This window comes from Mustelus asterias, chromosome 4, assembly GCF_964213995.1.
Source record: "Mustelus asterias chromosome 4, sMusAst1.hap1.1, whole genome shotgun sequence".
Lineage (NCBI taxonomy): Eukaryota > Metazoa > Chordata > Chondrichthyes > Carcharhiniformes > Triakidae > Mustelus > Mustelus asterias.
In genome coordinates this window covers 78,232,402-78,506,572 of record NC_135804.1, presented here as the reverse complement: position 1 = coordinate 78,506,572, position 274,171 = coordinate 78,232,402, and the positions used below count along the sequence as shown (strand labels likewise).

The 274,171-nt window shown below is 44.8% G+C and overlaps 1 protein-coding gene and 1 pseudogene across 5 annotated transcripts; one reads left to right on the top strand and one right to left on the bottom strand.

Moving 5' to 3' along the window:
* Window positions 1-39,875: 39,875 nt before the first annotated feature.
* LOC144493195 (5S ribosomal RNA) lies at window positions 39,876-39,994 on the bottom strand (annotated as a pseudogene).
* A 1,118-nt stretch (window positions 39,995-41,112) lies between these two features.
* LOC144492797 (diacylglycerol kinase eta-like) lies at window positions 41,113-246,418 on the top strand. Of its 5 annotated transcripts, none has more exons than XM_078211232.1 (28): window positions 41,113-41,466; window positions 173,651-173,761; window positions 176,008-176,088; window positions 179,169-179,273; window positions 179,794-179,926; window positions 181,219-181,325; window positions 182,029-182,154; window positions 188,561-188,663; window positions 191,534-191,696; window positions 192,868-192,976; window positions 194,370-194,509; window positions 196,607-196,688; window positions 200,980-201,071; window positions 206,484-206,583; window positions 207,328-207,589; window positions 208,434-208,556; window positions 210,671-210,773; window positions 212,887-212,994; window positions 213,256-213,352; window positions 214,940-215,047; window positions 215,721-215,834; window positions 217,576-217,710; window positions 221,696-221,862; window positions 224,167-224,278; window positions 228,422-228,511; window positions 231,222-231,341; window positions 233,198-233,300; window positions 242,850-246,418. In XM_078211232.1, exons 1-28 carry the CDS (start codon window positions 41,281-41,283, stop codon window positions 242,900-242,902), a joined length of 3,333 nt encoding a protein of 1,110 aa, XP_078067358.1. In that variant the 5' UTR covers window positions 41,113-41,280; the 3' UTR covers window positions 242,903-246,418. The 5 variants fall into 5 exon arrangements, with proteins under 5 accessions (XP_078067358.1, XP_078067355.1, XP_078067359.1 ...); XM_078211229.1 differs by lacking the exon at window positions 242,850-246,418 and adding an exon at window positions 236,775-236,911; XM_078211233.1 differs by having other exon boundaries at window positions 41,218-41,466; window positions 210,674-210,773.
* The last annotated feature ends 27,753 nt before the right edge of the window (window positions 246,419-274,171 follow it).

Here is a 274,171-nt window from a genome sequence, read left to right as displayed (position 1 = left end):
GCTCCCTCCACCCACAATTGTCCTGTACCTTTAAGACCTGGCTGGCTTTAGGGATTCGCATTCTAATCAGTATTCTGTAACTTGATGTTGTGTCTCTGTGCCCTGTTTGAGAGCACATTTCCACTCCATCTGACGAAGGAGCAGCGCTCCAAAAGCTTATGGTATTTGCTACCAAATAATCCTGTTGGACTTTAACCTGGTGTTGTGAGACTTCTTAGGATGTAAATGATAACATTGAAGGAGAGTTCTCCCATATACAACTTTGGACAGAGTGAGGAAATTTTAAATATCTTACAAAAACCTAATATTGTTTGTATTTATGTTCAGCATTTAACTGCAAGTGTTGTTTGACTCGTAAATCTCATCCAGGGGTCTAAGGGGTAGAGAATCTGAAAGAGTTAATTAATGAAGGAAACTGGTTTGAAATGACCTCTGCTGCACCTGGAATCAGCTAATCCCTTTGTTCAGGACATATCAATTCAAAAACTCTCTGAGCGATCAGCACTGAGTGCAGCTTTGGATAGGGTGTGGACGTTTGAGAGGAGAGAGTTTAGTGAGGAAGGGGAGGGAGTTTGCTTTTCCAACTTCTCCCTGAAGGAATTGGTTTCTGCTGTTCCACAGGGGAGGAGGTGAGCTGTAGTGAGTGTCTGGTGAATATCCAGTAAGTGGTCAAGGTCTATTTTACAAAAGTTTGTGGGAAGATTAATATCTCAAAGGAAATAATTAAATGAAATAACTAAGCAATTAGTTAGAAGTCATTTGGCAGGACAGGTTAGGTTATGTGTCAAGGCTGCAGTATGTGGGAGCTCCTGGATAAGATTATGATGCAGGGCAAGCACATTAAGGTAGACAAGTCCCCAGGGCCTGCTGGGATATACCCCAGAATACTGAGAGAGGCAAGGGAGGAAATTGCTGGGGCCTTGAGAGAAATCTTTGTATCCTCACTGGCTTCAAGGGAGGTCCCAGAGGATTGGAGAATAGCCAATGTTGTTCCTTTTGTTTAAGAAGGACAGCAAAAATAAACCAGGTAATTAAAGGCTGGTGAGCCTTACATCAATGGTAGGGAAATTATTAGAGAGGATTCTTCGAGACAGGATTTATTCCCACTTGGAACTAAGTGGATGTACTGGTGAGAGGCAACATAGTTTTGTAAGGGGAGGTCGTGTCTCACGAACTTGATCAAGTTTTTCGAGGAAGTGACGAAGATGATTGAGGGTAGGGCATTGGATGTTGTCCACATGGACTTCAGTAAGGCCTTTGACAAGGTCCCTCATGGCAGACTGGTGCAGCAGGCAAAGTCACATGGGATCAGAGGTGAGCTGGCAAGCTGGATACAAAACTGGCTCAAAGAAGACAGAGGGTAGCAGTGGAAGGGTGCATTTCTGAATGGAGGGCTGTGACAAGTGGTGTTCCTCAAGGATCAGTGCCGGAACCTTTGCTATTTGTAATATATATATAAATGATTTGGAGGAAAATGTAACTGGTTTGATTAGTAAGTTTGCGGACGACAAAGGTTGGTGGATTTGCGGATAGCGATGAGGACCATCAGAGGATACAACAGGATATAGATCGGTTGGAGACTTGAATGGAGAGATGGCAAATGGAGTTTAATCCGGACAAATGTGAGGTAATGCATTTTGGAAGGTCTAATACAGATAGGAAATATACAGTAAATGGCAGAATCCTTAAGAGTATTGATAAGCAAAGGGATCTGGGTGTACAGGTACACAGGTCACTGAAAGTGACAATGCAGGTGGAGAAGGTAGTCAAGAAGGCATACGGCATGCTTGCCTTCATCGGCCGGGCATTGAGTTTAAAAATTGGCATGTCATGTTGCAGCTTTATAGAACCTTCCTTCGGCCACACTGGGAATATAGTGTTCAATTCTGGTCGCCACACTACCAGAACGATGTGGAGGCTTTGGAGAGGGTACAGAAAAGATTTACCAGGATGTTGCCTGGTATGGAGGGCATTAGCTATGAGTAGAGATTGGAGAAACTTGTTTTGTTCTCACTGGAGCGACAGAGGTTGAGGGGAGGCCTGATAGAAGTATACAAGATTATGAGAGGCATGGACAGAGTGGATAGTCAGAAGCTTTTTCCCAGGGTGGAAGAGTCAATTACTAGGGGGCAAGGTTTAAAGGAGATGTACGAGGCAGATTTTTTAGACAGAGAGTAGTGGGCGCCTGGAACTCATTGCCAGGGGAGGTAGTGGAAGCGGGTACGGTAGTGACTTTTAAGGGGCGTCTTGACAAGTACATGAATAGGATGGAAATAGAGGAATATGGTCCCTGGAAAGGTAGGGGTTTTTAGTTAAGTTGGGTAGCATGGTCGGTGCAGGCTTGGAGGGCTGAAGGGCCTGTTCCTGTGCTGTAATTTTCTTTGTTCTTTGTTCTAAATGTGAGGTAATGCATTTTGGAAGATCTAATACAGATAGGAAATATACAGTCAATGGCAGAACCGTGAAGAGGTTCTGATTAGCAAAGGGATCTGGGTGTACAGGTACACAGGTCACTGAAAGTGGCAATGCAGGTGGAGAAGGTAGTCAAGAAGGCATACAGCATGCTTGCCTTCATCGGCCTGGGCATTGAGTTTAAAAATTGGCAAGTCATGTTGCAGCTTTATAGAACCTTAGTTAGGCCGCACTTGGAATATAGTGTTCAAGTCTGGTCGCCACACTACCAGAAAGATGTGGAGGCTTTGGATAGGTACTGAAAAGATTTACCAGGATGTTGCCTGGTATGGAGGGCATTAGCTATGAAGAGAGATTGGAGAAACTTGGTTTGTTCTCACTGGAACGACAGAAGTTGAGGGGCGACCTGATAGAAGTCTACAAGATTATGAGAGGCATGGACAGAGTGAATAGTCAGAAGCTTTTTCCCAGGGTGGAAGAGTCAATTATGAGGGAGCATAGGTTTAAGGTGCGAGAGGCAAGGTTTAAAGGAGCTGTCCGAGGCAAGTTTTTTTACACAGAGGGTGGTGGGTGCCTGGCACTCACTGCCGGGGGAGGTACTGGAAGCAAATACGGTAGTGGCTTTTAAGGGGCGTCTTGACCATACATGAATAGGATGGGAATAGAGAACAGTGACCACGGCACCACACAACCCTGCCACAGCAACCTCTGCAAGACGCGCTGGATCATCGACAGGGATGCCATCATCTCACGTGAGAACACCATCCACCAGGTACGTGGTACATACTCTTGCAACTCAGCCAACGTTGTCTACCTGATACGCTGCAGGAAAGGATGTCCTGAGGCATGGTACATTGGGGAGACCATGCAGATGCTATGACAACGGATGAATGAACACCGCTCGACAATCACCAGGCAAGAGTGTTCTCTTCTGTTGGGGAACACTTCAGCAGTCACGGGCATTTGGCCTCTGATCTTCGGGTAAGCGTTCTCCAAGGCGGGCGGCCTTCATGACACATGACAACGCAGAGTCGCTGAGCAGAGATTGATAGCCAAGTTCCGCACACATGAGGACGGCCTCAACCGAGATCTTGGGTTCATGTCACACTATCTGTAACCCCCACGACTTGCTGGGGCTTGCAAAATCTCACTAACTGTCCCGGCTGGAGACAATACACACCTCTTTAACCTGTGCTTAACTCTCTCTCCACTCACATTGTCTGTATCCTTAAGACTTGATTACCTGTAAAGACTCGCATTCCAACCTTTATTTTGTAAATTGAGTTTGAGTCTTTATATGCCCTGTTTGTGAACAGAACTCCCACTTACCTGACGAAGGGGCAGCGCTCCAAAAGCTAGTGGCTTTTGCTACCAAATAAACCTGTTGGTCTTTAACCTGGTGTTGTGAGACTTCTTACTGCATTCCACTAGTTACAGGTTACTATCCTGAAAATATACTGCACACCAACTCTGTCCTCTCTCAGTTAGCCAATCTTCTATCCATGCTAATATATTACCCCCAACATGATGGATATTTATTGTGTGGTATCAAATGCTTTTTGGAAATCCAAGTAAATTCATTCTACTGGTTCTCTTTTATATATTCTGCTTGTTACCACCTCAAAGAATTCTAATAAATTTGTCAGGTATGATTTGCCTTTTGTAAAGGAGCTGAATATTATTGAAATGTAGAAAAACTGCAGAAAGCTGCAGCTGAGAGGGATTTGGGGTCCTCGTGCATAAATCACAAAATGCTAGCACGGAAGTTCACCAGGTAATAGCGAAAGCAAATGGAATATTGGCCTTTATTTCAAAGGGAATGGAGTATAAAAGTAGACAAACCTTGCTAAACTATACATGGCACTGTGGGGAGGCACGGTGGCACAGTGGTTAGCACTGCTGCCTCACAGCGCCAGGGACCCGGCTTGGGTCACTGTCTGTGCGGAGACCGTACATTCTCCATGTGTCTGTGTGGGTTTCCTCTGGATACTCCAGTTTCCTCCCACAGTCTGAAAGACGTGCTGGTTAGGTGTATTGACACGAACAGGCGCCAGAGTGTGGCGACTAGGGGATTTTCACAGTAACATAATTGCAGTGTTAATGTAAGCCTACTTGTGACTAATAAATAAACTTTAACTTAGACTACATCTGGAATATGTTTTTTAAAGTTTATTTATTAGTGTCACAAATAGACTTACTTTAACACTGCAATGAAGTTACTGAAAAACCCCTAGTTGCCACACTCCGGCGCCTGTTCGGGTACACAGAGAGAATTTAAGATTTAGAATCAGTAAGGGAATCAAGGGTTCTGAGGGGAATGTTGAATTGGGGATTATCAGATCGCATCAGATCAGTCATGATCTCAAAGAACGGCAGAGGGTCTCAAATGACTAAATGGCCTTCTTCTTCCCCCAAGTCTTGTGGTGCCCTGAATAATATTTATCCCTCAACCAGCATCACTAAAACCGATTAAATGATCATTACCACTTAGCTATTTTAGAATTTAGCACAGCCAATGCCCCTCACCAGCACGTCTCTCAGGCTGTGGGAGGAAAGTGGAGCACCCAGAGGAAACCCACCCAGACACGGGGAGAACGTGCAGACTCCGTACAGGCAGTGACGCAAGCTGGGAATTGAACTCAGGTCCCTGATGCTGTGAGGCAGCAGTGCTAAACACTGTGCCGCCATGCCACTTTTGGTCCCCTTATCTAAGGAAAGATATAATGGCATTGGTGACAATCGAGAGAATGTTCACGATGTTTATCCTGGATATGGAGGGATTTTCTAATGAGGAGCAGTTGAGTAGGTTGGGCCTGTACTCACTGAAGTTTAGACCTTATTGAAACAAATAGGGCAAAATCCTAAAGCCGCTGTCGATGTCTGCGAGGTTGCCGGTGGGGGCTCAAGATCCGGAAGTCTCAGATCTTGCTGGCGAGAACACAACTCCTGATCTTCCTCTCCCCTCACGCCCATGAACCTGCTTTGGATGCATTTTAGTATCATAAAACACCTCCTGCCATATTTTGACCCTCTTGCCATATCTTGAAACCGCCCCACGTGACACCAAGTTGGCAAGGTTTACAATAGATTCACCTAGACGTGAACCTGTTGTGGGGTCTCCCGGGGGTGCAAAGGTAAGTATAGCCCTTGGGGGATGTAGAACATGACCAGGAAGTGCCCTACCAATGTGCCCTGCCACCCTGGCAGTGCCACTGAGTCTAAGGGCAGGCCCAAGTGGGAGCCTTATGGAGGTGGGGGGAGCGCTCCGATGAACAGGGGATGCTGGCGATGGTTGTTTGGGAGGGGGAGTGGAGAAAGGGCCAATGATTGCGAAGTGTGGTAGAATCTGGAGAGAAACCGGACAGTTTTCTTGTCAGAAACAACAGTCTACCATTTTTTGGTAAGATTCCTACCATAAGATTCTCAAGGGGCTTGACAAGGTAGATACTGAGAGGTTGCTTCCACTTGTCTAGGACCAGAGGGCATAATCTCAGAGTAAGTGGTTTCCCATTTAAGACAGAGATGAGGAGGAATTTCTTTACTCAGAGGGTGGTGAATCTGTGGAATTCTTTACTACAGAGGGCTTTAGAGGCTGGGTCATGAAGTATGTTCAAGGCTGAGGTGGACAGCCTCAGATTTAGAATCAGTAAAGGAATCAAGGGTTCTGGGGTTAAGATGGGAAAGTGGAGTTGAGGATTATCACATCACATCCGATCAGTCATGATCTCACTAAGCGCAGAGCAGAGTCTTCTGCTCCTATGTCTTAGAAATCATAGAATCATAGAAACCCTACAGTGCAGAAGGAGGCCATTCGGCCCATCGAGTCTGCACCGACCACAATCCCACCCAGGCCCTACCCCCGCATATTTACCCACTAATCCCTCTAACCTACGCATCTCAGGACTCTAAGGGGCAATTTTTAACCTGGCCAATCAACCTAACCCGCACATCTTTGGACTTATGGTCTTGTGGTGGCCTGGATAATATTTATCCCTCAAGCAGCATCACTAAAATCGATTAAACGATCATTAGCTATTTGTCGTTCCTGCTCTCCTGCGCGACTACAGTTCAGAACAGCTTTATTGGCTTCAGACAGTTTTGACACATCCTGGGGCGGGGCGGATGGTGGCATCGTGGCAAAACCTCAGGGCTTAATCCAGACACCTCTGCTAATACTCCAGGGGCAAGGGTTCAAATCCCACCACAGCAGCTGGTGGAATTTAAATTCAATTAAATAAAATTTGGAATTAAAAGCTTGTCTCAGTAATAGTGACCAGCAACTACTGTTGATTGTCATAAAAATCCATCTGCTTCACTAATGTCCTTTAGGGAAGGAAATCTGCATCTTACCCAATGTGGCCTATATGTGACTCCGGACCCACAACAATGTGATTGATTCTTAACTGCCCTCTGAAGTGGCCAAGCAAATCACTCAGTTCAAGGCAATTAGAGATGGCCTTATAAGGGCATCCACCTTCCATGTAAGTATAAAAAATGCAGGACTTTATGTTTCGCTCCTGGCTGTTGTGTTGGTGACCAATGGTGTGAGCACACTGCTCTCAACTCCAGGAGATATATCATTGATTAACCCGTAAGGTGTTTGCAACACTTGCCAAGTGCTTTATAATATATATCAAGGAGTGCTGTCAGACTAAAAATGGTATTTAACATGCTGCAAAATTTAGCAACTGGAGCATTGATTATGAGTGTGGCACGTAACAGGAACAGGTCAGGACACAGGAGGAGGAAGTGGTCACTGAGGGGCAGTGAATACAGGAAGCCAGACTGGTGTTGCCATATTGAGGTCTGATAAGAGCTGCACACATGACAGAACTGCAACCTATTTCCTTTTAGCTTGTTTTTTTTTGTTCCTTTTGGTTTGGGGTATTATTCGGTGGTGTTTTCTGCTTTGCACAAAGAGGTGGTGGTGTAGTGTTATTGCTGGAATAGTGATCAGAAACCCAGGGTAATGTTCTGGGCTAAAAGTACTAATAGAATTTTATTCATAGAATCCCTACAGTGCAAAAGGAAGCCATTCAGCCCATCGAGTCTGCACACACACTCCTATCCCACCAACCCCATATATTTACCCCGCTAATCCCCCTAACCTACAGATCTTAGGATACCAAGGCTCAATTTAGCATGGCCAATCCACCTAACCTTCACATCTTTGGACTGACAGAAGAAACCGGAGCATACGGAGGAAACATGCAGAGACAGGGGGAACATGCAGAGTCCACACATACAATCACCCAAGGCTGGAACTGAACTTGGGTCCCTGGCACTGTGAGGCAACAGTACTAACCACTATGCCATCATGCAGCCATGATTATGAACATAAAACCATTGTCGTAAAAACCCATCTGGTTCACTAATGTCCTTTAGAGAAGGAAACCTGCTGTCCTTACCTGGTCTGGCCTACATGTGATTTGAGATCCACAGTAATGTCCAATTGCTCTTGTGAATGACCTAGCAAACCACTCAGTTGTGACAAACTGCTATAATGTCTCAAAGGAATGAAACAAGATGGACCATCTGGCATTGACCTATGCACTGGAAATAGGTGAAGGCAAATTTAACCTTGTCGATATTGCAAAGTCCTCCTTAATATCTGGTGGCGTGTGCCAAAATTGGGAGTGCTGTCTCACAGAGTAGTCAAGCAACAGACTGATGTAGTCACACTCACAGAATCATACCTTACAGATAATGTCCCAAGCACCACCATCAACATTCCTGGATATGTCCTGTCTCACTGGCAGGACAGACCCAGCAGAGGTGGCGGCACAGTGGTACGCAGTCAGGAGGGAGTTTCCCTGGGAGTCCTGAACATTTACTCTGGACTCCATGAAGTCTCAGGTCAAACATGGGCAAGGAAACCTCCTGTTGATTACCATGTACCGTCCCTTTATGATGACGAATCTGTCTGCCTCCATGTTGAACATCTCTTGGAGGAAGCACTGAAGGTGGTAAGGATACAGAATGTACTGTGGGTCAGGGACTTCAGTGTGCATCACCAAGAGTGGATCAGTAACACCACCACAGACCAAGCTAGTCGGGTCCTAAAGGATGTGGCTGCTAGACTGGAACTGCAGCAGGTGGTGAGGGAACCAACAAGAGGGAAAAACATACTTGACCTCGTCCTAACCAACCTGCACCAGATGCATCTGCCCATGACAGTATTGGTAGGAGTGACCACCACACAGTCCTTGTGCAGACAAATTCCCATCTTCACATTGGTAACACAACACAATGGGAGGATATCATTGTGCTAAATGGGATAGACTTCAAACACACCTGGTAACTCAAGGTTGGGCATCCATGAGGCACTGTGGGCCATCAGCAGCAGAATTGTACTCAACTGCAATTTGCAACCTCCCGGTTCAGCATATCCCCCACTCTACCATTGCCACAAAGCCAGGGGAGTTCAGAATAGCATTCCAAGAGCAACACCAGACATACTTAAAAATGAGGTCTCAAGCAGGTGGAGCTGCAACACAGGAGTACTTGCATGCAAAACAGCATAAGCAGCAAGTGATAGACAGAGCTAAGTAATTCCACAACTAATGGATTAAGTCTAAACTCTGCAGTCCTGCCAAATCGAGCCATGAATGGTAGTGGAAAATTAAGCAAATCACTGGAGGAGGATACTCCACAAATATCCATCTCAATGATGGAGGAGCCCAACACATCAGTGCAAAAGATAAGGCTGAAGCATTTGCTACAGTCTTCAGCCAGAAGTGCCAAGTGGGTGGTCCATCTTGGTCTCCGCCGGTCCCCAGCATCACAGATGCCAGTTTTCAACCAATTTGATTCTCTCCATGTGATATCAAATAATGGCTGAAGGCACTGGATACCACACAGGAGATGAGCCCTGGTAATAGTACTGAAGACTCCCTGCATTCCAGAACTTGCCACACCCTTAGCCAAGCTGTTCCAGCTACCCCTCTGTGGAAAATTCTCAAGATATGTCCTAAATGCAGAAAGCAGGAAAAATCCAACCCAGCCAATTATCAGCCTACTCTCGATTATCAGGAAAGTGACCAAAGGGGTCATCAAAGGCACTGTCAAGCAGCACTCCCTCAGCAATACGTTGTTCACTGATGCTCAGTTTGAATTCTGCCAGGGTCACTCATCTCCTTACCTCATTACAACCTTGGTTCAAACATGGACGAAAGAGCTGAATGCCAGAGGTGAGGTGAGAGTGACAGCCCTTGACATCAAGGCAGAATTTGAATGGGACATCAAGGAGCCCAAACAAAACTAGGAATCAGATGGAGAACTCTCCACTGGTGCGTCATCCCCGGCACACAGGAAAGATGGTTGTGGTCGTTGGAGGCCAATCATCTCAGCTCCAGAGCATTACAGAAGAAGTTCCTCAGGGTAGTTAGTGTCCTAGGCACAACCATCTTCAACTGCTTCATTAATGACCTTCTTTCCATCATAAGGTCAGAAGTGGAGTTGTTCACTGATGATTGCATTATGTTCAGTACTATTTGCCACTCCTCGGACACTGAAGCAGTCCATGTCCAAATGCAGCAAGGCCTGGACAATATCCAGGCTCACACTGACAAGTGGCAAGTAACATTCGCGCCACACAAATGCCAGGCAATGACCATCTCCAACATGAGAGGATCTAACTATCGCCACTTGACTTTAAAGGCATAACCATCACTGAACTGCTCACGATCAACATCCAGAGGGTGACCATTGACTAGAAACTGAACTGGACTAGCCATATAAATACTGTGGCTACAAGAATAGGTCAAAGACTTGGAATCCTGTGGTAAGTAACTCGCCTCCTGACTCCCCAAAGCCTGCCCATCATCTACAAGGCACAAGTCGGGATTGTGATGGAATACTCTCCACTTCTCTGGATGAGTGCAGCTCCAACAATACTCGAACTTGAAAACATCCAGAACAAAGCAGCCCTGCTTGATTGCTATCCCTTCCACACTTTCTCTCTCTCTCCACCACTGGAGTGGCTGCCGTGTGTGCCATCTACGAGATGCACTGCAGCAACTTGCCAAGTTTCCTTAGGCAGCACCTTCCAAACCCATGACTATCTAGAAGGACCAGAGCAGCAGATACCTGGGAATACCACTTTCACTCCAAGACACTCATCATTCTGATTTGGAAAGATATTGCCGCTGTTTTTTCACTTGTTGGGTCAAATTCTTGACACTCCCTCCTCGACAGCGCCATGGATGTACCTACACTAGATGGACTGCGGCGGTTCAAGAAGACAGCTCACCACCACTTTCTCAAGGGCAGGTAAGGATGGGTATTAAATGCCGGCCTGGTCAATGAAGCCCATATCCCTTGGATGAATAATCAAGCAAGTACTCCTGAGCCTGGAACAGTGTGAAGTAGATCATGAGCAGTGTGGAGCAGAGGGGGGAACACAGTGAGGCAGGCGGATGGGGCGCAGCACTGGGTGAGTGGGGCAGTCTGGGATCAAGTCAAACTGTGATCCATAAGTCTGAATCAAACAGGAGGGGGGTAGGAAAGAAAATAATCACAATGTGATCTCACAGTACAAGGAGTCATTTGGAATTAGTATACTTGTAAGTTTTTTATTTAATTCGGTCACCCATAAAATAAGATTTGATCGATTAATCGATTAAACTAAAAGCTAAAACCAATTTGATTTATCATATAATTAACATTATTGCTCAATTAATCAATCAGATTGATGAAATAGAAGTAAAATTAAGTAATATTAAATCTGAAGAAGTCCAATTTTTCAATCAATTGGAATCTAAGATTTTTTAAATAATAGCTGAATAAAAGCATTTAACCACTGTTTGAAATAAAATAATGCCAACACTGCAGAAGCAGCAGGGGGCTGCTGGTGAGGGGGGTGAGGGGGCTGAAAGATCTATTTGGGTAGTAATTTTAAGAAGAAAGAGACATGGCAGGAGAGATCTTATTTGTGGAGTGCTCATCCTGTTCCATGTGGGAATTCCCAGATACTACTACTATCCAGGACAACCACATTGTGCAAGAAGTGTTGTCAGATGGAAGATCTCCAGTTCTGGATTGCAGAATTTGCACAGCAGCTGAATGTACATGCACAAAAATGAGAATGTTCTGTATGGTACATTTATAGCTGTGAAATGGTGGAGGAAAGGGTGGTGAGGAATGAACAGCCAGTGGTTGTGGTCCACATAGGTACCAATCAGTAAGGTAGAAAAAAGGATGAGTTACTGGAAGCAGAACTTTGGTAAGCTCGGGAATAACTAACAACGCAGGACCTCAAAGATGGTAATTTCCAAATGCTGGTGAGTGTAGAAGTAAGAGCTTGGAACAGATGAATGTGAGACTAGAGTGATGGTACAGGAAGAATGGCTTTAGATTCATAGGACATTGGGACAAATTCTGGGGGAATTGGGACGTGCACAGGATTGCAACTGAACAGTGAGAATAATGTCCATGTGAAGTGGTTTGCTAATATTATTGGGAAGGTCTGAACAAACTTGGAAAGTGTGTGAGAATCAGGTGTTGATTTTAGAGAGGAAAATCAAAATGGATAGAGAATTGGGAAAGACAGCTTGCACTACAGAAGCTATTAAGTGGGATGAGAGTGAAAGAGAATATAATAAGGTCTAAATTAGTTTTACTGTGTATATACATTAATGCGTAAATCAGGTTAGGGAGCTGATTGCAGTAATAACTACATGGAAATATAATGCTGTGGCAATAATGAAGACCTGACTCAAAGGAGGACGGGACTTGGATTTAAATATTCCTGGTTACAAGTGTTTAGAGAGGAAAAGAGAATAGAGGGGTGGTAGTATGAATTAAGGAGAGAATGGTGGTGATAGAGGATGTCTTAAAATAACTTAAGTGAGGTCAAGTACAAAATTTATTTAGTTAGAGCTAAGAAACAATGGATGTAACATTACATTACTGGGTGTGTTCTCCAGGATACGGACTAGTGGAAAAGTTGTAGAGGTTCAGATATGCAAAAAAATTCCACAGAAGAGCAAGAATCATAGAGAATTTTAAAGTTTATTTATTAGTGTCACAAGTAGGTTTACATTAACACTGCAATGAAATTACTGTGAAAATCTCCCAGTCACCACGCTCCAGCGCCTGTTTGGGTACACTTAGAGAGAATTTAGCATGGCCAATGCACCTAACCAGCACATCTTTTGGACTGTGGTAGGAAACTGGAATACCCAGAGGAAACCCACACAGACAGAAAAACACAGATGGACGTTTCACTTTTACTGATAGAGGTGATCTCAACTTGGGGGCAATTGTAAAATTTGCAGAGGACACGAAACTCAGAAAGATTGTGAACTGTGAGGAAGATAGAACCAAAGAACCATAGAAAATTACAGCTCAGAAACAGGCCTTTTGGCCCTTCTTGTCTGTGCCGAGCCATTTTTTGCCTAGTCCCACTGACCTGCACTTGGACCATATCCCTCCACACCCCTCTCATCCATGAACCTGTCCAAGTTTTTCTTAAATGTTAAAAGCATTGACAACTTTATCCGGCAGCTCATTCCACACTCCCACCACTCGCTACGTGAAGAAGCCCCCCCTAATATTCCCTTTAAACTTTTCTCTTTTCACCCTTAACCCATGCCCTCTGGTTCTTTTCTCCCCTAGCCTCAGCGGAAAAAGCCTGCTTGCATTCACTCTATCTATACCCATCAAAATCTTATACACCTCTATCAAATCTCCCCTGATGTTGGTAAACTTCAAAAGTAAGAAGTTTCACAACACCAGGTTAAAGTCCAACAGGTTTATTTGGTAGCAAAAGCCACTAGCTTTTGGAGCGCTGCCCCTTCGTCAGGTGAGTGGGAGTTCTGTTCACAAACAGGGCATATAAAGACACAAACTCAATTTACAAAATAATGATTGGAATGCGAGTCTTTACAGCAAATCAAGTCTTAAAGGTACAGACAATGTGAGTGGAGAGAGCGTTAAGCACAGGTTAAAGAGATGTGTATTGTCTCCAGACAGGACTGTTAGTGAGATTTTGCAAGTCCAGGCAAGTCGTGGAGGTTGCAGATAGTGTGACATGAACCCAAGATCTCGGTTGAGGCCGTCCTCATGTGTGCGGAACTTGGCTATCAGTCTCTGTTCAGCGACTCTGCGCTGTCGTGTGTCGTGAAGGCTGCCTTGGAGAACGCTTACCTGAAGATCAGAGGCCAAATGCCCGTGACCGCTGAAGTGTTCCCCAACAGGAAGAGAACACTCTTGCCTGGTGATTGTCGAGCGGTGTTCATTCATCTGTTGTCGTAGCATCTGCATGGTCTCCCCAATGTATCATGCCTCAGGACATCCTTTCCTGCAGCGTATCCGGTAGACAACGTTGGCCGAGTTGCAAGAGTATGTACCGTGTACCTGGTGGAAGGTGTTCTCACGTGAAATGATGGCATCCGTGTCGATGATCCGGCACGTCTTGCAGAGGTTGCTGTGGCAGGGTTGTGTGGTGTCGTGGTCACTGTTCTCCTGAAGGCTGGGTAGTTTGCTGTGGACAATGGTCTGTTTGAGGTTGTGCAGTTGTTTGAAGGCAAGAAGTGGGGTGTCGGGATGGCCTTGGCGAGATGTCCGTGTTCATCAATGACATGTTGAAGGCTCCGGAGAAGGTGTCGTAGCTTCTCCGCTCCGGGGAAGTACTGGATGATGAAGGGTACTCTATCCACCGTGTCCCGTGTTTGTCTTCTGAGGAGGTCGGTGCGGTTTTTCACTGTAGCACGTTGGAACTGTCGATCGATGAGTCGAGCGCCATATCCTGTTCTTATGAGGGCATCTTTCAGCATCTGGAGGTGTCTGTTGCGAACCTCCTCATCCGAGCAGATCCTGTGTATACTGAGGGCTTGTCCATAGGGGATGGTTTCTTTAACGTGTTTAACGTGGAAGCTGGAGAAATGGAGCATCGTGAGGTTATCCGTGGGCTTGCGGTTCAGTGAAGTGCTGAGGTGACCGTCCTTAATGGAGATGCGTATGTCCAAGAATGCAACCGATTCCGGAGAGTAGTCCATGGTGAGTCTGATGGTGGGATGGAACTTGTTGATGTCATCATATAGTTGTTTCAGTGATTGTTCACCATGAGTCCAAAGGAAGAAAATGTCCTTGATGTATCTAGTGTATAGCATCGGTTGAAGGTCCTGTGTGGTGAAAAGGTCTTGTTCCAACCTGTGCATGAAGATGTTGGCATATTGAGGTGCGAATTTGATCCCCATGGCTGTTCCGTGTGTCTGGATGAAGAACTGGTTGTTGAAGGTGAAGACATTGTGGTGCAGGATGAATCGGATGAGTTGTAAAATTACATCTGGAAACTGGCAGTTGTCGGCGTTGAGTACTGAGGCAGTTGCAGCAATGCCATCGTCGTGGGGGATGCTGGTGTAGAGTGCCGAGACATCCATTGTGATGAGGAGTGCTCCTGGTTCAACTGCTCCATGTGTGCTGAGTTTCTGTAGGAAGTCCGTAGTGTCGCGACAAAAGCTGGGGGTTCTTTGTACAATGGGTTTCAGGATGCCCTCGACATAGCCGGAGAGGTTCTCGCACAGGGTCCCATTGCCCAAAACGATGGGACGGCCGGGTGTGTTTGCCTTGTGTATCTTTGGGAGGCAGTAGAGATCTCCAACGCAGGGAGTACGTGGGATGAGAGCACGGAGGGTGCTCTGAAGATCCGGATCAAAAGTCTTGATCAGTCTGTTGAGTTGACGGGTGTGTTCTTTGGTCAGATCTGTGGGTAACTGTCTGTCGTGTTCCTCGTTGTTCAGTTGTCGGTACACTTCTTTGCAGTAATCCGTTCTGTTCAGTATAACAATGGCCCCTCCTTTGTCTGCTGGTTTGATGACAATGTTGCGGTTGGTCTTGAGAGCGCGGATGGCATTGCGTTGTGCTTGGGTAGGGGCAGCGCTCCAAAAGCTAGTGGCTTTTGCTACCAAATAAACCTGTTGGACTTTAACCTGGTGTTGTGAGACTTCTTACTGTGTTTACCCCAGTCCAATGCCGGCATCTCCACATCAAAACTTCAAAAGGACATAGATTGTTGGAATGGGTGGATAACTGGCAGATGAAATTCAATGCAGAGAAGTGTGAACAGAAACTTTCTGTTGGGAAGAATGAGGAGAGGCAATACAAAAGGAAAGGTATAATTCTAAATAAGATACAGAGGGATTGAATACTATCTCTGCACAACTGGTGTATTGTGATCAGTTCAGGGCACCACATTTAGTAAGGATGTAAAGGCTTTAGAGGGGTTGCAGAAATGGAGAATAGCTCCAGAACTTCAGTTACATGGAGAGATTGGAGAAACTAGGTCTTCTCCTTGGAGAAGAGAAGATTAAATGATTTGGTAGAGGTGTTCAGAATCATGGACAATCTGGACACAGTAGAAAAGAAACTGTTCCCACTGGTGAAAGACTTGAGAATAAGAGGGCACTGGTTTGAGGTTTTATTTGACAAAAGAATCTGTGGCAACATGAGGAAAACCTTTTCATGCAGCAAGTGGTTTAGGATCTGGAAAGCACTGACAGCATGTGAGGGAGAAAGATTCAATGATGACTTCCAAAAAAAGACTTGGATCATTAGCTGGAGAGACAATAAGTTGCAGTGTTACTGGGAAAAGATGGGAGAGTGGAAGAAGATGAGTTGCTTTTGCAAAGAATTGCGACGGACAAGATGTTCCAAATGGCCTCCTCTTGTGCTTGATTCATTCTATGAGTGGAATCTCAGAAATAAAGAGTTCTTGTTTGTAGTGCAACAGCAAATTGAATGTGGCTAAAATGTTTGGTGTTATGTATTGCACAGTGATTCCTTGAAAACAGTTTTGCACAAACTTGCCATTTATTCCCTTAAGTACAAAAGACCGGAGATGTGATGAGGTGATTGAAATGTTAGAAGAATTCACTTGAATAGATGCAGGAAAGATATGTCCTCTTGGAGTGAGTAAAGATCAAAAGCTAATTGTGAAGAGGATAAAAAGAGTCTACAAAAGTATTTAGAAAAGTTAACGTTTGACAGATGGAGCATAATGTGGAAAATTGTGCGGTTGTCCATTTCAGCAGGAAGAAAAGGAAAGCAAAATGTTATTTAAGTGGACAGTGATTGCAGAATGCTTTGATACAGAGGGATATGGCTGTCCTTGTATGAATCACAAAATGTCTCATGGGGAATCCTAGAAGTAGGGGACACAGGTTCAAAATAAGGGGTCTTCCACTTTGGATGTAGATGAAGAGGGGTTTCCCCTCTGATAGGGTTTGTAAGCCTTTGGAATTCTGTTCCAGAGAGCAGTGGAGGCTAAGTCATTGAATATATTCAGGATTGAGCTTGTTGTGGGAAAATTGCCACCGGAGTCAGACTGGAGGTTTAGCAATACAGTTTTATTTAATGAAGCTTTGTGGAGAAAAGGCACTGGCACTCCGCAGTACTTTAGGCAGCTACCTTCTCTCAATGATACAATAGGAGTGGTTCATTTTTATACTTTTCAGACAATGGATAGTCCGGACATTAGCCATTTAACACATCGTTACAGTTGAGTAGGATCGATAGTTAACACATCGTTACAGCCAGACAGATATAGACATTGGCTTTTAACATTGCATTGTTTCATAGAATGGATACATTTCCTCTTTCAGTGATTTATCAATGACTTTGTTTCGGTCTATACATACAGTAATTGGTTTTCCTGCATTTATGTATTCCCGTTCCCATTTGTGGCTAATCTCTTTATCAGACCCTATTGTCCCGGGTCTGTCCTTATCTTAAAAATGCCTCAAGCCCTGGCTGGCTTCCTGCAGTATCTGATTCCTGCATGTTTAACTTTAAATAACTGTCTGTCCTGCATGTTTTAATTTCAAATAGCTGTCTGCACTAAAAGTCAGTGCCTGTTTAATGTCTCTCTCCCAGGTAACTTTTTATGTGCCAGGCAGCCATTTTGTGTGTTATGTACCCATCTTTATGTTTTTCCCCACATCAAGCTCAACAGGTTTGTCAATCTACAAAGAATCCAAGGATTATGGGGACATGCAGGAAAATGGGGTTAAGGCCACAAAAAGAAAAGCCATGATGCTGAATGGCAGAGCAGGCAGATGGGCCGAATGGCCAATTCCTGCCCCTATTATTATCTTGTGAAGGGGGCACATTCTAAAAATTTCATCCAGGCCATTCAGCAATGAAATCAAGGGTCACAGTTTTTTTCTTTTGTCAATCTCCTTAAATTGATGTCCTCTGGTTCTTTCGTTGTACACCAATGAAGCAGTTCCTCTCTCTCTACTCTGTCAGCACTCAGGATGATTTTGGAAACTTCCCCTCAAACTTATTTTTTGAGGAGGACAGCTCCAGGTTCCCCAATCTATCCATGTGACTGAAATCCCTCATTCCTAAATCCATTCTCATAAATCATTTCTGCACTCTCTCTAAAACCTTCACATAATTCTATGATGATACTGTGCTATTTTGATATATTTTGTGTTTAAATGGGACTGCTTTAAAACGCAGTGTTTTGTTACAAGAGTCAATTCATCTGGAAAAACGTACAGTTCAAATGCTGAGAATGCAGGCTAATGACTGATTTTAGCTAAGGAATGTGTTACATTGTAGAGTTAGTGGACCTTTTGTTTGTTTATGTTCTCCTGGGACTTTTAGGTTAGGTATGCAGAGTCTTGTGTGTTTTGATTAAGTTGATTGACAGGGACAGAGTCATGTGGTTAATGGGAGGAGCTAAGCTTGCAGGAAAGAACAGTTTAATTTTCATTTTAAAGACCAAGAACAGTTGCTGCCTGGGCTGCCAGAAGAAAGAAGTGTCTCTCCATCTCTCTCCAGTGGTTTTCTTAAAGTTCCAAGCCTGGTAACCTAAGTCAAAACAAGTATGCCTGTGTTGTGCTAACTAATTAAAGAGAGCTTTAAGTCTACAAGAGAAATATTGCTTGATTGGAACACATACGGAAAGGTTAGTGGTTAATTGTATCTGGTCATGTTTAAATATTGTTCAATTGTTAAAAGTTAAAGCTAATTCATTTGTTATAGTTAAACTACATTGTTAAATTAAATTTGTTTTGATTAAAAAAGCTCCCTAGTTTGTCAGTTGAATTGCACCTTGAGTGAAACATCGTATCCTCACATTAATACCAAAATAGAAAATTGTTGGGGTCTAGTCTGGCTTCATAATATGCCTTCAGGTTTCTGATCCATACCCTCAATTTTTAATGTGTGATGCCCAGAACTGGAAACAAGAATTCAGTTGAGGCTTACCAACTTTATTTCTTCCATCCAAATAAAAACATTCCCTTATACAATGTTTCCTGTCATCCTATGCTCCCTTTTACTCCGTGAATCTCACCTTTGCGATTCACTTGCACTTTATCAAATTCCTTCACTTTTGCTGGGTCAAAATCCTGGCTTCCTCACAGCACTGTGGGCATATCTTCACCACATGGACTGCAGTAGTTCAAGAAGGTGGCTTGTCACCACCTTCTCAAGGGCAATTTAGATCTTGGCAATGAATACTGGCCATGCCCATGGCACCCACATCCTGTGAGAGAATAATGATTTTAAAAATTGCCTTCTTGAAATCCACATAGATCACATCAACCACATTACTCTCATCAACTCTCTGGATTCCTCTCCCTTCAAAATGGTGTTGATGCTGTGACATTCAAGACCGAGAGAGATGCATTTTTGATCGATGCTAGGAGTTAGAGATATGGAGCAGGAGAGAAATGGAGTTAAGATACAGATACACCATGATCTATTTGAAATGTCGAAGAGACCTGAACAGTTGAATGGTCTGTTCCTTTCTCCACTCCTGATTTCTGAGCTGACATTACAGACTCAATAATGAAATGAGCAAGTTTGCTGCAATATCTGCATAGACAAAGCTGATGGCTCATAACCTATGTGAATGTTCTCTCCATTTCTGGCTGTGCTGGGGAATGCAGGTTTTGTAAGCTTTTGGGAGCTTATGCCACTTGTCCAAAGCCTTGCATGGGCACGTGTCTGTAATTTGGAGATTGCCCAGTGCTCTGCAACAGGTCATACCTGGAAAACAAAGCCTCAGACTGACCTTGATTTGCACTGGCATTCTGAGAAGATTTCTGAAGCCTACTATCAGTGTGTCTCCAAGTGTACGAAACCTGGCTGTTCATGCGTTTAGATCTCTATGATTCCAAACATAAAGGTGAACATTCACAGGGGCTCCTACTGTGCATGGCATCTGTGTGCCCATGTTATACCCTGAAGAAGCATTTTGCTTCCTGTTCTAGATCCAACTCTGAAGCTGATGGCTGCTCCTCCATAGCTGTGCACTAAGTGGCAGTGGTCTCCCTAAGCTTCTTTGTGTGGTAGCATGGCCCTTTTAAGGGGGTGTTCCTCGAGTGCCATGTTGTCGGGCCGGAACCTATAGAGTGTCAAGGTGGGAAGCTAAACCAATTGGGTGCAAGGGCATCTATCCTGGTTGGGAAAATCGGCAGTTGGAGCCAGAGAGGAGTAATGTACGGTTGCATCGTTATTCTAGGAATCTATTTGTGCATATAGTTAATTGTTGCTTTGGCAATAAAGCCTTTTCATTCTGAAGCCTCATTGAGTTGCCCCCGATTTATTACACTCTTACTTTCCTCTGGTGCTCATTCATATGAGCTTGTCATGAATGTTGTTTATTTTGCAAACCTGTGTACCAGAAACCCCCAGTAGAACCTATCAGCAAGTTAACCCTCTCTCCAGAAAATGGTGATTTTTTTTTGAACATCCTTGGCCTCTCCCTCAACTGTGTTCTCAATGTTATCCTGACACCAACATGGAATGTAGTTCTCTGTTGGAAGTAATATGTGGGACAACACATATCCACGTATCTTCTTCATGGTTTGTGGCACTTCTATGAAAAGAGAGGAAGCTGCTGTATGAACACATGAATCAGGGCTGGATTACGACATGCTGAAGCCCTATGTCGAGCCTGAGAGGCCCCTTACAATAAAAATCATCCTTATTCTCTCAGAAAGGAGGCTTAAAACATAAATATGAAAGCTTTCCACTTGCATATATATAAAGACAAAGATACAATAAAAAATTGTAATTTAACTGAAACACCTGTCTTCCAAAATATCTGCATCATAAAATGTTGTCATATTAAAATATGTTCATGATTTCTTCCTCATTATTTAGGATCAACACCAACAAGAAGCTGTTACACAAATTAGCAGCTTACTAAATCAAAGCAGTTATACAACCTACCATCTGTTTGCAAATCACATGAAGTTAAAAATTTAAGGCATTTTCTTTCCTGATTTTGGGAGAGCAAAGTCATTGATGATGTCTTCAAATTATAAGCTATAATGTTTATCACTCAACTCACAATGCTTAGGGCAGATAGCTTTCCTTGCTGCACTGTTGTCCACAGTTCATTCTTGATGTTTTTCAGTTGTGAAAATGACCTTTCCCCTGAGCAGTTTGTTAACATTAGATTTTTTTAAAAATAGCTGCAATGTTGTTTCAACTTTAGAGAATGGCAACTGAATCTTAGCTTGGATCATGATTTAATTAGGCCCTGGAGGCTTAAATGTCCTTCATCTGCATAATTTTCCTTAATATAAATATGCTTTATTTCTCCTATGAGGTTAACATCAACATCTTCAGGGTAATCTTTCACATAGGTATTTTTCCAAGGCATTTCAATCAAACAAATTTGAAATTTGCACATTTTTGGAAATGATTGCTCTATTTTTCAATTGGTTTTAAGGGATAAGGGAATTCACCTGTTGTCATTTGGTGAAATCATTTAATCAGAATTAGGTGCATCACCATCAATGAATTGATTTCTTCTCATCCTTTTCCATTTATTTACACACTTGTAGTCTACATGAGGCAGGACTTCTTTTGTTTTGAGCTTTGTCAAAACTCTCGCATGTTTCTTTCAAGAAATGAGGCAGTGACGTGTAAAGTTTTGCATGTACAAAAGGCTATCTGTGCAGCCAGTCAGGTGGAGCTGATTCATACAATCGCTACAGTGCAGAAGAAGGCCATTCAGCCCATTGAGTCTGCACCGACCACAATCCCACCGAGGCCCTATTCCAGTCACCCCACATATTTAACACCCCCACTCGGATCAACTTAGCATGGCCTATCAACCTAACCCGCACATCTTTGGAGTGTGTGAGGAAACCGGAGCACCCGGAGGAAACCCATGCAGACACGGGGAGAAAATGCAAACTCCACACAGACAGTCACCCAAGTCGGAAATTGAACTCGGGTCCCTGGCGCTGTGAGGCAGCAGTGCTAACCACTGTGCCACCATGCCGCCCAAGAAAGTATGTTGTGAAGTAGACACAGGAGAGTTTTTTAAAAATTATTAGTGTCACAAGTAGGCTCACACTAATAGTGCAATGAAGTTACTGTGAAAAATCCTCTTGTTGCCACACTCGGGCCGGCACCTGTTCAGGTACATTGAGAGAATTTAGAATGGCCAATGCACCTAACCAGCACATCTTTCAGACTGTGGGAGGAAACCGGAGCACCCGAAGGAAACCCACATAGACACAGGGAGAACGTGCAGACTCTGCACAGACAGTGACCCAAGCTGGAATCGAACTCAGGCCCCTGGCACTGTGAGGTAGCAGTGCTAACCACTGTGCTACTGTGCCTTTTACAACACGTTTCAACACATGTTTCCAAAGTTCTAACATGGATGCAAACTTTTCCTCTACTTTCTCCTATAGAATGCCAGCTTTTCTCCTTATATCACTTTTTCACTATCACCAATATGAAGATGATTAAGAGCATCAATAATTGACTCATAACTATCAGCCACAGCCTTTGCTTCAGAGCCAAACACATTGAATTGCTGAATTTACATAAGCAAATATTCAATAACATAGATACATTTTGAAAAAGGCAGAAGGAATGTTTGTAACACTCAGACAGAGGCACAATGGGCTGCCATACAACTGGAGCCATTGGGTAATAAATGTAGTGTACAAGTTAAAATGTCAATGTGGAGCATACTTAAGATGGAGATAATCATTCCATGGATAGCAACAGGGGAGTCTTCATTTTATTTGGCTCTGATATTTTTCAATGATTTTCACAAAATTTTGAGATGAACTCCTGCACAAATATCCTTTATCTATAAATTCAAACAATCCAAAAATCACATTGTTTTTGAACCTCATTCTCCTTTACCACGGAAAGTGTATTTGTTGGTCTGCATTGTTTTGTTGGTGAACATGCGGATATCCTGTATTTATTACTCAGTGAGACATCTTAATTTTCCTGCCATTTTATTTACTTTAGACGATACAATAGTCTAAGCCAAAGCTAGTTAATGTAAGTTTATTTGCAGTATTTGTAAACCAACATTGTCTGAAATGTAATTGGCCCCGAGGATTTTGGATAAAGGATACTCCTCCACCTGTTTTGTTGTATCTGCACAAGTTTATAAACTCAATATGACTAGTAACTGGTGGCTATATATTTTTGTCATATTAAATCAAAAGTTACATATTTTGAGAATTGTTTTCCCATATTATCTTCATTTAATAATCAATTATGTTAACTTGATCTTGAGTCTATTTGTTTTCTTATTTAGAGGCTCTTTGTTTTGTGAAACCCTCAGCTGTGGTTTAATTAGCTCAAGCCTAAATCCAGCACTGACATGAACTGTGACAATATCATGAAACATTATATTCAGCAATGCTGCTGAAATACCTTCATAACTCACTAACATATCCCCACTCACAATTGCACTCGACAGCTACTTTCATCGAGTGCTTAGCACTGAATCCGACAACTGGCTGCATTTGTATTACTCAGTAGATCTCTGTGATCTAAATGGCAGAGCCTCCGACCCAATTTTCTGTGGGTTTGTGAGTCTGCTGACAGTACAAGGAAGCAACATTTACCAACAAAATCCAAACTGAAACAACTCCAACTTGAGAGCAGTTTCTGACAGTTACGTGTCAAACTAAAATAATTGTCCAATAGTCTGAAAGTATGCCTTTGTTTAGCTTACTTTTGTAGAAGGATCATTTAGATCTGAAATATTAACTCTTTTTCTCTCCACGGATGCTGCCAGATCTGTTGAGTTTATCCGGCATTTTGGGATTATTTTTCAGACTCCAGCATCAGCAATATTTTAGCTTGCTTTGTTTTCTTGGTTGCAACCATTGTGATGAACTCTTTAAGGCAAGTTCTGCTTTTGGCCTTGCCTTGACTGAACTGAACTTTCTTCATATATTTTTGTAATCCCAAAATTCCATATTTTGCCTAAAATAGCCAGCACCTGGAATCCAGACTGCCTATCTTGGTGGTTTTGGGGAGTTAAATCGTGATCAGGTGGATATTGTTATGTACTTTATTGAGCGTTTCATATCATCATGATGGATTGGTTCCAGAGCATCAACGACCTTGTTGACATAGAAATGACTTGCTTATGCCATTTTGTCTTGCTTGGAAACAGAGACAATTATTTGAATTGACCAATCATAAATACTGGGCAGAATTTTACACCTCCTGGAAGCAGGCTGGCAGCTAGGTGGGATGTAGAATTAGGTACCATGGTGATGTGCCATGCCTGTCCCCGACTCACCACCACAATTAGCAGTGGGTCTCTGGGCCATGCTTTAATCTAAATAATCAGTAATTATAAAGAATATACAGCACAGAAACAGGTCCCAATTAGTCACAGGATGACAATTATTCTGGTGCAGGAGGAAGCCATTTGGCCCATTGTGTCTGCACTGACTCTCCAAACGAGCATCATGACTTAGTGCCATTCTCTGCCTTTTCCCCATCTTACTGCACATTGATCCCATTCAAATAATCATCTAATGCCTTCTTGAATATCTTGATTGAATCTGCCTAAACTGCACTTCCAGACAGTGCATTGCAGATCTGAACCACTTGAAAAGTTTTTTCTCACATATTTGCTTCTTTTGAAAATCACTTTGTATCTGTGCCATCTCATTCTTGATCCTTTTATGAACAGTGATGCACCATCAATCAAGCAAAGACTAGTTTGTATGCAAGAACAAATAGGCTTTTATTAGCAAAAGACTTGGAGCACACCCATGCTGATGAACTGGTCCAGACTGAGGCAGGGGGTGGGGAGCAGTCGCCTTTATACCTGGACCAGGGGGGGGGAGGAGTCCCGGGCAGGGCCGGCAGGGACATGTCCAGGCATGTCACACACACAGGCAATAAGCTAACAGTGGTTTACCCATTCACCCCCTGTTTTAAAAAAGAGTCCGGCGGGGGTGAGGTGGGTGGAACGATATTTACAGAATTACAAATTTAATCTCTCTGGGGGCTTGATCTGCCACTGCGACCGCCGTAGTGCCGGTTGTGGTGTCGGTTCAGGTGGCCGCGGTGTTGAATCAGGCGCCAGGTCGTAGTTGCTCGAGTCGTCTGTAGTCCCTTCAGATTGTCGGGTGTGTGGTGGCGGCTCCTGGGGCTCAGGCGTGCTGTATACGGGGGCTAGGGATTCTGTGGCCCTGGTGCTGTATGGACAATGTTGGGGGTTGGGGGTGTGGGGTTGTGGGTCATAGTGGTCCCTGGGGCACCTGCAGGTGCCAGGTCTCGAATAGAGGCCGTGTCCTCCCGCTCGTCGAGGTACGCCACATAGGCGTATTGGGGGTTGGCGTGGAGGAGTTGGACCCTTTCGACCAGGGGGTTCGACTTATGGGTCCTCACGTGCTTCCGGAGCAGGACAGGGCCTGGGGACGTCAGCCATGACGGTAATGAGGTCCCCAAGGTGGACTTCCTGGGGAAAACAAACGTTCTTTCATGAGGGGTAGCATTGGTAGCTGTGCAAAGGAGTGATCTAATCGAGTGTAGTGCATCAGGGAGGACCTCTTGCCAGCGGGTGACTGGAAGACCTTTAGATCTCAGAGCAAGTAAAATGGCCTTCCAGACTGTTGTGTTCTCCCTCTCTACCTGTCCGTTCCCCCTGGGGTTGTAGCTGGTGGTCCTACTCAAGGCTATGCCTTTGGAGAGCAGGTACTGTCGCAGCTCATCACTCATAAAGGAGGATTCCCGGTCGCTATGGACATAGCTAGGGAAACCGAACAGGGTGAAGAGGCTGTGCAGGGCCCTGACGACCGTGGCCGAGGTCATATCCGGGCAGGGAATAGTGAAGGAGAAACGTGAATGTTCGTCAATGACGTTGAGGAAGGATATGTTGCGGTCAGAAGAAGGGAGGGGGCCTTTGAAGTCAACGCTTAGGCATTCGAAAGGGCAGGTGGCTTTTATGAGTGTGCTCTGTCTGGCCGATAGAAGTGCAGCTTGCACTCTGCGCAGACCTGGCAGTGTCTGGTTATAGACCTGACTTCCTCATTGGAGTAGGGCAGGTTGCGGGCTTTAATGAAGTGAAAAAACCTGGTGACCCCTGGATGGCAGAGGTCGTTGTGGAGAGTCTGCAATTGGTCTATTTGTGCGCTGGCACATATTCCCCGGGACAGGGAGTCTGGGGGCTCATTGAGCTTCCCGGGCCGGTATAAGATGTCGTAATTGTAGGTGGAGAGCTCGATTCTCCACCTCAATATTTTATCGTTTTTGATCTTGCCCTGCTGCGTGTTATTAAACATGAATGCAACTGACCGTTGGTCCGTGAGTAGGGTGAATCGTTTACCAGCTAAGTAGTGGCGCCAATGCCGTACAGCTTCCACTATGGCTTGGGCCTCCTTTTCGACAGAGGAGTGTCGAATTTCAGGGCCTTGGAGGGTTCGTGAGAAGAAGGCCACGGGTCTGCCCACCTGGTTAAGGGTGGTGGCTAGGGCGAAGTCAGACGCATCGCTCTCCACCTGGAACAGGATGGATTCGTCTACAGCGTGCATCGTGGCCTTTGCGATGTCTGCTTTGATGCGGTCGAAGGCCAGGTGGGCCTCTGCCGTCAGGGGAAAAAAGGTGGATTTGATGAGCGGACAGGCTTTATCCGCATAACTGGGGACCTACTGGGCGTAATATGAGAAGAAGCCCAGGCATTTCCTCAGTGCCTTGAGGCTGGTGGGGAGGGGGAGTTCCAGGAGGGGGCACATGTGGTCGGGATCGGGACCGATGACCCTTTTTTCCACAACACAACCAAGGATGGCGAGGCAGTGTGTGCGGAATACGCACTTCTTATGATAGGTCAGATTTAGGAGTGTGGCGGTGTGGAGGAATTTGTGGAGGTTGGCGTCATGGTCCTGCTGATCATGGCCGCAGATGGTGACGTTATCCAGGTACGGGAAGGTGGCCCGCAGCCCGTTCTGGTCTACCATTCGGTCCATCTCACGCTGGAAAACCGAGACCCCGTTGGTGACGCTGAAGGGGACCCTAAGGAAGTGATAGAGGCGGCCATCCGCCTCGAAGGCAGTATATTGGCGGTCCTCCGGGCGGATAGGGAGCTGGTCGTATGCAGATTTTAAGTCGATGGTGGAGAACACCCGATATTGCGCAATCTGATTGACCATGTCAGATCTGCTGGGAAGGGGGTACGCGTCCAGCTGCGTGTATCGGTTAATGGTCTGACTGTAGTCAATGACCATGCGATGTTTCTCCCCAGTTTTAACAACTACTACTTGGGCTCTCCAGGGGCTGGTACTGGCCTCAATAACCCCCTCCCCTAGGAGCCGTTGCACTTCGGACCTGATAAAAGCTCTGTCTCCAGCACTGTGCCGTCTGCTCTTGGTGGCGATGGGCTTGCAGTCGGGGGTGAGATTTTCAAACGGTGAGGGGGGGGGGGCGACTTTAAGGGTTGAGAGACTGCAGGTGGTGTGCAGTGGGCGATCTAAGAACTGCTGATTGCAAATGGAGAACGGGGGAAAAGGCCCATTATACTCCATGGTGACGCTCTTAAGGTGACTCAGGAAATCTAGCCCCAGGAGTACGGCAGCGCAGAGTTGTGGCAGCATGAGGAGCCTGAAATTTTTGTACACTGTGCCCCATACAGTCAGGGTCGCCACGCAGTACCCAAGGACATCCACCGAGTGGGACTTTGAAGCCATGGAGATCGTTTGCTTCACTGGCAGTACTGAAAGGGTGTAGCGACTCTCTGTGTTAGGGTGAATAAAGCTCTCCGTACTCCCACAGTCAAATAAATGGTTTGTAAGGCGACCGTTTACCTCGATGTCCATCATGGACCTGGCGAGTTGGTGAGGCCTGAATTGGTCCAGCGTAATCGAAACCACCGTTGGATTTTGCGAGTAGTCGCATGTGGCTGATGGCGTCCAAGATGGCGGCCCGCATGGCTCACACGTGGCTACCGGCGCCCAAGATGGCGGCCCCCGTGGGTCGCACAAGGCGCTACTGGGCTTGGAGGTCGATTTTGCTCTGCATTACTCTTCACGTAATGGCCCTTCTTTCCACACCCGGAGCAGATCGCATCCTTCGCCGGGCAGCGTTGTCGGGGGTGCTTCCCCAGGCCGCAGAAGTCGCACTTTGGGCCTCCGGAGACTGCTGCAGCGGTCGGGTCATTGGTGGGATGTGGCGTGGCGTAGGCCTGCGCCCCTCCCGAGTACAGAGGTGGCAGCGGCCGCGGTGTCCACGATGCGCCCCCGTGGTCGGGGGTGCAGGCCTCGAGATTACGGAAGGCCACCTCTAATGAGTCGGCAAGCGCCACAGTCTTTTGTAGGTCCAGCCCACCCTGTTCCAGCAGTCGTTGTTGGATATAGTTTGACCTGATACCCGTGACACAGGCATCTCTGATTAAGTCCTCAGTGTTTTGGGCGGCTGTTACGGTCTTGCAGTTGCAGGCCCTGCCAAGTGCTCGCAATGCACGCAGGAACCGATCACCCGATTCTCCAGGCTGTTATCGGCGAGTAGCCAGAAGATGTCTGGCGTAGATTTCATTAGACTGTTTGTTGTACTGGCCTTTTAAAAGTTCGACCACATCCTTGTAAGTTTCAGCATCTCTAATCATCGAGAATACTTGATCGCTTACCCGGGTATGGAGCACGTGTAGCTTGTCGGTTTCGGTCCAGACGACGGACGAGGAGGTGAAGAAAGTTTCGAAACATCGCAGCCAGTGATCGAAGCTGTTCGAGGCTCCTACAGCTTGAGGGTCCAATTCGAATTTGTCAGGTTTCAGTATCTGCTCCATCCCAAAACTTTTGCTAATAAAATTGATGCACCATCAATCAAGCAAAGACTAGTTTGTATGCAAGAACAAATAGGCTTTTATTAGCAAAAGACTTGGAGCACACCCATGCCAATGAACTGGTCCAGACTGAGGCAGAGGGGTGGGGAGCAGTCGCCTTTAATCCTGGACCGGGGGGGGGGAGGAGTCCCGGGCAGGGCCGGCAGGGACGTGTCCAGGCATGTCACACACACACAGGCAATAAGCTAACAGTGGTTTACCACCAACAGGAACGGTTTCTCCCTTTCTACTCTGTCCAGCTGCCTATCAAATCTCCTCTCAGCCTTCTTCTCTCCAAGGAGAACAGTCCCAACCTCTCCAAACTATCCTCATAACTGAAGTTTCTCATCCCTGGAACCATTCTTATAAACCTCTCCTGCACTCTCTCCAATGTGTTCACATCCTTCCTATAGTATAATGTCCAAACCGTTCACAATATTTCAGCTGAGATCCAAATAGGACCTTCTATAAGTTCAATATAACCTCCTTGCTCTTGTACTCTATGCCCTTGTTAATAAAGCCCAGAATATTATATGCTTTATTAACTGATCTTTCCACCTGCCCTACCACCTTCAATGATCTAAGCACATATACACCCAGGTCCCTCGGCTCCAGCATCCCCTTAAGAATTGTACCCCTTATTTTATATTGTCCCTCCATGTTCTTCCCACCAAAATCCATCACCTCACATTTCTCCATATTGAATTCATCTGCCCGCTATTTTTCCACTCCACCAACTTGTCTATGTCCTTCTGAAATTCTACACTGTCCTCTTCATAGTTTACAATATTTGCAAGTCTGTGCTGCTTACATCTTTTGTGTTTTCCATGGAATTTGGAGCAAAGAAGGCAGATGGCTCACACAGCTCTCTTCACTTACATATGTAAAATAAACCAGTTTGATTTACAGTTTTACCTCATTTCAAAAAAGTACTTTTGATCTACCTCCTGTAAAGATGGAAGTGTGATACTACAACAGCTGATATATATAGAAAGGGCTTTATGTTAGCTTCTCCTGGTCATTCCATATCAGGAAGATTATTTAGAAATAAACATTAACTCTGTTTCTCTCCACGGATGCTGCCAGACTCGCCGAGTTTATCCAGCATTTTCTGTTTGATATACTTATACTGTAACTATGTATAGGGCAATAGATGGCACACTCATGAGGATGTGAGGTCCACTTATTGGAGTGACCAGTGATGCTCGATCCAAGTAAAGGTCTAATGCAAAGCCTGTGGTATTTATTTGGTAATAACTTTTCTTCCATAACAGTTTTCTGTATATTGAATACCAATTGCTCGTGAAAAGAACAAAGTGTGTAGGATTAATGGGCATCCGACAGTGAAAAGGTAATGCAAGGTATTGTGTGTGTGACTCCAAGCATTGCACGATGCACTTCCTATTTACCTTGCTAGATTATAGGGTCTGAACAAGGACATTGTTGCAGTTAGTGCCTACTGTGAATTAAGCCACCATGTTTCCCAGCTGCATTTCAGTATCTGCCCCATGGCTAGGCCTCCTTGTGAAATCAACAATTTATTTTCCTTTGTTCTCTGTTTCCCACACATGACTTCACCAACATGGATGAAATATTAGAAACAAGCCTGTTTGATACCTGAGCAAGAAATTTTCTTGTCTGACAGGTTCAGATGCCAAGCTAATCTTTTCAGTTGTAGAAGTCTCCTACATCAGCTGAGGATTTGGGTACTGTGATTGCTCTTCTGAATATTCGGGACATCTTGCAACTCCAAGGGTATCATCACAAAAACCTGACTTCTACCAACAAATGTTGATTAAGTCACAAATCTGCACACTCCCCAGCCCACGTGCTGATTTTCTGTTAAGTGCTTCAGTAGATGCTAAAGAAATGATTCACAATGATTAATGAGTCTTGCTGCTGATTAGCTCCTCAGTTGTATATTAGCTACAATCTCGAAATCCCCCTACAACACAACAAGCTAACAGGTTTTTGTAATACAGGGAAACAGAGGCTAAAGTCAAGCTCCCCACCCTCACCCAAGTAATGATCTTAAAAGCAATCTTTCTCCCACAGTGAAATTTAGAAGCTTGATGCATATTGGGCCATAGATTCCAACAACTCATGTTTTTAATTGGCTTTACCACTTTTTCTAGACGTTAAAAGTGGAATCCCCGAGCTCGCTTTTAGTTTTCTCTCAACGTCTTCTTGTAGTTTTTGGAGGATGAAATAACTTTCAAGGAGATTTGGAGAGTCTAAGTGGGTGGGCAGAAATTTGACAGATGGAACACAATGTGGGGAAGTGTGAGATTATCCACTTTTGCAGGAAAAACAGAAATACGAGTATTCCTTAAATTGTGAAAGGCTGGGAATTGTTGAATTTCAAAAGGATTTGGCCAAGCTTGTTCATGAGTCACTGGGAGTGAACATGCAGACAGGCACAGCAAGCAATAAGAAGGCAAGTAGCCTCTATAATGGAAGGCTTTGAATATAAGAGTAAAGATGCCTTGCTGTTATTATAGAGAGCCTTAATGAGACCATATCTGGAGTATAGTGTGCATTTTTACCTCAAGAAATATATACCTGCCATAGAGGGTGTGCAATGAAAGTTCACCAAACTAATTCCTGGAATGGAAGGATTGTCCTTTGAAGATAGATTATATGTCTGAGCTTTTATTATATATGAGCAAGGACTTGAACTTTAAATTTTAAAAACTTTATTTTATTGAGTTTAGAAGAATGAAAGGTGATCTAATTCAAGTGTACAAAATTTTTACAGAGCTGGATAAGGCTGGATGCAGAAGGATGTTCCCCCTGGCTGGGGTGTCGAGAACACAGTCTCGGAATGGAGCAGGCCATTTAGGACTGTGATGAAGGGGAATTTCTTCACTCAGAAGGTGGTGAATCTTTGGAATTCTTTGCCCCAGAGTGCTGAGGAGGCTCAATCATTGAATATGTTCAACACTGAGATCGATGGGTCTCTGCATATTCAAAACATCAAGGGAAAATGTTATGAAGTAGAAAGTCAGCTACTATCTAAATGAATGATGGAGCGGGCTCGAAGGGCTCAATGGGCTATTCCTGCTCCTATTTTTTATGTTCTTACCCTGATCAGTTCCAAAATATAATTACTACAGGTATTGAATTTCATCAGATTTTTGTTGCTGCATCTCTATAACTTTGGTGGAATTGTGGGGGAAATGGGAATTTTGACGATGCAACAGCAGGCATACAGGCCAGCGATGCCATCTATTCATTGGTAGGATGCGTAGTAATCTTCCCACAGTGTCGCCGATGATTTGCTGTCTGTTTGTTTTTTGTGAGCATTGTGTTCTGGCTCTCTGATATGCACAGTCGCCAGGTGGGGCTCCCAATACATTCTCATCAGCCCTTTGATCTTTCTCTGCATCCTCTGAATTGTCTACTCTAGTATCATCAGTGTGGACAAGTGTCAGCATCAATCTCAATTAATAAAATTAAAAGCAACAGAATCCAAAAACTGTCTGCTGAGGAATCCTTGCACAAGAATAAACTCCACCACCTCCCACTCCCTCCCTCAATCACTATCCAGTTTCAACCCTGATAAGCTGGTGTTTCACTTTTGGGTCAGAAAGTTATGGGTTCAAGCCCCACCCCAGGAGGCTAAGCACAAAATCCAAGCTGACCCTCCAGTGAAACGTCACCACAGTCCCAGATGACCATAGGCTGCTTTTCTCTTTGAGAGAGAGCTGACTGTTGGTGATTTAACCTAAGGATCTCCACACCTCAAGCAAGGGGCAAGGGTGAGAAGGCAGAAAAGTTCATGAATAACCTCAGTTGGTACAGGAATTGAACCTACGCTGTTGGCGCTAAACCGCATCACAAATCAGCCGTCCAGTCAACTGAGCTAACCGACTCCATTCTCTAGTAGAATACTCTGGAAGTGCTAGCTCGTGGATGAGCCATTAAAGTAAGGTCCCATCTGTCTTCTCAGATGCAGTTTAAAGATCCCTAGATACCCTATCAAAGAAGCGTGAAATTCTCTCGGCTGTCTTGGTCAATGTTTATCCCTCAACCAACATCACTAAAACAGATGATCTGGTCGTCTAATTCATTATGCTTTTTTGAGAGCTTGCCTTATGCATCCTGGCTGCCGTATTTCTTGCATTACAGAATTGACTACAATTCAAAAGTACTTCATTGTCTATAAGGCACTTTGGGACAAACTGAGGAAATCCCCAAATAGATGCAAATTCTTTCATTTTCACACATGGTTGTCCAGAATTTCAGCCTTCACTGCCCAGCAAAGGCAATTTAGGATTGATGTACCTCTGGAATCTGCATGATCTGTAATGCCTGAAGTTGCTGGCACTGATCAGTGTTCTGTTATGGGAGGGTGGACAGATCTTCCAGGGAGTTACAGACCAATTTGCTTAACATTTGTTATCCGGAAATTACTGGAGTCTATAATTAAGGACAGAATATCTGAACACCTTGAAAGTTTTCAGCTGATCAGAGAGAAATAGCATGAATTTGCGAAGGGTAGGTGATGCCTGGTAAACTTGATTGAATTTTCTGAAGAGGTGACCGATGCCATGGACAGGGGAATGTCTATTGAAGTTGTTTAGATGAATTTCTAGAAAGCATTTAATAAAGTCTCTCAAAAAAACATGGCAGCTAAAGATGATTCTCATGGAGTCAAAGACTAATTATTGGTCTGGTTAGGAACTGCTCGAGTGAGAGAGGGAGCAAGAGAGAAGGGATAATGTGCACATACTCTAATTGGTAGGTGTGACTGATCTTCACTAAGATTCTGTGTTGGGTCTTCAATTATGAACCATATTTTTTTAAATGATTAGATAAAAAGCTACATATCCAAGTTTGCTGATGACACAAACATAGGTGACATTGCAGTAAGGATGATCACATAACATTTACAGAAAGATAATAGTACATTAAGTAAATGGGTAAAACTGTGGAAAATGTATTTTAGTATCAGCAAATGTAGGTCACTTGCTTTGAAGCTAAAGGGACAAAACAGAAGATTTTTTGAATGGTGAGTAGCTAGAAACAGTGAAGTTCTACAGAGACTGAAGGGTTGATGTACCTAGCTGATTAAATAGTTATGGACGTGCACAGAGCCAGAATCCAAGGGGCAGAATCTAACCTTGGTCAGACCACATCTGAAGCATTATAAGCAGTTCTGGGCAGCACACTTCCAGAAGGACATACTGACCTTGGGGGAATACATTATAGATTTATTGAAATGATACCTGGACTCCAAGCATTAAAATACAAGACACAAACTAGGGGTATGCTTCCTGGAATTTAGAAGGTGAAGGGGTGATTTAATCAAAGATTTTGAGTTATGAAGGGGAACAGACAGGGTGGATTGAGATAAATTATTTCAGCTTGTGGAGGTGTTTAAGACTTGGGGGCATCATTTAAATGTTGGAGTTAGACCTTTCAGGAGTCATGTTAGGAAAGACTTTCACAGGCATAGGATAGTAGAAGTTGGGAACTCTTTTCTACAAACAGCAGTTACTGTAGACAAGTGTTAATTTTGTTAACCAAAAGTATGAAGGGAAATGGGGCAAATATGACATAGAATTAAGTCATAGATCAGCCATGGTCTCATTTTATTCTGAAAAGGGCTAAATAGGACCCCCCAATTCCAATCTCCTTGCCCCATCTGGTGTTCTTCATTATGTTCACAACCTCTCACTAAGGATCGTTACTACACATGTGGCCCCTTTGCTACAATCAATGATGTATTAGCCATTCCTGGTGCTTTCTGTGGATTGTTCATTGCATTTGATAACAATTTGACTTTATATAGCATCTTTGATGTTGTTAAACATCCTGGTGTACAACTTATGAGCATTATAAACAGACTTTGGCACTGACATAAGACAATATAAGAGCAGCTGAACAAATGACTTGAGAACAAATATGTTAGGATCTTCACATCTTAAAGGAAGGAAGAGAGACATAGTGGATATAGTGCCAGAGTGGGAAGGAATTTCCGAGCTTAGGGCCTTGACAGCTGAAGGTACATAAGAACAAGGAGCAGGAGTAGGCAAATCAGCCCCTCGAGCCTGCTCCGCCATTTAATATGATCATGGCTGATCTCATCATGGCCTCAACTCCATTTTTCTGCCTATTCACTATAGCCCAATTTGCTAATTAAAAATCTGTCCACTACTTCCTTAAATTTACCTGAAATCCTATGATCCACCGCACTCTGGGGCAGTGAATTCCACAAGCTCATGACCCTTTGAGAGAAGTAATTTTTCCTCATCTGTCTTTTAAATCTGTCACCCCTTATCCTAAAACTATGACCTCTTGTTCTAGATTGCCCTACAAGAGGGAACATCCTCTTTACGTCTACTTTGTCAATCCCCCTTATCATCTTCACACCTCAAATAGATCTCCATCATCAACCCTTTGAGTTGGAGCGAATAAAACCATAGATGTTCAAGGGGCCAGAATTTGCAGACTGCAGATATCTCAGAGTGTTGTGAGGAGACAGTGAATTACTGAGATAGGGAGGGGTAAGGTCATGGAGGGCTTTGATAAAGAGAATGAGAATTTGGAAAGTGAGGTATTGCTTATAGGAGCCAATGTATCAGCGAGCACAGGGGTGATGGGTGATTTGTAACTTGTTCTGAGTTAGGACATGGCCAGCAGAGTTTTGGGCGAACTCAGGAGGATATTATGTGGAGATGCTGGCATTGGACTGGAGTGGGAACAATAAGAAGTGTCACAGCACCAGTTTAAAGTCCAACAGGTTTATTTCGAATCACAAACATTCCACTCACCTGAGGAAGGAGCAGCACTCCAAAAGCTCGTAATTCCAAATAAACCTGTTGGACTTTAACCTGGTGTTATGAGAATTCTTGCTCAGGAGGATAGAATGTGGGAGACAGGAGCTGAATAAAGTTAAAATAAACCGAAGCTTCTCTGATCCGTAACTAACTGTGTGAGGGAGGATAGGTGAACAAAGCTAATCCTGTAACTAACCATGTGTGAGATGCTAGGATGTAACCAGTGATAACATTGGGTCCATTGTAATGTGACCAATGGTAACAAGCTAAGGATCAACTGACCCAGTAAACCATGTAACCAATGACAGGATGATGTGATGATCAGCTGACTCAGTATAAATAAGAACCTTTTGGGAATTGAGAGTTTACTTGGAATGGCCCAGGGTCAGGCCTCAAGTTTGGAGTAATGAAGTTTCTTTATTAAACCTTTTTTTTGATTTATAAGTTGGAGTAAGTTTTGTTATATTTTTATTGTCTACACTGGAAAAGTTCCTTTGGATCAACATGAGAGAGGATTTTATTTTTGCAAAAATATATTTTATTCTTAAAATATCTGATGGAAACCTTACTAAAATATTTCAAATTGTCATAACAAGAAAATGCAATGATATTCACATTTTCTCCAGAGATCAAGATACACTCTGAGATATTTCAATTCAGTAAGGAGAATATTACAAACATTTCAATATTTTTAGAGTGTACAGTTCTTTTCAAATGATACACATTGGTTATGTTGCACTCTGCAATGCTTCAACAGTTATATACAATTGGATTAAGTACATGGTCTGAGGGGTTTTACCCAGTTACCATCCCTTGGTGTACATTGCTCCTTGGTGGCAGCTGTCCCAAGCTTGTGTGTGTCCCTCAGCACATAGTCCTGGAATTTGGGGAATATGCCAGTCGTGCAACACTAAAACCAGCTAATTTCGGGAAGGCCAAAGAGCATCTTTCACTGAGTTGATGATTCCCTCGCAACATCTGATGTTTGTCTCGGTGAGCAAACCTGGGAACAGCTCATAGAGCAGAGTCCTACTTCATAGAGCTGCTCAGGATGAACTTCATCATCTCCCTCCAGACCTTCTTTGCAAAAACACATACCACAAGGAGGTGTCCGATTGCCCCCCTCTCCCCCTCCTACACTCCCCATAGCCACTTTGAGGGCAGCGTGCAGTGGTGCAGAGACTCAGGACATGCATGAAGGATCTGACAGGAAGGGCCTTTCTCACCACCAGCTAAGCTTGGGCTTGGTGCTTGTTTGAAAATTCTGGCAATGAGGCATTTTGCCAAATGACTCTGACAGTCTGCTCAGGGAATCATCTGACAGGATCCACCATCTCCTTTTCCCTCAGGGCTTTGAGGACGTTACATGCAGAACACTTTAGATGAGTCGGTTTTTGGGTCGAGTACTTTAGATGGGTCGGTTTTTGTCCAATGTGTGCAGGAAGGCTTCCTGATGCAGTATGTAGATAGACCAACAAGAGGCGAGGCCACATTGGATTTGGTACTGGGTAATGAACCAGCCAGGTGTTAGATTTGGAGGTAGGTGAGCACTTTGGTGACAGTGACCACAATTCGATTACGTTTACCTTAGCAATGGAAAAGGATAGGTATATACCAAAGGGCAAGAGTTATAGCTGGGGGAAAGGAAATTATGATGCGATTAGACGAGATTTAGCTGGCATAGGTTGGGGAAGGAAACTGCAGGGGATGGGCACAATTGTAATGTGGAACTTGTTCAAGGAACAGCTACTACGCGTCCTTGATAAATATGTACCTGTCAGGCAGGGAGGAAGCAGACGTGTGAGGGAACCGTGGTTTACTAAGGAGGCTGAATGTCTTGTGAAGAGGAAGAAGGAGACTTATGTTAAGATGAGACGTGAAGGCTCAGTTAGGGCACTTGAGAGTTACAAATTAGCCAGGAAGGACCTAAAGAAAGAGTTAAGAAGAGCCAGGAGGGGACATGAGAAGTCTTTGGCAGGTAGGATCAAGGAAAACCCTAAAGCTTTCTATAGGTATGTCAGGAGTAAAAGAATGACTAGGGTAAGATTAGGGCCAGTCAAGGACAGTAGTGGGAAGTTGTGCGTGGAGTCTGGAGAGATAGGAGAGGCACTAAATGAATATTTTTCATTGGTATTCACACTGGAGAGGGACAGTGTTATCGAGGAGAGTACCAAGATGCAGGCTGTTGGACTGGATGGGATTGATGTTCATAAGGAGGAGGTGTTAGCAATTCCGGAAAGGGTAAAAATAGATAAGTCCCCTGGGCCGGATGGGATTTATCCTAGGATTCTCTGGGAGGCTAGAGAGGAAATTGCAGAGCCTTTGGCTTTGATCTTTGTGTCGTCATTGTCTACAGGAACAGTGCCAGAAGACTGGAGGATAGCAAATGTTGTCCCCTTGTTCAAGAAGGGGAGTAGGGACAACCCTGGTAATTATAGACCGGTGAGCCTTACGTCTGTTGTGGGCAAAGTATTGGAAAGGATTAAAAGTGATAGGATTTATAATCACCTTGAGAGGAATAATTTGATTAGGGATCGTCAGCACGGTTTTGTGAAGGGTAGGTCATGCCTCACAAACCTTATTGAGTTCTTTAAGAAGGTGACCAAAGAGGTGGATGAGGGTAAAGCGGTTGATGTGGTGTATATGGATTTCAGCAAAGCGTTTGATAAGGTTCCCCATGGTAAGCTTTTGCAGAAAATACAGACACATGGGATTGAGGGTGATTTAGTGATTTAGTGGTTTGGATCAGGAATTGGCTAGTGGCCACTGCTGTTTGTCATTTTTATTAATGACCTGGATGAGGGCGTGGAAGGATGGATTCGTAAATTTGCGGATGACACTAAAGTCGGTGGAGTTGTAGACAGTGCGGAGGGAAGTGGCAGGTTACAGAGGGACATAGATAAGCTGCAGAGCTGGGCTGAGAGGTGGCAAATGGAGTTTAATGCGGAAAAGTGTGAGGTGATTCACTTTGGAAGGAGTAACAGGAATACAAAGTACTGGGCTAATGGTAAGATACTTGGTAGTGTGGATGAACAGAGGGATCTGGGTGTCCATGTGCATAGATCCCTGAAAGTTGGCACCCAGGTTGATAGGGTTGTTAAGAAGGCGTACGGTGTGTTAGCTTTTATTGGGAGAGGGATTGAGTTTCGGAGCCAGGAGGTCATGCTGCAACTGTACAAAACTCTGGTGCGGCAGCATTTGGAGTATTGCGTACAGTTCTGGTCGCCGCATTATAGGAAAGATGTGGAAGTGTTGGAAAGGGTGCAGAGGAGATTTACCAGGATGTTGCCTGGTATGGTGGGAAAATCATATGAGGAAAGGCTGAGGGGCATGAGATTGTTTTCGTTAGAGAGAAGAAGGTTAAGAGGTGACTTAATAGAGGCATACAAGATGATCAGAGGATTAGATAGGGTGGATAGTGAGAGCCTTTTTCCTCGGATGGTGATGGCTAGCACGAGGGGACATAGCTTTAAATTGAGGGGTGAGAGATATAGGACAGATGTTAGAGGTAGGTTCTTTACTCAGAGTAGTAAGGGCGTGGAATGCCCTGCCTGCAGCAGTAGTGGACTCGTCAACATTAAGAGCATTCAAATGGTTATTGGATAAACATATGGATGATATTGGAATAGTGTAGATTAGAGGGGCTTTAGATTGGTTCCACTGGTCGGCGCAACATCGAGGGCCGAAGGGCCTGTACTGCGCTGTAATGTTCTATGTTCTAACACTGTTTGATTGCCTTGTAGTCAAAGGTGTTTTTCTGATCACGTTTTTCCATGATGGATAGGTGGTGTGGCACAGTCCAACTACTTGGAGCGTTCCGTGGCAACATGGCTAAACCCATCCCTCACAGCATTGGGGACAGGGAGAACCTCAGTACATAATAACACTTGGTGTTTGCATACCAAGGATCTACGCACAGCTTGGTGCAGCCACACATAAAGGTGGCCATCAGGATGAGGGCGACATTGGATATGTTTCTCCCCCCCCTTATCTAGAAATTTGTACATGATGTCCCTTCGGACATGGTCCAACTTTGATCTCCAGATGAAGCGAAGATGCTGGGTGAGTGCTGAAGTGCAGGATCGGGAATGGGCCAGACCTGCACCATGTACAACAACACCAAGAGCACCTCACACCTGAGATTTGTGTTTGGCTCTGTGGGATGGGATTGGCCCAGATCTACTGGAAGTGTACAAGAGTCAGAATCCATGAGGAAAGGCATCATGACCTTTATCTAAAAGTGGAAGGCGGAAAAGGAAGAAATGGCAAGCCATTTGATGATTGAACATGGATTACAAAATTCTAGCTAAGGTCATTGTCAAGTTTAAAACGTTTATTTATTAGTGTCACAAGTAGGCTTACATTAACACTGCAATGCAGTTACTGTGAAAATCCCCTAATCGCCACACTCTGGCGCCTGTTCAGGTAAACTGAGGGAGAATTTAGCATGGCCAGCATGTCTTTCGGACTGTGGGAGGAAACGGAGCACCTGGAGGAAACCCACGCAGACATGGGAGAACATGCAGACTCCACACAGACGGTGACCCAAGCCGGTAATCGAACCCGGGTCCCTGGCACTGAGACAGCAGTGCGAACCACTGTGCTGTCCACAAAGCCTACTGCACCTGGTATTCCCAGGCAGTCTCCCATCCAAGTACTAACCAGGCCTGAGTCTGCGTAGCTTCCGAGATCAGACGAGATCGGGCATTTTCAGACTAATATGGCTGTCAGCTGCATCTAGTCTGCTTGGCGATCCACCCTGAACTGTACTGTACCCGGCAGGGAGATCTCTGATAGTTTTGTTCAATCAGGGATACAATCATCTCTGTGCAGGACAGGAGGGTGGATACCTGCCTCATCAGCCTGGGCCAGAAGAAGACATTTAACAGAATATTGCACAGCTACATGATGGGTATGCCCTCCAAAATGGGGTTTGGGGAAGGAATCCACAGTTGGAACCAACTGCTCTACACAAACATCAATAGCGCAGATCCAATCAATGGGTGGGAATTGGAAAGCTTTCCAATTAAATCTGGAGTCCAGCAGAGCTGCCCTCTTCTCCTCTTCTGTTTGTGTGTTGTATAGAATCCTTTGCCAAGTCCATCAGGAAGGATCCGGGCATAAGAGGAGTGGTGATCCCAGGCAGTGGAGGAACGCAGATCAAGACCTTCCTGCACATGGATGATGTCACCATCTTCTGCTTGGATCCGATGTCAGGATCCTGAACGTCTGTGATCAGTTCGAACTGCCCTCAGGAACCAAAGTAAATCATGGCAAGAGTGACGCCATGTTCTTTGTGAACTGGGCTGACCGATCCTTTGCCCCCTTCACCGTCAGGTCAACTTACCTGAATGTTCTGGGGATATGGTTAGGAGTGACTGTAGTGTGTCAAAAACTGAGAGGAGTATATTGCCAAGGTTAAGCAGAAACTGTGTGTGTATCTGTGTGTGTGTGTGAGGATAGGTGATCAGAACTAACCCTGTGAGAGTGGTCAGAACTAACCAGTAACTAACCCTGTGTGTGAGGATAGATGATCAGAACTAACCCTGTGAGAGTGGTCAGAACTAAACCAGTGACAACCCTGTGTGTGAGGATAGGTGATCAGAACTAACCCTGTGAGAGTGACCAGAACTAACCCAGTAACTAACCCTGTGAGAGAGAGAGGACAGGTGATCAGACTTAACATCTTGTGTCAGATCAATCTGATAAAAGTCTGTTATTCCCACTGTCAATGGGCTCCCTTTCCTATCTCTCCAATGTTTTATTGATCGGATCCGCTTTTGGTTACATCTCTCTGACGGCTAGGACATGCAAATGATTGCTTGGTCCCCATCACATCCGCATTTGAGTGATGCAGAGAGAGAGGGAGCCTGCAGTCAACGTGAGACTCGGAGCTGTTCCTGAGCCAAAACAAACTGCAACGCGTGTGCCTCTCCCTCTGCAGTGTCCGCTCTCAGCTCGCCTTCCTCTTCATGCTGCTCTCGGAGCGGCTGGAGGGCAGCCCCGGATCCCTGCACCATGGCTGGGAAACTGCACCCAGACATGTGCATTTCCCGGGATAACCGCGAGTCCGTTTCCTCGCTGGACTCGGACAAGTCGCTTCACCCCGAGGTGGGAGAGGAGTCCTCGGACAGCGATGGAGAGCAGGAGGGTCCCCAAAAACTGATCCGGAAAGTGTCCACCTCCGGCCAGATCCGCAGCAAGGTAGGTGATCCTGAGTATGTGAATGTGATCCTGAGGGGGTGAATGTGATCCTGAGGGGGCGAAGAGGTGAATGTGACCCTGGGGGGTGGGGTGGGGGTTTGTGATGGGGTGAATGTCCCCTGGGGACTGAAGGCGACCCTGGGGGCTGAAGGCGACCCTGAGTCTAAGGCAACCTTGGGGGTGAAGGTAATTTGCATTCCCGCTGCTCTCGCTCTGAGGTTGGATGTTCAGGTGTAAATTGTAAACGGGAAGCTTATCCCATGTGGAATCTTTCCCCAGTGTCCAGCATTCCAGAATTGCAGCCCCTACCTCAGATTCTGACATGCAGCCCAGGCATTGGTGAATCATTTTAGTCATTTGGAGCAAATGGTTTTTGAAAATGAGAAAGAGAGAAAGGAATGAATTGATATAAGATATATGGATGTGAGCGTAAAGAAAAATATAAATTGTGAGGAAAGAAAGAGGAAGCAATAGATAGGGGTTAGAGAGAGAGAAATAGAGAGATATGGCATGAAGACAGACGGGGGAGTGGATGAGTGACAGAGAGAGAGAGAGAGATACAGGGAGAGTAGATAGAGCAGGCTCAGAAAATTATAGAGATTGGACAGGGAATAGAGAGGGAGAAATGCAAAGGAAAGAGAGAGTAAAGAGCGATGAGAGAGCAGAGAGAAATGCAGAGATAGACAGGTGGCAGATAGGTTGGGTTAAGAGAGAAGACAATAGGGAGAGAGAGGGTAGCCTGCGAGTGAGCAAACAGAATAAAGAGGGGGCGAAAGAAATACAAGGGGGGTCTAGAGAGGCAGGAAACAGGGAGAGAGAAACTGTCAGAGAGAGAGAGAGAGTGAGAAAATGGAAAGGATGGAGGGAGGTAAGCGAAGGTTTTACCTGGCCGGTATCCAGAAATGATTTGGTAGCAATTGGGCCTGTGACCTAGAGTCAAGGACTAACTGGCAAAAGGATGTTTGCATGATCTGTATGTTATGGGGGAAGGGGTGGGGAGAATGGGTGATGGGGTGTGTACGTGTGTGGAGGTACGTGTGCATGCGGCTGCGTCTGAGCGTGAGTCAGTTTAAATTGGAAAAATGTCAGTGGGGCAAAGATCTCACAATACAATAAGCAATAGCATTGACCTAATAAACCACTCACATTAATAATGACCCTGACAACCCACTCACACTGACCCTAACAACCCACTCACACTGACCCAAACAACCCACTCACACTGACCCAAACAACCCACTCACACTGACCCAAACAACCCACTCACACTGACCCAAACAACCCACTCACACTGACACTAACAACCCACTCACACTGACACTAACAACCCACTCACAGTGACACTAACAACCCACTCACACTGACACTAACAACCCACTCACACTGACCCAAACAACCCACTCACACTGACCCTAACAACCCACTCACACTGACCCTAACAACACACTCACACTGACCCAAACAACCCACTCACACTGACCCAAACAACCCACTCACACTGACACTAACAACCCACTCACACTGACACTAACAACCCACTCACACTGACACTAACAACCCACTCACACTGACACTAACAACCCACTCACACTGACCCAAACAACCCACTCACACTGACCCTAACAACCCACTCACACTGACCCTAACAACACACTCACACTGACCCGAACAACCCACTCACACGGACCCTAACAACACACTCACACTGACCCGAACAACCCACTCACACTGACCCAAACAACCCACTCACACTGACCCAAACAACCCACTCACACTGACCCAAACAACCCACTCACACTGACCCAAACAACCCACTCACACTGACACTAACAACCCACTCACACTGACACTAACAACCCACTCACAGTGACACTAACAACCCACTCACACTGACACTAACAACCCACTCACACTGACACTAACAACCCACTCACACTGACCCAAACAACCCACTCACACTGACCCTAACAACCCACTCACACTGACCCTAACAACACACTCACACTGACCCGAACAACCCACTCACACTGACCCTAACAACACACTCACACTGACCCGAACAACCCACTCGGCACGGTAGCACAGTGGTTAGTACTGCTGCTTCACAGCTCCAGGGTCCCGGGTTCGATTCCTGGCTTGAGTCACTGTCTGTGTGGAGTTTGCACATTCTCCTCGTGTCTGCGTGGGTTTCCTCCGGGTGCTCCGGTTTCCTCCCACAGTCCAAAGATGTGCGGGTTAGGTTGATTGGCCAGGTTAAAAAAATTGCCCCTTAGAGTCCTGAGGTGCGTAGGTTAGAGGGATTAGCGGATAAATATGTGGGGGTAGGGCCTGGGTGGGATTGTGGTCGGTGTAGACTCAATGGGCCGAATGGCCTCCTTCTGCACTGTAGGGTTTCTATGATTTCTATGATTTCTATAACCCACTCACACTGACCCTAACAACCCACTCACACTGACCCTAACAACCCACTCACACTGACACTAACAACCCACTCACACTGACCCTAACAACCCACTCACACTGACAGTAACAACCCACTCACACTGACCCTAACAACCCACTCACACTGACCCTAACAACCCACTCACACTGACACTAACAACCCACTCACACTGTCACTAACAACCCACTCACACTGACACTAACAACCCACTCACACTGACCCTAACAACCCACTCGCACTGACCCTAACAACCCACTCACACTGACACTAACAACCCACTCACACTGACACTAACAACCCACTCACACTGACCCTAACAACCCACTCACACTGACCCTAACAACCCACTCACAATGACCCTAATAACAGACTCGCACTGACTCAGACACTGATAACCCACTCACACTGACCTAACAAGCCACTCACACTGACCCATCAAGCCACTCACACTGACCCTAGTAACCCACTCACACTGAACCTAACAACCCACTCACACTGACGCTAACAACCCACTCACACTGACCCTAACAACCCACTCACACTGAACCTAACAACCCACTCACACTGACGCTAACAACCCACTCACACTGAACCTAACAACCCACTCACACGGACCCTAACAACCCACTCACACTGACCCTAACAAGCCACTCACACTGACCCTAACAACCCACTCACACTGACAGTAACAACCCACTCACACTGACCCTAACAACCCACTCACACTGACCCTAACAACCCACTCACACTGACACTAACAACCCACTCACACTGACACTAACAACCCACTCACACTGACGCTAACAACCCACTCACACTGACCCTAACAACCCACTCACACTGATCCTAACAACCCACTCACACTGACCCTAACAACCCACTCACACTGAACCTAACAACCCACTCACACGGACCCTAACAACCCACTCACACTGACCCTAACAAGCCACTCACACTGACCCTAACAACCCACTCACACAGACACTAACAACTCACTCTTACTGACCCTAACAACCCACTCACACGGACCCTAACAACCCACTCACACTGATCCTAACAAGCCACTCACACTGAACCTAACAACCCACTCACACTGACCCTAACAACCCACTCACACTGACCCTTACAACCCACTCACACTGATCCTAACAACCCACTCACACTGAACCTAACAACCCTCTCACACTGACCCTAACAACCCACTCACACTGACCCTAACAACCACTCATACTGATCCTAACAACCCACTCACACTGACCCTAACAACCCACTCACACTGATCCTAACAACCCACTCACACTGATCCTAACAACCCACTCACACTGACACTAACAACCCTCTCACACTGACCCTAACAACCCACTCACACTGACCCTAACAACCCACTCACACTGATCCTAACAACCCACTCGCACTGACCCTAACAACACACTCACACTGACCCTAACAACCCACTCACACTGACACTAACAACTCACTCACACTGACCCTAACAACCCACTCACACTGACCCTAACAACCCACTCACACTGACCCTAACAACCCACTCACTCTGATCCTAACAAGCCACTCACACTGACCCTAACAACACACTCACACTGACCCTAACAACCCACTCACACTGACACTAACAACTCACTCACACTGACCCTAACAACACACTCACACTGACCCTAACAACACACTCACACTGACCCGAACAACCCACTCACACTGACCCTAACAAGCCACTCACACTGGCCCTAGTAACCCACTCACACTGACCCTAATAACACACTCGCACTGACTCAGACACTGATAACCCACTCACACTAAACCTCACAACCCACTCACACTGACACTGACCCTAGTAGCCCACTCACATTGACCCTAACGACCCACTCACATTGACCCTAATGACCCGCTGTCAATGACCTTAATAACCCACATAGACTCACCCTAATAACCCACTCACACTGACCCTGGCCCTAATAACCCGCACACACTGATCCGAATAACCCACTCATACTGACCCTAAAGACCCACATACATAGTGACTCTGGCATTAATAACCCACACACACTGACCCTAATATCCCACTCACACTGACCCTAATAACCCACTCATACTGACTCTAAAGACGCACACACATAGTGACCCTGGCATTAACAAGCCACTCACACTGACCCTAATATCCCACTCACACTGACCCTAATAACGCACTCACATTGACGCTGACCCCAATAACCCACTCACAGTGACCCTGACCCCAATAATCCACTCTACTGACATGGACACTAATAACCCATTCACACTGATTCAGACCCTAATGACCTACTCACACTGACCCTGAGCCTAAAAATCCACTCACATTGACCCTAAAAACCTTCTCACACTGATCCGAATGACCCAATCAGACTCACCCTAATAATACACTCACACTGACCCTGGCCCTAATAACCCACACACAGTGACCCTAACAAGCCACTCACACTGACCCTGACCCTAGTAACCCACACACACTGACCCGAGTAACCCACTCACGTTGACCCTAGTAACCCACTCACAGTGACCCTAGTAACCCACTCACAGTGACCCTAGTAACCCACTCACGTTGACCCTAGTAACCCACTCACGTTGACCCTAGTAACCCACTCACGTTGACCCTAGTAACCCACTCACATTGACCTAATAACACACTCGCACTGACTCAGACCCTGATAACCCACTCACACTGACACTGACCCTAGTAGCCCACTCACATTGACCCTAACGACTCACTCACATTGACCCTAATGACCCGCTGTCAATGACCTTAATAACCCACACAGACTCATCCTAATAACCCACTCACACTGACCCTGGCCCTAATAACCCGCACACACTGACCCTAATAACCCACTCATACTGACCCTAAAGACCCACATACATAGTGACCCTGGCATTAATAACCCACACACACTGACCCTAATATCCCACTCACACTGACCCCAATAACCCACTCACAGTGACCCTGACCCCAATAATCCACTCTACTGACACGGATACTAATAACCCATTCACACTGATTCAGACCCTAATGACCTACTCACACTGACCCTGAGCCTAAAAATCCACTCACATTGACCCTAAAAACCTTCTCACACTGATCCGAATGACCCAATCAGACTCACCCTAATAATACACTCACACTGACCCTGGCCCTAATAACCCACACACAGTGACCCTAACAAGCCACTCACACTGACCCTGACCCTAGTAACCCACACACACTGACCCGAGTAACCCACTCACGTTGACCCTAGTAACCCACTCACAGTGACCCTAGTAACCCACTCACAGTGACCCTAGTAACCCACTCACGTTGACCCTAGTAACCCACTCACGTTGACCCTAGTAACCCACTCACGTTGACCCTAGTAACCCACTCACGTTGACCCTAGTAACCCACTCACATTGACCTAATAACACACTCGCACTGACTCAGACCCTGATAACCCACTCACACTGACACTGACCCTAGTAGCCCACTCACATTGACCCTAACGACTCACTCACATTGACCCTAATGACCCGCTGTCAATGACCTTAATAACCCACACAGACTCATCCTAATAACCCACTCACACTGACCCTGGCCCTAATAACCCGCACACACTGACCCTAATAACCCACTCATACTGACCCTAAAGACCCACATACATAGTGACCCTGGCATTAATAACCCACACACACTGACCCTAATATCCCACTCACACTGACCCCAATAACCCACTCACAGTGACCCTGACCCCAATAACCCACTCGACTGACATGGACACTAATAACCCATTCACACTGATTCAGACCCTAATGACCTACTCACACTGACCCTGAGCCTAAAAACCCACTCATATTGACTCTAAAAACCTTCTCACACTGATCCTAATAACCCAATCAGACTCATCCTAAAAACCCAATCAGACTCATCCTAATAACCCAGTCAGACTCACCCTAACAAGCCACTCACACTGACCCAAGTAACCCACTCACACTGACCCGAGTAACCCCACTCACGTTGACCTTAGAAACCCACTCACATTGACCCTAGTAACCCACTGACCCTGACCCTAGTAACCCACTCACATTGACCCGAGTAACCCACTCACGTTGACCCTAGTAACCCACTCACGTTGACCCTAGTAACCCACTCACGTTGACCCTAGTAACCCACTCACGTTGACCCTAGTAACCCACTCACGTTGACCCTGATAACCCACTCGCGTTGACCCTGATAACCCACTCGCGTTGATTCCGACCCTGATAACCCACTCGCGTTGATTCCGACCCTGATAACCCACTCACGTTGACTCCGACCCTGATAACCCACTCGCGTTGATTCCGACCCTGATAACCCACTCGCGTTGATTCCCACCCTGATAACCCACTCACGTTGATTCCGACCCTGATAACCCACTCACGTTGACTCCGACCCTGATAACCCACTCGCGTTGACTCCGACCCTGATAACCCACTCGCGTTGACTCCGACCCTGATAACCCACTCGCGTTGACTCCGACCCTGATAACCCACTCGCGTTGATTCCGACCCTGATAACCCACTCACGTTGACTCCGACCCTGATAACCCACTCGCGTTGACTCCGACCCTGATAACCCACTCGCGTTGACTCCGACCCTGATAACCCACTCACTTTGACTCCGACCCTGATAACCCACTCATACTCACATGGACCCTAACAAGCCACTCACAGAGATGCTAATAACCCACTTAAACTGACCCGAATGACCTACTCACACTGATCCTAAAATCCCACTCACACTGACACTGACCCAAATACCCCACTCAGTCTGACCCGAAGAACCCACTCACTCTGACCCGAAGAACCTACTCACTCTGACCCAACCCTAATAACCTACTCACACTGACCCTGACCCTAATAACCCACTCACACTGACCCTGACCCTAATAACCCACACGCACTGACCCTAATAAATCACACACACTGACCCTAATAAATCACACACACTGACCCTGGCCTTGACAACCCACTCAGACTGACGTTGACCCTAATAACCCACTCATACCTGAATAATCTACTCACACTGACCCTGACCCTAGAGACCCACTCACGTTGACCCTAGAGACCCAATTAAACCACTCATACTGACTCTGACCCTGATACCCCACTCATACTGACTCTGACCCTGATACCCCACTCATACTGACTCTGACCCTGATACCCACTCATACTGACTCTGACCCTGATAACCCACTCATACTGACTCTGACCCTGATACCCCACTCATACTGACTCTGACCCTGATAACCCACTCATACTGACTCTGACCCTGATAACCCACTCATACTGACTCTGACCCTGATAACCCACTCATACTGACTCTGACCCTGATAGCCCACTCATACTGACTCTGACCCTGATAACCCACTCATACTGACTCTGACCCTGATAACCCACTCATACTGACTCTGATGCAAATAGCCCACTCATACTGACTTTGACACAAATAGCCCACACACACTGACCCTAGTAACCCACTCACACTGAACCTAATAACCACTCATACTGACATTGACCCTAATAATCCACATGTGCTGCCCTAAAGATGACCCACTCGCGCTGCCCCAAAGATGACTCACTCGCGCTGCCCCAAAGATGACCCGAATAACCACTCATATTGACATTGATCCTAATAATCGACTCGAACCCACTCGCACTGACCCCAAGAACCCACTCGCACTGACCCCAAGAACCCACTCGCACTGACCCCAAGAACCCACTCGCACTGACCCCAAGAACCCACTCGCACTGACCCCAAGAACCCACTCGCACTGACCCCAAGAACCCACTCGCACTGACCCCAAGAACCCACTCGCACTGACCCCAAGAACCCACTCGCACTGACACTGACCCTGGTAACCCCCTCGCGCTGATCCTGGTAACCCCCTCGCGCTGACCCTGGTAACCCCCTCGCGCTGACCCTGGTAACCCCCCTCGCGCTGACCCTGGTAACCCCCTCGCGCTGACCCTGGTAACCCCCTCGCGCTGGCCCTGGTAACCCCCTCGCGCTGACCCTGGTAACCCCCTCGCGCTGATCCTGGTAACCCCCTCGCGCTGACCCTGGTAACCCCCTCACGCTGACCCTGGTAACCCCCTCGCGCTGACCCTGGTACCCCCCTCGTGCTGTCCCTGGTAACCCCCTCACACTGACCCTGGTAACACGTTTACTGTGACCCTAATAATCCACTCACACTGACCCTGTTGATGTAATTTTGAATGAATACTGACCCAGATACAGTCTTGATTGTTTCGGTAACAAATTCCTTTTCACCTAGTTTGGTCATCCGTCTTGACCAGGTTGCCATCTCGAATCAAAAAGCGATGGGGTGTGGAGCCATCCCTCTAGTCCCACCAAATTTGTATAACCCACTGGATCTCAACCCAATATTCAGTTTCTGTAAATCCTCATCTCTGCTCACCAGGGAATCTTTGGCGTGGGGATCAAACCTTGCAATGTCTGACTCATTGAGATGGCAAGGCTACTACTGAGCCAAATCTCACTCCGATACTGATTATTACTCACTCGTAATTATAAGCTGCAGATATACTGCATTTAGCAACTGCATTCAATAGAAAGCACTTGCGTTGAGAGGTGAATCACTTCAATGCTGACAGCAGCATGTGACCATGTGAGCCCTACACTTTCCATCAGTGTGGCAGAGGAATGTGCTGACATTAAACAGCCTATCAGGGACTTATTTATTTCATTGCTCCTACAGCTAAGTATCAATTTTAAACACAAGTTCCACTTAAGAAATAATGAATGTAATTATTAACTGTAAGTATTGACACTTGCAGGGGTGTTCGGTTCTGGTCATAGACAATAACAACTTTGGGAAAGACAATTATGGAACATGGCTGGGATAGTGACCTATCCTTTGCCAGAGCTGTAGCCCTACCTGGATTCAGTGTACAGAAGTAGCAAGGACCCCTCCCAGTGTAGGAGCCAGCACCCTGTGTGATGCTGTGAATCATCGTCTATAATGAGAATGGATTGGATAGGGTTGGAGCTAGGGCCTTTGAGCTTTCAGGTTAATACCTGTGAACCTGCAGTGTTCAATTTGAAGCAAAGCCTACTTGTTGGCAACATATAGTTTAGCCACTGCAGCAAAAGCAGCCACAGGTTCTGATATTGAGTGAACAAGCAACAGATTCTGGGATTGTCGCATACCCACTGTTTGAAAAAGCACCCAATTACAGGGTTTCAGGGTGGCAGTTATCATCTTACTAAATAATCAACTTGCCATAGAATATAGACTGTGATTGGGCTGTTCCTAAGAGTGTAAAGTGGAGAGGGAGCTTTACTCGGTATCGAACCCCATGCTGTGCCTGCCCCTGGGAGTGTTTGATGGTGACAGTGGAAAAGGAGCATTCCTTGTATCAAACTCCGTGTTGTACCTGTCCTAGGAGTGTTTGATAGGGACAGTGTGGTGGGAGTTTTACTCTGTGCTTTATCTGCCTTGGGAGTATTTGATATGACAGTGTAGAGGGAGATTTATTTTGTATCTCAATCATACTGTAGTTACTCTTGGAATGTTTGATGAGACAATGTAGAACATTGTAAACTGAGCTCTATTTTGTATCTAACCTGTGCCTTAACTATCCCTTATATCTTTATCCTTGTATACACAAGGAGCATGTGCATGCCTTCACCAATTTGACATGGGGCTTTTTGTAGAACCTGGAGCCCACCATTTTCTGTTTAAGCATGGCTGACCCAGAGCAATTGTGGACCCAACTGCAGCATCTGACAGCCAATTTTCTAGCTTCCATTGGAGCAAAACAAAAGCCACTCAATGTTTGTTGCAGCAGGGAAGCTCAGGCTGAAGCTCAGCTTATTGCTATGGAAGATCGGATTGCTCTCATGCAAGCAGCGCTTGTTGCTATGGAAGCTGAGAACATTACCATTTTGACCATGGATACCAGGTTCAAAGGGGCTTGAAGGTTGTCACAGCAGTCCAAATGATTATTGATTCCAAATTTCAAAGAATTGCTGAGGAGCTGCCTTGGGAGTGTGGCAGGGGCCCCATGAAGCAAGAATCTGTTGTCCTCTGATAGGATAGTAAGAAGTCTCACAACACCAGGTTAAAGTCCAACAGGTTTATTTGGCACTAGTTTTCGGAGTCTCAGGTGAGTGAGAACTTGTGTTCACAAACAGGGCATATGCAGACACAAACTCAATTTACAAGATAATGGTTGGAATGTGAGTCTTTACAAGTAATCAAGTCTTAAAGGCACAGACAATGTGAGTGGAGAGAGGGGCAAGCACAGGTTAAAGAGGTGTGTATTGTCTCCAGCCAGGACAGTTAGTGAGATTTTGCAAGCCCAGGCAAGTCGTGGGGGTTACAGATAGTGTGACATGAACACCCAGCTTCTGTCGTGACACTATGGACTTCCTACAGAAACTCAGCGCACATGGAGCAGTTGAACCAGGAGCACTCCTCGTCACAATGGATGTCTCGGCACTCTACACCAGCATTCCCCACGACTACGGCATTGTTGCAACTGCCTCAGTGCTCATCGCCGACAACTGCCAATCTCCAGATGCAATTCTACAACTCATCCGCTTCATCTTGGACCATAACGTCTTCACCTCCAACAACCAGTTCTTCATCCAGACACACGGAACTGCCATGGGGACCAAATTCGCACCTCAATATGCCAACATCTTTATGTACAGGTTTGAACAAGACCTCTTCACCACACAGGACCTTCAACCGATGCTATACACTAGATACATCAATGACATTTTCTTCCTTTGGAATCATGGCGAACAATTATTGAAACAACTATATGATGACATCAACAAGTTCCATCCCACCATCAGACTCACCATGGACTTCTCTCCGGAATCAGTTGTATTCTTGGACACACGCATCTCCACCAAGGACGGGCACCTCAGCACTTCACTGTACCGCAAGCCCACGGATAACCTCACGATGCTCCACTTCTCCAGCTTCCACCTAAACACATTAAAGAAGCCATCCCCTACAGACAAGCCCTCCATATATACAGGATCTGCTTAGATGAGGAGGATCGCAACAGACACCTTCAGACGCTGAAAGATGCCCTCATAAGAACAGGATATGGCACTCGTCTCATCGATCAAGAGTTCCAACGTGCCACATTGAAAAACCGCATCGACCTCCTCAGAAGACAAACACGGGACATGGCGGACAGAGTATCCTTCGTCGTCCAGTACTTCCCCGGAGCGGAGAAGCTACGACATCTTCTTTGGAGCCTTCAACATGTCTTCGATGAAGACGAACATCTCGCCAAGGCCATCTCCACACCCCCACTTCTTGCCTTCAAACAACCGCACAACCTCAAACAGACCATTGTCCACAGCAAATTACCCAGCCTTCAGGAGAACAGTGACCACGACACCACACAACCCTGCCACAGCACCCTCTGCAAGACGTGCTGGATCATCGACACAGACGCCATCATCTCACATGAGAACACCATCTACCAGGTACACGGTACATACTCTTGTGACTCGGCCAACGTTGTCTACCTGATACGACGCAGGAAAGGATGTGCCGAGGCATGGTACATTGGCGAGGTGATGCAGACGCTACGACAACGGATGAATGAACACCGCTCGACAATCACCAGGCAGGAGTGTTCCCTTCCAATCGGGGAACACTTCAGCAGTCACGGGCATTCAGTCTCTGATCTTCGGGTAAGCGTTCTCCAAGGCAGCCTTCACGACACACGACAATGCAGAATCACTGAGCAGAAACTGATAGCCAAGTTCTGCACACATGAGGACAGCCTCAACCAGGATCTTGGGTTCATGTCACACTATCTGTAACCCCCACGACTTGCCTGGGCTTGCAAAATCTCACTAACTGTCCTGGCTGGAGACAATACACACCCCTTTAACCTGTGCTTGGCCCTCTCTCCACTCACATTGTCTGTACCTTTGAGACTTGATTACCTGTAAAGACTCGCATTCCAACCATTATCTTGTAAATTGAGTTTGTGTCTGTATATGGCCTGCCTATGAACACAAGTCCTCACTTCACTGATGAAGAAGCCTGAGACTCCGAAAGCTAGTGCCAAATAAACCTGTTGGACTTTAACCTGGTGTTGTGAGACTTCTTGCTGTGATTACCCCAGTCCAATGCCGGCATCTCCACATCTCTGATAGAATGATAGCAGTCATTATGTCAGCAATGCCACTGGCTTGTGGTTGCATCTGAGCCAGCCTGCTGGTGTCCATGCTGAGATGGTGCCACAAGATGCCGAGCCTCATAGGCCAATGATGTCTTAGGGTCCTGTACAGCCTTCCTCCACTGAAAACCTTTCACACACCATCCTGCAGCCACAGGAACAGGCAAAGGCACATGGAAGACAAGCACTGAAGGCTGTTGTATGCAATATGGCGTGTTTCGATTTATACATTTAGTTTGGAATGTTTATTTTGTGGTGACCTTTAGCTTTGCATTGTGGCCAAGCAGAATCTGCAATGGTACACCCAGATATAAGGTGCACTGTCTGCAGCCTAATCTACTAACTCCTTATCCATCTCAAATAAATCCAATAAATTGGTCAGACCTGACTGATCACTCATAAACCCAGGGTTGTCTGTTACTAATTATCTCAATCCTGCAAGGAGATTTATCATCATTGGTCAAAGGTTTCTCCAGAATTGAGGCCTGGAGTTGAGCAAATTAACAGTTGGTCCTTGGTCCCATTTTAAAAAGGAATCATACTTTTGAATCCTCTGGGATGTAATCTGCATTCACAAAAATACATGGAAAGGCAAGTTGCGAGAGCCATACAAACAGTTTACCAAGAGATATTGATAAGTAAGAAGTAGCTGGGCAAAAAGTTGGCATGTGGAGTATAATGTGGGAAAATGTGAAGTTGTTCATTTTCAAATGGAGAGCAAAAGAACAGAGTATTATTTAAATGGAGAAAAACTGCCGAAAGCTGCAACACAAGGTGACTTGGAGGTACTTGTGCAGAATAGTTTTCGATCAGTAGGGGAATCAAGAGTTATAGGGAAAGGGCAGGAAAGTGGATGTAAGGAATGTTGTTGGATCAGCCGTGATCTTATTGAATGGCGGAGCAGACTCGAGGGGCTGAATGGCCTCCTCCTGTTCCTATTTTTTTATGGTCTTATTTTGTTGAGGGAACTTGCAATCCACTTAGCCAACTGCTTTACTGGTGTGTAGCTGTATCCACCTTTGACCTCGGCAAATCTGCTTGCCATATTTCTTTAGATTCACCAGGGATGAGAGACTAGGCCTCAGTTTAACATCTCCTCTGTTAAATGTGTAGTTCTAGGGTATCAGGCTAGTGTCAAGAGTGGGACTTAATCCAAACCATTCTGATTGAAAGGCAGGAGTGCAGCAAATGAAATCAGTGACACCTATCAGTGGATCTCTATGTAGAATTCTACTCCACTTGAAGGGACTCACTGCCAGCAGTCAGGTAAAGTAGAGTTATCTTCAAGAATATTTCCTGTCGTTCTGAGTCTCAGGTTCTGTTTGAGTTGTGTATATTTCTTGTGTTTGTTATCTTTGTTGGGTAGCTAATTTTTTGACCGGCGCAAACATGATGGACCAAGTGGCCTCTTTCTGTAGGATGTATCTCCAGCGGTGGGGGTCTCACTATCAAAATCCCAACCATAGAAAGGAAAATTAGAAATCATTTACTCTATATCTACCCTATTTAAACCGCTTCATCAGGTGACCTCTTAGTCTTTTCCAGAGAAAGGAGCGACCAGATCTTCCACTCTGCCCTATTCCTGTAACCATGAGCAGTTGTGGCTAATATTGTGGCTAATAGTGTGGCTAATCCACCTAACCGGCACATCTTTGGAAGGGAACTGGAGCACCCGGAGGAAACACAAGCAGACACGGCGAGAACATGCAGACTCATCGGTGCTGATGGCAAAGCTCTTGCTTTGCACACGTCAGAGCAGGAGAGCCAGAAGCAATAGTTGTTCACCAAAGCACGTGATAACGTCAGCATTTGCTGCAGACCACTAACTGAAAAACAAGTTCCTTTCGAGGAGATAAGAGACAGTTCAGAAGCTTGGCTGATGGGTTTTAATAACCACCAGCTCCCCCCCCCCTCCCCCCACCCCCCAAATAAGTGGTTTGTAACAGTTCAGTTACTGCTTACATTTTACATTCTCTCATTCGTTAAATTTTTATAAAATGCTATTTTGGGAACATCTACTAATTTCTCTCAGAAGTTGGTGAAAGAACTGCAGTAAAAAGAAGCACTGCTTAAGTCAGAAAAAGGACACCTCACCAATGCCACCACCAAGTTACATATTCACCCCACTGCTCCTCACCTTCTGCTCCAGTGTTCTTTGCCTTTAGCTCCACAATTTTTGTCTTTCTGTTCTCCTGCCCTTGGGTGCAGAATTGTAGTGGGGTACAGCTTTTATATTGAATTATATTGCATTGTACAGCACAGAAATAGGACATTATTCCATTGTTTACACTCTATTAGAGACGCCACCCAATCTATTTACTTAATCCATTCAGCCATTCCTTTAAGGGCAGCACAGTCGTTAACACTGCTGCCTCACAGTGCCAGGGACACAGGTTTGATTCCCAGCTTGGGTCACTGTCTGTGTGGAGTCTACACGTTCTCCCCGTGTCAGAGTGGGTTTCCCCTGGGTGCTCCGGTTTCCTCCCACAGTCCAAAAGACATGCTGGTTAGGTGAATTGGCCATGCTAAATTCTCCCACTGTATACCTGAACAGGTGCCGGAGTGTGGCGACTACGGGATTTTCACAGTAACTTCATTGCAGTGTAAGCATACTTGTGACATCAATAAATAAACTTAAACTTAGGATAGCGAATTCCACATTTAAACCTTTTCTGGATAAAGACGTTTCTCCTGAATTCTCTCATGGATTATTCATGCTTATCTTATATTTATATCCTAGCTTTGGTCTCCCCACAAATGGAAACATCTTGCAGAAAGAAACTTAACGGCACATAAAGAGGCGCTTGGTCCATTGTGTCTATGCTGGCCAAAAAAAAAGCCACCCAGCCTAATCCCACTTTCCAGCAATTATGGAATCCTCGGCTGGGACTTTCTGGCCCGCCCACCACCAGTATCTTCTGGTCCTGCCAAAATTCAGTGGACTTTTGCCTGGCCAGCTGCATCTTAACGGTGGGGTCCCACCATGAAAATCCCGACCATAGAAAGGAAAATTAGAAATCATTTTCTCTATGTCAACTCCATTAAACCCCTTCATCAGGCAACCTTTGTCTTTTCCAGAGAAAGGGGCCTTGCCTGTTCAGTCTTCCCTCACCTTGAACCTTTTGATACCTTGAACCTGAATAGTCAATGTTAGCAAGCTCTTCGACCATTATGTTTCACAGCCAAGGTCCATCCTATCTGTCCACATGTGCCCTTCCAACAGAAAGTAAATGTATCTTTCTGATGTGTGTTCAAATTCAGGACTAGTGGATTGTGTCTAACCCAGTGAACTAGTTATTGTCTCACAGATGAAACAAAGATTCATTGACCTACCAAGTGGTCAATAGTGCTGCTGGCAAAACCCCTGGATTCAGTGGCTGTGTCCCTTCTGCAGGACCTATGTTCAATTCCAGTGCAGATTAAAGGGATGATGGTGAGATAGTACTCGCTCCGTTCTCGTTGAATCATCCTCAACCTTCTTCATTGGGCAAGGAATTTGTGTTGCATGGCATCCTCCCTTGCCTACTCAGAAGCAGCTGGTGTGAGGGGGGATTGGCCTGGCAGTGCCATGGTCAGCTGATGTTAAATAGGCACAACAACCTTAAGATGGAATCAAGGCTCACCTTGAGGATATCCACTGAGATCAACATCTTCAGCAGATAAGACCTGGCCCTAAATTGGTAGCAGAGGATGTTGACACCATGGTCTTTTCCTCTGCTAGGGATTCCCTTCTACATGGCAACCCTAGAAGTCATGGTGAGTGGGTGGGTGAGGGAGAATGAGAGAATTCCTGCCGATTGGAGGTTCCACCCCCACTGCGATCTGCATGTAGCTGGAGGGGAATTTGTTTTTTATTCTTTCATGGGATGTGGGCGTTGCTGGCAAGGCCAACATTTGCTGCCCATTCCTAATTGCCCTTGAACTGAGTGGCTTGCTAGGCCGTTGCAGAGGTCACTTAAGAGTCAACCACCGAATGGTGTATGGTGGGGTACACAGAAGAGTGGAAAGGAAATCCCAGAAGGGGAGGTGAAGCAAGTACTGTGCCTCACCTTCTGAATGTTTCCTCACTTTCCACTGCGATCTCAACCCATTTTGGGAGCGGTTGTAGAGGTGAATCTCAGATCCTTTGTCTAATATTCCCTACCTGCGAGTACATGATGCTTGAAATAGAAAAAGATTAAAAACTCCAAGTAGTAGGCAACTAAAAAAGGGAGAAAAAAAATCGCCATTTTAAAAATAATGGTGATTCTGATTCTGGGTTAAATCAAGTTACAGATCCTCTGATAGTATTCTCCCTATTATCCAATGTATCTTCAGTGAAATAGCTGCTGAAATCCTGGAAAAGAGGCAAGGAAACCCTTCAGATATTCAATCTCCCTCCCAAGTTATTTATCTTACTTTGTTAGGCAGTTTTTCCCCCTCCGCATTTGCAAAGCAAGCCTTCAGATTGCTTTGGTACAAGGTAATTTAAGCAATCATCTCCTTTATATGTGCACATGTATCACATAATAGGCCACAATTCCCTGCCTTCTAGTGGTAATTAAGCATAGTGTTTTAAGGTCAGTTCCTCCATGTACCACATATAAGACACAAAGGTGGATTTGCTATGTTTCACTCTAGTTCTATGTGATTCCTATTAGACTCTTCATGTGAAGAGGTGAGCCGTACACAGTGATGACTTCATGGGAATGACATTTGAGAGCAGGCATTTGTTTAACTAGTATTGTGGGTGTATAAAACTCATCTATAGCTCAGATAAGTATAGCTGTGAGGGAGCGAGGTGCCCAGCTATGGCTATCATGTCAACTTGTTCCATTGGATCAATTCTTGGCCAATTTTCCTCCCCAGCATATACATCAACAGGATTATCTATTGTAGAATGTTTGCTGTGATTGTCTATGTAGCTACTTTCAATCCATCTATGAATTACTTCAAGATATTTAGATATAACAAGGTGCAATATAAATCCCAGTATTGTAGGGTGTATACATGCTGCACATACAAGGCTGTTTTGTTTGTCTGTTCTGGGATTCGAGCTTCACTTGGTATGGAAGGCTAATCTAATTGAGGTTAGAGATACAACCGAGAAGGATTTCTTCTGGTTGGGGAAATTGAAAAATAAGTGGACCTAATCTTAAAACTAGTGCCAGGCTGTTCAGGGTTAAAACTGGAAAGCATAGTTTCACACAACTGGTAATAGAAATCTGAAAATGTCTCCTATAAAATGGTGGAACTTTTAAGGTCATGATAATTTATAGGGTAAGATGATCAAGGGCTATAGAAGTAAGGCAGGAAAATGGAGTTGAGGTGAAGATCAGCATGATCTAATTGAATAGCTCTAATTGAATGACGTACTCCTGTTCCTATTTAATCATGAGTGGCTGAAAGTGACATCCAGACTCTCACTTTACATTGAAGCTAATCAGTTGTGCTTGTGACTGAGATTGTTGGGATTTAATACCCATCTTAAAATAAATTTCTCTTGTACCTTTTATAGGGGCATTTTACTCTCAGCTTCAGGTTTTGCAGCCGTATAACCAGTCATATAATGGGGAGGTGGGGGTAGGTCTCAGGAAAAGGGATAATAGATTAAGAGAAATGCCTTCGCTCAAAGACTTGTGAATTTTTGGAATTCTCTATTCCATAATGTTGTGCATGCTATATTGATGAATATATTTAAAGCTGAGAAAAGTCGATTTTTGATCACTTCGGGAATCAAGGGATATGGTGACTAGACAGGCAAATAAAGTTTAGACAGAATATCAGCCATGATCCTGTTGAATGGCAGAGAAGGATCAAGTGGTTGTATGGTATGTCCCTAATGGAGGGACCTGGGAGGTGAGGTGGGACAGTCTGGTTAACCTCTCCCATTGAAAGTTTCCTTTCAAAACACACTTCCTTCACTTCATTCCCACAAATCCACATTGTACCATCCCACAACAACACTCATCGGGCATCCATCGCACTGTCGGTTTTCAAAGTTCAGCTTTGTCTGCCCAAGCCCTTTTCTTCCTGCTCACTGCAGTTACAATCTTGGTCAACATTTTTGATCTGTGCAATACAGGTTTTGTTTTGTGAAAAGACACGCTGATTTAACAGTGGATCTTAGCAACCATGTGGGTGGATGTCATTTGTCAAGCAATTGGTCACTGGATTCCAGTAGTGCATTGTTCAGGAGGTGGCAACACATTGCCTGGACTCAGTAACAGTTTATGCCAGCTCTTGCTCAACTGGAACTATGTTAAAGAGCTCATCAACTGTTTAGTTGACTCACGTCAGCTACTAATAATATTTACTATCTCTGGACTGGTTGTCAGGCAGGTAACAAGACATAATGTTCATTTTATTTTCTCTCTCAGATCTTGGCTTTAAATATGTTCAACGATGTAGCATCCATAACATTCTGGAATAGAAAATTCCAAAAATGGCCAAACAGCAAAGAAATCAGATATAGCTGGTGAAGCATTTTGATATTTTTTCAGAAAAAAAATTGGAAAATATTGTATATATTTTCTGTATAAAACAGAGAGTACTTTAAAGATACAGGATCAACCTCCCAATATCATACCCTTTATAACAAAATCAGCAAAATAGTGTGGATGTTGGAATCTAAAACAAGAACAGACGATGCTGGAAAAACTCAGCAGGTCTGGTCATGTCTGTCAGGAGAGAAACAGGGGCTGGAATTTTCCGGCCGTCCACACTGGTGGGATTCTCCAGTCCCACTGCAGTCAATGGAGATTTGACTGAGTGCCAAATTCTCCAACCTTGCTTGCAGCGACGGCGGGGCGTGAGAATTATAGATATGGGCAATTTTACAGCCCTGGCACCCGTGCGCAGATCATGCTGGGGCCGGAGAGGGGTCTAGAGCATTTAACACCAGCAAGAAGCCCCTTTGGGATTCACCCAGCACCCCCCGCCCCTCCCGCACTGCCGCCCCTACCTAATCTCATTCCGGCCCAGCTAGGGTATGAACCAGATTAGCATATTTAAAAATGCTTTGTCTGTGTCAAGTTGGATTCTTCCTGCTCGGGAGCAGAGGTAATTATGCCAATGGGTGGGGGGGGGGCATTCCAATGTCCATGGGGGAAGGCAGGGGATCTTCATTTTCACGTTGAGATTGGAGCACCCTTTGAAAATGGCACCCTGATCGCTATGTGAAACTGGGTTTTCTGGCGTGTTTGTGCTCCGCCCCTCTCTGAACCGGTGCAAAACTCACCCCCTCCCAAGAAATGACTAAGTGTGGGGAGAGATCGCACTGGTTTTCTTGCCTAAAACAACACTTAGTCATTTTTTGGGAAAAATCCACCCAAAGATAAGTTCGACAAAGGGTCCATGACTCAAAACATTAACTCTGGCTGGAATTTAAATATGCTATCTAGTTCATGCCCTCCAGGAATAAGATTGGTGGTGGGGGGGGGGGGGGGGGGGGGGCTGCTGGGAGAATCCCAAAAGGGCTTCTTGCTGGTGTTAAATGCACTAGGCCCCTCCCCTATAATTCCCTGGCCTCAGCACGATCTGCGCATGAATGCCAGGGCTGTAAAATTGCCCACATCTATAATTGTCAGCGTTATAGTTGGGCTACTCTGTTACGTAAACTTTTAGTTAAATTGTCTTTTGCTTTTAAAGCAGGACTGAAGAATGTCAAGTTGATATCAGAGAGCATGCCCACCTTTTGTTAAATGTGTCAGAAATTCCCACAGCATTACTGGTAAATGCTTTCCTCAATGTGAGACAGAGCCTTACATATGAGGAGAGCCTCAAGCTCTGCTATTGGTCTGTGCTGAGTCAGCTGGGACATCAATGGTGGAGTACTGTGATTAAGCTCTATTCCTTACAGTTGGCAAAGTTTATTTAGTCAGTTGAGTCTATTGTGAATGCTTTACTGACTTTCAAAATCTGTAGAATCGCTTATTTCAGCAGGAGGTTGTGTATGCAGTTTGCTTGGCATGTTTGAGATTATTGAAGGGTTATCTCTCTTCGATGTGGTTTCTAAATAGATGTTTGCTTTTAACAACTGAATGACCACTTGAGGGAACTTAACTCCAAATCCAGTGAAAAATGTTTTTTGGTTGAATGTTTGTGATTTTGAGTGACAATCCTATTGTATTATTGGAGGTCTACCTTCAACTAAGGGGAACAGCTGCTTCCTATCCATCCTTTTCATGCCACTCATAATCTTGTACACCACAATCAGGTTGTCCCTCAGTCTTCTTTGCTCCAATGGAAACAACCCAAGTCTACACAACCTCTCTTCATAATTTAAATGTTCCATCCCAGGCAACATTCTGACACACCTCTCCTGGCATATCCCCTCCAGTGCAATCACATCATTCCCATAGTGTGATGACCAGAACTGCACATAGCACTCCCATCTGTGGCCTCACCAAAGTTCTATACAACTCCATGACCTCCCTGTGTTGCAGGCTTTGGTGTCAGCCTTCTAATTGATCACAACTTTACCCTTCGAGTAACCAGACAAGTAACAAAGTTCTCTTAAACAGCTGTTTTAATACAAGCTATAGCAATGATGCTGGGAAGCTATAGTTCACATCCCTGTAGCTAGCCAGAGTGGCATATTCCAAGGTACAAAGTTTTCAAAATCGATTACAAGTGAAAGTTTAAAGTTTATTTATTAGTGTCACAAGTAGGCTTACATTAACACTGTAATGATGTTTCTGTGAAAATCCCCTAGCCGCCACTCTCAGGCACCTGTACAGGCACACTGAGGGAGAATTTAGCATGGCCAATGCACCTAACCAGCACGTCTTTCGGACTGTGGGAGGAAACCGGAGCACCCGGAGGGAACCCATGCAGACATGGGGAGAATGTGCAGACTCCGCACGAACAGTGACCCAAGCCCAGAATTGAACCTGGGACCCTGGCGCTATGAGGCAGCAGTGCTAACCACTGTGCCACCGTACCATCATGATTAGCATAAACCAAGCATAATCACTTTACGCTTGCTTCATTATAATATCCAATCAGTGTGAAAATTTCATAGTATAGCTCTTTCTGTATCTGTGGATCACTCCCATTTTTCAGTTACAGATGTCTGATTTGTGCTTTGCCAGGCTAATGGCCTTGGTGTCTGTCTGTGAAAGCTCTTAGAAAAAGACCTTTGTTTTCAGCCTGTGTGATTTCTAAACTTGTGTGACTATTAGCCCTTTCACCTTGCTTTTATAATCTATGCCTCGATTGATCAAGGCAAATGCCCCAGAACATGCCGTTCTGCCTTCAGAGATTTATGGACGAACATGCCAAGTTCCCTTTGTTCCTCAGAACATCCTAGTGTCATGCCATTCACTGAATACTTCCTTGTCAAATTACTTCCTCCAAAGTGTATCACCTCACACTTTTCAGGGTAAAATGCGATCTGTCACTTATCTCCCCATTTGACTATCCCTTCCATATCTTTCTGCAGCCCAAGGCACTCAGCCTCACTGTTAACCACCTGGCCAATCTTTGTGTCCTCCACAAACTTACTAATCCTATCCCCCACATAGTCATCTATGTCGTTTATATAAATGACAGATAATAGTGGAACTAGCACAGACCCTTGTGGTATGCCACTGGACACGGGCTTCCTGTCACTCAAGCAGCCTCCTGTCATCACCCTCTGACTCCTACAACTGAGCCAATTTTGAATGCACTTCATCAAATTACCCAGTATTCCATGTGCATCACCTTCTTTATAAGCCATGTATATTTATTAGTGTCACAAATAGGCAATAAGGTTACTGTGAAGATTCCCTATTCTCCACACTGTGGAGCCTGTTTGGATACACTGAAGGGGAATTTAGCATGGCCAATGCACCTAACCAGCACGTCTTTCAGATTGTGGGAGGAAACCGGAGCACCCGGAGGAAAGCTACGCAGACACAGGGAGAAGGTGCAGACTCCACACCAACAGTGTCCCAAGCCGGAAATCATTACGGCTTTGTTCAAATCCATATAAACTACATCAACTGCATTACCCTCATCTACACACCTGGTCACCTCCTCAAAACATTTAACCAAATTTGTTAGGCATGACCTCCATGTTGACTATCCCTGATCAAACCTTGCCTCTCCAAGTGGAGATAGATTCTCTCCTCCAGAATGTTTTCCAAGAGTTTCCCTACCACTGACATGAGTTTCCTGGCTTACCTTTACAACCTTTCTTAAATAGCTGAACCACATTAGCTGTTCTTCAGTCCTCTGGCACCTCTCCTGTAAGAAGTCTCACAACACCAGGTTAAAGTCCAACAGGTTTATTTGGTAGCAAATACCATAAGCTTTCGGAGCGTTGCTCCTTCGTCAAATGGAGTGGAAATGTGCTCTCAAACAGGGCACAGAGACACAAAATCAAGTTACAGAATACTGATTAGAATGCGAATCTCTACAGCCAGCCAGATCTTAAAGGTACAGACAATGTGGGTGGAGGGAGCATTAAACACAGGTTAAAGAGATGTGTATTGTCTCCAGACAGAACAGCTAGTGAGATTCTGCAAGCCCAGGAGGCAAGCTGTGGGGGTTACTGATAATGTGACATAAATCCAACATCCCGGTTTAGGCCGTCCTCATGTGTGCGGAACTTGGCTATCAGTTTCTGCTCAGCGACTCTGCGCTGTCGTGTGTCATGAAGACCGCCTTGGAGAACGCTTACCTGAAGATCCAAGGCTTAATGCCCGTGACTGCTGAAGTGCTCCCCCACAGGAAGAGAACAGTCTTGCCTGGTGATTGTTGAGCAGTGTTCATGCAGAGTCGCTGAGCAGAAACTGATAACCAAGTTCCGCACACATGAGGACGGCCTAAACCGGGATGTTGGATTTATGTCACATTATCTGTAACCCCCACAGCTTGCCCCCTGGGCTTGCAGAATCTCACTAGCTGTTCTGTCTGGAGACAATACACATCTCTTTAACCTGTGTTTAATGCTCCCTCCACCCACATTGTCTGTACCTTTACGACTTGGCTGGCTTTAGGGATTCGCATTCTAACCAGTATTCTGTAACTTGATTTTGTGTCTCTGTGCCCTGTTTGAGAGCACATTTCCACTCCATCTGACAAAGGAGCAGCGCTCCGAAAGCTTATGGTGTTGTGCTACCAAATAAACCTGGTGTTGTGAGACTTCTTACTATGTTCACCCCAGTCCAACGCCAGCATCTCCACATCATGACCTCCCCTGTGGCCAGAGAGGAATTAAAAATTTGGGTCAGAGCCCTTGCAATCTCCCCCTTGCCTCCCACAGCAGCCTGGAATACAATTCATCTGGACCTGGAGATTTGTTCACTTTTAAGTTTGTCAACACCTCCAATACTTTGTCATTCCCTGTGTCAATTTACTCAAAGTCTCTCTCCCCGAATCCCATAGCTTCTTTTTTGGTGAAGACAGATGTGAAGTATTTGTTCAACATGATGTTGGCTCAATGATGTGGAGAGCGAGGGCCGATGTCCCAGTCAACTGAGACAGGTCTTCTAACAAGCGTGCCTCAGCCCCCACTCACCTTTGGCATTGTCCCAGGAGCTGAGAAACCTGAATCGTGCTGCCATATTCCAGGAGACAAAAATATGTCAGGAATGGATAGAGGTGACAGGCTGGAGTTCCTGAAGTTGCAAAATGGCCTGGCTCTCACTTCCTAGCCCAACATGAAAATCCAGCCGTTAGAACATCAGATGGGAAATATTGCCTGGGAAGAGTAAGTGGGCTGAAGTAAGAGAAAACCAGCATTCAGTTGGCAGCCAGAGGAAATAAATAATCTGCATTTCAGGTGAGGTAATATCAGGCTGCAATGGTCAGGAATAACATTTAAAAGAAAATAAGGAAACAACATGAAAAATTAATGTTGAGAGAACAATAGAAATGAAACAGAAAGGATTAGAATATTGGAAAAAGTTGGGGGGTTGGGTGAAGGATGTTGTGGTGGGGGGGGGGAGGGGGGGGGGGGTGCAGTGGTGTAGATTTGACGGGTGGTGATAACCGAAATAACTAACACTCTCTGTAGACAGTAACCTCAGAAAAGTTTGTACTCTCACAGGTGGGAAGGAAATGGATTGCATATGTGTGAAATGGCAGAGCACACAGGCTTTAGGTTTGAATATACTCCTTCCACTTCTCATGACCCAGTTTAAGGTCTATTCCCCCACTTTCCATTACTAACAGCTTCCATCTAACATGATGCACACCATTTTTCAGAAAGAAAATATTTGCACCGATATAGTTTCTGTCTCACCTCAAGACTTCCCAAATCTGTTTACAGGCAAAAAAAATGGACTCACTGCTAACAATGTAGCTGACACAGCAATCGGTGCACAGAAAAATCCCGCAAACAATGATGAGATGACGGGAAGGCTAACCTGATTTTGTGATATCGATTGAGGGACAAATATTGGCCAGGACACTGGGGGAGCTCGAGATTGATTCCTAGAATGAGAGGATTATCATATGGCTGGTTGAGTTAGAGTGAAGCTAGAGTTTAGAATTGGAGGTATTCTTATTGAAATGCGTGAGATTCTGAGGTGTTTAGACATGGTAGATGCTAAGAGGATGCTTTTCCCTGGTATGGGGTGGGAGTGGTGGGGAGGACGGGGGGGGGGGGGGGGGGGGATGGGGGGGGGATGGTGGGGGAGGGAGAGAGAGTGGGGGGGTAAGGGGTCAATCATTTAACATTGAACAGCGAAAGAAATTTCTTCACGCAGAGGGTTGTGAATCTTTGGGGTTTCTCTTTTCCAATGGACTGTGGAGGTTCAGTTGTGTATGTCAAAGGCTAAAATAAATAGATTTCTGCATTCCAGGGAATGAAGAGATTACAGAGATTTGGCAGGAAGGTGAAATTGAGATCTGACATCGGTTATGATCTTACCATTATACACACTGGGGGTGGGTGGCAGACAAGACCTTAGTTTAACATCCCATCTGATCTGCAAGTCAGCAACTTTCAGAGTGTAGCATTCTCTCACTACTACATTGGGTATATCAGCCTGGGTTCGGTGATTTGAGCCTGGATTAGATGATTTGACTGATAGCCAAGTTCCGCACACACGAGGACGGCCTCAACCAGGATATTGGGTTCATGGCACACTATTTGTAACCCCCACAGAGTTTCACTGGCTGTCTTGTCTGGAGACAATACACATCTTTTTAGCCTGTCTTGATGCTCTCTCCACTCACATTGTTTTGTTTCTTAAAGACTTGATTAGTTGTAAGTATTCGCATTCCAACCATTATTCATGTAAATTGAGTTTGTGTCTTTATATGCTCTGTTTGTGAACAGAATTCCCACTCACCTGAAGAAGGGGCTTGCAGCTCCGAAAGCTTGTGTGGCTTTTGCTACCAAATAAACCTGTTGGACTTTAACCTGGTGTTGTTAAACTTCTTATTTAGATAATTTGAGCATGAATCCACAACCTTCTGACTCGCAGACAAATGGGAGGTTACCAGCGAGTCAAAGCTAACGTGATTTATGGTTCCCTTTATTAACTTACTGCAAGATGTAAGAAAATTCAACTGAAACTGAAATGGAAAATAATACAAACTGAATATAGGAAACATAACAAGGAACTGGAAAGGCAGATTAGGAAGACTAAAATAGTAGATAGTATGCAAGGAAATGATATGCACTTTTACAAATATTTAGAGGGCAGAGTTAAAGTATGGATATAACTCCTCAATGATAAAGCAGATAAGCTGGTGAGGAATGAAGGCACTGTGAATATTTTAAATATTTTACATCAGTTTTTGCGAATGATTGTGAATGGGAATGTAGATGTACTAGAGGGTGTAGAGTACGCTTTGGACATAGCTGCAGCAAAGGAATTGGTTCTGAAAATGTTAGTAGAATGAGTTATGGGGATGCATCTTAGCCTTTGAAAGCAAGTCCAGTAAAATGATCACTGCACTTGCACAACTCATTCTTTGTAACCAACAAACAGTATTGTCACAAAAACAGAAAATGCTGGAAAATCTCAGCAAGTCTGACAGCATCTGTGGAGAGAGAACAGAGCTAATGTTTCGATAGTGTTGCGAGTTCCTGCTCGTGTTGACATTATTTGGGACAACAGTGTTCTGCCCAACAGATACTCTCTGATCATTAAAGTGGTCCGTGGGAGCTTGCTGTGCACAGATTGATTTTGGTATTTCTTCTGTTACAGCGGTGACTATGCTTCAAAAGTACTTAGTTATTCCTACAGCACTTTGGGATGCTGTGGGTTATGAAAGGCACTCTAGGAATGCAAGTCTCTCTTTCTCTGTAACTTACCTAATAATCATCTTCAACCCCCTTCTCCTCTCTAAGGCCCTTGAGCACACTGTCGTCTCTGTTGTCTGCACTGTTGTGCAGATTGGCTGCTGTGTTTCCTCACTGTTGTGTTTACTTCTCATCCTCTGTTTTCTGCCTCTCCCACAGCATGAATACAGCCCCAACCAAAGTCCCAAAAGGCTGGGCTTGTAACTGCAGTGAATTACTCCGCTTTGTCCTCTTCAGTCTCTCTGTAACCTTCAAGTATTTTACCACAAAACCAAACTCAGTATCTCCCACTCATTGTTCAGCACAATGGGACTGCTCTTGTTTAAGGTATAAAGGTGAAATAGGAGCAAGAATAAACTATTCCACCCATCGAGCTCACTCCACCTGCTCCACTCTTACCTGTTTGATTTTAATCAGAGCATTGCTAACAGTGGTTTCTCTCTGGAAAGTTACTTTGAGAGTTGTCCAATGTTTTACTCTTCCCACCCTCTTCCTTGCCTCTTAGAAACACCATCCATGCATATACACATATATACACACACACACACACACACACACACACACACACACACACACACACACACACACACACACGTCACTCAGCTCCTAACCCCATTACAGCCTTGGTTCAAACATGGACAAAAGAACTGAACATCAGAGGTAATGTGAAAGTGACTGCGCCTGACATAAGACAGTATTGGCATGAGTGTGGCATCAAGGAGCACGAGCAAAACTGGAGTAATGGGATTCGGGGGAAAACCCTCCGCTTGTTGGAGTCATACCTGACACAAAGGAAGGTGATATTGGTGGCAGCAGGTCACTCATCTAATCTCCAGGACATCACTGCAGGAGTTCCTCAGGGTGATGTCCAAGGCCCAATCATCTTCAACGTTCACATGTATGCCACATAGACCACAATAACTTGGATGTTGCAGTTAATTAAGTTAACAGAAGACGTGGAATTGAATAGCATTTTGAATTCAAAAGATGGAACTCTGGAATGAGATGAGGCAGGTCAGAGAAAAATGAAGTTCAATATGAACAAACACAAGGTAAAGAATACTACCTATTATATATAAATATGGAAGATTCACCAAGGTGGGAGAGAAGGTGACAGGGTGTTATTGAAACAAATTTAGCTTTGGTTCAGTGATGGTACTCTCATCTCTGAATTACAAGATGATGGGTTTAAACCCTACTCAACAGTCTTGATCACAATCTAGACTAATGTTCTGGTGCAGCACTAAATGTCCTGCACTATCACATGGCAGTGTAAAACAATGTTCTACTATGTTCGAGGCGCTATATAAATGCAATTTGTTATTACTGTGGATGTAATGTTAAACCAAGACACTGTCTTCATGGATCAATAATAGCAGAAATAATCAGCAAGCCAGGCAATATCTATGAAGAGAGAAGCTTGTTGCCAATGAACACTTTCAGTTTGTATTTCAGATTTCAGTGTCTGCATTATTTTACTTTTGCACTAAAACAGCCAATCTGATCATTACCACATTGCTGTGGTTTGATCTTGCTGTGCGCAGATTGGCTGCTGTGTTTCCTACATCACATCAATGACTGAAATTTTAATTTATTCATTGGCTACAAATCACTTAAGGTATGTTTAGAGATCATGAAATATGACCTTTCAACAGTGTGAGCCACTAATAAGGAAGTGAATAGGATGTCAGAATAGAATAGAATAGAATCCCTACAGTGCAGAAGGAGGCCATTTGACCCATTGACTCTGCACTAACTCTACAAAAAAGCATCTTATCCAGCCCCCCCCCCCCCCCCCTCCCCCCCCCCATTCTATCCCTGTAACCCTGCACATTTACCATGGCTAATCCACCTAACCTACACATTTTGGGACACTAAGGGACAATTTAGCATGGTTAATCCACCCAAACTGCACATATTTGGACTGAGAGGAAACCAGAGCACCCAGAGGAAACTCACACAGACACAGGGAGAATGCACAAACTCTACACAGTCACTCAAGGCTGGAATCGAACCCAGGTCCCTGGCAATGTGAGGTAGCAGTGCTAATCAAGTTTGCAGTTCAAATCCTCAGAATCCCGGCCATCTTGTATCTACAGCTTTGCCCAGATTTGTGGTTGTCAGAGCTTAAAGCACCACATAGGCCAAGAGTACAAGGTGGCTGTTCCATAGCTTTTAGATGATCAGCGAGGAAAATGATCGGCTACAATTTGTATTCATATAGTGCCATCAATATACAAATCAGGAGTGAATATTCTAAGGCTCTACATCCTTAAAGCAACATCTCCAAAGGGATACAGAGATTTCTAAAATACTTAATTGGATAAAGAAAGTAGAGCCAGAATATTTTCATAAGGCATGGAAGCACAGGATCAGGGTTGTAAAGGCTATATTGCGAACAGTTTGTAGAAAATATTTCATTATACAAAGTGTCATCAACAGTTTTCAAGAAGAGCGATTGAGCACAAGGCACTGAGCAAACAGCTGGATGCTGTCAGGGGGAAATGATGGGGTTGGTATTGCTGAAGGACAAAGTCAATTGGGCTGAAGAACCTTCGTTATCTGAACCAATCTTGTGAGCTTGTTGAGATGTTGAATGTTACATACAAAGCATTGTGATTGCAAAGCTGCAATTACTGTCCTTATCGTCTGTAATTTATCTCAAACTTAACATGAGAGATGTTCAGGAATGAAAGTGCATTATTTTTGGCTTGGATTTCCATCCTTATTTTATCCCAGTCTGTCTTCCTGTAAAATTGGCTGAATTGTCCTCATATAAATGCATCCATCAAGCATGCGATTGCCAACTTTGCTATACCTACCAGATAGATCATTGGCTCACTGTGTGAGGTGGTTGGTGCTATCTGCAGGAAGGTTCTGGAAATGGAAAGCCCGTGTTATTTTTGGTGATTCTTTGTCAGATTTGCTTGGGGCAGAATTCTGCGGCCCCTTCCCCCGATATGATCTTCTGGTCCCGTCAGAGTCAATGGACTTTTGAATGGCTTGCTGTGCTTTATGGCCCCATCTCCGTCACGATAGGGCTATAGAATTCTGCATTTGGTTATGCTGTGTGTTTAGGAGCTTTGATTTGTGGATTGCTGCAGAAGAATTATTCTTACTATTATTGGCTGTGCCTCATGAGTGAAATGAATTGACTTTCATCAGTCAGAAGATGGCTGATGAATCTGAAACAGAATCTGCAGACCTTATGGTATGTAAGATATTTGTTATTGTGTGGGATGCTCTGCTCCATTTAGCTCATGGTGTGTTTTTTCCAGCTGTCGCTTCTTCATTTTGTCATCACTGGGTCTGAAAATGTTGGGATCCTTCCCACAGGCTCTGCTGCCATCTGGTTCAATCCAAAGTCTCCCAGGAGTTAAAGTCAATGTTGCATTTCTTCATGATGGCTTTTAGCATTTTCTTGAAGAGCTTCTTCTCTCCTCCTGTGGTTCATGTGTCCGGAGTCCGCTTGGAGAAGACTTGCTTTGATAGCCTGTTATCTGATAATCAAAATTTATGACCAACCCAATGAAGTTGATAGCGGATGAGCATAGCCTTGATGCTTGTGAGACAATGCTGATGTTGGTGTGTCTGTCCTTACACCTAATATGTAAAGTCTTCCACAGGAAATGTTGATGGTACGACACCAGAGCTTTGAATTGCCTCTACTGTACAATGTCCGCGTTTCAGTCCTGTGTAGAAAGGAAGGGTAGACCATGAGGTTGGTTTCAGTTTTGATGTCACGATCTTCAAATACTCATTTTCTCAGGTGGCCAAAGGCTGCACTAGCAAATTTCAGGTGATGATGGATTTCTTCAGTAAAATCAGCCTTCTGTGAAAGCTAATATCCAAGGTACTGGAAGTGATCTACATTTTCTAGGCACATGTCATGAAGACTAATCAATAGGACTGGGTCTGTGCTGTGTACATTTGGAGCTTGCTGATGGAGGGCTGTGGTCTTCAAAATGTTGAGTGCAAGTCCCATCTTCTTGTACACCTCTGTAAACAGGTTAATGATTTTCTGGAGGTCCCTTTTCAACACAACACTTACTGCAGTATCATCAGTGTACTGAAACTCAGTAACTGAGGCCGAGGTGGCCTTAGTGTTTCATCGGAGATGAAATAGTTCACCGTCCATTTGATAAATGAGCTGCACTCCAGCTGGAAGCTGGTCAGATGGAGCATGGCTACAAGGGAGATAGATAAAAAGGAGTTCAAATGATGATGTAACCTTGTTTTACTCCTGTCTTAACCTCAGAAGGGTCGAGAATGGATCTATTGTTGCGGATCATGCTCGCATATTGTCATGAAGCTGGCAAAAGATGTTAATGAATTTTGGAGGACATCTACACTTCAGCAGAGTGCTTCACCATTTATTGAGTCAAAGATCTTTGACAAGTCAAAGAACGCTGGGAGGTTGATGCTGTTTGTAGCATTTTCTTGTAGTTGACGAGCTGTAAAAATTCATGTTGGCCTTGGTTCTTGATGATCCAAACACACTGTGATTCAGGGAGTAGCTCTTTGACAAGTCGAATAATTGATTCAGAAGGAGTCCTATAATATTTCCCGCAATGGAAAGCAGGGAGATATATTGCAGGACAGGAATATTCTTGAATTAATCCCCTAAATCAGACACACGGAATGAACCTGCCTGTGAGGCTTGCTGCTGCACTATTAGATTCTAGGGAAGGAGGAGTTGGGAGGAGGGGGTCAGAGCGCAGAAGACAGGGACTTTGTCCTATCGTTCTCCAACCCATTAGCATTCATGGTCGAGCAGCAAAGTTCATAATTTGCAATTACTTAAAGGTTTGATTTTGAAATGTTGCTTTTTAAAGAAATGTCTTTGGTCAAAGTAGAATAGATCACCGATAATGGCAGGTGACGGTTCAGAATGCCTTACATTCTCTTATTTGATAGTCATATCGATTAACAGGCTCAAGTTCAAGCTCACCTCCAGAGACTTTGAACACACAATTCAGGGTGAGGGGGTGCTGCACTGTAGTGGTGCTGTCCTTCAGATGTGGCATTAACCAAGACCTTTGGAAAAATCCCATGACACTATTCAAAGACGAGCAGGGCAATTCCTCCTAGTGTCTTGGTCAATAATTATCTCTCAACCAACATCAATAACGGAAAAACACATTACCTGCTCATTATCACATTGCTGTTTTGAGATTTTACACCACAATTTGGCTGCTACGCTTCCTGTAGTACAATAGCGACTATACTTAAAAAATACTTTTTTTTGCTGCGGGAGCTTTGCAGCGTCCCAAGGCTTTGAAACGGATGACAGAAATGTCAATCTTTCTTTGCCGCCTTTCTAGATTAATCCCTACAGATGCTCAAAGGAAAGTGAGGAGTGAGAATAGATTGTGATTGAATACATGGTGCCATACTGCCACAGACTGAATGTTCAAATAAATCAGTGTCTAATTCAGAAGCAGGAAACAATTTAGGAACTTAATGGAATTTTAAAAAGGTGATGGCTAAGACAAGTCTTCACTGTTTCACTCCAGCTGTTTCACAGTTAGGACTGTAACTTGACAGCTCAATAAGGAACTGGGTATGTTTGTCTGGTTCAGCCGAAACAGAGACATCAAAACCGGTACTAAAGTTGAAACAGTGTTATCTCCACAGACACGTCTCTAAGAAATGGAAGATGTGCATTTATATGGCATTTTTTATGATGACTGGACATCTCACAGCACTTTACAAACAATGAAGTACTTTTGAAGTGTAGTCATTGAAGGTAGCACTGGAAGTTACACCTGTGGACAGTTTCTGCTCTGCCTTAGTCCATCTGCTGCGAAAACCCTTGTCCATGTTTTTAATAATTCCACACTTGACTATTCTAATACTTTCAGGCCACTCTCCCATTTTACGTCCTACTCAAATCTAGCTCATCCCAAACTCTTGCTGCTTGTTTACATCAAATCCCATTTACACATCACCCTTGCGCTTGCTGACCTGCATTGGCTCCTGGTTTGACCGCTCCACAAATATAAAATTCTGACCCTTGATTTCAAACTACTTCATGGCCTTGCCTCCTCCAGCCCTACAACCTTCCATGAAATCTGTGCTGCTACCTTCTTTGCATATCCCTTCCTATGTCATTCCTCCCACCATTTGGAACATTGGATGCAGCCATCTGGACCCTTAACTCTGGAACTGGGTGCACAAATCACATTGCTTCTCAACTTCTCCTCCTTAAAGTCCTGCCATGAAATCTTCGATCATGTAATTGATCACCTGTCCAAATATCTCCCATCTATAGTTCATTGTTAATATCAGTCTGAATACATTTCTGTGAAATGCCATGGGATGGTAAAGGATGCCATCAAAATCTGCTGGAGATACTTTCTGCTTAAAGAGGGCTCCAGTTGATGAGGTTAACATTTGGAGGCCTTTGTGGCTGAAGATTGTCCTCTAAAAGGGTGACTCACACTTTAAAAGTGGTTTTGATGGTCAGACCCAGTGCTCGGGGTCAGACCCACTGCCCGGGGTCAGACCCACTGCCCGGGGTCAGACCCACTGCCCGGGGTCAGAATTATTGCTCGGGGTCAGAATTATGGTCAAATACTTTTGTTAAGGATCAGATCAGAAATCCCAAGGTATATTAGCAAGTTAGTCGAGACCCCAACTATTTTTTTTCATTTTGCCATTAATCTGAGGATACAGTGTTTCATTCCACGTGTGATTCCACTGACCCACGAGGAAGCTTTAGTTAAAACAAAGTTAACAAATCAATTTCTTAAACTTTTACCACTTGAAATACTTAAACATGGTGAGATTCTTAATTGCTAAACTATCTCTGCGTTCCAATTGAAGCATTATTCCTCATGAACTGAAATTCCTCTTGAAACCCAGTTAGCAAACAACACAGGCTTTTGTGTTTTTACTTGTGAGGAATCCTAAAACCTTTGAAAAGTTCTGGAGAGAGAGAAACTGAGAGACATCTCTCTTCTGACAGTCAAACAGAAGCCTCCAGAGAGAGAGACCTCTGGCTTCTTTCAGGATCAAGCAGAAACTCTGCCTGTAAGTTTAGCCCTTCCATTCACATGACTCTGTCTCCTGTCAATCAACCTAATCAATCCTACTCTGAAAATCCAGGGGGTGGGGGCAAACCAAAAATAAACAAAAGTGCATTAGCTCAGATTAAAACAAGTACCCCATTATCTTGGATCAATTATCCTCCTACATTCTCAGCATGGAGCTGCTGGCTTGTAGACAGATTGGCACCAGGTAAACAAAGCTGAATTATAAACATGCCCCTCAAAAGAAACATGATATAAATACATTTCTTAAAGGCACAGTATTGCCACACTTTGCTTAGAAATGGTCCTGTTTGTACTCTTTAAAATGAATTGTTATTGCTGAGGTTCTATATACAAAATTCCTGTCATATGATTTGTGTTTTAGATAGTTCAGATTTTGCAATCAGCAAATCTGCCCTATCAGATTTTGTTGTGATTCATTCAAATGCACCAAATTTACAGAATGTTGCGTTTCGCTTCGTGGAATCAGAGAGCCATGGGATGGTTATTTTGTTTCACCCTTTTTGCCTGTGCAAAAAGCAAATCAGCTAGTCTCACTGCCTCATTTGTTCCCTGTAGCCATGCAAAGTTTTTATCTTCAGATAATGATAATGAAAGCCCCAATTGAACTTGCCTCCATGACACTCTCAGGCAATGCATTCCAGTTCCCAATTATTGAATGTGTAAAAAAAAATCTTACTCCTCAATCATCTAAAATCAGTGCCATCCACTTCTTGATCCTTCCACCATTTGGAACAGTTTCTCTCTATCTACTCTGTTCAAACTCATTTTGCATTTAAATACATAAATCAAATCTCCTCTTAATCTTTTTGTAATCATTTTTGTTCACCAGTTTAGGGAAAAACAACAACACATTTATTAAAAGGCTATACAGAGGCTTGCAGCTTCCAAGAACATTCTGAAACAGAAACCTGAGCTCATTAGGATGATTCCCCATCTTGATTCCCTGGGTCATGTGACCCTTACTCTGCAAATTGATCCTTAAAAGGGCAATCACGGCACTTCTTCTCTGAAGTGAAAAGCACCAGCTTCTCCAATCTATTCATGTAGCTGAAGTCCCTGATCTCTGGAATCATTCTCGTAAATCTTTTCTACACCCACTCCAATGCCTCCACATTTTGCCTAAATTGTGGTTCTAGTTGGGGCTGAACCAGTGTTTTAAAGAGGATCACTCTAACTTTCTTGCTATTGTCTTCTATGCCTCTATTTTAAATACCAAGGATCTGGTCCATCTTATTAACTAATTACTCAACCTGTTCTGTTAACTTCATTGATTTGTGTACATATACTCCTGGGTTGCTTTCCTGCTGTACCACCTATAGAATTGTATGCTTGGTTTATATTGCTTCAATGTATTCTTCTGAACAAATTGTGTCACTTCTCTGCTAAATGTCATCTTTCATGTGTTCACCCAATCCACCAGCCTGTTTATATCCTCTATCACAATCCTCATCGCTGTTCACAATACTTCTTAGTTTGTGTCACCTGCAAAATTTGAAACTGTGCCCTGCACAGCTAAATCTTGGTCATTAATATGGATCATGAAAAGGAGTGTTCCTGCTATCAGCCTCTGGGGAAGTCCACTTATATACCTTATTCCAGTTCAAAAAACAACCATTTATCATTACTCTCTGTTTCCTGTCACTCAGCCAACTTCATTTCCATGTTGCAACTGTTCCTTTTATTCCATGAGCTTTGAATTTACTGACACACCTGTTAGATGGCACCTTACCAAATGCCTTTTGAAAGTCCACGTACCTCTCATATCAATCTTATTTGCCTCATTACCTTATCAATAAACTCAGTCATATTAGTTTAATAATTATATTAGTGAATTAACCGTAACAAATTCATGCTGGCTTTCATGAATTAATCCACATTTATCCAAGTGCCTGTTCATTTTGTTCCAGATTGTCATTCATAGAATCATAAAATACCTACAGTGCAGAAGGAGGCTATCTGGCTCATCGAGTCTGCACCGACTCAGCACCTTACCCAGGACCATACCTCCCACCTGTCCTATCCTCATGACCCTGCACATTTATCCCGCTCATCCATCTAACCTACACATCTTGGGACACTAAAGGGCAATTTAATCCACCTAACCTGCTCACCTTTGGACTGTGGAGGAAACTGGAGCACCCAGAGGAAACTCACAGACACAGGGAGAATGTGCAAACTCCATTTGACTTGATTTGTTATTGTCACATGTATTAGTATACAGTGAATGGTATTTTGTTCTTACGCACTACAGACAAAGCACACTGTGCATAAGGAAGGAGAGAGTGCAGATTGTAGAGTTACAGTGATAGCTAGGGTGTAGAGAAAGATCAACATAATGCGAGGTAGGTCTATTCAAAAGTCTGATGGCAGCAGGGAAGAAGCTGTTTTTGAGTCAGTTAGTACGTGATCTCAGAGTTTTCTATCTTTTTCCTGATGGAAGAAGGTAGAAGAGAGTATGTTTGGGGTGCGTGGGGTCCTTGATTATGTTGGTTGCTTTTCCTCGGCAGCGGGAAGTGTAGACAGTGTCAATGGATGGAAGGCTGGTTTGAAAGCTGGACTGGGCTTCATTCACGATCCTTTGTAGTTTTGTGCTGTCTTGGGCAGAGCAGGAGCCATACCAAGTTGTTATACGACCGGAAAGAATGCTTTATATGGTGCATCTGTAGAAGTTTGTGGGAGTTGTAGCAGACATGCCAGATTTCCTTAGTCTCCTGAGAAAGTAGAGGCGTTAGTGGGCTGTCTTAACTATAGCGTCTGCATGGAGGGACCAGGACAGGTTGTTGGTGACCTGGACTCCTAAAACTTAAAGCTCTCGACCATTTCTATTTCATCCCCATTGATGTAGACAAGGACATGCCCTCCACTATGCTTCCTGAAGTTGATGACTATCTCTTTTGTTTTGTTGACATTGAGGGAGAGATTATTGTCTGGCACCAGTTCACCAGATTCTCTATCTTGTTCCTGTACCGTCTCTCATCATTGTTTGAGATCCAACCCACAACAATGGTGTCATCAGCAAACTTAAAAACCGAGTTGGAAGGGAATTTGACCATACAGTCAAAGGTGTATAACGAGTATAGTCGGGGGCTGAGGACAAGGCCTTGTGGAGCACCGGTGTTGAGGATGATCGAGGAGAAGGTGTTGTCGTCTGTCCTTACTGACTGCGATCTGTGGGTGAGGAAGTCTAGGATCCAGTTGCTGAGGGAGGAGCCAAGCCCCAGGGCATGAAGTTTGGAGATGAGTCTCATAGAAATAATGGTGTTAAAGGCTGAGCTGTATCCATGAATAGGAGTCTGACATAGGTCAGTCACCCGAGGCTGGAATTAAACCCAGGTCCCTGGTGCTGTGAGCAGTGCTAACCATTGTGCCACCGATTGTTCAAAGCTTTCCCACCATCGAAGTTAAAAAGACTGGCCTGGAGCTGTGGGATTTATCTTTACACCTTTTTGTAAATAGGGGTCCTCTGGCACACATGCACACACACACACATTCTTGAACGAATGATGATGCTGCACGGTGGGCATTCTGTGCTTTTAGATTGAGCATCGCCTGTGAAACAAGACGTTTAAAATCAAACAGGCTTTCTCATCAGTTGAGACCTTGTGGCCAGCTGCTTGTTCAGTCTTGCTGAATGTCTTTTCAGTTGGTGCTAATTCAACAGACTGTTTGCTTCTCAGTTCTCAGATGAATATTGAGATTTTAGAATGGTCACTCGAGTCACGTGAACTTTTTCAATGATTTCAAAGGGATGTTTATCTGAGTCTGGTCTTCATCTTATGGCTGATAATGTCCCTCAGTTTTTAGCCTCTGAAAGTGTCATCTTGCATGAGGATCTTGCTTCAGGGAGTCATTGTCTGGGCTCTCTAATAGAGAGGTAAACTGATCAAAATGCAAATGATGTTCATTGCCCTCTCAATGGTTCCTTTTTGAAGTGGATTTGGATAGATCCAGGATGGGTTATTAACAACTCTGCAGGAATAACAGGTCTAAATCTGAGAGCCTCCTGGTTTCATGATTATAATGTCCTTACAATGGGGTGTGAGATTCTATAAGATGAGAGGCAAACTCTTTTATTTGTGTAATCTTTTGAAACCTGGTGACCAGATTGGCCAGATGACCAATCCTGTGAGTCATGTAACTCAGTAAGAAGTCTCACAACACCAGGTTAAAGTCCAACAGGTTTATTTAGTAGCAAATACCATAAGCTTTCGGAGCGCTGCTCCTTCGGCAGATGGGGTGGAAATGTGCTCTCAAACAGTGCACAGAGACACAAAAAAAATCAAGTTAGAGAATACTGATTATATCATAGAAATCATAGAAACCCTACAGTGCAGAAGGAGGCCATTCGGCCCATCGAGTCTGCACCGACCACAATCCCACCCAGCCCTACCCCCACATATTTACCCGCTAATCCCTCTAACCTACGCATTTTAGGATTCTAAGGGGCAATTTTTAACCTGGCCAATCAACCTAACCCACACAGCTTTGGACTGTGGGTGGAAACCGGAGCACCCGGAGGAAACCCACGCAGACACGAGGAGAATGTGCAAACTCCACACAGACAGTGACCCGAGCCGGGAATCGAACCCGGGACCCTGGAGCTGTGAAGCAGCAGTGCTAACCACTGTGCTACCGTGCCACCCCAAATTAGAATGCGAATCCCTACAGCCAGCCAGGTCTTAAAGGTACAGACAATGTGGGTGGAGGGAGCATTAAACACAGGTTAAAGAGATGTGTATTGTCTCATGTGTATGTGTATGTGTACACATGTGTACACATGTGTACAGATGTGTATGTGTACAGTCATGTGACTGGCAGCAGTCATCTTTTGGTGCATCCTTGAGTGCATATCATCTGGTCCTTGTGGTTTATTAGCTTTAAGTTCAACCAGCCTTTCAGATACCTCACCTTTATCATTTTTAACACATCCAGTGCCTCAACTGCTTCACTTTCATCATGAGTTTACAAGAATCTTCTTCCTTGGTAGAGACAGATGCAAAGTATTAATTTAGTACCCCAGCCATTGTCTGGGTAGACTTTGTCGAGTGAATTTTCCAGTTGCACCTGCCACAGGAATCGTAGCAGGTGAACGGGGGGAATTTTCCGGTTTCGGGGTGCCTGCAGCCGGAAAATCCTGCCTGTGACTCCACTAGAGGAATAAGCTGGTTCCCAGTGTAAATACTCCTGTAAGTTGCTCCTTTTTAGCAACTTTTGGCACACTCATTTTACTTTTCTATGCCTATATATAACCCTTGGATTTTCTTTCTTAGCTACAAATCTCTTCTCAGACTTTCTCTTCACTTCTCTTGTTAGTATTTTACTTTTTAGTATTTTACGAATGTTCTTATTCAGCATGGTTCTCATCTGTGTTAGAAACCTGACATTTGTTATCTACACCCTATTTTCTGCTTTGTTTTATTCTCTATCTTTTTCATCATCCAGGGAACTCTGGCTTTATTTGTCCTGCCTTTCCCATTTGTAGAATATATCCTGGCTGTACCTGAGCCATCCTCTTTTTAAAGGTAGTCCATTATTCTGTAAGTATCTGTGATTTCAATTTACCTGGATGAATTGGGTAATTTACCCGAGTCAGATAATTTCTCGTCTCGCTGAAATTGACCTTCCCCCTAATTAATTACCTTAATCCTGGATTGGGTTTTGTTCTTCTCCCCAGCTAACTAAAAATGTCCGATGCTACAATCAATCTTTCCCCTACAACCGCTTGATCCACTTGGCCCACCTCATTCCTCAGAATCTGATCCAGCAATGGCTCCTTTCTCATTGGACTGGAAACATACTGATCTAGAAAATCCTCCTGAACTGCCACCCTCATTGGCAACATTTACAACATTGCTAACTCAGTCTATTTTAGGATAAATACCCATTATAACGATAGTTTCTGCACCTCTCCATAATTTCTTTGCAAATCTACTTCTCTATATCTTTTCCAATGGTTGCTAGCCTTCCGAATACACCCATAGTATAATGTTACTGCTGTTGTTTCTTCGCTTGACACGTCTTGGACATCATTCCGATCCAACATTGTAATGTTCTCCTTAATCAATATAGCCAAGCATCTAAGATCACAACTAGTGATAAGGTAATATTGATTGAGTCCTGGATTTATCAACGCTAGCAGCAGTGGTTAGCACTGCTGCCTCACAGCTCCAGAATCCAGGTTTTTCCACTGTGTGCTCCGGTTCCTTCCCACAGTCCAAAAGACGTGCTGGTTAGATGGGTTGGCTATGCTAAATTGTCCCTTCCTGTCCAAAGTTGTGTAAATTAGGGAGATTAGCCGTGATAAATGTGTGGGGTTACGGGGATAGGACAGAGAGGGTGGGCTTGGGTAAGATGCTCTTTCAGAGAGTCGGTGCAGATGGGCCAAATGGCCTTCTGCTCTGTAAGGATTTAATGGATCTATACCTTCTCTACTCTGGCAGCATTGCCTAGTAGTGACTTGTCTCCCTGCAGATATATAGTCAGATTTATGTAATTCAAAGGGAACATCATAACTACATAAATTCTGTTGCTGCTTTGCATTGTGCCTCAGTGGTTTCTACCCGGCTATGCCACATACTCTTTGTGTCAGTCACAGCTGCTGATGCTGGTCTGAGGTTTACATATTCTTTGAAGTTCCTGAAAAGAATGTGCGCTGACAAAAAGAACTGCGACTTCCCAAAAATGTGACAAATCGCACACAAAACCATCTGTGTGTGTCACGTCCCAGCAATGGTTGAATAGCAACTGACATTGTGGCCCAATGGTTTCGACGTAAGTACTTTCTTACAGGGTGGATTGTAACAGCTGCAGGAGAAAAGGGTTCATTCAGGGCCATCGACTGGAAGGTTGTAGGACTTGTAGAAATAGATGTTAGATTTTATTCTTGATAATTAAAAGCACTGTGATCGTGTAACAGGTAATGGTGTCTATTGCTGCCATTTTCGTTCACTGTCCAGCTCTAGTCTGACCAGAATTTAAAGAATTTTAACAGGATTTTGTCTTCAGTCGTTCTTATTGATTTTCTTAGTTTTTTTATGGAGCTGAGAAAATGGAATGTCCGTAATGGGGCTATTCATTTTAGTATAGTTTACAGGGAGATTGATGAGCTGGAGATCTCCAGATATTAAACGAGCAGTGAGGTATCACTTTGCCTCTGACTTACGACTTGCTCATGAATAGTTACTGTGTTGTAAAGATTAGAGAATAAGTTGGGATCAGTATATCAGTATATCAATAGCTGGATCAGTTGCTCAGTACACTTTAGACATTGCCTCCATAGATTCTTTACAGGTCAGAAGGAGACTTTCTGGCCCATTGAGTCTTCACAGACTCTCTGAAAGAGCCTCCCACCCAGGCCCTCCCCTCTGCCCTATCCACTTACCATGACTAATCTACCTAATCTACACATCTTTGGACACTAAGAGGCAATTTTAGTATGGCCAATCCACCGAACCTGCACATCATCTTTGGATTGTAGCAGGAAACTGGAACACCCGGAGGAAACCCATGCAGACACAGGGAAAACATACAAACTCCACACGGCCACCCAAGGCTGGAATCGAACCTGGTTCCCTGGCTCTGTGAGGCAGCAGTGCTAACCACTGTGCATCCATAATGCTGCCGCTCAACAATTCTGAATTGTGGAAAGCTTAATTGATGTGAAGCAGGAGATTCAATGCTGATGTATCCCAACTTCTCCATTGCTAGGATACAACCCTTCCTCATTTATTCCTTGGCTGGACATGGGAACGGGATAATTTTAAAGATGGTTTAAACAGAAGAAATTGGATTGATCACCTGCTTTCTCTCTCAATGAAAAAGTGCCAAAGTTAATATTAGCACTGGGAGAGAGAGAGAAAAGGCATTTACTAAAGCAGAGAAACAGGGACCATGACATATTACTCCATATCACTGCAGCTTTTCTTTCAAATCTACCTGTGATGGAGCTGAGGGAGAGTAATGGTCCATTCTTCTTACCATATGTGAAATAAAATCTTTGATTTTCAAAAGGCTTTTGGATTTCAGGTCAGAAATAAACTGTGGGTTGGTCCAGTGTATCATTGTAGCCACACCTAACCCAAATTGTTCCAAGTTAACATATTGAACTGGCTTAGTGTATCCAAAAGACCTGTAAGGGCTGAGGGCTTTGCACATCAACTGGATCCAGTACCACCAATAGAAAGTCAGAAATTGTATTTACGCAGCACTTGTTAAAAATGTTCCAAAGTGTTTCACAGCCAATTACATACTTTTCGAAATGTGGTCACTATTCTAATGTAGGGAAATGAAACATTCAATTACAAATTGTAAGCTCCTACAAACAGCAGTGAGTTAACAGATATTGTGCCAGTTTGGGGATAGATTTGAGTTAGGATACGAGGAAAACTCAACTCCCCTGTTCTTCTGGTGGCACGGTAGCACAGTGGTTAGCACTGCTGCTTCACAGCTCCAGGGTCCTGGGTTTGATTCCCGGCTCGGGTCACTGTCTGTGTGGAGTTTGCACATTCTCCTTGTGTCTGCATGGGTTTCCTCCGGGTGCTCCGGTTTCCTCCCACAGCCCAAAGATGTGCGGGTTAGGTTGATTGGCCAGGTTTAAAAAAATTGCCCCTTAGAGTCCTGGGATGTGTAGGTTAGAGGGATTAGCGGGTAAATATGTGAGGGTAGGGCCTGGGTGGGATTGTGGTCGGTGCAGACTCGATGGGCTGAATGGCCTCCTTCTGCACTGTAGGGTCTCTATGATTTCTTCAAATAATGCAATAGGTATCTTAATATCTTAATTTTAATATCTCCTTGAAAGAACAGGTAGACTTTTAATCTGAAAGAAGGCACCTCCAACTCTGCAGCACTCCTTCAGCACTGACCCTCTACAGTGCAGCACTCCCTCAGTACTGATTCTCTGCAGTGCAGCACTTCATCAGTACTGACCCTCTACAGTGCAGCACTCCTTCAGTATTGACCCTCTGCAGTGCAGCGCTCCCTCCGCACTGACCCTCTGCAGTACTGCACTTCCTCTGTACTGACCCTCTGATAGTGCAGCACATCCCTCAGTACTGACTCTCTGCAGTGCAGCACATCCCTCAGTACTGACTCTCTGCAGTGCAGCACTCCCTCAGTACTGACTCTCTGCAGTGCAGCACTCCCTCAGTACTGACCTTCTGATGGTGTAGCTGGCCTGATGTCTGAAGTGTATTTAATTGTACCAACTTGCAGCTCAGAGGTGAGAGTACTACCCCTTGACCCTGTGATACCTAACGAGTGTGATTCCACTCCCATCGATAGGTGTATGCATTCTTCTACTATCAAATATATAAGCTTAGCACCTTGGAGTTGACTACTATTATTCAGACTGGTAAATGATTCAATCTGATATAATCACTTGATAGCTCTGTTATAGTCAGTTGGATAAAACCAAAAGCAGGAAAACAAAAGCTGAAGATTCATTGTTAAATTCAATTTAATGTTCTTCAAAGAAACAGTAACCTTGGCCCGTGCAATCAAAAATCTAATTTTGCAAGACGGTGATGGGGGTGGTCGGGGACGAGGTGGAATGTGAATTTGCTGAAGTATAATCATCTGCTGATTAAAGTGTAAATCTGTACAGTTCCACAGTGTGTATCTCTTATCCTACTGAATAAATAATAACTGTATACCTGCATGGTGAGTAAACATTAGTCTGAATAATCCAACTAGTTATATAGTGAGTAAATCACTGGTTAGCAAACTCTCTGAATTGAGAGTCCAACATTCTACTGTTAATTATCCAACCCTCTGGAGTTCAGTACTCAGCTGTTCTGAATAATGGATTGCTCTGAATGGGCGTCCATTTTGTGCAGAGCAGGAACTGGTTTAAGGCTTGAAGTATGAGTTCTCTGTTTAGTGAGGGATGGATCATTTAAAAAGTGGTGATCCCTTTGCTCTGCCCTGCAAGAATGTCAGGGTATTTACCTCTTGGTATTCCAAAAGTAAATGGTAACAGAGCGAAGAGAGTCTTTGTCTGGTATGAAAAGTTCTGCACAAACAAAGATAAAATAAACTAGAATAGGAAGTTATTTGATAACAGGAGGGGAGTGAGTAACAAATGAAACCACAGAAGGTATTATTGAAATGCAGGCGGTGTTTCAGACGCAGTCTCTTGTTTTAGCCAGGATTAAAGGCATTTGCAGAGGAGGATGCTCAGGAAAGTTCTTCCAGAGAGGTTACTTCAGGAGAATGCTCCTCCCACCAATGCTTGAACTTGCTTCTAATTATTACTTTCCTTTACTGGTAGAAACCAGACTAAAGCATTCACTTGGTGTCCAGTACATAGGGGTACATTTTGTGTTTTCACTGCTTGGACAGCAATCTGGTAAAATCAGTTACCTGTCGTAATGGAACCCACGCAATCTTTCATCTGATTGGATTATCAGACAGAATATGTGAAGACTAAAATCTACCACAAAACTCTTGAGCTCAAACAACAGTATTTTTTCCCCCAGATGCCAAAATTGGGGAAGAGAATGATGGAGTCATGGGAAGAAGCAGATCAGGATGACATACGAACTCCCAGGAGCAATAGGGACTCTATCTCATTTTGTGCTGGAGAATAAATAAATATAAAAAACTGAGTGAAATCAGTCTTTAATTTCCATGAAAACAAGCTGCTGCACAGCCTTCCAATTTTCCTCATTTGGCACCTTCTCTCTGACTTTGTCAGGGTGCTGCTAGCTATCTCAATGGTCCATCTGAACCAACAGCCTATTGACCATGGAAGATACCACATTGCCTAACTCGCACAAATGTTGAGACAAAACAGTCCTAAATGGACAGCTTATCTGATTTCTTTTCCTAAATGGTGATGTCCCTATTGGTGTCCTAGTTGACATCAACTCACTCATAGATCAAAGTTGTAACCTGGAGCCTTTTCTGAAATGAATAACTCAAAATCAGACCACCTTTGCATTGAACCATTCAATAAGCCTGGCCTTTGACCTCAAAACAAAATCTTGAAAGAGGAACCAAAGGTTAAGAACCCAGAATGCAGATTCTAAAGCTTGCCTGCACTCTGACACTATACACAATGTAAGGCAAAGGCCTATCCAAAGTTCACAAAAATCTTTCTCTATGGTTAAACTGAAATAGTATATTATTTATTTTGTAACATGATGGTATAATTGACCATTTTTGTACTGTATGATGGGCATTTTGTAAAAACCAAATGAGTTTATCTTTGGATATCCTCTGTTGAGAGTTAGCAGTAAGCTAGGAAAGTTTATTCTTTGCAAAATGTCACAACAAAGATGCTTGCTCCAAAGTTACCTGCCCCTTGCCCTACTATGTATTACTAGAAACCCACTGATTGTAATTGAATGTCTACTTAAAGGACTATGTAAAGCAGTAGTGGGCAACCTGTGCCTGGGGGCCACACATGGCCCATCAGAGTTCTCAGTGCAGTCCAGAAGACATTGTGTTGATCGTTGTCCATGCATAGGTTTGTCACATTCCGCTGACTTCCGTCCACATAGTTTTTTTCTTACCAGTATGACTGAAGTGATATGCACATAAAGCAAGGGCAAGTGAAGTGAGGTGTGTGCTGATTGCACATAAGATTGACTGTGAGAGCTGTGCACTCCCTCTGCATCTATAGTGTAAATAGTTATTTTGTTTTTGCCTTTTGAAGTTGATAGTCTATTAATATATAAATGATTAAACACTTCCTATAACTTATGAAATATTTGGCATGCATTAAATATATTTACTCTTATTTGTGGGGTCATGGTTAGTGAACTAGGCCGACTTCAATCTTGTGGCTCATTGAGATGATGGCGGTCTACTCATGCAGCCTAGTTTGCTCATCACTGGTGCAAAGTAAACCTGTGAAGTGTATTTTCAATTGTGCTAAAATAAAAAAAAGGGTCCGCTCTATTTTCTGGTTTAGAGTATAAATTGCCTCCAAAAATAGTGGCCAGAATTTTCTGAACTTGCCTGCAGCTGAGATTCTCTTGTCTTGCTGTAGTGGATGGAGTTTTGACTGAGCACCAAATTCTCCATTCTCGCTGGCGGTGCGAATGAAATCGGAGAATATTGGCCTGTGTTTAGTCAGTGTTGCTTTTAGTTTTTGTTGCAGTAAAGGTCTTGAAATGTGAAATTGTTGTAGCATCCTTTCAGTTATTAACTGAAAGTTTAAATTTCTTTTTAAAAGTTATCCATTTCTATGGCGATCATAACAATAGTGAATCAATAAAATCATCGAGACCAAGGTCTTCCTGAATTATACATGTCTAGAAGTATGAATGTTATCTATACAAAATAATTTTCCATGTAATTAAATGAAATGACATTTAATCGCTGACTTTAATCAGACATCTGTCGAATTCTTATTCCTCAAGAAAACGTCCAATAAATAATCTAATACAGACAAAAATATGTCATTTTTGCGATAGATAAGTCAGTGGAATTTTTATTTAAACGTTAGGTTATGTTATGTTGGTATATTTTGCAGTGCTTAATAGTGTTTCTTGATAGATTGTATCTATTTTGACCAGGCTTATTTGTGTAATCTTAATATTGGTAATATATTGTATTATTGGGATTTTCAGCTGTATTTATAGATTCTATTTTTGGTGCATTTGATTGTGATATTTGTTTGTGACTTTGTCAGATTTGGCTGGTTTACAATGATGGTTTTACAAGTGTATTTTGAAAGTTTTGCTGGCTAGCCTTGGTTGGGATTGTTGGCATATTTTGATCAGATTAGTTAGTGAATTTGGGCAATTATTTTAGTGCGTCTTTCTGCAGCTTTGTTAATTTTTGTAGGTATGATTTGCGTAGGTATATTAGCTAAAGAAAAAATGAATTTGCCCATCCATTTTCATTTAAAAAATAAATTTTCGGAATGTGGCATCCCAAGCAAGGCCAAGATTAGTATCCTTACAACCACCCACCCCCACCCCAATGACCCTTGTGATGTTGGGGAATGGGCCTTTTTCTTGGGGTTCTGCAGTCTGTGTGGTGTAGATTCCCCAAAAGTGCTGGGACATTCCCAAATTTGGCCGGGGCGATGAAGAAATGGTGATATATCTCCATGTCGGAATGGTGTGTGACTTGGAGCAGAATTTATAAGTGACGGTGTTTTGATGTGCTAGCTGTCCTCGGCTTTCTAAGTGGTAAAGGGTCAAGGTTTGGGATATGCTGGTGGATGTTAATGCAGGTTTGTTGTTCAGGGAGTGGAGGTTCTGAGATGAGTCGTTCATCTCGAGAACCCTCTATGCTACTTCACCATCTTTAGGGTTCAAGTCAGGAGTGTGATGGAATACTCACCAATTACTTGGCCAGACCAATTCTCAAAAGCTCAAAAGCTCAATAAGATGAGAATTTTAAAATCAAGCCATTGCTGGACTGGGAGCTAGACCAGCTCAGCAAGAACTGGGTGATAGTGAACATGAATTAGTGGAAGTTAGGATATGGGCAGCAGAATTTTGGATGCTCTCAAGTTTATGAAGGGTGGAAGAAAAGAAGCTGGTCAAGACAGCATGGGATAAGTCAATCTACAGATAAAAACAGGCATAGGTAAGGGTCCCAGTTGTATGGTCAAAGATGGACAATATTAAAGAGATGGAAGTCAATAGTTTTGATGATGGAGCAGAGATGGGATTGAAAGCTCATCTCAGGTTCGAACTGTATGCCAAGGTTGTGTATAGTCAGCATCGTAGAGTGACCATGGCAGATTCAGGGATTGGTCGCTGGGAAAATAGTCTGTGGTGAAGTCCAAAGACACTAACTTTTGAAAATTTAGTTGGAAAAAACATCTGCTCATTTAGTACTGGCAGGCAACTATCAAGGCACATGTCAAGAGTGTGATTGACTTGCCTTGATGTGTGCAGAGCTGCACTCTAGAGGTTCGACACCACCCAGGACCATACAGCTCATTTGATCAGCATCCCATCTGCAGTCTTAAACATTCACTCCCTCCACCACCTTCACTCTGTTGATGCAGTGTGGACTATCTATAAGATGCACTGCAACAATCGGCCAAGTATCCTTCAACAGCACCTCCCAACTCCATGACCTGTGTTATGATTCAGGTCAGAAACTCCACAGGTTTTATGAAGCCCATCTGGGTTATAAGTTTTGCACTTTAAATTTGGCTAGGTTAAGCATGAGATGGTTCACCTCAGGAATGATTCAAATGACTCACTAGGGAGCTTTTATCAAACAAAGTTTATTTAAGGATATAGTTAACATACAAGGTAAGAAAATTAGCAATAACTTTTATCAATTACAAACAAAAACAAAACAACCACGATAATGTATAACCCTTAACAAATATAACTAAGATGTTCCAATCAAACAAAACTTCCTTTGGACATAAAATAACCTTTTCACAGGTTTAACATAGCAAAGACTAATGCTCACATGATACTGGAACTGAGTCCTTTGGTTAGAGAATTGAAACCCTGATTTCTCAGCCTTGTAACTGCCCTCTGGATTCACTCAGATCAGTTTGAAGTCAGAACACTAGGCAGAGACTCTGGTTAAGCCACCAAGAGAAGATTCTCTACTCCAGGAAGGCAAGAAGCCTTGCTTTCAGCTAACCAGCAGAACTTCCAAAACAAGGGAGAGAGAGAGAGACACTCCTTTTCAGCTTGATGTCCCTTCTAAACTAAACTGCTGCTAGCCAAAACAGAAAATGAAACCATAAATTCACGAGGAAAACATTGTCCAAAACACATGACCTGCCACCAGTCTTCCTCCTAATAATGCAGGGGGGTCATAAAAGATCCCAAAGCAAAAATAAACAAACTCCATTTAAGTAGCAATAAAAGGACATCTACAGAAAACTCGGCAACACTGAGAGCTGCAGAGAACATGATTTTTTAAAAAACTCTTAAAGGTACACTAACGTCACACCTGCACCAACTAAAATGATAAGGTGGTGCATTGCAACACTACCTCCAGATTCCCCCCCCAAGTCAGATATACCATCCCAACTTGGAAATACATCACCGTTCTTTCATCGTAGCTGGGTTAATCACCTGAGACTCCCTCCCTAATAGCACATCGGAAGTACCTGTACCACATAGACATGAAGCAGTTCAAATGGAAGGCTCACCATGACCTTCTGAAAGACACATAAGGTTGAACAGCAAATGCTGACCCTTGCCAGTGATGCTCATAATCTGAGAATGGATTTTTAAAAATTCTGCTAGCTACACTCCCCAGTCAGTAAAATTTAAGAATGCATACTCAGCATACTATAGTTTACAAGCTGCAGTCACTGCTCATTCCATTTCTGTAACTGTCACTCCCAGTTTTGTCTGCAATTGAGATATTTATCCAGCTTGTTCCGAACGATTCAATAAAAGAACTTTGAGCTCCATGCATCCAGAGCTCCTTCTGGCTGTGTTTGATCCGTATTTCCTTCCAGTTCAAAGCAACTCAAGTGTTTTCAATCCACTGCAATCCTTTGTGTAGACACAACAAAGTCCTTGAAGGTTGAGCAAGAAGGGTTGATCTAACAATAGAAACAATACTTCTTGGTTACATCACTTGTTTGAAACGGTCTACTCTTGATTTCAGAACATTGCTGTCACAAACTAATTTATCAATATTAAAGGGGATTTTGATTGATGAATCCATACAATATGCTGAGTGATAATGTTATAAATTAATGTGTCCTGGGTTCACATTTATGAGGCTTGATGTAAGATACATCAGAGTGCAGTTTTATTTGACATGCTATTATTGAGATTAAGATAAATGCTCCCTCAGAAATGTGCATTTTATGGAGCTCACAAAAACGCCGGACCTAACTCTGGATGCACTTAGTATCAGAGATGCTCAATGTTTCTTCATTTGTTAATATCTTTTGCATTCAGTTCTCTTGGAACTTAAAATATATGAATGCTGAACTAATTTGTAAAATAATTGCTGGAAAGCATATCAAATAGCGTTTTACTGGGAAATTTAGATTCATATTTCTGGAGCTGGTGACAATAGAAAATTAATCAGAATTCCAGTGTGTTTCTACATTGGCGTATAAATATATCAGTGCTGATAGCCAGCAGAGCAGAACCATGTTCGTAAATGGTCTCATCAGAGCATAGTACAGGAGGAGGATATTGTCCATCATATAGGAACATAGAATCCCTGCAATACAGAAGGAATCCACTTGGCCCATTGAGTCTGCACCAACTTTCCAAAAGAGCACTCAAACGAAACCCCTTCAAAATTGAAAATACCCTGTTTAGTCTTCCCTTAGCCTTCTCAGTGCTAGTGAATTTGTTCAAACATCTCATGTCTCAACAAATTGAAAACATATCGACATTAGAATACAAATGAGTAGCAAAACCAACATTTTTCCAGCATTTTGTTTTTGTCTTACAAATCCAAAATATTAGGGATGTACAAGACATCTTTTAGTATTGAGGAGAGCTGCATGCTAGTTACTGGATCACAGCTGAATAGACTCAGTATCTTTGTGACTCAGGCTGAAATGATTGTGTAGACATAAAGATCCAAAATTACACTGTGTTATGAACGCGTGAATGGTTCTGACATTTACCTCATTCTTCTCTTCACTGGTTTGATCAGAATTACCGCCCTATGTTTCTAAGTATAACTGGCTTCAGAAATTCACTAAATGGTGAATTGCTGCATTGTCTATTTGAGGTCCACCTGGAAACATGCCAGTCCTTTGCTAGTCCTGGTCTTACAATAACCTTCCCTCTTCTCTATTCAAAGCTTGTACATCCTGCACATCGTTCAAGATTACAAATAAGGTTAATTGGAGAACAATCTCGTCATGCTCAGCTTTACAACTGCAATATTTAAAAACAACTTATTACTTTAGAAATGAGATCCCACAAAAGACCATTTGCTGATGAAAACTTGACATTAGTGCAATGCTAAGGGTAAGGCATTTAGTATTCCGTGTATCAGAATCAAGAATAACTATGAGGAAAGACTGAGCAGACGGCGTTTTTATCTCTAAAAAGAAAACACTTGGAGGAGACTCGAAAAAGGTCTTTAGAATTATGAAGATTTCAATAGAGTGAACATGGCATTTTGACTTGTAGGTGATTTCAGAACAGGGGGCATAAGAAAAAGATAGTGCCCGACATTTTCTGCATCATTATGTCAAAGTCCTTAGCAATGGCCCTCTGTGTCTGGACCCAGCTCTGGAGCCTCTCAGCAATGGCCCTCTGCATCTGGACCATGCTCTCAAAGTCCTCAGCAATGGCCCTCTGTGTGTGGACCATGCTCTCGAAGTCCTCAGCAATGGAGCTCTGTGTCTGGATCCAGCTCTGGAACCCCTCAGCAATGGACCTCTGTGTCTGGACCATGCTGTCGATGTCCTCAGCAATGGCCCTCTGTGTCTGGACCATGCTCTAACAGCCCTCACAATGGACCTCAGAGACTGATCCATTCCTTGAACTCCACCACTCATGGCTCTGACGTCCTGCCTCAGGCTTTGTAGCCGTCACCTTTGCAGTATTGGTCTGGTTGCCATGCAACGCCAGCAGCAACTGCTGCGACAGAAGGCTTTGGGACTCCTCCATTCAGCCTTGCAGTCACAGGAATGTTGCTGACAACTCATCCTGATACTCCTGGCTCTGCCTTTGCATTTCCTGCAGCTGAGGGACAAACGTGTCCTGAGGTATGGCACCTGCCTGGGGCACAGCTGTGTCCTGGGATCCAGCAGAGCACTGATTGTCTGATCCCTGGGATATTCCTGCCTCCACCTGATATGAGACAGAAGCTGTGTGGTGCTCACATGCCTGCCCACCAAAGTGATTGGCTTTGCAATGGTGGATAATGCGGGTGATTGATGTGATGCCTCTTTGGTGTCTTCCTCAGTGCTGTCGAGGGTTGCGGGAGGCGGGGGGGGGGGGGGGGGGGGAGGTGTGCTCTGATCATTGATGGATCACATTTATTGGATGGTCTTCCTACTTGGGACCTGGTTTCAGTAAATGGCATGGACAAGGGTCTGGGCACATAACAATTCACTTGAGATAGGTTATCTGGATGAAGGTACTGTGGATCCTCACTTCTCTGCTGTAGGCAAACTTGGCTCTTAGTCACAATTCACTCCTAGCCCTTCCCTGAGAGCTCCGTTGCCCTTTCCTCTAAGGGAGTGAGAATTTTGAACTTGGGCATCCCCGTGCCCATCTTCTCCCTTTCCCTTCTTTTGTGGGATACCTTCTCGTGCGGGAACACAAAGAGAGCATTGGGAGCCGGATGCCTGGTGGGTCGAGGTTTGAGAACAACTGGCATGTATGGGCACTGTGCCGAAGCAGGTAGGGGTTGTGATGAGGAGTGCCAGGGTGTTTTGCAGAAGATGCTGTAAAGTTGGGTGTTGGGAGGCTGTGAATTGTCAGTAAGTGGATTAAGGGTGACACCGTGGGAGTGACAGTTGGGAATAATGCCAGGGGGAGGCAGGTGGGAACTTACCCTCGCAGCGTATAGGAGGTCACTAGTCTTCTTTCGGCATTAAACCCCCGTCCTCCTTGTCTTGCTGCTTGCACTTACTGTTGCTGCAACCACCTCCTCGACGGGATTGGTGACATTGCTTGGGGGTCTCCTGCTAACACTTGGGTGTAATGTGGCCCACCTCTCCTCCACGGCATTGAGAATCTGGTGAGGGCTCCTTCCAAAAATCTCGGCGCAGATCTTCTTGCTTCCATCCTCCTGGCTTTAAGAGAGTGTGTGCTGAGGAACCACTGCGGCCGCACCCCTCCCCCTTCCCTGGCAGGCGAATCAGATGCCTGGCAATTCGGGTATGGGATGTTTCACGTTGTGGAAAAAAAGTGACCAAGTGGCTGAAGATCATGATGCAGATTGCGCCGCCAATGAAGGTGCGAATAACATCAATTTTTCTGCCCACTATGTTTTGAGTTTTGCATACACAGGCAGGTTGGACACGGTCAGTACTTTGCCTGTTGCACGGTTGTGAAGGGTTGTGCTGCTTGACACAATGCACCAGTTGATGGGATGTACAGTCCGTATTTGAACAGAAATTTCTTTACACAAAGTGTGGTGAGAATGTGGAACTCTGCCACATGGAGTGGTTGAAGTAGATAGCATTGATACATTTACAACAAAGACTTAAGATCATAAGACCATGATTGAGAAGGAAATGAAGGGACATAGGAGGAGGATCATCTGGGGGATGAATGCCAGCATGGACCAAATGGGCTGAATGGCCTGTTTCTGTGCTTCAATTTATATATAATAGAATTAGTACTCAGGAACTGAGAAGCTTGCGGAGAAGTGTTGGACTTGACTTCTTATCTTGATCGTCCAGTTTGCCATTAGATGGACAAGTTAGGAAACACCAAGCCCTTTTGCCCTTAAATAGATAGCTCTGCTGTGATCTTTCTATATCACCTCCTGTAAGCATAGATATCACAGAAAGTAGCACAAGCGAGGCACTGCACAGATGACCTGCATCAAGGCGCCTAGCGAAATGGATGTTGACGCAACTTTTAACACTACAGTTTGCCAGAGAGGGTGGTTTGACAAATGATTGAGAACATTTATTGTAAACATCCTCACAGAATGAGTCAAAATATCTTATCAGATTAACAATGAACCTTAGTTCTGGTCAGGTTTAGCTAAACTGCTAAAGCCCTGGTTAAGCTATTTTCTATATTTAACCTCATGTCAAAACCACATTTTTATTGTTTAATGTTTGTTTCTTTTTGTGGAATGAGTGGCTTTTGCACACAGTACATATTTTATAAATTCATGGTGAATAACAAGGCTCTTTGCTTTTATCTATTCGCAGAACCAAACTATATTGCAGCATTAAACTGCTGAATCCATTTTACTGACCCCATTTCAGACCTGGCCTCATAAATGACAATCTAATAACTCAACATTTTGCCTTTAATCCGTTGGTATTCACAGGTCTCAAATAAGAGGACATTTTCACTCAAGATAAAGAATCATAGAATTGTTACAGTATAGAACGAGGCCATTTGGCCCATCCTGTCTGCACTGTATTTCCGAATGAGCAATTTTCTTAGTGCCAATTCCCCAACTTTTCCCCATAATCCTGCACCTGCTTCCTTTTCAGGTAACTGTCTAATTCCCTATTGAAAGCCTCAATTGAACCAGCCTTCACCACACCCTCAGGCAGCACATTCCAGACCCTAATCAGTCGCTGTGTGAAATCATTTTTCCTCATCTCGTTTTTGCCAGTTACTTTAAATCTGTGTCTTCATTCTCAATCTTTTCAGTCGAGGGAACGGTTTCTCCCTATCTACTCTCTCCATACCCCTCATGATTTTGAACACCTCCATCAAATTTCCTCTCAGCCTTCTCTTCTCCAAGGCAAACTGTCCCAGCTTCTCCACTCTTCATCACTGAAGTTCTGCAGTTAAGCATAGCATTTATGTTGATCTCCCTTTGCCCTGAAGAGTTGGTGGTTGACTTCCCCTGAAACTGCTGTAGCTTCTGAGGTGATGGCATTCCCTGACACCATGCTTTTTGTTAGGGGTTCCTATAATGAACATTGAAGCATCTACATTGAAGGAACAGCAATTTATCTCCAATTCAGAAAACTGTGTGGCTCAGAGGGAAATCTCCAGATAATGGTGCTCCCACAATTTCATTACTTATACTTCCCTGCTCTGTATATCACAACCCCACACCGGACTATTTTTCTGCTCTGTATATCCCAATCTTGTACCGGACTGTATTCTCCTGCTCTGTATATCCCGGTCCCACACTGGACAGTGTTCTGCTCTGTGCCTCACTCAGCAATATTCTCACTGAGAGTAAAGTGGTGTTGTGGAATGGTTAAATCACAACAATGCCACTTGGTAAAAACTCAAGAAATCTGAAACACCAGATAAACTATTTGGGTGGATAAACACTGTCACCAGGGTCACCTATCACTTGGCTCCGAGTCTCTGTGTCAGCCTCCTCCGATAACGATTATGGATGAAAATTCCTTCTGTGTATTGAAAGATCTAATTAACAATGAGTCATTATCACAGGAGGGCTTTTTCCATCTGTGATGACTGGGTTAACTGGCTTATACTCCACATTGTGTCACTCGCATGAACCAGCATATGGAGATGAATCTTGATGGAGTGTGATCCACACAAGCTCTCCTCTGTCTGCTTCTTTGTGTCAGCGTATTTTTTGCTCTGTATATTTGGCCTCCATTTCTAACCTCCTCTGCTAAATGTCTCACCCAACCCCTGCCATCACTGTCTTTTTATTCATTTGAAGGGTGTGGATGCCATTGTCAAGGCCAGCTATTTTTGCCCATCTCTAATTGCCTTTGGGATGATACTGGTGGGCTGTCTTCATGGCTTGTATATTTGGGGGCAACCATGTTCCTTTAGGTTGGAAGTCACATGTTTGCCAGATCCTTCCCTTAAGGACATTAGTGAACCTGTTGGGTTTCTAGGAAACACAGATTTATGTTCAGTATTAATGTTGCTAGCTTTTTATTCCTTATTTATTGAACTGAATTTAAATTTCCAGAGTTCCAAAGTGGGATTTGAATTCATGTCTCTGATTACCTTAGTTTAGGAGCATAACCACTGTGCCCCATACTACATACGCCTATCAGTACAGTGTCAGGAGAAGAGTACCTTTCTCTGATTACTCTATGGGTGACTCTGTCAATTTGTTGCCCTCCCTTTCATTCTGTTACGCTCATCTGGGTGTCTCTCACTTAGCTTCCTTGGGAATCTTGTCCCTTCCTAGTGAAAGGAATCTCGGAAGTCCAGTACTAGTGAGTGAAATCTCAGGAATCCAATCTCAGTGAGTGCAATCTCAGAGCTTGAAATCTAGAAAAATGTTATTCTGTGGAATGCATTTTCTGAGAATGCATTCCCGTTGTGTGAAATAGCAGAGAGATGTGCGAATGTGGTGACTGTAGCTGCAGGGAATCCAACCTAGTTAGAATATCAGAACTACATTTTAGAAACATTGGAGCAACTTTGAAATATCAAGGGCCAATTCTGCATGCTTGTCACGAAGCCTTGAGCGCCAGGAGTGAACAAAGCTCAATTAGGCAGAAGACCAAAGCTTCAATTGCAGGGCTGCCCTGAGTGTGTGTCCTCAGGTAAGGCCCAGCTCTGGGAGTACAAAGTCGAACACACCTCCCCCAAGACACCTCAACTTGGTGCACTCCACCTGTCTGATAGCTTGCACGTAGTCACAGCCATTAGAGAAAATGCAGGGATCCATGGCAACCATAGGCCACTTGTTGCTATGGCGAATGCAGTACGAGTGGTGTTGCTCTGCAGTGTTAATCCCAAAGCTTGGCAAGTTAACAGCTATAAAATAAAATGATCAATATCGTACCCAAAAACATTCGTGAGAAGACTGCAGTAAAGATTTGGCACAGTAATGAAATGCAGCAATTATACATTTTATTGTAATGATATTAGCAGAAATACAAAAAAAAACTTTTCCTGGAGCAATTGCCAACTGGGTCAGGTTTCCCTTTAGTCCTTTAAAGCTGATCTACTGTTTAACAAACTGAGAAATGCCATTCCTCCAGTCGATATAATACGTATCAATTGAATTAGTCCAGGCCCAGCATTTAAATGATCGACTGTAAGCCTAACAGGTATTGAATTCCATAGTTTTCAAATCTAATTCAATATTGAAAGGCTTTATAAAGTATTAGAAAATTTAAAAATATTAAAGCAAATCTTATTCTTGCAGTTTTCTCTAAATCCTCATCCAGGTCTTTGTTACCTCCAGACTATGTTATTTCCATGCACTCCCATCCAGCCATCCATCTTTCTATCATTCACAAAATTTAGATGATTTAAAACTCTGCTGTCCATGTCCTCACCCTTATGCTGACTTATGCTCACAGGTAAGCAATGCCTCACTGTTAAAATTCTCATCCCAAATTTCCCAGAGCCTCACCCCACCCTATCTCCGTAATCTCCTTTGGCCGTACATACCCCTTGATACCTGTGCTTTGTCAAGTCAGGTTTCTTGACCATCCCTGATTTGAGTTGCTTCACTATCAGCAAGCTGCCAACAGTGACCGAGGTCCTGGACTTTTTTCCCTCTAACACTCTGCCCCTTTACGTTTCTTTTGACCTTTCGAACATTGCTTAAAAGCCACCTCTTTCATCAAGTCTTTGGTCAGCTGGCCTAATGTTTCCTTATGTGATTTTGTGTCAAATTTCATTCCGTGAAACACCTTGTGGCATTTTATTATGCTAAATGCACAATATCACTCCAAGTTTTGGTTTTTCTGAGTGTGATATATTCACTGGTACGACGCTCTGTATCAGTAATACACATGATGTGGAAATGCCGGCGTTGGACTGGGGTAAACACAGTAAGAAGTTTAACAACACCAGGTTAAAGTCCAACAGGTTTATTTGGTAGCAAAAGCCACACAGTCTTTCGGAGCCTTAAGCCCCTTCTTCAGGTGAGTGTGAATTCTGTTCACAAACAGGGGATATAAAGACACAAACTCAATTTACAGAATAATGGTTGGAATGAGAATACTTACAGCTAATCAAGCCTTTAAGATACAAACAATGTGAGTGGAGAGAGCATCAAGACAGGCTAAAGAGATGTGTATTGTCAATACACATCTCTTTAGCCTGTCTTGATGCTCTCTCCACTCACATTATTTGTATCTTAAAGGCTTGATTAGTTGTAAGTATTCGCATTCCAACCATCATTCTGTAAATTGAGTTTGTGTCTTTATATGCCCTGTTTGTGAACAGAATTCACACTCACCTGAAGAAGGGGCTTAAGGCTCCGAAAGCTTGTGTGGTTTTTGCTACCAAATAAACCTGTTGGACTTTAACCTGGTGTTGTTAAACTTCTTACTCAGTAATACACATACAGGACTGTCTCACTGTCAGTGGGGTGAAAGAGATCAAGGGATATGGGGGGAAGGCAAGATCAGGATATTGATTTTGGTGATCAAAATGAATGGTGGAGTCAGTAATATACACACACAGGACTGTCACAGTGCCTGTGATATATTCACCGCTACAATCACTGTGTCAGTAATACATACACAGGACTGTCTCACCGTCAGTGTGATATATTCACCAGTACAACTCACTGGCTGACATAAAATTCTACCCATATTGTGGTTTGCCATGTGTGTGATAAATGGATGATGTAAACGACTGTAAATACAATAAGCACATCTGTACGTATATCACACTGAGTGAGTCATTGTGTGATTGTAATGTGCACACAAATATGGATAGATATTCTTCACCCACCACCAACAGCACCTTCCCATGCAATGATAGAAGGTGCAAAATCTGCCCCTTTATCGCCTCCCTGCTCACCATCCCAGGGCCCAAACACTTTTTTCAGGTGAAGCAGCACTTCATGTGCACTTCCTTTAATCTGGTCTATTGCATTTGCTACTCACAATGCAGTCTGCTCTAAATTGGGGAGACCAAACGCAGACTGGATGATCGCTTTGTAGAACACCTTCACACAGAACCCAGACCTTGCTGTCACCTGCCATTTCAACACACACACTACCATGCTCTCCTATCCACATGCCCATCCTTGGCCTGTTGCAAGGTTCCAGTGAACCCCAACATAAACAGGGGGAACAGCACCTCATCTTCCGATTAGGCACTTTATAGCCTTCTGGACTGAACATTGAGTTTAACAACTTCAGAGTATGACCTCCCCTCCATTTCCATTTATTTTATTTCTTATTTTCATCCTATAACTCTATTTTGCTACTTTATGTTCTTACTTTTATTTTTTCACTTCTAAAATCTTGCTTTCCATCTTGTTTCACCACCCCACTAGGGCCAACTGCCACATTTCAACACTCCGTGCCTTTGTTCTGCTATTTACACATTCCGATTTCCTAATAGATGCTCTTGGCACCATTCTCAGCTTTATCATCACTATTTACATTCCTTTTGTTTATGCTATCCCTATCAATTACAGCCCCCTCCCCCCCCACTCCACTCCGCTCACCCTACAGAATAAATCTTGCCCTATTTTTCTTGTCTTCAGCTCTGACGAAGGGTCAGCCTTACTCAAAATGTTAGCTTTATTCTCTCTTCACGGATGCTATCAAACCTGCTGAGATTTTCCAGCATTTTCGAACAATTGTCAAATTTTCAGATTCCAGCATCCACAGTAATTTTCCTTTATGGATAGATGTGAGTATTTTCCACTGTATGAAAATAATAATTTTATGGGTAGGATTATGATTGTGTAATCAGAGTTCTGGTTCAATAAATATGCAGGTGTGGTTTGCTCTGTGAATGTGGCATTCAGGAGGTGATATATACACAGGTGTGATTCACTGCCTGACTGTGAGACATTGGGCTTTATGTGTGTACTGATGCGATTCTACGAGGGTGATATATGATGTGATACACATACAGGATGATTTGCTTTGAGTGAGAAACATGCACAGATGTGATACACTCTCTGAGAGTAATACATCCATTGACATAACTTATTGTGAAATGTAAAGATTAATAAATACAGATGTGATCTATGTATGTGATTTATAATGTGCGTGTGGGATGCACAGGTGTGATTTACTGTCTGTGTTTCAGTTCCAAGTGTGTGATTTCTGACATGTGTTCTAGTCTTGGGTCTGGATCTCTAATTGTCCTGTGTATTACCCACCAATATTTTCCCTTGTTGATGAAAGTCAGCGTTTCACATTCTCTCTGTGAACGTGGTCTCAGCATGCATGCTTATTGTCTGTGTGATATCTGGGGTGTGTGGAGATGTGGAGTGCTGCAGTGGCATTTGTTGGCATTGGGTGACAGGCAGATTTTGTCGTCAATTTGCGAGCTTGTCCAGATAGTGTGTGACTGGAGCAGTACATAGTGTGATATGAAAGAAAAGTCTGCATTCTTGTAGTGCTGTTAGAACCTTTGCATGTCTCAAAGCACTTTACAGCTAATGAAATGTTTTTGAAGTCATGTCACGTTTGTCATGTCGGAAACTTGCATTAAGCTGCAGTCATTGTTGGACCAAGCGCTGCTAAACAGAACTTATTTAAAACGATGGAAATCGCACCAAAAGAATTGGTGAAACTCTGAATGACCTAGCTGGCTTGGGGCTGTACACTGCTTGGAATTAAGTGTGTCTTAATCTTATAATCTATATTATCTATATTATTATCTTCGCATTTTTGAATCTGTCACAGTGAGCAATGTATCATTGTGCACTTCAGTTGTTTCCTATAAGTGTTGGATGTGTTCAGAGTACCGAACGTTTCAGGTATTGTCTCTGAATACACTTCTGGAAGGATCTTGGGATGTTTTTCAGTATTAAAGATGGTATATAAATGTAAATTGTTGTTCTTGTCTCTCTTGTGAGAAGATTTCTATGTTTAGTTGACTCAAGAAAAAAATGGTGTAAGTGATGAAATATGATCCTGAGAAACGTAGAAATGCTGAAGTTTCCTTGTGACAAAGCATAATTTCACTTGCCCTGAAGATGCCAATAGCTAAAGGACTACATTTAGTTGTGGGGTTGAATTGATTATTATTGGAATTACCAATTTGTTTTGTTTTTTGGGGGGAGGGGGGAATAGATCAAGATTTTAGGAAATTTATTGTGGAGTTTGTAGACACAGAGAGATAGACTGGAGGAGAGAGGCTACCAGAAGCTGCTGGAAAGCTTAACCTAAGTGTAACTTTTGAAATAAAAGCCATAAGAAAGGGGATTGTCTAAATAATTGTAATAAATGTCAAAGGATTTTTGGGTGGAAGCCAAGGAATAGAGTCAGAGTAAACATCTTCAGTTATAGGGCTGGCACCAGTTTGATAACTTGCCCAATGGCATTTTTCACATGTCACCATGCTGTTCTGCTGTGTGTGGCATCACAGCTCAGCCCAATCTTACTCTTGTTCAATCCTGCCCTTATCCAACAGCCATGAGAGAGCGCATTCCAGCAGGAGTCCTGAGACAGTGATCAGGAGCAAGGACATTGCGAATGTTATCACCCTAAGCCTAGCCGCGTTCCAGCTCCTTCACTTTATCTGACTCGGATCAACCAACTCAGCACAACCTGCAAATCAAAGTCGAACCTCCTTCCCCCACACAAGCATATTCCTGCTGAGTCCTGAGGGGAGCCCCATGAGGTTTAATTTCTTCGCTGTGAGATTTTTAATTAAACTCATCCGGGGTGTGATCTTCCACACCTGCTGCAGCACGATTCACAGTGGTGGCGATGGCCTGCCATTGGTTAGAAGTGGCCCGTTTTGATCCTGCTGTTGTGAATGGGGTTTCCTGTTGTATGCACCCCCACTGGGAAACCTGCGGCAGGGGTTTGCTGTCAACAAGGACTGGAAGATTCTGCTTGGCAGTAACAGTCGGAAAATTCCCGCCTAGTATTTGAGGTCGATGGTCACAGTTCAGGGGTTCAAGCCCCACTCCATGGACATGAATGTGTATTACATGCTGCCATGTTGGTGCAGTATTGAGGGAGTGCTGCACTGTTGGAGGTATGGACTTTTGGCTGAGACTTCAAACTACTGCATCCTCCTGCTCTCTCAGATAGATGAAAAAGATTCTATAGGACTATTCACAGTGGAATTCTCCCCAGTCTCCTGGACAATATTTATCCTTCAATCAACATCATTACAATCAGATGGGCTGGCATTGATCACATTGCTGTCTGTGGGACCAATTGACTGCTTTGTTTCCTGCATTACAACAGTAACTCTATTCAGAAGTGTTTAATGAGCTGTAAAAATTATGGGGGGAGGGAGCGGGGAGTGAGTCGGAGGGTGGTTGTCACAGTTATAGAAATACAAGTATTTCTTTCTCCTGAAGGTACCTCAATGTAGCAAACCCAGGTTAGTGAGAGAGTTGCACATTTGCACTGGCAGGGACTATCCTGAGCTAACTACGTATGCTCTTCACTTGGTTAAAATTTTAAAAATGCATTTTTGAATTGATACCTTGGTATTAGAAATTTGACAGAAGACTTGCCCAATCCTTGAGGGGATTATGTGTGGCTGGCTCTCAGTTCCTTCCCTGTTTTATATGTTGTGTTTGACATGTCATTCCTCTTCCACTTCACTCTAATTCTGTTTGAATACAACACAGCATTTCCTCAATGATATTTCTGTTTGCTCAGATATCCCCAGATAGGCCAGGGTCAGTCCTGCAGCTCCAGTCCTGAACCACAAAACCCGTTGTTGAGATGATTTATCAGATCTAGCATCTGTTGTCGTGTTCTTCAGTGGTTGCCCTGCCTGTGCCTTCACTGTTCTTTTTGCAGTTTAGTCAAATGCACTTCTGTGTTCGGATTCAGGAGGTGATGAGCAGCAAGCAGTAACTGCAGGGAGAATCATAGAATCCCTACGGTGCAGAAGAAGCCAATTAGGCCGATCGAGTCTGCACCGACAACATAAGAACATAAGAACTAGGAGCAGGAGTAGGCCATCTGGCCCCTCGAGCCTGCTCCGCCATTCAATAAGATCATGGCTGATCTTTTTGTGGCCTCAGCTCCACTTACCCGCCTGCTCACCATAACCCTTAATTCTTTTACTGTTCAAAAATGTATCTATCCTTGCCTTAAAAACATTTAATGAGGTAGCCTCAACTGCTTCACTGGGCAGGGAATTCCACAGATTCACAATCCTTTGTGTGAAGAAGTTCCTCCTCAACTCAGTCCGAAATCTACTTCCCCTTATTTTGAGGCTATGCCCCCTAGTTCTAGTTTCACCCACCAGTGGAAACAACTTCCCTGCTTCTATCTTATCTATTCCCTTCATAATCTTATATGTTTCTGTAAGATCTCTCCTCATTCTTCTGAATTCCAATGAGTATAGCCCCAGTCTACTCAGTCTCTCCTCATAAACCAACCCTGTCAACTCTGGAATCCCACCCTGGCCCTATCCCAATCATAGAATCCCTACAGTGTAGAAGGAGACCATTTGGCCCATTGAGTCTATACCGGCCACAATCCCACCCAGACCCTATTCCTGTAACCCCATGTACTTACCCTGCTAATCCTCCTGACACTAAGGGGCAATTTAGCATGGAAAATCAAACCTAACCTGCACATCTTTGGAGTGTGGGAAAAAACTGGAGCTCCCGGAGGAAACCCATGCAGACACGGGGAGAATGTGCAAACTCCACACTGACAGGCACCCAAAGCCAGGAAATGAACCCAGATTCCTGGAGCTGTAAGGCAGCAGTGCTAACCACTGTGCCACCCCACTCACATTACCTTGTGACCTTCCAACATGTCCAATAGCTACATAGATCAACACTCTGCTTGCTTGCTCGACAATGGGTAAGTTGCATCTTTCAAGGGGAAGTCCTGCTATGCCTGCATCTTCCGAAGACTTTACCCATCCAGCCATTGACACAAATGTTCACTGATATTCAAGATTTGAAAGAAAGAATGTGAGTATCTATAGCGCCTCTCACATTCTCACATCAAGTGTTTTCTAGTCAATGAATGTACTCATTCTTGTGATGTAGGAAACACTGCAGCTGATTTTCACAGAACCAAGTCTCCAAACTATCATGGTATAATGAGCAGATCATCTGTTTCTTGTTTTGTGGATTAAGGAATAAGTAGAGGCTGGGGAGAAACCAATTGCTCTTTTTTAAAAATTCATTTACAGGATGTGGGCATTGCAGGGAAGGCTGGCATTTATTCCCCATCCCTAATTTCCCTTGGGTAGGTGGTGAGCTGCCTTCTTGAACCACTGCAGTTGTTGTGGTGTAGGTATACCCACAGTGCTGTTAGGGAGGGAGTTCCAGGATTTTAACCCAGTGACAGTGAAGGAATGGTGATGTATTTCCAAGTCAGGATGGTGAGTGGCTTGCTGGGGAATGTCCAGGTGGTGGTGTTCCCATGTGTCTTTTTTTTCAAAATATTGCCATGGGATCTTTCATACCGACCTGGTCTGAAAGATGGCACCTCCAACAGTGCAGCAGTCCCACAACACCACACTGGAGTGTCAGTCTGGATTACATACTCCAGTCTTTAAAGTGCCGCTTGAACACATGAACTTCTGATTCTGAGTGTTACCCAGTGACTCACATCTAGTTTGTTAGTGTATGGCAGTCATCAACACCAGTGTAGTTGGGAAATGCAGCTATGTAGGGTCTTTGGAGACCTGACCGATGGTGCTCAGTCACAAAGGTGTTAACAGTGCAGGTTATGCCAACCAATTCATAAGGCCACCATTTGATCTGTTAGAAGCACACCGGCTGATGTCACCTTGTTTCCCAGCTGTACAGTGCAAGCCAAGCCAATGCGCAAAGTCCCTGTCCCTATGTTACTTCCGGTGGAGGTCCATCACTCTCATTCAAAGGCATTTGTTGTTGGTTACTGATGGGCAGTTGTACAGGTGTTGCAAGCAAGGGACAGGATTACCCACCTCTTGTTAATGGCACTCAGTCAGAAGAGACATTAAGTATTGCTGATGAAAGCAGGATGTTTCAAAGGAGCATCAAAAGATTAAAAGAATGAGGAGAAAAAAATGTCAGATGGAGTCCAATGTGGAAAAGTGTGAGTCATATAGTGAAGCTGGATAGATTGGAGTATTTGCTAAATGGTGAGAAACTAGGAACCATAGAGGAGCAAATAAATTTAGGTACACAAATCATTAAATAGTAGATAGGTACAAGAAGTGATCGAAAAGACTAATGGAATGTTAGCCTTTGTTACAAGAATACAAAAGTCTGGAAGTTCTGCGACAGTTCATAGAATCACTGTATGGTTCTCGGACAGAAGGAGACCATTCAGCCAGTTATCTCTGCAAGATTGGCTCTATTATTTCCATTCCCCTCAGCCCCTTTCCCCATAGCCCTGCATTTATTTCTCTTCAGATCCTTATCCAATTCCCTTTTGAAAGCCACAATTGAATCTGCCTCCATTACACTCTCAGGCAGTGCACTCCAGATCTGAAAAACTTGCTAGGTTAAAAAAAAGTTTTTATTCCTTATGTTCCTTATGGTTCTTTTGCCAATCGCCCTAAATCAGGGTCCTCTGATCTTCAATACTTCTGCCAATTGAAACACTTCCTCTTTCTTCACTATTGTCCAGATCTCTCAAGAATTTGACAACCTCTATTAGACTTCCACTCAATCTTCTTTTCTCTAAGCAGAATAACTCCAGCTTCTCCAATATATCAAAGTCACTCTCTATGTTCAGCCTGCTTCTCGTGTGCATTCATCAAGCTGACATCTGTCATAAGCACGTCTTTTCTGCATCACCTTACTCTTCATCTCTTTCATCATCCAAGGAGCCCTGATGTTGTTGTCCTACATTTTTCCTTGAGGCAATGTACCTTAACTTGACCTGAACCATTTCATTTTTAAAGGCAGCCCATTGTTCCTTTACAGTTTTCCATATGAATCTTAAACTCCAGTTTACTTGGACGAGGTTTGTTCTCATCCCAGTTAATTTGACTCTACTCCAAGTAACTATTTTTTACTCGAGATTGTTCCATGTCAGAGCCAAAGAGGTATACAGCACAGAAAAATACCCTTTAGCCCATTATGTCTGCCCAGGTCAAAGATAAAAAACTTAAATATTCTAATTCCATTTCCCAGCACTTGGGCCCATAGCCTTGGCATCACAAGTACACATCTTTTGTGTCCATTTTTATAGCGACTCTAAAACTTTTTAATATTATGATCATTATTTCCTAAATGTTCCCCAATTGACACCAGACCCACTTGATCTACTCCATCAGTTCTGATGAAAGATCATGATCTGAAACAGATGCTGCCAAACCAGCATTTTCTGTTTTTATCTCAGATTTCCAACATTGGCAGTACTTTACTTTTGAAAGTTGTTGTAAAAAGAGAAACAAGTTGCTGAAGGTTTTTTCCTTGCATTCATCAGGACGAATGCAAGAATGGCAAATCTCGAGCAATTACAACAATTTATATCAAGGGAAAAAAGGATGCTGATTCGTTGGCATTGAAATAGCAAAGGGGATCGTAGGTTCCTATACTTGAAGAATGTATAGTTCCCCTTTGCTTTCTCCATGGCAATATCTCAGCCAATCAAAATTGAGTTGGCAACCATTCAATACCCCTTCCTCCTGTAGTATGAATTATGATTGTTTGAAACTTGGCATTCTTGCAATTGTTCTGATGAATGGAAGATGAAAAGCTTCAGCAACCTATTTCTCTTTTCAGTAATATTTGAGTGTTTTGTTTTTGTGTCATTATCTCCTTGACTCACCTCAATGCCCAAAACCAGATCCTGCAATGCCTCCTTCCTCATTAAGGTGAAAACATATTGAACAAGAGATTTCAACACTTCAGAAACTCTTACCGCTGTCTGCCCTTTACACCAATATGTTCCCTTTATATATCAGGATAACGAAAGCCCCCTGTTATCATAGCTTCATAGGTCTTGCATCACTCTGAAATTTCCCTGCAAATACACTTTCCTACATATTTCCCATTAGTTTGTGAACAATTGATTACAGCCAGTAGTGTAATAATACATTATTGTTCCTCAACTCTAACCAAATAGATACTGTCCTTGATCCCCTAAAACATCCTCCCTCTCTAACATTATCCTCAATCAATGCTGCCACCCCTCCTCCTTTCTTTCCTTGCCTATTTTTCCTGAACACTTTGGGTGAGATTTTATGGTCTGACTGAAGTCGATGGAGCTTTGAACAGTTTGCTGCATTTTATGGCCACGCCTCCATCATGATCATGCTGCAAAATACTGTGTCTTATATCCAAGAATATTTAATACTCAATCCTTCCCCTTTTTGAGCCGTCACTGTTATCACCAAAACATCATGTTCCCATGAAACATTTTAAGTTCAAAGTTTATTTATTAGTGTCACAAGTAGGCTTACATTGACACTGCAATTAAGTTACTATGAAAATCCCTTAGTCGCCATACTCCAGGAGGAAACTGGAGCACCCGGAGGAAACCTACGTAGACACGGGGAGGACGTGCAGACTCTGCACAGACAGTGACTCAAGCTGGGAATCGAACCCGGGTCCCTGGTGCTGTGAGGCAGCAGTGCTAACCACTGTGCCACCATGAAAATAGAAGCAAGAGTAGGCCATTCAGCCCTTCATTATACTCCGCCATTCATTGTAATCATAGCAGTCCATGCAACTCAATAGCCTGATCGCACCTACCCTCCCATATCCTTTGAACCCGTTTGCATCAGGAAAATCCTTCCTGAGTATACCTGGTCTAGTCCTGTTTGAATTTTATAGGTTTCTATGAGATTCCCGATCATTCTTCTGAATTCCAGCGAATACAATCCTAACTGGGGCGGCACGGTAGCACAGTGGTTAGCATTGCTGCTTCACAGCTCCAGGGACCTGGGTTAGATTCCCGGGTCACTGTCTGTGTGGAGTTTGCACATTCTCCTCGTGTCGGCGTGGGTTTCCTCTGGGTGCTCCGGTTTCCTCCCACATTCCAAAGATGTGCGGGTTAGGTTGATTGGCCATGCTTAAACTGCCCCTTAGCGTCCTGAGATGTGTAGGTTAGAGGGATTAGTGGGTAAAATATGTAGGGATATGGGGGGTAGGGCCTGGGTGGGATTGTGGTCGGTGCAGACTTGATGGGCCGAATGGCCTCTTTCTGTACTGTAGGGTTTCTATGATTTCTATAACTGATTCAATCTCTCCTCATACATCAGTCCCACCATCCCTGGAATCAATCTGATAAACCTTCTCTGCACTCACTCTAGAGAAAGAACATCCTTCCTCAGATAAGAAACCCAAATGCACACAATATTCCAGGTGTGGCCTCACCAAGGCCCTGTACAATTGTGGTAAGACATCCCTGCTTTTGCACTCGAATCCTCTTGCTATGAAGGCCAACACACCACGAGCCTTTATTAACTGCCTTCTGCACCTCAGTGACTGGTGGTACGAGGATACCCAGGTCTTGTTGCACATTCCCCTTTCTCAATCTATAGTAATGTGGCTATTTGCACCTGCAACTCACCAGCTGTATTTACCACACACTGTGCTTTTACAACACAGGCTTTGTAAACTAATTTAGAATTTATTGCATTCCTTCCTACTCGAATCCTACCAAATACCTTACAATTCCTTTCAGTTGTGCTGATTGGAGTTGTTGTGCCGTTGTATGGAGCCTTGATCAGAGCCCAGCTGGAGCACTGCATTCAGATTACAAAACCTCATGAAGGAGCTATTGACCTTTGAGTTGATGCAAACTCAAATCCACCAGAACAATATCAAGCCTGAGTGAGGACAGGCTCCATCAGTTGTATAGGAATTGAGGTGTGAGGAGTGATCTAATTGAAGTGTTCAGGATGTTAAGAGGGTTTATTAGGGCAGATGCAGAATCACCGTTTCCTTTGGCATGGAAGGTCGGGGAATGGGCAGGGTGGGGTTTATAGGTCGTGTTCTTAAAATGAAGGTGAGGACTGATGTGATTGTCCATCTCAACATTTTTCCCTTATTAATAAATTCCCTTTGTGATTCTGACACAGGGTATTAAATGGGGCACAGGGGCCTTAATGGGGCACAGGGGCCATAATGGGGCACAGGGGCCTTAATGGGCCACAGGGGCCATAATGGGGCACAGGGGCCATAATGGGGCACAGGGGCGTTAATTTGACCAAACCTATTTTACTTTCTGTGAAAACCTATCAGTTATTTAATGAATTTGTTTCAGAAGAGCCCCACTAGTGGTGGTTATTAATAGTTACTGTCTGAATAAATGACCTAAATGGAGGTGTTGAGAAGCACGATACAGATGAGAATTTGTTCAAGTTTTTGGACTGAGGAGAACAAATCCCTTAAATGACATTGAACTGCACTGTCAGAATTGGCTCAACACTGGTAAATGGCAATTAACCCAGATAAATGTAGTCTTAGAATACTTACCCTTCAGTGTAGCAGTGCTGAAATGGGTTGAGAGAGAACAAAGGATCTTGCTGTGATGTTCATGTTGCTCCAACGCTGAATGTACCTGGTCACGTTAAAAGGAATATTCAATATAAAGCAAAGTAACCTTGTTGTTCATAGACTCCCTACATAGAATCCTTACAGTGCAGAAGGAGGCCATTTGGTCCATCGAGTCTGCACCGAGTCTGACAGAGCATCTTTGATTTGATTTAGTCACTGCTAAAGATGAATAAATTTCAAATAGAAATGAGTTCCGCATGAAACTCACTTGAGCTCGGGTTTCTGTGATTTTAACTCTGGTTTAAAACTCAGTGAACCCAAAGCTAAACCATCTCACAAACTGGCCACGTGTATTTTCATTGAGCCAGGTAATCTGAGCATGGTCCAGTGCTATCTCCAAACTGTTTCCAATTGCCCAAGAGATTTAAAGATGAACCTTTGAGATTTCCCTCCCAATTGAACTTGGGCTTTCTTCGAGGAGATCCCGTGGCTGCCGTTCTCCGAATGTTTCTGGTATTAAAACCGTATGAAGCAAGCCCCATGAAGCAGATAGTTGTTTCCGGACCGTCATTTTCATATTGTCATATGTTTACCAACCACTCACTTTATGTAAAACAGTTTGATTTTCTCCCAAATTTACAATCATGCATTCTGAACACTCCCCATCCAACTTTTAACACTCTGATGTACTTCAGCGTTTCCTTAACTGTGTCAGTATTTGCAGTGGGTGTCTGTACAGGAATATGTCATTATGCCACAACAACTGACATTTATGTAGTACCTTTTAATGCAGCAAAGCATCTCAAACAAAATTTGGCTTAGTGCCACACAAAGGGATCTTAAGACAAATGATTAAATATGTGTTCCAAAGCTAGGGTTTGAATGAGCATGATAAAGGAGAAGAGAGAGGTAGAATGAACAGGCGTTTATGAAGAGTGAGTGTGCAAGGCTGAGAGTGAGGGCATTGGAATATCCAGTTTGAACTCGGCAGCAAATAAGCTGAGGCTGGTTACAAGACCATAAATCCATAAGAAATAGAAACAGGAGTAAGCAGTTCGAGCCTGCTCCGCCATTCAATAGTACCATGGCTGATCTGACGACATGTCTCACGTCCATCTTCCTGCCCTTTCCCCGTAACCCTTGATTGCCTTACTGATCAGAAATCTACCTATCTTCGCCTTAAATATATACAAGGACTCTGCGCCCACAGTTCTGAAGTAAGAAGTTCCAAAGATTCACAGCCCTCTGAAAGAAGGAATTCCCCCTCCCCTCAGTTTTAAATTGGTGCCCTTTTATTCTGAGACTCTGCTCTCTGATCCTAGACTCTCCCTTGAGGGGAAAAATCCTCTCAGCATTAACCTTGTCAAGCCCCTTAAGAATCCTATGTGTTTCAATGAGATCACCTCTCATTCTCCTAAATTCCAATGAGTAGAGTCCTAACTTTCCTCATAAGACAATCCCTTCATACCAGGGATTATCTGAGTGAACCTTAGCTGAACTGTCTCCAATGAATTCTTAAGGGGCTTGACAGGGTAAATGCTGAGAGGACTTTTTCCCTCAAAGGAAAGTCGAGGGTCAGAGAGCAGAGTCTCAGAATAAAAGGGTGCCAATTTAAGACTGAGGGGAGAAGGAATTTCTCCTTTCAGAGGGCTGTGAATCTTTGGAACTTTTTACCTCAGGGACCTGTGGGCGCAGGTATATTTAAGGCTGAGATAGATAGATTTTTGATCGGTTAGGGAATCGAGGATCACGGTGAAAGGGCAGGAAAGTGGATGTGAGACATTGAATGGCGGAGCAGGCTCAAATTGCTCACTGCTGTTTCTATTTCTTATGGATTTATGGTCTTGTAACCACTGTGCTACCGTGCTGCCCCATCCTTAAATAGAGGGACAAAAACTGCTCACAGTACTCTAGTTGTGGTCTCACCAGTTCCTTGTACAGGGATAGGGTGAGGAGAGCGGGGTTGGTGAACCTGGGTAAGATGCTCTTTCAGAGAGTTGGTGCAGACTTGATGGACCAAATGGCCTCCTTCTGCACTGTAGGGATCCTATATGCTCTATGTAAGGGGTGAATTCAAGTGACATTACCAAAGTGGAAGTGAAATGTGGCATGAAACGTGGCTGAGAGTTCTTCAGAGGGTCAAATCAAAACCAAGCTTGTGAACAATCTAGTTTCATTTCCGGGAGTTGCGAGGAAGAGGGATGGGGCTGCTAGTTAAAGAACAAATTTTAGAATGGGGTCAAAAAACACTGACTTCAGTCTTCTCAATATTTTATTAATTCTTTCATGGGATGTGGGCATTGCTGGCAAAGGGGCTGGCATTTGCCCAACCCTAATTGCCCTTGTGCTGATTTAACTTGCCACACTATTTCACAAGGCAGTTAAGAGTTGAACACATTGCTGTGGGCCTGGAGTTGCATGTAGGCCAGACTAAGTAAGGACAGCAGATTTCCTTCCCTTCCTAAAGGGCATTATTGGATCAGATGCATTATGATCCCTGAGGCTAGCTTTTCAATTCCAGATTATTAATTTAATTTAAATTCCACCAGCTGCCATGGTGGAATTTGAACCCATGTCCCCACATATCATTAAGCTGGGCCCTCTGGGTTTCCAGCTGGTGACATTACTACGACACCACTGTCTTCACAGGAAGAGGGAGTTGGATAGTCAGTAGCTCAGTGGGAATAGGATTGATGGAGCAGGCAGTGATTGCTATGGACAAAATGAGTTCAGAGAGGACATTGGAGGAGGGAGAAAGGAAAGAAAGATGCAATTCAAGGCTAGGGCAGTGACATACGAGGATGTGGTTAAATTAGAAACAAATTTAAGCAAATCGTGTGAAACTGAAAACTTGTATGAGCGCATGTAAACAAGTTGCTGAGTTCAGTAAAAGAGTGATCCAACTTGCACATATATATATAATATATATAGAGAGGGAGTAATTGTTAACCAAGGATAGTTTAACGGCTGCAGAAAGGCAGTTCAAGGGAGATCTGCCTACTGAGGTAATATGGGCTGAAGTTAGAAATAGGAAAGGAGCAGTCACGTTGTTAGCAGTTTTCTATAGGCCCCCAAATAGTAATAGAGATGTGGAGGAAGAACTTGCAAAGCAGATGATGGATAGGTGTGGAGGTCACAGGGTAGTTGTCATGGATGACTTTAACTTTCCAAATATTGATTGGAACCTTTATAGGTCGAATAGTTCGGGTGGGGCAGCTTTTGTACAGTGTGTGCAGAAGGGTTTCCTGACACAATATGTGGATAGGCTGACAAGAGGTGGGGCCACATTGGATTTGGTACTGGGTAATGAACCGGGCCAAGTGTTAGATTTGGTTGTGGGAGAGCACTTTGGAGATAGTGACCACAATTCGGTGTCTTTCATTATTGCAATGGAGAGGGATATGGCCATACGGCAGGGCAAGGTTTATAATTGGGGGAGGGGTAATTATGATGCGTTTAGGCAAGAAATAGGGAGCATAGGAAGGCAACAGAAACTGTCAGGGAAAGGCACAAATGAAAAGTGGAGCTTGTTCAAGGAACAAATACTGTGTGTCCTTGATAGGTATGTCCCTGTCAGGCAGGGAAGAAATGGCCGAGTGAGGGAACCATGGTTTATAAAAGAGGTTGAATGTCTTGTCAAGAGGAAAAAGGAAGCGTATGTAAGGATGAGAAAACAAGATTCAGTTGGGTCGATTGAGGGTTACAAGTTAGCAAGGAATGAGCTAAAAAAAAGGGCTTAGGAGAGCTAGGAGGGGGCATGAGAAGTCCTTAGCGGGCTGGATCAAGGAAAACCCCAAGGCTTTTTACTCTTATGTGAGAAATAAAAGAATGACCAGGGTGAGGTTAGGGCCGGTCAAGGACAGTAGTGTCCTTGGAGAGGGATAGGGCCATACGGCAGGGCAAGGTTTATAATTGGGGGAGGGGTAATTATGATGCGTTTAGGCAAGAATTGGGGAGCATAAGAAGGCAACAGAAACTGTTAGGGAAAGGCACAAATGAAAAGTGGAGCTTGTTCAAGGTACAAATACTGCGTGTCCTTGATAGGTATGTCCCTGTCAGGCAGGGAAGAAATGGCCGAGTGAGGGAACAATGGTTTACAAAAGAGGTTGAATGTCTTGTGAAGAGGAAAAAGGAAGCGTATGTAAGGATGAGAAAACAAGGTTCAGTTGGGTCGATTGAGGGTTACAAGTTAGCAAGGAATGAGCTAAAAAAAAGGGCTTAGGAGAGCTAGGAGGGGGCATGAGAAGTCCTTGGCGGGTTGGATCAAGGACCTCTATAAGGTCATCCCTCAGCCTCCTACGCTCCAGAGAAAAATGTGCATGGAGTCAGAAGAGATAGGAGAGGCGATGAATGAATACTTTTCTTCAGTGTTCACCAAGGAGGGGGGCCATGTTTTTGAGGATGAGAGTGTGATACAGGCTGATAGGCTGGAGGAGGTAGATGTTCTAAGCGAGGATGTATTAGCAATTTTGAAAAACCTGAGGGTCGATAAGTCCCCTGGGCCAGATGAGATATATCCTAAGATTGTTTGGGAGGCAAGGGAGGAGATTGCAACGCCTTTGGCTTTGATCTTTGGGTCCTCACTGTCCACGGGGATAGTGCCAGAGAACTGGAGAGTGGCGAATGTTGTTCCTCTGTTCGAGAAAGGAAATAGGATTGACCCTGGTAATTATAGGCCGGTTAGTCTTACTTCGGTGGTCGGTAAGTTAATGGAAAAGGTCCTGAGGGATAGGATTTATGACCATTTAGAAAGATGCAGCTTAATCCGGGATAGTCAACACGGATTCGTGAAGGGTAAGTCTTGCCTCACAAATTTGATTGAATTCTTTGAGGAGGTAACTAAGTGTGTTGATGAAGGTAGAGCAGTTGATGTCATATACATGGATTTTAGTAAGGCATTTGATAAGGTCCCCCATGGTCGGTTCATGAAGAAAGTAAGGAGGTGTGGGATAGAGGGGAATTTGGCCAATTGGATAAGTAACTGGCTATCTCATAGAACACAGTAAGAAGTTTAACAACAGCAGGTTAAAGTCCAACAGGTTTATTTGGTCTTTATGTTGGACTTTAACCTCGTGTTGTTAAACTTCTTACTGTGTTTACCCCAGTCCAACGCCGGCATCTCCACATCATATTTGGGGTGGCATGGTAGCACAGTGGTTTGCACTGCTGCTTCACAGCTCCAGGGACTTGGGTTCGATTCCCGGCTTGGGTCACTGTCTGTGTGGAGTTTGCACATTCTCCTCGTGTTTGCGTGGGTTTCCTCAGGGTGCTCCGGTTTCCTCCCACAGTCCAAAGATGTGCGGGTTAGGTTGATTGGCCATGCTAAAATTGCCCCTTCGTGTCCTGGGATGCGTAGATTAGATGGATTAGCGGGTAAAATATGTAGGGATATGGGGGTAGGGCCTGGGTGGGATTGGTGGGACAGTGTATGAGATGGAGGGCTGTTGTAGGCTGCAAAGGGACATTGATAGGATGCAGAGCTGGGCTGAAAAATGGCAAATGGAGTTTAACCCCGATAAGTGCGAGGTGATTCATTTTGGTAGGACAAATTTGAATGCGGATTACAGGGTCAACGGTAGTTTTCTGAGGAATGTGGAGGAACAGAGAGATCTTGGGGTTCATATCCACAGATCTCTGAAGGTTGCCACTCAAGTGGATAGAGCCGTGAAGAAGGCCTATAGTGTGTTAATGTTTATTAACAGGGGGTTTGAGTTTAAGAGCTGTGGGGTTATGCTGCAACTGTACAGGACCTTGGTGAGACCACATTTGGAATATTGTGTGCAGTTATGGTCACCTCACTATAAGAAGGACGTGGAAGCATTGGAGAGAGTGCAAAGGAGATTTACCAGGATGCTGCCTGGTTTGGAGGGTAGGTCTTATGAGGAAAGGTCTAATGGGATAGCTTGATCTTGGTTTCGGTCAAAGCTCGGCACAACATCGAGGGCCGAAGGGCCTGTACTGTGCTGTACTGTTCTATGTTCTATGTAGAGTAAGAACCTTTCACAACTTCAGGACATCTCAAAGAAGTTTACAGCCAATTAAGTAATTCTGAAGTGAACCTTTTATATGGGAAATGCTAATGTACACACCAAACTCGCACACCATCAAGGAGTCACAGGTGGACAGAGTGGTGAAGAAGGCATTCGGCATGCTTGGTTTCATCGGTCAGAACATTGAATACAGGAGTTGGGATGTCTTGTTGAAGTTGTACAAGGCATTGGTAAGGCCACATTTGGAATATTATTTGCAGTTCTGGTCACCCTATTATAGAAAGGATATTATTAAACTAGAAAGAGTGCAGAAAAGATTTACTAGGATGCTACCGGGACTTGATGGTTTGAGTTATAAGGAGAGGCTGGATAGACTGGGACTTTTTTCTCTGGAGCGTAGGAGGCTGAGGGATGACCTTATAGAGGTCCATAAAATAATGAGGGGCACAGATCAGCTAGATAGTCAATATCTTTTCCCAAAGGTAGGGGAGTCTAAAACTAGAGGGCATAGGTTTAAGGTGAGAGGGGAGAGATACGAAAGTGTCCAGAGGGGCAATTCTTTCACACAGAGGGTGGTGAGTGTCTGGAACAAGCTGCCAGAGGTAGTAGTAGAGGCGGGTACAATTTTGTCTTTTAAAAAGCATTTAGATAGTTACATGGATAAGATGGGTATAGAGGGATATGGTCCAAATGCAGGCAATTGGGATTAGCTTAGGGGTTTAAAAAAAAGGGTGGCATGGACAAGTTGGGCCGAAGGTCCTGTTTCCGTGCTGTAAACCTCTATGACTCTATGACTATGATCATGGAGTCAGCTAGCTCAATTGGCTGGACAGCTGTTTTGTGATGCACAATGACACCAACGTCATGGGTTCAATTCCCAGACTGGCTGAGATTATCCATGAAACCTTCTCGCCCTTTCCCCTCGCATGAGGTGTGGTGATCCTCAGGTTAAAATCACCACCAGCCTATGGTCATCTGGGACTATGGCACCTTTACCTATGACTAGACAATCTCTTCAGTGATATTGTTTTAGGTATAAATCATTGGATCCCTACAGTGCAGAAGGAAACAATTTGGCCCATCAAGTCTGCACCAATCACAGTCCCACCCAGCCCCATTCCCGTAACCCCTCACATTTACCCTGTTAATCCCCTGACACTAGGGTTAATTTAGCACGGCCAATCAACCTAACCTGCACATCTTTGGACTGTGGGAGGAAACTGGAGCACCCAGAGGAAACATAGACATGGGGAGAATGTGCAAACTCCACATAGACAATGACCCAAGGCTGGAATTGAAGCCAGGTCCTTGGTGCTGTGAGGTAGCAATGCTAACCGCTGTGCCACCGTGCCCACCCCAAACTTGGGCACTGGGAAGAACTACCCTGCTCTTCTTTGAATAGTACCATGGAATGTTTTACTTCTACCTCAGAGGGCAGATGGAATCTCAGTTTAACATCCCATCTGACAGTCAGCACCACCAACACTACTGCACTCCCTCAGTACTGCAGTTTATGCATAAATCAACCCACAATTTAGGGGCAGGAGAGCTCCCACTAAACCAAGGCTGACACCTTCGGATGACCTTAGTCCAACCCAACGTGTCTGTGGAAGAAAAAGGTTGGGAAATATTATTGCAGCAGCTTCACAGTTATGTAAGAAGCAGAATGAGTCAGATTTGCTATTATCAATCTAAAAGTTTAGAAGGTTACAATCACAGCTCAGAAATCATGTTGAAATTGCATATATAAAGAGAAAAAGCCAGTTGTTTTGTTTTATTTTTTACTGGCACCTGCAGCCAGATATCTATAAGTACCTTGCAATCTTCAAATATGTCAACATACAACAATTAAATTCTAAGTGACTTCAGGTAGTGTTTATTTAACAACCATTAGACTTTGTGGTTTGAAAATGATAGGACAAATAAAAATAGAGCTCCACCCGAGTTCTTTTTTCATTCTTTCATAGGCTGTGAGCAAGGCCAGCTTTTGTTTCCCATCCCTAATTGCCCTCAAGAAGGAGATGGTAAACTGTCAGCGAGAATTGCTGCAGTCCTTGTGGTGAGGGTGCATACACTGTGCTGTTTGTGACAGAATAATAGATTCCTCTGTTGGTGCTTCAGCCTGCGGGGTGATGTGTGGGAAATTGGGCAGGGAATTGTTCTGATGGCTCTTTGCTGATCACAGCCATTCCTCTAGAAATGGTAACAGCCTTCCTGAGTGGACAGCACCATTTAAAGTAAGCATGTGATGTCTTCATGTTCTCCAACATGATCACATTGCTGGCTGCTGGTAATGCCAGTAGGTTACAAAGCTATTGAGCAAAACCCTCACCTGGCAATCCCCTCCCTGTCCATGCCCACCTCAGACCACAGGCAATTGCTTTGCTTGTTTAGTTTGACTGCAACTTTAACAGTGCCTTATCCTTACAGTACCCTGCAACCAGCTGGCCCCACCCACTGCTGGATGTGCCCGGTGGTGGATTTCCTAGGAGCCCAGAGTGAAGTAAGGTTGAAGTATTGTGTGTGGTTGAATCTGTCTGAGGTCGCTCAGTTTGATGGAATGTCAGTTTCAGTGGCAAAGTCACAGCTAATAAAATTCTGGGCCATAGTATCTAACAGCCCGACTTAGGGACATTTGATTCGGCGAGCCTGGGCTATTCAGTTAGTGCATTACCCTGATCCCTGATCTATCCTTATAGTCCTCTCCTTCAAACCTATTCCTTTTTGAACATCCATGATATGGAGATGCTGGTGTTGGACTGGGATGGGCACAGCAAGAAGTCTCACAACACTGGCTAGGCCTCAGCTGGACTTTAACCAGCTGGCCCCACCCACTGCTGGATGTGTCCGGTGGTGGATTTCCTGGGAGCCCAGAGTGAAGTAAGGTTGAAGTGTTGTGTGTGGTTGAATCTGTCTGAGGTCGCTCAGTTTGATGGAATGTCCAACAGGTTTATTTGGAATCATGAGCTTTTGGATTGCTGCTCCTTCATCAGGTGAACGTCACTATTTATCTGCTCGCACCAGTTTTCCAGGCAGTGCATTCCCGATCATGGCAACTTGCTGTATAAAAATGATTCTCCTCCTCTCATCACTAGTTGTTTTGAAAATTATGTCTGTACCTTCTGATTGCCAACCCTGCTGCTCGTAGAAACAGTTTCTCCTTATTTACTCGGTTAAAACCCTCTGTGAATTTGTAAACGTCTGTTAAAATTCCCCTTCATTTTTTTTGTATTAAGGAGAAAAATCTCAGACTTTCAGACTTGTCTAAAGTCCTGTACCCCTGGCATTATTCCAATAATAAATCTCCACTCTAGCCTTCCCTGGACACATGTTTGAACACAGTACTCCAGCTGAGGCCTAGCCAGTGATTTGTGAAGATTTATCCTAACTTCCTTGCTTTTGTATTTTATACCATAATTAATAAATCCCAGGATCCTGTCTAATTTAACAGTCTTCTCAACTTCTCTCGTCCTGTCTGCTTCAAAGATTTCCAAATGTAAACCTGCACTCTTTCTGTACCCGAATCCCTTTTAAAATTATACCAAACAGTCCTGTGGATTCCTCTTCTTCTGAAATGTCTCAGTTCCTTGCCTGAAATTTAATCTGCCATGTCTTTGCCCATTTCACTAATCTGTCTATGTCCTAAAAGTATATAAGGCACTAGTTAGATCACTAAGATAAAAGCAAATTACCACGGATGCTGGAATCTGAAACAAAAACAGAAAATGCTAGAAAATCTCAGCAGGTCTGACAGCATCTGATGAGAGAACAGATGAGAGAACAGTTTCAAATCTAGATGACTCTTCGGCAGAGCACACCTACAATGCGTGAATCATTTTGGTCCCCTTATCTAAGGAAAGATATGGATTTTCTTACGAGGAGAGGTTGAGTAGGCTGGCCTGTACTCATTGGAGTTTAGAAGAATGAGAGGTAACTTTATTGAGACATGTAAGATTCTCAGTGGTCTTGACAGGGTAGATGCTGAGAGGTTGTTCCTCCATGGAGGAAAGTTAAGATCCGAGGGCATAATCTCAGAGTAAGGGGTCGCCCATTTAAGATGGATATCAGGAAGAATTCTCTGAGGGTGTGAATCTGTGGAATTCTTTACTGCAGAGAGCTGTAGAGGCTGGGTCATTAAGTATGTTCAAGGCTGAGATAGACAGATTTTTAATCAGTAAGGGAATCAAGGGTTATGGGGAGAAGGCAGGAAAGTGAAGTTGAGGATTATCAGATTGAAGCAGTCATGATCTCATTTAATGGTGGAGAAGACTTGATGGGTCAAATGGCCACTTTCTGCTCCTACATCTAATGGTCTTATGGCCCTCTTGAAGAATGAGATTGTTTCGTTCAGTGATTTATTGGGAGATACATGAGCATAAATAGTGTACAAGATTATATAATAGTAGGATGTAATCGAGACAAAAGAGCAATTGAGTTTGCTTCAGTACTTAGCAAATATATCAAAATGTAGGTCAGTCATACATAAATGGAATATAGTAAAGACATGGACACACTACAATGCATATGGAACACAAGTGTATATAAGTAAATATAAGTGGCCAGCATGATGGCACAGTGGTTAGCACTGTGCCAGGTGACCCAGGTTCAATTCTGGCCTTGGGTCACTGTGTGGAGTTTGCACGTTCTCCCCGTGTCTGTGTGGGTTTCCTCCCAGTGCCCTGGTTTCCTCCCACAGTCCAAAGATGTGCAGGCTAGGTGGATTAGCCACGCTAAACTGACCCTTAGAGTGCAAAGGTGTGTGAATGATGCGGATTGGCTATGGTAACTGTGTGGGGTTACGGGGATAGGAAGGGCAGTGGTCCTGGCTAAGATGCTTTTTTTGAGAGGTGGTGCAGACTTGATGGGCTGAATAGCCTCCTGCTGCACTGTAGGGATTTTATCCATCGCAGTTCATTTGGAAGAGTAAATATATGTAAGGATATATATTAAAACTTGTGTTGGCTGAATATTGCATTTAAAACTGTTTCATAGATATTTCCTATGGAAATTCCGATATTAAAATGTGCTTACGGTCATGTTACATTGTCACTTGTTATTTTTCCTAGTAACACCAGTAGGTGGCACTCTAATAGAGATTTGAATTGTAACCTGATCCCTGTAACACCACCAGGTGGCGCTGGATTGCCTTTTCCCACCTTTCTCAGGAACTGACATTTTCTGCTTTCCAAAACTGCATTGCAAATATAATAAATTGTTACATATTTTTGTGGTAACATGATTGAATTGTCTTTTGTTTCTTTTGCTGCCTTATTTTGGAAACAGCAGCGCTTGTATGAGTCTCAGTCTTGGAATTGGCATTTTTGACCAGTAGCTATGATTTCAATCGTTATGTTCAGTTTGTGAACTCTTCCCCCTGTGAAGGCAGTGCCCCTAATTTCACAAGATGCTTCCACGCTTTTCAATCTGCTCTAATCCTACCCCTTTGCTTTAAGCACTTTCTTCTTATTTTTCAACACTATTATTCCCACGAAACTCATCTCCAAACTCCATGGCCTGGGCCTCGGCACCTCCCTCTGCAACTGGATCCTGAACTTCCTAACTCACAGGCCACAATCAGTAAGGATAGGCAACAACACCTCCTCCACGATTATCCTCAACACCGGTGCCCCACAAGGCTGTGTTCTCAACCCTCTGCTATACTCCTAATACACCTATGACTGTGTGGCCAAATTCCCCTCCAACTCAATTTTCAGGTTTGCTGACGACACCACCGTAACGGGTCGGATCTCAAACAATGACAAGACAGAGTACAGGAATAAGATAGAGAATCTGGTGAACTGGTGCGGCAATAATAATATCTCCCCCAATGGCAACAAAACAAAGCAGATTGTCATCAGCTTCAGGAAGCGTAAAGGAGAACATGCCCCTGTCTACATCAATGGGGATGAAGTAGAAAGGGTCGAGAGCTTCAAGTTTTTAGGTGTCCAGATCACCAACAACCTTCCTGGTTCCCCCATGCCGACACTATAGTTAAGAAAGCCCACCAACGCCTCTAATTTCTCAGAAGACTAAGGAAATTTGGCATGTCAGCTCCGACTCTCACCAACCTTTACAGATGCACCATAAAAAGCATTCTTTCTGGTTGTATCACAGCTTGGTATGGCTCCTGCTCTGCCCAAGACCGCAAGGAACCACAAAAGGTCGTGAATGTAGCCCAATCCATCACGCAAACCAGCCTCCCATCCATTGACTCTGTCTACACTTCCCGCTGCTTTGGCAAAGCAGCCAGCATAATTAAGGATCCCACGCACCCTGGACATTCTCTCTTCCACCTTCTTCCTTCGGGAAAAAGATACAAAAGTCTGAGGTCACGTACCAACCAACTCAAGAACAGCTTCTTCCCTGCTGCTGTCAGACTTTTGAATGGACTTACCTTTCATTAAGTTGATCTTTCTCTACACCCTAGCTATGACTGTAACACTACATTCTGCACTCTCTCGTTTCCTTCTCTATGAACAGTATGTTTTGTCTGTGTAGCACGCAAGAAACAATACTTGTCACTGTATGTTACAATAATAAATCAAATCAAAATCAAAAAATAAAGAAAAGTTAGTTTTCAAAAGCTTTACTCGGGTCGAGGTTGAATCCAAGAATTTTCTCCGGACTGTCTCCAATTTGTTGCTAGAGCTCTGCCGGGCTCAGTCAGAAATTTTGTTCACCTGAGAACCATACGGGAGGAAATTCCAGGCTCGTGTGGATGCATTACATTGAGTGAGTGTGTGAGGGAGATAATAAAAGAGAGAGTACTGATGAGACAACCATTGTGCTTTGGTTTTGTGTTGCATAAACTTCAGAAATAACATCACAGCAAGTGTGTTACTCATTATCATTACCTTGGTTTGAAACTTTGAAGCAAAAAATCACCATTTTCTTCCCCCATGTTTTGTTGAAAGTTAAAAGATGTAAACATTTTAATTATCCACATGTATAAGAAAAAGAAAGACTGAAGGGATGCAAAGGTGGAGGAAGACACATGGGTGGGATTTTGAGATCAACAACACTCTGTATTTCTGTATTGGCCTTGAACTTGACAAAACTGCACTGCCTTTACAGTACTTCACAGGAGCATTATCGAACAAAACCTACACAAAACCACATGACAGGATGCGAGGTCAGATGACCGAATGTTGTGTCAAAAAGGTAGGTTTTAAGAAGCGTCTTAAAGGATGAAAAGTAGGTCAAGAAGAGGAGAGATTTAACTAGGGAATTCTAGAATGTGGACCTAGGCAACTGAAAGCTGGCTATCTATGGTGGAATGGTTATAATCGGGGATGCTCAAGAGGCCAGATTGGAGGGGGAGGAGATATCGTGGAGGGTTATTGGACTGGAGAAGATTACAGAGATAGAGAGGATATAGCCGGATTAGGCAGGAATTGGTGGATGTTGATTGGGAGAGGATGTTCGAGGGTAAGTCCGCATCTAGCATGTGGGAGTCTTTGAAAGAACAATTGATAAGGCTGCAGGATAGGCATGTGCCTGTAAAAAGGAAAGATAGGAAAGGTAGGATTCGAGAGCCGTGGATAACCAGGGAAATTGAGGATCTGATTAAAATGAAAAGGGAGGCGTACGTTAAGTCCAGGCAACTGAAAACAGATGGAGCTCTGGAGGAATACAGAGAGAGTAGGAAAGAACTCAAACGGGGAGTTAGAAGGGCAAAAAGAGGTCACAAGATGTTCTTGGCAGGCAGGATTAAGGAGAATCCTAAGGCATTCTATTCATACGTTAGGAACAAAAGAGTTGTCAGGGAGAAAATCGGACCTCTCGGGGACAAAGGAAGGGAATTATGCTTAGAACCCAAGGGAATAGGGGAGATCCTAAATGAATACTTTGCATCGGTATTCACGAAGGAGAGGGACGTGTTAACCGGGAGTGTCTCGGAGGGAGGTGTTGACCTGTTAGAGAGAATCTCCATTACAAGGGAGGAAGTGTTAGGTTTTTTTGGGAACATTAAAACTGACAAAGCCCCAGGGCCTGATGGCATCTATCCTAGACTGCTCAGGGAGACGAGAGATGAAATTGCTGGGCCTCTGACGGAAATCTCTATCGCTTCTTTGGACACAGGTGAGGTCCCTGAGGATTGGAGGATAGCAAATGGGGTCCGGTTGTTTAAGAAGGGTAGCAGGGATAACCCAGGTAATTATAGGCCAGTGAGCTTGACGTCCGTGGTAGGGAAGTTGTTGGAGAGGATTCTTAGAGACAGGATGTATGTGCATTTAGAACGGAACAATCTCATTAGTGACAGACAGTTTTGTAAGAGGGAGGTCGTGCCTTACAAATTTGGTGGAGTCTTTTGAGGAAGTGACCAAAACGGTTGACGAAGGAAGGGCCGTGGATGTCGTCTATATGGATTTCAGTAAGGCATTTGACAAAGTTCCACATGGCAGGTTGGTTAAAAAGGTTAAGGCTCATGGGATACAAGGAGAAGTGGCTAGATGGGTGGAGAACTGGCTTGGCCATAGGAGACAGAGGGTAGCGGTCGAAGGGTCTTTTTCTGGCTGGAGGTTTGTGACCAGTGGTGTTCCGCAGGGCTCTGTACTGGGACCTCTGCTATTTGTGATATATATAAATGATTTGGAAGAAGGTGTAACTGGTGTTATCAGCAAGTTTGCGGATGACACGAAGATGGCTGGACTTGCGGATAGCGATGAGCATTGTCGGGCAATACAGCAGGATATAGATAGGCTGGAAAATTGGGCGGAGAGGTGGCAGATGGAATTAAATCTGTATAAATGCGAAGTGATGCATTTTGGAAGAAATAATGTAGGGAGGAGTTATACAATAAATGGCAGAGTCATCAGGAGTATAGAAACACAGAGGGACCTAGGTGTGCAAGTCCACAAATCCTTGAAGGTGGCAACACAGGTGGAGAAGGTGGTGAAGAAGGCATATGGTATGCTTGCTTTTATAGGATGGGGTATCGAGTATAAAAGCTGGAGTCTGATGATGTAGCTGTATAGAACGCTGGTTCGGCCACATTTGGAGTACTGTGTCCAGTTCTGGTCGCCGCACTACCAGAAGGATGTGGAGGTGTTAGAGAGAGTGCAGAGAAGGTTTACCAGGATGTTGCCTGGTATGGAGGGTCTTAGCTATGAGGAGAGATTGGGTAAACTGGGGTTGTTCTCCCTGGAAAGACGGAGAATGAGGGGAGATCTAATAGAGGTGTACAAGATTATGAAGGGGATAGATAGGGTGAACGGTGGGGAGCTTTTTCCCAGATCAGAAGTGACGATCACGAGGGGTCACGGGCTGAAGGTGAGAGGGGCGAAGTATAACTCAGATATTAGAGGGATGTTTTTTACACAGAGGGTGGTGGGGGCCTGGAATGCGTTGCCAAGTAGGGTGGTGGAGGCAGACACGCTGACATCGTTTAAGACTTATCTGGATAGTCACATGAGCAGCCTGGGAATGGAGGGATACAAACGATTGGTCTAGTTGGACCAAGGAGCGGCACAGGCTTGGAGGGCCGAAGGGCCTGTTTCCTGTGCTGTACTGTTCTTTGTTCTTTGAGAGGGGATTTGCAAGCAAAGATGAGAATTTTAAAATCGGTGTTTCTTAATCATGAACCAGTGAACACAGGGATGATGTGCGAACAGGACTTGGCATGAGTGAGGATGTGGGTGGCAGGGTTTAGGATGACCGTAAGGTTATAGAGTACAGAAGCCAGTCAGAAGTGCGTTTAAGTCGTCAAGTCTAGAGGTAGAAAATGCTTGTGTTTTAGCAGCAGATGAGTTAAGACAAAGTCAGATTCAAGCAATGTTGCAGTATTAAGAAGAGAGTTCCCATGATGTTGACCCAGGGTCGGTGAAGGGATGGTGATAGAGTTCCAAGTCAGGGTGGCTTGGAGGGGAACTTTCAGGTTGCGGTGTTCCCACATGTCTGCTACTCCTGTCCTTCTAGTTGGGGAAGGTTACAGGTTTGGAAGGTGCTGCTGTAAGAGCTTCTTCATGGCCCAATCTTATTAAATTCAAGATGGCGCTGGACCGTGGTGACTTATTGCGAGTTGTGCTCTGCATACCCTTTAATTCTATCTTTTGCTCTCATTCTATGCTTCTAAAACGCTATTCTAACTCTTTTAAAATCTATAACAATGCACTATTACAATCTCTTACACTCTAGCAATGACTGCACCACTACATTCTGCTCGGTTTCTCTCCTGATAGATGCTGGCAGACCTGCTGAGTTTTTCCAGCATCCTCTGTTCTAGTTTCAGTTTCCAGCATCTGCAGTATTTTGCTTATTTCTGAAGTATCCTACCTGAGTCAGAGTTAGATCACTCATGAGTAGAGAGAAACCTTTCCTCTAGATTAGGCCAGGAGATAAGCTACGAAACATGGTGGCAGTGATGGTGACATCAATTTAACAATGATTTGGTGCCACCAACAGACACCCATGGAGAGAAATTGGATGGAGAATTTTTCAAAGGAATAATCATCTTGGTGAGAAGCACACTGAGAATTGGTAGCGATGTTCGTGCCAGTTCAGCAGTCACTGTTCCTTACGCAGTTGTTCAAAAACCTCAAAGGCCCACAGAGAGGCCAGTGTTGGGGTTTTTGGAAAAACACTTCCTAAGGTATCAAGCAGCGTTTACATGCCAAGCAGCAGAAGCAAAAGGTTATTTCATCCCTCTCTGCTGTACAGCCTATCGCCACTGATGATGTCCTCCTCAGGGGTAGAAGAGACATCTGCAGACCTTAACTGTTCTAAAAACATTCAATGCAGACTTCAGCCAAAAACTGAACCTTGTAATCAAGCAAGACGTATTCAATCAGGGATCCCAAAGCCCAGGGGCAACTGTTGAATTCTTTCCTGCAGACCTGTATAAGCTAGCCATTCATTGTTTGGTATGGTTCATTGAAAGATGAACTTACTCACACCCACATTTTTTGCTATATAGATAAAAGATGACCTGACAGTTGATCAAGCAATTTAACAGATTAGGCAGGCCTAAGTGCGTTGTGTTTACATGTGAGGGCTTGTCTTCCCTCTGGATGACAACAGCACTTACATGTAAGCACAATGTTCTCCATGAGAGCTGAGAACACTGTGAAAGATTGAATCCTTTAGAACAGTAACTTGAAGGGGAAGTGTGGGAGTAGGAGTTGGACAGAACTTGCAACGGCAAAGAAGGTACAGAAGTTCATAAAGAGTTGTAAATAGTCTAGGATATAGTATAACATTGTTATTAATAAAGTTGACATTATACTTGGGGGGGAGGGGATCTCGCATGAGTGAATAATTGTGATAATGAGAGTGTGATGTATATTATGATGTAACAATGACAGTCATGCTAGAGATTGTACAGAAGATGTACTTTCTAAGTATATGATATGTATGGTGTAAATAAAGTAGTTTAGAAGTCAGACCTAAGTCACTCATGAGTAGAGGGAAACCTCCCCAGCATAGATTAAGATATGAGATAATCCACAAAAAAATAGAGCTGTCAAGTCCAGAATTGCTGGCAAAGCAATATTGGTGAAGTGTATGCTGTAGTTGGTACATACTACCATCAATGTGCTGGTGATGTAGAAATGGTTAATGAGTTTGGTAGCAATGTTAAGCTTTTGAGTATTGGTTTGGTTTCACTGATTGAGTGACGATTGATGAGTGTTCCTTCACGCCTCTGAACTGAATTTTGTCGGTGGTGAAGTGGCATGGTGAATCACTCACCACAGCATACAAACCTTTACCCTGCTCAACTGGCCAGGTCAAGCTTCTTGTGGGAAATAAAAGCAGAAATGGCTGGATAAACTCAACAGCTCGAGCAGCATCTGTGGAGAGAAACAAAAGTTAATGGGTGGGATTTTTTGGCCTCCCTGCAGCGTCTTACTCGTGACGGGAGGCGGCGTACCATTGGCTGCTGATGGGGTCTTCTGGTCCTTCCACTGTCAATGGGATTTTCCATTGGAAGGTGCTGCTGTAAGAGCTTCTTCATGGCCCAATCTAAATTAAATTCAAATTCAATGGCATTTCCCATTGACTCCACCCTATTCCGTCGGGAATCCCGCGGCAGGGTGTGCCATCAGCGGAACCAAAAGGTTCCACCAGCAAGAACAGTTGGAAAATTCTGGCCAATGTTTCGGGTCTTAATGATCCTTCTACAGTGTCAGAGTTAATCCCCAAGAATTCCTCCAATTCTGGCCCCGTTGTGTACCCCTCACATTCTTCACCCCAACAGGTGAGCTTAAACCATCTAGATCATCCAAAAATCATCCAGAACCCATGCCCAGATTCTCCAGTGTACACAAGGTGTAGAATAAGTGTGGGGTAAATTTTCAAAACTTAATGTATTTGATGTAATGTACACACGCTGATCCTTGTATTCACATTTTGAAGTTCAGTACTTAAAGTTTCATTTTTATACTTAAGAATACTGCATCATAGAATTGGTAGGGGGTAGAAGGAGGCTACTTGGCCCATCGTGTCTGACTGGCTTTCCTAATGAGTCATTCGTGCCATTCCCCTCCCCCTCCCCCTCCCTCTCCCTCTCCCCCCTCTCCCCCTCCCTACTCCCCTGCCTCTGCACATTCTTCCTTTTCAACTAACTTTTCAATGTCCTTTTGAATGTCTCAGTTGAACATGCTTCCACCAGACACTCAGGCATAGAATCATAGAATCCCTACAGTGCAGAAGGAGGCCATTCGGCCCATCGAGTCTGCACCGACCACAATCCCACCCAGGCCCTACCCCCACAGTTTATTCACCCCCGCAGTTTATTCACTCACCATTCATGGCGTAAAATGTTTTCTTCTGCTATCTCTTTTGCTTAATTTACTAATTACTTTAAATCCCTGTCCTCTCGTTCGTGATCCTTTCACCAGTGGGAACACTTTCTTCCTATTTATTCTCTCCAGACTTCTCAGGATGCTGGATAACTCTGTCCATTGCTGTTCTTCTCACCACATTACACAAAGGGTAGTGAAAGACTAGCACGAACTGACTGTATCTCCTACCTTGAAAAAAGAAGCCTGACCTAATAGAGATAATCAAAACTTTGAAAGTTTTTGATTGAGTGGATACAGAGAGAATGTTTCCTCTTATGGGGAAGAGCAAAACCCGAGGCCATCAAAATAAAATGGTCCCCAATCAATCCAATTGGGAATTCAGCAGGAACTGTCTTCACCCAGAGAGTGGTGCAAATCTGGAGCTGAACACTCCAGTGAGTGGTTCAAGAGAGTAGTATAGTTACATTTAAGGAAAAACTAGACAAATATATGAGAAAGAAGGGAATAGAAGGAGACAGTGACAGATTTATGTGAGAAAAGAAGGGAGAAACCTGGAACATAAACACCAGCACTGACGAATGGGGCCAAATTACCTGTTTCTGTGCTGTATATAGAGTCATAGAGGTTTACAACATGGAAACAGGCCCTTCGACCCAACTTGTCCATGCCGCCCTTATTTTTTTTTTAAAACCCCGAAGCTAATCCCAATTGCCCGCATTTGGCCCATATCCCTCTATACCCATCGTACCCATGTAACTATCTAAATGCTTTTTAAAAGATAAAATTGTACCCGCCTCTACTACTACCTCTGGCAGCTTGTTCCAGACACTCACCACCCTCTGTGTGAAAAAATTGCCCCTTTGCACACTTCTGTATCTCTCCCCTCTCACCTTAAACCTATGCCCTCTAGTTTTAGACTCCCCTACCTTTGGGAAAAGATATTGACTCTCTACCTTGTCTATGCCCCTCATTATTTTATAGACCTCTATAAGGTCACCCCTCAGCCTCCTACGCTCCAGAGAAAAAAGTCCCAGTCTATTCAGCCTCTCCTTAGAACTCAATCCATCAAGTCCCGGTAGCATCCTAGTAAATCTTTTCTGCACTCTTTCTAGTTTAATAATATCCTTTCTATAATGGGGTGACCAGAATTGCACAGAGTATTCCAAGTGTGGCCTTACCAATGTCTTGTACAACTTCAACAAGATGTCCCAGCTCCTGTATTCAATGTTCTGACCGATGAAACCAAGCATGCCGAATGCCTTCTTCACCACTCTGTCCACCTGTGACTCCACTTTCAAGGGGCTATGAACATGTACCCCGAGATCTCTTTATTCTGTAACTCTCAAAGAAAGGCAGTTCGGGGGGGATCTGTCTACTGGGGTAATATGGGCTGAAGTTTGAAATAGGAAAGGAGCGGTCACATTGATAGGAGTTTTCTATAGGCCCCCAATAGTAATAGAGATGTGGAGGAAGAAATTGCTAAGCAGATTATGGATATGTGTGGGGGTCACAGGGTAGTTCTCATGGGTGACGTTAACTTTCCAAACATTGATTGGAAACTTTACAGGTCGAATAGTTCGGATGGGGCAGTTTTTGTACAGTGTGTGCAGGAGGGTTTCCTGACACAATATGTGGATAGGCCGACAAGAGGTGGGGCCACATTGGATTTGGTACTGGGAAATGAACCGGGCCAAGTGTTAGATTTGGTTGTGGGAGAACACTTTGGAGATAGTGACCACAATTCGGTGTCTTTCAATATTGCAATGGAGAGGGATAGGGCCATATGGCAGGGCAAGGTTTATAATTGGGGGAGGGGTAATTATAATGCGATTAGGCAAGAATTAGGGAGCATAAGATGGGAACAGAAACTGTCAGGGAAAGGCACAAATGAAAAGTGGAACTTGTTCAAGGGACAAATACTGCGTGTCCTTGATAAGTATGTCCCTGTCAGGCAGGGATGAAATGGCCGAGTGAGGGAACCATGGCTTACAAAAGTGGTTGAATGTCTTGTCAAGAGGAAAAAGGAAGCGTATGTAAGGGTGAGAAAACAAGGTTCAGTTGGGTTGCTTGAGGGTTACAAGGTAGCAAGGAATGAGCTAAAAAAAGGGCTTAGGAGAGCTAGGAGGGGGCATGAGAGGTCCTTGGTGGGTCGGATCAAGGAAAACCCCAAGGCTTTTTACTCTTATGTGAGAAATAAAAGAAGGACCAGGCTGAGGTTAGGGCCGGTCAAGGATAGTAGTGGGAACTTGTGCATGGGGTGGCACGGTAGCACAGTGGTTAGCACTGCTGCTTCACAGCTCCAGGGACCTGGGTTCGATTCCCGGCTTGGGTCACTGTCTGTGTGAAGTTTGCACATTCTCCTCGTGTCTGCGTGGGTTTCCTCCGGGTGCTCCGGTTTCCTCCCACAGTCCAAAGATGTGCGGTTAGGTTGATTGGCCATGCTAAAAAAAATTGCCCTTAGTGTTCTGAGATGCATAGGTTAGAGGGATTAGTGGGTAAATATGTAAGGATATGGGGGTAGAGCCTGGGTGGGTTTGTGGTCGGTGCAGACTCGATGGGCCAAATGGCTTCTTTCTGTACTGTAGGGTTTCTATGATTTCTATGGAGTCAGAAGAGATAGGAGAGGCGATGAATGAATACTTTTCTTCAGTGTTCACCAAGGAGAGGGGCCATGTTTTTGAGGAAGAGAGTGTGATACAGACTGATAGGCTGGAGGAGGTAGATGTTCTGAGGGAAGATGTATTAGCAATTTTGAAAAACCTGAGGGTCGATAAGTCCCCTGGGCCAGATGGGATATACCCTAGGGTTCTTTGGGAGGCAAGGGATGAGATTGCAGAGCCTTTGGCTTTGATCTTTGGGTCCTCACTGTCCACGGGGATAGTGCCAGAGGACTGGAGAGTGGCGAATGTTGTTCCTCTGTTCAAGAAAGGAAATAGGAATGACCCTGGTAATTATAGGCCGGTTAGTCTTACTTTGGTGGTTGGTAAGTAAATGGAAAAGTTCCCGAGGGATAGGATTTATGACCATTTGGAAAGATGCAACTTAATCCGGGATAGTCAACACGGATTTGTGAAGGGGAAGTCTTGCCTCACAAATTTGATTGGATTCTTTGAGGAGGTAACATAAGTGTGTAGATGAAGGTAGAGCAGTTGATGTCGTATACATGGATTTTAGTAAGGCATTTGATAAGGTTCCCCATGTTCGGCTCATGAAGAAAGTAAGGAGGTGTGAGATAGAGGGAAATTTGGCCAATTGGATAAGTAACTGGCTATCTCATAGAAAGAAGTTTAACAACACCAGGTTAAAGTCCAACAGGTTTATTTGGTAGCAAAAGCCACACAAGCTTTCGGAGCTCCAAGCCCCTTCTTCAGGTGAGTGGGAATTCTGTTCACAAACAGGACATATAAAGGCACTGACTTAATTTACATGAATAATGATTGGAATGCGAATACTTACAGCTATTCAAGTCTTTAAGAAACAAAACAACGTGAGTGGAGATAGCGTCAAGACAGGCTAAAAACATGTGTATTGTCTCCAGACAAGACAGCCAGTGAAACTCTGCAGGTCCAGGCAACTGTGGGGGTTACAAATAGTGTGACATGAACCCAATATCCCGGTTGAGGCCGTCCTCGTGTGTGCGGAACTTGGCTATCAGTTTCTGCTCAGCGACATTTGTACAATATTGTACACATTACTCCATCTGCCATTCGACAACCCACTGGCCCAATTGGTCAAGATCCCGCTGCAATTGGAGATAACCTTCCTCACTGTCCACTATGCCACCAATCTTGGTGTCATCTGCAATCTTACTAACCATGCCCCCTATATTCTCATCCAAATCATTAATATAAATGACAAATAACAGTGGGCCCAGCACTGATCCCTGAGGCACACTGCTGTGTAATTCTATATAGTCCTAACCTTGCTGCCTCTTTCTTTTCCTTTAAGACCCAGACCATCCTTAAAATGCACCCTTTGACCCACTTTTTGACTACCTGTCCCAAACACTCCTTCATTTTCTCAACAGTTGTGTGATTACATAAGAACATAAGAACATTACATTCCTGTCATCATTTTTCTGCGTTAAAGGTGCTATATAAATGCAAGTTGTTGTTAATGGTGGTGTGAGTGAAGTTCATGGAGGGATGGCTGGGCTTTGTCTTTAACGGCAATAGTTATTACCTCGCACTAATGTGGCATGATGATTCCCTGATACCGGAATATTGACCCTGGTTTAGGCTACACCATTATCAGAAGAATTGTTGAAGAAGTTGAAAAGACAAAACCCTTACCGAGCCTCCTCATTAATTAAAGTAAAGTACAGAGGAGTGATGTGGGCCTCACAGCTCTCTGTGACTGACTATTTTTAACTCCATTTGACAGAGATCACTGATTGCTGCTGCTTTCTGCTCACGAGTTGTAACCACAGCACGTTTTATTTGTGAATGATTACAAGCCACTTAATGAAATTGGAAGCTAAGCAGTTTGATGTTCTGGGCAAAGGATGTGGTTTTATTTAATCATCTCCACCCAGTGTTCTGAGAGCTCGCTCCCCACTATAACACAGAACAGGTTTGTGAACTATTTTTCATTTAGCAGTGATGCAAGCACTGTGGGAGATCGCCTTTCAAATCAGCTACCTCACACAGGAGCTGCATGAAACAGTGCTTTGACATCAACTGGCTCATGCATATCAGCACAAAGCAATACAAATTCAGGTTAAGTGATGCAAACTCACTTGTTCAGTATTGTTCAGTGACAAACAGATTAGCTTAACCACACCTTCATTTTCATCTCTGAAACTCTTATCCTTAAAGAATTCTGGTCCTGGTCATTCCCACTGGTGCAACCCTTATCTCAGCTTCTCTAAGCCCAACGGACACAGACTCGAATGTGGGATCAGAGAATCGGGAGCTGAAAGGGTCAGGAGGAGTCTGAGGGTTGATCCGGCGGGGTGTATAGGTTGGGGTCGGAGGGTCATATGAACATATGAATTAGGAGCAGGATAGGCCACTCGGTCCCTCGAGCCTGCTCTGTGATTCAATAAGATCATGGCTGATATGATTGTAACCACAATCCCACATTCCTGATGACTGCCAATAACCTTTCACCCCCTTGTTAATCAAGAATCTATCTCGCTCTGCCTTAAAATATTCAAAGATTTTGCTTTCACTGCCTTTTCAGGAAGACTCATGTCCCTTTGAGAGAAAAATATTTCTCCTTATCTCTGTCTTAAATGACTGACTCCTTATTTTTAAACAGTGACCCCTAGTTCTAGATTCTCCAGAAAGAAGAAACGTCCTCTCCACATCCACCCAGTCAATACCCCTCAGGATCTTAAAGGTTTTTGATCACATCGCCTCTTACTCTTCTAAACTCTAGTGGATGCAGACTTAATCCCTCCAATCTTTCTTCATAGGGCAACCCATCCATTCCTGGTATTAGTCTAATGAACCTTCTCTGAACTGCTTCTGATGTATTTACATCTTTTCTTAAACAAAGAGACCAATATTGTACACATTACTCCAGATGTGGTCTCGTCAATACACTGTACAATGAAGCATAACCTCCCCACTTTTGTGATCAATTCCCCTCACAATAAATAATAATATTCTATTAGTTTTCCTAATTACTGGCTGCACCTGTATACTAGCCTTTTATGATTCATGCACGAGGACACCCAGATCCTTCTGCATCCCAGAGCTCTGCAATCTCTCACCATTTAGATAATAAGCTTCTTTATTATTCTTCCTGCCAAAATAGACAATTTCACACTTTCCCACATTATACTCCATTTGCCAGATTTTTGTTCCCTCACTGAACTCTTCTATGTCCCTCTGCAGCCTCCTTACTTCCACTTCACAACTTACTTTCCTGTCTTTGTCTTGTCAGCAAATTTAGCAACCATACCTTCAGTCATTTATACAAGTTGTATATTGGGTCAAGTGGGAAGTCTGTCTAAATTTTCCTGCGTAACTATCCATCTACATGTGTCAGAATTTCTCAATGTCTCCAACTCTAATGCACTACTGGAGATGTTTTCAAAGTGTTCTGGATACAGGGGAATTTCATCAATGGAAGTTGAAATTTCCCAGCCAATTTCCACAGAGACCTTGCACTGGGACTTCTGAGGGATCCTGTAACATATTTCCCATGGTACCTCTGGGATACGACCACCCAGAGACTGGAAGATGAGGGCCTGTGGGTGGGATTTTTGGCTCTTCTTGCCAGCAGGATCTTCCGGTCCTTCCAAAGGCAACTAATAGCAGACACATTCACACACACACACACACTAATAGCGGGTTCCCCAGCAGCGCGATGGGCGAGACATGCAAAATGGCGTAGACATTGGTAGGACCATAAAATCTCACCGGCCAATGGCTATCACTGGAAAGCATGGCTCGGAAAGGGGTCAGAAAATTCCACCCACTATCTTTACCTCCTCTCAAACTTTGCAACTGATATCATTGATTAGCATTACAGAGCTCTTCCTGCCCCCTTGTCTACTGATTTCATTCCAACTAACAACTGCAAGAACTCTTCATCTGATTTTACACATATACAAGCTGAAGCTTGTTGGACAACCTTGCCTCTGCATGCATAAAAGACAGGCTGGAACTAGACATTTACTTTCAAATTTGGGACTCCAACTTTTATTTCTTATGATCTCTCTTTCTCTTGCTCTGCCTTCACCATACATCGTACAGATCTTGTGGGACATGAAAGAACATGTTCACACTGTAACTACATGGTCACTACCTGCCCTGCTAAGATTGCCATGCTCTCACTGCACTCCCCTTAGAAGTTATCTCACCCAGCAAGTCTCTGCATTCTTTCCGATCAGAGTCTGTGCACTTCCTGAAAGCCTATCCCTGATGTTTCATTCACTTCCTCGTTACCCAAGACTTAGGTGCATAGACCCAGCCTACTTTGCTTCATGTTGAAGCCAATTGGTTCAGACATCCAGGGCTGGGAATTTTGTAAAGTATTCTTTTCAATTCTTTGCACAGCACCCTGCTGACAGAGTCACAGTCAGAAGCTTACACACCCTCTCTCTCTCGGTCCCACACACAAAGCTTACACTCTTATACACACTCTGCCAACAGATAAGAGTCACTTACACACTTCCCTCACATTTACACAACAACCTTACAAGTCTCAGGCACGCACCCACTCTCTCTCTCTCCTACACATTCACACGCTCTTAAACAAGAGAGACAGTCTGGATTTAACCCAATCACTGCTGACTGAAGGATTATGAAAGGAAGGCACATTTCTCACTGATGTCGGAGAACTGCTGTCAGCCCCAGAAAAGACAACGTATTATCTCTGATTTACAGGTTTGAGCATTTAATTTTCTCTGGGAAGGAATATTTAAATGAAGGAAAGGAATTGAGCCATTTCCGAAAATGATTGTAGTTGCGACAGGTGCCCGTGGTTGATAGATTGAGAAAGAGATATGGGGGAGTATAAGAGGCTAACTTTTCATTTTTACTGTTTTATAACAGCGCTCAGGTAGGTTTTCAAATATTCCAAGATAAAGGAAGTAGAGAAATATATGAAAGGTAGTATATTTTGCTGGATTAAGAGTGATCTTTAAATCATGAATTTCAAGTTTGCTGGAGGAGAGTAGATGAGATTATATCAATGTAGGAATGTGTCTGAATGGATTGTTTATTGATGGGCACCCTCTTCATCTTTCTCGGAGAACATTGGAATTTGTGTTTGTCATTGACCTGTAATGTCAAAGGTTTTAGTGACAGAGACTCCACATTTAACAATTGAGTAGATCTTTCAAATGTGGAAGGTATTTTTGTCTCAGTGACTGACCTGTTTTTTTTTGAAGTGTCATTGAGGAATTTGAAGCAGTCAATTAGCAAGAGCATATTTGAAGGCTGTAGTGCAGACACAATTCCTGACTACCTGACTGAACTGGAGCTTGAGCATTTTCAGTCACAGAACAGCGATCCTTGCCTAATCCAAATCCCTGTGACGACCTTTAATTTTATGATTAACATAGCATTATCACCAGATTCAAAACAAGCCCTGGATAAATTTGACCATATTGCTTTTTTGCCATGTACTGTGTGTATGGAACACAGGGAGATTTCTCCCAGTCCAGGTTGGAGTTATACTGCAGTGGCTGTGAGTGACATAGAACTATAGAATCCCTACAGAGGCCATCCAGTCCATCCAGTCTGCATTGACTCATCCCACTCAGGCCCTCCCCTCTGCCCTATCCTTGTAACCCTGTGCTTTACCATGGTTAATCCATCTAACCTACACATACATCTTTGGTAATTAAGGGGCAATTTAGCATGGCTAATCCACCTAATTTGCACATCGTTGGACTGTGGGAGGAAGCTGGAGCTCCCGGAGGAAATCTGCGCAGACACGGGAAAATATGCATACTCCACACAGACAGTCACCCAAGGCCAGATCCCTGGTGCTCTGAGGCAGTAGTTCTAACCACTGTGCCACCCTTGCTGGTTGTTGAGATAGGGCAGACACTGTCATTAGAGTGATGTTCCACCTCCCCTGTTTGCTCACTGGCTCGGGCTGCACCTTGACGGTCTATTTGACCCTGAGGTGAGGCCGACCACGTCACCTGGACCACCTGCTCTAACATGTGGAAGGGTCGAGAAACAGTGTTTGCCAATTTAAAGTGAATGGCAATAGAACCAATGGTGACATGAAGAACTTGTTAATGCAGCAAGTGGTTTGGATCTGGAATATACTATGTGGTAGAGCCAGGTTCAATTGTGATTTTCTAAAGGCAATTGGTAAGTATCTGCCGAGAAAACAATTGTAGGGCTATAGGTGAGGAGTGGCACTAGCTGAGTTGCTCTCGCAGAGAGCTGACATGCACATATTGGGCTGAATGGCCTCCTGTGCTGTAACCATTCCATAAATCTGTACTTGTGTAACTTTGGCCTCAGCTTGCCTGCTGCTGAAACCTTCATCAATGTTTCTGTACCCTCCAGTCTGGCTATTCTGATGCTCTCATAGTAAGTTGTTCATCGTCCACTCACCATTAACTTGAGGTCATCCTAAACGCTTGCTGCCCCCATCCTAACTGTAAGAAGTCTAAAAACACCAGGTTAAAGTCCAACAGGTTTATTTGGTAGCAAAAGCTTTCGGAATGAGCTTTCGGAACAGGCTGTCCCTTCGTCAGGTGGGTGGGAGTTCTGATTACAAACAAGGCACAAAGACACAAACTCAATTTACATGAATAATGATTGGAATGTGAGCCTTTACATTCTTAAAGGTACAGACAATGTGAGTGGAGTGGAGGGAGCATTAAGCCCAGGTTAAAGAGATGGTGTTTTTGCGTGAGATGATGACATCCATGTCGATGATCCGGCACGTCTTGCAGAGGTTGCTGTGGCAGGGTTGTGTGGTGTCGTGGTCACTGTTCTCCTGAAGGCTGGGTAGTTTGCTGCGGACAATGGTCTGTTTGAGGTTGTGCGGTTGTTTGAAAGCAAGAAGTGGGGGTGTGGAGATGGCCTTGGCGAGATGTTTGATATCATCAATAACATGTTGAAGGCTCCAGAGGAGTTGTCGTAGCTTCTCCACTCCGGGGAAGTACTGGACGACGAAGGGCACTCTGTCCACCGTGTCCCGTGTTTGTCTTCTGAGGAGGTCGGTGCGGTTTTTTGCTGTGGCGCGTCAGAACTGTCGATCGATGAGTCGAGCGCCATATCCTGTTCTTATGAGGGCATCTTTCAGCATCTGGAGGTGTCTGTTGCGATCCTCCTCATCCGAGCAGATCCTGTGTATACGGAGGGCTTGTCCGTAGGGGATGGTTTCTTTAACGTGTTTAGGGTGGAAGCTGGAGAAGTGGAGCATCGTGAGGTTATCCGTGGGCTTGCAGTACAGTGAGGTGCTGAGGTTACCGTCCTTAATGGAGATGCGTGTGTCCAAGAATGCAACTGATTCCGGAGAGTCGTCCATGGTGAGTCTGATGGTGGGATGGAACTTGTTGATGTCATCATATAGTTGTTTCAGTGATTGTTCACCATGAGTCCAAAGGAAGGAAATGTCATCGATGTATCTAGTGTAGAGCATCGGTTGAAGGTCCTGTGCGGTGAAGAAGTCTTGTTCAAACCTGTGCATGAAGATGTTGGCATATTGAGGTGCGAATTTGGTCCCCATGGCTGTTCCATGTGTCTGGATGAAGAACTGGTCGTTGAAGGTGAAGACATTGTGGTCCAGGATGAAGTGGATGAGTTGTAAAATTGCATCTGGAAACTGGCAGTTGTCGGCGTTGAGTACTGAGGCAGTTGCAGCAATGCCATCATCGTGGGGGATGCTGGTGTAGAGTGCTGAGACATCCATTGTGATGAGGAGTGCTCCTGGTTCAACTGCTCCATGTGTGCTGAGTTTCTGTAGGATGTCCGTAGTGTAGCGACAGAAGCTGGGGGTTCTTTGTACAATGGGTTTCAGGATGCCCTCGACATAGCCAGAGAGGTTCTCGCACAGGGTCCCATTGCCCGATACGATGGGACGGCCGGGTATGTTTGCCTTGTGTATCTTCGGGAGGCAGTAGAGATCTCCAACGCGGGGAGTACGTGGGATGAGAGCACGGAGGGTGTTCTGAGGGCCCGGATCAAAAGTCTTGATCAGAGTGCTGAGCTGACGGGTGTGTTCTTTGGTTAGATCTGCGGGTAACTGTCTGTATTGTTCCTCATTGTTCAGTTGTCGGTACACTTCTTTGCAGTAATCCGTTCTGTTCAGTATGACGATGGCCGCTCCTTTGTCTGCTGGTTTGATGACAATGTTGCGGTTGGTCTTGAGCGCATGGATGGCATTGCGTTGTGCTTGGGTGATGTTTGGGGCTGTCTTGTGAGTGCGGCTGATGAATTTGGTGTTGACACACCTCCTGATGGCTTGGGCATACACATGTCAAGTTGAGGGCAGCGGCCTTCCGGAGGAGTCCAATTCGACTCTTTCCTCTTCCGACACACTGCGGATCTCTGTCGGCTGTTCCGGTTCATTGGCTGTCTCATTGTGTTCGCTGTTGGCCTCTTGGGGTTTGTGGAAGAACTCCCGCAGTCTCATTCGCCTGATGAATTCCTCTGTGTCTGCTGCGTGACTGATGGGGTCCATTTTGGTGGTGGGGCAAAAATTGAGCCATCGACTGAGAACTTCGATTTCATCTGGTTGAAGTGTGTAGTCCGACAAGTTGACAATGGACTTCCCTGTAGTGGTACTGTTTCCTACATCCTAACTCACAGGATTCCCATTCCTCTATCTGACCATGCTCTCTGACCTCCAACAGCTCCTCAAATTAAGCATTTAATTCTGCTCCCATGAAATGCCTTCGGACATTTTACAATGTTAAATGTGCTGGTTATTTTAAATTTCTCCAATTTACACATCGTAACAGGTTATGGATTCAAGATCAAATACAGCTTTTGAGCACATAAACCAGTGCTTCAGTTACATACTGAAGGAATGCTGCGCTGTTGGAGGTGTCAGCTTTTGGATGAAATGCTGAGGCCACATCTGCCCTCTCAGGTGGATGTAGAAGATCACATAGCATTTTTCTGAAGCAGAGAATGGGAGTTATCTCTGGTGTCCTGGTCAATATTTATCCCTCAATCAACTTCACGAAAACAGATTATCTGGTTAATGTCACATTGCTGTTCGGTGGGGGGGGTCCGTTAACATGTTGCTATTTTTCCCCATTGTAACAGTGACTCATTGGCTCTGAGCATAGCACTGCAAAGACTGGTATTGTGAAGTGTGCTTTAGTGGACATGGTGTATAGTGTGATACAGTATGTTATAGTTATTGTATGGTGTGGTAGAATGTGATATAGTGTAGGGTACAGTGTGTGATGCTATGGTATTGTTGATATGATGTTGTATGATATCATAGAATCATAGAAACCCTACAGTGCAGAAGGAGGCCATTCGGCCCATCGAGTCTGCACCGACCACAATCCCACCCAGGCCCTGCCCCCATATATTTACCCACTAATCCCTCTAACCTACGCATCTTAGGATTCTAAGGGGCAATTTTTAACCTGGCCAATCAACCTAACCCGCACATCTTTGGACTGTGGGAGGAAACCGGAGCACCTGGAGGAAACCCACGCAGACACGAGGAGAATGTGCAAACTCCACACAGACAGTGACCCGAGCCGGGAATCGAACCCGGGACCCTGGAGCTGTGAAGCAGCAGTGCTAACCACTGCGCTACCGTGCCGCCCATAAATTTCTCCATGTTTCCATAAATATATGGAAACATAGTGTGGTATTGAGCTATGATGTGAAATAGAGGGGTATGGCATGGTTTGCTGTGCAGGGGTATAATGTGCTATAGTTTTGCACAGGAGTATGGTGTAGGTTAGTGTGATATTTACAGGTGGAATAGTTTTGTACGCTCTGGATTGGGTATGTACAGTGCAATATACAAGGTATAGTGTACATTGTGAGGTACAAGGATATGGTGTGATATAATGTTGTATCATGTGTTATTTTGTGAAATTAATTTTAGCAATGTGGGCTTTGCTGGCAGGTCAGCATTCATTGCCCATTCCTTATTTCCCTTCAGAAGGTAGTGGTGAGCTGCCTTCTTGAACCACTGCAGTCAACAGTGCTGTTAGGGAGGGAGTTCCAGGATTTTGACCCGGCGACAGTGAAGGAATGGCATAGTTCCAAGTCAAGTGGCTTTTGGGGTGTTCCCATGTATAAACTGGCCTTCGAGAGGGTAGTGGTCATGGGTTTGGAATGCACTATCTGAGGAGCTTTGGTGACATTCTGCAGTGCATTTTGCTACTGTCTGTCAGTGGTAGAGGGAGTGATCGTTTGTGGAAGGGGTGTGAATTGGGCGGGCTGCTTTGCTCTGGATGTTGTCGAGCTTCTTGAGTGTTGTTGGAGCTGCACTTACCCAGGCAAGGAAAGAGTATTCCATCATATGCCTTACTCTGCCTTGTAGATTGTGGACAGGCTTTAGCTGTCAGGAGGTGTGTTCGCCACCACAGAATTCCTAGCCTTTGTCCTGCCGTTGTGCCTATTATTTATATGGCTAGTCCAGTTCATTTTCTGATCAATGGTAACCCACAGGATGTTGATAGTCGGGGAGTCAGCAATGATAATGTCATTGAATGTCAAGAGGGCGATTGTTAGATTCTTTCATTGGAGATGGTCATTGGCTGGCACTGTCCCCAGAGTATTACCCTGGGTCTCTGGATTACTAATCCAGTGACAATACCATACACCACTGCCTACCTCATATATAGTGGTATGATGTGATACAGTGTGATATACAGTGGAATGATGTGATAAAGTGTGATATACAGGAATATGGGGTGATATAATGTGATATGCAGGGGTGTGGTGTGATGTAGTGTGATATGCAGGGGTGTGGTATGATGTAGTGTGATTTACAGGGATATGGTGTGATATAGTGTAATATAGGGATATGGTGTGGTATAGTGTGATATACAGGGATATGGTGTGGTATAGTGTGAAATACATGGGTATGGTGTGATATAGTTTGATGCATGGATATGGTGTGGTATAGTGTGATATACAGGGGTATGGTGTGATATTGTGTGATATACAGGTTATGGTGCGATATAGTGTGGTGTATAAGGATGTGGTGTGTCATCTTGTTGGCCTCCCTGGCTCGAGAGGCAGTGTGTGCGCGCCAAAGGGTCACTCATTGATTTGTCGGTGTCTGGCTCACTCTTTGCGGTGCCGCCTCTTGTCTCCCCTCTTTTCACTCCTACCTTCATTGTTGTCCACCAGCTCCACCATTCACTGGCAGCTTGCTCCCAATGCTTGTGGTCCATGTCGCACAACTTCATGTCATATTTGCAGATGTTTTTGAAACAAAGAGATGGGTAGTGAGTAGGTCTGATATCGGTGGCGAGCTGGCTGTATAATATGCCCTTGGGGATTGTGCCATGTGACTCACATGTCCAAGCCATCTCAAGCACTGCTGGCTCAGTATGGCATACTGCCCGGGACATTAGCTACCTCGTGGACTTGGAAATGCAGTTCTGCCACCTGATGCCGAGGGTTCGTCAGAGGCAGCAAAGATGGAATACATTGAGGCGTCATTCTTGGTTGACATCCATTGACCAGGCCTCACTGCCATAGAGCAGAATACTGAAGATGCAGGCTTGAAGTACTCGAACTTTTGTGTTTCATGTGAGTATGCCATTTCCCACACCCTCTTAGTCAGTCTGCACCGAGCAGCAGACTCCTTTCCAATGCGCCTGTTGATTTCTGTGTCAAGAGATAGGTTGCTGGTAATGGTTGAGCCCGAGCAGCTGAACTCTTGGACCACTTTCAGAGTATGGCCACTAATGTTAATAGATGAAGTATTTCTGATGTCCCATAATTTTCATTTTCTTGAGGCTGATGGTTAGGCTGAATTCATTACAAGCAGCCACAAACCTGTCAATGAGCCTCTGCAGACACACTTCTGTGTGGGAAATTAATGCAGCGTTGTCAGCATAGAGGAGGTTCCTGACGAGGACTTTCCATACTTTTGTCTTCACTCTGAGACGGACAAGATTGAGCAGATTGCTATCTGATCATGTATGGAGGACAACAATGAAGGTGGGAATGAAACGAGAAGAGACAAGAGGCGGCACCGCAAAGAATGAGCCAGACCCCGCCAAACCAATCAGTGACCCTTTGGCGTGTGCACACCGTCTTTCAAGACTGGGAGTCCAAGAAGATGACGCATCATGCCCTTGTATATCAGCGCACTGAGCGGGGCACTGCGTGTACGCTGATCCCCTTGTTGACAGATTGGTGCATGCTCAGTGCGCTGATGCTGGCCTCTCGGGTGGGATTAGGCCCCCCCACCGCCGGGCCGCCTTACCAGCATGAAGCTCCTGGCAGACTCGGTGATGCAGAGTGCCAGAAATTCACATAAGTGCGCCCAAACAACGGGTGGGAAAATCTCCCGTTTTCCTGCCCGTTAGGCACTTAGTTTCTTTTTGGGAAAATCGCCCTGATCTTTGGTAATAGACTGAAGAGACCACATCTGCTGACGAGGTTAAAGGTTTTGATGAGATTGATGAAGATGATGTAGAGGGGCATTCATTATTCAAGGCATTTTCCTGTAGCTGACAAAGGGAGAATAACACGTCAATAGCGAATCACTCTCCAGGAAAGCCGTACTGTGCCTCAGGGTAGACATGATCAGCCAGCATCTGAAGTCTGTAATGATTTGGGCAAAGGCTTTCCCTACTGTGCTGAGCTGTTGCAGTCACTGCGGTCACCCTTGTTCTTATGGAGGATGATGATGTTGGCATAGTGCAGATCCTGTGGTACTGCACTGGCAAAGCAGTTCATGGAGTTTTGAGAGTATAGCTGGCTTGGTGTACGTGATTATTTCAGGAGGAATGCCGTTCTTTCCAGGCGCCTTTCTGCTGGATAGAGAATGAATGACATTACTGAGCTCCGGTTCTATTGGCTGACTCGTCCATGCATGGCAGAAGCTGAACGGCATTGAGAGTGGCATCAGTGACAATGTTTTCCCTGGAGCATTGCTCGTAGTGCTCCACCCAGCAGTTCATTTGTTTGCTTTGGTCGGTGATTATTTCCCTGATTTAGACCTGAGGGGGGGGGGGGGGCGGTCATCTTGATGATTGGCCCAAAAGCTTTCCCTATGCTGTCGTAGATTTCTCTGATGTTTCCGGCATCAGGGGCTGGTTGGATACAACCGCATTGGTGTTGCCAGTAGTCATTTGCACAGTGCTTGGCTGTTCTTTGCCCAGTGCTTCTGGTGGCTTGAAATGGTGAGGATGTTTTCTCACTGGGGTCTTGCTTGTAGTTCAACAGTGCAGTACCCTTGGCAACTATAACTTGTTCCATCTCTTCAAAGTGAGCTTGAAACCAGTCTGTATTCTGCTTCTCACATTTGTCAAAGGTGGTCATTGCTGAGTTATAGATGAAGTCTCTAACATGGGCCCACTTGGTCTCTGAATCCCCTACAGGGGTGCTTTGAAGGGCATGTTCAAGAGAATGGAGATGCTCCTGTACTTGTGGTAGCGTTGATGCACAGATGACAATTTTGCTTGGAATCATATATGTTCTGTGGTTGAAATCTAACTTCGCTGCATGCCATGGAGTGGTTGTTGTCGCAGTCTGCACTGTGAAATTAGAACACTGTTTATCGAGGCTCGCCTGGTGATGATGAGGTCCAGCTGGTGCCATCTCTGTTATCTTGAAATCTTGAAATCTAGCAACAGAGCATTGGTTTGAAAGGACAAGTTGGTGATGCAGAGGTTGTGGTAGAAACACAACAACCCCAGTCTTTGTCCATTCCAATTCATTCTTCCTATGCCATGTCTACCAAGACAGGAAGGCCATGAGTCATGGTCAGTCCCAACACTGGCATTAATGTCCCTTAATGTTTGTACATTAATGTTTGTACCTTTAAGACTTGATTACCTGTAAAGACTCGCATTCCAACCATTATTCTGTAAATTGAGTTTGTGTCTTTCTATGCCCTGTTTGTGAACAGAATTCCCACTCACCTGAAGAAGGAGCTTAAGGCTCCGAAAGCTTGTGGCTTTTGCTACCAAATAAACCTGTTGGACTTTAACCTGGTGTTGTTAAACTTCTTACTATTAATGTCCCTCAGCAGGAATGGATGTTCGGTGTTAGGGATGCTGCTGACGATGTCTTGGTGTTTCTTGTAGAACTACTCTTTAACTTCAGGTGAGGAACAGAGTGTTGGGGTATAGATACTGAGCAGGTATACTGGTCCAGGAACACAGTGTTGGGGTATAGATACTGAGCAGGTATACTGGTCCAGGAACACAGTGTTGGGATTATAGATACTGAGCAGATATACTGGTCCAGGAACACAGTGTTGGAGTATAGATGCTGAGCTTTATAATGGTTTAGGAACACAATGTTGGGGTTTGGATGCTGAGCAGGTATACTGATCCAGGAGCACAGTGTTGGGTATAGATACTGAGCAGGTATATTGGCCTAGCAACACTGTGTTGGGGTATAAATGCTGAGTAGGTATACTGGTCTAGAAACACAATTTAAGTTTATTTATTCGTGTCATGAGTAGGCTTACATTAACACTGCACTGAAGTTACTGTGAAAATCCCCTAATCGCCACATTCTGGCACCTGTTCGGGTACACTGAGGGAGAATTTAGCATGGCCAATGCACCTAACCAGTATGTCTTTTGGACCTGGAGGAAATGCATGCAGACATGGGGAGAACGTGCAGAGTCCACACAGACCCAAGCTGAGAATCGAACCTGAGTCCCTGGTGCTGTGAGGCAGCAGTGCTAACCACTGGGCCACAGTGTCGCCACGCAGTGTTGGGACATAGATTCTCAGCAGATATTCTAGTGTAAGAGCGGCTGACAATCTGATGGACAGTATGTGTTCTGAGCTATTTGTGGGCAGCTCTATCATACTGAGCAAGGAGTTTTTGATGGTGAAGCCAACTCCATGCTGTCTTGGCTCTTTTGGGTTTCTAGCCTGCAAGTAAAAAGTATAATCTTGCTTCCTTAGTGATCTGCTTGCAGGGGGGCATGTCTGTACTGCAATGTCCACATTAAATCGTTGTCGACAAGCATCAATCTGTGCAAGATATTCTGGCAGGCCCAGATACAAGGTTCTGATGTTCTAAGTTGCAAAGCAAAAGGCTGGTATCCATTTTTCTAAGCTCTAAGTATCCAATGGAGCAGGTGGTACATTACTGACCAGGGATTGCCCGGCTTGAGGCGGGTGGTAGTTGTCCGATGAGTTGTGCAATGATCTCTCCCACCGTCGAAGGCAGCCTGTGGCACATGACTGCCTTATGGAGCTCTGGACTTTCTGTTAGGTTTACTCCCTTACCCTTAGTCCTTCCCAAGATGTCTGCAAGATAGTGGAGTTTGTATCACTGAGCAGTGCCCCTGACTGGGCTGTAGAGATTCGCATTCTAATTAGTATTCTGTAACTTGATTTCTGTCTCTGTGCACTGTTTGAGAGCACATTTCCACTCCATCTGACGAAGGAGCAGTGCTCCGAAAGCTTATGGTATTTGCTACCAAATAAACCTGTTGGACTTTAACCTGGTGTTGTGAAACTTCTTACTGTGGGTACTGTAAGCCAGAGCCAGCCGAGCCCGGGTCTCGTGAAGGCAGGGTCGACACTCATGAAGTAGCTCACTTCATAAGGGCTACCCACAACTATGTGGTGTGAAATATTGTACTATTTAGGGTATGATGCGGTGTAGTGTGATATACAGGGGTATGGTGTGGTACAATGTGATATACAGGGATATGGTGTGACATAGTGTGAAAAACAGGGGTATTCGTGGTCTGATATAGTGTGGCATATGGGGATATCATGTGATATAGCGTGATATAAAGCTTATTTATTCATTAGTCACAAGTAAGGCTTGCATTAACACCAATGAAGTTGCTGTGAAATTCCCCTAGTTGCCACACTCCAGCGCCTGTTCGGGTCAATGCACCTAACCAGCACGTCTTTTAGACTAGGGAAGGAAACCGGAGCACCCGGAGGAAACCCACGCAGACACAGGGAGAACGTGCAAACTCCACACAGACCGTGACCCAAGCCAGGAATCGAACCCCGGTCATTGGCGCTGTGAAGCAGCAGTGCTAAGCACTGTGCCACCCATAAATAGGGGATAGTGTGATATGCAGGGATATGGTGTGACATGCAGGGGTATGGTGTGACATGCAGGGATATGGTGTGACATGCAGGGATATGGTGTGACATGCAGGGTATGGTGTGACATGCAGGGGTATGGTGTGACATGCAGGGGTATGGTGTGACAAGCAGGGTATGGTGTGACATGCAGGGGTATGGTGTGACATGCAGGGATATGGTATGGTATTGTGATTACAGGGTTATGGTGTGATATACTGGGTATGGTGTCATATAGTATGATATAAATGGATACTTGTGTGATGTGGTGTTATAACATGAAATTTGTGGTGTGATGTCATGTGACATATGGGGGTATGGTGTGATGTACAGGATTATGGTGTGATATAGTGCGATACACAGTGATGTGGTGTTGTTCTATGATATACAAGCATATGGTGTGATATAGTGTGATATAGAGGAATATAGTGTGATATTTATGATATACAGGAGTATAGTGTGATAGAATGTGAAATGCAGGGATATGTTGTGGTATATTGTGATATACAAAGGTATAGTATAGTGTAATATACAAGGGTATGGTGTGATTAGTGTGAACACGGATAAGTTGTGATATAGTGTGATAAACAGGAACATGGTGTTATAGTGTGATAATGTGGAGATGCCGGCGTTGGACTGGGGTAAACACAGTAAGAGTTTTAACAACACCAGGTTAAAGTCCAACAGGTTTATTTGGTAGCAAATATAGTGTGATATACAGGGATATGGTATGACGTGGTGTGATTTAGTGTGATACACAGGATTATGGTGTGTAATAGTGCCATTTGCAGGGGTATAGTGCGGTATACTATGATTTACAGGGTTATTGTGTGGTACAGTGAGATATACAGGAGTATGGTGTAATGTAGTGTGATCTACAGAGATAATGGTGTGACATAGTGTGATATATAGGATTATGGTGTGACATAGTGTAAAATAAGGGATATTTGTGATGTGATAGCTCTCACACAATGGCAGATTTCCCTGTCGTATTTGCAAATAATTCTGGACCAGAATTGACAGTGGATGCTTGATGGAAGGGAATTGATCTGCAGCTGACCCCACAGGATCTGCTCCATTCTGTGAAAATGAGCAGAAGGAGCCTGAATTGGGAAAGAAGCCATTCGCTCCAGCTCGTCCATGATGGTATCTACTTCCCTCACGAGCCAATAATGTTGATTATTATTACCCACCCTGTTTTTATGTCCTGTCAAAGGCTTTTCCTTTCTCCAATTATTCACCCTGATCTTTAAGTGGATTTTAGGGACTATCACCAAAGAAGGGGGCCTTCAGTGTAATATGATCACTTCTAGCTGTCTATCTTCTGTGATCTGTGCTGTCTGGATTCTAGCCTTTGGAGTTTCTCTTGGTGTCTCTCTATCTCCTTCTTCGAGACCATCCTTACCCATCTTGATATGTTTGATCCTCTATTCTACCAGCCTTTATGGATTCCAGTGAAGCTGCTCAGGAAGGTTTGCTATAACAATGCAGGTTGTTGTCGTCACAGTGAGCACACAGGCATTCCTTGAATGTCCTCATTAGGAATGTGTTAACCCTCTCATTCACCCATTTAAACATCAACCTTCAGGGTGGCAGGAAATGGGAAATTAAAGGGGAGTGGATTTTTTCAAGGAATAATTTCTGACATCTATTTTGGGACAGGTGTCAGCCTGTGTGTACAGTGTTATTTGTGGTCAAGTTATTTTTGGACATTTCTGCCCAAGGATATCACATTTTTAGTCACTACAATTATATTTAAAAATACACAGCGTTAAAAGCTGGTCAGACTGCTTCACCCCACCCACCCTCATCCAGAGAATAAGCTTCACAGCCAGACGCATTGCTCTCCTGCTATGTTGGGAGGGTAAACACTTTCAGAGCCATCGCTTCACTCAGGAGCCTATTACAGGACGCTGCACTTAGACATCTCACCAGGGATTACAAGTCTGCCACAGCACTGGAACTTCCTTTTCTTTGCCCATGTTCTGAGCTGTCAAAGGGAAACAACAGCTCAGACTGTTGTCCAGGGCGGTCTTTTCCATCACCCGTGGCCTGGGCAATTTTGCTGTCAAATGAGGGAACAACAAATGATTTATTCTGACTTACAATCTCAGTGTGAAGGAAAGAAAGGATTTGCATTTCTGCAACACATTGACACCAACCTCAGCACCTTGCAAAGTGTTTTACAGTCCTGGAAGTATTGTTGAAGTGGATTCACTGTTGTAATGTAGGAAATGCATCAGCCAAGCACAAACTCCAAAAGCAAATCTTAGAATGATGAATCATATAATCCCCACAGTGCAGTAGGAGGCCACTCGGCCTACCGAGCCTGCACCGACAACGATCCCACCCAGGCCCCATCCCCGTAACCCCATGTGTTTACCCTGACACTATAGGGGACTTTAGCATGGCCAGTCAACCTAACCCGCACATTTTTGGAGTGTGAGAGGAAACCAGAGCACCCAGAGGAAACCCACACAGACACGGGGAGAATGTGCAAACTCCGCACAGACAGTCACCTGAGGCTGGAATTAAACCCAGGTCCCTGGTGCTGTGAGGCAGCAGTGCCTGTCACTGTGCCACCTTATGAATTAAACGATCAAAAGAATTGGTTTGTTTTAGCTGTTGATTAAAAGATAAATATTGGCCAGAACTCCACTGTTCCTCTTCGACTGCAAGATTTGCTGCATCTGCACTCTCAGCTAAAAGATGGCACCTCCAACAATGCAGCACTCCCTCCATACTATGCTGGAGTGTCAGCCGTACACAGGTTGAAGGAAGAATGGTGCTGAATAGATCATTTATGGTGTGGAAAGATGTGGATTTCCTGCCATCATCTACTAATTTTTTTTGTAAAAGCAGAGAAAGACTGGTTAAACCTGCCCTGTGCATTCACCTGTGAACATTGACTGAACTCTGACGTCAGGACTGAAATATGCAGCTGCCTGTGAAATGCTGAATGAGGCATCTGGAACTTTCAATCTCTGAAGACTGAGTGGCCCATCCTTCTTTCCGTTGCTAAGAGCAGTGTTATGAGTGATTATATTTGAGTAAAATGCTTCCTGTGAAGTGCCTGAAACTCATGGGGAGCTACTTTGTCTTTGGGGTTGAGGGTGCATGCACACTCAAACAGGAAGAAAGCTCTGTGTAGGAGGAACTGAATTGAAGGTTATGGTGTCATGACCCCGAATCCAACCAGTGATCTCAGTCAATGTGTCTTTCCTGTCTGGAGGTCTTCCATATCATATCAGATTGTTGGACAGAGCACCATTGACTACCTGCATTGAGTTGGTGACATTCTGTACCCTGTGGTAACAATGAAGTTGGTAAAACTTAAGTGTCGGCTTTGGCCTCACCATCGTCACTGTATGGGTTCAAACCCCACTCCAGAGTGGGAGGAAGCACATCATTTAGACTGACACTTCAGTGCAGTATTGAAGGAGAGCTGTCAGAGATATCCTTCAGAAGAGGTGCCCTCTCATGTTGAGAGAAAACATTGTAGAGTTAGGGTTTTCTCATCCCGCCTGCAGCAGGAATCGATGCAAGGATTGAAAACGTGCTGGACCAGCCAAAGGTCCAGGACCGGAAAATCCCAGCCTGTAGTGCTATTTTGAAGACAAGCAGTGGAGTTACTTCATATTTATCCTGCAACCCTTATTCTTTCATGGTGGGTGTCGCTGGCTGGGCTAGCATTTGTTGCCCAACCCGAATTTCCCTTGAACTGAATGGCTTGTGAGGCCATTTCAGAGGGCGGTTAAGAATCAACCACATGAATGTGGAGTCACATGTTGGCCAGATTGGGTGAGGACATTAGTGAACCAGATGGGTTTTTACAGCAATTGATAACAGTTATAATGGTCACCATTACTGAGACTAATGTTACCTTCCAGATTTCTGAATTGAATTTAAATTCCACCAGCTGCTCCGGTGGGATTTGAACCCATGGTGAGGATTTTATGGCTCCGCCGCAGCATGTCTCCCCTGGCGGATGTGGCAAGCCATTTATATCTCCATTCAGTTCAACAGGACTATAATATTCCACAGGGTGGTAGGGGTTGTAAAATCCTAGTCCATGTCCCCAGAGCATTAGCGTGGATCTCTGGATGACAGTAACATTACCACGACACCATCATTTTTAGTGTCACAAGTAGGCTTACATTAGCACTGCAATGAAGTTACTGTGAAAATCCTCATCTCTCCAACATTATTCAAACGGATAATCTACTCATTGCTCTGAGTGAGAGCTTTTTGACTGCAATGATTATAACTACGTTATAACTTAAAGTACCTTTCAAAGGGGCATCATTGGTTGTGATGTGCTTTGGAAAATCCTGAGATAGTGAAAGGCATTATAGCAATGTTCATTCTTCCACAAGTTGGTGTGAATTGCAGTGACTGGAAGTGGGAACCGTGGTGTGATTGGGTGACAATGTGCAGCACTCTTCATTGTATCAAATTAATGAAATGGTCAAGTATCCCCAATCGTTATCTGTTGTGTCTGGTTGGAGACTGTGCCTGAGTGGAGAATAAAATTAGTCAGAGGCACTGATTATCAGCACTTAAACAAAGTCTGAACTCAGCTGCACTTCTTCAGACAAGTGAATTGTACAAGTCATTAAAACTGTATGCTTTTTAACTTTTTTTACTTGTTCATTAGTTCAATCCAGTGCAAAGTTGTAGGGATAGACCTTGACTTTGTATGTTAGTGATGCTGCTGACTCACTATCAGTCAGTATACACTAACATACAGTCAAGCTGTATCTGTGTGAGTGAATCATTTGTTGATTACACCAGTGTCACTGTGAAGTCAGTCATTAACCCCAGTGATGGGAAACATAGCCCGAATGTTTTACTTTAACCCCGTCTGTCCCTCCAATCAGCACCTTTATTGTGCTCTGGCAAAGGGCCAAGGCCATGTTTTATTTCCCGTTGCCCTGCTGATGTCATCGCCTTTCTGTGCCTACTCCATTTCTCCGGAACAATCTGGTGGATTGGGACTCTCTTCCAAAAGGTGAATACGGCAGCGTGACAGAACCAGAAATTTATTTTGGGGTGAGACTGCTTAGCACTGTGGCAGAAGAACGTAGCCACTGAACAGCTCATAGCAGGTAAATGGGATAATTTTCCCTTGTCCAGCACTGTGGGTCCATGTCTCGGCGTGTGTTAGACTCTATGTAATGTGGGTGACTTATCTATGTACCAGTTGGGGTACAGCAAAGGTTAACTACTGAATGTAGAGTTATGATAAACTAGGTTGTATGAAAGTGACCAGTGGCTGAACAGTAAAATACAGCTAACCGATTTGATCAGTTTAATTATTTGTAGATCTGAGGCAGAATATACTCTGATAAATGTGGAACAGTACAGACTGTGAGACAAAATGGGCAGAATAGTTAGATATAGGAGAGCATAAACTTTAATAAATATGTGGTCTTGTCTCTGAATGGGGAGGTTGCAATTGCAGATTCCTCTCCAGAGAATTGAGCATATAATCCAGGTTAACACTCAAGTGCAGCACTGCTGGAGATATAGTCTTTTGTATAACATTTGAAACCATAAGACCATAACCATAAGATATAGAAGCAGAATTAGGCCATTTGGCCCATCGAGTCTGTTCCCCTTTCTGTCATGGCTGATAAGTTTCTCAACTCATTCTCCTGCCTTTTCCCTGTAACCTTTGATCCCCTTACCAATCAAGAACCTATCTATCTCTGTCTTAAATACACTCAATGACCCACCCTCCACAGCCTGCTGTGGCAATAAATTCCATAGATTCACCACCCTCTGGCAGAAGAAAGTCCTCCTCACCTCTGTTCTAAAGGTTCATTTCTTTACTTTGAGGCTCGGATCCCTGTCTCTCTCACTACTGAAAACATCTTCCCCACGTCCACTCTATCCAGGCCTTTTAGTGTTCTGTAAGATTCAATGAGATCGCCCCTCCAAGCTACTCTCTGCTCTTTTAGTTGGACTTCTACAATCCCATTGCATTATTTCCAGTGAAACAACAAAGGCATTCTCCCTTATCAAAATTTATCCTGCAAGCAACATCTCTGGACAAGTAAATAATCTGATCATTACTGTTTCAGGGATTTATTATGAGTAGTATAGATTGTGGTATTTTCTACATTAAACACTGCCTATGCTTTAAAAGTAATTCATTCACTGCAAAGCACACTGGGATCTCCTGAGACTGTGAAAGGTGTTACATAAATGAAATTTATTTTCTAAAGGTTTGAGGACAGAGTACAGAACAACAGCAAGATTAAAAAAAGGGGAATCAAGAAGCAACTGCTGTTAAGTTTGGACTTTAAGGGGAGCGAAGGCTGAGGGAGTTGAGTCGCACAGTTCTCAGGCCCTTGGAGTAAGAGTAGGAGATTGTGCAAGAGATTTAAACACAGTGGAGAGACAGAGCAATGCACAGGATGGACGATGCAACACTGAAGCAGAATAGGAGAGTAAGGTTCAGACTAGCCCTGATCACAGTAACTCAATAAATCTTAACGTGCAGAGTTGGAGGAGTGCTGAATTCTCAGAGGGTTGTAGTGCAGGAAGAGATTACAGAGATAGGGAAGGGCAAGACACTTGAGGGATTTGAAAACTTGGATGAGAATTTTAAAATTGCAGTGTTGTCGCACCAGGAGTTTTTATAGGTCAGTGGGCAAGAGGTGAATGGGACTTGGTGTTAGTTAGGATAAAGGCAGCAGAGATTCAGATGACCTGAAGTTTACGTAAGGCCATGCTGGAAGAATATTAGAATACATATATGGCAGCATGTGAATTAGAACCGGAGCTATTCAGTCTCTCGATCCTGCTCTGCCTTTTGATAAGATCATGGCTGATGTGATTGTGGTCCTTCTGGCTTGAACTTAATTTTCCTGCCTATGCCCAGATACTCTTTGATGCCCTTGTTAGTCAAAAATCTATCTACCAGGCTTTAAGAGATATTCAGTGACCCTGTCTCCACGACTCGCTGGGGAAGAGACTTGTGACCCTCTGAGAGAAGAAAATTCTCTTCATCTCCACCTTAAATGGGAACTAAATGGAAATTTCAAAATAAGAACAAAGAAAGGTACTGCACAGGAACAGGCCCTTCGGCCTTCTAAGCCCGTGCCGATCATGATACCCTAACTAAACATACTCGGACCGTATCTCTCTATTCCTTCCCTATTCATATACCCATCCAGATGCCTCTTACATTTTATTAATGTGCCTGCTTTCACCACCTCCTCTGGCAGCGCATTCCAGGCACCCACCACTCTGTGTGAAAAAGTTCCCCCACACATCTCCCTTAAACTTTCTCCCTCTTACCTTGAACTTATGCCCCCTTGTAATTGACACTTCCACCCTGGGATAAAGCCTGTGACTATCCACCCTGTCTACGCCTCTCGTAATTTTGTAGATTTCTATCAGGTCTCCCCTCAGCCTCCATCTTTCCAGTGAAAACAATCCTCATTTATTTAATCTCTCCTCATTGTCAACACCCTTGAGACCAGGCAACATCCTGGTGAACCTTCTTTGCACTCTGTCCAAAGCTTCCACGTCCTTCTGGTAGTGTGGTGACCAGAACTGCACACACTACTCCAAATGTGGCTGAACCAATGTGTCCCCTGGTTCTAGTCTCTCCCACAAGACAAAACACCCTTCTAGCATCCACACTGTCAAGTCACCTCAAGATCCCATATGTATCAATAAGATCACTGCTCATTCTTCTAAACTTCAGTCTAGGGTTCAGGACCAGCCTGTCCAACCTTACCTCGTAAGACAAGACCCCACTCCCCCCACCCCCCAGTTCTAGGAATCAGTTGAGAGAACCTTCTCTGAACTGTTTTTCCTTTCTTAAATAAGTAGACCAGAACTGTATACAGTACTCGAGCTGTGGGTCCCAACAATTCCTGTACAACTAAAGCAAACATCCCCACTTTTATATTCCATTCCACTTTCAATAAACAACAACAACAACATAAACAACAAGAACAACATAAACAAGACAAACCATGTTGTCATCTCTGGTTTGTTGCCGGTGCCACATGCTAGCGAGTTGAGGGACAGGGAGAGAGTGCAGATAAACACGTGGCTGCAGGGATGGTGTAGGAGGGAGGGTTTCAGTTACGTGGATAATTGGAGCACATTCTGGGGAAGGTGGGACCTGGACAAACAGGACGGGTTGCACCTGAACCAGAGGGGCACCAACATCCTAGGAGGGAAATTTGTTACGACTGTTCGGGGGGGTTTAAACTAATTTGTCAGGGGGATGGGAAAACGGGCTGTAGTCCAGAAGCCAGTGTTGAGTGGAGTGAGGTACTGAGGAGGGTATCAAGGTCACAGGAGTGTACTGGCAGACAGGAAGGTGGGTGGAAGTGTGTCTACTTCAATGCAAGGAGCATCCGGAATAAGGTAGGTGAACTTGGAGCGTGGATTGGTACTTGGGACTACGATGTTGTGGCCATTACGGAGACATGGTTAGAAGAGGGACAGGAATGGTTGTTGGAAGTTCCGGCGTATAGATGTTTCAGTAAGAGTAGTCAAAGAGTAAGGTGGTCAAAGAGGTGGAGGAGTAGCATTGTTAATCAAGGATAGTTTAATGGCGGCAGAAAGGCAGTTCGAAGGGGATCTGCATACTGAGGTAATATGGGCTGAAGTTAGAAATAGGAAAGGTGCGGTCAGGTTGTTAGGAGTTTTCTATAGGCCCCCAAATAGTAATAGAGATATGGAGAAAGAAAATGCAAAGCAGATTATGGATAGGTGTGGAGGTCACAGGGTAGTTGTCATGGGTGACTTTAACTTTCCAAATATTGATTGGAACTTTTATAGGTCGAATAGTTCGGATGGGGCAGTTTTTGGACAGTGTGTGCAGGAGGGTTTCCTGACACAATATATGGATAGGCCGACAAGAGGTGAGGCTACATTGGATTTGGTACTGGGTAATGAGCCGGGCCAAGTGTTAGATTTGTTTGTGGGAGAGCACTTTGGAGATAGTGACCACAATTCGGTGTCTTTCACTATTGCAATGGAGAGGGATAGGGCCTTACGACAGGGCAACGTTTATAATTGGGGGAGGGGTAATTATGATGTGATTAGGCAAGAATTAAGGAGCATAAGATGGGAACAGAAACTGTCAGGGAAAGGGACAAATGAAAAGTGGAGCTTGTTCAAGGAACAAATACTGCGTGTCCTTGATAGGTATGTCCCTGTCAGGCAGAGAGGAAATGGCCGAGTGAGGGAACCATGGTTCACAAAAGAGGTGGAATATCTTGTCAAGAGGAAAAGAGAAGCGTACGTAAGGATGAGAAAACAAGGTTCAGTTGGGTCGATTGAGGGTTACAAGGTAGCAAGGAATGAGCTAAAAAAAGGGCTTAGGAGAGCTAGGAGGGGGCATGAGAAGTCCTTGGCGGGTCGGATCAAGCAAAACCCCAAGACTTTTTACTCTTATGTGAGAAATAAAAGAATGACCAGGGTGAGGTTAGGGCCGGTCAAGGACAGTAGTGGGAACTTGTGCATGGAGTCAGAAGAGATAGGAGAGGTGATGAATTAATACTTTTCTTCAGTGTTCACCAAGGAGAGGGGCCATGTTTTTGAGGATGAGAGTGTGATACAGGCTGATAGGCTGGAGGAGATAGATATTCTGAGGGAAGATGTATAAGCAATTTTGAAGAACCTAAGGGTCAATAAGTCCCCTGGGCCGGATGGGATATATCCTAGGATTCTTTGAGAGGCAAGGGATGAGATTGCAGAGCCTTTGGCTTTGATCTTTGGGTCCTCACTGTCCACGGGGATAGTGCCAGAGGACTGGAGAGTGGCGAATGTTGTTCCTCTGTTCAAGAAAGGAAATAGGAATGACCCTGGTAATTATAGGCCGGTTAGTCTTACTTTGGTGGTCGGTAAGCTAATGGAAAAGGTCCTGAGGGATAGAATTTATGACCATTTGGAAAGATGCAGCTTAATCCGGGATAGTCAACACGGATTTGTGAAGGGTAAATCTTGTCTCACAAATTTGATTGAATTCTTTGAGGAGGTAACTAAGTGTGTAGATGAACATAGAGCAGTTGATGTCGTATACATGGATTTTAGTAAGGCGTTTGATAAGGTTCCCCATGGTTGGCTCATGAAGAAAGTGAGGAGGTGTGGGATAGAGGGAAATTTGGCTGATTGGATAAGTAACTGGCTATCTCATAGAAGACAGAGGGTGGTGGTGGATGGAAAATTTTCGGACTGGAGACCAGTTACCAGCGGTGTGCCACAGGGATCAGTGCTGGGTCCTCTGCTATTTGTGATTTTTATCAATGACTTGGAGGAGGGGGCTGAAGGGTGGGTCAGTAAATTTGCTGATGACACCAAGATTTGTGGAATAGTGGATGAGGAAGAGGGCTGTTGTAGGCTGCAAAGAGACATTGATAGGATGCAGAGCTGGGCCGAAAAATGGCAGATGGAGTTTACCCCTGATAAGTGCGAGGTGATTCATTTTGGTAGGACAAGTTTGAATGCGGATTACAGGGTCAACGGCAGGGTTCTGAGGAATGTGGAGGAACAGAGAGATCTTGGGGTTCATATCCACAGATCTCTGAAGGTTGCCACTCAAGTGGATAGAGCCGTGAAGAAGGCCTATGGTGTGTTAGCGTTTATTAACAGGGGGTTTGAGTTTAAGGCTATGCTGCAACTGTACAGGACCTTGGTGAGACCACATTTGGAATATTGTGTGCAGTTCTGGTCACCTCACTATAAGAAGGATGTGGAAGCATTGGAAAGAGTGCAAAGGAGATTTATCAGGATGCTGCGTGGTTTGGAGGGTAGGCCTTATGAGGAAAGGTTGAGGGAGCTTGGGCTTTTCTCTTTCAAGCGGAAGAGGATGAGAGGAGACTTAATAGAGGTTTATAAGATGAAGAGGGGGATAAATAGAGTGGACGTTCAGAGACTATTTCCTCGGGTGGATGTCGCTATTACAAGGGGGCATAACTATAAGGTTCATGGTGGGAGATATAGGAAAGATGTCCGAGGTAGGTTCTTTACACAGAGAGTGGTTGGGGTGTGGATTGGACTGCCTGCTGTGATAGTGGAGTTGGACACTTTAGGAACTTTCAAGCGGTTATTGGATAGGCACATGGAGCACACCAGGATGATAGGGAGTGGGATAGCTTGATCTTGGTTTTGGACAATGCTCGGCACAACATCGAGGGCCGAAGGGCCTGTACTATGCTGTACTGTTGTTTGTTCTATGTTAACATTCCATTTGCCATCCAAACTATTTGCTGTACTGATGATTAACATACCTGATCACCCGTATCCCTCTGTACTTCTGAGGTCTGCAATAGTTTCACATTTTGATAATATACTGCTTTTCTATTTTCCCACATTATACTCCATTTGCCAAATGTTTGTCCACTCACTTAACCTACCCATATCCATTTACAGACTCTTTGGGCGGGATTTTCCCATCTCTCCCAGCCCAAGACCAGAAAATCCTACCCAAGGTTAATGGATCTGTAAATGGTCCGTCAAATTTTCCGTCTGGCTCGTCATGATTCCCATGGTGGACAGGACTGGAAAATGTACCTTATGACATCTTCATAAGTTACTTTGCTATCTATTTTTGTGCCACCAGCAAATTTAGCAACCTACTTTCAACTCCTTTATCCACATCATTGATAGAGTTTGGAAATAACTGAGGCCCCATCATTGATCCCCGTGGCATCCTACTTGTTACATCTTGCCCAATGTGAAAATGATCCACTTGTGCCTATTCTCTGCTTCCTGTTAGCAAACTAATCCTCTATGTTACCCAATACACCATGAGATGTTATTTTGAGTAGTAATTCTAGTTGAGTTTTGGAGCCAACAAAGATGGATCAGCAGATGAGCTGAGGTTCTCGAATTCCTACCACAATATTCAGCTGCAATAAGAGACCTGACATTGCAGTATTAAGAGTTACGGAACTGCATTCTTAAGAGTCATAGAGTTGCGATATTAGGAATCCCAGAGTTGCCGTATTAAGATTCCTGATTTGGAGTATTAAGGGGCTTGGAGTCGCAATATTAAGATTCCTGATTTGGAGTATTAAGGGACTCGGAGTTGCACTCGAATGGGACCCAGAGATGCAGTATTAAGTGACCGAATTTGTAGTACTAAGTGCCCCAGAATTGGCAATTGGGAAACTGCTGCAGTACTTTGCCAAGCCTTTTTTTAACCTAATGAAAGTCCAATGCACTCTGAGGGTACGGTACCTGAGGCGGGAGGAGTAATTTTTCTGATCGGTGAATCCAGGTTTGCAGATGTACAAATGGGCTTTGCTATGAAAACAGGGCAATGTCATTTCCGATTACCTATTTCCCACTGATTAGTTGCTCCTGAAAATCATCTTTCAGCACTTCCTTGTGACTGTGAAGCAGCGGGATTTTTAATTTATCTAACAACTCTCATCTGGTGTTGATTCAGCTTCAGTACTCCCTGGACAATTACATCAAATCTTCAGCCAATAGCAAAACCTAACTTCTGATCACCAGCAGGCACCTTATTACATTCAATCAATGTGTGTTTGATTTGATAGTGGAGAGGGAGCTTTACTCTGTATCTAACCCCGTGTTATACCTGGCCTGGGAGTGTTTGATGGGGACAGTGTATAGGGAGCTTTACTCTGTATCCAACTCTGTGATGCACCTGCCCTGGGAGTGTTTGATGGGGACAGTGTAGAGTGAGCTTTATTCTGTATCTAACCCCATGCTGTATCTGTCCTGGGAGTGTTTGATGGTAGTCATGATGTGGAAATGCCGGCGTTGGACTGGGGAAAACACAGTAAGGAGTCTAACAACACCAGGTTAAAGTCCAACAGATTTATTTGGTAGCAAACGCCACTGGCTTTCGGAGTGCTGCTCCTTCGTCAGATGGAGTGGAAATCTGCTCTCAAACAGGGCACAGAGACACAAAATCAAGTTACAGAATACTGATTAGAATGCGAATCTCTACAGCCAACCAGGTCTTAAAGATACAGACAATGTGAGTGGAGGGAGCATTAAGCACAGGCTAAAGAGATGTGTATTGTCTCCAGACAGGACAGCCAGTGAGATTCTGCAAGTCCAGCAGGCAAGCTGTGGGGGTTACTGATAGTGTGACATAAACCCAACATCCTGGTTTAGGCCGTCCTCATGTGTGTGGAACTTGGCGATCAGTTTCTGCTCAGCGACTCTGCGCTGTCGTGTGTCGTGAAGGCCGCCTTGGAGAACGCTTACCCGAAGATCAGAGGCTGAATGCCCGTGACCGCTGAAGTGCTCCCCCACAGGAAGAGAACAGTCTTGCCTGGTGATTGTCGAGCGGTGTTCATTCATCCGCTGTCGTAGCGTCTGCATGGTTTCTCCAATGTACCATGCCTCGGGACATCCTTTCCTGCAGCGTATCAGGTAGACAACGTTGGCCGAGTTGCAAGAGTAGGTACCGTGTACCTGGTAGATGGTGTTCTCATGTGAGATGATGGCATCCGTGTCGATGATCTGTTTGAGGTTGTGCGGTTGTTTGAAGGCAAGAAGTGGGGGTGTGGGAATGGCATGACATTTTCTTCTTTTGGACTCATGGTGAACAATCACTGAAACAACTACATGATGACATCAACAAGTTCCATCCCACCATCAGACTCACCATGGACGACGCTCCGGAATCGGTTGCATTCTTGGACACACACATCTCCATTAAGGACGGTCACCTCACTATACCACAAGCCCACGGATAACCTCACGATGCTCCACTTCTCCAGTTTCCACTCTAAACACGTTAAAGAAGCCATCCCCTACGGACAAGCCCTCCATATACACAGGATCTGCTCGGATGAGGAGGATCACAACAGACACCTCCAGACGCTGAAAGATGCCCTCAAAAGAACAGGATACGGCGCTCGACTCATCGATCGACAGTTCCGACGTGCCAGCGAAAAACCGCACCGACCTCCTCAGAAGACAAACACGGGACACGGTGGACAGAGTACCCTTCGTCGTCCAGTACTTCCCCGGAGCGGAGAAGCTATGGCATCTTCTCCGGAGCCTTCAACATGTCATTGATGAAGACGAACATCTCGCCAAGGTCATCCCCGCACCCCCACTTCCTGCCTTCAAACAACCGCACAACCTCAAACAGACCATTGTCCGCAGCAAACTACCCAGCCTTCAGGAGAACAGTGGCCACGACACCACACAATCCTGCCACAGCAACCTCTGCAAGACGTGCCGGATCATTGACATGGATGCCATCATCTCGCGTGAGAACACCATCCACCAGGTACACGGTACCTACTCTTGCAACTCGGCCAACGTTGTCTACCTGATATGCTGCAACAAAGGATGTCCCGAGGCATGGTACATTGGGGAAACCATGCACACGCTACGACAACGGATGAATGAACACCGCTCGACAATCACCAGGCAAGACTGTTCTCTTCCTGTGGGGGAGCACTTCAGCGGTCATGGGCATTCAGCCTCTGATCTTCGGGTATGCGTTCTCCAAGGCGGCCTTCACGACACACGACAGCGCAGAGTCGCTGAGCAGAAACTGATCGCCAAGTTCCGCACACATGAGGACGGCCTAAACCAGGGTGTTGGGTTTATGTCACACTATCAGTAACCCCCACAGCTTGCCTGCTGGACTTGCAGAATCTCACTGGCTGTCCTGTCTGGAGACAATACACATCTCCTTAACCTGTGCTTAATGCTCCCTCCACTCACGTAGTCTGTGTCTTTAAGACCTGGTTGGCTGTAGAGATTCGCATTCTAATCAGTATTCTGTAACTTGATTTTGTGTCTCTGTGCCCTGTTTGAGAGCAGATTTCCACTCCATCTGACGAAGGAGCAGCACTCCGAAAGCTAGTGGCGTTTGCTACCAAATAAACCTGTTGGATTTTAACCTGGTGTTGTTAGACTCCTTACAGTGTTTGATGGGACAGTATAGAGGGAGTTATACTCTGTGTCTAACCCTGTGCTGCACCTATCCTGGGAGTGTTTGATTGGGATAGTGTTGAGGGAGCTTTAGTCTGTATCTAACCCTGTGCTGTTTTTGTTCTGGGAGTGTTTGCTGGAGACAGTGTTGAGGTTGTTTTGCTTTATCTCAGGTTTCATGGAACTCAGCTGTGTGTCATTTTAACTGGGTCATATCTCTAAATATAGATTCTTTGTTTGAACTGAAGCCAGTAACCGGCAGGTGCTATAAATATCTCAGAATACAATTTTTCATTTCCTCTTTGATGCGCTAATCTCTGTTCTTATTGGATTCCATACACATTTATTTACTTTGTTCACTTTTATTTATAATGGAAACATTGTTGTTTCATAGCTTGCAGATTGTATCCCTCATTCATCTACACACTGCAGGTTTGGGATTGGCTGCTCTCTCACCTGCCAACATTGCTGGCCTTGGTTTGGCTGCTCTCTCAGCCGCCAACATTGCTGGTCCGGGATTTCTTGTTCCCTTCCCGCCAACATTGCTAGTCCGGGATTGGTTGTTCCCTTCCCGCCAACATTGCTGGTCCGGGATTGGTTGTTCCCTTCCCGCCAACATTGCTGGTCCGGGATTGGTTGTTCCCTTCCCGCCAACATTATAGGTCTGGGATAGGCTGCTCTCTATGTTTTTCTTTATTTGCACATGCTTTCCTTTATATTTCAAGAGTGAATGGATGAGAAATATTCCAGTTGTTTAGTCAGTGTTACTCTGAGCTTGACTTCTCAGTTTCACATCTTCCATGCTGTGCATTGTTCTGTGTCTCCAGCCTCATTGTGTTTGAATTGAGATTCCGCTCGCCATCTCCTAATCCTTGCACAAGGGCCTGAGAACTGTGTGACTCAACTCCCTCCATCTTTCTGTCCTTTAAACCAAAACTCAGTGTCAACTAAACCTTGCTCATTGATGTCCTTTGACTTCACTCTTTTTAATCGTGTTGATGTCCAGTACAAAATACCTCAAAAGTGTAAAGTAAGCATTTGTGTTTCACAACTAAGGAGAGTTTTTCACCCCATCAAGCACTTTTGCAGGCAATTTGTGCACACAAACAGCATTGACTCAATAATCTGCTTTACCTGAGGTTGGCTGAGTGCTGAATATTGGCCACAGGAGATCAGGGAGAGTAGCCCTGCCTTCCAATTGGTACCATGAAATATTTTCAGCTGACTGAGAGGGCTGATGGTGCCACGCTTTAATAACTCTCCTGAAAGAAAGTACCTCTGACCAGGCAGCACTCACTCAATACTGCACGGAGAATGTCAGCCTGGATTACATGTTAGTTACAACTCGGAGGATACAGTCCTGCTATCTATATCATGGCTGACTGATTTGGAAACTTTCATGAGCTACCTACTAATTTAAGCACTGGGTGTGGTGAGCATGATGTGGTTAGGGGTACTCGACACTCTGCTGTACAGTGAGAAGTGAATGAATAAACCACAAATATTTCCATTCCTTACTGATTCAACTCTGATAACATTTGAATGTAAATTTCTTGTGATAACTTGTTTACTGAGTTGATTACACTTGTCTCTGACTTCTCTGTTGCTGAGCATGAGTGTGGGGCTAGGGTCAGGGTGGGGTGGGTAGGTGGGGAGAGGAGGGAACGGAGGTGCAGTGTGGAGGTGGGAGCCTTAGGACGGAGACCGCACAAAGCCCCCTGAGTGTTGTCATCCTGCGTGGCTCACCCCTCCCCTGGCAGGAACACCACCACACCATCTGCTCTGTGAGACCAAAATCAGAAGATGTGTGCAGGGGGCTGGAAGCTAAACTTTCCCCACTCGGTGGCTCAGGGTGATTGTCTGCTGGCCCTCAATACTGTGAGTAGTTTTTAATTTCCAACACATTTCAGAAATGAGTTAAATAGCTGGTGCCCAGTGTCGAGAACAGTGTCGTGGTGGCGATAACTCTGAGGTTAAACAGCCACTCCTCTTCAATGTCTAAATATTGGCCGGGCGAACCTCTCCCAGCCCTGGACATGGACTGGGAAGTTGAAGAGGTCACAGTCTTTAATTAGAGCTTGACCCTGCTAGTATCTGCAATTATATCAAAGAGCAGCTCCACTAAACAGGGAATTACAATGCTTCCTCCTATTCCACTTACTCATTCTGTTGTTTAACTAGGTCCCGCGCTCCTTATTACCATCTGAGTGAGAGCTCCATCTTCCTCCGTGTCAGCTGCAGCTTGGCAGATAGTGCTCTCACTTCTGAGTCACAAAGTTGTGGGTTCAAGTCCTGCTCCAGAGCTAGGCTGACACTCCGAAACAGTACTGAGAGAGTGCTGCATTGTTGGACATGCCATTTTTCAGAGACCCTGGCTGGGATTTTCCACTCCTGTTTGTGAAAATATCGTGAGACGTGTGAAGTTGCGTTTCACGTTGATGTAAACACATGACATAATTGTCCCCTTCCCCCGTTAATGTCGGGGTGCATTTCCAGATATTCAACATTTAGTAAATCAACATTTCATTGTCAGGCGCCTCCGCCACAATCATCCGTCAAACAATGCATCCACGTCGGTGTGTGGGCAGCATCACCACTGGTCCCCAAGGCATGCATCTGGTGAGCAGATTTCCCAGGGGGCTCAGGGAAGAGGGGATCATTCCTAGGTGCTGCCCTGGCAGTGCCCAGAATGCACTGGGTAGTGCCCAGGCAATCTTAGGTAGCAATGCTGGATGATGCCAGGGGCTGGGGGGTTCCAGCATTATCTGTTTGGTTGCTGTGCGCTGGGGTGGTGATTAAAAATGATTCCCCATTCCTCACATTTCTAAGTTGTTGGCAGGGTGGGTAAAGGAGAAGCGGCCCTGCCAGCAAGATGTCGTGGGATCCGACTTTTGAAGTTTATTTTTCAAAGTGCTGCATTGTATGGCGGAGAAAGCCGCCATTGCTGTCGGCGGTTTCAATGCTGCTTTTCCTGTCTGCCTTTGTCAATTTCCAGGCAAATCTCACCCCCGTCTGCCCTCTGAAGTGGATGCATAACTGTTGAAAGAAGTGCAGCAATGTTTAACTCAGCATTGTGACCAATAGTTATCCTTCAATTGACATCACTAAAACAGCTGATCTGATCATGATTGCATTGCTGTTTGTGGGATCTTGCTGTGCACACATTGGCTGTTGCGTTTCCTTCATTACAAGGGTAACAAAACTTCCAAAGTCCTTTGACTACAAAGTGTTTTGAAGACATCCTGGGATTGTGAAAAATGTTAGTAAAATGCAGGTCTTTATTTCCATACCCACCCCCCCCCCACCTCCCCCAAATCCCCTCGCACACAGAAGTGAAGTGCTCTCTGTGTGTGTATGAAATGACTGTGTATCCCTGCTTGCTTTGACTTCCCTGGGTGAATGTAAAGTGTAAATGATGAGGCAGCTATATAATTGCAGGCTTTATAAATAGAACAAATGCAGGACATTACAAGGAGGGATGTGAGTTTGGGCTGCGTAGATCAAAGGGAGTGTGAGCAGGAGGACAGGCGATAGCTGGAGGCTGACATACATGTCGAGATTCTGGGAGTGTGTGTTGAGGGCTGGCTCTGAAGAAAGCATTCATCCGGGCTCTCTCATCTATTTTTGAACAGAGCTGCTATTTTTACTCCAGACGCTCTGCATCTGTGTTTATAGAGCAGTTTATTATGGTCAGGTAACCATTCAGTATGCTGTGTATTTATACCAAACCAATGTAAACACAACTCTGAAAATACCCTGACAGCTGAATCCTTGTGCTTAGCCTATCCTTAGCGGCCTCACAGAAAATGACATATAGAGCACCCATTAAAGGTCTCAGCGCCTTCTGCTTCCACTGACAATTGATTCACCCTGTGTACACATTCATTCTGTGTGCACAAAGGTAGGGGTCCTCATTGGAGGGAGAGATAGGGTGGGGAGGGCGTGGTTCTATGGGAACAATTCATGGGGTCTGCCAAAATAAGGTTCACGCAAAATAAAAGCTGCTGCTCGGTCTCAGTGATGGAACCCCAATTAGTACTGCCACCCCATGGCTCCCACAGTAACTGCAACTATAACAAAACCTGAACATTGAGCATAGCTTCACTCTCTGATCTATTCACTTTGACAGAGTCTACGAGTGTTATCGACGAGTACCCTATTCACAGGAAATTCCTCTTTAGTTTGCGACCTATATGAACATAAGAACATAAGAAATAGGAGCAGGAGTAGGCCATCTAGCCCCTCGAGCCTGCCCCGCCATTCAATAAGATCATGGCTGATCTGAAGTGGATCAGTTCCACTTACCCGCCTGATCCCTATAACCCCTAATTCCCTTACCGATCAGGAATCCATCTATCCGTGATTTAAATATATTTAACGAGGTAGCCTCCACCACTTCAGTAGGCAGAGAATTCCAGAGATTCACCACCCTCTGAGAGAAGAAGTTCCTCCTCGACTCTGTCCTAAACTGACTCCCCCTTATTTTGAGGCTGTGCCCTCTAGTTCTAGTTTCCTTTCTAAGTGGAAAGAATCTCTCCACCTCTACCCTATCCAGCCCCTTCATTATCTTATAGGTCTCTATAAGATCCCCCCTCAGCCTTCTAAATTCCAACGAGTACAAACCCAATCTGCTCAGTCTCTCCTCCTAATCAACACCCCTCATCTCCGGTATCAACCTGGTGCTTGGGTTTCTGCTTGGGTTCAGCAAACCCATATGATTGGGTTTACTGAACAAGCAGGAACAAGTTAGACTATGGCCCATTTATCATTCATTTATATAAAAGTAAATTACTGTGGATAGTGGAATCTGAAACCAAAAGAGAAAATGCTGGAAAATCTCAGCAGGTCTGACAGCATCTGTAAGGAGAGAAAAGAGCTGATGTTTCGAGTCCAGATGACCCTTTGTCAAAGCTCTATGTATTAATGTAAACTTCGTCCTGTGTCTGTGTGGGATTCCTCTGGGTGCTCCAGTTTCCTCCCACAGTCCGAAAGATGTACTGGTCAGGTGCATTGGCCATACTAAATTTTTCTTCTGTGTACCTGAGCAGGCGCCGGAGTGTGGTGACTGGGGGATTTTCACAGTAACTTCATTGCAGCATTAATGTAAGCCTACTTGTGACATTAATACATAAACTTAAAAGTTGAACAAAAGCCTCCAACCCCAATGGCCCCTTGGATTCCAAACTGTATCCCTCACAGACAAACTCTGTTAACCTGGCTGCAGAGGGTTGAGGTGCAAAGGTTACTAGTCCAAGTGTCCCAATGGAGATTACCCAGTGCACAGGGGTCACTTCCCAATATAGAACACTGGGAAGGTTCTCACTGGTTCAAATCTCCACATCTCGAATGAATAATAAATTTTGTGTTTAATTGGACAGTTACTTTTTGTCCAGATGGTTGTGTTACGGGGGGCGGGGGGGTGGCTGCGGTGCAGCAACCTCGGGAAGAAAGAATTTGAGAATCTGTGCATGGAGACACTCTGGGCCAAGGTTCGTGCCAGTTGCCTATCTTCTGAACTGCCAATTTGTACATTTCCTCCTGCACTCCGCCCTCCCATCCATTTCCTTTGGCCCACCATTGGCAGGCGTCTCCTCATCTTCTATATCCTAAGCTCTGGAAATCTCTTTCTTCTCTCGCTCTCTCTCCTCCTTTCAGACATTAATGAAAACCTGCCCGTTTGGGTCAAATTATCTAATATCTCCTCACATGGCCTGATGCCAATATTTACTGCATTAGGCTCCTGTGAATTACTAAGGGACTTCTCCAACATCATAGGTGCTATATAAATGCAAGGTGTTGTTGCTGACAGAGGTAGCAGTTGTTTTTAGTCTCATGTAGGTGTTACTTTGTTACAAGCGGGTTTTCTCTAAATTTGATTTTGCTGTATGTTGAAAGCTCTGTATTATACCTGTGGCTGAGAGTGCACCTTCAGGAAAGGGGTGAAGAAAATCTGTCTCATTGACCAATCTGTCTTGAGCATTACAGGGCAGCCATTTTAGTTCACTAAACGGTGAAGCTTTGTCCCATCATCCTTTTGGTGGAGCACCACTTTGGCCTATTTTTGGTTTTTTTAATTATAATTTAACTGCTGACAAAATAGATTCAGTTCTCAAGAAATAGGAATGGTTTAAATTCCAGCAGCTCTCTTTTGAAAGCCTTTGGCCAAAATTATAGCATGTAACTTCTTTAAATAGAGCCTACCTTTAATTCTGTTTAGATTCAAAGGAGAGGGGCATGAAAGGAGTTTGGTGATGAATTGGAGATCTTGGCTTCAATCCAACTGAGGCTATTGAAATGTCAACACACGGCTTACCCATTATCTCAACTCCACTAATCACTCCAGTCCGTGTATAGCTCTAGCATTAAGAACATTCAACACAACAAAGCTTCTCGCACACTCTCAACATTAAAGCAAGGAAGTATTGAGATATATCCAATCAAATGTGATGTTACACATCCAGCACCACACTCTCCCTGATATTGGAATGGTTTCAGGGGCTTAGAATAGCACTGAGTAGTGGAAGTGAAGAACAGCTGCAGATAATCCAGATGTTGGATAGACCGTGAAGTCTCCAGCTATGGTGACAACAGATTAAGAAACTGGGGGTGGAATAGGGGGCGTCTTTGAGTTACACATCTTTGAGTTAGCTGAAGCAATTCCAACTCAGTGACTGATGGAAGCAGGAGATTATCTAAAGCACCAGTCCAAATGTTATGCAAATGGTGATGCCACACAAAGCGTCTGGTGTGAGGAATTTGTGTACCCTGCAGTCTTGAAATGAAAACAAACGATGATATTTTGTCAAGCTCTTTCTGAAAGATGTGATTCAATTCTGTCTGGGATGTCTGTTCCACATAAGCATCAACTTAGGAGAGAAAAAAGCTTTCTCCAGTCTAAAACCATGTTTGACATCAGTTAATTTAGCATCCATCTCCATCAATCATTTCTGTATTCACAACATCTTAAGCATACCTCTCAGCACCTTGTCAACCAGAGACATTGCCTCTCTCTATCTTTTCTTTGATAAACCAAATCCTGTTCTATGGGAGATATGATCCAGGAGCTCAAATTCACCGTCTCATTACTTCTTAGATAGATACCCTACAGTGCAGAAAGAAGCCATTTGGCCCATCGAGTCTGCACCGACCACAATCCCACCCAGGCGCTATCCCCATATCCCTACATATTTACCCACTAATCCCTCTAACCTACACATCTCAGGACAGTAAGGGGCAATTTTAGCATGGCCAATCAACCTAACCTGCACATCTTTGGACTGTGGGAAGAAACCGGAGTACCCGGAGGAAACCCACGCAGACACGAGGAGAATGTGCAAACTCCACACAGACAGTGAACCAAGCCGGGAATTGAACCCAGGTCCCTGGAGCTGTGAAGCAGCAGTGCTAACCACTGTGCTACTGTGCCTCCTTGTTGTTTTATACTCACCAAGGTGCCATTTACCATCACCAAAGAATAGAATGCACACCCCAAGTGCCATCAAGCACTCCAGGGATACATACAGCACGATATAGAGTAAAGGTCCCGCTATTCTGAGCCATTAAACAGTCCCAGAGCAGTTTCAGCACAAATTAGATACAGATTAATCTCCTGCAATGTCCCAACAAACACTCCCAGGACAAGTACAGTACAGGTTAAATGCAGAGTAAAGCTTAAAGTTTCCTTTACAATGCACCATCAAACACTCTCAAGGGAGGCTCAGCATCAATTCAATGCAAAATAAAACTCCCTCGGCTTTGTTCCACCAAACTCTCTCAGAGCAAGAACACTATGGGGTAGGTACAGGGTAAAACACTGTCTGTACTGTCCTGACAAAGCCTCTTAAGACAGGTACAGCGCAAATTAGTTTCAGAATGAAGCCTCTGTCCCATGAAACATCTTTAGGGCACATATATTATGAAACTTAATTCCACAAGACAGAAGAATTGTCCTTACATGATGAATATGGAACTGGATTTGGCAAAGTACCTCTCACCCTTCAAACGTAAAATGAGACGTTTTGAATCCTGAAATATTTTATCCAGTCTGCATTGCACATCCAACAACACCAGTGAACGCCCCCATTCTACCCCCAGTTTCTTAATCTGTCGTCACAACAGCTCCAGATTTCATGGTCTATCCAACATCTGGATTATCTGCAGCTGTTCTTCACTTCCACAACTCAATGCTGTTCCAAGCCCCTGAAATCATCCCAATTTCAGGGAGAGTGTGGTGCTGGATGTGTAACATCACATTTGATTGAATGTATCTTGAAACTTCCTTGCTTTATGGTGAGAATGTGCGAGAAGCTTTGCTGTGTTGAATGTTCTCAACATTCTGGAGCTATACTCACACTGGAGTGATTAGTGGGATTGAGATAATGGGTAGGCCGTGTGTTGATAGATGCTGGTAAATGGCACCTTGGTAAGTATAAAGCCACACTAAGTGACAATCAGAGGGTGACTTCAGGATCTTGGGTCACAAGTCCCATGGAACAGGACTTGGTTTGTCAAAGGACCAGGAGATACGATGGTAGCGATCTTACTAAAACAAATTTGAAGTCCAGGATGGGCGGGAAAATGGGAGAGCTTCTCACATTTTTTTGGGCAAGTTCAAATCCAAACTTAGTGCATGAAAAAATTGGCTAAACTATTCCTCGCCTGTAGGGGAAGGGGCAGGGCTTAAATCGCCAGCCAGCCTGCTGTAGCAGCAGAGGGTGCCATTGCGCATGTGCAGACCTCCGTGGCTGTACATGTGCAATGGCAACCATCAGAGGCCTGACAGATCTGAGAGAGACCTGTCAGGCCTCTGCTTTTGCAGCCAGCCTCAAACCAGCACATCCCCCCCCCCATCCCTGTCCTGCACCGGCCAGAAATATTGCACCCCTCCCCATCAACTTGCTGCCTAGACCGACTGCTCCCCCACCTCCCCTTGCTCCCTCCCCGCTAATCTTGCCGGATATCCAGTGCTGGTGAGATTGCGAGAGGTGGGAAATCGGGCACAACCTGATTTCCCGGCTTTTGCGTGATCTTACCGGCTCGCCCCACCCATGGTAAGATCACCCCCGATATGTCTCTGGCTACCAACATACCAAGAGGATACGACAGAGAAAGTGAGACAAACATTACTGGTCAGACAACCTGCCAGAGGAAGATTTGTGCAGTTGAAATGTCAGAACCTGTCTTTTCCCTTTACTAATACTGACCAGCCTCGCTGTGCGTTTCCAGAATGTTCCATTGTTCTGTCACATTTAAAGCATTTGTTGACAGAAACATGGGGACATAGGAGAAGGAATAGGCCATTCAACCCTTCCAACCTGCTCCCCCATGATCAATAAGACCATGGGTGATCTGATTGTGTTCCAACTTTACTTTCCTGTCTTCCAACTATAACCTTTGACCACCTTGTCTATCAAAAGAAATGCCTAACTGTGCCTTGAATAAATGACCCAGCCTGTGTTGCTCTCTGGGGAAGAGAAATCCAATACCAACCACCCTTTGAGAGAAAAATAACTTCTTCTCATCTCAATCTTAAACAGTAGACTTCTTATTATTAAATTTTGTGCCCTGATTCCAGTCTCTCCCACAAGTGTAAACATCCTGTTGATATCCATCATATCAAATCCCTCTGGATCAGACTTGCTTCAATAAGAGCACCTCTCATTCTTCTAAACTCCAATGGGTATAGCTTGAGCCTGGCCAACCTTTCTTGAGACAAAGCCTTCATCCGTGGAATGAATCAAGCAAACCTTCTCTGAACTACTTCAAATGCAATTCTACCTTTTTTAAAGAAGGAGACCAAATCTTGTATTTGTTGAACCATCCCTGCATGGAACAGACTGTATCTGAAATATATATACTCGGCCTCACATAGCTATCACCTGTACTTAATTTTCTTCTTCAATCTTACAACAAACCTATTCCACAGAACTGGGCATGACTGTTCTACAGGATTGGGTATTGTTAAATTTGCATCATATGTATAGAGAAAAATCTGGGTGTGACCTTAGTCTGTTATTTTGCATGGTCTAACAAATGAAGAGAGCAGGCTGAAGAGCTCATATCTCTGCCAAACAAAGACAATTTGAATGGATTCTACTGCTGTTCCTTTATTACAATTACGCAGCTGTTCCTTGAGGCTTTTCCCTGTTCGTCTTTGTAGCCGCAAAGCTGTAAAACAAAATATTTTCATTAAAAGCTTCCAGCTCACTGAGGAGGCTTCAGCTCCATTAACATCCATCAACCTGCTTTGAAAACTCTGCTCACACTTTGACAGTTGTGACAAATTCCATCCCAGCAGCTGAGGCAATCCACACCATTCTAAAATGATCAACAACATTCTAAATAAAACAAACCCCCAACATTCTAAAAACAAAAATCAATTTGCTCTATTTCCCAATATTAATGGATCCTTCAAAAAAAATCCAAGATCCGGATTCAGATCTGCATCTTCTCCAAAAATGAATCAGTTTTTCCATGGGCCATTCCCTATCTGTGTACCATGTTTCATTGAAATCGGGTGGCACAGTGGTTAGCACTGCTGCCTCACAGCATCGGGGACCCAGGTTCGATTCCCGGGTTGGGTCATTGTCTATGTGGGGTTTGCACATTCTCCCCATGTCTTTGTGGGTTTCCTCTGGATGCTTCGGTTTCTTCCACAGCCCAAAGATGTGCGGGTTAGGTGGAATAGCCATGCTAAATTGCCCCTTAGTGTCAGGGGGAGTAGCTAGGGTAAATGCATGAGGTTAAGGGGATACGGCCAGGGTGGGATTGTGGTCAGTGCAGACGCGATGGACCAAATGATGTCCTTCTGCACTGTAGAATTCTATGATTCGATGAAATCTATCCACTGGTTTTTGAGATACATTGTCTGCAGACAAACAGGCTAACAAACAGGAATGAAACTTGCAGTGACAAAGGTCAACAAAGAGCAATAAAATTAACTGCCTCATAATCCATCGAATACAATCCATTGAACTTCCAGTAACTGCATTCTTTAATGAACAGTGTAAAAATCCACTGCATTCCACACTGTGCTACATCTTTCCTCAGATTTACTCAGGGTGTTTTTTTTAATATTCTTCTTTTACAGAAAAGCATAAATGAAGGATTGTTACTGAAGCAGACCAGCTCATTTCAAAGATGGAAGAAAAGATACTTTAAGCTCAGAGGGCGAAAGCTATACTGGGCCAAAGACTCAAAGGTAAAGCAAGCAGGACTGGCACTGGGCATATCTTTCAGCTATAGCAAGATGATGAGGCATTTTTGTTCAATACTTGCTCATGAACTGACAAGGAATCTCACTCATACTCAGAAAGTTCCTTCACTAACACTCTGAGCTGCACCAAATCAACCCTCAATAAAGCAATAATATTTCTGCATTTGGACCACCTTTTTGTCATACCAGAGTTATTGCAAACAATTTTCCAAATGGTTAATGACCTTGGATGCTGTGGTGAATGTTGTGATACGGAAAAAGCACAGGAACAGTAATGGGATGGAATGTTCCTGTGGCGATTGAGTGAGTAAAGTTGTTCAGGACATTAGGAAATCTCCCCTTTTTTTCCTCTAACAGTGACATAGGATCTTATTTTCCAGCAGAAGCAGCTGACCAGGCAGAATGTGCACCACCATAAAGTCTCTCCCACAGGATGATATCTCCGACAATGTTGCACTCTTCAACCCACCTAGCGCTGCACTCTTTCCCTATTCTTCAAAGTGATATCAAGCTTAAACCACATCTCTGGATCAGAGTAGTGACAACTTCAGGACAGCACCAAGGGAGTGTTGCACTGTCAAAAATACCATCTTTTAGATGGAACAATAAACCAAGACCCTATCTCCCCTCTCAAGTACATGTAAGAGATCTCACTGTGATTAGGAGAGCAGGGGAGTTCGCGATGCTTTACGCAATATTTAGCTCTCAACGAACATCACTAAACAGATCACCTTGTTGCTATTTGAACGATTGGATGCTGTGTTGTTGTGAATGGAATAACAGTCACACCTCGGGAAGTGGCCCTCCACTCTGACCTGCAGGGAACTGGAGAGAGGGCAGCACCAAGGAGGAATAAGATTACAAAGTGTGGGTGTGAAAGATGATGGACAGAGGGAGCTGCTCTGAATGTGCAACTTCTTGTTTTCTTAGAGGTGGCAAGGAGCAGGCAAAGAACAATTCCCCTGTCTGTGGTGCTGCCTTCAGCAACTGTCAGATGAGTGTGTGCTTTGTTCCTCATGTCTGCGTTCAAATAGCCTGCATCTCAAAACAGAGTTAGCACAGCACTGGCCAAAGTTCATGTGATGAAGTGTCAAAGTTAAAGTTTAAAGTTTATTTATTAGTCACAAGTAGATTTACATTTACTGTGAAAATCCCCTAGTCGCCACACTCTGGTGCCTGTTCGGATACACTGAGGGAGAATTTAGCATGGGCATTCCACCTAACCAGCACGTTTTTCGGACTATGGGAGGAAACCGGAGCACCCGGAGGAAACCCACGCAGACACGTGGAGAATGTGCAAACTCCACACAAACAGTGACCCAAGCCGGGAATCGAACCCGGGTCCCTGGCGCTGTGCGGCAGCAGTGCTAACCGCTGTGCCACCATACCGCCAAATTAGGAATGCCATTGGCTAACAAATACTGAAGCAACAGAACTAGGTTTATTCAAAGGGACAGGAATAAAGACCAATCTTGGCAATCCCATTGCTAATGATATCATTATTAATCTAGTATTATTCCCGACACTAGCATTGCTGACATTATTATTCATGACTATTAATCCTCATATTGTTATTGCTGATATGATTCCTGACGTTATCATTCCTGACGATTTTATTCCTGACAATATCCATAAAATAGAATCCCAACAGTACAGAAGGAGGCCATTTGACCCATCGAGTCTGTACCGACCACAATCCCAGCCAGGACCTTATTCCCATAACTCTACACCTTTACCCTAGCTAATCCCCCTGACACTAGGGTCAATTTAGCATGGCCAATCAACTTAACCTGCACATCTTTGGACTGTGGGAGGAAACCGGAGCACCCAGAGGAAACCCACGCAGACACGGGGAGAATGTGCAAACTCCACACAGACAGTGACCCGAGGCCGGAATTGAACCCGGGACCCTGGCGCTGTGAGGCAGCAGTGCTAACCACTGTGCCACCCTGATGTCATGCCTGATGTTTTTATTCCTGACATTATTCCTGATAATATCATTCCTAATAATATAATTTCCTGATATTATTATTCCTGAGAATATAATTTTTCACAGTTCTATGTTTTCAGATTCCTGGTTCAGCCTGTATTCCAACGTAGCCTGCATTCTGACAAAGCTTGTATTTTGATGTATCTGTATTTTGATTTAGCCTGTAGTCTGATTCATCTGTACCCTGAGTTCTGCGCTTGGTACACCCTGTACTCTGATCGTTCTTTTTCTTTCATTCCAGTCCTTAATATTCGATGAGGTGGACCTGTCTAATGCCAGTGTCGCTGAGACAAGCACAAAAAACATTAACAACAGTTTTACTGTAAGTTGCTGCTTATTCCTGGCTTGACCTCTCCCTTGAGTAGTGACTGCTGTACTGTCATATACTCATAACTTGAAAGGCATCTTCAGGCATGCACGTCAAAGCCCCTATCAATCTCTTTCTAAAAAAAGGTCCTGCATACAATAGTAAAGTTATTTCATGTCTGTTAGAATGATTCAGTTCTGTGAGTCACATCTGTGTAAACCTCTGGCACATTCTCTCTCAGTAAGAAGTTTAACAACAGCAGGTTAAAGTCCAAGAGGTTTATTTGGTAGCAAAAGCCACAAGCTTTCGGACCCTTAAGCTCCTTCTTCAGGTGAGTGGGAATTTTGTTCACAAACAGGGCATATAAAGACACAAACTCAATTTACAGAATAGTTGTTGGAATGCGAATACTTACAGCTAATCAAGTCTTAAAGGCACAAACAATGTGAGTGGAGAGAGCATTAAGACAGGTTAAAGAGATGTGTATTGTCTCCAGACAGGACAGCCAGTGAGACTCTGCAAGTCCAGGCAGACTGTGGGGATTACAGACTCAGCCAAGCTTGTCTAACCTTTACATGCGAGGGACCATGTTTCAATTTTCTTTTCACTCAAGGGTCTGATGGGCAAATTTTTTAAAAAATAGGGTTTAGTCCAACATTAAACACACATTTCAATAAAATGTTGAGATGTGAAGAAAAGAGACAATTTGTTGAGCAAAAATAAAGCAAGTCACAGCAATAAATCGATAATTTAAAATAAAGAGTAATTAATAAAAATGACCATTCGAGTGTGAGAGGGTCCAAATTGTGTTTTACCAGCTCCCCATCAGTCTCAGGATACTTATTTACTCACCATCACCCACTGTGTGCGTTGATTGGTGAGGGTGAGCGTGAGTGCAAACCCTGAGACTGGATGCACATGCACACGCACATGCATACACGTACACATACATGCATACATGTACACACACATGCATACATGTACACACACACTCACATGCACTCTCTTCTCCCTGTGATGCTGCCCCTATTCCCCCCACCCAGCAGCCAGACTCTTCCCCCTTCCCCCTGCCCAGTAATTGCTCCCATCCGACCTGTAAATAAATGCTCCGTCCCCCCGTTCAGCAGCCACTTTTCCCTCCTCCGCTCAGCAGGCAGTCCGGGGCAGACATTTTCCCCCTGCCTAGCAGCCACTTTGACTCTTCCTCCCTCCCCAGCAGACTTTCCATTGCCATCGTGCTATACTTTCAAACCTGATGCTGAAGAAAGCCGCTCATTCAATCAGAGACTGGTCATCACCTACGTTTGCTGCTGATTGGCTCACTAATGTTTGCAGCCACAGCAAACATGGGAGAGAGATGGCCCATGATTGGAGGAGCGGTGTTTTGAAGAATCGTTGATCTCATTATTTTAAACATGGAGTCCTGGGCTAGATAGAGAGGCTGGGTGGTGGCCTGCAGGCTGTGTTCGACAAGCCTGATCTCGTGAGAGTCAAACTGTTCAATAAGCACCAGGAAGATGACATCTCTAACGGTGAAACAACCCCTCAGTACTGCACTGGGAGTGTTAGTCTAGATTATATGCTTATGCCTCTGGAGTGGAACTTGAATCCATGACCTTCTGATTCAGAGATGAGAAGGGTACTAACTGAGTCATAACAGCCTGGTGTTCCAGCAACATGTGCTGGAACTAATGATCTTTTTGAATCAGTCATTCCAGCACTGGCTCTATTTAATAGATTTCCATTTGCTTTGCCTCCTGATAACATTCCCTTCTCTGCGAGTTAGTAATGGAGCAGTCATAATACAAACTTCCAACACTGGAAATCTGGATTCAAATGAAGGCCAGCCAATCAGATTTGCAGCAGCTGTCCATTGCTGGCCTTGGCAAGTTCAGACTCCCTTCACCTTTACCCAACTTCCGAGGCCTCTAACATAATTCACTTAGAACATAGAACATAGAAAAGCTACAGCACAAACAGGCCCTTCGGCCCACAAGTTGCGCCAAACAATTTCCTTACTTTCTAGGCTCATCTATAACCCTCTATCTTACTAACCTCCATGAACCTATCCAAAAGTCTCTTAAAAGACTCAATCGAATCCACTCCCACCACCACTACCAGCAGCCGATTCCACGCACCCACCACCCTCTGAGTGAAAAACTTACCCCTAACATCTCCTCTATATCTACTCCCCTGCACCCTAAACCTGTGGCTTCTCGTGACCATTTCAGCCCTGGGTAAAAGCCTCTGAGAATCCACTCTATCAATACCTCTCAACATCTTATACACCTCTATTTCATTTGTTTTCCTTTGTTTCTCAGTTTTCCAATCTAAACTCACTGACTGCTCTGTTCCAGTTGTGTTCCCAGTAGATTGTTTTACAATGTATGACGACTTTGAGTTTCCCCAATTCTCATTGAGCTTTACAGCACAGAAAGTGGCCCTCCGGCCCACCGTGTCGGCTCCGACCATCAAGCGCCTATCTATTTTAATCCCATTTTTCACACTTGGTCTGTAGCCTTTTATGCTATGGCATTTCAAGTGCTCATCTAAATGCTTCTTAAATGTTGTGAGGGTTCCCACCTCTACCACTCTTTCGGACAGTGAGTTTCAGATTCCCACCACTCTTTGGGTGAAAACCACCCTCTGGGCGAAAAAGCTTTTACTCAAATCCCCTCTAAATCTCCTTAAATTTTATGGCCCCTAGTTATTAACCCCTCTAATAGAGGAAAAGTTTCTTCCTATCTTCTCTCTCTAAGTCCCTCATGATCTTGTACACCTCAGTCAAGTCTCCCCTCGGCCTTCCCTGCTCTAAGGAAAATAACTTCAGCTCAACCAGCCTCCATCTCTGGGCCCTTGCTGTACATTGAAAACTCCATTGTTATGCAATGAGAATCTTTTGTTGTCATTAGACATTTGTTAGTTCCACATGGTGTCTATGGCGATGAAACTAACTATAGTGCCTGTTCCTGTATTCTGTGACATCCAGACTAACTGTTTCTAACTCCTGATGTAATAGGACAGAGATACCCAGGATTAATAGTAGACTGCTTCAGGAAAAGTATTCTTTATTCTAAATTGAAGATTCTTTTCAGGTCATAACACCTTTCAGAAAATTAATCCTGTGTGCGGAGAATAGAAAGGAGATGGAAGATTGGATCACGGCACTGAAATCTGTTCAGAAACTGGAGAATTATGAGGTAAAGAGTGTCAGTTCTCTTCACACGTGTGTGCGTGCACGTGCATGTGCTCACACATGCATTAATGTGTGTGTGTGTGTGCCCATGATAGGGTAGAATGTCCATGAGCTGTGGAAATGAGATGAAATATGTATGGGATAGAGTTGATGATAGACGGAATGCACACAGACCGTCAACGCTGATTAAATATGTAAGTTCACTTAAATATAGGAGAGAGTGTACATGAGCTGTGGAAGGAATTTAAATAGTTGGGAAGAGTCCATTTTCGGGGAAAGGCTGTGGAAGAAAAAGGATGGATGGATGAATGCTCATTTATGTTTCAAAACAGCCATGTAAAATGTTGAGTGTCTTTCACACACCAAGTGATGTTACTTAGTCACCAGCTCATTCACCTTGCGCAGGGCAGTGCCACGTGACCATGACTGGTTTTGCTTCACCTGATTGTGCATTTTTCATCTTTCCATTTGACAGCCGCCTTCTGACATTCAAACTTAACTCCTTTGCCCTTACACTTCCTTAGGCAAATCAGCTGAACATGGAACATTTCTCAGGGATGCACAACTGGTACGCTACGTCCCATGCCCGACCCACCTTCTGTAATGTGTGCCGGGAGGCCCTCTCGGGAATGACCTCTCACGGGCTCTCTTGTGAAGGTAAGTGGGATTCACTGGGACATTGCTGTAAGATTGAGTCAATTTGGAAAGAATGAGCAAGTCCAGCACGAGACTGGGGTTGTGATTAGGGCATAAATGTATTATCAGCATTAAGAATTAAATTGCCTTAATTACTGAAACATGAACATCATTAAACATTGCAGCAGCTGGGAAAGAATGGATCTATTTTAAAATTCCTGTAGCCTGAAGCTACTGATAGCGAAGGCTCCCATTTCTTTCCATCACATGGCTGAACAGTAATCTTCCCCACTCTGACTGCCTACCATATATTGGAAAGACATTTTGGATCCACCTTCGTCGACCATCAAGTCCTGGAATGGGATTGAATCTAGAGCTTTGGCTTCAGAAGCAGGGTCTCCACCCACTGCCCAATCTCCATACTGATAGGTGCAGTGTGCCAGAAGTGTCAAAACAATCCACTCAAACACCAGTGAGCACAATCCTCGACAGTGTAAATTGTAGGATGAATAGAACCATTCTCAGTACAGATCAGTGTGACTCGATTTGGAATGAATGAAATAATTTATATCCTGACATCAGATACCAGTGGTTAGCCCTGCTGCCTCACAGTGCCAGGGACCCTCGATCGGGCCTTGGATGATTGCCTGTGTAGAGTTTCTCCAGATGCTCCGGTTTCCTCCCGTAACTCAAAGATGTGCAAGTTAGATGGATTAACTATAGTAAAATGTGTGGGGTTATGGGTATGGGGGGGAGGAGGAATGCAGAGGATTGTGGGTGTTGCACTCACCATATTAATTCACCAGTCATTGAGGGATGGGGAGGGGTGGAGGAAGTGGGAGAGAGTAAGAGTTGGTTGGAGGCAGAAAATCCTTTAATGATGTCTCCCAGAGTATGGTTTCAATAGAGCTGATAACCTGAACCTATTTATGGTACTTGTGTTCATCAACCTTAACATTCCTTCATGTAACTTGATGTCAGATTTGGCATTATAAAGCTCATGTGAAGTGTCTTTGGGGCTTTTTATTATGTTAAAGGCACTGTATCAATATCAGCTGTTATTGCAGAGTCAGATTGACTGTTGAGGCTATGATGGTTGGTGGCCATGAGCATGTGCTGGTGACGCTGTGAATACTGTAAATATATCAGTTTAATACTGCCTCGGACCGTGTGCGGCCTCAGACCGCGTGTGACCTCAGTGTGTGTCAGATCTCTGGAGCATGGTTCTCAATATGAAACTGTAAGGCTGATTATTTGGTGAGTCCGGGCTTTAAGAGGGTTCTCACTAATGAGTGCCTCTTTTTAATTGACAGTGTGTAAGTTTAAAGCTCATAAGCGATGTGCTGTCAGAGCAATCAACAACTGCAAGTGGACCACACTGGCCTCCGTAGGAAATGACATCATTGAAGATGAAGAAGGGGTAAGTCGAATCGAGAGCTTATTATTGGAGAATTTAAAAATAGAATACATGAGAAGGAGGGGCTGCTTACTATAAATAGACTCTCAGTTTTTAAATGATGCATCAACAAAAATGACATGATAATATAAGATCTTGATTACCTCACCTCACCAACCATTTCTCCTTACATTCAAACCTCATCATTTTCATCTGACCTATTCTATGTAGCTATGAACAGCCAGTGTCCCCAGACATGACCATACAACCCAGAGTGGTATGGACGGAGAGATGGACCAGCGACACTTCCCAGCTAGAAATGAAACACTATGCAAGTTGAGCAGAAAAGGAGAGAAATGGGGGAAAATATCCAGGGGTTGAAACTCCTCCCAGATTGTAGAAACCTCCACATTGACTTTGAACTTTAAAACCTATAAACATAAAGATATTTAAGTACAGTATGCACACGGGGCTGATCTTCCACTAATAACTATATCAATAGATCAATTAACAATGAGGTGAGACATGAATACTGTGGAGGGGATTACTGGGCTGCATTAGAGCTGTAACAAATATCCTGTAATGTGTTGATTACAAGCCTGCTGATGTTTCTGTCACTTTTTACTCATAATTAATTAATCCAGGGATATATAGTGTGCACTGGTTTGATTGAGGTTTTCCCAGCTATGGTGTCCTTGAACTTACTGCAATCTCTCCTCTGTTGCAGGTTGCCATGCCTCACCAGTGGCTGGAGGGGAATCTGCCAGTCAGTGCCAGATGTGCCGTCTGCGACAAGGCTTGTGGGAGTGTGAGGAGGCTGCAGGACTGGAGGTGCCTGTGGTGCAAAGCAATTGTAAGAGTTCTGTATTGTTCTGATGCTTTACAGGGCAATGTGTGGGCATTTTTAATAATACAGACATTCACATTTGTGATTAACTCTGATTTTTAAAAATGGTAATTACAATGATTGACTTTGAGCTTTTAAAGTGACAATTTATCCAGGTGGCTCTGTGTGCATAGTAAACAGAAATATATTGGATAGATTTTCATCTCCCTGGGAATCAAGTTAGAACAAACTTTTGTGTGTGCGTGCGTGCGCGCATCAGTAGAGTGTAGACATGTGTTCCTATGTGATTGTCTGTGTGTGAGTGTGTGTATGAGACTGAGTCTGTGTTTGTATGAGTGTGTGTGTGCAGGTGCACATGCATGTGCACATGAGTGGGCTTGTGTGTGTGTGCGTGTGTATCTTCCTTCAGGACATCCTCGATACAGCCAACTTGTGCACAACAAATTCCCACAAACGGTAATAACAATCTGTTTGAAGTGATGTTGGTTGGAGGATCAATTGGCCAGGACACAAGGGAGAACTGCCTGCTCTTCTTCAAAATAGTGTAGCAGGAACTTTTCATGTCTCCGCTTAGCGTCGCCTCAGACAGTGCTGCACTCCCTCAGTATTGCACTTGGAGGGTCAGTATGGATTATGGGTTCCAGTTTCTGGAGTGGACCCATGAACTTTTGACTCAGAAATGTAAGTGTTCCCAAATCTTTGAACAGCCCACGGTCTGGCATGGATTTTTATTAACCTTCTATTAACATGAATAAAAGACTAATTGAGGAGGCTCTTCTATGGGCTTGTGATCCACCCCTCTTGATGTTTCTCTGTCTGCTCAATCCATAAGATTCACTATGCCCATGTGCTACAGGTTGAATTGCTTAGGCATCATTCAGTTGATGCACTTGCTTCTGAGAAAAGCAGGAGAAAGAGTCAGAGAATCATAAGGATTGAATTGAAATGGGACAGCTGGTCCCCGACTCAGAAATCGATTTAATTGTCACCCTAGCTGGGCTGCATACACAGCCTGTGCTCAGATGGAGGCTCTCAGTCTGTGTAGCAGCAGAAGCTATATAATTAGATGGATATGATAGCATAGTTGTTATGTTACTGAATCAATCATCCTCAGACCTGCTCTAATGATCCAGAAACATGGGTTCAAATCCCATCACTGCAGCTCAGTTAATTAAATACATTTGAAATAAAAAGCTAGTGTCAGTAATGGAGACCTCGAGCAAAATTTCATGCGCAATATGCAAACTCGATGGGTGGAATTGGAAGTGGCTGCGATTCCTGATCCTGCCTGAGATGATTCAGAATCACGATAATATGCTGATATTACTTAAATAGCTAGCCAGCATTGGGCCATCAGGGTCAGGGTGATGGGCACGTGGTGGGTGCCACATCCAGCGTTGCTCTGCTGCAAAGTTTAAAGGTGGCATGCAGAGGCTACAGACTGACCAGTGCTGGGAGACACTGCAGAATAGCCAGCGCTGGGAGACACTGCAGAATGGTCGGTGCTGGAAGACACTGCAGAATGACCAATGCTGGGAGACACTGCAGAATGGTCGGTGCTGGAAGACACTGCAGAATGACCAGTGCTGGGAGACACTGCAGAATGGTCAGTGCTGGAAGACACTGCAGAATGGTCAGTGCTGGAAGACACTGCAGAATGGTCAGTGCTGGAAGACACTGCAGAATGACCAGTGCTGGGAGACACTGCAGAATGACCAGTGCTGGAAGACACTGCAGAATGGTCAGTGCTGGAAGACACTGCAGAATGGTCAGTGCTGGAAGACACTGCAGAATGGTCAGTGCTGGAAGACACTGCAGAATGGTCAGTGCTGGAAGACACTGCAGAATGGTCAGTGCTGGGAGACACTGCAGAATGGTCAGTGCTGGGAGACACTGCAGAATGGTCAGTGCTGGAAGACACTGCAGAATGGTCAATGCTGGGAGACACTGCAGAATGACCAGTGCTGGGAGACACTGCAGAATGACCAGTGCTGGAAGACACTGCAGAATGGTCAATGCTGGAGATACCATGAGAGGAGTTCTAGTGTCCAACAAAAGGACAGCAATGTGCTGAGAGCTCCACACAGTGCTGAGCCCAACACAGGAAACACTCTCTCAAAATCCCAAAACACAAACTCAACTCACTCTCTGAAACTCCCAACACATTATCCAGCTCCATTCCCCTTTTATCCCCAGCTAGAATCCAAAAAATTTAAAAGTGGTTGATCCGCACTCCCGTGTTTCTTGTGCACTGAGCTTCAAGTCGCTCAGGGGCACGTCAAATCTTGGTGAACTGGGGATTTAATCCGCTCAACAAGCGGCAAAATTGTTGGTGGGTGTGCTACCAATCTGCATCTGCGTCTGAGATGTCAAGGATGAGAGTGCCCAATCCCCTGATCTCATTCTCCAATCTCCCCCTTCATCCCCAGTCTCCTTCTATTCCAGATTCCCTCATCCCGCATTCTCCAAACATTTCTCCCCCACACCTCAGTCTCTCTCTACCCCCCAACTCAAGCTCCAATCCTTTGATCCTGAAACCTCTGTCTCTCTATTGCTCTCTCATCTCTTCCTCTTTCAACCTCCAATCACTTGATTGCAATTCATAGAATGATGGAATCCCGACAGTGCAGAAGGGGGCCATTCAGCCCATCGAGCCAGAACCGACAACAATCCCACCCAGGTCCTATCCCCGTAACCCCATGTGTTAGCCCTGCTAAACCCTCCTGACACTAACAGGCAATTTAGCATGGCCAATCCACGTAACCTGCACATCTTTGGACTGTGGGAGGAAACCAGGGCACCCAGAGGAAACCCAGGCAGATGCGGGAAGAATGTGCAAACTCCACGCAGTCACCCGAGGCTGGAATTGAATGTGGGTTCCTCGTGCTGTGAGGCAGCAGAACAAACTAATGTGCTACCCTGCCACCTAAGTTTCCATGTTCTCTCTGTCCCTCCAGCACTAATTTCCCCATTCTGTCTCTCCCCATCCTTTAACCTCTAACCTTTCGAGCAATCTGTAAGGATCTGATGTGCTATCCTTGTGTAAAGTAGCCCATTCACTGCCACATGGAGAAAGACTTGCTGTATCTCATTACCAGTTCCCCACTCCTCTCCTGGAGAATGGATTAATGGACCTTCCTCCACCTCATGTGTGAGATTAGACAAAGAGGGAGGGAGGGCCAGGGTATCTGAGTGTGGGTGGTCAGGTGAATCACTGCTCAGTCAGTCTTGTCTGTCCTTTGATTATGTCCGTGTGCATTCAATCAGCAGGAGTCAGGGCAGAGTGGGTGCGGTGTTGATGTCAAGTTCCAATGTTAAAGCAGTGTAGCTTTCCAAATAAACTGTCTGCACAGGATTACCTCAACCACTCACCAAAAATCAGTCGACTTAGTCATTCAGTGAGATCATGGCTGATCTTTACCTCAACCTCATTTATCCAACTGTATTTCCTATCACTCGACACCATACACAACCAAACTCGTATCAATCTCAGAATACTGTCATTCTCACACCATCCACAGCCTTTTGGGGGTGAGTGTTTCAGATTCCCTCATCCATTATGTGAAAAAACACTTCTTCAATTCGCTCGTGAATAGTCCAGCTGTAAATTTAAGAATATGTCCCCTTGTTCTGGGCCCCTCCACCAGAAGAAATTATTTTACTGTATTAACTCCTTTTAGTACATTAAACACCTCGATCAGGGCACCTCTCAATCCTCTATACAAGCCAAGATAATACAATTTGTCCTTATAATTGAACGTCTTAAACCCTGAGAAAATGCTGGTGAATTTGTACAGTACACTTTCCGAGACTAGCATATCCTTCCTGATGTGTGGTACCCAAAACTTTGTGTCTGGCATTTGGGGATCACAGTAAGAAGTTTAACAACACCAGGTTAAAGTCCAACAGGTTTATTTGGTAGCAAAAGCCACACAAGCTTTCGAGGCTCTGAGCCCCTTCTTCAGGTGAGTGGGAATTCTGTTCACAAACAGAACTTATAAAGACACAGACTCAATTTATACACTCACCCCCAAAAGGCTGTGGATGGTGTGAGAATGACAGTATTCTGAGATTGATACGAGTTTGGTTGTGTATGGTGTCGAGTGATAGGAAATACAGTTGAATAAATGAGGTTGAGGTAAAGATCATCCAGGGTGACATTGCACTCTCAGGGTCTGGTAACCCAGATTGGAGATGGCATCAACTGCTGCTTCTCTGCTCCCCTGCATCTCGATCAGGCTGCGATTGGGGCAGAGACATCGATCACAATATATCCGACAGCAGTTGCCAAAACAATCATTTCCTTTGGGCCCTGCGTTCACTTAAGTGAACATTCAAGAAGCATTGTATAATACAAAGGCTGAGCCAATTCAATCAGTAGATTAAGACTGAAAACATGTGGCAGCGCTTTCTCCTGGAATCCTCACACTGATGTCACTGCTAGGGTGTAGAGCTCAGCACATACACTGCTGAGTAATCAAATAACAAGGAACCCGCAAAGCACAGCAGATTGGGTTACGATTCAACTCTTCATCCTAAAGCAGCTCCTTTCCAACTGAAGGATGGCCTGTTTTTTATAGTACAATCTGTCGAGTCCAATATACCAACATTGCGGTTAGATATAAAATGATGGTCCCTCTACACTGTCCCCATCAAACACTCCCAGGATAGGTATAGCACAATTCTTTTGATTTGATTTTTGATTTGATTTATTATTGTCACATGTATTGGTATACAGTGAAAAGTATTGTTTCTTGCACACTAAACAGACAAAGCATACCATTCATAGATAAGGAAAGGAGTGAGTGCAGAATGTAGTGTTACAGTCATAGCTAGGGTGTAGAGAAAGATCAACTTAATGTGAGGTAGGTCCATTCAAAAGTCTGATGGCAGCAGGGAAGAAGCAGTTCTTGAGTAGGTTGGTACATGTCCTCAGACTTTTGTATCTTTTTCCTGATGGAAGAAGGTGGAAGAGAATATGTCTGGGGTGCGTGGGGTCCTTAATTATGCTGGCTGCTTTACCGAGGCAGTGGGAAGTGTAGACAGTGTCAATGAGTGGAAGGCTGGTTTGAGTGATAGACTGGGCCTAATTCACGACCCTTTGTAGTTTCTTGCGATCTTGGGCAGAGCAGGAGTCATACCAAGCTGTGATACATCCTGAAAGAATGCTTTCTATGGTGCATCTGGAAAAGTTGATGAGAGTCGTACTGGGCAAACGAAATTTCCTTAGTCTTCTGGGAAAGTAGAGGCATTGGTGGGCTTTCTTAACTATAGTGTCGGCATAGCGGGGGACCAGGATAGGCTGTTGGTGATCTGGACACGTAAATACCTGAAGCTTTCGACCATTTCTATTTCGGCCCCATTGATGTAGATGGGCATGTTCTCCACTACACTTCCTGAAGTCAATGACTATCTCCTTCGTTTTGTTGATATTGAGGGAGGGATTATTGTTATCGCACCAGTTCACCAGATTCTATAAAGCTCCCTGAATAAGCATTGATTAAGCAGAAGAAAGGTAAAATCAGTTACAATAACAAAGAAAACATTGAAGAAATTGGGTTACTTTGAGTGGGTTAGTGTTATATCCAGTAAAGAATCCATCTCTGGTGTTTGAATGGATTTATCATCAATCATGGTGTACAAATCGATCGGGCACATAAGATGACCCCATGTTTACAGCTCCAAAAATCATGTCTTTGCAGATGCCCGGCATATAAGTTGTCCCCCTTATCCCCTTTCCAGCCACGACATTCTGCACTCACGTTAGATGTCAGCCTCATGATTTCACCCCACAAATGGGTGTTTAACTTAACAGTAGCTCATTACTAGATGCAAGGAGTCCAGTAGGCGATATGGGCTTTGTTTGCGAAGATGCATGGGCGTTTAAGACATGCCCAGTCTTTGCATCAGAAGCTGATGGCATTGCCAAATGTCGAGTACTCAAGCTGTATATGTTTTTGGAGGGATTTTTCGAGACTTCAGTGACTGATTTATACTCCACCGCTGTCATCTTATGTTTACATAGGCTATTCAGCCTGGTCTATACTGATTTCTCATGAGCCTCTCTCTATCTTACTTCATTTCATCTGTTAAACATATCCTGAACTAAATAGATGAATGTCACAGGCAGGAAGTACGTTTTTAAACATGGCACTCTGATGAGCAAGCTTTGAATCATTTCAATCTATCAATGAGTTCTCGCTGAATCGAGCACACTGGGAGAGGATTTCCTGACGTGCTGTTAATGGTGACATTGGACTCCCGTTCCTGGAAGGAATCCTGATTGCAGCACAATGGTGCAGAGTGGCAATCTGCTGGTGCCTCTTGAGTAACCCAGGCATTTTCCTGCTGGAAGCTATTGAATGTCAGCATGGGAAATCATTGGTTAAGAATGTGTACCCCTATTTTTCAGGTACACAATGTATGCAAGGAGCAATTGGACAGAAAGTGCCCACTGGGACCGTGCAAGTTGTCCGTCATTCCTCCAACTGCCCTGAACAGCATTGACTCAGATGGTGAGTAAGTGAGAGAGCAGCACTCCCGCGGTAACTCTACTCAACTCACCCTGTAGCAGAGCAAAACTTGGTTCAGAGCCAACAGAGGATCTTTGTGTAGAATACACTCAGATACAGACTCACACAAGCACAAAGTTACATACAGACATGTAGACATACAAACACAGACTGTTAAGGACCAAATCAGAAACTTTAAGGTATATAATGCAGTTAGCCTCGACTCTAACTTTTACATTTGATTTTGGCATGGATGAGCATAAGTTGTTTCACTTCAGGCATTATTCAAGTGACCCACTAGGAAGCTTTTATCAAAAACAAACTTTATTTAACAACACAGTTACAATGTAACAAAAAGAACTAGCATAAATTTTGCCAATTAAAAGACTTAAACATGACAAAGTATAATTCTTAACAGCTGGCTATCTCTATTGTTCCAATTTAGCAGTATCCCCCATAGGCATAAATCCCTTCTGTAGAACCAGTTAGCACAGAAACCAAAGATACTTATGTGATGCTAGATTTCCAGCTTTTTAACTCTTCTGGAGAGAGATCCAGACAGCAGTTTTCAGAGAAGGATATATCCTCAAAGCTGCAAAATTTCAGAAAGGTAAACCTAGTCTCTGGCAGCTCCCAGTCTTCAGACTTCTGAGAGGGAAAAGGAGAGGCACTCTTCTCTCTCAACTTGAAATCAGTATCTCAGCTTGAATATTCTGTGTAAGCCGAACTATACCCAGTCAATCATCCCAATCAAGCCCCAGTCTGCAAAATCATTGGGGAAAAAAGCATTAGTTCAGATCAAAACCAACTTCCTAGCAATTAGAAGCAATTATGCTGCTGCAGTAACAATACAAGATGCCAGTTGTAGACCGAATGGCACCAATAAAATGGAAGGGACTGCTAGAAACATCCTGCACAGAAACATGACTAAAATACATTTCTTAAAGGCAGAGTATCGTCTCACAGACACAAACATGCAGACATGCACACAAACAGACACATAAACACTTGTATACAGACATATATATTCACATGCAAGCATACACACAGACAGACAGAAACATACACACACACCGACTGATACACACAGTAGACACACACACACAGACACACATCCAGACACAAATAAATACACACAAACACAGGCATGAATCCAGACACACCCAGCCAGGAAGACATAGACAAATGCAGACACAATCTCCAAAACACATGCATTAATCCAGACATACACACAGACAGAAATCCAGACACAAACTGGGACAATTGGAAGGAGGGTGAAAAATGGATTTCGAGTTGCAGTGTTAACCCTTTCACTGGCGAAATTCTATCTTTGAAAGGAATTGTGATGCTGAGATTCCCTTTATAAACAAGGTCCTGGGTGGGATTCTCTTTTTGTAATGTCACACCTCCCTCGTTATTATCTATTCTTGTACAGAGTGAGCAAGTGTCATTTTACATCATTACACAATGACACCTCTGATTATAAATTGCTTTTCAAACTTCAATTTCTCATCCTGGATCACTGAGAGAAACTCCAGAACTGTACCATGAATGCTCACGAACTGGTTTTCAAAAATTCTTTCGCACTCTGTCATACAGCAGTGAACTATCGGCTCCAGTGGTTGCTATGGAAACAGAAAAAGGTGTAGTGAAGATATAAATGGTGCAATATATTGAGATAAATCCTGACTGGAACAAAGGAACATTATGATCAGGAGGAGGCCTTTCATTTCCTCCTCCACTATTCATGTCAAATTATGGTTGCTCAATACCTATCAGCTCAATTTAACCATCTTTCAGCAAATGCTTGTTATTTTACTCAACAATTTTCATTGGGAAAGCCCCAACTGTTACCCATTAGGTACAGTCATTTGAGGGGGGGGGGAATTCAAGGTATCAATGATCCTGCATTATGGAAGAGCCTTACCCTACACAGAATAGGGGATGGAGAAAGTTGAGGAGTCACCACCACCTTCTCCAGGACAATTAGGGATAGGCAATGATTGCTGGCCTAGTCAGCGATACCCAGAACCCGGAGTGAATTAAAAAAGTTGAGTTACTGCTGATTTCAAAAGATCATTGTTAAGGATCACTCGATGTTCAGCAATTAATTGACTCGCGAACTTCATCAGAAACTCTTCATAAAGGTGGAAATTCAATTAAAACATGAAGATTAGCAAACTGTTGTACACAGGGTGTGGGAGATAAACCAGGAAATCTCAGTGAGCTTCATTTCAACGGTAGAAACCTGTTGGAGATTAGAATTAGGGAGAAGATGAGTAAATGTGCAAATCTCAGGGTTACACTTGTATTGTTATTACCATTACTTCTGACAGGTGCAAAGTAAGACAAGGCTCCCAGAACTCAAACCCAAAGACTTTGAATCTGTACCAAATTGTGAGGAGGGGAGATTGGAATGATCATTGGTATGGGAAGGGCGGGCCTACCAATGGGCTTCTTTCAAAGGAAAAGCAGTCCAAACCAACACTGCTTAATGTGACTGACTTTCAGCTGGGTAAGCGTCGTCTCCTGAGATTGACGACTTTCCCCTTCCAAAGGCTTGGGGCCTGTTGCAAGGCCTCAGTAGAACAGCTCCAGGAGATGAGAGCTTTATTGATCTGGTACAAGGGAACTGTCATAGATCCAGCCCAGCCCTTAACATAATGGGTGGGGAAAATGATCTTTCCAAGAATTCCCACCAGAGAGTCAAATTTTGAACCTGCTTTGCTAATTTGACTGGAATTCTGACCCCTTGGTTTCTAGAAAATTCCCATCTATATCTATTCATTCGAGTGTTTGTCCTGTTGTTTTTGTTTAGTTTTCAGTCTAAGTAATGTTGCTGAGCCATGTGTTCTATCCTTGCCTTTGTCCAGGGTTCTGGAAGGCTACTTGTGCCTCATCCTGCACCAGTCCTCTCTTGGTCCTTGTGAACTCCAAGAGTGGTGATAACCAGGGAGTAAAGTTCCTCCGGAAATTTAAGCAGCTCCTGAATCCAGCGCAGGTCTTTGACCTGATGATCGGTGGGCCCCACCTCGGGTAAGTCCAGCTTCCATCTGTTCTTCAGCTGTCGACAAAAAATATATCATGGCTTATCATTGCAAAACAGTTCTCTCAAGCTTTGCAGAATAATTTACTTTGTGAAGTGCAGTTTTATATCAAAATGCATCAGCTATTTAAAACTAAGAACTAACTGTGATACAAATGAGAAGTTAGTCTGATTTTTTTGGTGCTGTTCGTTGAGGGAGGAATGTTGGGACATGAGGAGAACTCCCTAGCCTTTCTTCAATGATACCCTGGGATCAAATTCCTGTAACAATCACAGTTTAACAATTCAACAGAAAGACAACACCTCTGTCAGTGCAGCAGTCCCTCAGTACTCAACCTCCAACAGTGCAGCTCTCCCTCAGTACTGACCCTCTGTCAGTGCAGCACTCTCTCAGTACTGACCCTCTATCAGTGCAGCACTCCCTCAATACTGAACCTCCAACAGTGCAGCACTCTTCAGGACTTGACCCGCTGAGAGTGCAGCACTCCCTCAATACTGACCTTTTGACAGTGCAGCACTCCCTCAGTGCTGACCTTCTGGCAATAAAGCACTCCCTCAGTACTGACCCTCTGTCAGGGTGCACTTCCTTAGTACTCAACCTCCAACAGCACGGCGCTGCCTCAGTACTGCCCCTCAGGCAATGCAGCACTCCCTCAGTACTGACATTCTGACAGTGCAGTGCTCCCTCAGTACTGCCCCTTTGACAGTGCAGCATTCCCTCAGTACTGACACTGCCTTGGTTCTGCACAGGATATCTGCCTGGTTGTAGGCTAAAGTTCTTAACTTGGACCCAAGATTGAACTGACCTGTTGAGTCTGTCTCACTTGAAAGGGTGAGTTTGGCTCAGGTTTTAGAGTGAATTTTCTGACAGGATTACTGAACCTTGTTTACAGTTACACCAACACAATTGCACATCGTTACAAACAAATTTGCAAAATCATACAATTTATTTGGAACTGTTCCCACTCAATTCCATAACTTCAGCATAATCATCAATCCCCAGGTCATTCCAACAGGTAGAGATCCTGGAGGGAGCAGTTCAGAGGAGCTGTTGGATTGGGGAGGGTGTTCAAACATTTGGGTGATGTGACGTTTGCTGCTGCATTGCTATAATGTTGCTTCCTATTTGATTAAGGTTGATCTGTGTTTGTTTCGTGACAGCCTCCGTCTATTCCAGAAGTTTGCTACATTCCGGATCCTGGCTTGTGGAGGCGATGGGAGTGTGGGCTGGGTCTTATCAGAAATCGATAAACTAGGTTTACACAAACAGGTCAGTGGAAGATTACAATACCGGTTATTGTACTGGCTGTTTGCTCAGCATTGGGAGGTGTTTTTAAATTAATTCCTGGGATTTGGGTGTTGCTGGGATGATTCTGAGCACAGACTGGGAAGGGGGTGGGGTGGGTGGGCACTAAATCCAGACAAAGGAGGGGGAATGGGACTGAATCCAATCAGACAGGAGGGACTGGGACTGAGCCCAGACAGACAGGAGGGACTGGGACTGAGCCCAGGCAGACAGGAGGGTCTAGGACTGAGCCCAGACAGACAGGAGGGACTGGGAACTGAGCCCAGACAGACAGGAGGCACTGGGAACTGAGTCCAGACAGACAGGAGGGACTGGGACTGAGCCCAGACGGACAGGAGGGACTGGGACTGAGCCCAGACAGACAGGAGGGACTGGGACTGAGCCCAGACAGACAGGAGGGACTGGGACTGGGACTGAGCCCAGACAGACAGGAGGGACTGGGACTGAGCCCAGACAGACAGGATGGACTGGGAACTGAGCCCAGACAGACAGGAGGGACTGGACTGAGCCCAGACAGAGAGGAGGGATTGGGACTGAGCCCAGACAGACGGGAGGGACTGGGACTGAGCCCAGACAGACAGGAGGGACTTGGACTGAGCCCAGACAGACAGGAGTGACTGGGACTGAGCCCAGACGGACAGGAGGGACTGGGAACTGAGCTCAGACAGACAGGAGGGACTGGGACTGAGCCCAGACAGACAGGAGGGACTGGGAACTGAGCCCAGACAGACAGGAGGGACTGGGACTGAGCCCAGACAGACAGGATGGACTGGGAACTGAGCCCAGACAGACAGGAGGGACTGGGACTGAGCCCAGACAGAGAGGAGGGATTGGGACTGAGCCCAGACAGACGGGAGGGACTGGGACTGAGCCCAGACAGACAGGAGGGACTTGGACTGAGCCCAGACAGACAGGAGGGACTGGGACTGAGCCCAGACAGACACGAGGTACTGGGACTGAGCCCAGACAGACAGGAGGGACTGGGACTGAGCCCAGACGGACACGAGGGACTGGGACTGAGCCCAGACAGACAGGAGGGGCTGGGACTGAGCCCAGGCGGACAGGAGGGGCTGGGAACTGAGCCCAGACAGACAGGCGGGACTGGGGACTGAGCCCAGACAGACAGGAGGGTCTAGGACTGAGCCCAGACAGACAGGAGGGACTGGGAACTGAGCCCAGACAGACAGGCGGGACTGGGGACTGAGCCCAGACAGACAGGAGGGGCTAGGACTGAGCTCAATCCTCAGGGAAGAAATTACCTTGAGCAGAGAGAAAGCCCTGAGTAATGCTTTGACAGTCTGATGGTCTGACTGTGAGTTAGTTGAGATTGCTGAAGGTGTTTAACTCTCTTTTCCAGTGCAAGCTAGGCGTGCTGCCCCTGGGAACAGGCAATGACCTGGCGAGGGTTCTTGGCTGGGGCGGATTATGTGATGACGATGCACAGCTTCCTCAGGTTGTGGCTAAGCTGGAACGTGCTACAACCAAGATGCTGGACAGGTAAGGGGGTCACCATCACTGACACGATTCCATATAGCCCACCTTCCTGCCAGGCAGCCCCAATCCTTTATTGCTGGTATCGCTCGGCAATGAAGGAGGCCATTCAGCCCATCGTGCTTGTCCTTGCTCTGTAAAGGAGCTAGCCAATTTGTCTAATTTCCCTTGATTTGTCCCATTTCTGACACTGCAGATCACAGCAATTTGCTGCTTAAAAATATTCTCCCCATCACACCTCCAGTTCTTATGTAGATTATCTTAAATCCGCTTAGTGTTTTCTTTATTTAATCGATTAAACATTCTGACCTTTTAGACACATATTCCTATCTTCTGCTCCTCTGAATCTTTTATAGCCATTCCCCCTCCCCTCCTTTTATCCTCACTGCTGAATACAGGAGTGTCCGAACCAACTTTGTTTTCCTATCATCCTCCCCTTCCCTCAGACTGCTATTTCTCTGAAAATCTGCAAACTAAAGCGAACAATCTATGCTGAATAGATATTTGTGATGTGGAGATGTCGGCATTGGACTGGGGTAAACACAGTAAGGAGTCTCACAACACCAGGTTAAAGTCCAACAGGTTTATTTGGTAGCAAACGCCACTAGCTTTCGGAGCGCTGCTCCTTCGTCAGGTGAGTGGAAGATCTGCTCATAAACAGCAAACAGGGCATATAAAGACACAAACTCAATTTACAGAATAATGAATAATGATTGGAATGCGAGTCTTTACAGCTAATCAAGTCTTAAAGGTACAGACAATGTGAGTGGGGGAAGCATTAGCACAGGTTAAAGAGATGTGTATTGTCTCCAGACAGGACAGCCAGTGAGACTTTGCAAGTCCAGGCAAGTTGTGGGAGTTACAGATAGTGTGACATGAACCCAATATCCTGGTTGAGGCCGTCCTCATGTGTGCGGAACCTGGCTATCAGTCTCTGCTCAGCGACTCTGCGCTGTCGTGTGTTGTGAAGGGCCGCCTTGAAGAATGCTTACCCGAATATCAGAGGCCGAATGCCCGTGACCGCGGTCTTGGCCTGTGTTTTATTGAGGCATCCAGCCAAAGGGAATGGGCTTATAGTGCAGGGTATCACTCAGCGGTGACCAACCCTGGATGGATGGCTCGCTCTGCTGGCTCCAACACTCCAGTGACTCTTCGAGCTGCCCTGAATTCAGCAATTACAGTGATTGCTGCAGTTTCCCCCTAAAACCCAATATTGCAGACACGGGATAGAGAGAATCCCACCATCAGAGCCCCCCCCGTAACTGAGAGAATCCCACCGTCATAGCCTCCAATTAACTGAGAGAATCCCACAGTCAAAGCTCCCAATTACTGAGAGAATCTCACCATCAGAGCCCGCCCCCCCACCCCCCCGCCACCCAGCCACCCACCTTACAGGGCGGCAACAGTGGCACAGTGGTTAGCACTGCTGACACACAGCACCAGGGATGCGGGTTCAATTCCAGCCTCAGGTCACTGTCTGTGTGGAGTTTGCACATTCTTCCCATGTCTACATGGGTTTCCTCCAGGTACCCGGGTTTCCTCCCAAAGTCCAAAGATGTTCAGGTTAGGTGTATTGGTCATGGTAAATGTGCAGGGTTATGGAGATACGGTGGGAAGGTGCGGGGGGGAGGGGGGGGTGTGTTCGGAGAGTCATTGTAGGCTAGATAGGCTGAATGGCCTTCTTCTGCACAGTAAGGGTTCTAGGATTCTATAGCAAGAATCCCACCATCAGAGCCCCCATTTCTGGGAGTATCTTACCTTCAGTGCCCCCATTACAGAGAGAATCCCACTATCACAATCTCCATTTCTCGAGAGATTTCACCCTCCGAGCCCAATGTTTTGGGAGAGTTTCACCATCCGATCTCCATTTAATCGGCGGAGTCTGACTAGTTTAATAAGTTGGTCCCATTCTCTATGTTCTGTTGTGTGTCTGGGGGTGATTGGGCAATGGTGTGAGATGTTTTTCTTATTTGGGGAGTGAGTCTTCTCTCTTTGTGAGTAGTTTGGGGACATACAGCATCACCCTGACACCCTCGTCTAACAGAATCTGATCAGTGGAGTGTGTTGCTGTGATAACTGAGTAGGGTATTCTCAACCACACAGATGGAGCATCATGACGTACGAAGCAACAACAAAACCAATTGCCATTGTGACAGATGATGAGGTTTACAACTCCCAGGTGCAGGTACGAAAGCTCTGTGGGTTTAAAACTGAGTCCAAGACATTTCTGACAATCTAACTATTTAACAAACTTTGGTCCACCAAGAAAAGCTACAAATCCTACAGTTGAGTATTTTACAGTATTAATTGCACAAAATGAAACCGACACAAACAAAATTTCATTTGAGGAAATTTACAACATAAGTGACTGAAGTAGAAGTACATTAATCGCTGCATTGCCATCAAAGTGATTAATGAGGAGAGGGACAGAAATTCTGCTTATAGTCTTGTATATTCAGAGCCTGCAATCCCTCTTGTACAGTCAGTATCTCCCCCAGTACCTGCTGCACAGGCAGTGCCTCCTCCAGTGCCTGCTGTACAGGCAGTGCCTCCTCCAGTGCCTGCTGTACAGTCAGTGCCTCCTCCAGTGCCTGCTGTATAGTCAGTGCCTCCTCCAGTGCCTGCTGTACAGTCAGTGCCTCCTCCAGTGCCTGCTGCACAGTCAGTGCCTCCTCCAGTGCCTGCTGTACAGTCAGTGCCTCCTCCAGTGCCTGCTGCACAGTCAGTGCCTCCTCCAGTGCCTGCTGTACAGTCAGTGCCTCCTCCAGTGCCTGCTGCACAGTCAGTGCCTCCTCCAGTGCCTGCTGTACAGTCAGCGCCTCCTCCAGTGCCTGCTGCACAGTCAGTGCCTCCTCCAGTGCCTGCTGTACAGTCAGTGCCTCCTCCAGTGCCTGCTGCACAGTCAGCGCCTCCTCCAGTGCCTGCTGTATAGTCAGCGCCTCCTCCAGTGCCTGCTGCACAGTCAGCGCCTCCTCCAGTGCCTGCTGTACAGTCAGTGCCTCCTCCAGTGCCTGCTGTACAGTCAGCGCCTCCTCCAGTGCCTGCTGTACAGTCAGCGCCTCCTCCAGTGCCTGCTGTACAGTCAGTGCCTCCTCCAGTGCCTGCTGTACAGTCAGTGCCTCCTCCAGTGCCTGCTGTACAGTCAGTGCCTCCTCCAGTGCCTGCTGCATAGTCAGCGCCTCCTCCAGTGCCTGCTGTACAGTCAGCGCCTCCTCCAGTGCCTGCTGTACAGTGAGTGCCTCCTCCAGTGCCTGCTGTACAGTCAGTGCCTCCTCCAGTGCCCGCTGTACAGTGAGTGCCTCCTCCAGCGCCTGCTGTACAGTCAGTGCCTCCTCCAGCGTCTGCTGTAAAGTCAGCGCCTCCTCCAGTGCCTACTGTACAGTCAGTGCCTCCTCCAGTGCCTGCTGCATAGTCAGTGCCTCCTCCAGTGCCTGCTGTACAGTCAGTGCCTCCTCCAGTGCCTGCTGTACGGTCAGCAGCTCCTCCAGTGCCTGCTGTACAGTCAGTGCCTCCTCCAGCGTCTGCTGTAAAGTCAGCGCCTCCTCCAGTGCCTGCTGTACAGTGAGTGCCCCCTCCAGTGCCTGCTGTACAGTCAGTGCCCCCTCCAGTGCCTGCTGTACAGTCAGTGCCCCCTCCAGTGCCTGCTGTACAGTCAGTGCCTCCTCCAGTGCCTGCTGTACGGTCAGCAGCTCCTCCAGTGCCTGCTGTACAGTCAGCGCCTCCTCCAGTGCCTGCTGCATAGTCAGTGCCTCCTCCAGTGCCTGCTGTACAGTGAGTGCCCCCCCCAGTGCCTGCTGTACGGTCAGCACCTCCTCTCGTGCCTGCTGTACATGCAGCGCCTCCTCCAGTGTCTGCCTTACAGGCAGCACCTCCTCCAGTGCCCGCTGAGGAGCCAGCGCCTCCTTCAGTGCCCTCTGTGCAGCCAGCACCTCCTCCAATGCCCGCTGTGCAGCCAGTGCCTCCTCCAGTGCCCGCTGTGCAGCCAGTGCCTCCTCCAGTGCCCGCTGTACAGTCAGCACCTCCTCTAGTGCATGCTGTACAGGCAGCGCCTCCTCCAGTGCCCGCTGTGCAGCCAGCGCCTCCTCCAGTGCCCGCTGTGCAGCCAGCACCTCCTCCAGTGCTTGCTGTACAGTCAGCACCTCCTCTAGTGCATGCTGTACAGGCAGCGCCTCCTCCAGTGCCCGCTGTGCAGCCAGCGCCTCCTCCAGTGCCCGCTGTGCAGCCAGTGCCTCCTCCAGTGCCCGCTGTGCAGCCAGTGCCTCCTCCAGTGCCCGCTGTACAGTCAGCACCTCCTCTAGTGCATGCTGTACAGGCAGCGCCTCCTCCAGTGCCCGCTGTGCAGCCAGCGCCTCCTCCAGTGCCCGCTGTGCAGCCAGTGCCTCCTCCAGTGCCCGCTGTACAGTCAGCACCTCCTCTAGTGCATGCTGTACAGGCAGCGCCTCCTCCAGTGCCCGCTGTGCAGCCAGCGCCTCCTCCAGTGCCCGCTGTGCAGCCAGCGCCTCCTCCAGTGCCCGCTGTGCAACCAGCGCCTCCTCCAGTTCCTGCTGTACAGGCAGCACCTCTTCCAGTCCGTGTTGTACAGGCAGTGCCTCCTCCAGTACCTACTGTACAGGCAGTGCCACCACCAGTGCCTGCAGTACAGGCGGTGCCTCCTCCAGTGCCTGCTGTACAGGCAGTGCCACCTCCAGTGCCTGCCTTACAGGCAGTGCCTCCTCCAGTGCCTGCTGTACAGGCGGTGCCTCCTCCAGTGCCTGCTGTACAGGCAGTGCCACCTCCAGTGCCTGCCTTACAGGCAGTGCCTCCTCCAGTGCCCGCTGTGCAGCCAGCGCCTCCTCCAGTGCCCTCTGTGCAGCCAGCACCTCCTCCAGTGCCTGCTGTACAGTCAGCACCTCCTCTAGTGCCTGCTGTACAGGCAGCGCCTCCTCCAGTGCCCGCTGTGCAGCCAGCGCCTCCTCCAGTGCCCACTGTACAGTCAGCACCTCCTCTAGTGCCTGCTGTACAGGCAGCGCCTCCTCCAGTGCCCTCTGTGCAGCCAGCACCTCCTCCAGTGCCTGCTGTACAGTCAGCACCTCCTCTAGTGCCTGCTGTACAGGCAGCGCCTCCTCCAGTGCCCTCTGTGCAGCCAGCACCTCCTCCAGTGCCCGCTGTGCAGCCAGCGCCTCCTCCAGTGCCCGCTGTGCAGCCAGCGCCTCCTCCAGTGCCCGCTGTACAGTCAGCACCTCCTCCAGTGCGTGCTGTACAGGCAGTGCCTCCTCCAGTGCCTGCTGTACAGGCAGTGCCTCCTCCAGTACCTACTGTACAGGCAGTGCCACCTCCTGTGTCTGCTGTACAGTCAGCGCCTCCTCCAGTGCCTGCTGTACAGTCAGTGCCACCTCCAGTGCCCGCTGTGCAGCCAGCGCTTCCTCCAGTGCCCGCTATGCAGCCAGCGCTTCCTCCAGTGCCCGCTGTGTAGCCAGCGCCTCCCCCAGTGCCCGCTGTGCAGCCAGCACCTCCTCCAGTGCCCGCTGTGCAGCCAGCACCTCCTCCAGTGCCCGCTGTGCAGTCAGCGCTTCCTCCAGTGCCTGCTGTACAGTCAGCGCTCCCTCCAGTGCCTGCTGTACAGGCAGTGCCTCCTCCAGTGCGTGCTGTACAGGCAGTGCCTCCTCCAGTGCCTGCTGTACAGGCAGTGCCTCCTCCAGTGCCTGCTGTACAGGCAGTGCCTCCTCCAGTGCCTGCTGTACAGTCAGTGCCACCTCCAGTGCCTGCTGTGCAGCCAGCGCCTCCTCCAGTGCCCGCTGTGCAGCCAGCGCCTCCTCCAGTGCCTGCTGTACAGTCAGCGCCTCCTCCAGTGCCTGCTGTACAGTCAGTGCCACCTCCAGTGCCTGCTGTGCAGCCAGCGCCTCCTCCAGTGCCCGCTATGCAGCCAGCGCTTCCTCCAGTGCCTGCTGTGTAGCCAGCGCCTCCCCCAGTGCCCGCTGTTCAGCCAGCACCTCCTCCAGTGCCCGCTGTGCAGCCAGCACCTCCTCCAGTGCCCGCTGTGCAGCCAGCGCCTCCTCCAGTGCCCGCTGTGCAGCCAGCGCCTCCTCCAGTGCCCACTGTGCAGCCAGTGCCTCCTCCAGTGCCCGCTGTGCAGCCAGCGCCTCCTCCAGTGCCCACTGTGCTGCCAGTGCCTCCGCCCATGCCTACTGTGCAGCCAGCGCCTCCTCCAGTGCCCGCTGTGCAGCCAGCGTCTCCTCCAGTGCCCGCTGTGCAGCCAGCGCCTCCTCCAGTGCCCACTGTGCAGCCAGTGCCTCCGCCCATGCCCACTGTGCAGCCAGCGTCTCCTCCAGTGCCCACTGTGCTGCCAGTGCCTCCACCCATGCCCACTGTGCAGCCAGTCCCTCCGCCCGAGCCCACTGTGCAGACAGCACATCCTCCAGTGCCTGTTGTACATTGCATATATTTTGAGGTGCTGTGATTGGTTTAATAATCTGTAAGGTTGCTGTTCTTTTTTACAGGATCCGATATCTCAGTACGCTGATTCTGTTGTCTATCATTTAACAAAAGTACTTGATTCTGACCAACATGCCGATGTTATTTCTTCTGCAAAGTAAGTTCCTGTTCTCTGGACAATCTTAATCAACTTTTGTTTGTTGTTGTTGAATGTTTTTAATGAGGTTCACATGAGAGCTCAGATACATGCATGTTCTTCCTGCCTGAGGTGTTCTGGCTTCCAGCAGTAAGAGCTGAGTTGGAATTCCTCACTGACCATGTAATTTTCTGCCTATTGTTCGGTTGTCTCCTCTTTGGTGCGTTACTACTCACCGGTTACCCTCGCCACACGGTTCAGCCCAAAGTGTTAATGATACCAGTGCAGTCACACAAATGTGGCAATGCCCTCAGACCTTAAGATTGTAATGGAGGAAAATCAATTGGATCGCTGGGTAAAATCCTGGAATTCCCTCCCGAACAGCACTGTGGGTGTATCTACACCACAGGGACTGCAGCGATTCAAGAAGACAGCTCACCACCATCTTCTCAAGGGGCAACTAGGGATGGGCAATAATTGCTGGCTTAGCCAGCAATGCCCACATCCCATGGAATAACTGAAAGAAAGTTCCTCTTGCTAGCCAGGGACTCCCAGTTGAAATGGTGGATTGGGAGATTATGGGTGTGAATCAGCTGTGAAGCCTCAAATCCTCTATCTGCCCACCCGGAGACAGTAACCCAGAGTCGGCACTGATCGCTGTAGATTCAGATCCCAGGTAAGAATCAGCACCTTCTGGAGAAGTGAGGAGGAAATATAAAACTAAAGGTACAGCACTGGCCTGAGTGCACCAACTTTTCCCAGAGAGAGCAGTTTGAAGGAAGGGCAAAGAGCATGGGCCCTCTCTGCCCTGTGACTACAAGGAACCCTGGTATCCAGATAGTTCACTGATCAGTGAACTATCAGCAGCATCCACTGTTTGGATATTAATTTTCTTCAAGAGCAAAGCCATAAGATGGAGTCAGTTTTAAAAAGGTCAGATCACTTAGATCTTGTCTGTGTGGTGGAGAATGGTAAGAAGGCAATGCTTGGCAGCTTGTCTCTGGATACTAGGACCATCTGTTACACCAGCCTTTACATAAGACCATTCTTCATAAAATAAGATCTCCAATTACATGATCATGTTAAAATCAGAACAGTTTGCAGTCTATGGGCTGATTATTACAATGCAAACCTACCCTCCTCAATTGAATCAATGATTGAGCCGTGTAGAGCTTGCCCAGAGGAGCTTGGTTTGTAACATCAGCTGGCTCGAATTCAGGAAGGGAACAATAAACGGTCTGTACATTAACAATGGCCAGGTAGTCATGGGAAGTCCACCCATTGTTCAGTGTGGCAGAGCAGAGGTGAGGGTAACACTATTCCTTGTACTGCTGGAGCCAGAGCTCCTGAAGCAGCAGGTGTCCCACAGGAGGACACCTGTTTTGCTGTTTCTACCTGGTACTGGCAAGGTATCTAGAGGGGATAGGTGTGCAGGCAGTGCTATGTTCCTCTTGCACTATGTTTGAGGTGAGGGACGACGACAGTGTCCCTGCTGATTGCACCTGTGGGAAGTGCACCCATCTGCAGCTCCTCCAAAACCGTGTTAGGGAACTGGAGCTGGAGTTGGATGAACTTAGGATCATTAGGGACACAGAGGTGGCCATAGACAGAAGCTTTAGGAATACAGTTACTCTGAGGAATGAAAACAGATGGGTGACGGTGAGAGAGGCTGGGAGGAAGCAGTCCGTGCAGGGATCCCCGGTGGTCGTTCCCCTTAGCAACAAGTATTCCGCTTTGGATACGGTTGAGGGGGATGACATACCAGTGGTGAGCCGCAGTGAGAGGATCTCCAGCACTGTGTCCGTCTCTGTGGCTCGGGAGGGTAAGGGGCAGAACGGGAGGGCAATAGTTATTGGGGACTCGTTAGTTAGAGGGATAGATAGGAGGTTCTGTGGCAGCAAAAGAGACTCACGGATGGTATGTTGCTTACGGATGCCAAGGTCCGTGACATCTCAGACCATGTTTTCCGGATTCTGAAGGGGGAGGGGAAACAGTCACAAGTCGTGGTACACATTGGTAACAATGACATAGGTAAGAGAAGGGACGGGGATTTAAAGCAGGAATTTCTGGAGCTGGGCTGGAAGCTGAGAGCCAAGACAAAACATGTGGTCATCTCTGGTACGTTGCCGGTGCCACGTGATAGTGAGTTGAGGAACAGGGAGAGAGTGCAGTTAAACATGTGGTTGCAGGGATAGTGTAGGAGGGAGGGTTTCAGATACGTGGATAATTGGAACACATTCTGGGGAAGGCGGGACCTGTACAAACAGGACGGGGTGCACCTGAAGCAGAGGGGTACCAATATCCTAGGAGGGACATTTGTTACGGCTCTTCAGGGGGGTTTGAACTAATTTGTCAGGGGAGTGGGAAAAGGAGTTGTAGTCCAGAAGTCAGTGAGCGTGGTGAGGTATTGGGGAAGGTATCAGGGTCAAGGGTGGGTACCGGTAGACAGGAAGGTGGGTTGAAGTGTGTCTACTTCAATGCAAGGAGCATCCGGAACAAGGTAGATGAACTTGGGGCGTGGATTGGTACTTGGGACTACGGTGTTGTGGCCATTACGGAGACGTGGGTAGAACAAGGACAGGAATGGTTGTTGGACGTTCCGGGGTATAGATGTTTCAGTAAATGTAAGGAAGCTGGTAAAAGAGGTGGAGGAGTGGCATTGTTAATCAAGGATAGTTTAACGGCTGCGGAAAGGCACTTCGAGGGGGATCTGCACACTGAGGTAATATGGGCTGAGGTTAGAAATAGGAAAGGAGTGGTTACGTTGTTAGGAGTTTACTATAGGCCCCCAAATAGTAATAGAGATGTGGAGGAAGAAATTGCTAAGCAGATTATGGATATGTGTGGGGGTCACAGGGTAGTTGTCATGGGGGACTTTAACTTTCCAAATATTGATTGGAACCTTTGTAGGTCAAATAGTTCGGATGGGGCAGTTTTTGTGCAGTGTGTGCAGGAGGGTTTCCTGACACAATATGTGGATAGGCCGACAAGAGGTGAGGCCACATTGGATTTGGTACTGGGAAATGAACCGGGCCAGGTGTTAGATTTGGTTGTGGGAGAGCACTTTGGAGATAGTGACCACAATTCGGTGTCTTTTGTTATTGCAATGGAGAGGGATAGGGCCGTACAGCAGGGCAAGGTTTACAATTGGGGGAGAGGTAATTATGATGCGATTAGGCAAGAATTAGGGGGCATAAGTTGGGAACAGAAACTGTCAGAGAAAGGAACTAATGAAAAGTGGAACTTTTTCAAGGAACAAATACTGGGTGTCCTTGATAGGTATGTCCCTGTCGGGCAGGGAGGAAATGGCCGAGTGAGGGAACCACGGTTCACGAAAGAGGTGGAATGTCTTGTGAAAAGGAAGAGGGAAGCTTATGTAGGGATGAGGAAACAAGGTTCAGATGGCTCGATTGAGGGTTACAAGTTAGCAAGGAATGAGCTGAAAAAGGGGCTTAGGAGAGCTAGGAGGGGACATGAGAAGTCCTTGGCGGGTCGGATCAAGGAAAGCCCCAAGGCTTTTTACTCTTGTGTGAGGAATAAAAGAATGACCTGGGTGAGGTTAGGGCCGGTCAAGGACAGTAGTGGGAACTTGTGTATGGAGTCAGTAGAGATAGGCGAGGTGATGAATGAATACTTTTCTTCAGTGTTCACCAAGGAGAGGGGCCATGTTTTTGAGGAAGAGAAGGTGTTACAGGCTAATAGGCTGGAGGAAATAGATGTTCGGAGGGAGGATGTCCTGGCAGTTTTGAATAAACTGAAGATCGATAAGTCCCCTGGGCCTGATGAAATGTATCCTCGAATTCTTTGGGAGACAAGGGATGAGATTGCAGAGCCTTTGGCTTTGATCCCTCGCTGTCCACGGGGATGGTGCCAGAGGACTGGAGAATGGTGAATGTTGTTCCTCTGTTTAAGAAAGGGAATAGAAATGACCCTGGTAATTATAGACCGGTTAGTCTTACTTCGGTGGTTGGTAAATTGATGGAAAAGGTCCTTAGAGATGGGATTTACGACCATTTAGAAAGATGCGGATTAATCCGGGATAGTCAGCACGGATTCGTGAAGGGCAAGTCGTGCCTCACAAATTTGATAGAATTTTTTGAGGAGGTAACTAAGTGTGTTGATGAATGTAGGGCAGTTGATGTCATATACATGGATTTTAGTAAGGCGTTTGATAAGGTCCCCCATGGTCGGCTTATGATGAAGATGAGGAGGTGTGGGATAGAGGGAAAGTTGGCCGATTGGATAGGTAACTGGCTGTCTGATCGAAGACAGAGGGTGGTGGTCGATGGAAAATTTTCGGATTGGAGGCAGGTTGCTAGCGGAGTGCCACAGGGATCAGTGCTTGGTCCTCTGCTCTTTGTGATTTTTATGAATGACTTAGAGGAGGGGGCTGAAGGGTGGATCAGTAAATTTGCTGATGACACCAAGATTGGTGGAGTAGTGGATGAGGTGGAGGGCTGTTGTAGGCTGCAAAGAGACATAGATAGGATGCAAAGCTGGGCTGAAAAATGGCAAATGGAGTTTAACCCTGATAAATGTGAGGTGATTCATTTTGGTAGGACTAATTTAAATGTGGATTACAGGGTCAAAGGTAGGGTTCTGAAGACTGTGGAGGAACAGAGAGATCTTGGGGTTCATATCCACAGATCTCTAAAGGTTGCCACTCAAGTGGATAGATCTGTGAAGAAGGCCTATAGTGTGTTTGCTTTTATTAACAGGGGGTTGGAGTTTAAGAGCCGTGGGGTTATGCTGCAACTGTACAGGACCTTGGTGAGACCACATTTGGAATATTGTGTGCAGTTCTGGTCACCTCACTATAAGAAGGATGTGGAAGCGCTGGAAAGAGTGCAGAGGAGATTTACCAGGATGCTGCCTGGTTTGGAGGGTAGGTCTTATGAGGAAAGGTTGAGGGAGCTGGGGCTGTTCTCTCTGGAGCGGAGGAGGCTGAGGGGAGACTTAATAGAGGTTTATAAAATGATGAAGGGGATAGATAGAGTGAACGTTCAAAGACTATTTCCTCGGATGGATGCAGCTATTACAAGGGGGCATAACTATAGGGTTCGTGGTGGGAGATACAGGAAGGATATGAGAGGTAGGTTCTTTACGCAGAGAATGGTTGGGGTGTGGAATGGACTGCCTGCAGTGATAGTGGAGTCAGACACTTTAGGAACATTTAAGCGGTTATTGGATAGGCACATGGAGCACACCAGGATGATAGGGAGTGGGATAGCTTGATCTTGGTTTCAGGTAAAGCTCGGCACAACATCGTGGGCTGAAGGGCCTGTTCTGTGCTGTACTGTTCTATGTTCTAGGACAGGCCTAACTGGGCCTGAAAACACCCCCATTGTTCAAGAAAATATGAAGGTCAGTGCTGTACACCACTCTCCCCACCCCCCAACCTTTATTTTTGCTGATTTTTCTGATGATCTGCAGGTTCCTCTGTGGGACAGTAAGTGACTTCATCGCTGAAGTTGGAAAGGCCTACATAAAGGCTGAAGAAAACCAGGAAGAAGCAGACACCATGGCCAACAAGGTATTCAATGGTCACAGAAGTAAATGCTATTCACGTGAGGACTCAGATAGTCAGGCACTGAAGGACTAAACTCGAGTTCAGTCTTCCTTGAGCTATAAGATTTTATTCACAGGGACACACATTATATACTGTGCACCTTCAACCCACAACCCTCATATATCTATGTCAGGACAGGTGAATCCCCAATTCATGCCTATCATCTGAGTACAATTAAACACCCTTACCTCAGGAAGTGCCGGAGCTGGACGAAGGGGCAGCGCTCCGAAAGCTTATGGTATTTGCTACCAAATAAACCTGTTGGACTTTAACCTGGTGTTGTGAGACTTCTTACTGTCCTCAGGAAGAGCCAGACCCCAGTAAAAGACACCACTCAGCTGGAAATATAATTTAACTGCCCGATGGAGGTGATGTTTTTCTTTTTCGGTCAGTCTCTTGAAGCGCGAAGACAGCTTACCACAGAGTCTAGCCGGCGGCAATAACCTGCGCATGACATGGGGAAGCTGTCGCGTTGCTGGTTCTGGCTGACCAGGAAACCCTCTGACTCTTACCGCCTGTCATAGGCTATGGGAAGGATTTCCAGGCTGATGATCCCCCAATTTGGCCACATTATGAGCACACTTTCTATTGTCATCCTCAAGTCCTGGAGTGGGATTGCACCTAGAGTTCCTGGCTCGGAGGCAGGGATGTTACCCACTGTGCTACAAAACCTACACGAGGTGATGTGACTGTGTTTCTCTCATCCAGTGTGCAATGTTAACCCAGAAGTTGGATTCCCTGGTCAAGGCTCTCAGTGATGAAGCCCAGGCGGTCATCATACCTGCTGGCATCTCCCCACCAACCACTGCTGGCCAGGGCGAGAAGCAATGTACTGAAAATGGAGGGCACCAAGGAAAGCTTCCAGATGCAAACGCTGTACCCAAAATATTCAAGTCAAAGGAGCAGCTTATGTTACGAGCCAACAGTTTGAAGAAAGCTCTGAGGCAGATCATTGAACAAACAGAAAAAGGTACGATTCATACAAAGATCTCCCACCATGCTTTGCCAGTCAAGGAGTTAGCATGAGATTGGGTCAGGTGGAATTGGAGTTCCATTGTAATACATCAGCATTGAATGGGTCAGACTGGGATGGTCACTATACACTGGTCAGTTATGGAATGGATCAGAAGGTGGCCGGAATTCTCCAACCTAGCCTGCGGTTGGGATTCTCCAGTCCCACTGCAGTGAATGGAGTTTTGAAGGAGCGCCAAATTCTCCATTCTCACTGACAGTGGTGGCGTGGTGAATGAGATCAGAGAATCGCAGCGTGTGTTTGATTCTTCTTCAGTGGGTCAGGTCTGGACAGGTTACAGGTCTGGACAACCTTCAACAAACACACATCTGTAAGCGTTTCTCTTGACCTCAAGCCATCTCAGAGCTCGTTACAACCGTGAAGTTGTTTTGAAATGTTGTAATGCAGGAAATGTTGCAGCCAATCCATGCACAGCAAGATTAATGTTGGGTCAGGGATAAATATTGGCAAAGTAACCGGGGTGAAGTCCCTTTCTCGTGTGGTGGAATCTTTTAGCCTCCCTGAGAGAGCAGATGGGACCTCACGTTTAGAAGACAGCACCTCAGCACTCTATCAGTACTGCACACTCAACTGTCAACCCAACGTTACTGAAACAAATTATCCGGGCATTATGCCTGTGGGATCTTGCTGTGCATGGATTGGCTGCAACACATCTTACATTACATTTCAAATCTCCTGAGTGGGACATGAATCATGTGACTCAGTCAGGAGAGAAACTGTTTGAATGGAGCCCAAGTTGCCATTGTATTCACCCCTCAGAAACTATTACTTTCTCTCTCAGTGGTTGATGAACAGAACAGACAGAGCCAGGTGATACGCAGCTCCTCCTCAAACTTCAGCCTTCTTGCCGCTTCACTCGAGAGAGAGTGTTCAGAGGAGCTGAGACAGAAGGACACAGAGAGAGGTGAGCCAGAGTCTGCCCTGACAACCAATTGACATTGAGAGCCACTGAATCAGTCTGACATTGGTTAGTGTGTTAACACTGTACTGACTCCCTCCCCATTGTATAAATGTGTCAAAACTGCTCTGACTCCCTCCCCATTGTGGGAAGGAATATGTTTCAATAAGGTTTCATTGTGGGACCTCACACAATATCTGATACTCACAGGTCAGGATCGTTTTCTGTGTATTTCTCCAGGATGTGTACCCGCCAGTGAAGCATCCTCACAGGCCCTCAGGGCCTGGTCTGCTCCCAAGACTGTCCTCGATATGCTGCCTCTTCCTATAGAGAGATTTCTGCTCTGTGCTGAGAGGACCCACTGTCCTCCTGTCTGCACATCATTAGAAACTTGCTGTGTTGTTCGGGTGAATGCTGGAGTCTCCACCTGTTGCAGTGTCCTTACAACTGGAGGCCAACTTTCACATCGAGATCTAATTTACATCTGTTTCAATGGTGTTGATCACAAAGACATGCTGTTTAGGTGCATTGACCCGAACAGGCACAGGAATGTGGCGACTCAGGGAATTTCACAGTAAATTCATTGCAGTGTTAATGAAAGCCTTACTTGTGATTAATAAATAAACTTCACTTTAAAACAGGAGTTTTTACAATGAACTTACTTATTAGAACAACACTGGCCTAATTCCATTGACCAATTAAATGTCCAACCATCTCCCATCCCGATACAATATAATTACAAAGCACACTCACATCGCTTAAACACATTGCACAGCTTTCAGTGAACACATTGTGAAAGGAGCATTCGTGATAATATTGTGGCCACTCAAAATGACACTCACTGCGACCGTGACATGCACACTGCGACCATGACTCACACACTGCGACCGTGACACGCACACTGCGACCATGACACGCACACTGCGACCGTGACACGCACACTGCGACCATGACACGCACACTGCGACCATGACTCACACACTGCGACCGTGACATGCTCACTGCGACCGTGACACGCACACTGCGACCATGACTCACACACTGCGACCGTGACACGCACACTGCGACCGTGACACGCACACTGCGACCATGACACGCACACTGCGACCATGACTCACACACTGCGACCGTGACACACACACTGTGACCGTGACACACACACTGTGACCGTGACATGCACACTGCGACCATGACTCACACACTGCGACCGTGACACGCACACTGCGACCGTGACATGCTCACTGTGACCGTGACACACACACTGCGACCGTGACACGCACACTGCGACCGTGACACGCACACTGCGACCGTGACATGCTCACTGCGACCGTGACACACACACTGCGACCGTGACACACACACTGTGACCGTGACATGTGCACTGCGACCATGACATGCTCACTGCGACCATGACATGCTCACTGCGACCGTGACACACACACTGTGACCGTGACATGCACACTGCGACCATGACTCACACACTGCGACCGTGACACGCACACTGCGACCGTGACATGCTCACTGCGACCGTGACACGCACACTGCGACCGTGACACACACACTGTGACCGTGACATGTGCACTGCGACCATGACATGCTCACTGCGACCGTGACATGCTCACTGCGACCGTGACACGCACACTGCGACCGTGACACGCTCACTGCGACCGTGACACACACACTGCGACCGTGACACGCACACTGCGACCGTGACACACACACTGCGACCGTGACACGCACACTGCGACCGTGACATGCTCACTGCGACCGTGACACGCACACTGCGACCGTGACACGCTCACTGCGACCGTGACACACACACTGCGACTGTGACACACACACTGCGACCGTGACACGCACACTGCGACCGTGACACACACACTGCGACCGTGACATGCTCACTGCGACCGTGACACACACACTGCGACCGTGACACGCTCACTGCGACCGTGACACACACACTGCGACCGTGACACGCACACTGCGACCGTGACACGCACACTGCGACCGTGAGACATTTATGTGACTGTGCACGCAGACGCGCTCACTGTGACAGCGCACGCAGACGCGCTCACTGCGACAGTGCCGAGCTCTAATCTGATCTTTTATTGATCCACTAGCAGGGGTAAGGAGAGGCACAGTGACTTCCATGACATCCACCATATTTCTTGATCAATCCAATGGAAGCAGCGCTCTGAGTTTCACTGAGGATCCCTGTTCTTTGTAAGTGAACGTTATCTGTTTATCTCCCCAGTGTTACGGAGTACATCTTTGAAATCATAGAAACCCTGCAGTGCAGAAGGAGGCCATTCAGCCCATCGAGTCTGCACCAACACCAATCCCACCTCGGCTTTATCCCCGTAACACCATGTATTTACCCTGCTAATCCCTCTAACTTACGCATCCCGGGACACTAAGGGGAATTTAACATGGCCAATGCACATCTTTGGACTGTGGGAGGAAACCAGAGCACCCGGAGGAAACCCACACAGACACAGAGAATGTGCAAACTCCACAGAGACAGTGACCCAAGCCGGGAATTGAACCCAGGTCCTTGGAGCTGTGGAGGCAGCAGTGCTACCACTGTGCCACATCTTCACTGATTGAATCTCAGAGTACGGAATTCTCACATATAGGGATGTCTCATGGAACATTTATTTCATCACTTCATAACAATTGGGATGTGGATGGACATTTTGCTTTAGCTAATGTTGTGGGATGTAGCATTCCATGGTTCAAGTATTCTGTGTTTGATAATCCATGCCTTCTATGCTCACTGCTTGATTCATTAAACCTGGATATTGACTCAGAGTGAAGTAAACAGACACTATTAAAAGATCTGAAAGCTGAGCTGGGAGAATTAATGCAGCCATTTTGTGACTGCTCAGATACTTTGAAATCCTGTAAATAAAGCTGGTGCACTCTTCGAAACTAGTGTTGTTTCTGTAATGGTCTGAGGATAAATCAAACGTTTAAAATATACAACAATGATATAATCCACTGGAGCAGACTGGGAAAGGCAAATTCATTTGTGTATTTGTAGCCAGTAAAATTGAGATCCAAACTTCCTGGACAAGGTTAGACACAGAGTAAAGCTCCCTCCACATTGTCCCCATCAAACACTCCCAGGACAGGTACAGCATGGGGTTCTCTATGGAGTAAAGCTCTTATCTATTCTAATCCTATTTTCCAGCACTTGGTCTGAGCCTTGTATGCTATGGTGTTTCAAATACTCATCTAAATGCTTCTTAAATGTTGTGGGGTTCCGGACTTGACCACCATTTCAGGCAGTGAGTTCTAGATTCCCACCACCCTCTCAGTGAAAGATATATTCCTCAAATCTCCTCAATCTCCTGCTCCTAACCTTAAATCTTTGCCCTCGGGTTACTGACCCTGCTACTGGGGGGAAATATTCCTTTCTATCTGCCTTACCTATCTATAATTTTGTACACCTCAATCAGATCCTCCCTTCAGCCTTCTCTGATCGAAGGAAAACAACCCCAGCCTAATAGGGCTCATAGAAACCTACAAAGATCTAACAGAATTAGACAGGGTAGATGCAGGAAGGATGTTCCTGATGGCGGGTGAGTCCAGAACCAGGGGTCACAGTCTAAAGATATGGGGTAAACCTTTTTAAGACTGAGATAAGGAGAAATTTCTCCACCCAGAGAGTGGTAAGCTTGTGGAATTCTCTACCACAGAAAGCAGTTGAGGCCAAAACATTGCATGTTTTCAAGGAGTTAGGTAATGCTCTTGGGCTATAGGAATCAAAGGATATGGGAGAAAGGCGGGATCAGGCTATTGAGTTGGATGATCAGCCATGATCATAACGAATAGCAGAACAGGCTCGAAGGGTTGAATAGCCTACTCCTACTCCTATTTTCTATGTTCCTAACCAGTCTCTCTTCATAGCTGAAATTCTCCAGGTTAAGGGGAGCCCTAATGTACAATGGATGGAGTGAATAAAGATATTCAACATTGGCATGGTTTTAATAAAACCAATAAGGAGAATGTGTTTCTGCTGGAAAGTAGAGCAGTAACCAGAAGTCACTGATTTAAAATAAGTGGCAAAAGAAATAGTGGAAATGAAGAAAATACTATCTAGACAGTAGTTTGGTAAGATGTGGAATGCACTCTGTTGGAGAGCCAGAAGCAGACTCTGTAAGAATGTTAAGAGGCATTGGCCAACCACTTCACGAGAGCTAATTGGCAGAGATGTGGGATTTGCTCAGACAGCTCTGTAAAAGCAGCAGCTCAATTATGACAGGCTGAATGTCCTCCTCCTGTACTATAACATGCTGTAATGTTCTGATTCTAACTACACCTGTTCTTCTAGATCTTTCTCTGAGAAGTGTGTCATGAACAACTATTTTGGCATTGGGTTAGATGCCAAAATATCACTGGAGTTCAACAACAAGAGGGACGAGCACCCTAAAAAATGCAGGTATGTGATTTCATTTTCTGTTCCTGGTGCTCTGTGCCTTGTGTGTGGAATCGCACTGACTGACCCAGGTCTGACCCAATCTCAATGCCCTGTATATATGATATAACACAGACTGACCCAGGTCTGAGCCAGCCTCAGTGTCCTGTGCACAAAGAGTATCAAAGACTAAGCCAGGTCTTTATACCCTGCTGTATGAATTTCAGTAATATTGCAGATAGTGTGTGCTGACATTCTGGCATTGAATTGTGTTTTTGCATTCAGAAGCCGAACTAAGAACATGATGTGGTATGGAGTCCTCGGTACCAAAGAACTTCTTCAGAGAACGTACAAGAATTTAGAGCAGCGAGTCCATCTGGAGGTACAATGTCCATTCACTAATATAAACAGAGGCCTGTGCAATGTTGTTCAGAATACTGCACTTTGATTTCAGACACTGGAATCCAGTGCAGCCCAGTATATGTGGTGGGTTGGAAGACCACTATCTAAGATGAGCATTTAGATAGCTTCAGATTTCTCAGATACAGAAGTGATCGGTATAGTTCATAATTCACCTGTGAGAGAAATAGAATTGTCTCAATATTTCAAAATCTTGTCAGCGATTCCCTCTGATCTAATATAATCCTGTGCTGTACTTGTCCTGCTAATGTTCAATGGGGACTGTGTAGAGGGAGCTCTAATCTGTATCTAACCCCTTGTCGTACCCATTTTGTGAGTGTTTGATGGGACAGTGTAGAGGGAGCTTAATACTGTATCTAACGCCATGCTGTACCTGTCCTAGGAGTGTTTGATGGGGACTCTGTAGAGGGAGCTTCACTCTGTATCTAACACCTTGCAGTACCTGTCCTGTGAGTGTTTGATGGGACAGTGCAGAGGGAGCTTTAATTTGTATCTAACCCCTTGCTGTACCCATCCTGTGAGTGTTCGATGGGGACAGTGTAGAGGGAGCTTTGCTCTGTACCTAACACCTTTGCTGCACCTGTCTTGTGAGTGTTTGATGGGACAGTGCAGAGGGAGCTCTAATCTGTATCTTACCCCTTACTGTACCCATCCTGGGAGTGCTTGATGGGGGACAGTGTAGAGGGAACTTGACACTGTATCTAACTCTGTGCTGTACTTGTCCTAGGACTGTTTGATGGGGACAGTGTATAGGCAGCTTTACTCTGTATCTAACCCATTACTGTACTGTCCTGGGAGTGTTTCATGGGCCAGTGTCAAAAGGGCTAATCAAAATCATTGTTTCATCCAGGCCCACAATAATCTCTGTATTCTGGCATTCACTACAATATAATTCAAGTTCAGAATTTTGGAACGAGGATGTCAAACTGTTCTTCAGCCCTATTCCATTATTCAATTAGATCATGACTCTCCTGTAACTCTAACTTTATTCACCTGTCTCAGATCCACATCCCTTGTAATTTTACCCAACAAAAATCCATCAGTCACCGGCATAACTAGCATCCACTTCCTCTTGGGGGAGAGGTCCACATTTCCACTTCTCTTTGTGACATTGCAGCTAAGATGAATGATCTGCCAGCACAGCATGTAATAGCCCAGTCTTATACATTTATCTAAAAGATAATGAGGAATTTAAGTACATGGATATCACAGCAGTAACTGTTGAGTCTTCAGATCCTCGGGGCATCTGTTGGATCCATTTTCTTTTTACAGGATTTTTGCTCTGTTTGATGTGTAAATCTTTCCAGAATCTTCAGCAGGGAGATGCAAGAGAGCTAGGCACTTCCTTTTTCATTGGCCCAGAGGCTGAGAGGCTAAGAGGAAAATGGAAACACCCAGCACCATTGGTCACTGGGTCCGGCGTTGTTGATGCAATGAGCTGGGTAGATCAAAGAACACAGAATGATTCAAATGGACATGAACAGTATCTCATAATGAATGGGCTGTAGTTGAACATCCCTATAGATCTCTCTCTGTTTTTGTGTAACAGTGTGATGGAGTGTCCATTTCACTCCCCAGTCTCCAGGGGCTAGCAGTGCTCAACATCCCCAGTTACGCTGGTGGAATCAACTTCTGGGGAGGAACAAAGGAGAATGATGTGAGTATTTCTGTGTACTGTATGAACCATTGATGGATAATATAAAATGATATTAGAGCACACCACATATGAACATGAGTGGATACTATACACAAGTATCAGCGTACATCTCTGTGCATTAGTATATGCAGCACACCAACATGATTGTATATTGCACATGGATATTAGAACTACTTAATAGGGATGTTTTCACACGTGCTGTGTTTGCTGCCACTGCAACAATCGGAGGCACATACACCATGCTGCAGTCCCAGTGCCTGCAACACCACCGTCAGCAATGTCTGAATCAAAGAATAGGACAATTTGTAATATTGAGTCATGCAAAATATTTTAACAAGTACATCACCAATAAAGAGTATTTTTCCAAATGTTCCTCCGATGTGCAGAGTATTAAATGTTGTGTGATCTCACTCTGACTGCCTAATGCCATGGTTAATATTTCAGTTTTCACAGCACACAAGTTAAACATTCTGGGATCGCAATTGTCATTGGTTCATTGCCTCACTGGCACTGGGTGATACTTTGGTGGTGCAGTGAACTGGGGGAATCAAAGAACAGAGAATGGTTCAAATGCACATGAACAGCATCTTGTAATGAATGGGCTGCAATTGTTCCAGACATTGGTTGCTGAGTACCACCCAAACATTCCAGTAACCATTAGTTGTTGTTCTAGAATTATGGAGCACCATCCTTCGATGATAAGAAGCTGGAGGTGGTGGCGGTGTTTGGGAGTATCCAAATGGCTGTTTCCAGAGTCATTAACCTGCAATATCACCGGATAGCACAGGTGAGTCTGGAAGAATGTAGTGAATTATGGGATAGCACAGTTGAGTCTGGGAGAATGCAGAGAATAATGGGATAGTATAGATGAGTCTGGGAGAAAGCATAGTGTGTCTGGAAGAATGCATGGTATTATGGGATAGCACAAGGTGTCTGGGAAAACATACAGAATTGTGTGATAACCCAGGTAAGTCTGGGAGAATGCACAGTATTATGGGATAGCCCAGGTGAGTCTGGATGAATAGAAAAACATTTTAAAATGTGTTCATATTGCACCTTTCACAGCTATAAGAAGTCGAAGTGTAGCTCCCACAAACAGGAATGGGATAATTACCAAATTATTGTTTTTGTGATATTGGTTAAGTGATAAATATTGGTCAGGGCACTGGGGGTAACTCCCCTGCTATGCTTTGAGTATCAGGAGATCATTTATGTCTATCTGAGAGGGGCTCAATTTAACATTCCTATCTGAAAGGTGGCACTTCTGACAATGCAGCACCCCATGACTACAGCATGGGAGCACCAGCCTTGACTTTTGTCCTCAGGGCTTGGAGTGGGCCTTGAACATGCAACCTTCTGACTGTGAGGAGGGAGTGTTAGCAGTTGGAGAATGTAAATGTGAGTGTAGCTGCTGTGGAGCTTTGTTCAAAATGTTGTTGTATTGTGATTATTTTGCCAATCAACCTTGATTACATCCTACTCCAGTTGATTGGAAGTTTATTTGAGCTTTCTCCAAGGCTCCAGAATGTTTAAATTGTTTCATTTGAATTATTAGATGGCACATCTTCCTCAGGGAATAAGAAATGAATTGTGTGTATAAGTGGGTAGTCATTGTATTTTCACAACCTGATGTTGAATCCATTGTGGATTCAGGACTCTTCCTTTGATTGATTGTCTGGGAATACAATTCATTCTTTAGCATGTTGAGTTTGGAAAATTTTGAATTGCTTGAAAGTAAAAACCTAGATGAGTTTCCTCTGATGATGTTCACACACACAAAATTATGTGGCATTGGGGACCGTATTTTCTAACTTGCGTTATTCGATCTCTTTGAAGTTAATGACAATCTAACCGAAGAAGAGTGGCTACTTGTTTTGATCTTATTGAAACATTGAAGATCTGCATAGGCATGACCGGGTGAACGCTGAAAGGGTCTTTTCCCTGGTGGTAGAGACCAGAACAAACAAGTTCAAAACTAAAGGACCTCCCATTTAAGACGGACATAAAGAGATTCTTTTCTTTTGGAGGGTTGTGTGTCTGTAGAACTCCCTTCCCCAGAGAGTGGTGGAGGCAGGATGAAGGAAAAGTTTTAAGGCCGATTCTTGACTAGCAAGAGAGTAAAAGGTTATCAGGGATACATAGGATAGCGGCATTGAGGTCACAATCAGATCAGTCATGATCTTATTGAATGGCAGAGCAGGCCAAGGGACCAAATAGCCCACTCATTTGACAAAAGAATCAAGGGTGTGATGGCGGGGAATTATTTTTGCTATAATCTGGAATTCATGATCTGAAAGAACATCTGAAAGAAACAGGTTCAATAGTAGAGAATTAGGTAGTAGTTCAGGAAGGAGCAATTTGCTTGACTATAAGGAAAACGCAGACGTGACCAAATAAATAGTTCATCTAATGAGCCAGCTGAGACACAATGGACTAGATGATCTCCTTCTGTGCTCTACGTTTCATGTTTTGCATTATCAGTTGTGAATGAAGGTTTATCGAGCATTTCCTGCTGCTTATTGTTGCAGTGCCGCATGGTTAAGATCACCATCAGTGGAGATGAGGGTGTCCCAGTTCAGGTGGATGGTGAAGCCTGGATCCAGCCTCCAGGAATTATTAAAATCCAGCATAAGAACAGAGCCCAAATGTTGACAAGGGACAGGGTAAGTGTTCATTAATGTCATTGTTCCTGTGTGAGCAGCACTCTGATAATCTGGACAATGGGGCGGCATGGTGGCACAGTAATTAGCACTGCTGCCTCACAGTGCCAAGGACCCGGGTTCAATTCCGGCCTCGGGTCAGTGTCTATGTGGAGTCTGCGCATTCTCCCTGTGTCTGCATGGGTTTCCTCCCACTGTCCAAAGATGTGCGGGTTATGTTGATTGGCCATGCTAAAAAAGCTCCACGTCAAGAGATTAGCAGGGTTACGGGAAGAGGGCCTGGGTGGGATTGTGGTCAGTGCAGACTCGATGGGCCAAATGGCTTCCTTCTGCACTGTAGGGATTCTGTGATTCTATGGATTCTATGAATGTTGGCAGTGTCTAGGATCTTTCCTGGTGTGTGCTCAAATGGGATTTCAGCCAAAGTTGCAATAGTGAGGCATGAAAAGCCACTAATGCTGGATTACCATTGGTTAGAAATGAGTTCAGAGGTCATTACCGATTTTTGTTTGATATTTTGTTTGTTTGTAGTTTTAATTGGATGTAGTTAGAGCTCATTCTAGAGAAAGAACAATCAAAGAAAGTCTGCTGAACCAGTAAAACTATGAACAGTGAATGGAATGAAATCTAAAGTTGGAGATGCACAATTCTTTAAAGATCGCAGTTAGTGGGGCCAACCTTGATTGGATATGTTCTGGAACCACATGACCTCCAACAACACCGCACCTAGACGGGGTCCGAAAGAAGCAAGAGGTCTCTCTCTCTCTGCCTCTCTCTCTCTGCCCCTCCACCTCTCCCCGGCTCGGCCCCCACTGCCTCCCCCTCGCTCTCCGCTTGAGGTGTTCTGGAAGCTCGAGGACTGGCAGCCCAAATACAAGCACATAAACCCATGTGTTGCTAACTGATTTTGAAGAAGGGTTTAAGTCTATATGAAAAATATTGCTTGAATTGGAACAAATAGAGATTGGTTCGCAGTTAAGTATCTTGTCATGTTTAAGTATTTCAATTGGTAAAAGTTAAGCTAGTTTATTTATTATAGTTGAACTATTTTCTTTGGTAACAGCTTCCTAGTGTGTCAAAAGAATCACCTGGTGTGAAACACCTTAACCTCACACTAATACCAAAATAGGAAAACTGTTGGGGTCTAGTTGGGCGTCATAATATGCTCTGGGTTTTCTGATCTCTACCCTAACAATCTGCATCAGATGACTGATGGTTGTTAACTCTAACTTCACTTGAGCCATGTCCAACAGTCAACTTTGGAAATGTCATCAACTTACTGAGAAGGCATTCACTTTTTAACCTGCGGACAAAGCTGTCATACACCACTCTCTTTAACATTCTCCAGAATTAGAATGGGCAACAAATGCTGACCTTGTTGGTGACAGTCACATCCCTTGAAAAAATAAAGAAGAAACACACTTCTGGCCTTCTTCAGTCAAAAATATCATCCTTTTTCTTTTCCACACTGTCTGGTTGGTAGCTAGATTGTCAGCATCTTTGAGGGTATTACTAGTGGCGATAAACATTACTAGCTGCTCCCTGAAGACAATGGAGTACCCACTGTCCCAGCTGCTTGGTAACACTCACAGGCACTGCCAACTTAAAAGCTCAATCCACCCATGTGTACAACTAAACTTCCCTTAGGCCAGATTCTAAGCCTTTTTCTCGAACAAAGGCGCCCACAAGTCCCTCAGTTGGTTAGCTGGAACTCGTCCAACCTCAATATCTTTGAGCGAGAAGTTCCACAATCCCAGACTGTAATATCTTTCCTGACAAAATCAGGACAACATGGAGGTGGGATTAGGAGAGTTTGCTTTCATCTGGCTTTCCTATAAGCATGCATACATGAATGGTTTGGAAATTCTTGATTTGGTTTGATTTGACTTATTATTGTCACATGTACTGGGATACAGTGAAAAGTATTGGGTGGAATTTTATGAGAATGATTCCAAGTGCCCAGCTAGTGTGAAAATGGGAGAGTTACAGATCCGTTTTTTGGGTGGGATTTTACACCCAATGTTGTGCACATAGTGCATGAAAAAACTGGCTAGAACATTTCTAGCTGCTGCAGGCAGTGGGCAGAGCTTCATTTATCAGTCAGCAGAAGAGGAAGCTATTGCGCATGTGCAGACCTCTAATGCTGCACATGCGGAATAGCAACAGCAGAGGGAGGGCACTGTCAGGCCTCTGCTGTTGCAGCCAGCCTGAACACAGCACCCCCGCAATCCATCCCGAGCCCCACATCGCCTGGGAATGTAGTCCCCTCGGCCCAGATTGATTGCGCCCCCCCCTCTCCCTCCACCGATCTGATGCAGAGTGGTAGCAGGCCCCCCTCCCTCAGCCCACTGATATGATGCGGGGTTCCATTGGGACCCCCACCTCACCCCACCCATCGCAGGCATCGTGGCAGTGGGCACCCCCTCTCTCCTCGATCGGGCAGCCCCTGTAGACCCCGCTCCCTCCAGACCCTGCACCCCAAATTCCCACCCCGTAAGCCCCATCCCTTTCACCCCACCCTCACGGGCAGTGCCAAGGCGCTTGTTGGGCATTACCAAGGTGGATGGGGCGAACCAGTAAAATTCTGCTCATTGTTTCTTGTGCACTATACAGATAGAACATACCACTCATGGAGTACACAGGGGAGAAGGAAATGAGAAGGTGCAAAATGTAGTGTTGCAGTCATAGCTGGGGTGTAGAGAAAGATCAGCTTAATATATGGTAGATCCATTTAAAAGTCTGATGGCAGCAGGGAAGAAGCTGTCCTGAGTCAGTTGGCACATGTTCTCAGACATTTGTATGATTTTCCCAATGGAAGAAGGTAGAAGAGAGTATGTCTGGGGTGCTTGGGGTCCTTGATTATGCTGGCTGCTTTTCCGATGCAATGGGAACCATAGACAGTGTCAATGGATGGGAGACTGGTTTGAGTGGTGTTCTGGGCAATGTTCATGACCCACTGTAGTTTCTTACAGTCTTGGTCAGAGCAGGAGCCATACCAAGCTGTGATACATCTGGAAAGGATGCTGTCTATGGTGCATCTGGAAATAATGGTGAAAGCATAGCAACATGCCAAATTTCCTCAGCGGTGGAGCTATCACAAGATTAACCTTCAATTCTTGGAGAATCCAAGTCAATCCTGGAGGGTTGACAACCGTGGTGAGAATATGGGTAGAAAAGAACGAAACTAGTTGAGTAGGAGATGGGGCTTTGGACAGAAATTTGAGGTTGAAAAGCTGATTTCGTAGAAACTATCATTGGGCTATGTCTCTGGTATTGGTTCAGGTGTTAGACGCCCCATTCCAAAATGAGTTTAAAACCATGCAAAGGGGATGGGGCACATTCACCCATTCACTGAGACCAGCAATGAAACGTTATCACGATGACCAAAAACTCAACAAATTATTATTGTTGGAACAGAGAAAACCAATAGAGCTTGAAGTTGACGGACTTTTCTGATAATGAAAGCTTTTAACTTGGTACACAGTGAAAGCTTGTTTCCACTGGCTGCTGGTACAGGGTTACTGAGAATGGTACACTTTTGTCGGGTAAATGAATCAAGGAATTTGGAGCAAGGATGATAAAGGAGGTTATGATACAGGTGAGACATGAACGAACTGAACATTGGAAAGGCTGGGGGGGTTGCAGATTAAAATCCCCATGTTCATGTCCATAGAATGAAGGGAATTGTTAGAAGGATAAAGGAGGAAATTGGATGAAAGTTTTCACATGGAGGGTAATTAGAAGGTGAAATATTTTATAAGGAGCGATTGAAGCAAAGATCAGAACATCATTTAGAAAGGAATTGGATAAGTATTTGGAAAAAGGAATAGAAAAGGAAAGTGGGAATAGAGTAAGTAGATTTAAGGGACCAGCAATTGGAATCTTCCATGCTGTAGTTTCATAGATTTGGTAAAATGTATATGGGAAGCCCTGAAAGGGTTCAGTTTCCACCCGTGGATTCTTCACACATTGTCATCTTCCCCCTCAGGCATTTGAAAGCACTTTGAAGTCCTGGGAAGACAAGCGTAAAGGAGATTCTCTGAGACAGATAACTCGGCCTCGCCTAAGCTCTCAGCAGTCCATGGAGTTCCTCACAGAGGAGGAGATGGGCGAGATGCAGCAATTTGTTCAGTCAGCAGAGACACTGATCAACAGGTATGAACCACCATCAGGACAGTTCACATCACCTGCCCACTATCATTAACAATATTCATTAATAACCTGCCCACTTTACTTAATGAGATTCATTAATCACACACTGTCATTAAATAAATTGATTAATCACCCACCCACTATTATTAATGAAATCCACCCAGTATCATTAAAAATATCCATTCATCACCCACTCACTGGTATTAACAAGAAATATGAATCACCCAACCGCTATCATTAAAGGAGATTGAATAATTGCCTGTCCGCTATCATGCTCATCTCTGAAAAGCTCTTGACTTCTATCATCCTGTCAAGAAGAAAGAGGCAGATTAGGAGAAGAAATTTGAATGTGGAATTCAATAAGGTTGTGTTTGGTGTCTGTCCAATGTCAGTTTTTACTGATTGAGAATGTATGTTCCAGATTGTTTCCACAGAGAGATCCTTCATGAGTAAATTGGATTTGTTTTTAAATTCAGCAACTAATGAAGGCCAAAAGGAAGCCGCTAAAAATTCTGGAAATCTGCAGGGGTAGGCCCAAGATATACGGTGAAGATATTACAACCTGCAGTGGGAAGGTTCAATGCTTAGGGTGCAGGAGGGGGGATACCAGGATCTACGGTGCTGGACACCATCGGGCAAGGCTCAAGACCCAAAAATGAAAGACCTCACTGAAAAAGTGCCTGAGTGGAAAGACACAACCAGTGGCATGGTCAAAACCCTGGTATAAAGAGCTGAATTCCAGAGGTGAGGTGAGAGTGACAGCCCTTTACATCAAGGCCGCATTTGACTGAGCGTGGCATCAAGGAGCCCAAGCGAAACTGGAATCAATGGGTATCGGGGCAAACTCTCCGCTGGTTGGAGTCACACCTGATACATAGGAAGATGGTTGTGGTTGTGGAGGGTCAGTCATCTCAACTCCAGGACATCTCTGCAGGAGTCCCTCAGGTAGTGTCCCAGGCCCAACAATCTTCAGCTGCTTCATCAATGATCTTCCCTCCATCATAAGGTCAGAAGTGGGGATGTTCGCTGATGATCGCACAATGTTCAGCACCGTTCACGACTCCTCAGATACTGAAGCAGTCCATGTTCAAATGCAACAAGATCTGGACAATATCCAGCTTGGGCTGACAAGTGGCAAGTAATATTCGTGCCACACAAATGCCAGACAATGACCATCACCAATAAGAGATACTCTAACCACCGCCCCTTGACATTCAATGGTGTAACCATCACTGAACCCCCACTGTCAACATCCTTGGGGTTACCATTGACCAGAAACTCAACTGGACTCACCACATATACACAGTGGCTACAAGAGCAGGTCAGAGGCTAGGAATACTGCAGCTAGTAACTCACCACCTGACTCCCCAAAGCCTAATCCATCATCGACAAGGCACAAGTCAGGAGTGTGATGGAATATTCCCCACTTGCCTGGATGGGTACAGCTCCAACAACACTCAAGAACCTTGGCACCAACCAGGACAAAGTAGCCCACTTGATTGGCAACACATCTACAAACATTCAATCCCTCCACCACCGACGTTCAGTATCAGCAGTGTGTACTATCTACAAGATGCACTGCAGCAATTCACCAAAGATCCTGAGACAGCACCTTCCAAACCCATGACCACTTCCATCTAGAAGGACAAGGGTAGCCGATAAATGTGAATACCACCACCTGCAAGTTCCCCTCCAAGCCACTCAACATCCCGACTTGGAAGTATATCACCATTCTTTCGCAGTCGCTGGGTTAAAATCCTGGAATTCCCACTCTAACGGCATTGTGGGTCAACCCACAGAACATGGGCTGCAGCGAATCAAGAAGGCAGCTCACCACCACCTTCTCAAGGGAAACTAGGGATGGGCAATAAATGCTGGCCAGCCAGCGATGCCCATGTGCCACGAATGAATTTTTTTAAAAATTGACACACTGAGAAAGGGCCAGCGATACAGGACAACACCAGGGAAGAGTTAAGGGTTTAGAGTGCCGGACTCACCTTGGGAAGTCAGTAGTGTCAGACAATACCAGGTTATGAAACATGCCAACAGTGGATGTGCAGTGCAAGAATTTCAAGGGCGAAAATTCTGTGACTTAAGAACACCAAGAGTAGATGTTTGAGAGCAGCACTGAATATTAATTTTTATAAACTAGAAAGGGGAAATGGTGAGAGATAGTAACATATCAGCAAGAAGATTTTATGAGTTAGTACAGAGCCACATTCAATGAGAAAATTATATACGTCAGTTCATAATGCTTGCTGCCATCAATTATTGAGTTGAAATGATTACACTCTTGCTATTGTACAGGATCCACCATGCAGCTGAGAGACACAAGGTTGTTGAGCAGGAGCTGGCCCACGCAGTCAATGGATGCTCCCATGTGTTAAGTGAAGTTTTACCAAAGCAAAATACTCCTGAGGTAAGTCAGCTTTACTTAGTTTTCCCTTCACTCCTAAAAACTGACCCCTGAGATTCCGAGGATAGAGTAATGTTCCTTCTACAAGGTTTGGCACCAGTTTGATCCATTGCGGAGCACCCTCAGGAAGGAGGCCTTCAAACACTCCCAGGGCAGGTACAGCACAGTGTTAGATACAGAGTAAAGCTCCTTCTACACTGTCCCCCATCAAAGACTCTTTAGGGTAAGTACAACATAGGGTTAGATACAGAGCAAGGCTCCCTCTACACTGTTCCCATCAAACACTTACAGGGTGGGTACAGCACAGGGGTAGATACAGATTAACCATACTAGATACAGGTGAGGTACCAGAGGATTGGAGTTCTGTGAATGTTGCACCATTATTTCAAATTGCTTAAATTGGTTAAATGCTTAAAAAAATCTATTAGGTTAATAAGACATGATCTTGTTGGTTTAGTGAGAGGAAGATCCTGTCTTATTGAGTCATAGAGGTTTACAACATGGAAACAGGCCCTTAGGTCCAACTTGTCCATGTCGCCCTTTTTTTAAAAACCCTGCAGCTAGTCCCAATTGCTCGTATTTGGCCCATATTCCTCTATACCCATCTTACCCTGTAACTGTCTTATTTCTCAGTTCTACCCATATGGACTCAGTGGCCGAACCCTCGGATATATCCCCTCTCAGTACTGCCATGATGTTTTCCCTAATCAAAAGCACAATTCCCCCTCCTCTCTTACCTCCTGTTCTATCTTTCCTATAGCATCTGTACCCTGGAACATTGAGCTGCCAGTCCTGTCCCTCCCTTAGCCATGTTTCAGTAATTGCTATAATATCCCAGTCCCTTGTACCCATCCATGCCCTGAGTTCATCTGCTTTGCGCATCAGGCTTCTTTCATTGAAATAAATGCAGTTTAATCTGGGCTTCCCTTGCTCTCTGTCTTGCTTTTGCCTGATCTTTCTTACGAAATAGATTTTGCCTTACTAAATAGATTTTTTTTGATGAAGTAACAAGGAAGATTGATGAGAGTAGTGCAGAGTACATTGTCTACATGGAATTCAGTAAGGCATTTAACAAGGTCCCACATGGCAGTCTGGTCAGAAAAGAATCTCATGGGATTCAGGGGAAGGCGGTAGGCTGATCCAAAATTAACTCAGTGACAGGAAACAAAGAGTAATTGTTGATGGATATTTTAGCGAATGGAAAGTTTCCAGTGGTGTTCCACAAGGTTCACTGTTGGGCTCTTGCTGTTGTTTTATATATTAATGATTTAGACTTAAATGTGGGAGGCATGATTGGGAAATTTGTAGATGTCACTTAAATTGTCCGTGTTATTGATAGTGAAGAGTATAGCTGTCAACTCCAGAATGATAACAATGGTTTGGTTTAGTGGGCAGAGGAGAAGTGGCAAATGGAATTCAATCCAAAAAAGTATTTTTGCATTTGGGGAGGGTAAACAAAGCAAGGGAATACTCAAACAGGAAGATATTGAAAAGAAGTGAGAGACCTCAGAGTGCATGTCCACAAACCGTTAAGGTGGGAGGATAGGTAGATAAGGTGGCCAAGGAAGCAAATGGAATGCTTTCCTTTATAGGGTGAGGTATTGAATACAAAAGCAGAACTATAATGATTTAACTGTATGAAACACTGGTGAGGCCACAACTAGACTTTTGTGTACAGTCTTGGACATCACAGCACAGGAAGGACATAATTGCTCTGGAGAGAGTGAAAAGGAGATTTGCAAGAATGTTGCTAAGGCTTGAAAATTGCAGCTATGAGGAGAGATTGGATAGACTTGGGTTGTTTTCCTTAGAACAGAGGAGGCTAGGAGTGACCTAATTAAGATGTACAAAATGTTGAGGTGTCTAGTCAAGGTTGCCAGGAAAGACTTGTTTCACCTAGCTGGAAGGTCAGTCACCCGGGGCATAAATTTAAAGTGATTGGTAGAAAGATTAGAGTGGACATGAGGAAAAACATTTCACCGAATGGGTGGTGGGCCTCTAGAATTCAAGGCCTGATGGTTGAGATTGAAACACTCAACTCATTTAAAAGATACCTGAATCTGCATCTGAAGCGCTGGAACCTACAAGGCTAAGGATCAGGTGCTGGAAAGTGGGATTAAAATGAGTAGCTAGTTTCTTTTTTCTCTTTTTTAACTGGCGCAGACACAATGGGCTGAATGGCCTCTTTCTGCACTGTAACGTTTCTATGATTTCTATGGAAACCGTAATTAACAGGCAAATTGCAGTCAATTATACTCAATTACACATTCAATGGCAGATACAATTAAGCATATCTTATGAATAGGCTCAGCAGTGTATTCATCATCTATGTCATCCATCTCAGTCACAAAGTCCTTTGAAACATTGGCCGGAATTTTACTGGCACGCTCGCCCTACTCCAGGGGCAGCCGAGGCTCGGAGAATGGCATTCTCCATTGGCCTCGGGAGGGATCGTACGAACCTCAAGTGGACGTGCTGGTAAAATTCCGCTCATTGTCTTCCTCACAAAGAATTTCAGCTTCTCTTCTGCTGGGATTTAACCTGATCCGTAGCCAACAGCAGCATACACAGAAACGCGAGTTATGCAGGTGTGGTCTACACAAAAATTGATAACGGCTACAGAACTTCCTCAACTCTGCTTATGGTAGTCTGGTGATCCAGCAATGTTATGTTCAAGTGACAGAAACAGCTGCAGCAACTGTGTATTTACCTATTTTCAACTTCTGGATCTAGTCTCTGCCTTCTTCAGCCTGCCTGTACTGCACCACTGGACACATCATCTGATCTATGATGACTTTGTGTCCATTTATTTGTTTCAAAGACTTACCACCTTCCCCAAAGTTTCCAATCTTGGCTTTTCTCTCAATTTTCTTCGAACTGGATTGGTCAGTTTCCTTTCTCATTTTCTGGTTCCAATTTGGGTCTGTCTCAAAATTTATACATTTTGAAGCCACAGATTCCATCACAACTGTTAGAGAGAGTTCTTCCAAATGGGACCTCGATGGTGAGACACGCTCTTTAAAAGGGGCTCTGCTTTCTCAGGAGACTAAGGAAATTTGGCATGTCTGCTACGACTCTCACCAACTTTTACAGATGCACCATAGAAAGCATTCTTTCTGGTTGTATCACAGCTTGGTATGGCTCTTGCTCTGTCCAAGACCACAAAAAACTACAAAGGGTTGTGAATGAAGCCCAGTCCATCACTCAAACCAGCCTCCCATCCATTGACATACATTTCCTGCTGCTTCGGAAAAGCAGCCAGCATAATCAAGGACCCCACACACCCCGGATATACTCTCTCCCTCTTTCTTCTGTCAGGAAAAAAGTGCAAAAGTCTGAGGTCACGTATCAACTGACTCAAAAGCAGCTTCTTCCCTGCTGCCATCAGACTTTGGAATGGACCTACCTCGCATTAAGTTGATTTTTCTCTACACCCTAGCTATGGCTGTAACACTACATTCTGCACTGTCTCCTTTCCTTCTCTATGTACAGTATACTTTGTCTGTATAACATGCAAGAAACAATATTTTTCACTATTTAATACATGTGACAATAATAAATCAAAATCAATGGAGATGACATTTCCTTCATTGTTTTGATCGTTGGAAAAATGGAGATATGTGAATAGCATAAAGATGCTCAAAGCGATGTCAGCACATTTTCAGAGCAGATACAGCCATGTTCTGGATAGATAGTGTTAAACTGGATACTGTGCTTCATCTTAGAATAGGCAAACCTTAAGCTTAATTGTGATTGTGACTAGAAACTCTGATTAGAATGCATGAGCTAACTTCAGAATACTGAACAAATGTTATTATTTAGATTGATAATGAAATTAATGGAAATCGAGGTTGAGCTTGCCTTTGGAAACTTCATCCTGCTCTTTCATATGAATTTAATAAAATAGGATATGCAGTAAATGAACTCTGGCCTTAGCAATATCTATATGTTTGGAGTCCTAACGGAGACTCAGTGAGTTGGCTTTTCCAATTTTCCTCCCTTGCCGCCTTCTTCCAAAGGTAATGATATTTTTCTGGGAACCATGAGCCACCTCCTCACCGTCTGGGCATTTGCTTTATCTGTGCATGTACAATGCTGGGCATCCCTACCTGTTGATCACTTATCTTTGCTTTGTGTTTCTTTCAGGCCATGACCAGGAATGCAGTTGTTGACATCTTCAGTAGTGTAAAGGCCCTGTGCACAGAGACAAAGGCACTTCTCGATGACCAGCTACTGGTATGTCAAATAGATGATCACGCTTTACCAGCACTAACCACTCCACAACAGGTTATCCATGCAAAGAGATTATTCGATCCTTTATCTCAGTGCTATTTGTAGGAGCTTGCTGCGTGAAAAAACGTTGCTGCATTCTTGACATTACAACAATGACTACGCATCAGAAATACTTCATTGGCTCTGAAACGTTTCAGTTGTCCTGAGGTTTTGGATGAACAGAAACTACTTTCAACTAAATAATGGGAAGACTGAAGCCATTGTCTTCAGGCAGAACCTCAAATTTCATTCTCTAGCCACTGACTCCATCCCTTTCCCTTGCAACTGTGAGAATCCGGACTGTTCACAACCAGGATGTCATATCTGACTGAGATGAGCTTCTCATCACATATCCTTGCATCATTAATGCTGCATACTTCCACCTCCATCTCATCTCCCGACTCCATTCCTGCCTCAGTTCATTTGCTGCTGAAACCTTCATTCATGCTTTCATTATCTCTAGATTTAACCCCTAAACTTGTCCATTCCACCAAACTGCTTCCACCTTCTCCGTAAACTTGGACTTATGCTCACCAAGTCCTACTCTGCTCCAAGCCCTGTTCACATTTCATCTAATCTGCTCCAAGCCCTGTTCACACTTCATCTAATCTGCACCAAGCCCTGTTCACACTTCATCTAATCTGCTCCAAGCCCTGTTCACACTTCATCTAATCTGCTCCAAGCCCTGTTCACACTTCATCTAATCTGCACCAAGCCCTGTTCACACTTCATCTAATCTGCACCAAGCCCTGTTCACACTTCATCTCTGTACTCACTGACCTACTCTGGCCCTGGCTTAAGCAATGCCTTATTTTCAAAATTCTGTTCCTTGTTTTCAAATCCCTCCATAGCCTCACTCCTCTCTATTTCTGTAACCTTCTCCAGCCCCAAAACCCTCTGAGGTATCTGCACATATCTAATTCTGGCCTTTTGATTAATTTTAATCACTCCATCATTGGTGGCCATGCTTTCAGTTGCTTAGGCCCTAAGCTCTGGAATTCCCTCTGTAAATCCCTCGGTCTCTCTTCCTCCCTTGCCTGATTTAAGACACGCCTGAAAATCTACGTCTCAGAGCAAGCTTTTGGTCATCTGCCCAAATATCACATTTTGGCTAAGTGTTAAAGTCAGCTTTATATTGCTCCTTTGAAACACCGAGAGACAGTATATTCCATTAAGGATGCTATATAAATGAAGTGTTGGTGCGGTTGTGAAAGGTGCTATCAAAATGCAATTTAGTTTGTTCTTCTTTTCCTTATTGATTCTTCTGTCTTACCGTGGTGGAACCTCACTTATTCAAACACATTACATGTTCGTGAACTCTCTCTGTGATGGGTTATCTTGCTCCACTGATGCTGCATTCAATTCTGAAGCAACTTGAAGGTGACAAATGGGACAGGATTTTTCCTATGGGATTTTGAATCCAGCTGTCAGGCACAAATTGGAGTCAGCAGCTCACACTAAGTGGAAAGCAGTCATTTTATGCGATTTTCCCCAGGGCAGCCTGTGGATAACCTGAGGGTGGGCTTTGTCCAATTAAGGAGGGCAGACAGGCTCTTGAAGCTGGAGAGCCAATCAAAGATCTGCCTGCTGGGAAGGAGCAGAAAGCCCCCTCTCTCCATCTTTTGGCCTGTTCAACCAAGCCACCACTGTGTGGGGCATTTTCTCCACAGGCAGCCTATAGCTGCTCCTGCACCCAGGCAAGCTGGGAAAGCTTTTGGGCCTGCCAGGAGCACTAGTATCCTAGTCTGCTGTCAGGAGACCACTTCTAGATGGCTAAACAGGCCTGCATTGTCCTCTGGATCCAGAAGGATATCATAATCCCAGTCAGCTCATCCAATTAGCCTTATGTGGGGGTTAATTATTTTAATCAGCTACCCACCACATGCAGGTGGGCAGCCCTGCCACAACTGCCTCCCCAATCCACCTTTTGAAAAATGGTGAAGGAGCAGGACAGAGACACGAACCAGCACTCTGAGAAGTGCTGCTGGTTTTAGCACTTGCCTGGCTCTGTTATCAGGTGTATCATCAGGCTCTGTCTTCCTGTGGGGGAGCACTTCAGCAGTCACGGGCATTCAGCCTCTGATCTTCAGGTAAGCGTTCTCCAAGGCGGCCTTCACGACACACGACAGCGCAGAGTCACTGAGCAGAAACTGATAGCCAAGTTCCGCACACATGAGAACGGCCTAAACCGGGATGTTGGGTTTATGTCACACTATCAGTAACCCCCACGGCTTGCCTCCTGGACTTGCAGGCTGTCCTGTCTGGAGACAATACACATCTCTTTAACCTGTGCTTAATGCTCCCTCCACCCACATTGTCTGTATCTTTAAGATCTGGCTGGTTGTAGGGATTCGCATTCTAATCAGTATTCTGTAACTTGATTTTTGTGTCTCTGTGCCCTGTTTGAGAGCACATTTCCACTCCATCTGACGAAGGAGCAGCGCTCCGAAAGCTATTGGTATTTGCTACCAAATAAACCTGTTGGACTTTAACCTGGTGTTGTTAAAACTCTTACTCTGTTATCAGGACCAGTGGAACCTCAAAATCGTGGAATTTATAAGTTTGACATCACACCTGCAGTATTTTGATAATAGATTTGAGAAAGGCTTGTAATGAGCCTTGTCCCTGTTTCTGTACTATGCGTTAACTGGTTCACCATTGTGCATTTGTACAGGAGTTGGAGTCTTCCTATGAAGAGGAGCTGCAGACTGCACTGAGTGATGTTGAAAGTGATCTCCAGAAGCTGGTTGAGCTCCACTGGCTGGGGCACACCATCCAGACAACTGATGTGGAGGTGTGTCAGCTCATTCAACTTAGCTCACCAAAAGAAAGAAGTCAAGTTATCCTTCACAGTTCGCAATGTAGAATTCAAAGATCTCAATAGTAACTACTGCCATCTGCAATCACCCTCCTTCTATGATTTTTGGATGGGAAAGCTTTTATCCTCTGAATGTGTGATAGCAACACTGGTCATTTTACTCCAGAATGCCAGCTCATCAAGGATAAAATTGGAGTCAATCTTTAAACACATTTATCAGCTTTTATTTTCAGAAATACACATTACAAACATGCACCTCCTAACCGGACGAGTAAAATTTCAGTCTGTCCCTATTTAAAGGAGTACACGTGAATCTCCACTTAATACCCAAACAGTTTGATGCAATTACTATTCAATTCACAGGTTTTAGATTTGCCGACCACATTACCCAACCACCCTAAACTTAGCTTATCCCTTGTCATGACCTTTTACAGAGAGTGACGGTACGAACAACTTTGTGGCTCCCGAATAACATGGTCCACATGATTCACCTTTTGTGTCCTTATAGCCAGCTCCATCACTTCCTTCCTTTAACAGTACATCCTGAGCAAAAGGCAGTGAATTACTGGTCTCCAAATGGAGAGCAGGAATGTTCATATTTTGCGTACCCTGGAGCCTAGGGCCCACTACATGAAGTTTAAATCTGCATTCTACATCCCAAGTTGCTTCAAGTAACAAATTCTGGCATAGGATTTCCACTGAGGAAAACGAAAAAGACCATAGCTCACTTTGTTGACCTGCCACAATCCTCATAATCACATGATACAATGCTAATTGAGCTGCTGACATAGTAATCAATCTTTTAGTCTACAACAGACCCAGAGATAAGGGGAAGAGGGTCCCAATGGTGGCGAGCTTTCCAAAGTCGCCTGTTCCTCTGAGAACTCTTCATATACTCTTCTTAAGTTATTTTCTGAAAGAAAGAATTTAGGATTTAATGGCCAAGGAGACAACAGTAAAAGAGCCATCAGGACGCAGAGGCCTGGTTGCCAGAGCATGTGGCCTTATATGGGTCTGTATGGTTGCTCCTGTAACAGATGTCAATACTGTAGTGTAATGGGCTAATAGAATCGTAATAGTCATGAGTGAGTTATATCATGATGTATCAGTAGTCATGTGTTAGAGATTGTAGTGAGGATTTTGCAACCCTCTGCCATGTGGGTTTGCCAGTGGTTGGGTGGGGTGAGGAGGGGGCATGGGGGGCAGGGGTGGTGGGCAGCTCATCGTTGACTGCTGGCGGGATCTTCTGGTCCTGCCAAAGTAAATAGGCATTTACTCGCTGGCTGCATTGCTGGGAAACCCTTCACGGGGAGTCGCTTTTGGAGCAACTGGAAGATTCTGCTGGCAGAAGGACCTGAAAATCCCAGCCTCTGCATGGCAAATGGAATAGTCAATACTCAGGAGAGATGTGCTCGTTGTGTATATAGTGTACATATTGTATATAAACCAGTTTGAAGTAACTACCTGAGACAGACTGTAGTCTCTCCAGATAAGATATGCCACACAGCCAGTGTTTGAAGTAAATGCATGCATTCTCTAAATTGGATTATGATCACACATTGGCCCATTCAGCCTCAACAGACACAAGTATTCATTTTTCATGTTCTTTCAAATAGAATGAATGCAAGAAGAAACAAAATGTCCTAAGTATGTGGCCAATGAGCTTATTGATGTCCTGCTATGCCTGGATGGTGAGCAGTGTGCTCAGTTTTATACCAGGTTTTATACCAGGTTAAAAGAGCAAAGGGAATTCAGGCCAAGGGCCTTAACCTCATTTCTTTTCTCATGATAAAATGTCCCTGTTAACCTGTAATTTTCTTTTATCTTCTCAGGAACATTCAAAGGGAAGTAACAAGAGCAGCATTAAAATAAGAATAAAAAACATGTCAAGAAAAGAGAAACTCCAGAAGCAAAAATCAAACAGTTCTTTGCAGGGTGAGTTTGGATTCATTAACTAAGTACAATTAAATAATAATCAAATAACTTTAAGCAGCGAAGACCTATTCTCAAGGTCCTTTCTCCTGGTCCGTACCAGTCCTGAGAATCCTTGAATATTCTTCAAACACCTGGAAAATGCTGTTCCTGATCATTCACCCATCAGTGGAATGAAGGTGAGAATGTTGTTGGAGGAATTGTTAAAATTCCAACCTTTCAACTCCTAGATCTACCCAACGTAATCACCAAATAGAACCATCCAAAATAACTATTCACCGGTTTATAAACAACACATTTTCACACATGCTTTAAAAGGTCAAATCCTGGTCTTAAAAACAAGAAGAATATTTACTATTTTATTAATTCTCAAGATGCCAGCATTTATTGCCCATCTTAATTACCCTTGAACTGAGTGGCATTAGTGAAACAGATGAGTTTTAACGACAATGGCTTACCTCACAACCCCAGGGATTCAGGTTCGAGTCTGATCTTGGGTGAAGTTTGCATGTTCTCCCCCTGTCTGCGTGGGTTTCTTCTGGGTGCTCTGGTTTCTTCCCACAGTCCAAAGATGTGCAGGTTAGGATTGACCATGCTAAATTACCCCTTAGTATCCAAGGATGTGTAGATTAGGTGGATTAGCCATAGTAAATGCACAGACTTTGGGGATAGGGCAGGGGAAAGGGCCTGGGATAATATACTCTAGAGAGTTGGTACAGACTTAATGGGCTGAATGACCTCTTTCTGCACTGCAGAGCTCCAAGATCTAAGATCGTCATTACACTTTTAATTCCAGCTTTTCTTGGATTCAGATTTCGCCAGATGTAAGCCAATAAGCTGGTTGAAAACATCCATGATGCAACTTACTTACCAACTTGGTTTATTCAATCCACCTACTGCCCACTTTCCATGTCAGCACCCCATATGGAGAAATCTCCCTGAGCAAGATCTACCAACAGGCATCATTTAGACCAAAGCTACTTGTGACACACTTCACTTGTTGTGTGGCTTTGATCTACCATGGCAGGACTGATCCTTGCTAAATAGGTTCAGTACAAGTCAGGGCCCCTGTGCAGCCACCTCCCTCCCCCACCTCTGGGGCCTCAGTATAAACCTCTTATGCACTTGTGGAGAGATTCAAACAATGCTGCACGTTGTCAAGGCATGTCCCCTCTACAGGCTGTGATGGACTAATCATCTTCAATTCAGCTCATGAGGAGGTGATCGCTTAGCACCAGGGATTTGTATTCACGAAATAAGAATAATAATGTCCACTGTCATATCAACATTGGAAATGTTAAATCAGGTGTGCTGTATAACAGGGGCTGATCTGCTCCTGCCTCACTATCAAAAGTGAAAGCCTATCCCATTCTTACCAGCTTGAGACAGAAAATGAAAACAACAGATAAGGAACAATTTTTAACCATATACATCTCCATCCAGAGTCTACAGAGCCACAGTAATTCCAGCCATAATACAAATACTTCTGAAATATTATTGAATGCGAATTGTGTATTTCTGCTTGCAGACCTGTGTTGTCCTATGGGTGTGCTTGTCCTAGGAAGGATCCCATAGAAAAATCGGCTTCAGACTGAGGCACATGTGGCCTGTGTTCTGGCTCGGAGCTCTCAGTGAAATGCCTTCAGGAGACCTGAGGGAGTTCCGAATGTCAATCCTTGATTTAAAATGTCATCTCCTAGTCCCAGAACATGAGGCTCCTTGATTTATATCGATCTGCCAAGAAGACATGTAGAGCCAAACTCTCGGCCATTGCTCCCAACCCAATTGCACTATAATGTGTAAAACAGAGGTCCTGATTTACACGTGACAGGTATCACATGTCAGAGACATGCTTATTGCTAAGGTATAAATCCTCAAGACAAGTTATCTGTTCCTGACCTGACCCCTGATTGCTTGAAAGTTGTAACTTAAAAAGTCCTGTGTAAGCTGTGGTAAACGGGATTCTCAGCACGATATAAAATCCGGTTGCATGGTGTCCCCTTGTGGATCACTTGTCCGGGACTCAAAGCTTCAACCTTTTGCCAGATCTGTGCTGAGATGGTAAGGGTGTTGCACACATGAAAACTGGAAGCCTATTGGTCCATGTTGGACTGGAGACACTGTGAAATCAAAATAAAATCACAGGATGTGGGTGCTGCTGCCATGGCTAGTATTTATTGTCTGCTCCTAATTGTGAAGGTGCTGTTGAGCTGCCTCCTTGAATTGCTGCAGTCCCTGATGTTTAGGTACAACCATAATACTGTTGACTAATAAGTTCCAGGATGTATAATGACATATGTTTGAGTCAGGGTGAAGGGAGACTTGGAGGTGATTTGCTCCTAACCTACTGGGTGGTAGAATCATGGAATCCCTATAATGCAAAAAGAGGCCATTCGGCCCATCGAGCCTGCACCGACAACAATTCCAACCAGGCCCTATCCCCATGACCCACATATTTACCCTGTTCATCTCCCTTACACTAAGGAGCAATTTAGCATGGCCAATCCACCTAACCTGCACATCTTTGGATTGTGGGAGAAAACCAGAGCACCCAGAGGAAACCCATGCAGACACGGGGAGAACGTGCAAACTCCACACCAATAATTACCTGAGGCTAGAATTGAACCCGGGTCCCTGGTGCTGTGAGGCAGCAGTGCTAACCACTGTACCACTGTGCCGGTGGTTGCAGGCTTGGGACATGCTGTCGAAGAACAGTGAGCTCTGCTGACAGTATACAGTATAGCTGAAGTGGCAGAAGAGAGTTCTAGACACATATGCTAAAGGAGATTTTAACTTCAATGTAGCAAATGGATTTTGAGCAAGTTAAAATCCCTCCCCTAAGATTTTTTTCTTGTGAGTTGAGAAGCTATTGGTGGATTGAATAAAGGATCAATTTTAGATGAGTATTTTAGATGACCATCACCATAAACCGCACTCACCAGCTTGCCAAGCCCTGGGCAGGGAGGTTCCAGTTTGTTCTTGGTGGAGGGCACAGCTGTGACCAGAGGCTGTTTTGTTAGGGCTGGTGGCTCATCCTGTCCTTCACTCTTGTCATTGGACATCACTTCCCATGTGTGTTTCTGACAAAGCTTGTGGGGTTTGGAGCTTCTTAATTGTCTTGATTTCATAGTCTACACTCGCTGTTAGTTGTCTGGATTCCTTAGTGCATGCACATACTCACTGTTTTTGAACATGAGCTGAAAACAAGAAATATTATTAAAGTTTAAACTGACATGGTTATCTTTTAAGTTTCATCTTCACCCCCATTTTACAACCATCGCTGTGACTGCATGATGTGCGATTTCATTTGCATTTATTTGAGTGTATTAACATATGTGCAATATTCACCTTGGCTTGTTGAAGGTATGAAATTGAATAATCTGGACTAAATTCTGATTGGATGGTTGAGCTGAGCAGGAATGTTTGTCAGTCCTTGTCTGGATTGTAAACAATTTGTTTTTCTAATTTTTCCTGCAGTGTTTTTTATAATTTCACAATTCCAGCCAGCCTGTTTAAGATGCATTCTACTGGGTAGCTCTGGGTCATAGACTCGCTCCATTTCCAACTTCAAATTAAACGCTAAAAACTCACCCCACTTAGCAGCTGATCAACAACAACAGTAAAAGATGCTGAGCTCAAATCACAGTGACATCCAGTGCAGATGGAGACCATTCAGCCCTTTGTATCTCTGAGTTCCCTTCAGCGAGTCCATCATTACTCAATGCTGTGTGCTTTCACTATCATGAGGAAATCTTTTGCCTGCTTTGTTTCTGGCTTGCTGTGCGTGCATTGTCTTGTCAGGTACTGGATTGTTTGCTGGTGCTAAGCAGAGCTCTGCTCTTCCCTTTGCAAGTAGAGAGATGGGGCACAGATGAAGTAGCAGTGTGGCTGGAGTCTCTCAAACTAGGGGAGTACAAAGACATTTTTACACGTCATGACATCCAGGGATCAGAGCTTTTGCAACTGGAAAGGCAAAATCTGAAGGTACCATTAAACCCTGATATTCCTGTTAACAGGTCCTGTAGTCACCATGGGCTAGCCTAACTAAACTACGTAGATGATCATGATTGTAACCTCAAACAGATCATGGCAAATGATTTAAAGGGGCCATGTACAAAATACAAGATCTAACAATGAACCTTAGAACTGACTTGAGTTTTCTGCAGGATAATTTGAGCTTTTCCTCCCAATACCTGGCCAAGGTGGTCATTTGTTGTACATAAGAACATAAGAAATAGGAGCAGGAGTAGGCCATCTAGCCCCTCGAGCCTGCCCCGCCATTCAATAAGATCATGGCTGATCTGACGTGGATCAGTACCACTTACCCGCCTGATCCCCATAACCCTTAATTCCCTTACCGATCAGGAATCCATCCATCCGCGCTTTAAACATATTCAGCGAGGTAGCCTCCACCACCTCAGTGGGCAGAGAATTCCAGAGATTCACCACCCTCTGGGAGAAGAAGTTCCTCCTCAACTCTGTCTTAAACCGACCTCCCTTTATTTTGAGGCTGTGTCCTCTAGTTTTAACTTCCTTACTAAGTGGAAAGAATCTCTCCGCCTCCACCCTATCCAGCCCCCGCATTATCTTATAAGTCTCCATAAGATCCCCCCTCATCCTTCTAAACTCCAAAGAGTACAAACCCAATCTCCTCAGCCTCTCCTCATAATCCAAACCCCTCATCTCCGGTATCAACCTGGTGAACCTTCTCTGCACTCCCTCCAATGCCAATATATCCTTCCTCATATAAGGGGACCAATACTGCACACAGTACTCCAGCTGCGGCCTCACCAATGCCCTGTACAGGTGCATCAGGACATCCCTGCTTTTATATTCTATCCCCCTCGCGATATAGGCCAACATCCCATTTGCCTTCTTGATCACCTGTTGTACCTGCAGACTGGGCTTTTGCGTCTCATGCACAAGGACCCCCAGGTCCCTTTGCACGGTAGCATGTTTTAATTTGTTTCCATTGAGATAGTAATCCCATTTGTTATTATTTCCTCCAAAGTGTATAACCTCGCATTTATCAACGTTATACTCCATTTGCCATATCCTCGCCCACTCACTCAGCCTGTCCAAATCTCTCTGCAGATCTTCTCCGTCCTCCACACGATACACTTTTCCACTTATCTTTGTGTCGTCTGCAAACTTCGTTACCCTACACTCCGTCCCCTCCTCCAGATCATCTATATAAATGGTAAACAGTTGCGGCCCGAGTACCGATCCCTGCGGCACGCCACTAGTTACCTTCCTCCAACCGGAAAAACACCCATTTATTCCGACTCTTTGCTTCCTGTCGGATAGCCAGTCCCCAATCCACTTTAACACACTACCCCCAACTCCGTGTGCCCTAATCTTCTTCAGCAGCCTTTTATGGGGCACCTTATCAAAGGCCTTTTGGAAATCCAAAAACACCGCATCCACCGGTTCTCCTCCATCAACCGCCCTAGTCACATCTTCATAAAAATCCAACATGTTCGTCAAGCACGACTTTCCCCTCATGAATCCATGCTGCGTCTGATTGATCGAACCATTTCTATCCAGATGCCCTGCTATCTCCTCTTTAATAATGGATTCCAGCATTTTCCCTACTACAGACGTTAAGCTGACCGGCCTATAGTTACCCGCCTTTTGTCTCCTTCCTTTTTTAAACAGCGGCGTAACATTAGCCGTTTTCCAATCAACCGGCACTACCCCAGAATGCAACGAGTTTTGATAAATAATCACTAACGCATCCACTATTACCTCTGACATTTCTTTCAATACCCTGGGATGCATTCCATCCGGACCCGGGGACTTGTCCACCTTCAGTCCCATTAGTCTACCCAGCACTGCCTCTCCGGTAACATTAATTGTATTAAGTATTTCTCCTGCTGCCAACCCTCTATCGTTAATTGTCCAATGTGAACTGAGCCAACATAACAGCCTCCGGCCTGTTCTGTCAATCAGTTGATGACACATCTGCATCACAACATCAGTCTCGAGAACTCCAATTGTCCTCCAGATTGAACATCCTCTGTGTGTAGATGTGCTTCATGACATCCCCCCTGAGATACCTCACTCTAATTTGAGGATTGTGGCCCTCACTATCTACCCCAGCAAATCCTTTATCAATAGAGGCCATAGCCGGATTGCTTCATGCTGATACTGAACCAGATTCTGTCCTTCCTCACAGTGCACTTTACCATAGGTCAGAAATATGAACCCTGACCAATTCCCATCAGTTCCCAGCCCTGACCCCAAACTACAGAAGTGAAAATGATTCTTTGATTTTTAAAAAAAACAAATTTATAACCCTTGAGGATTTTGGCAAATTGATGATAAATTACTAGACCATCATTTTTTGAAGTTTAAGTTTATTTATTAGTGCAACAAGTAGGCTTACATTAACTCTGCATTGAAGTTACAGTGAAAATCCCCTAGTCACCACATTCTGATGCCTGTTCGAGTACACTGAAGGAGAATTTAGCATGGCCAATGCACCTAACCAGCACGTCTTTACACTGTGGGAGGAAATCGGAGCACCAAAGGAAACCCTTGCAGACATGGAGAGAATGTGCAGTTTACGCACAGACAGTGACCCAAGTCCAGAATTGAATCCGGGTTTCTGGCACTGTGAGGCTGCAGTGCTGACCACTGTGCTGTCCCAAATGCATGCTGGGGTAGTCTGTTTCCATGAATTTCAAAATGGTGGCTGTGGCAGCATCAGGAAGATCAACAGGATGGGTTTTATATTCAATTTCCTTGTGTGTAAGATCTAGAACCAAACACTGACTTCTAATTCCTCAACCGCACTCAAATACCAGATGCACTTTATCTTATGATGTGAAGTTGCTGGCATTGGACTGGGGTAAGCATAGTAAGTAGCCTGGTGTTGTGAGACTACTTCCTGTGCCTATATCATATGAGTATATGTCCTTGATCTGTTTTCCAACATTTACTCATGTCAATTATCAAACATCTAGGTGTCAGCCATGGCTCAATGGGTAACTTTTCACCCCTAAGTCAGAAAGCCATGAGTTCAAGCTTGACTCCAGAAATTTGAGTCCACTCTGTAAGCTGACATTGCATTCCATCAGTGACAAAGTGCTGCCTTTCATGTCATCTCATAGAAACCTAAAAAATTCTAACAGGACTCGACAGGGTAGACCGAGGAAGGATGTTTCCAATGGCCAGGGAGTTCTGAACCAGAGTCGCAATCAAAGGATCGGGGGTAAACTATTTAGGACTGAGATGAGGAAAAATGTCTTCACCCAGAGAGTGGTGAGCCTATGGCATTCTCTACCAAATAAGCAGTTGAGGTCAAAACATTGGATGTTTTCAAGAATAATATTACTCTTGGGGCTAAAGGGATTAAAGGATTTGGGTGAAAGGCGGCATCTGGCTATTGAGTTGGAGGATCAGCAATGATCATAATGAATGGCAGAGCAGGCTCCTGCTCCTATTTTCTATGTTTCTGTGATGCATTAAACAATGTCTGTCTGTCCTTTGAGGCAGATGTAAAAGATTCCCCATGATATTGTCTCAAGAAAGGGCAGAGGGGAGCTTTCTCTGGTGGTGCTGGTCAATATTTTTCCCTCGGCTAACATGACTAGAAGACATTTATCTGGTCATTATCATATTGTTGTTTGCAAGAGCTTGCTGTGTCAGATTTGATGCATCATTTCTTATTTTACAATTGCGACTGCATTTCAAAAGTAATTTACTAGCTGTGAGAAGCTTTTGGACGTATTATTGTCTTAAAAAGCACTGCGTTGGTTCATGAATAAATTGATTAATTCTTTATTCCTCCCCTCCCTGCATGGACTCTTCCTCACCCACATGTGTTCTCCCAACAACTCTCCCCATTCCTCATCAACTGTTCCCTCCGCCTTTCCCCTCACCTTTCACACCTCCCTCTGTCACTCTCTAAATTTGCAGCTGGTAATGAACCTTAGTCATGGTAACTTGACAACTTTTTACCTTTGCGTTCTGAAATCTTGTCCCCCATTAGAGTCATAGAGGTTTACAGCATGGAAACAGGCCCTTCGGCCCAACTTGTCCATGCCGCCCTTTTTTTTTAAAACCCCTAAGCTAATCCCAATTGCCCGCATTTGGCCCATATCCCCCTATGCCCATCGTACCCATGTAACTATCTAAATGCTTTTTAAATGACAAAATTGTACCCGCCTCTACTACCTTTGGCAGCTTGTTCCAGACACTCACCACCCTCTGTGTGAAAAAATTGCCCCTCTGGACACTTTTGTATCTCTCCCCTCTCACCTTAAACCTATGCCCTCTAATTTTAGACTCCCCTACCTTTGGGAAAGGATATTGACTATCTAGCTGATCTATGCCCCTCATTATTTTATAGACCTCGATAAGATCACCCCTCAGCCTCCTATGCTCCACAGAAAAAAGTCCCAGTCTATCCAGCCTCTCCTTATAACTCAAGTCCCGGTAGCATCCTAGTAAATCTTTTCTGCATTATTTCTAGTTTAATAATATCCTTTCTATAACAGGGTGACCAGAATTGCACACAGTATTCCAAGTGTGGCTTTACCAATGTCTATTACAACTTCAACAAGATATTCCAACTCCTGTATTCAATGTTCTGGTCGATGAAACCAAGCATGCCAAATGCCTTCTTCACCACTCTGTCCACCTGTGATTCCACTTTCAAAGAGCTATAAACATATACCCCTAGACCTCTTTGTTCTGTAACTCTCCCCAACGCCTTACCATTAACTACTCAGTCAGGGCATTGAACCAGTCCTGCCCTGGTTCAATCTACCAAAATGCATCACCTCGCATTTGTCTAAATTAAACTCCATCTGCCATTCATCAGCCCACTGGCCCAATTGATCAAGATCCCGTTGCAATTGGAGATAACTTTCTTCACTGTCCACTATGCCACCAATCTTAGTGTCATCATAGAATCATAGAAACCCTACAGTGCAGAAGGAGGCCATTCGGCCCATCGAGTCTGCACCGACCACAATCCCACCCAGGCCTTACCCCCACATATTTACCCGCTAATCCCTCTAACCTACGCATGTTAGTATTTTAAGGGGCAATTTTTAACCTGGCCAATCAACCTAACCCGCACATCTGCAAACCTACTAACCATGCCTCCTATATTCTCATCCAAATCATTAATATAAATGACAAGTAACAGTGTACCCTGCACTGATCCCTGAGGCACACCGCTGGTCATAGGCCTCCAGTTTGAAAAACAACTCTCTACAACCACCCTCTGGCTTCTGTCAAGAAGTCAATTTTGTTTGCATTTAGATACCTCACCCTGGATCCTGTGAGATTTAACCTTATGCAACAACCTACCATGCGGTACCTTGTCAAAGGCCTTGTTAAAGTCCATATAGACAACATCAACTGCACTGCCCTCATCTCCCTTCTTGGTTACCGCTTCAAAAAACTCAATCAAATTTGTGAGACATGATTTTGTTGTACTACATTGTTATAGTAACAGAATCTGATTTAATTTTCTGAAATATCTTGAACAGAAGAGACAGATTGATATAGTTAAATTATTAATGCTTTTTGTTTAAGGATCTGGGGATAACCAAGGTGGGCCACATGAAGCGTATTCTGCATGGTATTAAAAATATCGACCGGGATACAGTCACCTCCAAACTGTAGCAACCAGACAAGACCAGAGGAAGAAAGCTGCTGAAGTATTTCACAGGTTCTGAAGGGATGTGTTTCTCTGCTGATTTCAAATCTTCATGGGCTGCTTGCTCGACTTTACTGCCCCGAGAACAGCAGTAATACTCCAGTCTCTGAATGTAAAACAGGATGAAAGTAAACGCCTTCACTGCAAATTTCCCTGTAAAGCTTAAGCACTGCATGGCCAGGCACAACTAGCAACCCACCCGTTAATTGTAGTCACAGGAATCCCCATTGTTGTTGATGTTATACAATGACCAATAGGAGGTTCCCTGGAAGACAATGGCCTTCCCAATGTCATCAAGTTATCAAGCAACCAGTTGGTGAATGGAACTGATCTTTGGACAAATGAATCCAAAGCATTGGAGCATTGCTGAAAAGATGTGGCTCTCGCTGTCCCTGCTCCTGACTGGATCTGACCCAAAGCACTGATTTCATCATTTACAAGAGGGCGGATTAATCATAGGCCCTCACCTTGTGATCCAGGCAAACAGTGAGCAAAGTGATGGCTCCATGACTGCTCTCTTGTTTAGAATTGTTGTGGAGTAGGCATTAAATGCAACTGTTTAAGCCATGTCTATAAGTTGCAAACTCCTTGACAATGGATAGTGGAAAACCATTGCTATAATTGCATGAGCTGCCACCATTTCAAACCATGCCCTTTAGTGATTGCCAGGCAATAGAGGATACAGCTATGTTACCTCATGGATTCTGACAAAAAAGGTTCACTAGATGTGGATTTATCCTGATAAATTAGCTGTACTATGTTGTGGTGAAAAAAAGTCAATATTCCCAAAGTGTGATTGTTGCTGGGGATGTTATAGTGCCCTGTGTAGTGGTAAAGCATATGCATGACCTGGCAAGTTGTTTGGTGTTGTAAGTGTAGAGACCTTGTATATGATTAACAGCACAGTTTATATTTGCTGTCTACAGACAGGAGACAACTAATCATTCAGCTTCGCATTCAGGAACCCCTTTTAAAAAGAGACAGTGACTTTCACCTTCACCAACTGGAGCGGATCATCCACCATCTGTAGCTCCTGTACATTATGGACCCTATCCCTTGTAGAACACCGAAAGGAGTGTGTGATGGGGACAGTGTAAGGGAAGCTTAAATCTCGATCAAATCCATATTGTGCCCTGCCAGGCGTGCTTGGTGGGAAAGCACAGAGGGAGCTTTACTCTGTATCTAACCCCTTGCTATAACTGGGAGTGTTTGATGGGGACAGTGTAGAGGGAGCTTTACTCTGTATCTAATCCTGTGCTGTACTTGTCTTGGGAGTCTTGATGGGAACATTGTAAAGGGAGCTTTACTCTGCATCTAACCTCATCCTGTACCTGCACTGGGAGCGTTTGTTGGGGACAGTGTAGAGGGAATTTTACACTGTATTTAACCCTGTGCTGTACCGATCCTGGGAATGTTAGGGAGGAACAGTATGGAGGGAGCTTTACTTTGTATCTAACCCTGTGTTGTACCTGTCCTGGGAGTGTTTGATGGAGACAGTGTAGAGGGAGCTTTACTCTGTATCTAACCCCATGCTGTACCTGTCCTGGGGAGTGTTTGATTGGGACAGTGTAGAGGGAGTTTTACTCTGTATCTAATCTTGTGCTGTTCCTGTCCTGTGAGTGTTTGATGGGGACAGTGTAGAGAGAGCTTTACTCTGTATCTAACCCCGTGCTGTACCTGTCCTAGGAGTGTTTGATGGGGACAGTGTAGAGAGTGTTTTACTCTGTATCCATCCCCGTGCTGTTCCTGTCTTGGGAGTGTTTGATGGGGACAGTGTAGATGGAGCTTTACTCTGTATCTAACCCCGTGCTGTATCTTTCTGGGAGTGTTTGATGGGGACAGTGTAGAGGGAGTTTTACTCTGTATCTAATCCTGTGCTGTTCCTGTCCTGCGAGTGTTTGATGGGTTCAGTGTAGAGGGAGCTTTACTCTGTATCCACCTCCGTGCTGTACCTGTCCTGAGAGTGTTTGATGGGGACAGTGTGGAAGGAGTTTTACTTTGTATCTAATCTTGTGTGCAGTACCTGGCCTGGGAATGTTTGCTGGGGCAGTGGAGAGGGAGTTTTATTCTGTATCTAACCCCATGCTGTACCTGTCCTGGGAGTGTTTGATGGGGACAGTGTAGAGGGAGCTTTACTCTGTATCTAGTTGTGAATGTTCAGATGTGGAATCAGCCATAGGATATCTGAAAGCTTTCCACTTCCGGACGCAAACATTCCTCACCCTGATATCCACAGAAAGACATACAAATGCAATGATGAATATTGATGTCAATCTTTAAAAATGAACTTTATTGGATGACCAGTTGAGTACAGCTCCACTTGTGTAACGGCATTCACAGAGTGGGTAGCTTGTTTTTTTCTGATCTGCAAAACAAGAGATTTGTCCCTGACTGTTAGTTCCTGATGCGAGTAATATTGAGAATGTTGATGTGGCTGGGATTTTCAATATTGACGAGAGCCAGCTCATTCTGTCCTGTTTCTACAACAATAGCAATGACTTTCCTCAACAACGTAACAATCCCCAGTCGCCTTGGTCATGGGAAACCCAGTGATGAAAGTACTCTGACCTGCTCCACATGGCAGTCTCCCTGAAAGAGAGGTTAGCATCTCTGCTTCCACCCATTGACACTCGCACCACTCAGGACCTCCACCAATCTACACATCAGGATTGCTCTAATGCACACACAGCACGACCCCTCATTAGTCAATGATGAATCATCATGAACCAATCTCTCGCACACTCGATATTTCACTGTGTCAGCTGGGACTCAGTATGTCACTCTCCTGCCTCTGTGTCAGTCAGTCATGACTACAACTCCCAGTAAGAAGACTTGCATTCATTGTCTAACACTTCCGTTCAGTGCTGAGCGATGAGTTGTTGGGCCAAGGCTGTCTGCTCAGCTGAATGTAAACGATTCCATGGAACAAGAAATCCTGACCAATATGTATCCCTGATCTAATGCCTAAAACAGATTATCTGGTCATTATCACAGTGCTGTTTGTTGGAGCTGCGCATAAATTGGCTGTTGCATTTTCTACATTACAGCAAATTATGCTTCTAAAGTACTTAATTGGTTGTAAGGCGCTTTGGGACATCCTGAATCCATGGAAGATGCTATATAAATGGATGTTCAGTATTGAAGTCACATGTTCTTTTAACCTCCTCCCCATATAGAGATGGTAATGTGATTGAAACACTTCCTTCAACACAGCTCAGTAATATGGTGATGAGTAATCTGTGCTTTTGCAAACCCCTGACTGTGCTCTACTTCGTTTACATCTGTATGTAGCACTTTGGTTGTATAAAGAGCAAACCCAGGAGACTTATTTATTGTTTGATGCATAAGAGATGATTTATAAAGAGATTCCTTTAGTTTTTTTTTGCATATGTGGAGAGAGTTCAAATGTACTTTATTGTAATAAATAAAAACCTCAGAAATGGTTAAAGGAATGTGTTGGTGTGTTTCTTTCTGACTGTCCTGTGGTTGGGGTGATCTGAGGACAGGGCTACAGGAGGCAGGAGTATTTTGCGAGGGTGTACCAGGGGAGGGATGCATGGGGAACGGGATGGAGTTAGTTGCGGAGGGGACTGCAGCAAATGGAGTTATCTGAGGAGGACAGCAGGTGGTGCTGGCAGGTCTTCCAGGTCAGGGCTCCACCCACAGTGTTTAAAGGTCCTGAGAAAATCCAGTCCCATATTTCAAATGCCCACAGTCACTTCAGCTCAGAATCATTGCACTGGAGAGTGAGTTGGAGAGGCTCTGACACATTGAGGGAGGGGAAGAATTTCTTAAGGTGAGAAGGAATCAACAGGCTCACCTCTATTCAACCTCCTGGGTTGGTCACATCAAAGATTCTTTTTATGAGCATATGCCTTTTCCAAATCAGAATATATTTCACTATTTGAGCTATGAGTAATCAGGAGTCAGACAAACAATGTTTCCTTGAGTCAAAGAAAGAGCAAATTTATTAACAGCTAAATTCTAGAAAAGTAGTAAAAGCGTAATGTCAAAAATTTGGTCCCGTGCAGTCCTTAGGGCACACACACAAATACGTGCACACACACTAAAACACACGGACACACACTGAAACGCATACACACACACCGATGCACACACACAAAGGAACACATTCAGACACACAAAAACATGCAAACACATAAAGTCTTGCACACACACACACACACAAGTATCAGAAATAAGGGGCGTTTGAGTCCAATAAAAATGTAAATATTGCTGAAAAAGGAGACATGCTATTGAATGATAAATGCAAGAATAGCTGTGGTAAAAGGAACCACAATTTATACTGTATTAAAAGAGGGTACCAATTGATTTGCAAGTGAACTCTCATTGGTAGAGGTATTGCCATGCAGAAAGCATCAGGGAACAGTTAACTGCCATTTTCCATTCATTCATGGTATATTTTCCATGGCAACACCTCTGCCAATCAGAGTCCACTTGCCAAGCAATCAGCTCTCTCCTCTCATGCAGTATAAATCATTGTTCCCTTTGAAATTAGGTACTTTTGCATTTGGCCTGACGAATGGAAGATGAAAAGCTTTGGCAATAAACCCAAATGACTAAAATTGTTCTTGAGATATAGATTTTAAATATTGCATCTGATTTAAGTTAACTTGTTCCTTGGATGCGATGAGTTATAGAAGATGTTGCAAAAATTACGAGATCTCGGTTTGTTGGTGGTTTCTGGTGGGGTTGGCATCTCAAACCAGACAGCATCTTATTTCAAAAGAAAGAGGGAGAAAGCAGCCTTGAGCTTGTTTCCTCTGCTGAAGTCTTTACACTACCTATATCACTTCCAATCTCTCTCTCATAGCTAACAACCTTGTTTTGAAATACTTCATCCATTGTCAATTTCCAAGAGATTTTGGGAGAGTCTGTCCGTGGCAGCCATTGTTTCAAAATCCAGTACTTAACATTTTTAATGTCTCTTCCTTACAGTTATGAGTTTTGATGAGTATCTGAATTATAGGAAATCTCTCTCACTCCGTGAGGCACTTTGTTGGTTTCTCACCTCCACTTTGGAATGTGGCCTTGTATTTTTAATCAGTTTGCTCTGTCTATGTCCAAATCGTAAATTTCCCAGTCAGTCAAAATCTCTTGGAAATTGACAATGGATGAAGTATTTCAAAGCAAGGTTGTTAGCTACTAGAGAGAGATTGGAAGTGATATAGGTAGTGTAAAGACTTCAGCAGAGGAAACAAGCTCAAGGCTGCTTTCTCCCTCTTTCTTTTGAAATAAGATGCTGTCTGGTTTGAGACGCCAACCCCACCAGAAACCACCAACAAACCGAGATCTCGTAATTTTTGCAACATCTTTTATAACTCATCGCATCCAAGGAACAAGTTAACTTAAATCAGATGCAATATTTAAAATCTATATCTCAAGAACAATTTTAGTCATTTGGGTTTATTGCCAAAGCTTTCCATCTTCCATTCGTCAGGACAAATGCAAAAGTACCTAATTTCAAAGGGAACAATGATTTATACTGCATGAGAAGAGAGAGTTGATTGCTTGGCAAGTGGACTCTGATTGGCAGAGGTGTTGCCATGGAAAATATACCATGAATGAATGGAAAATGGCAGTTAACTGTTCCCTGATGCTTTCTGCATGGCAATACCTCTACCAATGAGAGTTCACTTGCAAACCAATTAGAACCCTCTTTTAATGCAGTATAAATTGTGGTTCCTTTTACCACAGCTATTCTTGCATTTATCATTCAAAAATCATATTTTCAGAAGTAAAGGAAACAGTGATTTTATCCAGAACCCAGTGACATCCATGTAGGAATTATACAGTAAATGATAGAACCCTTATGAGTATGGACAGGCAGAGAGATCTGAGCGTACATGTCCACCGATCACTGAAAGTGGCAACGCAGGTGGATAAGGTAGTCAAGAAGGCATACGGCATGCTTGCCTTCATCAGTCGGGACACTGAGTAGAAAAATTGGTGGGTCATGCTGCAGTTGTACAGAACCTTAGTTTGGCCTCATTTAGAATATTGTGTACAATTCGCCACACTATCAGAAGGATGTGGGTGCTTTGGAGAGGAGAACAAAGAGGTTTACCAGGATATTGCCTGGTCTGGAGGGTATTAGCTCTGAGGAGCGGCTGGATAAACTTGGTTTGTTCTCAGTGGAACGACAAAGGTTGAGGGGTGACCTGATAGAGATTGAGTGGCATGGACAGAGCGCATAGTCAGATGCTCTTTCCTAAGGTACGGCACGGTGGCAGTGGTTAGCACTGCTGTCTCACAATGCCAGGGACACGGGTTCAATTCTGGCCTCGGGTCACTGTGTGGAGTTTGCACATTCTCCCTGTGTCTGCGTAGGTTTCCTCCAGGTGCTCCGGTTTCCTCCCACAGTCCAAAGATGTGCGGGTTAGGTTGATTGGCCATGCTAAATTTCCCCTTAGTGTCAGGGGCATTAGTGGGCTAAATATGTGGGCTGACGAGGATAGGGCCTGGGTGGATTGTGGTTGGTGCAGACTTGATGGGCCGAATGGCCTCCTTCTGCACTGTAGGGTTTCTATGATTCTAGGTAGAAAAGTCGAGTACTAAGTGACATAGGTTTAAGGTGTGTGGGGAAAATTTTAGAGGAATGTGCGAGGAAGGTTTTTTACATAGAGAGCGGTGAATGTCTGGAACGTGATGCCTGGGGAGGTGGTGGGAGCAGGTATGACAGCGGCATTTAAGGGGCAACTAGACGAATACATGAATAGGATGGGAATTGAAGGATACATACTCCATACTTGCATACAGTTTTAGTTTAGGCAGGCATCATGATCGGCACAGACTTGGAGAGCCAAAGGGCCTGTTCCCGTGCTGTACTATTCTTTGTTCTTTAGAGGAAAACACAGTGTCAGGAGGTGGAGTGTGTGACTGACAGGGAGCTGGGTATTGGAATTTTGGAAAGGTTGAGAAGAAGGTCCTGCAGACAGTGGTCTTGACCAAGACGTAGAAAGTACTTGTTACCTGTGAGTATAATGAGAAAGACCACATTGTGGACAATGTAAACCATGATTCAGGAGGCTGACAGGGATTGGGGGAGTGAAGGGAGAAGTGGAAGATCAGAATTATAATGTGGTAATGAAAGGAGATTCTGGAATAGATAGTGTAATCCTTAGATAAGAATGAGATTCCTGAAGGAACCTGCTGCCAGGTTAAAGGTGATCTCAGGTGGCTGGGGAAGAACGTGGAAAGGGGATAAATCATAGTCCATGCTGAAGCAAGTGACATAGGCAACAACAGTGTGGAGGTCCTAACCTGGCGTTGGAAGTTAAATTTAAAAACAAGTCCAGGAGAGTAATAATCTCCGGTGCTGCATACAAGTGGCCAGAATCAAACCTGGGTCCCTGGCACTGTAAGGCAGCAGTGTTAATCATTGTGCCACTATGCCACCTTTTCCTTGCTTCCTGCCTTTCCTAAATATCATATACCATTCAATATTCAAGTCCCAATCCATGTCAACATGTAGCTAGGGTGGTAGGTGTCAGATGATTCAGATGGGTAGGGTGGCAGCCTGGCAGCTGGGTTAGGCTGGTAGTTGGGTGAGTGGGTAGGTGTGTCAGGTGTAGTTGGGGATAGGTCAGAAAGCGTTGTCAGGTCAGAAGCTAGTCAGATTGGGTTGAAGGGAGTTGGAGATCAGGGTGGAAATTGGATGGTGAGGATGAGTTGGGCCACGTCACGAGGATGTTGTTGGATTGGTGTGATTGTTGTGGGTTCAGTGTGGAGTCAGGTAGCGGGGCTAGGCAGGTTAAGTGGCGGGGGGAGGGGGATGGGTAGGGTCAGTGTGAGTGAAAGAGTGGGGAACAGTTGTATAGTTCCAAGGAGTTAAGATTTTTCTGTCTCATACTTCCTGGACAACCATTCAGATAAGTATGTTGGAACTGTCTAAAGTCTTTTGTTTTAAACTCTAACTCAGATTTGGAGACATTGCGGAGGGTTTGAGGGAGCGGGACAATTGGTCATCAGAAGTTCAAGCAGTTCCCACTGAATCAATGTATTGGGATTTCCGAGAGTTCTCGTAGTGCATCTTTCGGTGTGCATCCTGGCGTTGATCCTCAGAAGACCAATGTGCAGCCATTTGTGGAACAAATGTTACAATTCACCCTATTCAACACAAAAGATCCTCTGTCGCTGATTTGCCGCTGAAGATTTTATTAAATGCCTCTGAACTTGATCCACCTCAACCGCCCGGCTCCCCAAAATTTGCGTCATCTGTCACGTCGAAGCAACTTGCAGCGAGTATGGAATCGACAGAAAGCAGAAAATCCAGGATTTCGTAGGATCCAGTAAATTGTCTGATAGCTCACTCTCTTCCTCTTCCATATCTTCATTATCCTCGTCCCTAAAACTGGGAAATGAGTGATTGTGAATGAAGGAAATCACCAGCAGGAGGACGGTTAAAAAAACAAAACCTTCTGAATGTACAAAGTTCAGTTTGTTGAGGCAAGAACAACACCAGAACGGGACATATACACCCGCGACTGTAAATGGTGGAGCTGATCATCAAACAGCCCGCAGAGATCTCAAGTGTTTTTCTTTTATATCTGCTTGTCCAGCGAATTAACCCCTGTGCTGGAAAGAACAAATGAATCAGTAGTAGGGTCACTGGCCCTATGTATAGATAGTGAGGAGTTGAACTTAACATCATGGGGTATGTTCCTTGTCATGGAATGTTTGATATATTCGGCCCATCACTTTTGAATTACTTTATGTTTAATCTCACCATTTCATGTTTTATGAGAAGTAACTTATTTAGAATTGATTGTTTTGAAGTTCAATATTTTGGAGGTTTTATGTTGCTTTTGGTTAAAAAAAGGTTCCAAGTTAAAGACAGACCGATAGCATTTGTACAAAGGGAGAAGTCAGGATTAGCACAAGAGATAGGAATGTGCTCCCAACATAACAAGGGAATGCCGAGAGACAGATTACAGAGGTGATTTTATGAGAGGGAGAAGTTTTTACTTACATTTCAAAAGGAGGAAAAATGCCTATCAGAATTTTGAGTCACTGTTGCAATTCAGTCTCTAATGTTAGGGGTCAGTGCCATCTGCTGCCCAGAAGGATTATCACAGTAAGAAGTTTAACAACACCAGGTTAAAGTCCAACAGGTTTATTTGGTAGCAAAAGCCACACAAGCTTTCGAGGCTCTGAGCCCCTTCTTCAGGTGAGTGGGAATTCTGTTCACAAACAGAACTTATAAGACACAGACTCAATTTACATGAATAATGGTTGGAATGCGAATACTTACAACTAATCCAGTCTTTAAGAAACAAAACAATGGGAGTGGAGAGAGCATCAAGACAGGCTAAAAAGATGTGTATTGTCTCCAGACAAGACAGCCAGTGAAACTCTGCAGGTCCACGCAACTGTGGGAGTTACAAATAGTGTGACATAAATTCTGATTCTAGGATCGCATGATAAAGACTCAGGAGGAAAAAAGCAGAAATATTTATGTGAAATAGTGTGACATAAACCCAATATCCCGGTTGAGGCCGTCCTTGTGTGTGCGGAACCTGGCTATCAGTTTCTGCTCCGCGACTCTGCGCTGTCGTGTGTCGCGAAGGCCGCCTTGGAGAACGCTTACCCGAATATCAGAGGCCGAATGCCCGTGACCGCTGAAGTGCTCCCCAACAGGAAGAGAACAGTCTTGCCTGGTGATTGTCGAGCGGTGTTCATTCATCCGTTGTCGCAGCGTCTGCATAGTTTCCCCAATGTACCATGCCTCGGGACATCCTTTCTTGCAGCGTATCAGGTAGACAACGTTGGCCGAGTTGCAAGAGTATGTACCGTGTACCTGGTGGATGGTGTTCTCACGTGAGATGATGGCATCTGTGTCGATGATCCGGCACGTCTTGCAGAGGTTGCTGTGGCAGGGTTGTGTGGTGTCTTGGTCACTGTTCTCCTGAAGGCTGGGTAGTTTGCTGCGGACAATGGTCTGTTTGAGGTTGTGCGGTTGTTTGAAGGCAAGAAGTGGGGGTGTGGGGATGGCCTTGGCGAGATGTTCGTCTTCATCAATGACATGTTGAAGGCTCCGGAGGAGATGCCGTAGCTTCTCCGCTCCGGGGAAGTACTGGACAACGAAGGGTACTCTGTCCACTGTGTCCCGTGTTTGTCTTCTGAGGAGGTCGGTGCGGTTTTTCGCTGTGGCGCGTTGGAACTGTTGATCAATGAGTCTAGCGCCATATCCTGTTCTTATGAGGGCATCTTTCAGCGTCTGGAGGTGTCTGTTGCGATCCTCCTCATCCGAGCAGATCCTGTGTATACGGAGGGCTTGTCCGTAGGGGATGGCTTCTTTAACGTGTTTAGGGTGGAAGCTGGAGAAGTGGAGCATCGTGAGGTTATCCGTGGGCTTGCGGTACAGTGAGGTGCTGAGGTGACCGTCCTTAATGGAGATGCGCGTGTCCAAGAATGCAACCGATTCCGGAGAGTAGTCTATGGTGAGCCTGATGGTGGGATGGAACTTGTTGATGTCATCATAGAGTTGTTTCAGTGATTGTTCACCATGAGTCCAAAGGAAGAAAATGTCATCGATGTATCTAGTGTATAGCACCGGTTGAAGGTCCCGTGCGGTGAAGAAGTCTTGTTCGAACCTGTGCATAAAGATGTTGGCATATTGAGGTGCAAATTTGGTCCCCATGGCTGTTCCGTGTGTCTGCAGGATTATTGCAGGGGAAATTGTTAATTTGAGGAACACGGTGAATTCAAATATATATCATTGTACAGGATGGAGTTGAAGTGGTAATTGTTGGAGTGGTAATTGTTGCAGGAATTCGGTTCATTTTCAGACATAACATTGACTGCTCCTAGATTGGTCGAAAAACCCTTTGAAATACAATCAATGGAGGTTTCACAAAAAGACCATCCAGGATTGCTTCCAGACTTTGTGATGATAATATCGCAGGCACACAAAATTAGACAGAAAGAGGAAGAATCTAAAAGACAGTGGGAGGATGTGGAACCTCAATTGGCTGGTCTATTTTTGATAAGTTAGTCCAGAGAGAATGAGGCTGAGGGAAGTTATCACAGAAGAGTCCAGAATTAAGAGAGCTGTGCCAGACAAGTTTATTCTGAAACTGAGGCAGAATACAATCCAGAGTGTGATTACCTCAAGGACATGGAGAAATGGAGACCAGCTCAAGACCCTGCAAATGAGAAATGGCCATATTTCACCATCTAGACATTGGAATGAAATTTAAAGGGTGGATCATGAAATTCCAATGGCAGGACATTCGGAAGTTAGGAAAACCCAACCTAAACTACAAAAACATTTCCATTGGCCTTGTCTACATAAAGAAATAGGGTGTTGTAATAATTCCTGTTCACCCGTTAGATAAATAACTACCACAATATTGACTGACATATAATTAAAATACAAAGGCTTGTAGCCTCATGGCTGCCAGTTCAGCTTCCAGGATCAAACTGGCACAGAGACTCATGCTTGCTCGGGTGGTCCTCCATCTTGGATCCTGATTGGTTACCTCGGTCACATGACCCTCTCAACAGACTGCTCCTTAAAGGGGACAAATACCACATCACTCCCCTTCTAAATTATTTCATACATAAATAATAATTAAATTGCTCACTCCCCAATAATTAGAACATTAAACACATGTATTCAGTCCATTATAAATTGACTCTTTCAGGTAGTTTTTGATTTCTAGTGGAGCAGCGTAACTCCTCTGTTGGGGTGCTTCCACTGCGGTGCTTTCTGCAAAAACCACAATGCCAGGCATTTCCTCAGGTACTGGTTACTCCGCTTCACCCTTTCCCATGGGGACTACAGGCTTGCCTGTCACAGCCTGACTTGGTACTTCATTGTTTGGATAATTACCAATGTTTTCCACTGGTAACATGGGTTCAGGTGGCAGGATTGGCTACTGGGACAACTCTTGTCTTCTTAAATGGTCTAGATGCTTCTGACAATTCTTCCTTGTACGTCCACTTCATAAGACAATGGTCCTGTTTTAGATACAACAACTCCTGGGGACTCAACTTGAGCTGCTTCCAAAATTCCTGACATACACAACTTCATCTACTCAAAATGATCTTGTCAATTTGCCTGAATCATGATTTTTCTTCTGACTGCACTGACTGGCCTCTACTCACCCCAACAAATTCAAAAACGCCAGGCTTTGTCTGGTCCTAAGACACTGGCCCATCAATAACTCTGCTGGCAGCACTCCTGTTGTCGAGTGCAGAGTGGGTCTATAGTCCAGAAGTATCCATGAGATTCTAGTTTCCAGCATCACTCCAGACTAGAACAAAGAACAAAGAACAATACAGCACAGGAACAGGCCCTTCGGCCCTCCAAGCCTGCGCCGCTCCCCGGTCCAGGATTGAATCCTGAATCCAGGATCCCCGCCCAATTTTTCAGCCTATCTACATCCTAATATCCTATCCACCGAGCTGTCCCTCACAGCTACGATGCTTTGTTCATCACAACCTATTAACTCACCCCCACCCACCCCCCATTCCAGACCATGTGATCTCCAGGGAGAGGCGAAAACCCAGAGTGAAAACCCCAGGGCCAATATGGGGAAAAAAAAATCTGGGAAATTCCTCTCCGACCCCCTGAGGCGATCGAAACGAGTCCAGGAGATCACACTGGCCCTGATCAGAAAATGCTTCCCAACCCTATTCATTTCCACTTCTGCTTTACGAACACCATCTGAATTCCCTGCCCCCGAACTACTTCCTAATACCTGCCTTGAGGATTTGGACTGCTTGTTCAGCCAGTCCATTGGATGCTGGGTGGTAAGGCCCAGTCCTGATGTGCTTGATACCATTGAAGGAGGTGAAATTTTGAAATTCAGCACTTGCAAAAGTTGTCCAATTATCTGACACAATTAATTCATGTACCTGTGGGTTAAAAAACACTGACGCAATTTCTCAATTGTAGCGTGCAACATCGTAGACTTAATTTCAAACACTTCCATCCACTTTGAATGGGTATCCACCAAGAGAAAAAACATTGTGCCCAAGAATATCCCCACATAATCAACATGAACTCATACTCATGGCTGGCCCGGCCATTCCCAAAGGTGCAGTGGGTTGTAGCAGGCAACCTTTGTTACAATTGACACTGTTCACAATGCATCACTGGACTCTCGATGTCGGCATCGATGCCAGGCCAATATACAAAACTCCTGGTGAGCATCTTCATCTTAGATATACCCGGATGGGCACTTGGAATTTAGCTAGGAGCAACTCCCTTCCTGGTACAGAGACAAATACTCTGGTTCCCTAAAGTATGATGCCATCTTCACAACTTAATTCATCTTTTTGTATATAATATGGTTTAATCCCTTCAGAAACTGACTCACTGGCCCAAAGTGGTGCCTCACTTTTTCAACAGCACAGATCCCAGCTGGTCATATTTTTATTTAGTGTAAGGCATCCCCATGTGCACTGCCAGTCATCTTATTCCAAACATTCTTTATCTTAATCTTGTCTTTTGGAACCTCAAGTCTATCAAGATTACACACGTGGGCTGGAACTTTCTGACTGTTCTTCCAGTCCCGTCAACGGTGCACCCCGCCAGGGTGCTTTCAACAGGAAGCCCCATTGACATTAGTAGGTCCAGAATATCCCGCTGCTACCAACAGTGGGCTGTCTCCCACCGCTATGAAACATGCAGCGGGATGCATGGTGAATCCTGCCCATAACCTCCGTTACACTCTTCTATACCACCCAGGACATCTCTTGCTCTAGGATTGCCTGTTTTCCCAGTTGGATTCTCTATCTGCCATTCCCAGAATATACCAAATGTCATTGTAATTCCTGGCTTCACTTAATAACTACTTCACATACATTTAACTAAAACCTTTGCTTCTCAGATTTCAAGCCAATGATATCTTGACCACTGTAAATCCCACAACTAATACCAATTTGTAAGTTTTTAAGGCTCAGGAATCACAGATTAGGCAAAATCGACGGTTGTGACATGTAAGAAGTTTTAAGGTAGTTCATTATGTATTTTCAAGAAGCAATAGCTTAGATATAATGCATAAGTTACATAGATAGGAAAAGGATACTAAGACGACAAGTGGATGTATGGTAGAGTGCGTTGATCACTGTAGCTTGTGGCGGCAGCATTCTGCTCAGTAGCTGATCTGGGCTGCCCTTGCAGTGCCCGCAATTCCTCCTCCTCCGCAGCACCAGCAGCAACCAAAATGACCGCCACATCAATTGGTTCAATAGTAAAGTCCTTCTCTAATCTGGAAGGGGAGGTGGGTTTGGTTGGAGGAGTGGGGAGAGAGATAGAGAGATTAGATAGCTCAGAATCTCCAACCACCTACTCCCCCCCCATCTCCCACCCCTCAGAGAACCCCAGCACCACTGGCCCCAGCCAGAACTGAGTCCCAGGCCCCGAGGGAAACAGTGCTGCTGCTATGGTGCTGCTTCCACAACCACCCCACCCTGCACAACCCATCCTACCCCATCTCCACAATGCATCCTCACCATTGTGGCTGCTGGTAATGCTAGGACCTGAGGTCAGCGCGAGGACCTGAGGTCAGCATTAGGACCCAAGGTCAGCGCTAGGACTTGAGGTCACCGTTAGGACCCGAAGTCAGACACCCATGAGCCGCAGCTAGCCCATCACCCCGCTCCCTGCAGCACGGAGCCCTGTAGACAGAGCGGCCCTACCTCCTCACTCATCCTCGGTGCTGCTGCACCTGCAGCAGACTTTTATAGAGCAGGAGTTTTACTCGCCGGTTGTAGCTGCCACAAACAAGGTCGTTAAGGTAAGTGAGGTGGGACGATTGTGAGTGAACCACGCTAATTATGTTGAGATGTATGCAAAAGCATGCTAACTGACGTTTCACCCATTCTGGGCGAGTTCCAGATCACGCCCGGATTTTCATTTTGGTGAGATGGGAATGGGCACGAAACTGGATGCAATTCCCGCTCGTCCACTCACTCCCAATTTTACGACCTCACCTCACTGAAAAACAGGTGCGATGAGATTGTAATATTACCCCCATTACATTTAGCCCCCTCATCTAAATCATTAATATATATAGTTAATAGCTGGGGTCCTAGCACTGATCCCTGTGGTACTCCACTAGTCACTGCCTGCCATTCGGAAAATGACCCATTTATTCCTATTTATTATTTCCAGTCTGCCAACCAGTTTAATTAACCATCTCAAGGCTTTATCCCAATCCCATATGTTTTAATTTTACACACTAATCTCTTACTTGGGACTTTGTTGAAAGTCTTCTCTACTAGCGTGGCCATTTAAGGGGGGAGGGCATTTCCCGAGATCCACATTATTGGCAAGAACCCTATGGATCATTCCAGCGGGAAGCTGATCCAATCGCAGGAGAGTCCATACCACAGGTCAAAGAGGGACTCACAGTTAGAGCCAGGGAGTTGAGCAGAGCAGTTGCATTTGTAATCTAGTCAGACCATAAGACCAGAACATATAGGAGCAGAATTAGGCCATTCAGCCCATCGAGTCTGCTCTGCTCATGGCTGATAGGTTTCTCAATCCATTCTCCCGCCTTTTCCCCGTAACCTTTGATCCCTTTACCAATCAAGAACTTTGCTATCTCTGTCTTAAATAAACTCAATGACCTACCTCCACAGCTTTCTGTGGCAATGAATTCCACAGATTTGCCAACCTAAGGGATCAACCAAAAGAAGACCGGAGCAAAAAGACTTGTTTACAGAGCCTCATTAAACATTGGAGCAGAAAATCTAACTCAAGATGAAAAATCTATGGCTCTTGCTCAGAAAGAATTGAACAAGGTTTGTACTGACAGGTAGACAAGAAACAGGAAGTGTGTTGAAAACGGTGAGGGAAAATTTAAAAACAAGAATATCAAGAATTTATGTTGGGATATATTGAGATGATGTTTAAGATCTATTAAGCAATGAAGGCGCCTTAGAATCCCTGCAGTGCAGAAGGAGGCCATTTAGTCATTGAGCCTGCACCGACTGGGGTGGCATGGTGGCACAGTGGTTAGCACTGCTGCCTCATAGCGCCAGGGACCTGGTTTCGATTCCCAGCTTGGGCCACTGTCTGTGTGAAGTTTGCACAATCTCCTCATGTCTGCGTGGATTTCCTCCAGGTGCTCCGGTTTCCTCCGACACTCCAAAGATGTGCGGGTTAGGTGGATTGGCCATGCTAAATTGCCCCTTAGTGTCAGGGGGACTAGCTAGGGTAAATGCATGAGGTTATGGGTCATAGGGCCCGGGTGGGATTGTGGTTGATGCAGACTCGATGGCTTAATGACCTCCTCCTGCACTCTCGGAGTCTATGATTCTATCCGACTCTCTGAAAGAGCACATTACCCAGGCCTTCACCTCTGCCCTATCTCTGTAATCCCGCAGATTTACCATGGCCAATCCATCTAACCTGCACATCTTTGGATTGTGGGAGAAAACCAGAGCACCCGGAGGAAGCCCATGCAGATACTTGGTGAACATGCAAACTCCACACAGAGTCACCCAAGGCTGGAATTGCACCCAGATCCCTGGCATTGTGAGGCAATCATGCTAACCATTGTGCCACCTGCGGTACAGAAGCTGATATGTCCGTCCGCCTTCAGATGGTTGGTTCAAATGTCCCAGTGCCATGTTTAAATACCAGTACAACACACTCATATCACTCTCCCCAGCCCACTTGTCTTCAACATGGTACCCAGGCACAAGCTGGAAGGTAACCTCCCTCAAGAATGCAGCACCCCATTTCAGTCACCAGGATTTAGTTTAGAGGAGTGCAGGTGCAGAGGCATATCCTGTTCCCGTGGGATGGTCCAGGAAGCATCTGAATGTCACCTTTCCAACCTGGGAGGCCATTGTCCAGGAGGTCAGCACGGCTGGTAACCGCAACAGAAACACAACGCAATGCAGGAAGCAGAGGAATGATCTAATCTGCTCCGACAGTGTAAATCCTCTCTCAACTTCCTCCACTATCAAACTCTCAGCATGGCATCCTGTACTCAAGCAACTACTTTCTTCATGGATCTCACACATCTGGGGAGTACATATCAACATTCATAATCTCACAGACGCTTTCACATCACCAACATCTCATCTGTCTTGTTGCTCACATTCCATCCTCTCTTCCTCCTGGCACCACACACAGGGGACATGCATTTCACCCAACATCTGCTCCATCCCTCTGACCACCTGCCTTTCTCTTGCCTTCATACAGGCCAAGCTGTTGCACAGCAAGAGAGAGCGAGTCCAGACTAGGGGCTTAAAAGAAGAGACGTATTTACTGCGGTGCTGGATTATCTGACAAATCAAAAAAGGTACAAGTTTACACCTTACTAAACCTGGCGGGCCCTGAGTCCATTGAGAAAGTTGAATTGTTTGTGTTTCAAATGGAGGAGGAGAAAGAGGAGCCCAAAATAATCATTAAAAAGTTTGTAAACTTTTGCCGTCCAGTGAAGAACATAATGCTCAACAAGGATATGTTCACCTCAACAAACCAAAGAACAGATGAATTGATATAATCCTATATGGTAACCTGGAAAATCTTAGCAAAAAAATGTTAATGGACCGAGTAGTCTGTGGGGTCCACAGTTGTGGACTTTAAGCAGGGCCTTTAAGCAGAGCCATTTGGTTGGATTGGACCTGTTAGAGTATTGAGGTGGGAAGCTGAGCTAATTGAGTGAAAGGACACAAATCCCAGGTTGGGCAGGATCGGTAGTTGGAGCCAGGGAGGAATAATGTGCAGTCACACAGTTATTCTGTTGGACCCTATTTGTATACGCAGTTGATCATTACACTAGCAATAAAACCTTTTTTTCTGAAGCCTCATTGAGTCACCCTTGATTTATTACACTGGCAAAGAGGAAAAACTTTCGAAGTTCCTTGGGGATCGCAGTGCACAGCTACAGGAAAAAAAAACTACAGCATTGAAAATAAGGAAAAACAAGGTACAGGTGCAATGTTAAAATGCCTTTGATTGATAAATTAGAACATTTCAACCCCTAAGTAGAAAACTGGAAGCAGTATATTGAAAGACTATGTTACTTTTTTGTAGTAAATGAAATGACAACTGAAGAAAAGCAGAAGGTTATTCTACTTGTAGTTTGTGGCCCACAGACTTACAGTTTAATTAGAGGTTTAACATTGCCTGATGTTCTAGACACCAGGTGATTGAGCTGATAATCATTTCAACACCCGATACTCAATCATTATGTTCAGGTACAAATTTCACTCAGCAGTCCAGTCACCAGGGGAGAGACAGTCTCAGGATTCATAGCCAGATTGGGAGGATTAGCAGAACATTGCAAATTTGGCCCAGCTTTAGGAGAAATGTTGAAGGACCATTTGGTCTGTGGTATAAATGGCCTGGTTATCCAAAATGAGTTATTGGCAGAGACCAAAATTTCTCTGGAAAAATTGTGGAACTAGCCCAGACAACTGAATGTGCAGAACAGGGTGTAAGTGAATTGCAAGGTGTACCAAGTGAGGTAAACTGCTCGTGGCAGGAAACAACTGTTTTGAAGGGCAACCTGAATGTGGTTAATGTACAGTCCAATAAAAGAGATACAGCATTCAGTGTGGTGAAAAACAGTTCCAAGAAATATTCCAATGTGAAAATGATGTGTGTTTCAGGTGCAACAAAAAGCATGATGCAGTGTGAAGCTGTTAGGACAGAATGCGCAAGAAAACCCCCACAATGTTTAGTTTAATTCCTGTGCAGAGACTGGCTGAGGTGCCTGTCAAAGGACCCAAGTTGATTACCCAAAGCCACGTGAGAAAAGTGCTATATAGATAGCCTTGATGGTAAATGGCAGAACTCTTAAAATGGAAGTTGACACAAGGGCTATGGCTACAGTCGTAGGCAGGTATTTTGTTACTTTCAAAATGACCTCAGACCACTGAGAGTTAACGAGTTTGGAGCTATATTGTCTACTTATACTGGAGAGACATTACAGACTTTAGGGGCAGCAACAGTCATAGTGTCCTACAATGATCAGATGGTACAGTTATCTGTTTTAGTAATTAAAAAGACATCGGCCTTATTTAATGGGCTTAAGTAGATTAAACTGATTGGTTAGAGATATTAAATCCGCAAGATGGAGGTTTTCAGAAGTAAATATTCCAAATTCTTTGAGAATGTAACAGGGAAAGTAGATACAGGGGAACCTGTAGCTGTAGTGTATTTAGATTTCCAAAGGCATTTGACAAGATGCCGCAAAAGAGGCTGGCGCATAAAGTTAAAGCCCATGAAATTGGAGGAAGTGTGTTGGCATGGATTGAAAACTGGCTATCACAGAGGAACAGAGAGTTGGAATAAATGTGTCCTTTTCAGAGTGGAAAGGAGTAACTAGTGGAATACAACAGGGGTCAGTTCTTGGCCCACAATTGTTCACTATTCACATTAATGACCTGGAGGAAAGGACAAAATATAAGTTTCCAAATTTGCTGATGACATGAATGTAGGTGGAAGGGTATGTTGTGATGAGAGTATTGTGATTCAGCAACGGGATATGGATAGATTGGGTGCCTGGATGAAAACCTGGCAAATGGAGTTTAAAGTGTGGAAGTGTGAGGTCATGCACTTCGGTAGGAGGAAATAAAAGGCAGATTATTATCTTAAAGGAGAGAGACTGCACGTGAGTGAAGTAAAGAAGAATCTAGGTGTATGGATCACAAAAAGATAGCAGGCAGGTCCAACAAGTAAAGAAAACATACAACATTTTGGCCTTTATTGCAAAGGGATTGGAGTTTAAAAATAGGGAGGTTTTATTGCTTCTGTACAGGGTGTTGGTGAAGCCTCACCTGGAATACTACATACAGTTTTGGTCCCCTTACCTAAAAAAGGATGTAGTAACATTGGAGGCAGTCCAAACAGGTTTACCAGGCTAATTCCTAGGATGAGAGGGTTGTCCAATCAAGAGGGACTAAATAGCCTGGGTCTCTATTCCTTGGAGTTTAGAGGGGTGAACTTATTCAAACATCTCAGATCCTCAGGAGGTTAGACAGGATAGATGGTGAGATGTTTTCACTAGTGGGAGAGTCTTGAACAAGGGGACATAAGCTACAAGGTAAAGGGCCGGTCATTTAAAACTGAGGTCTGTAGAAATTTCTTCTAGTGCCACCAATAGCTTCAGCAAGAGTGCAGAAGTGAGCTCTCTTATTTGCTGCGTACAATTATACCTTTAAGCATCACCCAGGGATACAGATATCAAATGCCGATGCACTCAGCAGGTTGTCACTGCCACAGACAATGGCATCACCAGTTCTGTAAGAGATATTGCTGGCACTGTATATGATAGACTCCTTGCCAGTCTCAGCGAAGCACATAAGGACACGGACAGAAAGTGACCCGGGATTATCGAAGGTTAAAAAGATGGTGATGCAAGGGTGGAGGTATGAGAAATCGGAGCTGTTAAAGCCCTATCAACAAAGGAGGATGGCGATAACCTGTGTTGTGAGTGGCTAGGGTTGTAGTCCTGCCCCAAGAAAGACAGATATTGTTGCAAGAGCTGCACGACTCACATCCGGGTCAAAGCAGGATGAAATCACTAGCTTTGTTATGTGTGCTGGCCAGGCCTGAATGGAGAAATAGAAAGGATGGTATGACAATGCCCCATTTGTTAAGCTCAACAGGTTTTGCTGCCACCCGCTAATCTGCACCCTTGAGAATGGCCAGGGAGACTCTGGGCAAGAATGCATATCGACTTTGCAGAACCCTTTATGGGCCACATGTTTCTGACAGTAATGGACGCACACTGGAATTGGTTGGATGTCCACCTGATGAAGTTCAAAGCGGCCACTGCTGCCATTGGTGAATTGAGAAAAATCTTTGCCATTCATGGTATCCTTGAGGTCTTAGTATCAGGGGATGGTGCATCCTTCATGACAGGAATCTCAGAAATTTGTAAAATCAAATGGTATTCCCCATGTTTAAAAAAGGAAGTCGACAAAAGGCGGGTAACTACAGGCCGGTTAGTTTAACGTCCATAGTTGGGAAGATGCTGGAGTTCATTATTAAAGAGGAAATAGCAGAGCACCTGGATAAGAATGGTTTGATCAAGCAGACACAGCATGGATTCATGAAGGGAAAGTCGTGTTTGACGAATTTACTGGATTTTTATGAAGATGTGACTAGTGCGGTTGACAGAGGGGAACCGGTGGATGTGGTGTTTTTAGATTTCCAGAAGGCATTCGATAAGGTGCCTCACAAAAGGTTGCTGCAGAAGATTGGGGTACACGGAGTTGGGGGTAAGGTGTTGGCGTGGATTGGGATTGGCTATCTAACAGGAAGCAGAGAGTTGGAATAAATGGGTCCTTTTGTGGTTGGCAGTTGGTGACCAGTGGCGTGCCGCAGGGATCGGTGCTGGGGCCTCAACTGTTTACCATTTACATAGATGATCTGGAGGAGGGGACTGAGAGTAGGGTATCAATGTTTGCTGATGACACGAAGATGAGTGGGAAAGCGAATTGCGTGGAGGATGCGGAAAGTCTGCAGAGAGATTTGGATAGGCTGAGCAAGTGGGGCGAGGATCTGGCAGATGGAATAAAATGTTGGCAAATGTGAGGTTATCCAGTTCGGAAGAAATAATAGTAAATTGGAATATTATTTAAATGGAGAAAAATTACATCATGCTACTGTGCAGAGGGTCCTTGTGCACGAATCGCAAAAACTCAGTCTGCAGGTGCAGCAGGTGATCAAGAAGGCGAATGGAATGTTGGCCTTTATCGCGAGGGGGATAGAATATAAAAGCAGGGAGGTCATGCTGCAACTGTACAAGGCACTGGTGAGGCCACAACTGGAGTACTGTGTGCAGTTTTGGTCCCCTTATTTGCGAAAGGATATATTGGCCTTGGAGGGAGTGCAGAGAAGGTTCACCAGGTTGATCCCGGAGATGAGGGGTGTAGCTCATGAGGAGAGATTGAACAGATTGGGTCTGCACTCGTTGGAGTTTAGAAGGCTGAGGGGTGATCTTATAGAGACATATAAGATAATGAAGGGGCTGGATAGGGTAGAGGTAGAGAGATTCTTTCCACTTAGAAGGGAAACCAGAACGAGAGGGCACAGCCTCAAAATAAGTGGGGGCCGGTTCAGAACAGAGTTGAGGGGAAACTTCTTCTCTCAGAGGGTAGTGAATCTCTGGAATTCTCTGCCCATTGAAGTGGTGGAGGCTACCTCGTTGAATATGTTTAAATCACGGGTAGATAGATTTCTGATCGATAAGGGAATTAAGGAATATGGGGAGCAGGTTGGTAAGTGGAACTGATTCGCTTCAGATCAGCCATGGTCTTGTTGAATGACGGGGCAGGCCCGAGGGGCTAGATGGCCTACTCCTGCTCCTATTTCTTATGTTCTTATTATGTTCTTATGTTCGGCAAGCACCTTAGCAGTCAGCATCAAGTTGGTTATTGGAATGTGCTGTGCAAACTTTCAAAGCTCCAATGAAGAAGCCTTTATAGATCACCAGCTTTTTGCTGTTTTATAACACCATGCCCAATGTGACCACAGGGGTCACACCAGTCAAGCTGCAAATGGGACGCTGTTTAAGGACACATTTGGATATGATATTCCCAGATTTGGTGGGGAGGGGGAGGCTAGGCAAGTCTCTCAGAAAGAGAATAGTGACTCAGAGAAGGATGACAGAGTTTTCCAAGATGAGGATTTAGCGATGGTCAGCAGCTGAATCAGCATGGATGGCCAGTAAGATCGTAGGAAGGACAGGGCCGGTCTCCTCTATCATAGGGATACAAGGATGTCGAGTCAAGAAATATGTCGATCACCCGAGGAGGCGAATAGTGCCTAATATAAGGTATCAACAGTTGACTCCAGGAGCACAGGTAGATCTGACTGGATTGGGAGCAGTGATCCCGGTTGTAAATATAAAACTGGAGCACCCAGTTGTTTCAGTAATGGAGAATACAGCAGCTACTGAGGATGATCTAGACCCTGGGTTGATGAATTTGCCATTCATCATTTTTCATTTTCAGACGAACCTAGCTCAGAGTTGAGATGTTCTACAGGAGTTCAGAAGTCGCCAGACTGACCAAATTTATGAGTTGGGGGTTTCCCCTGTTATTTTTCTGAGAATTGTTGCTTGTTTTGTGATTTTTTTTGTTTTCTCCTTCGGTAACTTCAGGAGTTAAGGGAAAAGGAGTGTGGTAGCGGGGCCCCTTTAAGAGGCATTTCCTGAGGGCCATGTGGTCGGGCCAGACCCTATAGAGTGTTGAGGTGGGAAGCTGAGCCACCTCAAGGAGTGTCAACAATGTGAATAGATTGGAGCTCAACCAAGTAGCCATCCCTGCAGCCCTAGCTCCTCAAAATCGCAGGTACCTGGGAGTGACCGAGGCAAGAGGAGTCATGGCATCTCTCAAGATAACGTGCAGGATGTGCTTGCGATCACCATACCTGAGTTGCACATCGATGGAATGGTAGCCATTGCAGTTTACAAACATTAGAGGCTGCTGCCAGGGAGCCCATCTCGCCACAATTTTGATTTGTTTTATTATTGTCATGTGTATTAGTATACAGTGAAAAGTTGTTTTTTGCGCACTAAGTACACCGTTCATAGAGAAGGAAAGGAGAGAGTGCAGTATGTATTGTTACAGGCATAGCTAGGGTGTGGAGAAAGATCAACTTAATGCAAGGTAGGTCCATTCAAATGTCTGTTGGCAGGAGGGAAGAAGCCATTCTTGAACCAATGTTTTGAGTCTAGATGCCCTTCATCAGACCCTTCATCCAGACTCGAAATGTAGGCTCTATTCTCTCCCCAAAGATGCTGTCAGACCTGCTGAGATTTTCTGTTTTTATTTCAGATTCCAGCATTTGCAGTATTTTGCTTTTATATTAAACTGTTCTTGATCCAGTTGGTACGTGACCTCAGACTTTTGGATCGGAAGAGAGTATGTCCGGGGTGTGTGATTATGCTGGCTGCTTTTCCGAGGCAGCAGGATGTGTAGACAGAGTCAATAGATGGGAGGCTGGTTTGCGTGATAGACTGGGTTTCGTTCATGACTCTTTGCAGTTTATTGCAGTCTTGGTCAGAGCAGGAGCCATACCAAGCTGTGATATATCCAAAAAGGATGCTTTCTATAGTGCAGCGGTAAAGGTTGGTGAGAGTTATAGGGACAATGTTGAATTTCCTTAGTCTCCTGAGAAATTATAGTCACTGTTGGACTTTCTTAACTATAGCATCAGCGTGGAGGGACCAGGACAGGTTGTTGGCGATCTGGACACCTAGAAACTTGAAGCTCTCGACCATTTCCACTTCATTCCCATTGATGTAGACAGAGGCATGTTCTCTGCTACACTTCCTGAAGTCGATGACCATCTCCTTCATCTTATTGACATTGAGCGAGAGATTATTGTCATTGCACCAATTCACCAGATTCTCTAACTCGTTCCTGTACTCTGTCTCGTCATTGTTTGAGATCTGACCCACCACAGTTGTGTCATCAGCAAAGTTGAAAATCAAGTTGGAGGGGAATTTGGCCACACAGTCATAGGTGTGTAAGGAGTACAGTAGGGAGCTGAGAACACAGCCTTGTGGGGCACTGGTGTTGAGGATGACTGTGGAGAAGGTGTTGTTGCCTATCCTTACTGATTGTGGTCTATGGGTTAGGAAGTTCAGGATCCAGTCACAGAGGGAGGAGCTGAGGCCCAGGCCAAGGAGTTTGGAGATGAGTTTTGTAGGAATAATGGTGCTGAAGGCTGAGCTCTCGTCAATAAATAGGAGTCTGACAGAGATGTCTTTGTTATCTAGGTGTTCCAGGGTTGAGTGTAGGGTCAGGGAGATGGGGTCTGCTGTGGATCTGTTGTGGCTATACGCGAGCTGTAGTAGATCCAGGCAATCCGGGAGGCTAGATTTGATCCGTGCCATGACTATCCTTTCAAAACACTTCATAATGATGGACGTCAGAGACACCGGGCGATAATCATTAAGGCACGCTGCCTGGCTTTTCTTTGGTACAGGGATGATGGTTGTCTTCTTGAAGTGGATAGGGACCTCAGGTCGGGATAAGGAGAGGTTGAAAATGTCTGCGAATACCCCAACCAGCTGATCCACGCAGGATCTGAGCACTTGTCTGGGCACCCCGTCTGGGCCAGTCGCTTTCCGTGGGCTGACTTTCGAGAAGGCTGATCTGACGTTTACGATGGTGACCTCAGATACCGGCTCAGCCAAGGCTTCCAGGGTGGAGGGCGTGCTTTCGCTGACCTTTTGCTCAAAATGGGCATAGAATGCATTAAGCTCATCAGGGAGGGGTGCATTGGTGCTGGTGATTTTACATGCATTCATCTTATAGCCTGTTATGTCTTGCAGACCTTGCCATAGTCGGTGGGAGTCTGTGTGGCTAGCCTGGGACTCTAGCTTGATCTGGTACTGTCTCTTGGCATCTTTGATCACTCACCGTAGATCGTATCTGGATTTCTTGCATAGTCAGGGTCACCTGACTTGAACGCCTCCGACCTAGACTTCAGCAAGCAGTGGATATCCCTGTTCATCCATGGTTTTCGATTGGGAAGTACATGGATTTGCTTCTTTGGCGCACAGTCTTCTACACATTTACGAATGAAGTCAGTTACTGTAATGCATAGGTGCAGTCTATTACACCCTGCACTCTTGGGAAGCCTAAGATAGCTGCAAAGCCAGTCAATGTTTGAACCTGGTGATTCTTGTCCAGGGCAAATCTGACTTAATGATGGACCTTCCTCTAAAGGGCACCGATCAGCTCCTTGGTGCATTGATGTGTTGTGGAGTGAGAAATGCCACACAGGTCCCCAGTTGCTCCCTGGAAAGTCCCAGAGGCAAAGAAATTGAGTGCTGCCACCATCTTCAAGATCACTGGCAGGGGAAAGCCTCCAACACCACATCACATTAGGTCTTCGTGAAGAATGTGGTATATGTGATGTATGGGGTTTCTGGACAATCATAGTTATGCCCAGCACTGTTTCTCACTCATCTGTAAGCAGGAGAGTCTGGGACAATATACCATCGGTATAGTGAGTCGCCTCTGCTATCTAGGTCATCAGCTTCCTGTTCATACTCAGGCATCCCCAACCATATGCCCAGGCCTCCTGTTAGAGCTGTACATGGTGACACCTTTCCCTCCTTCAGCCCCTCCATTGATTGATGGCTTTGAGGAACTAAGCCTGTGTTAAACAGGTGAATATCCATTCATGAGACTTCCAAATGATTCATAACTCTTGCATTGTGACATGATGGTTCAGCACAAACACTGGTTTCCTCTCTCCCTCCCAATCCTTCTTCTGCCCAGAAGTCTTTCACCACTGGGGGAAAAAACAACTCTTAAATATGTTGTGGTAACTTCTGACAAACCACTCAGAGACTTAAGGCCAGGTCAATCGATTGTTTATTCAAATGAACACAGAGAGATGGTCTGAGACAGAACTCAGTTAACTACAATGTTTCCCATCTTTAAGTACACGTCTTGTCAAGGAGTCCCCTCATTACTCATTTCCATTTTTATCATCTGCTGGCAGGTGTCTCCTGTTGGTCAGTTACTTATTTTCCAGTTTTACATACATCCAGACATTGGCCGAGTGTGACTATACTGTGCCTTTAAAAAATTTATTCTAATCATGTTTCTCTGCAGGATGTTTCTCGAAGTCCTTGGCATTATGCCGGTGTCCTTTATTGTTACTGAAGCAGTATAATTGATACTATGTTTGTTTTAATCTGAACTAATGCAGTGTTCTGTTGCTTTAGTGTTCCCCTGGGATTGCAGAGTAGAGCTTGATTGGGATGGTTGATAGGTTACGTCATATGACTGGGGGCAGCTAGGCTTTCACAGAGGATTCCAATTTAGTCATTTTCAGATGCTGTTTTGAGTTGAGAGGGAGAATATTGTCTCTTGTTTCCCCACTTTAGAGTTGGAAATTTTGCTGCCTGTGTGTTGCTGTTTTGGAAGCTGCAGAGAGAGAGAGGTATCATTTCCTGTCTCTGAAGTCTGAAGACTTCTGAGTAGAATAAGGAAATATGGCACATCCGCTACAACTCTCACCAATTTTTACAGATGCACTATAAAAAGTATACTTTCCAGATGTATCACAGCTTGGTATGACTCCTGCTCTGACCAAGACTGTAAGAAACTACAAAGGTCCGTGAACGAAGTCCAGCCCATCATGCAAAGCAGCCTCCCATCCATTGACTCCATCTGCACTTTCTGCTGCCTCGGAAAAGCCGCCAGTATAATCAAGGATCCCGTGCACCCCGGACATACTCTCTTCCATCTTCTTTCATCGGGAAAATGATGCAAAAAGTCTGAGATCACACACCCACCGACTCAAGAACAGTTTCTTCCCTGCTGCTATCAGACCTTTGAATGTACCAACCATATATTAAGCTGATTTTTTCTATACCCTAGCTATGACTGTAACCCTGTATTCTGTACTTTCTCCTTTCCTTCTCCCCAATGTATTCTATGAACATTATATTTTGTCTGCATAGCACACAAAAAACAATATTTTTCACTGTATTCCAATACATGTGACAATAAATCAAATCAAATCAAATAAAGACTGGAAGATGCTAGAGGCTAGATATACTTTTCTGTGATCCTGTCTTCAGAATATATTCTTCTCTGAAAAACAACTGTTTGAGTCTCTGTCTATTGATGTTAAAAGCTGGAAATCTAGCATCATGTGAGCATACTTGTTTTAGTGCTAACCAGTTCTGAAGAAGGGTGAATGTTTATGGGGGATTGCTTTTAAATTGGAACAATAGGGATTGTTAACTGTTAAGAATTATGCTGTGTCAGATTTAAGTCTTGTAATTGGTAAAGGTTATGATAATTATTTTTGTTATAAGACCATAAGACATAGGAGCGGAAGTAAGGCCATTCGGCCCATCGAGTCCACTCCACCATTCAATCATGGTTGATTTCAACTCCATTTACCCGCTCTCTCCCCATAGCCCTTAATTCCTCGAGAAATCAAGAATTTATCAATTTCTGTCTTGAAGACGCTCAACGTCTCGGCCTCCACAGCCCTCTGTGGCAATGAATTCCACAGACCCACCACTCTCTGGCTGAAGAAATTTCTCCTCATCTCTGTTCTAAAGTGACTCCCTTTTATTCTAAGGCTGTGCCCCCGCGTCCTAGTCTCCCCTGTTAATGGAAACAACTTCCCTACGTCCATCCTATCTAAGCCGTTCATTATCTTGTAAGTTTCTATCAGATCTCCCCTCAACCTCCTAAACTCCAATGAATATAATCCCACGATCCTCAGACGTTCATCGTATGTCAGGCCTACCATTCCTGGGATCATCCGTGTGAATCTCCGCTGGACCCGCTCCAGTGCCAGTATGTCCTTCCTGAGGTGTGGGGCCCAAAATTGCTCACAGTACTCCAAATGGGGCCTAACCAGTGCTTTATAAAGCCTCAGAAGTACATCCCTGCTTTTGTATTCCAAGCCTCTTGAGATAAATGACAACATTACATTTGCTTTCTTAATTACGGACTCAACCTGCAAGTTTACCTTTAGAGAATCCTGGACTAGGACTCCCAAGTCCCTTTGCACTTTAGCATTATGAATTTTGTCACCGTTTAGAAAATAGTCCATGCCTCTATTCTTTTTTCCAAAGTGTACGACCTCGCACTTGCCCACGTTGAATTTCATCAGCCACTTCTTGGACCACTCTCCTAAACTGTCTAAATCTTTCTGCAGCCTCCCCACCTCCTCAATACTACCTGCCCCTCCACCTATCTTTGTATCATCGGCAAACTTGGCCAGAATGCTCCCAGTCCCGTCATCTAGATCGTTAATATATAAAGAGAACAGCTGTGGCCCCAACACTGAACCCTGCGGGACACCACTTGTCACCGGTTGCCATTCTGAGAAAGAACCTTTTATCCCAACTCTCTGCCTTCTGTCTGACAGCCAATCGTCAATCCATGTTAGTACCTTGCCTCGAATAGTTATATTCTAACTGTGTTCTTAAATGAACTTTGTTTGATAAAAGCTTCCAAGTGGGTCACTTGAATCATACCTGAAGTGAAACACCTTATGCTCACCGATGCCAAAATCAAATGTGAAACTTAGGGTCTAGGCTAACTTCACAAAACACCTTGGAATTGCTGGTCTGGGTCTTTACATAGGATCTTATACCTGTGTTGGCCATGGGTGAAATGGGCGCAGAATCTTGTGAGAGACCAAGAAAGAGAATTGCACTCGTCCCTGCCCCTGCCAGTGATATAACATGGTTCATGGCCAAGAAGGTCAGGAACCTCATTAACAACATTACCATCTCATTAGCGAACTTCCCCGCTGTATCACTTCCTCCCCTTCCCTCTGTGTGATCAGCAGAAAGTAAAGGCTGCTTGACTTTGCAAGTTACCGTAGCTGAATCTGGGAGAGAGACATGATCTCCAGTCAAAGAATTGCACCCTGCACTTTCTATGGATTCTAGGAGATTTGTTCTGGCATGGCCAGGGAGAAGAAGAATCATTGGAACAGGCTTTACTGCTGAAACTCTCCAAAAATTGCGGAAAGTGCTTAGAGGTGGGCACTCAAGGTTACTACGCAATAAAAGAGTTATATGAGAACCAGCTGGAAGCTGGGAGTAAAAATGGACTGTTTGCTGTAAGGGTGTAATTCCATGGAGTGTGTCAAGTGAAAGAAGCATAAAAAGGGAATGTTCCTCTCTATAGTTTATAGTATAGATTGCCTACAAAAATAAAAGTGTTTAGTCATTTGTTACAATAGAAGTTTTGAAATGAGAAGTTTTGAATGCTGTGTCATTTTTTGTTAGTAATTAGAAGCTCGCTACTATGGAATCAGAGGAACGTTATTAAATTGGATTGGGCACTTCCTTACCAACAGAAGAAAAAAGGTGGTGTGTGGATTCAAAGGATCTTCTGAAATAGGAGAACTGATGTAAGATGGCAATGGGATCTCCATAACAGCACTGTGGGCGTACCTACATCACAGTGACTGCAGCAGGACAAAAAGGCAGCTCAGCACCACCTTCTCAAGGGCTGCTAGGGGTGGGCAATCAAAACTGATTTAGTCAGCGACACCCACATCCATGAAAGAATGAGACCGATTAATCCCAAAAACGAATGTGTTATGCGCATCACCAACAAAGTGGATCTACCAACAGATAGCTTTAAATTTGTTATCAAGTTCTCTAGTACAATCTTAATCTGGGCCTTTATCTTGCAAACAGTCTTCAATGGGGATTCCACGTTCAGCAGAATACCATCCAAAACAAACGGGGTTCTTGAATTCTGAGGAGGAATCTTTGGAATTGCAACAAAAATATCAGAGTTCTAACTTACCAGACATCCTGAAGTATGGAAGTGTGTTTGTGTGGAATTGTTATATGTTGAGAAGTATAAATAAGATTGAAGCGATTCACAGACATGCTACACGATTCTGTACAAATCATTAGGAGAATGCCACATTCTGGATCAACAATTTGGAATGTGAATCACTACAGCAAAGGATGGAGAACTAGGGATCATAAAGTCCTAGAGTCATAGATGTTTACAGCATGGAAACAGGGTCCTTTGGCTCTACTTGTCCACATCACCCTTTTTTTTAAACCACTGTTTAAAAATTAGGAGTAACCCATTTAAGACAGAAATGAGGAGATTTTTTTCACCGAAAGGCTCGTGAATCTTTGAAACTTTCTTCCTCAAAAGAGGGTTGAAGCAGAGTCTTTGAATATTTTTAAGGCAGAGCAAGATAGATTCTTGATAAATAAGGGGGGTGAAAGATGGGAATGTGGAGTTTGAGGTTACAATTCCTCCTCCTAATGCATATTTACATATGTTTGTATGTGCTATAAGATAAAAATCGATGGTGAGAATTGACAGAAATAAGTACCAAGGTAGTCATCCACACAAATTGCAAAGACCATGACAGTGTGTCAACAATCTTTCTTCCCAAGGATAACCCTACAATGAAACAAACTACTAAAGAGAATAGTCACAGCCCTGTCACTAGAAATCTTCAAGAACCATCTTTAGATTCTTTCCATTTGAAAGTTTTCATTCTCAGGATTAACATTTCAGCCCATCGTGTCTGATTTAGCTAGTGTGACCCATATAAATGTTGACAGATTACTGATATTAGCCTGTGATGCTGGCACAACTGAAGCAGAAGCAGAAGTTCAATCCTTTTTTAAAAGTTCCCTGTCTCTGTGCAGATCTTAACCATGGTCAGATAGATTATAAACAGTATGGGGGCTACCACACAGCCTTGCTT

Coding starts and splice junctions, on each gene's coding strand:
- LOC144492797 (XM_078211229.1), top strand. CDS start 41,281: ATGGCTGGGAAACTGCACCCAGACATGTGCATTTCCCGGGATAACCGC. Junction 179,274..179,793: donor AGAAACTGGAGAATTATGAG/GTAAAGAGTGTC, acceptor ACACTTCCTTAG/GCAAATCAGCTGAACATGGA. Junction 224,279..228,421: donor CAAAGCAAAATACTCCTGAG/GTAAGTCAGCTT, acceptor TGTTTCTTTCAG/GCCATGACCAGGAATGCAGT.